Source organism: Sturnira hondurensis, unplaced genomic scaffold, assembly GCF_014824575.4.
Source record: "Sturnira hondurensis isolate 20B ecotype Veracruz unplaced genomic scaffold, ASM1482457v3 Scaffold0019835, whole genome shotgun sequence".
Taxonomy (NCBI): Eukaryota; Metazoa; Chordata; class Mammalia; order Chiroptera; family Phyllostomidae; genus Sturnira; species Sturnira hondurensis.
The window spans coordinates 49,037-315,098 of NW_028092466.1; the positions used below are offsets into that span (position 1 = coordinate 49,037).

Consider the following 266,062-nt stretch of genomic DNA (forward strand, 5'->3'; position numbering starts at 1 on the left):
AAATCTCCGTGTGAATTCTCCAATTCCAAACCTTTCTGATCATCACTATTTTGACCTATAATCACCCATTAGTTTTCTCTGTTTTTTGAAGTTTAGGTAAATAACAACGTGGTTGACCCTCACATATACAACGGCAAGTCAGGGAAGAGCTGGAGGGGAAGAGCACGTCCTTAGAGCCCACAGCTGTAAGGTTCAGAGCGATGGTGCTCACCAGCACCTGGGATGCTAGGCTGTCCTTCCTGAAGACTTCCTGGTGTTTCTCTCCTGAGATTCCCTCCTTGCTTTTCCCACCTAAGGATTTAAATTATGCTTGAAATTCATGAAAAAAATTCCGTCTTTTACTTGACATCCTCTAAGGTCTCTCCAGTTCCGCAGTAATGCTACAGCCCTCAATTAGTGCAGCTGCTCTCTATATTGCTTATTTACTAATTAATGATCCTCAGCACCTTGGTCTCCCTTGGGACTAAATCAACGCACAACTTTTTTAAAAATATTTAATTTATTTATTTTTAGAGAGAGGGGAAGGGAAGGAGAAAGAGTCGGAGAGAAACATCAATATGTGGTTGCCTCTCATGTATCCCCTAACTGGCGACCCAGCCTGCAACCCAGACATGTGCCCTGACTGGGAATCGAACTGGTGACCCTGTGCTTCAGAGGCCCGTGCTCAATCCATTGAGCTACACCAGCGAGGGCTCAACACATGACTTTTGATGTCTTGTCTCCCCAGATGAAATGTCATTCACTGAAGATAACACACACATTCTCTTTCACTTAGCATTCCTCAGATACGCTTGCAGAGTGCTGTGTTCAGAAGTGCTGTGTTTCAGAGTGCTGTGTTCTGGGACGCCAGCTCCCTGTTTGATCCGATCCTAAATGCATCTCTCTGAACATGCTGTAGCTGGAGACTGATGTGAGTTGGTCAGCCATTGCTTATTTTTTTCTGTAGTTGACTCATACATCATACACATAGTAATTTACATGTTTAAAATCTTCTAATGCTTTAAAGCTAAACTTTTCAGTGAATTAAGAGAAAAGTATTTTTATTTTCTTCTTTTTGTTTCTTCCTTTTTGATGAAAGAGGTAAATAGCTAGTTTAAAAATTGATTGAGAAGAACACTACCATGTGGGGGGGGGGTGTTGTTTGTTTGATTTTAGCTTACAAAGTACTACTACTGAATGAGGCTGTGAAATGATAGAAGATGAAAATCTGTTATCCATAATTTGCAGTTGTTGACATGCAAGACCCCCTGTGTGTATTAATAAATCAATTTTCAAAATGCCAAGAAGCATTTTTGGCTCATAAATAGTGATGGCGGCCTGTCTGATCCAAATAATTTGTTTCCTCAATTGGGAAATCCTTAGATGTAGCCAAGCAAGTTTAAAAAAGAAGAAAGCAGAAATAGAAGGAGAAGTCAGAGGAAAATGGCCAGAGTGTGGTGGGAACCTGTTGGACCCCCACACAGGCAGGCACGCATTGGGATCGCCCCAAATAATGAGGGGATGAAAGTCAGAAAGAATGAGAGCGTTCTTTTGACAGAGGGAATTTTGAGGAAAGTCTCTTCACAGATCATCTGGGGCCTGTGCTTTGTTTTTTAAGAAAAATCACACCAACCCAAGCCCTCCAAGCGCTCGCAGCAGCTGTCTCCTGGAGATAAGGCTGAGGTATTTCACAGTCAAAAACTAATCATATCGCAGCATTCCCAACAACACTGGACTATACTTTTTAAAAAACATAATGTTCATATTTAAGTTCAAAGCAAGAGCTTATTATACATGTAAAAATCCTCTTGAGTCTAAAATACAAAACAGAGGGAGAAAGAGCGAAGACCCCAAATGAGGCGGGAGGAAAAGTTAGCAGGGGGACTCATGTCCCCTTCCCACAGAACCTGGTCATTAACATCGGGGAAACCCCAGGCCACTCCTGCTGACGCCCGCAGAAGGCCACAGCCCCGTGGAGGTTGCCGTCAGGCCGCCAGGCCACCAGGTCCTGCGGTAGGGAAGTGGAATTCAGAGATCAACAACACCCCAGGATGTTCTAGACTCTCCCAAAGAGGAGGACCCAGGGGGGAGGAAACAGATACTGATCCCTAGGAGCAGCTTTGCCCTTTGCCAGCCTTCCAGGCCACACCCCGCCCCTTCAGTGAGCAGTCCCACAAGGCCACTCTGTGCATGCATTGTTTGCTTAGACCTCCTTTGGAAAAGAAGCTGTAGTTTATGACAGATGGCTCATTACTGATTAATTTCCTTTACTTGAAACTTCTTCCCTGTCTTCTTCATGCTAGAGGTCTCACATGTTTTTCTTCATATATGTTAAATTGGGTATAAGTCAGTGCCTTCAGGCTGAAAACGAACATCCTTAAATTAGGTCAGCCTGCAAGTAATCAGAGGTTGGTCGTCTTTAACTCTACTCTCTCACACTATTCCAGCTTTTTCTCCTAAACTATTTCATGAAACCCCATTCCCCAATCCCAAATCCACCTGGGATCAGAGGATGGGAAAAAACCTTATCTGCTAATCCACTTTCTTGCCACACAGACAATACTTAATGCCTTTCTACCTTTCTCCATTGTGTTCCTTCAGAGGTCTGAAGTGCCCTCATTTCTGTCTGCTTTTTGAATTTCTGGTTGTTTTATTCAGAGCTTTGCAAACTATTATCTTGCCAGTGAAAATGTCCCTAATTCCTAGGAAGAAAAATCTCTTTCAGCCCTCACCATACACAACAATTGGGGCACTTGGCAAATAATCAAATAATTATGAAGCCATTCAATGTCCATTCCTGCTAGATGGTGAGCAAAACAGGAGGAAGACTTATTTCAGGGATAACACTGCACTCATAGCATCTACCTGTGGTTAGCACAGAATGCACACCCCTTAAAACACTGAATGGATGGGTAGATGGATGGATTGTTGCATATGTGGAAGTAGAGGAAGATTGCTATATTGATTTTCTACTTTGGAGAAATAGGATGTGATGCCATTTCTTGACATGTGACTGATGACAGTATTTGAGCATCAGCCATCCATTCCTTGTCTGCCCCACACCTGGGCAAGCTGATAACAGTGTCTGGGTGCCCTCTCCATGGGCATTAATGGTAAGATCAAACCATGCACATGAACTTTCACCCAGTTCCCACCTCCTAACCACCACAAATCCTCCAAGGCAGTTTCCTTCCCTGATCTCTCAAGCCATTTTTGGACAGCTTGGGAGCCACCCTGAAAGTCTCATTATGTGGGTAACAAACTTTTTCATACCCTTTTCGTGTGTGTGTGACAATACCAGTTTCAAATTGGGAGTGGGGGAGAGCTACCCTATCTCTGAAGGGTACCTATAATATGCTATAATAAATTACCCCAAACTTAGTGATTCAGCACACAAATTTATTATCATATAGTTCCATAGGTCAGAAGTCCAGCACAGGACATCACTGGGCTAACATTAAGGCATCTGCTTGCTGGTCTGCCTCCCTTTCTGGAGACTGTATGAGAGAATTCATTTCCTTGCCTTCCCCGGTTTCTACAGGCTGCCTGAATTCCTGGGTTCTCAGCTTCATCTCCCATCTTCAAAGTCACCAGCGTAGCATTTCTCCAGCAATGCTTCCATCTTCCACTTTATTCTACCTACCACACTAAGATATATATATGTACTTGTTAGTCATGTGTTCTGCCTATTAGGTTAATCTCTACAAAAATAAAGCAAAATTGGGATTGGGAGAATGCAGGTCAACAATAACAAAAAGTCCAAGAAACAGAATCAATAGGTTAGATATATAGAAATCTGCTGCAAGGAATTGGCTCATGTAATCATGGAGGTTGAGAAGTCCCAGGATCTGCCACCTGCAAACTAGAGATCCGGGAGAGTGGGTGGCAGGACTCAGTCAGAGCCTGAAGTCCTAAGAACCAGGGGAACTGATGGTGTAAATTCCAGTCTGAGGACAAGACGACTTCTGTTCCAGCTGCAACAGTCAAGCAGAGAGAGAGAATTCACACTTGCTCCCCTTCCTGTTGTGTTCTGGCCCTCGGTGGATGGGATGATGCCCACCAACAGTGGGAGAGCAGTCTCCTTCACTCAGTCTACCAACTCAAATGCTAACCTCTTCCAGAAACACTCACAGACACACCCAGAAATAATGTTTAGCCAAATATCTGGGCACTCTGATATTTGTTCTCCAGTCAAGTTGTCAATGAAGGTAACCATCATAGGCAGCATGATGGACTTGCGTTTTCATGTTGGGTTACATTCCCTTAAGGATGTAACACTGCCCTGGCCAGTGTGGCTCAGTTGGCTGGAGGGTCATGAACTAAAAGGTCACAGTTCAATTCCTGGTCAGGGCACATGCAGCAGGTAACTGATCAATGTTTCTCTCTCACATTGGTGTTTTTCTCTTTCTCTCTCTCCCCCTTTCTTTCCCACTCTCTAAGATCAATAGGCATATCCTCGGGTGAGGATAAAAAAAATAGGTTACTTCTCAGCCTCTGCTTCCTGGGATCAACATATAGGGTCTGTCTGAAAAAAAAATAGCCATCGTTAATATAATGAGAATGATTTGCACAACACTGATGTAAACTGGCAGCCACGGAGAGTGGACTGGAATGCATATGCATGGAAAATGATAGCCTCACTGTATTAGTCTGTGGGGGCAGTAGATACCATTGAGTTAGCATGTGTACTGTGTGGCCATCAAATTCAAAATGACTGAGCAAGTAGAGCAACGAATCTGTTTCAATTTTGGCATTAAGCTTGAATGTCCTTCTGTGGAAACTATTTGGATGATTCAGAAGGCCACAGCTGTGGGCAACTGGTGGTTGGCAAATTCATCAGACAATGTGCACTCTCATGCATCATGTCTCATGCAGAATTTTCTGGCAAAATGTCAAATCACCCAGTGACTCAGTGCCCCCTACAGCCCAGATTTGGCATCCTGTGACTTCTGACTTTTCCCAAAACTAAAATCACCTCTGAAAGGGAAGAGATTTCAGACCATCAGGGAGATTCAGGAAAATATGACAGGGCAGCTGAGCAGTTGGGAGAACTGTGTGAGGTCCCAAGCTGCCTACTTTAAAGGGGACTGAGGCATCATTGTCCTATGTACAATGTTTCTTGTATGTTGTATCTGCTTCAAGAAATGCCTCTATTTTTCATAATACATGGCTGGATACCTTCTGGACAGACCTTGTAAAATGTGAGAAAGATGAAGTGGTGAAGGCAACATCTTTTTTTAAGACGTTATTCATTTATTTTTAGAAAGATTGGAAGCAAGGGAGAAAGTCGATGTGTGAGAGATACATCAATCAGTTGCCTCTCACATGCCCGCAACTGAGAACCTGGCCCACAACCCAGGCATGTGCCCAGACTGAGAATACAACCAGCGACCTTTTAGTTCATAAGCCAGCACTCAATCAACTGAGCCACACCAGCCAGGGTGAGGGAGTCTTGTTTAGAAAACTACTGTGTAGTGCTTGCATCGAAGTAGTGCTCCTGGCTTGAGAGGCACCATGGTCAGTCAAGCCAAAGGCTCTGCACACCTGCTTCATGGAATGCCTACTTGCTGACAAACACTGTGTTGCCAGGCAAATATGCGTGGCCTCTCTTCACCTCAGCAGCCCCATGAGCCAGATAGTCTAACATGCCAATTTTACAGATGAAGGCACAGATTAGAGAGGTTAAGTAAACTGCCTAAGCTTACTCGGTTACTAAGTGATAGTTCTGGGGTTCAGTAAGCCCTCTGACTGCAAAAATGAATGCTTTTCCCTGCCCAGCCATGATTTTGGAAGACACTTTGAGCACTCCATAGAACTGGAGAGTGATGGATGCTTTTCATGCCAGAGCTCTGAGACTCAGATGTGGTGTGGAGAAAGTAGACTTCACAAGGAGACAGGAAATCAAGGTTCTCCTTCTTGCTCTGTCCCTTTTATTTATAAGACCTGGGGTTGCTTTTTTTTTTTCTGAAGGTGAGGCCCTAAGACACAGATACATCTCATATTTCAAATGAGAAGGCTGTGTTAAATAGGATAGTTCAATTCCTTATAGCTCCAGGCTTTGCTTCCCAGAATAAGATATTTGTTGCATACTGAAGGCCTTAAATTGTGTTCTTTTAATAGTACAATCTCCATCTGTAGAACTTAAAAAAAATGATTAGAACAAACCCTCACAGAGACTCACCCAGTATGTTTCAGTAACAGGAAGGTCAGTGTGCCAAGTGAGAAAGGGCACTGGCCGAAAGCCAGGAAGCCTTGGTTTCAGTCTATCATTCCTGCACTATGTGCCTTTGGCAAATCTCGTAGACTCTCTGTGCCTCAGCTGCCTCATCTATAATGTGGGGATACTGTCGGCCTTATCTCCTCTTAAAGTAAAATACAAGATCCTCATCAGTGTTGTAAGATTTCCACACAGGCAAGAAATCTGCTCCTGGAGGGGGTCTAGCAGGAGAGGACAAGGATGCAAGGAGAAGTGAAGAGACCGAGCGAACATGGAGAGAATCAGTCTCACTGTGGTTTTTTACCCAAAGGTAGTAGAATCTTTCAGTTCCTATTTTGTTCCCAATCTTTTCCCAGTGAAATCTACATTTATTTTGGCTTTTGTTTCTCCCCAGTAAATATCATGACTACGAACACTAACAAGGCACAGTTGTTTTCCTTCTTTACTCTGTTAGCCTCGTTAAACCATTCAAGGTTTTTCAACTTAAAGAACCATACAAATGTAGCCCACTGGTATTGTTGTTGTTATTATTATTAGAATCAGAACAATGAGATGGAGTAGAATGAACTCTGGACCAGGCATCAGAAAGCCAACCCTGTCAATAACTAACTGGGCGATCTTGGGCAAATCAACTAATTTCTCTCTGTATCACATCTTCTGTATCCAAGAGGGAAGCTAGACCACATGACTTCTTGTACTCTCTGTTAGTCTTCAGCATTGAGTAATTTTCAGCATGTGTGGTCACCCACCTAAAGTGCTGGTTCTCTGTCTTGTGGTCTGAATACACTTGGTGCTCCACCTATTTTTAGTTCTGATGGTCGTTCTGATGTGTGTGCTCAGCAGAAGCACAGGACAGCAGTAGCTGCTTTATCCCCAGGCCTGGTTACCAGATCAGAAGACTTCATCTAGCATGTACAGATCTCCGTAACCACTGTTCCATCGCACTGAATGCTTGTGTTCAGAAAGGCAGACATGGCCACTCCCAAAGACTATTTCTAGAGAATGTCAGCAAAGAAGGGACTAGGGGCTGAGCTCCATCCCCACTAGGACTCCTTAGGACATCTGGGATCTGGGACCTCCCTCAACTCTGGACCCACTTCCCTTCATCTAATTCAATCTCTCAAGCCCTATATGGGATTTATAAATTTTTACCATAAAGATGAAAGAGACAGAGGAGGAAGTGGGGGGAGAAGAGAAAGAAAAAATGGAAAGCCAGCTTCCACTGTTCTTAGCCACAAACACCTGACCCACCATCTGATGGGCTCAGTCCCATTATTTAGTGTGCCCACTGTGTTATCTACAAGGTAAAGAACCTAACACCTTCCCTCAAACTGGGCATAAGTGTAAACACCCTAGAGACCAGAGCCCTGTGGTTCACCACTGCAGACAATCTCCCAAATTGAAGATAATCTTTGTTCTCCATCTTTGGACCCAGGTACTCAAGAAGGTATAATTCTTCCTAGTTGTAATGTCATTCAATCTATAATTTTTTACCAAACTAGATAGAGAAACAGGATACATGGCTCAAATACTTTACTCAAATTCAATGAATTAGTGAACCAAGAAGCCAGTTAAGATACACTAGAAATTGTGAGAGGTGGGAGGTGGGATTGGTTGAAGGTGGTCAAAGATGTACAAACTTCCAGTTACAATGTAAGTTCTGGGAATGTAATAGATAACAATAATGACTATAGTTAACAAAATTCTATCCTATATTTCTATCCTAAGAAAGTAAATTTTAAAAGTTCTCATTGTAAGAAAAAATTTGGTGACTATGTGTGGTGATACATGTCAACAAAAGTTATTGTGGTGATCATATTGCAATATATTCATATATCAAATGATTATGTTATTTACCTTAAATTTACATAATGTTATGTGTCAATTCTATCTCAAAAAACTGGCGGGAGTCAAACAATGTTAACTGAACATACATTTGAGTTGCAGTACGTCATTCATAAAAGTAGCCTAGTAGCCCCACCACAAGCAAAGAGAAGGTCCAGTCTGGAGTCACAGTCTTAATAGTACTTTATTGGTATGTATGTCATGTGCAGTCCAGGCTCACACTGATGATACATATTTTACCTGTATGCATGTCGTCTGTGCCTGTAAGTGTTCTCAATACCGCCCAGCAGACTAGCGGGCCTGATCCAAAGCCAGACTGGGTCTGAATTGGCAGCCCGGCCAGATGCATTTGAGGTCACAGGGCTAGAAACTGTTTGAAGCAAGCCCTCTTGAAAATCAGGCACTTGTCTCTCTCCCATTTTCTCCTTTCCACCCATTTTCCACAATCCATCAATGTGCACTGGGAGTAGCTTTGTTCCACACACCTCTGTGAAGTTCAGGAGAATAGGCTGAAGTTTCAGAACAGGATTATTCTTAAATGCTTACTAGGCCTTGAGTCAGGAATTTGGTGTATAAGGACTGAGGATTAAGCTATTCAATGTAGAGGTGGAGAGATGGCAATGAAATTTCTAAGAGATTTATTTGGTACCAAATGCTTTTCACAGATGTAAATATTGATCAAATTCACATGTGAAGGATTTGACTTGCCATTTCTGTTTGCTTGAATCTTCTCGAGGTGCTGCCAGCCCCTGGAAGGAGACAGAATTGCCTGCAGCTTGGCACACATGGAGCTGGCTCCCAGGACAGCTCTGGGTGCAGCTGGCTTCTGGGTGATGTTAACCAGAGTTGGCTGCTGGGATCTTAGAGGATCAAAAGGAATTTTTAAAAATTGTACATGAGCCCAGAAGAAAGCCCATAAAATCATTTCCTTGTGTCTGTGGGTTCCACCCATTAATAACCTGCCAAGCCCAAATACCTGAAGAGGAAGCAGGCTGGAGAGAGAAAGAAGGAAAAACTCACCCTGGAGGACAAATGAATCCATCTCCAAATTCTGGATTCTTCAGCAGATAAAGGAAGCCAAGGCAATACATCCTTCCAATGTATACCATTTGGGTATGATTCTAGGGGGAATGTTAAATGATCTTCTGTGACCCCAAGCTAATATTCCTCATCAGTATTATAAGAAACTCACCCAGCCTATCCCTGACCCATGTGGCTCAGTTTGTTGGGTGTTATTCCCCCACAAAGTGAAAGTTTGCAGGTTTGATTCCCAATTAGAGAGCACATGCCTGGGTTGCAGGTTCAGTCCTTGGTTGGGTGCATGTGAGAGGCAACTGATTGATGTTTCTCTCTCACATCGATGTTTCTCTCCTTCCCTTTCTCCCTCCTTTCCCTTTTCTCTATGAAATAAATAAATAGAAATTAAAAAAGAAAAGAAAGAGAGGGAGAAAGAAAAAGAAAGAGAGAGAGAGAGAAAGAAAAAAGAAGGAAGGAAGGAAGGGAGGAGGAAGGAAGGAAGGAAGGAAGGAAGGAAGGAAGGAAGGAAGGAAGAAAAGAAAGAAAGAAAGAAAGAAAGAAAGAAAGAAAGAAAGAAAGAAAGAAAGAAAGAAAGAAAATCTACCCAGCCTAGAAGCCTGCTGTTCAGTGAGGGTTTAGGAGAGGAAGACAAAGATGGAAGGAGAAAAATAGAGACCAAGCTAATCCAAGAAAATTAATATCACCATTGTTTTCACCAAAAAGTGATAGATTCTTTCAGGCCCACATTTTGTCCCCAGTTTTTTCCCAGTGAAAGCTATATTTACTTTCTTTATGTTTGTTTAGCCCCAGTAAATATGATGACTATGAACATTAACAAGACAAGATTATTTTCCTTCTTTACTCTGCTGGCCTCATTCAACTACCAAAGATAAGCTCCAACTTATAGACAGACTACTTCAAATTGACTTTAATTACAAAGTCCACCTACTTTCAGTTAAATGTCAGCATAGAAGAACAGGTTATTTGGCAAGTTAGGTCTGGGCCTCTGGTGTGTGCCCCTGTGTGAGTGTCCCCTGGACTGGCATGCCTTTTCTTTTCTACCCACCTCATGCCTCGACTCAGCCAGTCCTAATTCCAACCAGCTCTGTGGGCCTGTCTCCTTCTCACCCCATAACAGCCCAGGACAGCAAGCACCCTGCCTCCCTGCACAAGTACTCCCCTCACCATGGTCTCATGACCTTCATATGTTCTTCTGGGGTAATGCTCCTTATGCTTCTGGTTTTCTCAACTATAACTGACTCAAGGGTAGGTTCCTCATCTTACTCATCTCTTCAGTACTAGCATCAGTAAGTGATGGCTGAAGGAATGATCTTTCATCAAAAGGCCAGCTCCATCCTTTACCCATTACAAATGCTGGCAGAGTAAGAATTGAGGCATATTAAGTGAGAGATTCAATTCATTCTCAAGAAATGATTTTGAGTGAATTAATTGAATGATGGCATGAATGAATAAAATTAATATGATTAGGAGCAAGTTTGCAAGATGTTGGAGAAATTTTCTGCAATTGTTGGGATGATAAATGTGTTTCGAGGGGCACAAATGCTTAATAAATGTTAGTCATGGTCATCATCACCACCATCAACATTGTCATCAACAGTCTAGTATTTCTGTTTAGCAATGACTCTGTTTGTTACCATCAGAGTCTGGTGTCCATGTAACAGTTCATGTTTCAGGTGCTGGGAGTTTCAGCAAACACAGCCACACAGCAATGACAGCAGCTGTCCGTGCCCCACAGGATGCATTTCACTTAATCCGCAGAGGATCCCTCTAAAGTACAGATCCTTACCCCTTTTTCCAACTAAGGACACTGGGCCGCGAAAACTGGGTGAATCACAGGAAAGTTTGAGTTAATACACAGTACAGTTGGACTTTACTCCAAGTCTGTCTGTCTGAAACAGTTACGCTTCTCTAGTATTGTACTATATAATATTGATCTATAATAAGAAAAAAGATAAAAATTCTACATATTGACAAACATTTCTTGAGAATAATATGAGTATTTCTTGGCAAAGCCTAAGATATCCAACCTAAAAACTATTATAGCAAATGAAAAACATAAAAACTATTAATGCTATTTACAAAATAAGTATTTAAAATTTATACTATATGTATCCCCACTAGTATGTTCAAAGTATTATGGTATTTGAGGAACTCATTCACAACAATTTTTAATTAAAGTATTTCATCACACATTTCAGTCCAGGGGATCTGGTTTCTAGTGTGGCTCCCAGTAAGTTCACCCCTCCACCCCGCCCCAGAAGCCAAGGCCTGGTTCACCTTCCTGATGAAAACTCAGCCAAGTTCTTGGCAAAGTCAGCTGAAATTCATATGTGATATTCAAGGCCTCTATGAAGAAAACAACTAAAAAACTTGACTGTGGCACACACGACAATGAGAATAAATTAAAAATATAGTCAATATTTCTGGATAAGATTTAATACTGATACAGTATTTTTTCACAAATTTAGTTTTACATTAAGAGTGCCAATAAAAACTCTGCCAGAATTATTTCTGAAGTTCCATAAAGTGGTTTTAACATTCATATGGAAGAAATAGGCACACTAGAAAAGTCAAAAATATTTTAGAAAGGAAAAAGTTACACAAAAGACTCACCACACAAATATTAACATGTGATATATACTACAATAATTAAAGCAATATGTTTTTGTACCAAATTGTAAAGACAGAGTAGTAAAAGAGAATATGAAGTGTAATAAGAAGCCCAAATATATATGTGTATGCATATTACATTAATATGTATATTAATGTAATTTTGATAAGGGTGAAACTTAAAGTTAGTAGAAAAAGAATAAATAATACACCAAATAGTTTGGGGGGATATGGTTAACCATTTAGAAAGCACACATAAGCCCTGGCTGGTGTGGCTCAGTGGACTGAGCACCAGCCTGCGAACCAAAGGGTCATTGGTTCGATTCCCAGTCAGGGCACATTCCTGGGTTGTGACCCAAGTTGTGCCCCCAGTAGGAGGTGCATAAGAAGCAACCACACATTAATGTTTCTCTCCTTTTTCTCCTTCCCATCCCATCTCTCTAAAAATAAATAAATAATTTTTTAAAAAGGTATGTGTAAATATTAAGCTCATACAACACCCTAAATAAACTCCAGGTATACTAAAGGTTTGTGTTTTTAAAAAGTAAAATATAAACACTTATATATAATTTTTAGCAGGGTAAAGATAGCCTGTCTTAGGAAAGGCAGAAATCTGAAAGAAAAACACTGAGAGAATTGACTAAATATAATAATTCATTTGTAAATTTTAAAAATTTAAAGCAAATGACAAATTTAAAAAAAAAACAGCTTTTGTAAGTTATGAGGTAAAAGCCTGATCCTCCACATATAAAGATCTTCTATGAATCAATTTAAAATAAACATTTCCTTTAAAATCTCAGTCAAAGCAAGTTCCAAAAGAAATACAAGTGGGTATAAACCCTACTAAAAATTCAAGAATAGCAAAGCAAAACATCTTTGGGGAAATACTGCTTTGATTATCAATCAAAGTGACAATAATTTTCTAAATTGTTGCTTAGAGTAAGAGGCCCTTTCATGCCTTACTTGTGAGAAGTATAAATTTATGCCCTCTTTCTGGAAGATAATTTAGCAAGTATGAAAAAAGCCTAAAAGACTGCTCTAGAAATCATAGTAAAAAAGTACCTGTACTTTCAGATAAACGTTCAGCTTTTAGACAGTTTACTGAGTCATTGTTACCATCGAGAGCCCCTGGAAGGAGTGGGAATTTTGAGCTTTAGAGGAATGGTTGTAGAAAGCGACTGTGCCTGGCATGATGGAACACCATGCTGTCGTTAGAAGGGAGACAATGCAGACAGAGTGTGTCACAGGAAAGACGCTCACAACCGGCAAGAAGAGATTGCAGGCTGTAGCTACCAGCGGGGCTGTCCACAGAGCTTCCTGTGTTGATGGAAGTGTTGCACATCTGCACTGACCAGTACAGCATGTGATATTTCAAATGTGACTCATGCAACTGAGAAACTGCTTTTTCCTCTTATTTCAGTTAATTCTAATTTTAACAGCCACATGTGGCTGGGGGCAGTCACAGTGAACAGATGTATGGTTTGACCCTGTGCTTGTCCACGAGGCAGTAACGCACACCACAGCATTGGGCAGTGGCTGTCGTTGAGGAGTGGGCGCGTGGGTGTTTTGTTCAGGAGGGTTGAAATTCATCTGATAATGGGCGGGGGGTGCTGTTTTACAAATAGGAGTATAACATGCCATGAACTGTTCTGAAAACACTTTTGTGTGGGCGGAGTGGTGGAACTCTGGGCTTCTTCCATGGGTCCCTGGTGCATGTGCACATCCCCATTTCATGGGAGTCATATTTCATGAGAGCCCCCATTATATTTCCCAGGACCATTTCAGATATCACTGCTCCATACCCCAGCACACCAAGGGTCACTTCCCCTGAGTCACAGCCCTGGATTTGGTCACTGTTACTTTCCTAACTGTTCCCTTAACTGATGGGCAGAGATGAAGAAAACCTCATGTGAGGACTGGGGCGGGAGGCCTGGTTTTAATTGAAGCCACGCCGTGCCGCCAGTGTGTGGACCAGCCCTGCTCACTCCCACTCAGCACTCCTTATCTCATCCTCTGTCAGGGCCTTTCAGCACTTCCTGCACCCCAGTCGGGCAGCTTGGCTTCTATTATGGCTCCAGCCCAGCTCCCTGTCCCAGGGGCCAGGCCTAGGCACGCCTCCAGGATGGCAAGTCTCCTAAGCTGCTGGGACAGCCAAGAGCTAATGCCCTCCCTGTGGGTAGTCAATGCACTTAAGATGAGCACTGACCCTGAAGGGACTACCACAAGAGGGGTTCTGCTCGATGCTCCTACCTTGAGCTCCTCCAGAACCCTTGCAGGGGGGATGGGGGGGATGGCTCATATAATACTCCTTTGGTCTTTGTTTGTCTCTGCTTCACCCCGAGACCAGCACAGAATTATTAGGCATGACATAATCCCTCTCTTCCCCCTTAACTGTCACACCAATCAGTCCAACAGGTCCAGGGAGCCCTCAGCATCCTTCTCGACACAGGACAGCCAACAGCCATCAGTCTGAACTGATGCACCGAGAGGAAGCCATGGGGCTCCCAGAAATTAAAGTTGTCTCGTCTCACAGCAGAGCCCCTGCTGAAGAGAGTCTGTACTTTTGGATTTGAGACCAAATAGCAGTTTGCTGATAAAGTCTTATATCTGTGAACTGCTCCATAGTGGGTGACGTACTCTAGGTGACATCTGAGTATCTCAGTCACCCTGTGAAGTAGGAAGGGCCAATCTCAGTTTCCTGACAAGGGGCAGGCTCTTGTTCACTGGCTAATACAGAAATGTAGGTTGGCATACTCTAATTAGGGCCCTTCATCTTAGGTTACCTGACTGAAAACTGTTCTCAGCCACTGTGGAAAGAAGTGTGGAATTTCCTCAAAAATTACAACTGGATCTGCCTTTTGACCTAGCAATCCCTCCACTGGGAATGTATTCGAAGGAACCCAAAACACTAAATGAAAGAACAAATGCACCCCTGTGTTCATTGCAGTGTTATTTACAATCACCCAGATATGGAAGCAGCCCAACTGTCCATCAGAAGATGAGTGGATAAAACAACTCTGGGACATTTATACAATGGAATACTACTAGGCTACAAAAAGGAAAAAAAATTTACCCTTTCCAACAGTTTGGATGGACCTGGAGAACATTATGCTAAGTGAAATAGGCCAGTCAGAGAAATACAAATACCATAGATTTCACTCATATGTGGAATCTAATGAACAAACTGAACAAGCGAAACAGAGACAGACTCATAGATGAAGAGCAGGCTGACAGCTAAGGGGGAAGGGCAGGAGGTCAAGGGATTGAGCAAAATGGAAAGAGGACTGTCTCATGAACATGGACAACAGTGTGGTAATTGTGGTGGGGGTGGACAGAAGAAGACTAAATAGTAATGGAAAAAATACAATAAAAATAATATTATATCAGAAAAAAATGAAAAAATAAAAATAAAAATAAAAACACTGCTCTTTTCCCACAAAGGCACTGGCCCCATCTCACAGCCAACAGCCGCACAGTACCTCAGGCTGCCGTGTCCAGGAACACAGTAAGGGAATGGTGGTTAGCTGGTCGCTTTCTAGCCCTGGGCTCGAATTTTGGCTTTACCACTTATTAGTTGTGTGACCTTAGAAATTGCTCAGACTTTATAAGTACCAGCTGCCCCAGCTATAACATATGGATAAAAAAATTATTTCCCTCCCAGAGTTGTTGTGAAAGTAAAATAACATTGAGCACATGGCCGGTGCATGATAAGCACGTGGTGAAGGGAAGCTCCTACCATCAGCCCAGTTACTGTGAGAAGAGCCCCTGGAAAGAGACCTGTCTTATGGAAAAGGAAGAGGATCTTTGCTCCGTGACTCCCCAGGTGGATTCCAGAAGAGGCTGATAACCACCTACAGGAGGAGGACTGGGCATTTGATCACAGACAAAGAAGGACGCAGCTTCCTAAACTGAAGTCTAGGTTCCTGCTGAGGGGGATTGGACGTACCTGTTACCTTTAGATCAGGGCTCAGACCCTAGCATGCTCTGAGGTGTGTGTGATGCACAATGGCTGAGTCAGGAAAGCTACTCTGGACTCACCTTCCCTCTCACTGGATTACTGCCGGGAGCCCTTGCCTGCTGCATAGGTCTCTGCATTGCATCAGGAAGCTGCAGCTTTCTCCCAGGAAACTGGGATTTTTGACAGTGTGCCACCCCATGGTCACCACTGGTAATTGCAGTCTCACAGTTAGCCAAAGCATTTCCATTCCAGAAGGAGGCAGGCAGGCAGGAAAGCAAGACAAAATGGGCCCTCTTTAACTTTTTAATCTTGTAATGATGACATTTCCAGGAAAACTTTGTGGTAGCAAGTAGAGGTTATTTATACCCTAGTTATTGTCTCATTGTATTCTCTTATGTTTACATCAACTGAGAAATGTATTCCTGTGAGAGGCAATGCACCCCCCCCAGGGGCCCCAGGTGTCCCTGCACATTCTCACTGGGGATGCCAACAGTGTGGGGGCCTGAGCACTCTGTGCCTGGTCCACATGTCAGAAAGCAGCCTTGAGAGAGGAAGGATGTGCTGCATCCTCCTGCCCAGAGAGCTGGTGTGCTTACCACTCACAAGGGAAACAGTGACTCCCCCAAGCTCTGTGTTCCTCCCCTTTAATTCGTCCCACTGCATGTGAAGTCCCCTGCATCAGGCCCAGGGTACTTGAGGGGTCATTGGGAACTGACATAACACGAGGCCTTTGTCTCTGACCCAGGAGGCTTCTGCCAATACCCATGAACTACTAACAGGTTAGCTTACTAGCCTACAAAGAGAATAAACTTGCAGGCACTCTATAGTTCTCAGTACATATATACTGTCTCAAACAAAATGGCTTTCTCTTTGTGGAATACTGTCCTGGACAGGATTACCATGGTGCCTCTAACCCACAGCCTCTCCTAAATCAGATTGTCCAGTGAACATGCACCATGATACAGGCCAGGTGGCTGTGCCCCCCAGTGGTGACAGCTAACTGGACCTGAAGTGGACGCTGGCACAAAGGACCATCCCATTCCTGAGCTGTCAGCACTGTGTGCTGCAGACAGGCACAAAAGCATGGGCTGGGCACGTCCAGGGCTTCCAGAAACATGCAGTCAGTGGTGGCAGCTGAGCTGAGGTAGAATTGTAGCCACCAGCTGAAGCTATAAGGAAGCAGACACTACGAGTGAACAGAAGCCACAAGATAGTGGAAAGATATGAAGAATTGAGGGTTAAAGTTAAACAGAAGATACCAGATATGAGAAAATTAGCTTTTTTAGGATTAGTGGTGGGAAACCAAGCAAAGTTTCACCAGTTCCAGCCATGGAGTCCACTGAGCCATGTTGGGGTCAGAACTACCCACAGCTTCCTGTTCTTGGGGACATTTTGTTTGGCTTTTGCTGGAGTTCTATGCTTGGGTACACTTTTTTTTTTTAATCCTCACATTGTTTTTCATTGCTTTTAGGGAGAGGGGAAGGGAGAGAGAAAGGGAGAATGAGAAACATCAATGTGAGAGAGCAGCACTAATTGGTTTCCTTCTGTATGCACTTGGACTGGGGATTGCACACGCCTGGACCAGGGACTGAGCCTGCAACCTAGGCTTGTGCCCTGACTGGAAGTCGAACCTGCAACCTTTTGGTTACAGGATGATGCTCCAACCAACTGAGCCACACCACAGGGCCTTATGTACCTTTTAATAAACTGCCATTACTTGATGTAACTGAAGCCCCCAGTGAAACAAACACACATCCATCCCCTTACCATTCCTTTGCATGGTTTTTCCTAGAATGGAGGCATGGTTTGAGGAGAGCTGGGCTGAGCTAACAAAATGCCTTGGTTGCTGAGAGTGCTGTCCCAGAGCCGGGTCCCACCTCCCAGCTGAAACTTACTTATGTGCCTGTTTCAGGGATCCATCAACATGGTCCCCAAAGGAACCAACAAACCCTGAGACCTTCTAAACGCCTTTATTATTTCATGGTGAACCCTGGACACCAAACCTCAGACACAAAACAATATGGCACAAATTTAACAGCATATTTTTGTGGGATTGTTTTATCCACGTTTTAGAATAGAAAGATGAAAATTATTTAAAGTTATAATGCTATCTCTCAATACATGTTTTTCAAAGAATATGTAGTTTTTGTGTACATGTGTATGATTATGAATTTATGTAAAAATTTATATAAACAACTCTACAATAATGATACAAAATGATTATATCCTCTCAAAAACCCCCTCGGGCTGCTGCTCAGTCAGTCACATCTGTACCTCATCTGTTGGTGACCACTCATCTATTGTCCTGCAGTTTTGTCTCTTCAGAATGTCATGGAAGTGGAATTACATAACATGCGCATCACTGTGTGTGACAGGCTTCCTTCACTCAGCATAAGGCCTTCTAAGTCTGCCCATGCCGTTGCATGTGTTGTCCACTCATTCCCTTCCATCGATAAGCAGTGTTCCATTGTGAGGCTGTACCAGTGGTTGTCAACCCAATTGCCTTCAAGGGCTTCCTTCCAGCTGCCCTCTGACATGGTGGTGATGTTTTCTGCCATCTTCCCCCTCCTATCCACTCAAGCAAAGGGAGAACTAAAGCAGGAAGCCTCAGGGTGTCTGAGTCTCTGAGAGGCGCTGCCCGGGCCCCTGGAGCTTGCTTCTCCTTGGACAGCACTCTACCCACAGAGAGGGCAGTAGGCTGCACATGCCGCTGAGCTGAGCTCTTTGTCTGCTGGATTCTGTTTGTTCCTGTAAATGTGAACCCTGTAGTGGCTCCTCTTGTTTCTGTATTACTTCCCACCTTTTGGATCATGCAATTTAAAACAAAAGAACAACAGCCCTGGCTACGTGGCCCAGGTTGTTGTAATGTAGTCCCACACACCAAAGGTTGCAGGTTCAATCCCAGCTTGGGGTGCATATGGGAGGCAAGCAATTGAGGTTTCCCTCCTCTCATCAGTGTTTCTCTTTCTCTCTCTCTCTCTGCCCCTCCTTCTTGCTCTAAAATCAATAAACATATCCTTGGATGAGGATTTTTTTAAAAAAGGACAATATTGATTCAAAGAGTAGCAGCATGTGGCACATTATTCATGGCTGCAATAGAAGTGACCCACATTCTTTTTCACTGTCTCATTTTCGTCCCTTGTAAACTTCTGTCCTACATGCAGTGTCAGGTATGACAAACCACATCAGCACAGTTTGGTCCAAGCCACACATCCCTTGAGGGCAAATTAAGAACAGACTAAAGTAAAATAATAGCAGTGTTGAGCACATAGTTAAGTTTAAAATAATGTTAAATCATCCAATCGAGAAGTCAGCAAACCATCATGTGAAATCAAGCCCAGAAGGCTGTGAGAAATCAATCAGAGTGAAGGGTTTTGCGACCACTTTCTCAGAAATGTGGACAAAACTTCCAGGTCGATCATAGTTCTTCCTGGTTCATGGTGCAGGCCACACCTGGTGGACATGAAGTTCCCTGCCAGCCACCACAGAGCACCATTCGCATAACATTTCTGGGCTGGTGCCAGCATCTCCCATTATGCTGTAACCACCTCAGCTTGAGATTGCCATCATTCTCCAGATGCCCTGGCCCCCTTTGATGAGCCACTGTCAAGGGATGCCATGTGCTTTTCTGTGTTACCGTGTCTCCAAGTCTGTCAATGTGTCTGTGAAGCACACTTCCTCCTCCAAAGGAGTGGCCAGTGGGCTTGACTGATTGTGGAACCAAGCCGACATTTGATGGACTGCTGCAGCATCACAAAACAGAACGCAAACTGCTGTACCCTTTATACACACTCACAGATCAACAAGGGAGAGGCGAAATCATTCTTCCAAACCCATGCCAGCTCCTCAGCATTTTAATTAGGATTAAACACTCTGGTTTAGCATCACTTTTCTCATTGCAAGGGATCCCTCTTCTGGAGGAGGGAGTCTGTGTTTTATAAAGTCTCCTCTCCTCACGAAGCACTGCTTATTCTCACCGATATTAAGACCAGGCAGCAGAGTGGAAGAGCGTTCTACTCAAAAGCAATCGTTGAGGATTAGCGATTGAGAATTAGCCTCTGGAGCAAAATGATCTGGGTTCGAACTAGCTGTGTGACCTTGGACAAACCATTGAACCCCCCTGAAACCCACTTCCCTCAACTCTAAGGTAGGGGTAACACTCATAGGACTGGGCTGAGGATGAAGTAAGCTATTGACCTAAATCACTTAGCTAAGCACGTGCAACACCGGAAGCACGTTGGAAAGGTGTTGGTTACACAGCACACAGAACACCCTCTCCTGGTTTCACCACCTGCACTTAGACATGTCCAGGTCTCAAGAGGCCACAAAGAAGCATCTGCCACTTAAAGAACCTGTCTCAGTGGCTTTTCCCTCTAGCCTGTGCAGGCCTCTGGAGCCCAGAGTAAGAACCGCTGATGCAGACAGAGGAGAGAACCCCCCAGAAGGGCAGAAGCCCACTGTGTCTAGATCTGATGATGCTGATGCCCTGGGGGTGGCGCCAGAGCTCGGCCTTGCCTGGTTTCCGGTCACAGCCACCCCAGAAACGTGCTCTGTAACACAGGCCAGACATCGGGATGCCGCCAACTTTACTTAACCTGACCTCTTGCACATTCTATTTCTTAATTAACCTTGGACTGGGAAAGTAATATCTGTTCCCCAAATACAGTCATATTTTATGCAAGCACTGACAAGCTAATTAAGTTAATTATTATAACACCTATCTGTATAATGAAACTAAGGTTGGATGGTTCCAGCTGCTTCTCCTTAAAGTGCATCGCAGTGATGATTAAAAAATAATTAATATTTCACCAAAGACAGGAACAAGAAGTTAATTAAAAGACGGAGCTGCAGCCTTAATGAAACATGTCCAATTGTGCTCTCCACAAAGCTCTACAGCCAAACCCCTCAGAATGTAGATGAGTGTCCTGAGCACCAGGGCTTTCCAGAGAGCATTTAGAAAACACTAACATCCCCATCTGCACCATCCAGCAAACATTCTGGAAATTTCCCTTTGCCTTTTAATGAGATAAAAGAAACTTTTTTTTTTTTTTTGGCAAAGTCGATTGGCTACAACAAATCCAAATGTGGACAAGGAATGTGCCCTTTTGGGAGGCTACACCACCTAGACCACCCCCTCTGCTGGTACCAAAGACACCCCAGCTGGTCTCGACTGGGCAGGAAAGCTCTTCCTATTCCCCTCTGCATCCAACTAATCGCCCTGTCTTCATAAAGGAAAGATTACACTAACTGTCCTGGTTGAGAAAATTCAGAACTGTACTTTGATTCAGCTAGTTCAACTTACGAATCCTGCATTCCAGACTCTGTCCCTCGTACAGATGCCTCCCCTCCCTGACTGGCCGCGATGTCCGAGGCCACGTTTCCAGCCCGAAGAGTGGCCTGTTTGCTGGGCACATGGGACAGGCACACAGAGGCGCGGCCAGCGTCTGAGAGGAGAATTCCAGGGCCCCAGCCACACTCTCACACCAGTCAAGTCACGTGCTCCTTGGGGAGGTGAGCCTGGGGTCGTTGGCCAAGGGATGGGTCGGGGATTAGTAAAGGTCTATTTCAGCAAAAATGATAACCAGCAGCCAGTGTCTCTCACAGTGGAAGAGCAGCGTTCTCATCCTCATTCAAGTTTCTGTCCTCAGGACACAGCATCTTTGAGCTGCCGCGTTCTAGTCGGTAACATAAGGTGGTAGGACCTAAACTCTAACTACAGTTTCTTTTAATGCTCTTATTCTTTGTTTGGGTTTTTTTGTGTGTGTCTTTTAATTTAATTTATTTAATTATTTTTAAGTACCGTTTTCTATTACTCCCATCCCATCCCACCCCTCCCTGCTTCTCCCCTCCCTCCCATTTCCACCCTTCTTAGATGTTGTCCATGTATCCTAATGCTCTTATTCTTTGGATCTAAGATATCACCTTAGAGAGCTTTTTAAGGTTGAAATGAGAGAGGCTGGTATTATTAAACCTAATTTACAGATGAAAAACCTACTACTTAACTTTGTTCAAGATTCCTAGTCTCCTCTAAACCTCAGAATCAGACTAAGCCCCCGATATTCCAGTTCCTCACCAAGGGCCCATTGTTGGTGCTTAAAGAGTGCATCCACTCACAAAGTTTCCAAGTTCTTTCTGTCCGCAGAGCCCCACCCTAGACACTGTCACCAAGATGCCCTGGTAACCCAGGCAGCTGACTGCACTCCTGCAGCAGAGCAAAGGGTGGAGTTTGCTTCCTTTGGTTTGCTTTGTTTCCTTTCCTAGGGTGGGATGCTCCCCCACAAAGCGGGAAGGGACTCCACTAAGGGCCACATCCCCATAAAAAGCCACTTAATGTAGTCAATCCAGATGGGACTCTGCTGTAGTAACAAATCCTGGGGCGCTCATCATTAACACCTCATTTGCAACAGGCTCTCTGGATCTTCCTCTCAGGAAGCAATTACACACACATGGGCTGCCTGGAAATTTTATCCTGGCTTCAGTGGCCAGGGCACAAGCAAAACCTGGAGGGAAGGGGTTTCTTTCTCATTTGTTTGGAATGGGGGGTTTGAGTGCTGGTGTTCTGTGAAAGGCGAAGACATCCTAGAAAGGGCTCTGGGGCCTGAAGAGGGATGGCTAAGGCTAAGGAGGTCAGGGAAGGCTCAGCAGCAGGGCCACCCAGCTGTATGAAGGGGATTCTATTTAAACCCAGGCTGAGAAATGCCATCGTTTTGAGGGCTGGAATGCGGAGCAGCCTGGCAACCTTCAGGAGCTCTCTGCTCCTAATCTCCCAGGGCCTCCCGGCCCTTGTTCTTTAGAAAGTCCTATTACATGAGGACAGTGAACTTTCATCCTGTGGTCTATGTGAGATGTCTGCCTGCACATGCGTCCTGAGGAAGGAAGCGCAGTGAAAACAAATCCACGCTGGGACTCAGGAAGGGTAGGCATCTTCTCATGGCCTCCCACTCTCACAGCTCACAGTAGTCACAGCCAAGAACACTGGACTTTTCAGACATCACGTTTTGTGTGTGAGGCACTCATAGCTGCCAGCTCACCTGGGCGGCACACAACTACAGCAGCTAGCATCATTATCCCCATGTTACAGATGAAGAAACTGAGGCCTAGAAAGGGTAAGTGGCATACGGCCAATGTTACACAGGTTCTAGGTGCACAGTCCTGACCTGGACTAATGGCTCGAATTCGAGCACCTCGCCAGGAGCCCCAGCCTGTGGATGCTCCTCTACCCTCAGTGCCCAGAAGTCTGCTCCATCCAATGCAGGGACTCGAGACCCTCAGAGGCCTTAGGAACCAGCAGAGAGGAGTAGATTTGGTACGGTCCCTGTATCAGAGGTCAAGATACCTAGATCTATTAGGGTGCTGGAAAATCCATTTTTTGCTTCCCTAAGAAAATTACGTTTTCCTTTCTGCAGGAAATCCAAGCCCTCCCTACTCCTCTAAGCAGCTCTCTAGGCAGATGTTTCCCCTCCTTCACATTTTATACCTGTCCTCACATGGTGCACGGAAGGGTCCAGATCGGCAGTCAATGCGGTCAGCGCGTGCCCAGCAGCAGTCCCGCTAAGGAAGAGCCTGGGCTCTGGGTCAGGCCCCCAGGTTCACAGCCGGCCTCCCCAGGCAGTACATTGGCTCCTCTCTCTGTTCCTCAGTGTCCTCATCTGTGAGAGGCAGGGAATATTGGTCCCTGTCCCTGAGGGTTATTCTGAGAATAAAGGCGATGAATCCCAGGGCACCGTCTAGCTGCAGTAGGAGAGCCATCATGTTAGCTTTTGCTGTCAGATTCCCACAGCAGCACTTCGTGCAGTGTGCCACTCACATGGATGGACAAGCCAGAAGTCCTGCCTGCAGGGAGCTCACAGTCCGGGCTGAAACAGCACAAAGCGGGGCACTAGGCTGGTCAGGAAGACCACACCAGAAGGCCCTGGGCGGGGTGGGGGGCAGGGGTGTGGTGTTAAAACACAGGCCCTCCTGCATTTTGGTTTTGATGTGTATGTTGGGCCCAACCCCAGCATTTCTGACTCAATAAGTCTGGGGTGAGGTCTAAGAACTTCTATTTCCAGAAAATTCCCAGGTGATGATGCTGCTGGGGCTCCAGGGACCGCAATTTGGGAACCATTGGTGTCGAGAAAAGAACAGGCTCTGGGAGCCCCAAATCCTGGTCTGCCCTTCGCAGCTCCATGACCTTGGGCATGTCCCCATGAGATGCAGCTTAGCGTTCATTTTTTCTTTTGTAAACACGCCCGAAGGATTAATGGGGAGAATGTATGGGACTGAGTAGTCAGCCTACAGGAAAGAGGGACCTCGCTGTTGGCCCACACTTGTGTCCCATCAGCCTGCAAGACACACAGGAGGCAGGAGACATTAACCCCTGCTAGGAGGGGGCCTGGGGAGGAAGTTAAATTTGAGTAGGATCCTAAGCAGCTGGGAGTCACAGTGAAGTAATGTGAACATTTTGAATCCTTGAGCAACAAACCCTGGGCTATTGAGTAGGACAGCAATTAGAGGCATATTTAACTGTATTTTGATTGACTTCAGCCCTTCTGAACCTTGAAATATGAATGATGGCAGATAGCCAAGAGGCACCCAATTTTTTCCACCCATGATCCACATGTAAAGTCTTCCATATACTGTGACTTCATGTGACATTAGACGGGATTTATACTGCATGCGGAAAAGCACAAGGAATAGTTGTACCACACCAAGTAACTTTTTTAAATTAAAAAAACTTACTTCTCTTACCTAAGCTAGCTCAGCATTGGCACTGCAGTCCGTTTCACTCACTCATTGTTATAATTCAACACTTCACTCACTGGCAGTTTGAAAATGTTGATGTAAAATGTGGCAGACATTTCCTGAACACACCAAAAATTTGACAACCGCCTCCCAGGAGAGTCATTTCAAATCGCTCAATGTCCCTGCCCACCACAGAATCCAGGGCCCCAGGTTCATACTGCATTTCAGTGGCTGCAACCCTCTCCTTCGTGGACATTTGCCTGGATCCTGAAGCCACAGAATAAGAAGCAATTTGACATCTGGCAGCTCCTGCGGAAAGCAAAGATTCGGGAGGAAAGAGCAGGATGGAGGAGGAGCAGGCTTTCAGACCCAAAGACAAGGAACGGGGGCGGGGGTTGGGGGGCAGTCTCTAGCTGCATACATTGTGAGCTTCCAGACAGCCCAGAGAGCACAGCCCAGAGGGAGGTCCTGACCCTGGACAGGAGCCAGGGTCTCACACCTGGGACTGGGTGGCAGACGCAGAGAGGGAAGGAGCCCAGACAGGAGTGGAAAAGATAAGGTTGTCTGTCTCCAGCCCACATCCCCTTTGGCAAGTCACTGCCTGTAGGAACGGTCAGCCTGTGTCCCCCTCCAGGAGCAAACCAGGCTTTCTGAAATGGAATTTCCCAAAGTGCTCATGTGCAAGAAGTACTTGGAGTGCCTGTCATTTTAAGAAATCAATATCAATATCCATTTTCCTGAGACCGCAAACCAGATGTCTACAGGCTTTACGAGCAAGTTCCTTTACGTTTGCAAAACTCTTCCCTCTGCAGTTGTTACCTGTTTTCAGTCTTCCTTCTTCAGTCTGGAAGAGAAGTGAGCATGTGAGTAGGTGTGGTCTGCTTGGTTTCCTCTTCTCCTCTCCTCACTCATGAACCACACAGCTCTCTACATGTAACAGGCAGGGCTGAGCACAAGCAGGGGTTAGAGACGCAGCCCTCCCAGCTCCTGGCATGCATGTGAATCACACGGGGCTCCCGCTATAGCCCAGACTCTGGTTCTGTGCTCTGGCACGGGCCTGAGCCTCTGCTGCTTGGACACGCTCTCTCTCAGGAGATGCTCTGCGGGCATGCTTGAGTTGCAGCACGTGATAGAGGACCCCAGGACCTGCACTGACACCACATCGGGAGTGTGCTGTTGTTCATCCACGAGGACACAGCGTGTGGGCTGGGCTGGGAAGAGGCAAGTGTGTGAATCTCATCTTAGCAATGAGTGAATCTCACTTGTGCAGTAGCTGCCAGTTATCATGTTAAATTTAGGGTGTATGGACTAGACTCTCAATTATACTGACAACTGTTGTAGACCACTCTGCCTGGTTCTAGGAATTATAACTCTACCCCTTGTGGCTAAGGGCAAGGGACGACCTCTGGAATTCGAGCCGCAGGAGACAAAGCTTGTCTCTGGTAGCAAATGCTGACTCAGTTTCCTCTCCCTGCCACCAAAGCTTGGTCGGAACTCAATGACAGGTAAGACCCCTCACAACAGAGGTGGGGGGGGCAACCTAAGCCAGACTCCATCACTTGGGAGGCCTTCATGGAAGGACTTGGGGGTCTGCAACAAAGAGGGAGCAATGGACTCTTGCCACCCGACTTTGACATAGCCCGAGTCCCCATGTCCTCTGGGAGAAGCACTTCCTGGCTCTAATCCCTTTAAGCCTGAATAGCTGTCGGGGAGAGGTGCAGCTCCTTGCCTTGCTAGAGCGTGTCCTGGGGAAAAATATGGCATCACAAAGACTTCCTGAAAAGCCTGTGAAATCTGCTCTTCTAAGAGTGCTTTCATTCATATCTTAAGGATTCAAGCAGGAAACCCTAAAACTCTGTTCCTGACAGACTCTGACTCATACCAAACCCTCAGATTTCTTTGAATTGTTATCTACTGTTTGATACTTGCCACCTGTATTCCTGTGTATTAGAACCCAATAAAAGGCCCTCGAGGAGGGGGCTCGAGGCCTTTTTCTCCTCGGAGAAGCTGGCCACTGCTGGCCTTTTCCCCCTGAGAAACTGGCCACTGCTCACGGCCCTTTTTTCTCTGTAAAAATGGCCACTTCGCCCTATGCAGATCACATCATGTCTCAGTCATATTTACTCTCATCTGTGGCGGCCAGGTGGACTTTTGAGGAAAGTCACCCCTACAGACAACAAAAGGAAATTATGCAAAATGACACGGGTGTGGCAGGGCAGGGACCTGCGCTGGCCTTGGATATAGAAGACATGGTGTGAATATCAGAATATCAACCTTTTGCCATCACTAGTGGGCGCTGAGCATGCTGCTTAATCATTTGAAAAATGGGAAGAACTAGAAACTGCCCTACTTCACCTCACTGGGCTGCTTTGAAGATCAAACTAGATAAAATATGGGACATTTCAATGCAATCTCAAATGATAAAGTCTTGACAACTGGGCTCAGTGCAGATTTAGCAAATATGGGAGTCACACTGACCCTTCATAAAGAAGGCCACACATGTCTCCACTATTGCACATAGTGCTACTCAGCCTTAAATTGTATTTTAATACACTACCCCCATTTTATTACCCTTCTTACAGGATAATAGTGGCTCTTACAGCTAAAAAGGACTTTGTATTATCATAACAACATTCACGTAAAACATAAAGTGATCAAAGAATTGGGATCATTTTCTTAATACCTTAACAGTGAAATCACTAGAAGTCTGCTTAATTCAAGCTTGGCTGTGTTTCCAGCAGAAACACCTCTGGAAAAAGGCCCTTTTGGGAAATGGCTCACTTTCACCTCATGTGACTTCCTTTCTAACGTCAGCCCTTAAGGGAATAGTTACGGAGATAACACCAGCCAGCATGTCCCAGTGTCCATCTCCGCTTGTGGAAGGATGTCACATTCCTGGAAACCTTTGAGAGGACCTTTGAGAGAATGTGAGGGGATTCATTTTTGGAACTGGCCAGCTTAAAAAGAAGCCTGGCTCCATGACATTGAATTAGGCCTCCTGCCCTGGCTGGTGTGGCTCAGTGGATTGGGTGCTGGCCTGCAAACCAAAGGGTCGCTGGTTCAATTCCCAGTCAGGCCACATGCCTGGGTTGCAGGCCGGGTCCCCACTTGGGGGCATGCGAGAGGCAACTGTTTCTCTCTCGCAGAATGATATTTCTCTCCATCTCTGTCTCCTTCCCTTCTCCTCTCTCTAACAATTAATTAAATAAAGTCTTTAAAAAAAGAAAAATTAGTTCTCTATGACAATAAAATAATAATACTCCCTGAATGAGCATTTGCCAAAGGGCCCAAGATCCTGCATCCAATTTGTATCACATTTGGACAAGTGATGTTACAGTCCCGGGCCTGTATATTATACAATCACAGAAATGTGATTTTCATTATGTTATTAAAGTGCTAGTTGTTTGCCGGCCGTATTCTCTGCAGATGTTCGCAGATGGCTGTTGCTGCCGCCGCCGCTGCACCAATCAAAATCTCCCGGTCTCAGTGCCACACATGTCCTGCTAACAGGGAGTTCTGTCGGGGTTAACAGGAAGCCCTCCTTGGCCCCCTGGATTGTTTTTGATTGGGCTCAACCTCTGGGAGAAACTGGACTCCTGCAAAGCCCAACCAAGTAAACAGAGCTCTCCCTCCCTCTTTGTCATTAACCCTTTTCTCGGCAGGCAGCAATCCCCACAAATGTAAACCAGATGGGTGAGAGTCTTTGCGAGGGAGGGGAATGTGTGTTTTTATAGGCTCCACATGGAAAACGAGTAGGGTGCGTTTCATGCACTAGTCGTGTGTTTCAGGAAGTCTGCACTGAGTATTATGAGAAGTTGGAACTGGCTGAAGGTTCAGACTTGGTGCGAGAGGGCACATGTCTACCAGCCTGGGCTAATGCTGACCCCCTCGACCATCCTAACAGCCTTGGAGGCCAGGATGTTGCAGGTCAGACTGGGTCGGCTACAAATCAAAACTTTGGTTGATGATATCAGTTTAATCACTCAGCAACTATTTATTGTGTGTATTCAGTGCGGAAGGGTCAACTGGCTTCAGACAGGGTTCAGCCCCAGAATTTGAGGACAGGGTCAGGAAATGCCACCCTCTCAGACTGAAGCTAATAAGAAGTAACATGCAATTGAAACAATTAGCCATCTGCAGGGTAAACGCCTTTTGGCCGTGTACTGCAGATGAGACTGGGGTGTACCCTAAATCTCCAGAGAGGATAGAGACCCATAGGCCTTTGTAGCCGGGCAAGAAGAGTGGACTAAAGGAATCTAAGGCAGCTGTTACTGTGAGCCTCTCAGAACAGAGGGGAGGTGTTGCCCCAGCTAGGGCAAATGGTGTCCCCAGAGAAATATCACAAATTAGAGGGGCAATTTATTTAGTTACCCCACCTTAAGGGGAATAGCACCAAAGAACAACCGATGCCATTTGATTAATTCTATACTCAGCAAGCAAACTACCCCCACTGACTGATACCCCGCAAACAGTCCCGTGACGAACTCATACATTACCGTTCCAGTAGATGTGACTTGCCTGCCTGTAAGGAACACATTTACACTAATTAAGTCTGACTGTCCCTGGATAGAATCATGAAACTGAAACCTGAGTCAGGGAGGACCATACCCCAAATCAGACGACTTCATTCATTCACTCACAAATTCCACGGCATCTCATAGTGCCATCCCTGTGGTGGATATTGTATTAGACACAAGGAATGCCAAAGTAAATGTCAATGGTCCTGCTTTCAAGAAGTTTCCAGTATATTGAAGAGTGTATTTAAAACTATGAGTTCTGATCAAGTAGAGTGTTATGGAATCAGTTTAGTTGGTTACAAATAGCACTTTAAAAAATTGAATATAATACAAAAAAGAATGGAACAAAAATTTAGAAAAGAATATAATAATATAAAAACTGTTAGTGTTTGTTGCTGTTTTCAATTTTACACCAGCAACAATACTCAATTCTCCTCTCTCTGACCATCAACTGGTGTCCAATGATTCTGCTCAATTCTCACACTAAATACCTGGAGTTACACAGATTCCACAGGCGAAGGGCTCAGGTCCACAAAGCTGCCCCCCGCTGCAGATGCCTGCACTTCAAATAGCCAACCACAAATTTGGGCTTTCCCATGATGTCCTTCAAGTTCGATCATTTGCCAGAATGACTCACAGAACTGATTTAAAAAAAAAAAAAACCTTATGTGGACGAAAAAGGGGTCCTGTGGAAAGTAACTTCACAGGGTGATACGATCGATCATAAGTTCCTAACTGGGAAGATCTGGTGGGGGGCAGGGGCAGTTACACCCAGGCATTTACTTCTTGAAAGGCTTATATTTCCCTTGTTTTTGTGCATCTATGTTAATATACCTTAGAAACGAGATTTTTTTGGTTTCTTTTTTAAAAAAAGGCAGACTGCCATGTGCAGCACCTCTTTTGGCTGTGTCTGGACTACTTGACTACTCTATGTTCTCCTACAGACGGACCCGGAGAGCTTGTTTGGAGGTTCTAGCAGGTATACCCTTGACTAAAGACCAGTCCTCTCCTCTAGCTGGGAAGGTCATTCTCTTCAACTGAGCACACAGCTTCGGGGTGGACACACATGGATGGGTGCCGGAAGAAGGGGACACCCAACTAGCCAGCCAGACCAGCCAAGTCAACACTGGCAATCAAGGGGGTAACAGGTGCTGCAGCCAGATTGCCCTCACATCCAGAAATTCATCTTCTCAGACCTTTGTTCTAAAGTGTGACCACCCTCAGGGGACCACATAATCTTATTAACAATCCTGTAATCCAGGGGTCCCCAACCTCCGGGCCACAGAGCAGGAGTGACACATGGCCTGTTAGGAGCTGGGCCACCCAGCAGGAGGTGAGCAGTGAGCAAGTGAAGCTTCGCCTGTGTTTATAGCCACTCGCATTACCACCTGAGCTCCACCAGTCCCTCCTGCCAAAAACGTTGGGGACCACTGCTGTAATCCTATCCCCACCTTGCTTTCTACCACCTCCATGTAATCTTCCTTATGCTCCCTCCTTAATTCCAAATGCATTAAAAAAACTGTAAAACTGTTATTCCCCAGAGCATTTAAGATCTTGTTTCCTAGTAATTGTCTTTGGTTTGGCTCAAATAAACTTTTATAAAAATCCTTTACAGGTTTCAGTGCTTCTTCTATCAACACACACTATTACAGTGAATTATGAAGGCTATAAATAAATAGCCAGATAAAGAAGTTCATAGGCTGAGGTCTGGGGGTACTCCAAGTACAGGAGCCTCCATCCTTATGGAGCTGGTACGCACCTTGCTCCTGATCCATGGATGTGATCACCAAACCAGAAGCTCCTCCAAACGGTCATTCTGAATTTTGTATCAAGGTTCCATTAGGTAGGCATGTTTGATTAAGTCATGGGCTATTGGTGATTGATTTCATTTCTAGCCTCTTTGCTTTCCCAGATCCCTGGAGGTCAGAGGTTGGAAGTGAAAGTTCTAACTTTCATTTGGTTCCTATGGTAACAAATCCCCATCCTGAAGCTGTGTAGAGGTGCCAAGTTCATGGTATCAGCATAAACTTAGGTGTGATTGGAAGGGGTTCATGAGGAATAATAAAAGCTACTCCTGCCATAGTTGGTGTGGCTCAACAGTTTAAGCACTAGGTTAACTGAAAGGCTGCCAGTTCGACTCCCAGCCAGGGCTCATGCCTCAATTTCGGGTCAGATCCCCAGTTGGGGTGTGTGAGAGGCAACCAATTGATGTATTCTCGTATATTGATGTATTCTTGCACATTGATGTTTCTCTCCCTCTCTTTCTCCTTCCTTTCCCCTATCTCTAAAAATAAATAAATAAATAAAATCTTTAAAAAATTATTGAAAGATTCTAGCATTCAGACATGGCTGCCTCCCAGATTGCCCTGTAAATTCTGTGTCATGGGCTGTGCCAGGGCTTCAGGAAGGTTGATGGTTCTCTGACCCTTCAACGTCCCTCTGCAGACCTTCACTCCTCTGGTTCCCCCTACAATATGCAGGGTCTGAGTCCTATAATGAATTCTGTATTTCATTTATAATGATTTGTGTCCAGGACTAGGGGTTTTACTAAAACATGTAAAACATATGAAGAAAGCCCAGTCAAGAAGTAGCCTTAAAAGACAGGAAAAGCTTCTAAGAAATAACACTGAGCTAGATCTTAAATGATGAGCAGCCCCCTGCCATGTTAAGGAAAAAACTACGACCCTTATTAGATGTATGAGGATGACTTTATCGAAGGGACCATCGTGTTAGGCATGGGCACTACTGCAAGGGGGTTCTGCTGTGGGGAAAGACATGGGACTCAACTCCAAATATGTCAGTGTAAGAAACATTCAGACCTCCTGAGGATTTTTGTGAGTTTATTTGGGCCGGACTGACAACAACTGCCAGGAAGCAAAACATCAACAGATTAAGGAAATGATAGGGAAACTCAAGAGTTAAAGGTTTTATCTGTAGTTACAGTTGATAAGCTTAAGTGATTAATGCACGGGGAAAGCAGTTATTGGAAAGCAGGACCTACAGGACTCCAGGAGGTCAACAAGCAATTTAACCTTGTGCCCCAGGGCGTCTGCAAGCCATCGACTGAGATGGTGTCTGAGCCATCGTGTTCTAGGGAGGGATTCAGATAAAGAACTCTTGATCAACAGATAAAGAAGTACTAGGAAAATCCTTGCTGGGGCTGCAACTCTTATTTAATTAACCTTTTTTCCCCCAAACCTCTTACCTACCCTTTCTTCTCCTTATAGAAATGGCAGCTTGCCGTGGCTGGTGTGTCTCAGTGGATTGAGCCACACCTTTTAGTTCTGTGAACTAAAGGTCACTGGTTCAACTCCCAGTCAGGGCACATGCCTGGGTTGTGGGCCAGATCCCAGTGGGGGGCATGCAAGAGGCAACCTATCGCTGTTTCTCTCACGCATGTATGTTTCTCTCTCTCCATTCCCCTCTCTCCAAAAGTAAATAAATCCACTAACCCCAACCCTAGCTCAAGATTTCTTACCAGATCTAACACAGGACTTTGCTGATGATTGAACTAGTAACTGTGATTTATAAACTAATCCCTGAAAGAGAGCTGGTGCTCTTGCCAACTCCCCCATTAACCTCTCCTGCCTCACCCATCCTAGCTTTCCACCCTTTGTTTGAATCATCCTCCTACCCGTCAGAGCAAGTGCAGATGGGAGCGGAGCCTACAGCGTGCTCAAGAATTGTTAAGGAGGAGTGTAGATCTGAATGTGGTCTTTAAAATAGCCTGGGTAAACAGGGAGGTGGTGAGGAACAGAACGTGTGAAAACTGTGGAGAAGGACTTTTCCTCTAGTCTCTCAGATTCTGTGTCCAGGCCTGATAATTAAATTGACAAATGACAGATTAACAGGAGGAAAGCATAAACATTTTATTTGATGTTAATATTTTTACTTGTACACAAAGGCCTTCATATTCTATGAGAAATGAGAACTCCAAGAAGCAGGCAGGCTTGAGAGCTCATATACCATTTCAACCATTTGATTACAGTATAAATGGTATACCACAATAATATGGTGAAATGATATAAAATATACCATTTTATTCAGAGTGATAGATTGTGGAGACACGCATGAACATTTGGCTGTACATTTATAGGTTCACAGGCTGATGAAGATACAAGATACAAGAAACATTGTACACAGGACAACGACGCCTCAGTTCCCTTCAAAGTAGGCACCTTGGGACCTCACATAATTCTCTCAACTGCAGCACATGGAATGAATTCTGCCACATCATGTTTCATGCCAAGATCCTGTGTCAAAATCGTAGACATAGTAGTTTTGGGAAGCCCCAGATGAGTTTCCAGTTCTCACAGTGTCAGTCCCCGATCTTTGTTGCTTGCAGCTGGTACACGTTCAGCATTCTCTGTTTGTTGCAGGCCTGCCAGTACATGGATCACTATCCGCAGATTCTCAACCATCATTGAAATGTTTGTGCCACACTTTCACTTGCAGTGCATTCATTGCATCATCCCCAAAAGCCTTCTAAATGATCTGAATAGTTTCCGTGGAGGAATGTTCAAGCTTAACGCAAAATTTGATGCAGACTCAATTGCTCTATTCACTCAGTCATTTTGAATGCTACCGCCAGATAGCACACATGGTCACTCAATGTTGTCTACCACCCCCACTGACTAGTACAGTGAAGCCGTCATTGTTCACACATGCGCATTCCAGTCCGCTCTCCTTGGCTGCCAGGTTGCATCAACACCGTGCAAACCATTCTCATTATATTAACAATGGCTGGACTTTTCCCAGACAGACCTCATAGTTTGGCCTTTATACTAGGCTCACGGCTCCCAAAGCTTGATGAATTTTCTAAGCAATAAGAGCAATGGGAGCATCTTTTGTCATATTTGGTCTCTTGTACTGAAATCACTTCAGAGCCATAAAGGTCAAATTATTTCGTAAAAAGCCCCTTTCACCTACAACTAAGTCTATGTTAATGAGGCGACTTTTGGGAGTTTCCTAAAGTTCAGAGCCTGTTTCCCTGAGGAACCAATCATTATTCAAGAGGATAGTATTCAATCCCAATCCCTGTCTTCTTGAGAGCCAATCACCAGCGGCCAATAGTTGAGTCAGTCGTGCCTGTGTAACGAAGTCTCCCTAAAAGCCCCAAAGGGAGAGTTCAGGGGAGCCTCCAGGTTTGTGGGCCGGAATACAACCATGTGCTGGGCCTCCGACTCCATAGGGACAGAAGCTCCTTAGTTCCATGTTAGACCGCCCCACTGTATCTCTTCATCCAGCTCTTCATTTACACTTTTAAACATCTTTTGTAATAAACCAGTACTCTATTTAAACTGGTTTTCTGAGTTCTGTGAGCTGCTCTAGCAAATTAATAGAAGCCAAGAAGGAGGTTGTTGGAACCTGTGACTACAACCTGTTGGTCAGAAACACTGGTGACAACCTGAACTTCTGATTGGCCTCTGATATGGTGGGGGAAGAGGGGGCAGTCCTTTAAAATTAGGCTATCTTCGGGTACATAATGTCAGAATTGAGTTTAATTGTAGGATACCCAGCTGGTGTCAAAGAATTGCTTGGTGGTGTGGAAAAATGAAACATATCAGAATTGGTGTCAAAATCATACTTTCCCATGGGAAATGTATGGTCTGCCTTCAGGTAGAAAGGGGGAGGTCAGCAAGCCCTTCCTGCACCTACTGATTCTCAGTCGCCTTCAGGTCAAAGTGCTCTATGTGCCAGCACAGCACATCTTTGTGGTGCATGGTCTGAGCCCCTCCAGGAGCAGTGGGGAAACGTGCCCAGGGCAGTGCTAAGTGAACCCCAAGGAGTGTTCTGGAGAGGCCATGTGGCCAGGGGCGCCCCAGTGTCTACTTCCCTGAGGTAATCCCTGCACCGCCTTAGCTGTGTGACCTGGGACACTTCCTCACACATTTTGTGTGTCCATTTTCTCAACTGTAAGAGCAGAAAATAAATGACACTCACCTCATACAACTGTTATGAGGGTTAAGGGAGGTAAGGGTGTATAAAGTGCTTAGAACATGCCTGGCACGTAACAAATGCAAAATTCATATTAGCTGGTGTAATTTTTCTTTGAACAGTGAGAAAACCTCTTTGGCTTGTGTAGGAGGAGTGGAAAGGCACACGTGTCTGAGCAGGGGGTCATGGGCCTAGTGATGAAGGGCCCAGCCTGGAAAGCTGGGCTTGGGGCTTGGAAGTTCCTTCCATGCTGTGTGAGGATGGTGGGCTGGAGAGCAGCCCCCAAAGATGTCCATGTCCTACTGCTCCGAACCTGTGAATGTGTTGCCTTGTGTGGCAAAAGGAACTTTGCAGAAGCTATTATATTAAAGACCAAAGAGATAAGATTAGCCTGCATTATCGGGGTGGTCCTGTGGAATCCCCAGGTCCTAACAAGAGGGAGGCAGGAGAGAGCAAGTTATGAGAGTCAGAGCCACAGATCTGAGGGCTGAAGCAGAGGTGAAGGGTGATGCCAGCAGATTAGCTTAGGCCAGCGGGCAGCACTTGGAGGCTGGCAGAGGCCAGGGAGGGGATGCCCCCGGAGCCTTCACAGAGCACAGCTCTGCCAACCCATTTTAGACACTGACCTCTGGAACGGTAAGAGAGTAGACGTGTTATTTTAAGCCAATAAGTATGGGGCAGTTTGTCACAACAGCAACAGGAACTGATATGGTCAGCAAACTGAGAACTGAGATTTGGGGCACCAGCACCAAGGATCACCAGGGACCAAGGGCATGTGTCCCGTGAACAGGCACAGACACCCACTTAGATGAGGTGAGCATGCTCCACGTTCTGACTGCAGTGCGTACTCAGGGGTGTACCCGTGCAAAACCTCACTAACCTGCATATAAAGGGGTTAAAATGGGTGACTTTCTGTATGAAAACAATACCTCAATGAACTTGAAAGCGAGTGTTTTCAAAAAGAAAAGTCCCTTCAGCTTCTCAAAGTCTCTAATTCTCCTGAGGACAAGGCAAGAGCACTGGCTTCTGATTTTTCATGAGGACTGAGTCCAAGGACCTCAATTCACAGGTGCGGCAATGAAGCTGAGAGGTGAGGAGGCTACCCAAGTCACACCTTGGCTCTGCCTGAGTAGGGACAAAAGTTAAGTATTTTATTTCCTGCCCAGGGTTCCTCCTGTTCTCAAACAACCTGTGTGGTCCCAGACCAGCATCTTCAGCATCACCTGAAACTTGATAGAGAGTTTCTCTGGAATCAGAAACTCTGGCAGAAGGGTTGGCTGTCTGCATTCTAGCAATTGCTCCAGAGCAATCCTAGCAACCCAGGCTTGAGAGATTGTGGGACAGGTTTATCTTATCCCTTTCTGGGTTACAGATCCCTTCCAGAATCAGACTCAGGCCAGCAGCTCTCCCCAAGAAGAATACATAAGCAAAGACTTTTGCATACAATTGAGGGGGAAGATGTTCAAAGGCCTCCATGAAGTTCACTTAAGAAAAATCTTGCCCTGACTGGTGTGGCTCAGTAGATTGAGTGACAGCCTGTGAATGGAGAGGTTGCCAGTTGGATTCCCAGTCAGGGCACGTGCCTGGATTGCGGGCCAGGTCCCCAGTTGGGCGTGTGTTGAATCTCATGTACATCAAGGTTTCTCTCCCTCTCTTTCTCCCTTCCTTCCATTCTTTCTAAAGTAAATAAATAAAATCTTTAAAAAAAAAAGAAGAGTTGGGGGTCATCTCAATAAATAAGTGGTTTTAAAAAAAGAAAAGTCTTAAGTCTTAACATTGCAGTAAAGGCGGCGGAGAATGACTGCTCTGCCTATGGAACTCTACGCTCATTCAAGGCCTTTGGATTCAGACTCCAGAGAAGTCAATGTGTTCCTCATCTGTGTCATTCCGGGGCCTGGAATCACCCTGCCAAGTTCCCAGCTGCAAAACAGGCCCTCAAGCCTACCTGTTTGCATGAATTCGGCCCCACCCCCAACCCAGGACTTCCACAACATTGTCTTAGCACTGTGCTGCCCTCAGTTTAACTGATTTCCAGAAGAAGTAGGAGGAGAATAGCCATTATGTGGCGCTTCAACCCTCTAGGTAACAATATGTTTTTGAAAATCAAAACCCCAATTTAAGAAGGGAGAAGAAAGAGGGAAGGGCGCAGCAACCGTTTTCACCGCTAGATGGCGGTCATGGAGACAAATGCTCAAACAGCCCAATGTTCTAGGGGCCCCAAATTGGCTTCCAGGCATCTTCTTCTTGGTCCATAAAGTGTTTTTAAGTATTTCCAGAAAATTTCACATAAAAATCTAGATTCCAAGACTCATTCATAAAACAACCTCAAGATCCGGCACTGTGTGGGCCTGCATCTCTGAGCAGAACTGCCCCTTTGACTGGGGCACTGGGACCCTGACCGTCCCCACCCCTTCTGGTCACTCACCGGGTTTCCCAGCCTGGCCTCTGCACACTGCCCCGTCCCAAGAGCCCAAAACCACTGCAGAGGGTGTTGGGTAAGGCCTACAGGTGGTTTCAGGCAGTTACTGATTCAGAGCAGCAAAATGAAAGTTGAGAAAGGCCTGCATATGTTTTTCTGTTCTAACATTTTACTCCTCACTTTGGTTTTTCCTGTCTACAACCCCATTTTGCTTCTCATACCCAAAGCTGGGCAAGGCGCCTCTAACATGTGCCTGTTATATGCAAATTGCGAGTGAAAGGAGTCCACAGAAACTGAGAGCAACTTGATGGTATATTTATTGGCCAAGTTTTAACCTGCGCAGGGGCGAACTTCCCAACTGAGACCGCAGTCCCGCGGCTACGCAGAGCCGCCAAAATGGAAGTCGCGCCTGGCTTACAGACTGTTGGGTTTTTATAAGAGCAGGCAAGCAAGCTGGGGATACAGAAGCAGATGTAGCGGTTAGCTATTGGCTCGATTGAACAAAGGCAGAGGTTTTGATTGGTGGGGGCTCTTGTTGGCGGGCAAACCTGAGTGGTGAGCAACTGTCATTAACGCCTTAAGATTAAGCAGGCTCTTTATCTCCATTCCCCAGTTCCTCTAACCTTCCTTGGCGCCTTAGGTTATTAGGGCAGTCTGGCACCTCTAACCTTCCTTGGCGCCTTAGGTTATTAGGGCAGTCTGGCAGCTCTTACAGTGCCCACACAGCACGCTACAGGTTTCCCCCCCAGAGCATCTCCAACTTCCCCGGGGCCCAGGTTTACACTCTGCCTCCCGTTAGTTTGTAAATACTGTGCTGGCAGGAACAAAGATGACCACCCCCCCACCCCTGCGCAGATCTTCAAAGGAATTCATTAATTGAGGAAGGGAGAGAGGGAGGGGAGAGGGGAAGGTGGCATCTGAACATCCCGGAGGCCTAGTCAGAGCAGCGCAGCCAGGGTGCCCCTCCCAGGGTTCCTGACTCAGGCCTATGGTGTGGCCTGGGAGGGAGCCCAGGAACAAGTTCTTGGCTGATGCTGGTGGGCCTGGACTCTCATTTTGAAAACCTCTGCTCTTGATGAATATTTTTCAAAATACTAAGCTTCTATAAATAGTTTACAGACTTTTAATAATTCTATCACCTCTGTCTTTTTATTTTAGAATTTATTGGGTGCTCAATACATAGTGGTAAAGCGACAGAGCAACAGCTTCTGGGATCCAGCCTGCTGCTCTCTGGAGGAAGAGGGCGGCTGCGGAGGCCTGCGCCTGCGCCTGTGGCTGCGGCCCAGCTGCAGACAAGTGTACCTGTGCATGGGAAGGAAGGTTCCCTGCCCTTCCTCCCCACGCAAGAACTTGCTGGACACAGAGCGTTTGAGAAACGAGGGAGGGAAGGAATATAAAATGTTCTTCAACGGTGCAGATCACTTCGGGGTGATGCCACGTACCAAGCACCCCTTGCTGCTCTCCCCAAATCAGGTGGTGAAGGACAAGGTGGCAGACGTGGAGCAGCAGGCATGCCAGTCACCCACTGTGACGCCCTTGTCCTAGGGCCTGGACCTCGGGCCAGTCACCACAGCACCATGAGGGGCCACTCTCACCCGTCTGAGCTGGCACACAGATGGGATTGTGCTCTCTCTGCCTGGTATCCTGCAAAGAAGCTGTTGGGGAAGAGATTCCAGAAAGGAAACCCCCATGCTTCTCAAGTCCTGGACCCCAGTGTTTGAGGGACAAGGAGAAATCTGCAGTGTCAGGGGACAGAGCATAGTGTCACCAAAAAGGCTGGGTGAACTCCAGGTTATCAGTCACAGGGAAGCAGTTGGCAAAGGAATTTTGTGGACAACTAGGTCATGTATGTCAAGTGAAGCCCCCCTCTTCCCCAGAGAACAAAGCCCCGTCTGGGTAGGAACTCTTCCTTGCTCAGCTGCTCAGCTGCAAAACAGATGCAGAAACGGAGCCACTTTCTTCTACCCAAACCTCAGCCCCCTGGAAAAGTGGGCGCACAGTGCCACCACGTGGTCATGGCTGGCAACACCCAGTGGCTAGGGAAAGGACCGGAAAAGGTCTACAGAATGGATGGCTGAGAGGATAAAAACTATACTTATTTTATTTTAGTCTTTTACAGGGAACTGAAACACACATTCCCATTTTTTGTATGTAAAACACTGGGGAAAATAGCATCGAAAGAGAGTCAAAATCTTTAAAGATCCCAGACCAAGACAAAAATAGATGAACTGGGAATTCAAGTCAGGTCCCTTGGATCCTATCCAGATGTTCAACCAGCTGGTCACACAGGTCCCCTCCAGTCAGTTACTTTTCTTGATGTTTCTAATCAACAGTATTATATATGTGATGCCATAAACTTTTATATTTAATACTAGCTCATAACTCAGGATCCTAAACCAGATGTTTTGGGTGAGAAAGAAATTGATGATTCATCAGTAGATGGAGCCCAGGCCACTGGCTGCTGTCCAGGCACTTTACCAGATGAGCTGTGGAGCAGGGTGGTTGTCACCAGCTGTCCTTTAGGCAAAGAGAGAAGGACCCGGGAGAGAGCGGGAGAGGGAGAAATGAAAATAAATATGCACATAAAGCAGCATGCAAGATCTTCTATGAGTTTTTTTTTTCTCTTATAAAACAGGAGCTTGTACTGTTGACTTAAGTCAATGATAGGTATTTGCAGTCCTCTGGATACACCCCCCCCCCCCCCCCCGCCATATGAAGGGGGAGGGTGGGGGAGGGGAGGAGAAAGTAGAGTATATAACCAAGACATGTGACATCTGGGATAACGTCTTTAAACTCCTAACTGACTTTTCCTCCCAGGGATTACCACCTTTGCACACCCCCATCCATAAGCTAGGCCCGCTTATGGGAGGAATCAGGCAGACTAGAGAGCAGAGAACAGGGAAGCCTCCGGGCTGTGGTTTCAGCTCCTGAAGCAGAGGGACTCCTGCCCCACCAACCCCCTTGAGAATATCCCCCAATCTGCAGACCAGAGGGCAGAATTACTTGGGGATCTCAAGAAAGAGGTTCTGTAGCTGACTTTCTGGGTCAGAGCCCTGAGGAGGCACAGACCCCAGACAGGGCTGGCTGCTTGTAGGCCATGGCCAGATGGGGCCACAGTCATCCCAAATGAGATGCTCCTGGAAAAGCACTTAGCAGGGTGCCCGGTACATAGCAAGTGCTCAATAAATTGCAGCTGTTACTGCTTTCATTAGGGTTTCAGATGCCTTTGGAATCACCAAAGCCAAGTTCCCTGTGGATGCTTCCTCAGCAAGGGACAGCCAGCACAGGTCTCCTACCTCCTTGCTACCTTCCCTCCTAATATCAGACAAGACTGTTTTGAACAGTGTTGCCTAAAATGAGCCCATTTAAACCAATGGGTGATGGTTCATTTTCTGTGAAAACTTACCTAGCCCAGGGAGCCCAGATATTTAGTCAAACACTATTCTAGATGTTTCTGTGAAGACATAATTTAGATAAAATGAACATTTCAATCAGTAGACTTTGAGCAAAGCAGATGGCACTCAATAACGTGGCTGGGCCTGCCCCAAGCAGTGAAGGCCTGCAGGGATGAAAGACTGGTGTCCCAGAGAAAGGGGGCATTTGGCCGGCACGTGGTCATCGGGACTCAGACACACACAGCCATGGCTCTGTGTGTCTCCAGCCTGCTGGCTTACCCTGCAGCCTTGAACTCGCCAGCTTCCACATCCCACAAGCCAATTCCTTAAATAAATCCTTTTCTCAAAACACTCCCACAGACACACCACACACATACACACATACCCAGCTGGCTCTCTAGAGAACTCTGACTAATACACATGACCCACAACAGTCTAGAGCCCACATAATATGCTTCCCTCCCACCCTGGGGTGCCCTGCAGGACTGGAAGGTGGAATACTGGATGGCTGCTGGTGAAAGGTTGTGACCGTGCCTCTCTGGGACTCAGTTTCGTCATCCACACAATGAAGAGACAGGTGATAACAGGAAAGGCAAACGGATTTTGTTTACACGTCATCTTCAATCGGTGAGTGGTGGCATCGGGTTCAGGGTTAGAGAGCAATTCTGTGGCAGCATCTGTGGCAAGGTGTGCTTAGCCTGCTTAGCCTGCTCCCATCAGCCTGCTTAGCCTAGTCAACACCTGAAGTAACCCTTGCCTCTGAATCTCCTCTGTGGGGGTGCCATGACCTGCCTGGGGAGCTTACAGAGCAAGGACTGGGCGACCACTGGTGGCCTCGCTGGTGTGCTCGTCATCCTGGCAACTCAGCACTGTTTGCTGGACTGAGTTTGCCTCTTCACTGAAGGCCTTTTTTGCCTGTGTTTTGAGGCTCCACGTTCTAGNGCCTGCTTAGCCTAGTCAACACCTGAAGTAACCCTTGCCTCTGAATCTCCTCTGTGGGGGTGCCATGACCTGCCTGGGGAGCTTACAGAGCAAGGACTGGGCGACCACTGGTGGCCTCGCTGGTGTGCTCGTCATCCTGGCGACTCAGCGCTGTTTGCTGGACTGAGTTTGCCTCTTCACTGAAGGCCTTTTTTGCCTGTGTTTTGAGGCTCCACGTTCTAGGGTTTTGCTCTGACTCATCAGAGGCTCCTTCTCTGGCTCTAGTTCCCCTTCTCAGGTTTTCATATTGGGCCCTTTGCTGTGCCTCAGGGCTGGGCCAGGGCCACGTTTTCTTTATTGTGTGACATCCTCTCCCCATGGGATCACAACTAGTGCCAGTGCTTTAAATGATTTTTGAGCAGTAAGGGATCCCGATTTCATGTCACTGCTCCTAAATTCTCCCAGACTCCAGAGCCAAGTATGCAACTGACTACTTACACCCTCTACTGGCAACCCTGTGTAAAATGAGGAAAAGAGAACTCTGCTTTCACCCTCCTGCCTCTCTCCTCTGGCTTTTAGTATCCCCACTAACAGCACTCCCATCAGCCTGCTTCGCCTAGTCAAAACCTGAAGTTACCCTTGACTCTGAATTTCCTCTGTCCTCCACTTCACCTTCACTTATCAGCAGACTCTGGAAATGCCACCTCAAACCATGTCCTGATCTGTTCACTTCCCTGGGTCTGCGCCATCCCCACCCTTATCCGGGCAGCAACCTGTCTTCTAGAAGCCTCCCCATAGTCCTCTCGCTCCCCACCCAGCCCTCTCCGCACAGCAGCCAGCAGCAGCCAGACTTGCTCCACCACTGTGTCCCTCTGTTGGCTTCCCATGCTCTTTAGAATGAGGTGCCAACCCCTCTCCCTTCGCGTCTAAGGAAGGCACAGTCTAGAGGGAAATACCACCAGTGAAGGACGATGGTCAGTGTGCCAACTGCTCTAAGGGGGGGCTGCAGGGCCCCTACCTGTGGGGAGTGAGGGAGATGGAGAGAAGTATCAAGGGTGAGGTGGGGTGGGGGATCGGGAAAGGAGATCAAGGTCCAGGGGGTAACGGAAAGAGAGGGAGTGAGAGGAGAGACCATCATGGACCGGGGCTTGCTTCTTGCTTGTTTCAGGGCTTCATCTCTGCTACATCCTTTAATCCTTCTACTTCCTGGGGAACTGTGTTCAGAGCAGCTAAGAAACTGGTCAAGCTTAACTGGATGGTCCAGGCCAGGCCCAAGACCCTGAAGTCCACGGACTCCTGACTGCACCTTGCTGCTTCCAGAGATGCCTGCGGCACTGCCGGTATCCCTCCTTCCTGGGCACCTCCTCACACCCTGGGCCATTACTGGCCCCCACACAGGACACAGCAAAATCTAGCCCCCTTTGAGCTACCCCCACTCTCAAACCCACCCCAGCATAAGATCCTACAGTGGTATTTCTCAAATTCAAGTAACATGACAAACTCCATTAAATGAAAAAATACATACGTTCAAGTCCCTGAGAATATACCCACGAACTCCATCTAGTCGGACTCAAAAATTAAATATTGGTAGCAAACCCAGGTCCCTTGGAAGACCATGACTAGGAATACAGCTGAAGTGGGTGGCCGTTCCTGAAGCCTGGGTTGATGGTGCTGATTGCATTAGAGTACCTTCAAAGAAAGCGCCAAGCTGGAGAATTCTTCGGGAATTCTCAGGTGCCCAAGAGTAAATCAACAAACTCAGGAATCTGAGATTTCAGGCTGAATCCTCCTGGGCTGCCCACTAAAATTAAAACAGCAGGCCCTGCTCATGGGACACGGGTTGACTCACAGCCGCACCCCCAGAGGGGTCCTAGCTCACCCTGAGTCCGTCCTCCAGGAATAGCTGCTGCTCCAGGAGTGAAGTTGTGAAGTGGGAGTGAATGGAAACTGGGGAACCGGGTGGCCTGGGCTTGCATTCTGACTCCATTACTTGCCACTTTTGTAACCTCAAGCAAGTTCATTTCTTTCTGCCTCCATTTTCTCACCTGAAAAATGGGGTTGTAAAGGGATATACCCTGCAGGGTCACTGTGAGGATCAAAGATTTAGATTTATTTTTTAAATATTGTATTATTTTTTAAATAAATAAATATTTATTTATTTTTAGAGAGGGGAGGGAGAAAGGGAGAGAAACACTAATATACCTTGTGTGCCCCCTACTGGGGACCTGGCTAGCCACCCAGGCAGGCATGTGCCCTGACTGGGAATGGAACTAGCTACTCTTTGGTTGGCAGGCTGGCACTCAATCCACTGAGCCACACCAGCCAGGGCTGATTCATACATTTAAATTCATGGACATGTGCCTGTCATGGAGTCAGCACTCCATGAGCCATTCTGTGTAGCTCTCTGTGTACACACCTGTCTTTCACAGCTCCGTCCTGCTCCCTGCGGCTGGGATGCCTTTCCTCACCTTGCCATTCCAGAAATCAAGAATTTTTCCACAGTTCTGAGAGAAGCCTTCCCTGACACTGTTCTGTACCCAGAGTATACCTCTATTAACATATACCCTCAAATCAGTTGCTTAACTGTGTATTGGATATGGCTCCCAATGAAAACATTGGCTGTAAAAAAACCCCACATAACTATGTTTCTCATACCTTTGTTTGAGTCATTAAAAATCCAGACTCTATTTCATGGTCTCTGGGACCCCAGGGGCCACATCAGGTGCCTGGGGATGGGCTGAATTAGCTTACTCCTGCTGCCAAAACAAAATACCATAGGCAGGGGGCTTATACAACAGAAATCTATTTTCTTGGAGCTCTGGAGACTGGGGGGCCAAGATCAAAGTTTGGTTTCTTCCAAGGCTGCTCTCATGGGCTTGCAGGTAGTTGCCGGGCTGCTATGTGCCCCCTCAGTCTTTCCTCGTACGGGAGAATCTCTGGTGTCTCTCCTGTGTCCTGTTCTCCTCTTCTTATAAGGAATCCCCACACTACAGCCTCATTTTAATTACCCGAATTACCTTAATAAAAGCCCTATCTCCAAATACAGGTACATTCTGTTATTACCAGGGGGTTAGGGCTTCAACATAGGAACTCTGGAAGAACACAATTTGATCCACAAACATGGGGTACAGAGGAAGCCCACAGAGTGCCCAAGCAAATGGGCAACCCATCTGGTCACTGGACCTGGGATACTCATCACCTTGCCGGAAACACCCAGGTGCCCAGGCAGCCCTTGCCTGCTGTAGTCCCACAGCCTTCAGGGTCTCTGCCCAGGGGACAGGGCACAGGTCCCCCTGCCCTTCAGCCCTCTTGGCCTTTGCTCACTCCTGCCCCTCTGCCCCAGACCATCTGTCCCTGCTGCACAGGGTGTCCTCTCTCCCTTTACAGTTAGCCACAGACACTGTATGTCCAGCCTGTCTTCTCTCCCCAGGGGCTGACACTTTTGAGACGAAAGCAAGGAGGACCCCAGGGCTACTCCTACTCTCTTCACCGCCTCTCCCCTCCCCTGAGACACTGCAGGTAGCTCACTGGCTGCTGGAAGTGGGGGAGGGGAACCCCAAAGAAGAAGAAAATCTCTCAAAATGATATGCCTGGCTTGGAAATACATAAAAAATGGCACAGATGGATGGATGGACAGAGGGAGAGATGGATGATGACACAGGATAAAGTGAATACATATAGTGAATGTTAACAGTGGGATCTAAGTAGTGGGTGATTAGTGTTCAACGGATGTTTGAAAAATTTCATTATAAATTGGTAGTGCGGGGGCAATACTAAGGTTCACATTTGCCAGCCTCCTGCCAGTCCATTAGTTCCCTCAGTTAAACCACACTGGCTTTTTCTTACTGACAACTCAGCACTTAGCACTTGGTATCCTTAAAAGTAAGCTCTGAAGATAGCTGGACACTGAAGGAACTGCAGCCTCAGAAGCCCAGCATTCTCCAAGCTGGGGCACCACGGAACCCTCTAGTGGTGAGGGTGCACACTGCATTCCTTGGGGACCAGTTTCGCAGCGACCAGAGACCTGGAGCCACCCAGACAATGATCAAGGATGTGAGAAGAATCTAGAATGAGCCCTGAGAATCGAGAAGAATTAACTGCTCCAGCCTATTGCCAGTTGAGCGCACCTACTAAATGAGTGCCTAGCACCCCTTCAACTGAGAATAATATTCCCATCAGGTCAAATCAGGTTAAGAGGGAGTGCGTTGCCTTTACCAACCCCCCACCCCCCCGCAAGAGTCTGAGGGACCAAGACCCCTCATTTCAGGCTCCAGTTCAATTGCCAGCTGGAATCATAACAGAGAGCCCTTGCAGTTAGTTCTGCACTCTGAGGTCTGGGACAGCAGATACCAGGAAACTGGGGGTGTGTTGGCTCTTGGGCGGGAAGAGGAAAGGATGGAGCGAGCTGATTTGAACTGAATTATGTCCCCTCAAAATTCATATGATGAAGCCTTAACACCCAGAAACTCAGAATATGACTATTTGGAGGGAGTGTCTTTAAAGATGTGAATAAGTTAAAATTCAAACTGGAAAAGCCGGAGTTCATGCTGCCTGTCACTACCAGAACCAATAAGCCAAGGGTGTTTGACCCACACGCAGCCTGCCGTCCACATGTGACCCCCAGTGGCTACGAATTTGGTCCAACACAAAACTGTAAATTTACTTAACAGATTGAGATTTTTTTATTACGTGTCACAATGTATTTAATGTGTGGCCCACAACAACTCTTCTTCTTCTAGTGTGGCCCAAAGACACCAAGATGTTGGATACCCCTGCAATAAGCAGAGACAGGGATTGAATCTTTATGGGCACTTTATTCATATGGCCTGTGATCTGAGAAACTAGCAGGTTACGTGCTCTAACATACCGTCTTAAACCCCATTTCAAACTGACTCTTTTTATAAGAAGAAAAGTGTAGGTAAAGGGGTTAGGATTCAGGGAAAAAGTTAATCAGATAAAAGCTGCAGCATTATCTGTGTCCTAGGTGGTGGGCATCTCCCCCTGGAGCACAATGGCTCAGATACCATCATGATTGCTCGCAGTCCTCCTGGAGCACAAAGGTGGAACTGTCTACGGTCTCCTGGAGTCAGGGTGGGTCATATCTTCAGTTCCTGGAATAATTTTTAAATGCATTGATTACTAAGCTTATTAGCTATTACCTCAAACTAAAATTGTCCAGCATTTGAGTCTCCCATCATGGGGACAATTCTGTCTCTGTGCCTGTGACCTACCTATTCTTTGGGAGGTACCAGTCAGCCCATCACCTCTTCTGACAACATCCCTTCCTGACTTCATGGAATTTGGGGCCCTGCCAACTGCAAGGACACAACCTCAGTTGAGCTACTGGGTTCTTCCTAATTCCCTAACATTAACTGCCTGCCACCAGCCCCAAAACTAAGGCTTACAGCAGAGATCCAGACCGACAAATCCTGTCCTTATGGAATTTACATTCCAGTGTAACCTCACTTTGGGGAAGCCTTAGCATTTGTCTTTACCATACACTACGCATAAAAACATGATGTAGAACATCAGTGCAGAAGCGCATTCTGTGCCCTGGAAACTATAGCCACTAACTGTCCTGAACTTCACATAAGTACATGAACAAAAGCAGTTCTTCCTATATTTTTAAGGTATAAATGGTCTGGGACTACCTGACAGAAACGAGCCTGGGAACCACTAAGACAGAAGAACCAAATTTTATTTTTTGCATGGAATTTAATATTTCTTTTAAAAGGATCAAAGTAGTCATTAAGAAATGAAAAAAATCATTATTGTATTGTACTTTCTAATATCTTTTTACAAGTTTTATAGTGTTATTATTTTCCTAAGTTTTATTGAGATATAACTGACATATAACATGGTATAACTCTAAGGTGCTACAATTTATGTAAGTTTATATAGTAAAATGACTACTACAATAAGGTTTTTAATAAATCCATCACCTCAGTATCTTTTGTGATCAGAATTTTAGGAACTACTCTCTCAGTAACTTTCCAGCGTGCAATACAGTATTATTCACTATAATCACTATGCTGCACATTAGACCCCCCAGAATGTATTCATCTTATAACTAAATGTTTAGACCTTTGATCACCTTCACCAATTTCCCATAGCCCTGAGCCCCTGCTAACCACCAATCTACTTTGCTTCTGTGAGGGTTTTTTTTTATTCAATATAAAAGTGAAAGCAAATTGTATTTGTCTTTCTCTGGCTTATTGCACTTAGCATTGCTAACCTTAAAGTAAAAGGCCAAACTGAGAGGCAGCATGCATTTATTTGTGAGTAAAGTTCTGATTAGGAGACAAGGCAAACGATACTTATGATATTACATCAATAGAAGGAAGGTGTTTCTATAGATGCACATAACAAAATGATGTTAATTTCAGAGAATGTTTTTCAATTTTCCTTTCAGTAGTCATCAGTCAGGTGATAATATGTGCTTTCTCGTTTGGGGCTGCAATGTTGCCCTAGTCCAGTACAAAAATTATTTTGCCCTTTTAACATTCCAAAGGTTTTAGCAGGAAGACCTGAAAACGAGTTCGTCTGGGACGGCAGCTCCTACTCCAAAATGAAAGTGGGTCTGTCTGTATTATTTTGCAGCGTAATTCCTAAGGTTCATCCATGATGTTGCAACTCCTTATTTATTATGACTTAATAATAGACCCAAGACTCCAGCTCCAGAGCTGGTTGTGTAACCCCTAACTGCTATTCTTGCTTTTCTTCCCAAAAGCCAGTAAAAGCAGTCATTTGAAACATGTACTCGTTCGAATTACACTAACATTCTCTATAATTTACTTCCTCACAAGTAAATCTAACACAACCACAAGCAAGACTAAACCAAAGGACCAGGGGACTGACTTGCTTAAGGGGACAGCTCACAACAGGCGGCGTCGGGGCACGAACCCCTGGTGGGAACAGGAAACTCCGAACACTAGTTCCTGGGCTGATAGTGCCTTTTCCGTCCACGCGCCCCAGGAAGCCCCGCCCCGGGGCGAAGGATGGTTTCCGTGAAACAAGGACTTGGGGAAAGCCGGAAAAAGACAAGGGGCGGGGTGAATCAGGACGCTCTAGCATTCCCCGACTCTGTGGCTGCCGCCAATTGACAAGTCCTTGAGGCAAGGCTCCTCACTATTGGACGCGCAGCCTCGTGTAGGCGGGCAACTTGGTTTTCGGCACGCTGATTGGCTGTATCTGCTGAGGTCGGAGGGGCGGGGCGTAAGGCGTGCAGACCTGGGTGACCGGTTGCATTTTTCAGCTTGGGTGAGAACTGGCGCATGTGGGCTCTCCGCTTGCTGCTGTTGCGGTCCGCGGCCGGGCGCACCATGTCTCAGGGGCCCGCCCGCCGCCAGCGTCCGCCTAAGGACCCGCTGAGGCACCTGCGCACGCGGGAGAAGCGCGGCCCGTCCTGGGAGCCCGGGGGCCCGAACACTGTGTACCTGCAGGTTGTGGCGGCTGGCGGCCGGGACGTGGGCGCGGCGCTCTACGTCTTCTCCGAGTACAACCGGTCAGTGAGTCGCGCCTGGAGTCAGTCCGCTTACCGAGCTCCGCCCAGGCCTCCGTGTGCGCGCTAGTGACACGTGGGATTTCACTGTTGCCTTCGAACTTTGTCTTTGGGTGGGTGGGGGATCCTAGATCCCTTACACATCCCTCTCGTTTCCCGGAGTCCCTGAAGAACTTCAGACTTGTGTGTAAGCGTCCTCTTTCCTACGCGTGGGCCCCGAGTTCCCCCTTGGCACTGACTGTACTGCAACCCGGTCCCGTGCACACCAAGACCGGACCTCAGAATTGATGTGTGAGGTCGACAGGCTTGGTTATGGGGAAAAGACCTGTCTGGACCCCATTCCCAGCCTGCACAGCTCCCAAGCCCCACCTTGTCTCTGCTGAAACCTCTCAAAACCCAATATCCTAACAGCAGAAATGCGGCCAGGTAGCACAACATGGATTTTTAGTTTAGTTCCCCACCCCCCCCCCCGGAGTGTACAATAAAGCATCTGAACAGTGGCGGAGATTTTCTATTTTCTACAAAATAGTCTCTTCTAAGTAACTTCCATGTTTGTCCTGTAGGTATCTCTTCAACTGTGGTGAAGGTGTCCAGCGACTCATGCAAGAGCACAAGTGAGTCAACTGCTTTCTTTTGGGGCGAGATAATTATGGGTTTTGAAAGCTGAGGTGAGAAGCAGGAGTGTTTTTATAGCAGAAGAAAGGGTCCCTGGTCAATCCACTTTGTTGTGCTCAAATGTTTTCTCTTTCTCAGACTGAAGGTGTCTCGTTTGGACAACATATTCCTGACCCGAATGCACTGGAGTAATGTTGGGGGATTGTGTGGTGAGTATACTCTTTCCAGGGTCAAAGACAGACAAGATGTCTGTGGGATTTTAACCTGCCTGACCCTTTTTGTTTGTTTGTTTATCTTCTGAGACCAGGGCTGATGGAATTCTCTTTATGCTATGCCAGTTCGCTACAGCATAGAGATCATCAAAAGCAGTGACTCAGAATACAAGAGTTTAATGTGGATACTGCCCTCAAATGGTCCCATCCACTCATTTATTGAGTTGCTGGACTGGAGATGTGTGACAATAAACTGGAACGAATCGGGATGGTGATTACAGGAACTGTACTTACCATCAAGAATGTCAACAGCTCCACCCATTCATTATAATCCCATTATTAATGCCCGCCTGCTGTGAAGGTCAAGATTGTGCTGTCTCCAAATTCTGTAAGCTTTGTAATGTGGATAGGAAGGAGTGGAGTGTTGTACTAGTTGCGTTCTCAGAGCTGAGAGACTAGAGTGAGGCAAGAAGATGGCTAGGGTGCAAAAATGTAAAACCATTCTTCATCCGAATAGCTTCGTACCTGAGGTGACTGACTGCCTCACCCTACTATCAGCCCTGCTTGTTTTAAAGGCATCTGAGGGATATCTGGTGTCCCTCATACCTCTGACTAGTGTCACTTCTGCTGTACACATGTTCCTGATCATTCGAAGCTGGAATGAGCAGAAAAATAGCTAGTTTACAAGGAGTTCTCCTGGCAGTGGCTATGGTGAGAGATTTGATTTGTCTTTTTTAGGAATGATTCTTACATTAAAGGAAACCGGGCTTCCCAAGTGTGTACTTTCTGGACCTCCACAACTGGTGAGTGTCTCCTGACTCACCTTTCAAAACTAACCACTCATTTTAAAAGTTAGGATAAGAATTTTCGTGTTTCCATCAGTCTTCTGCTCTCCAAAGATAACGGATAGTGAAGTAAACCCTTTACCTTTCAAGATAAAGAGGCCTGAGTCTAAAACGTACTAAATGTATGACCTTGAACAAGTTACCTCTTGGAGCCTCAGTTTCTTCCTCCGTAAAATGGCTGTCAAGTTTCATAGAGTTGTTAAAGATTAAATGAGATAGCACAGATAGAGCACTAAATCTCTTAGATGTTTGGCACCAAGTAGGCACACAGTAAATGTTAGCTTTTATTCTTAGCTACTTATTAAATTTCAGACATTTCATACCTTAAAACTGTTGAGAAGTGTGCATGTGGTTGCAACTGTTGAATAAACAGTTCATTTCCCAGTTCTTTTTTTTTTTTTTTTTTTTTTTAGATTTTATTTATTTATCTTTGGAGGGGAAGGAGAGGGAGAGAAACATCAATGCATGGTTGCCTTTCATGCATCCCCTGCTGGGAGTTGGCCTGCAGGGAACCAGCCTGCAACCCAGGCACGTGCCCTGACTGGGAATCGAACCTCGACCCCTCTGGTTCGCAGGCTTGCGCTCAGTCCACTGAGCTACACCAGCCAGGGCTCATTTCCCAGTTCTTAAGATAAAGGCAGCCAATCACCAAGTACCATTAATTGTCTCCAAAGTCATGTCTCAAATCCATCCATTTGTCTCCATCTCATTTGTCTTCATTATCTCTGTGAACTGCCCCTGTCTATTGGGAGAGCTTCCTATATCTAGTCTTGCCTCTCTAATCCACCCACCACATGGTAGCCAGAGAGACTCCTTTCAGGCTTAACAGCTTAACAGTTACTTCCATCCTAAAAGCCTCCATCGGTTCCCCATTCACTACATTGCAAATCCCTTGTCTGGCCCCCGAGTCCTGCAAGCCTTGGCCCTTGCCCACACTTGCATCCATATCCCAGGCACCAAGCTGGAGTGGCACAGGCCAAATCATAGCTGCACTGCACCCCACTGAAGCTCCTTCCCATCTCAGGGTTTTCATCCATAATCAAGTTCCTTCGGCCTCCTTTCATCTCTGCCTCAGTCTTTCCAAACTTTCAGGGCTCAGCTGAAGGTCATTGGCTCAGGAGCTCTCCTGGACTCTCCAGACAAGATATATCCCAGCCCTCAGCGTTTTTCCTGTCTCTTAAAGAGCACTTAGCACAGCTGCCAGTACGTTTTGTGTTGTCATTTGTTTCATTTTTGTCTCCTCTGAATCGAAGTTTCCTGAGGGCAAGGGCCCCATCTCCTCACTGCTAACTCTTTGGCATCTAACATGGAGTGAAGAGGAAGTTCAAAATAGTTATTGAAAGTCATGTTGATACCTCTATGTTCTTGAATACATTGTTGCCTTCTGCATTTATGCAGCCATAACGCTTCACTTCTTTCTCTTCTTTCTTTTTTGTAGGAAAAATTCCTAGAAGCGATCAAAATATTTTCTGGTCCATTGAAAGGAATAGAGCTGGGTATGTCCCCGACTCTGCCTCATTGTCTCTCATTTCTTTCTCATATGTGCCCCGGTCTGTCAAATTAGAATCCATAAAGATTGATCTAAATTAAAGCTTAAAACCAATCCTTCAGCAACATAGATGCATTTTAAAAACATAGCCTATTACATTTTCTAGGCCCCCACCTTGTACCTGCTACATAGAGGCTGGAGATGGTTCTCAGAGTCCAATTACCTTGGATTCCTAGCTGTAGGGAGGAAGGGTGTGAGCAGAGGGACCTACAGGTTTTGTCTCCATCCTTTTACACTGACCCTCGGCTTAGGCTCTACTGCATGTGGCCTTGTCACAGGAAAAGGCTGACCCAAGATGAGGCAGGCCCTGTCCTGGAGGCTGTGTGCCCTTCCAGCTTGTCCATGCCCTGCTTCTGCAGAAATACCAATGTCTTGTTTCAGAAGTCATACTGGCCCTTACAGTTGAGATGATAGATTCTCTGGCTTCATGATGTTTATGTGTTAACATGTGTCTCTTAAATTCAAGTATTGCTTTCTTTCCTTTTGTTAATGCATAGTCACCAGTGATCATAATATGTCTTTTCATTTGGCCATAGTAAATATATTTTTTATCTTTTTATTTAATCTTTACTGTATGTTTTCCATTACTATTTAGACCCCTTATACTCTCCTCCCCCAGGTAAATATTATAGCTGAATAAATATATATGTTGCTTCTTTCCTCCAAGTGTTAATTACTCAAACATTCTGCTTTTAGTGCAGATTCTCACAAAAACTCCAAGGCAATTCAGTTGCTTGTGGTTGCTGATCTATAAAGCTCACCTTCATGCATGTCTGTACTAATGCCATTGCTTTCCTGTTACCTCTTTCATGTAGCGGTGCGGCCCCACTCTGCCCCAGAATACAAGGATGAGACCATGACAGTTCTCCAGATCCCCATATACAGTGAGTGCAAGAGTGGTGTGTCCCAGGAGGGGCGGGGCTTGGAGGCCCTGGGTACAGGGAATGTGGCTGAAAAGAGAAACTACCTGAATGCTGACTTGGCATGTACCCAGTTTTATTTTCCGAGCATCATTAGGAAATTGAACCAAGCTATGGTTCCTGCCCTTAAGGAGCTGATGATCTTAATGACAGACATATTTAACTCACATATAATGACAGTGCATAATACTTTGAGATATTATGTACTCAGGCACTGGCAGAAAATAATCAGTACATTGCTCGTAGATTTGCATATTAATTGCTTGGGGTTTATTTGCCACACATGTGAATACCTCCTTTGAGGATTCTGGAGAGGTATATATCATAAATGTTTTTAAATACATAGCAACCTCATAGAATGTTGTCAGAAGATCAGAAGGTTACAGGAGCCATTTCAGGCCCCAGGGCCAGATGATGTGGCTGAGAGAGAGAGAGGCTGAGAGACTGTTTGCACGTCAAGCCCTGCCGTGTTGGCATTGTCCTTGTGTCAGCCTTTCTGGACTGCAGGAAAATTCGGAGTCATTTCCCTGACACTGCTAACTAGTGTGATGCTTGCCAAGCACTGAAGGCATACAAGTCCAGCAAAGGCCTGAGTGCCCTGGGACCTGACCCTGGCTCACTCCTGCTCAGATGTCTTGCCTTTTCTGACCTCCCTCCCCACCCACTCTCCGCTCTTCCCATGTTTCTCCCTCCCCAGCACAGAGCAGTTCACTTTCACATGTATTTGTGTGACCAGCATGAACTTACTCCGCCGGCCGGCATGGCGGTCCTGGTGCACAGTCGGCACTGAGGGACTGAGCGTGCCAAAGGCGCTGTGCACGGCTTCCTTGAGCTGCTTTTTTTTTTCTTGACCTTGAGATTTAACTGACTGCAAAATTATGCCCCTTCTCAGGTAGATGGGTAACTTTTGGGTCTAGGTCTGTTTATTGAGAATGATGATAATGAATAAACTAGCTTACTACTTGCATGCTTTTTAGTTAACAAACCGTGTTGAGTTCCTAGTATAGCCAAGGCTCTGAGCTGAGCAGAAACAAAGACGAGTATGCTGTACCCGTGAGCCAGAGACCAGGTAGGGGGGTGGCTAGTCCCTGCTGTAAGAGTAGGCATGCTGTTCCCACATGTGAACATCTAGGCCCTGCCTGGGAGCTCACCTGGCATGGTGAGTAATTTGATTGTTTCCCAATCTCACCAGGTGAGCAGAAGTGTGGAAATCACCAGCCGTCACAGAGTTCAGAAAGGCTCAGTCCAGTGCAATCTGCAGACTCTGCATCACCTGAGAATGAGCAGCGCTTTCCGGATGGTAATGCTAATTGGACCAAACAGTACACTGTCCAGAGAATTCTGTTTTCTTAGTCCATTATCAGTTCATGCTCTAAATGAGAACCCACATCATCAAGACAGATTTGTTACTTTTTCTTTAGGACTTGGCCTGTGGCAGGCTGACAAGGGCTATAAACATGGCAGTGCGGGGCTTTAAGGCCCATCAGCAGCCCCCGGTGTGCCCCAAACTTTGTATTCAATTTACCTAGAGGCAAATTGATTCATACAGAGGCTTTGTGTTTTTTATTAATTGGACATTGATGCAAATTAACTTTTCATGACTGCAGAAGCCATAACTAATAACTACTCAGCTATGAAACACTCAGATCAATGGGTGGATCTGCACCTCTTGTGTCAGAGAGGCAACCTACTGGGAAACTGAGTTAAAATGCCAGGAGGAGACGTATCAGCGGAATTGGACTGCCTAAGGATTCTCTTGTCCAGTGCTGGGCGAGGCTTGATGAGTTCCCTGTGCGCCCTGAGGTTGTGGCTGCCAGGTGGCCGGGACGAGGCTGACCCTATTGGCACCCTTTTCACAGATGGCTAGGGTGGAGACTGACACCCAGGCTCTGTGGGCCTTTTAGGTTTTGTTATTTCACATATGCTTATTGACACTTGTTTATAAAGTACCTTGCAATTTGTTTTTGCTCACTTCTCCTAGGTAAAATGTGTCATTTTTATACCTTTCCATTCTAAGTTTTTCTGGTCATAGTTTTGCATTTTTCCCTTGCTCAAATTTTAACATGAGTAGGAAAACCAGAAGATCTGATTAAAAAAGAATATCATTGCTTCCTTCAACCTTTGTATAAGAAGGATTACATGTTCTATTTTGTAGAGAGTCAGATTAGCTATCAGCTGATCATCAATCTCTGAAGCCTGTAAACCTTCACATGTGTTATAATCAGATTGGTTTTCTTCTCAGATGTGAGCCAGAGAAGGGGTGGCAGGGATCCTTCCTTGGTCGTGGCTTTTGTCTGCAAGGTAAGCATCTTTCCCGTGGGCTTTGCGTGTGTGTGGTGAGCTAGTGCTTGCTTCCTGTAATTCCCAGGTGGCACCTCCTTAGCCACCTGGGCCAAGAGAAAACACAGATGCCCCTGTATTTCCCAACATGCCACCCATGCCATTATATTCTTTCAAATTCTCTTCCATTGTTTTGTTGGTCTAGCTAGATGTTCTTTTAGATTTGGCTGTTTCTGAAGTTCAAGACCATTTTTTTAGAGTAAGTTTTATTTTTTTTTCAAATGAATCAGGCCTTTATTCCCCTCTCTTTTAGTTTGTATTATTTAACTGCTGACATGGGGACTGATTTAATATTGGCTAGTGTCCCCAAAGGCCTTGATCTGCAAATCCTAAGGTGGTCAGAGTCTGTCAGAATGTTATTATAAAAAGGTGTTTTTCAGGTCTGACTAATGGCCTGTTTTTAATATGACTTTGCATTAAAATTTCACTATCTTCTGCAACAGACAGTGTTGTCTAATCTGTGGTAAGACATTGTTTTGTGTGTGTGTGTTGGGGGGGCTTTGATTTATTTTTTAAAACAAGCAACATTCATTTTAAAATATTTGTAATTTTCATTTGAATTCTAACAACAAGTGGAAACAATTATGAAAGGTCATTAGTGATATTACTTATTAGTTGAAAGATCATTGTCAGTATCACCTATCAATTTATTTGAATAATAACTATAATTTTTATAAAAGTTAAATATTGCTGATAGGCTTAGTTGTATATTTTTTAGTTTTTAGGAAGCAGAATAATGTTTTTGAAAGTAGTTTACATGGTGAACTGCCTTGTGGAGTGGATTGCGTAGAGCAGGATGGGGTGTGTTCTGATGATAGGCTGCGCCTGGGCAGCTGCAGGCCCGGAGAGCCACAGGCTGCTGCTTGGGCCCTTCTCCAGCCTGACTGTTCATGGCTGCTTCCAGGAGCCCCTCTCACTGGCTCAGCGTCTGGCCCTCTTTCCCTCTTCTAATCATTTGCTGTTTCTCTGCTAAGGGTTTGGAAGGCAGGAAAGCTGAGCTCAAGTGATGGGAGGTTGGCAAGAACAGGGCCTGTATGGAGAGGGCCTGACCCGCACCGGTGTGCTGCTCGGGCTTTGTGGGCCTGCGTTCTGGCTCTCCTCTGTCTTCCACATGCTCTGCTCTCCTTGGGTGGGATCAGCTTTCTTTGTGGGCTGAACTCTGCTTATAGTAAGGGCATGGGTTTTGCCTGCCTAAGGTCTGCAAGTTCCTGTTAAAATTAGAAGCACTCAGTTTCCATCTTCGGATGTATTGGGAGCTGGGTGGAGAGTAGTCAGAGCAGTGCTCGTTACTGTCACTGTCTAAAGGCATCATCTCAGCTCTGTCATTTTTTTGTTACATGCACACACTGAAAGCTGTGATCCCTCCCCTAGAGTTAATGTTTTTAAAGACAAAATATTCTAGAATCCTAATAAGGCTTTATGGTCCAAATTGGAGACTTTGCCCTATAAGTAATTTCTTAACTTCAGGAAGTTAAAAGAAAATTCAAATAGTTTATATAATGATTTAAAGAGGAAAATGAAAATCAAATATAATTGAACATCCAAAGACTTACTAACACTTTATGCCATTTCTGTCTTTTTTTTTCCCCTCTTACTATGTTGGAAATGTAGATCACAAAAATACCTGGACAAATTTTTCTTTTCTTTTTTTTTTTCTTTTTAGAGAGACGAAGGGAGGGAGAAAGAGAGGGAGAAAAACATTAATGCGTGGTTGCCTCTCACATGGCCCTCTCTAGGGACTTGGCCTGCAACCCAGGCATGTGCCCTGACTGGGAATCGAACCTGTGACCCTGTGGTTCACAGCCCGTGCTCAATCCACCGATCTACAAATTTTTAAGTATAGAGTGATGATGAGGTATTGTGATAGGGTTATTGTTTTCTAATATGATAACAGTATATTAGAAATATAACGGTGTTTCTCCAGTATTAAAAAAACAGCATTATATTGCCAAATATGTGAAAAACATAGGAGAGAACTTCCCACACTGTGCCCTCTCACCCCCGGGTGGACTGCCGTGCTGCACAGTGGCTACACAGTGCCGTGCTGCCGTGCTGCACGGGCCCCCGCTTGCCCATGCCCTCAAGATACCCCTGCAGCTCTTTACAGATGCAGGCAGGATGGCAACATGGGACAAGGACACTTGAAGGATCCTCTTTATTTGCTATGGAAATAGCAAATGGGTTACATTTTATTAAATTTATAAGGAGTTAATATTGGGAAATAAAGCACTGTGTTTTTAAATCATTCCGCTTTTATCACTAAAGCATTTCAAAATAAATAACTTCTTCAGAATAGAATATACTTTATCAAAAAGCAATAACCTAACCTGCAGTCTAATAAAGTATTAGAAAATAACAATGATTAAAAAGTAAAACCAGAAAGATGCACTTATAAGAAAATTGATTAAAACCAAGCTTCTTCATTAGTCACTGAAATTACATTAGGGTCCTTTTCATTCCAGCTTCACATGAAGAAAGGAAACTTCTTGGTGCTCAAAGCCAAGGATCTGGGCCTCCCCGTGTGAGTGGTGGGGACTGTGGCTGCCGGCGGGGGACAGGCCCCCTCTTGCTCGTAAAGCAAATCTCACAGAGTGCTCGCCTCTTCTTTTTAGGGGGACAGCTGCTATCGCTCCCATCATTGCTGCGGTCAAGGACGGGAAAAGCGTCACTTTTGAGGGAAGGGAGGTGAGGTGCCCTGTTCATTGGCTTGATGTTTTTTTGCAGCATCTACAGGGAACATTGCACAGAGCTGCTGTCTGGCTCAGGCCCTGCAGAGATGACTTTTGAGGGAAGTGGAACAGCTTGGATAGATTGTATCAGCTGGCTAAGCAATAAAATGAGGTCTGTTATCTAGACTTGTGCATATCAGCGCTGGCTGTGTGGGGTGTTACTGTCGTCTGTTTAGGATCTGGGGGGTCCTCCTCCTAGTAGGATGGACACTTTCCCTTGTCCTTGAGCTCAGGGAAGACCCCCATGAAGATGGACTTTGGGTGCACGGCCCAGAAGATTGCCACCATATTCTCAACCAGGATGTTTTCTCTAGCATGTAGGAATTTTAGGAGCAGTGGCCATGGACCTGAGAGAACCATGTATGCCATGCCTGGCTTTCTAGTCACCGGCAGTTCAAAATGCCTGCTGCTAGTCAGGTGCCTGCCTGAGCAGGAGCAGAGGGAGCAGGAAGGGTATAACAGGTAGTCCTTACAGGGACTCTGTCCTGCTCAGTGGGGCTTATGCAGCATCACAGAGGATTGGAACGCCTCTGGGCTTGTCTGCTGGGCTTGACTGCTCTGGGAGAGCCTCATGGCCCCAATGATTTTGCAGATTTTGCCTGAAGAGATCTGTACTCCTCCGGATCCCAGCCTTGCTTTTGTTGTGGTTGAGTGTCCAGACAAGGGATTCATTCAACCCATCTATGAGAATGCTGCTTTCCAGAGGTAATATGACAGGTCCTGGGGGGACAAGTATGAGCCAGCCACTGCTCACAGAGCCCAGCAGCATCAACAGGGTGTTCTCTGACCTGTGGTTGCTCCTGGCATGGAGCTGGTTGTCTGGGAAAACTCACTGTCTGCCTTTCAAGGGTTGGTCCCATGGCAGGATTTGTGCAATGATTGGCAGTGGCGGGCTTTGTGGGTTACCTAGCCTTGACATGAAGTTAGAAAAGGTGGAAAAGCAGAGACTTCTGAGGACTAGGAAATTATGGGCCAGTTACAGTTCTGAGTCTAGGGCAGGCCCCAAGCTTGCTGCACAGAGGAACCCTGGGTCAGTGCTGGGGCTTCAGAGTGCTCAGGCACCTCTGGGGGCAGCTGGGACCAGCCTGGCCGGGGTGCGCCGAGGGGTGCCCCTCCCTGGCTGCCCAGTCTCATTTGTGCACATTTTGAGTTTGTATCATTTCATAAAGCAAAGCCCCATCCTTCCTCCCACCTAGGTTCCAAGGAAAGGCCGATGCCCCTGTGGCCCTGGTAGTTCACATGGCCCCGGAGTGTGTGCTTGCGGACAGCAGGTATCAGCAGTGGATGCAGAGGTAGGAGCCACATTTCCACCCCTCACTCTTTGAAGTGCCTCCTGCCCTTACTTCTGCCCCCACCTAAGCTCCTGCTATTCCAGAATCCTGAGAGCAGCTGTTAGTATCCCTCATGTGAAGAAGTGTCACCACTAGGGGGCACAATGTGTACACTTGTCCCTCCTGCGCGGGGGCTCAGGTTAGCATCAGCTTCCACCATCTACACTCAGCATCTGAACTTGGTGCTGCCTTTTTGTTGACAGTTCCATGCACAGAGCCTAAAGAAGAGACTAGCGAGTTTAAAATAATGACTCCAGTTTATTAAACACCCATGTCCCCCAGTGTGTTAAATATTTTATATTTTGTTTTCTTTAATCTTCTCAACAACCCTGTGAGTCAGATGGTCTAGCCAAATTTATTCCCTAGAAGGAGAGGCCACATTTTCCTGTTGGCTTCATTGGCTGGCCAGCACCACCTGGAAGGAATTATTTGCATTGAACTCATAGCACATGGAGACGTTGGGTGCCCTTCCGGCCTACCTGTCCTGTATCTTCCCAGCATCTTCCCTCATCTCTTCCCTCATGAGCCCAGCTGTCTGTCACTGCCCAGCTCTCTTCATCCTCTGCTCCTTCAGGGTTGAGTCTTAACATGCATTGTCTCTTTTCCTCTTATTAGGCTTTTTATTCCATCCTGAACTCCACTTTGTTTCCGGTCTCTAGTGGTAGGCTCCAAACATTATAACTTTTATTATTTTTTTCTGGTATTTTATTTTTTCTGGTTTAAATTTGGGGAGAAACTAGACTTTGAGACGAGAGAAGTAGGGTTAGGTGTGGCCACTTAGGAGCAGTCTTTCTGGCCAAGCCACTCATTCCTTTTGCACACTTCCACTTGCACCACCCACCCTGGTCTCCAGTGCCACCCCTGCAGTGGGAACGCCCCCTTAAGGATGCCATGAGTACACAGTCTGTTTCTTTGTAGGTTTGGGCCTGACACCCAGCACCTGATCCTGAATGAGAATTGCATGTCTGTTCACAACCTGCGTAGCCACAAGATTCAGACACAGCTCAACCTCATCCACCCCGACATCTTCCCCCCACTCGCCGGTCTCCACTGTAAGGTAGTGTCACAGCATAGTCCCTGTCTGCCTGGTCTCTACCCTTTTCTGTCTCTCCAGGGAGCATCTTTTTCTCTCCTGCAGGAAGAGGGCGCCACCGTCACTGTGCCCACAGTCCGCGGGGAATGCCTCCTCAAGTACCAGCTGCGTCCCCGGAGAGAGTGGCAGAGGTCTGTGCAGTGTGGGGCTTGCGGCGTGATCTAGGTCAGAGGTTGGCAAGCCTTTCTTGTGAAGGGCCAGGTTGTAAATATGGCTTTAGGCTTTGCAAATGATGTGGTGTCTGTCAGAACTAGTCAACTGCCACTGTCCCATGAGAGACAGCAAGAGACACATGTAAATAAATACATGTGTGTGGTTGTGTGCCAACACAGACTCGTTTGCTGAGACAAGGTGGCTCTGATTAGGTTGACGTAGAAGGTGGGGTCCAAAATGACCCTTTTGTACACTTGTTTCCTCTGAGAGTAACAGGGTTACCTGCTCATTGTTTTACAATGTGAAAATCAGAAGTGTCTGGTGAAGGAAATCAATCCTCCCTAACCCCTTCTTCTGTACAGGAGAGAGAGAGTGATTGTTAAATCGTTTTTTTGAACTTTGAGTAAACGGGGTATATTTTAAAACGTGCATGTGGGTGTGCTACATATACATGTATGTCGCTGTATTGGTGTGTAGTCTTCCCTGCATCGTTGTGTGGTCTCCAACATGAGGTTTCATTGGCAGTCCTGATAGGGACGTTGATTAAGGTGAGGCATTTCCAAGTTTTTGCTGTTTTAATGAAACATGAAATGTTTTATGTAGAAATCTTTGCTAGAACTCAGTTCCCTTAGGGCGCCTCTTAGACACGAAGTTACTGAGTCAGTGCGACCCTTTGGAGGGTGGTGGGTAAATGTAACAAGCCATCCAGAGAGGCTCTGCTGGGCTGCTTTCCACCCAATGACCTTAGAGGAGCTCACTGCCATGCATCATCACTTGTTAAGATCTGAGTCTTGCGTAGCTTGAAGTTTCCAGCTGCCTCTGCAGGGTCTGCTTTAGAACAGACCAGGCTCCTCCAGGTCATGGTCCCTTTGTCAGCATCTGCAGACAGTTCATAAAGCCATGATTAACAAATGTAGCCACTCCCCCAGCTCACCTTGTGCCTATGAAAAATAGAATTCCCAAACCTGCTGACTTAGAATCTTGAGAGCTAGGCTGGGGACTCCCTTCATAAGTTTCCAGGTGATTTTAGTGCTCAGTCAGGCTGAAAGGCCACTGGTCCAAGCCTTGCTGCATAGTGTGTCCAGGACCAGCAACATAGCATTATCTGGAGGCTTGCTAGAAATACAGAGTCTCAGCCTGCACCCCAGAGCCACTGAGTCAGGCCCTGCAGCTGGATGACATCCCCGGGAGGTAAGTTGTGTGCGCCTCAGCTCGAGAGGCCCTGCTTTCAGGCTGTGCTCTTCAGAGAGGTGGTTTTCCTCTCTCCTCCTCCCTTCTTCCAGCCCCCTGGGGAATGCCAGAAGCCAGGGACATCTAGAGGCCAAGGATGCTGTACGGGATCCCACCCTGTGCCAGATGCCAGTAGTGCCAAGGTTGTCAGGCTCTGAGCCTGGAGATGTTCTGAGGAGCTAGAGCTGGGCAGAGCTCACTCGGATGCCCCACAGCCGACAGAGGTGCCACAGGGCAGAAGAAAACTGCCCAAACTCTCAGTCGCTTAGTCTTGAATCCTGATATGAAACAACTTTCTGCAGATTTTCTCCACACACGGATTCTGGATCTCCAAACTGGTGTCTGTGGCCACACATCCCTTTTGGTCATCTGAAATATGTTTCTCTTTGTAGGGATGCCCTTATTACTTGCAATTCTGATGAATTCATAGCTGAGGCCATGGAGCTCCCCAATTTCCAAGAGAGCGTGCAGGAATATAGGAAGACGGCTCAAGATGGCCTGGTCCCAGCAGGTGAGGAAAGGACCACAGGCCTCTGTGCTCCTGCAGGTGTCTTCGCAGCACCGAGTAGTGTCAGCGTGGCTCACTCGGACAGGCTGTGTTCATTCATGCAGCCCACTGCTCCCCTGCTTTCTCTTCAGTGCCCACCCCCTCCCAGACCAGTGACATTGGAATGCTTGGTGATGACACACAGGCATTCTCGACAAGGCACCTGCTGAGGGCAGCAGTTCTGGAAACTCTAGTGAGATGCTAGAAAAAACTTTGAACTGGGACTTGGCCAGATCGAGATCTAGTCCTGGCTTGGCCATAAGGACCTACAGAAGGTTCCGGCCACGTCCCCCGTCTTGTTGGACTTTCACTACCCCATGAGGAAAAGTAGATAGGGGCACTACATGACCCCTGCTCCAGTGGTTGTCCAGTGCCATCTTCAAGAGGTGACAGAGATAGAGAAGGCTGGAATGGAAGGCAGGTTTGGGGTGCTCATCAGGTCCGCCCCAGGCAAGTGGAAACCTCACTTCCTCTAGTCACAGCCACCCAGGGCTTGGGGAATACTGCCCCCCTCCCCCTGGCCTCACTGGCCTGGGGGTTTGTGACTGGATTTCTGGTTCCTGTGTTCAAGACTCCCTGAGATAGTGTTTGCCAATGCGCGCACGGTGCTGGTCTGTGGGAGGGGCTGTGGAAGGGGCACGGGGCAGAACTGGCTCCCAGGGTTTCCACCCTGGCTCTGCCTTCCTCTCTGGAGAGTTGACCCGTTAGCCCGTCTAGTGCCCCGCCCCACCACAAGCAGGGTGCTGCAGGGCTGCGGGAGCACATGCAGGAGGCGCAAGTGGTGCTGAGAGCTGCTGTGAGAGCACCAGCCCCCTGAGGTAAATGCTGATTCTAAGCACAGAGAAGTCCCCTTTGTAATTTAAAAACCTAGAGCAGTTCTTTTGAATTCATTTGCTGCACCTCCCAGACAGATAGCCCTTTTCCCACAAGCAGCCTGTGGCCCCTCTCGCAGTGGCCCTTACACACAGGTGTCCTCCTGAGTCTCTGGACTTACTCATGTCCGGGCTGGCTGCTGGCTCACACTCGACCCAGAGGAATGAACTCTTTGTGTGTATTTTTCCATAGAGGAAAAAAGCCAGTATCCAGAGATCATCTTCCTGGGAACAGGGTCTGCCATCCCGATGAAGATTCGAAATGTCAGCTCTACACTTGTGAAGATAAGGTACTACTGCTTTCCTGGGAGGTGTCTGTCCATTGAGGAGTGCTCTGGTTTTCTAAACAAAAGCCCCTCTGCATGCATCAGGTGATTTTGAAAATGTAACACTGCAACACCCTGTAAGGTTGTCGTCTTGGCTGGAATGTTCCCAAAGAAGCGTAACAGGCCTTCATGCATTTTGTAGCCTCAATGCCTGACTTAGACTTCTGGAAATCACTGACATTTGTCACCCATATACTTTTTGATAAAAATATCCCATTCTACCATATACCATGCACCTTGCTAAGAAATTACCTCACTTAATTTTCACATTAATCCTATGAAGTAGTGACTACCCATTTTATTGGTGACTAAACTGAAACTCACAGAGGTTACTTGTACGTGACAGATGCAAATGTGAATTGGTGTCTTAATCCCTGCATTGCACTGTCCCCTAGCTCCATGCCGCTCAAGTGTGAAACGGCCTCTGGGCTGCACAAGGGTTTGTATTCAGCCCTTTGGTTGGATGGCTTTTAGTTAGTTGATTCTGTTGGGTTTGCCCCATGTCGGTTCTCTGCAGAGAGATTAATTGAGGGCATTCTGAAATGTTCATGGTGTACCTATGAAAAAGTGAGACTCAAGGACCAGGTTTTAAAATTTTGCTTTCACATCCTAGGTGTCAGTGGTGGATAATACAGAGCAAGTAGAAGATGCACCCTGGTATCAGATATACATAGATCGGGGATTATTTGTCATATAAGCCAAGGCAGTGCAGTAAAGCTGCTGGGTGTGGCCAGCCTTTTGGGGGCTGAGAGTGGCTTCTGGAGCCCGAGTTGGTTCACCATAAAGGTGCTGTCATTGGCTTGCATTCCCCACTGCACTTTATTCCACAAAGGGGTGCGAGGCTTCTCTCTGAGCATGGGCACAGCCATCCCAGTCTCCTGGCTCTCCCCAGGAAGGAGGAACGCTTGCAGGAGGCCTGGCCCTCCTACCCAGGTCACAGTTCCTAAGACTGTTCCTCCAAGTAGCCAGCAGAGCTTGTGGAATGAAGTTCCCTGCGTCCTGCCTGAGGCCAGGTAGAGCAAAGCTCCAGCAGGTGGCTGGGAGTGACATGACTTACCCCCAGGGGAACATCTGTGGCCTATCCTCCACCAGCCACCTTTGAGGACATGGGCTAAGAAAACCAGAACTGCTTAGAAAGGGGTGAAGCAGCCCAGGGAAGCCAGATTTCATACGTGCCCAGTGCCCGCCCATGGTGTTATCCACAGTGGGTGCCATCACGTCTGATCTGAATCTTCAGGGATTCATTGTTAGGATCAGTAAATGTCTTACCCTCTCATTCCACATAAGCATCTTCTTGAGGCCTAGCGTTTGTGTAGCTCTGTATATTTTCCGTGTCCTTTAAAGGGTCCCGTGGGTAGTTTTCCTCTCTGAGAATGGATGTTACAGCGGCCTTCATGTTGGAGAAAGTGCTCAGGAAGCAGCATGCGAGGCTTGGGGAGCAGGCGTCCCACAGCCGGTCTTCTCGAAATCAGCCCCCTGAGCTGTCAGAGGCCCTTCGTCTCAGCGCCACACATCTCACTTCTCTCCATAGTTCCGACAGGTCCCTGCTGCTGGACTGTGGTGAAGGCACATTTGGGCAGCTGTGTCGTCACTACGGAGATGACGTGGACAGGGTCCTGGGCAGCCTTGCTGCCGTGTTCGTGTCCCACCTGCATGCGGATCACCACACGGTGAGTGTGAGGCAGGGCCGCCCCTGAGGGTGGCTGCTGTTTGCCTTCACCCAAATTGTCTTCAGCCTTCTCACACAGCCTGCTCAGAGGAAATGCAGCCTGAGGTGAGAGGCTTGTCTCCTCAGGGCAGCTGGGCCCCCAGCAACTGCCCTCTTTTTTCTGACCATGTCGCGGTGAGATTTCAGGTCATGGGTCAGCGTGTACCAGTTCCGGCTCCAGCGGTGTTTGAGGATGGTGGCCAATGGAGAGCTGGGAACCGGCTGCAACGTGACCCGATGACCCCAGTACAGGGCTGGGTTTGGAAATGTCTAACCTGGGTCTCCCTTTTCCTTCCCAGGGCTTGTTAAATGTCCTGCTGCAGAGAGAACGAGCTTTGGTGAGTGTGGCACTTGATTTTATTGCCGTTTGAGTTTGCTTGGATCATATTGGAGCCATAAATAGCTGGACTTCCTGCCACTCCACAGTGGTTTGATTGAAAAGTGTCTGCCATTGATTCAATACTTGTTTCATTGTTGCAGGTGTCATTGGGCAAACCCTTTCACCCTTTGCTGGTGGTCGCCCCAACCCAGCTCAGGCCCTGGCTCCAGCAGTACCACAACCAGTGCCAGCAGGTTCTGCATCACGTCAGGTGAACTGCCAGGCAGCCTGCACCCCCAGGCTGTCGTCTTCTTCCTCCTCCAGATGGTGGGGGCAAGTTCCAGGTTCCAAGTTCCAGGGGCAGTCATGGTATGCCCAGCACCTTCCCTTGACCTGGCCGCAGACGGCAGAAGCAGGGGACAAATGTGTTGACTCAAGTGTAAAAACTGTTAAGATGATTCCCACTTAAGTGTCTGTTTTCTTGGCTGCATTTCCTTGCAGCTCTCATTTCAGGTTATGATCTAGGCTTTAGACTTTTGCCAACACTACTTCATAAAACAGTTTCAGAGCCAAGCGCCTGCGTGGTGATGAGCACAAAGATTGTCCACGCCAGGTGGATGAGTGGCAAGAGCCAGCCCTGTCCTCACCTCAGGGGGAAGGAGCCCATCTGCCTGGAGGCCAGCCAGCCTGCCTGGGAATGGCCTGCAATGGCCTTTACTGGGGACAGCTCACCCATTAAGTTTTTTCAGTGGCTGGTGGTTTGGTTTGGTTCTTTTTCATGGATGACATTTCCCATCTTAGTGACTGTCATTTAAATTGTTTTTTTTTACAATGACTTTGGGCCTTTCCAGCCAGAAACTTAAACTTTGACTAAGTTAAAATTTTAAAAATATTTGTTTAAATGTTTTATTTCTCACAGTATGATTCCTGCCAAATGCCTTCAGAAAGGAGCTGAGGTCTCCAACTCCACAGTTGAAAGGTTGATTAGTTCACTGCTGAGCACCTGTGATTTGGAAAAGGTATGGGGCAGCTGCAGGTGGCAGGGAGGCAGGGAGGCGGGGAGCGCAGCTGCAATTGCTCCCCTGCTCCCCCAGTTTCAGACCTGCCTGGTCCGACACTGCAAGCATGCTTTTGGTTGTGCGCTGGTCCACACGTCTGGCTGGAAACTGGTCTATTCAGGGGACACCATGCCCTGTGAGGCTCTGGTCCAGATGGGTGAGTAGAGGCAGCCGACTCTGATCCTGCCTGGCAGCCTCTGGTTGTCATTCCTAACATGCAGACATAGCATAGGGTGGGGAGCAAGTGCTGGCTGGGAGCCAGCTGAGTGGACCAGGGCCAAGTGCTTTGGCAGCAGATGATACTGTTTGACACCTGTGCTTACTCCCTAGGAAAAGACGCCACCCTCCTGATACACGAGGCCACGCTGGAAGATGGTCTGGAACAGGAAGCCGTGGAAAAGACACATAGGTAGGAGAGATTGCTGAGCCCTCATCACCCACTCCCTATCCCTCCCCCATGGCAATGAGCACCCCATGTCAGTGCTGCTGAGAACGGCTGTCTTCCAGTGACTCAAGGCAGGCCTGCTTCCCACCAGAGGGCTGTGTGGGCTTCTCACCAGGGCAGCAGCTTGTTGCTGGGCCATTCTGCCTTTTTTTCTGCAGAGTTCTCTAGGCATGGTTCTCAGAGCAGCATAGCTTTAGAAAGAATTAGAAACACACTGGAATCAACTGGGGCCACTGAGGGAATTAGCAGGGGAAGGTGGGGCTGGGGACAAGGCCTTTCAGCAGCACTTCGGCCTGACTGCTTTCCTCGCCTGGCAGCACTACCTCCCAGGCAATCGGCGTGGGGATGCAGATGAATGCGGAGTTCATCATGCTGAACCACTTCAGCCAGCGCTATGCCAAGATCCCCCTCTTCAGCCCTGACTTCAACGAGAAAGTTGGAATTGCCTTTGACCACATGAAGGTGTGTATAGGGTGGGCTGCATGGGGTGGGGCCAAGGCAGAGGGACAGCGCTGCACCCGTACAGGAGGGATGGTTGGGCTCAGGGCCAGCCCAGTGGGAGGATGCCTGTCACCCTGCTGCGACCAGCCCCGGGTTTGCAGGCCAGCCCGACCTTCCTCAGGCCCTTCTGGACAGACATCAGCGTTGACCACTGGAAATTACCGAGAGCCTCTTGGAAGCTGTGTTCCCACCATCCCATTAGATGAGCCTGACCACAGTCTGGACATGGGATGTCCTCCCCTCTCCTCTCACGAGTGGGAAAGCCAGGCCTGGCACCAGCTGGGCCTCTTTATGAAGAGCTTGATGCTCAGAGTGGGGAAGCCTTGTTTCTGAGGCCTCTTCAGCTTTGCTGCCCTGGCCTGGCAATGGGGAACTCTGCCTTCTGTAGTTCCCTTCCTCTCTCTGTGGTTTCCTTTTCTTTCCCAGTTGAGGTCTGGACTCCAGGGTTGGTGGGAAAGAGATCTGGTGCCTACGGTATGAGCACATGTTTCCCCACTCCCAATCCTGCCCCCCCGCCCAGCCCCTCTGAGCTGTCCTCTGCCTCCATCTTGCCTTCTAGGTTTGCTTTGGAGACTTCCCCACGGTGCCCAAGTTGATTGCCCCACTGAAAGCTCTGTTTGCCGGTGACATTGAGGAGATGGAGGAGCGCAGGGAGAAGAGGGAGCTGCGGCTCGTGAGGGCGGCCCTCCTGTCCAGCGAGCAGGTGGACAGCGAGCCCCAGCAGAAACCGGCACATGCAGAGGAGCCTCAGAGCCCACAGCGCAAGAAGGTCAGGGCAAAGTGAAGGCGAGGAGTGACCCTGTACTCGGAAGGCTCACATCCTCCACCTCATGCATGGGTACTGTGTGTGCGTCCTTTGCCTGGTGGAAGCCAGAGGGTGCCGTTCCACGGGGCGCACAAGGGAGTAGGCAGTGTGAAGCTGGGCAGGGACTGGTGGACTGGAATGCTGGACACCTCTCAGTAATGGGGCTTGGCAGAGCCATGGACAGGAGGCTGCCAAAGGGAGGAAAGCAAGGGTGACTGGAATCCAGTGCCGTTGACGGTCAGGTCACATGGAAAAATGGCACATGCAGGCCTGTTCTGGCCATATTATGCCCTCTGCACACCAGAGACAAGCCATTTCCCAGGGAACATCGGGTTATGGCTATGAAGTCCAAGTATCCAAGACTTGAGGAGACACATTTCCAAAGACAGGGAATGCAATAAAGACTCTGAAACTCGAGTGCTTTGTTTCACCCTGGTGCCACCTCTGAACTAGAGGCTCCCTCTGCAGCATGCCCCTGCTGTCGGTCCCCGGTATGTTCTGGAGGCCAGCTCCCGTGGCATGCCCCCCGGGAGTGGCTCTCAGCCTGGTGTTCTGATGAGTCAGGCTGTGTTGGCTGACAGCAGACTGGTTCCCACACCTGCCCCCGTTGGGACACGCAGCCAACCGGTGGGCTGTTCTGTGGCCAGGCGAGAACGGGACTTGCTCACTGCCCTTCTGACTATGAAGAGGTAGCGTGATGGCGGGCTGCCTTGCCCTCCTTAGGAGATTTAACAACGTGAGGTTAGTGCCTGAGAATTAAAAGAAATGTTAAGGGTGAACCCAGTATTTACTTATATATTCTCCCTACAAAGGAAAACAGAGACGCGGTAGCGACCTGGGTGATGAGAGCTGCAGAGAGAGGGCCCGGCCTGCCCCTCGGGCTCCTCCTGATGTAGCAGCTGGTGCGGCGGCCCAGTCCCCACGTGTCTCTTAAACAACCACAGCCATGCTTGGGGAGAGTAAGTCTATTTTAATAAGATGACTTTTGACAACTATTTGTACATGTTTTTAAAGATACTTTCAACCCCTGGGCTTCATTACAAACTGGATGTTGAGCTGCCCTTGCCAGGAAGTGCGTGAAGCTGCTAGCGTCCAAGTTGGCCAGTCCCACAGTCAGAGAAAAGCGGTTTTACACAGTTGGGAAAAATAACTAAGCGTGTAAATTTCTCATTTTACACCTGTACATTGGTTTAGATTGAATGGCTCAAATTAAACAAATATAGAGAAATTTCATATATACAAATATATCGTTATGGGTATTTCATATCTATGTTAAAAGGATAAAATTGTAAAGTTGGACTTGGCATGCATGGCCCACATGTTTCTCACTGCCTCCATCCCCAAGTGTGACAGGCTCCCCAGCGCTGTCCTGCCCCCCTCCAGGAGCAGGGGTGCAGGTGTGGCTTCACAAGGAGGGAGGAGAGCCTGGCACTGGGGTGAAGCTCGGGCACCGCAGCGCTGTGGGCTGAGCCGGTGTCTCCAAGGGCTGGCGCCGCCCCCTGCCGCCGGTTTTAGGTAACAGTTATTGCTGTTCACCTGTGACCTCCAGAGAAGTGGCAGCTCCTGGACCCCACACACCTTGTGGGGCTGTTACATTATCTGATGTTTGAGGCAGGGTGTGGGGAGCTACATTTAGGCCCTCTAGACATCCTTAAAATCACTTTTTAAATTCAAAAGTGTAAAACGATAAGGTAAAAACAGGAGCTTTCAGTCACAGGGTGTGGAAAATGAAACTTAGGAATTGAAACATTTTGTTTTAAGCCGTTTACTTCAGACCCCACGGTGAAGGGCAGCCCCCACCCTGGGCAGCAGGCAGGGCAGGACCCCAGGACTCCGAGGGTCCTGGGTGTAGTGTCCCCGAGCAAAGAGCCCCTGCCAACCCATCTCCCTGCTGCAGCCACAAAGCCATTTGCCATTAGAGCCAGCCGTGGCCCCAGGCCTAACCTGGGGACAGCTCCACCCCCCTCACAGCCCCACCCTGCAAAGACAATTCTCACCGGCAGGCCCTTGGGTTGGGAGGGCTGTTGCTGGGCACAGAGGCCGAAAATGGATCAAATAGGCACAAAGTCAAAAGGCAAAGATCAAACAAAAGGCTAAAGTCACCATCCGAAGGGAACAAACAAAATTGGCACCACCAACATTTGCCACACAGGCTGGAGATGGCAGTTTTCTGCAAAACTCCAGCCTTGTGTTGGCAGTGACAGCAAAGAGCCAATGGAGAACCCTTGGCAGGCCCAGGGGTGCTCTGGCTGTGTGCTGGTCTGGGCCCAGGTGTGTACACGTGTGTCAAAGGGCGGTGCTCTCAGACTCCTCCTCTGAGTCCCTCTTCTCAGTCACCGAGGATCGCCGTGCGTGCTCCAGGGGACTCAGGCGGAGCGTCGACCCAAGCTCGACGTGGATGGAGGGGACATCAAAGTGAACAAGATCTGGAAGTCAGCAGAGAGAGAGGTTGAAAAGGGGCTTTTGGCTAAGAATAGGGCAGCTGGCTACAAGTTGTGAGTTGCGTGAGGAAGCGGATTGGCTAGTGCAAGGCCAGCTTACTTGGGGGCTGGCTGAAGCATTTGACTGGGAGGTCAGGGCACGGTTGGGCCACTCTGCTCCTATGGACAAGCAAGCCTGTAGGACCAGCATCCAGATTCCTCTAGGGCGGCTCACAGAGGACTGTCAGGACAGCTCCCTGCTGGCCACCGTACACTCCCTGCCTCTGGGCCCGGTCCCAATGACAGCTTTCTGGGGATTTCAGGGCTGCAGTTAGTTTCCTGAGGCCTGCAGTGGCAGTGGAAAAACACCCCGTTTTTCCAATAAATGAGAGTCCTCGCTCTGAGGCCATGAACAGTATACTTCGGATGCTGATGGGGCCAGGCGGAGGGGTGCCCTCAGAAGCCTGGCAGTTGTTGCAGCAACCTCCTCCCCAAATGTAGGAAACCTCCCCTCAGCCCTCAGGAAGTGGCTCACTTCCAATACAGCCTTGTTTGGGCATTACTGGTCATTCTTCCTTGGAGGTGATCAGGAAGAATGTACCTGTGGTAATAGGGCTCAGTGTCTGTGGGGTCAGAGGCACCTGTGAGGTTGAAGGTGGCAAAGCTGACCTGGAGATCAGGAAGCTTGGCCCAGGTAAGGCCATGTGCTAGGCCCTGGAGTTGCTCTGTATCCTCTTCACAGGTGCCCCTGGCCTTGGGACTGCGCTGCACGGGGCGGGATGCAGTAGGAGGCTCCCTGGAAGGTTATGGAAGCTGGAGCTGTGGACCCTGGGCCCTTTTTCCTGTCATGTCACCCCCTTCCTTGGCTCAATGTGTGCCTCCACTTGGCCTGGCTGTGCCCTGGGCCCAGGGGAGCACACGGGTTGTGGGAGGAGCACACCCAGGAGGGAGAGGGCACTGGGCCAGAACCAAGAGGTGGGCATCTTGTTGCCTTTTTATTGGCTTTTTTAAGTAAAACATTTAGCCCAAAGAATGTCATACCAAGTAGACAGACAGACATCTGGACACAGTCCTAAAAGACATTATACAGACATGGAAGCTTTAGAACAAAAGTCCTTCTCTTCCACCCCACACCCAACAGTCATTAGAACATCATCCCTGCCTGTGTTCATCCTGCCACCAGAGGGAGCAGAGACGGGCGGGGGGGGGGGAGGGTCTCAGCTCCGCTAGTGAGGGCCACTTGCTCCTCCTCCCACTCCAGAGGGTACCTGTGTCCTGCCCTCACTGCTGGGGCCCAAGCAGCCTGGTCCAGGGCGCACCCTGCTTTCCATGCCTTCTTTCTCTGTTGGGGAAGGCACAGGCCCTGAGGCTTGGAGTCCAAGTCCCACCTGTCGCCAGGGAGAGTATAGCCTTGGACAGGTGTCTTCTTTCCCTGTGCCCCACAGCCAGGCGGGGACAACAAAGGGTGGTGACAGGTCTGTGTAACAGAAACAGAGCAGGCAAAGCATACCCAGCCCAGAACAGGCACTGGAAATGAGCGGTTCAGCTATTCTCCTGGCTGTTCCCTCAGAGACCCCTAGGATGAGGGTGGGGAGGGCACAGGGAGAGGCCCTGATGACAATGCTGGGGGTGTGGAGGGCAGGGTAACTTGTTTCTTGTTTCTGAGGAAGCGTCAGAAGTCAGGAGACCCATCTGTGGGTGCTGGGTGCCCTCCTGCCGTGCCTGTCACTGGTCTCCGCAGCTCTCATGGGGGCACCCACCCAAGGGCCCTCCTCTGGCTCACCCTGGTCACCCCTTTTTTTAAGCATCTGCTCTTTATAGGAGGAGACCAGGCAGAAACTGGTATAAATGTTCCAAAATATTGTACTGAGGTAGAAAAAATGAGCTCAGAGTACACTGTGATACTATGGAGTCTTCAGGAGGTGCCAGCTGTCTCAGCCTCGGGGACAGCGAGCGGGGCTGTGGGTATGACAGTGGAGACCACTAGTGTGCACTCCCATGAGACAGGCTGCACTTGCGTGGGGGGGCTGGCAGTGGGTAGGGCTTTCCTCAGACATGTCCTACACTAAGGTGCACATGAGGCATTGTCCCTGGACAAGGGACACAGAAGTCTTTGGCAGGCATGCCAATGATAACAAAAGTTCATCATGTGATAAACAGGCCTGTGACCCTTCAATTTCCAACCATGAGGAGAGGAAGGAATGGTGGACTAGGTGACTGGCTTTCTCCCCCGTCTCCAACGGCCAAGAAAGTATGACCAAAGACATGGCCAGAGATCCCAGAAAGCCCAGTGAGCTTGCAGACTGGCAGCTCCTGCTGAGGCTGGGGAAGCGACAGGGGCGGAGCCACTGTGCGGGTCTGAGCCACATGCAGGAGGCGGGGCAGAGAGTGGTGGCCACTGGCTCCGGTGGGAGCACGGGGCAGGTTGGGGCCGCTTACCCTGAACATCCCCTCACACGTATCCAACACTGCGGCACACGTCACACAGCTGCAAGGACACAATGACAGGATTCGGAAAAAGCAATAAACATGACGAAACAAGAGCACAACAAAAACTATGTCAAGTTTCAGTCAGGGAACCACACCAAATCATTGCAGCTTTGGCTCTGGCCCCGAGACCCATGCACCCCAGGACAGAACCAGGTTCTGCTGCCACAGAACGTGCAAACAGAACAGGCATGTGGGGTGAGGGGTGTGATTCAGGCTATAGGTTAGCAGCTCAGATGTGGGGGCCACGGAAAGGGGTGGTTCTATCCCTCCCATGCTGGCGGACACACCACCTGTCCCTCAGTGCTTCCTCCTGACCACTCTTCGCCCCCAAGTTTCTCCTCACTCTATCTCACGGTTGCCTCAGAGTGATAGCTGTTGCTCCTTCTGTTGCTTCCAGCATCAGCAGTACTCTGTGTCCCTTCCTTGGGGTGGCTGCAGAGGTGGTCAGGCTAAGGTGTTGTGAGGAGTGCCCCCTCTAGACAACCTGGGGTGACCACGAACTGCCGGGGTGTGGCTGTGAGCCCCGAGGGCAGTGGGCCTGTGATCCCACCCAGCGGGGCTCACTGAGGACACACGTCATCACTGAGAACCACCAGGGGGAAGTGGTGCACGCTGTTGCTGTTCAAGCGAGAATTTCCTTAACTTCTTACAAGCTTTGGTAGATGACAGTGGCTGGACCTTCAACATTAATCACATCCAGAAACAAGCCAAATCACCAGATGGCTGCTCCTCACACTAAATCTTGCCCATCATAAACACTCACATTGGACTAGACTTTTCACAGGCAGCAAGGAGCCGAACCTCCCAGGCTAACCCAGCTGTCTACTCAGGAGTCAGCCCTGGAGATGGCCATGGGGGCTGAGGGGGCAGAAGCACAACCTCCAGAGCACCCAGTGCCCCCAGGGCATCGTTGCTCTCAGTGCATATCTGCAGTGTGTGCATCTGTGTGGTGTGGATGCACGGATGTGCGTTTGTGGCAAGTGTGGTGTGTGTGTCGGGGTGAGGAGTGCTCCGTCCCGTTGCCTCACCTTCTGCTAATGGGGATACGACCAGCAGATGTGCTCAGGCCTCGCTGCCTGGTGAACGGGGTGGGGGTGGAGGGTGGAAGCTGGCTCTATTCCAAGCCACTGCCCGACACCCGGCCTGCCTGCCTGCAAGAGGATAATGCTGTGCCGGCCCCAGCGGCCATGGCAAATGTGCTGAGTTTCTAACCTTCTGTGGTCTGTGTCTGGGGAGGTGTTCCAAAAGTGTCATCTTCTTCCCACCTACAATGGCTTATGCTACATGTATGCTATGGTTTCAGGCTTACACACTCCTGGGGGGAAATAGCTCCATTTTTCATTTAAATTCAAAGCAAAACTAAACTTCGCCATGTGGGCTTGTCCAATTAGCTCCTCCGAGAACCAGGAGGACACCCATCTTTTTTGAAACTGACCCCTGCCTAAATATGTATTACTAGAAAGACATTTTTCTAATTAGGCTTATTAATACCAAAAAAAATATCTTTGGTTCTAAGCATCTGTTCTCCAGCTGGGGGTGTGTGCCTGTCGAGAAGCTTGGGAAAGCCTCCAGGCCCTCTGTCCACAATCAGTACCCAGCCTCCAGCCTTCTCCAAAGGCCCCACCCCAAAGAAATCAGAGCACTCAACCCCCAGCTCAGAACAGAAGCAGAGCCCTGGGTCACCAGCATTCACTTGGAGAAATCCCCTAAGAAGCCCCTCTGCAGGATGCCTGGGGTCCACCTGGAAGGGCTGTCCACTGGCTGATGGGGTGTCTAAGGAGCCCTCTCAGAAGCTGCATGTGGCACCGGCCTGGCTACCCTACCACAGGCGGAGATCGGTTAGCCGGGGCTGGCACCAGTAGTCCGTACCCTTGGCCCATTTTGCTGAGTTTCACGGAGGCACCTGAGGAAGCTGAGGCTGGGTTACCTGTAGACATGCTTTCCCCGGGGGACATGCCGTCAAGCACTGGGTGCTCCGTGGACTGCGGACTAGAGGCGGAGAGGTTCACCGTGGGAGGCTGTGGAGGCGGCAGGGTGGGCCTCTGCCGGGGCTTAGGGGTGGGCCGTGATTTGGTTAAAGTGCTTGTGAAGCTGGAAGGGGAGGCCAGAGGGGGTGCTGCAGCAGCTGGGGAGAGCTGGCCTGAGGCCAAGGGGTACCCCTGGGGGTAGCTCAGTCCGTAGGGCGACGGGGTGCTCGGTGGCGTAGGAGACAGGCTGAGTGGGGAGGGCTGGCTGGGGGACTGCTCCGTCACAGCGCCCGGCTGGCCAAAGGGAACCTTGGGTGGAATCGGGGCCAGCTTCTTGGAAACTGGAAGGGAAAACAACACAACAGCAGCAACACACAATGTTAAGTGAAGCCTGTGGCCCACATGACTGTTAGCACACCCTTCACCAGCTTCTGCCCTTGGCCACCCCAGCTCTTGGTGCCCTGAGAGCAGGCCAGACAATTTTTTGAAATTCACCTAGAATTGCATGCTTTCGTTTCTTCCCATGTGCTCACTAATTTCTCCTCCTCATCTCTGGATGTCTGCCATGAGCTACACACACGCTTGCACACATGCTTGCACACACATGCAGTCGAATCACAGAACACACTCCCTTCCACGGCAGCAGCTGAGTGCCAGCATCCTGCTACCGCTCTCGAGCGGCTGTGGTGGCAAAAGTACACTGAGGAACACTGAGTCCATGGCCAGAGTCTGACACTGGACAGTGAGGGTTCAACTTGTGACAGTGGACCCTGGGAACGCTAACTTCTGGCTGAACCTGTCCAGGGGCCAATGCTGGGACCACAGAGGCCCGTTCCCTGGTCTGCCTTCCATCCCTTCCTCCTCCTGGCCCCAAATGTGCTTTTAAGAATCGCGCCCTCTGGGTGTAACTGGGTGCAGACACATCGATGCACTGTTCTAAGCACAGCACTGCCCCAGCCTCTGCCACATTGCCTTCATTTTCCTTTTTATTTGCTTAATCGTGCTACAGGATGACAAATGTATTAGACTTTTTATTGAAAATGAACTGGGAAAGATGAGAAATTAAAACATTCAGGGCAAACATCTTGCAAAAGTGATCACTCATCTGTCAGACTTAAGGGAGGGCTGGCGGTGGGTACCCCAAATTCTAGAAGAAATGGTCCTCTAAGCCTCAAGGAGGCATCAGAGACTGTTCTCTCCCCTCTCCATGGACCTAAACCTATCCCAGTCACGCCTCGCTTACTTCTCTGGCTCCTGCAGTGCAGACAAGAAGGGGATGAATTCTTCTCTAGGGTCCCACCTAACAGGCTCAGACCCCTCCCAGCTCACCTGCGGGGCGCCCTGAGGCACACTGAGTGGGACTGTGTGTGTACAGTACTATGTCGTTATGACTTAACTAAACCATGTGTCAGCTGAGCTGGCTGAAGCCAGTGACAGACACCCTGGGAATCATGCTTGAACACATCTTCTCCAACGTGATCGGAGAGGGAGGATGCAGTGACATCACCCACTGTCCAAATGAGTGAACCAGGGACCAATGATGAAATGACTCCTCTTAGGGTTGGCTAACTCCCCAAACCTCAAATGTCTGTGATGACGTTTACCACTTCTGGGTAGTTACAGGATGAGGGTGTGGGGTAAAACTTTGGGCACACTGTCCAAAGGTTGAGGGGTTAAAAAAAAAAAAAGCTAAGTATACCATGAGTGGGAAATGGTGGAGTGGGGAGAAGAAAGTTGGATCTTTCAAATGATGACTGGGCTACTGAATGTCACTGGGGAAAGGGACCTCCATCACTCTGGGCTGTTCTGCCCGCACAGGTCCAAGGTGCTGTGAGAACGAAGAACAAAAAGGGCCAAGCTGCCGCTGGCACTAGGAAGCTGCGGCCTTTGGACAGAACAAGGGCTTAGCCATGATCCTGCATGGTTGGGCTGGGAGGAGGGTTAAAGGCCTCACACACAAACACGGCCAAGGACCTCTACCCAGACTGAGAGGAAAACTTAGTGGTCTGGCGGAAAACCCTGGAGCGCCCCACATAACCTGCAGTGCTCAGAACAGTGGCCCTCAGAGCTCTGCCCGCAGTGGGGGCGAGTGAACACAGAAGGCAGGAGCAGGAAAGGGACCCGAGGGGGCTGGGGAGAGCAGACTCAGGTAATGGGATCACACAGTAGCCTGGAGCCAGGCAGGCTGGAAAGGCCCCATCACGAAGGCATGAGTGCCCAGGGCAAACCAGCCCTGTCCCGCACATCCTGGAGCTAAAGCCACATGTAGAAGCTGGAAAGGCCTGAATCGAGAGCAAACTAAACAACATGTATGCTATTTTAAACAATTTAAAATCTTTGTAAAGCAATGGCATAGGTAAAAACAAACAAAAAAAGGCTTGAATAAGCACACATGCCCTGCAGCTATGAAATGTCACCATGGAGCATGTCTTCAGCTTTTGGGAGTCATTTCAGAGAGGATAACTGGGCCTTTTACAGTGGGTTCCAGTGGCAGATTCTGGCTGGGTGGCTCAGAGGTCAGGGTAGAAATTCTCAGACTTCTAAAGCAGAAATGTCAAAGGGTGGGACTCCTGTAGAAACAATGATTCCTTCCTCTCTGTCCCATTCTTCAAACAATCCCAGGGGCAGGTGGCTGTGTGAGGTGATGGCTGACGGGCAGGGGTCTCCTGCAGGACTCCATACACATCTTAAACCATGTCATGGGGCCTGCTAGGGACCTCGGAAGACATGTGTCCTCCTGCGCAGCCACTCGGCACAGAGGTCTCGGTGTGCGGGAAGCCATACCCTGTACACCCCCCTAATGAGCCCACTGTACAAAGGAGCAAACTGGGAATTAGCCCCAATGAGATGACCACCCCCTTGGGGTGGGTTATCTCCCACACCTCTAAGTGTGGAATGTCTCACTAAGCACACGGTTTCTAAGTATCCACGTTAAGCAAGGGAAATGAGTTCAGGACAGCATGCAGCTATCCCGGCCAGAGATGGTTGTGGGGGGAGGGTGGTAGGGACATACCTTTCCGGAGAGTGTGAGGGCTCTGGTCTGCAGGCGGCTGGCTGGGGCTGGTGCCTGGTTGCGTCCCTGGTTGCGTCCCCGTGCAGGGTACCCCTTGGCTGGAGCCTGGAGTTCCCTTCTGCCCAGACCCTGGAGAAAGTTCCTTGCCTTTGGAAGTGCTGAAACACAAGCACACAGGACAAAACAGAAACCCTGAACTTGGGCAACTTCAGCACTAGCACGTGGATGGTAATGAATGTCCTTCCAAGCCACCTCTGGCCTGTCTCAGGCCCTTCCTAACATTTTCAAGTTGCCCCCAGTGGTGACTGTCCCTTTTTGGGGCTCTGATAGCCTCCTCTGTAGCCCTCACCTTTGGCTTCCTTTCCACGCCTATATCCTCTCTCCACTAGGAGACCCAGGCAATGGGTGGCAGGGCTCCTGAGCCCCCTCTGAACCTTGTGATCAACCCCGGGACTCTTATAGACATCCTGAAACTGGAACATGTAATGTGCTCATCTCTTCTGTAGCCCCAGCACAGCAGAGCAGGAGGACTCGCTGGTGTCCGTACACCAATGAGGGCTGCAGGCCTGGGCTCCCACTGTGAAACTGCATGGCCACGGCTCTCTCTGAACGTCCATAACACCTCAGAGCAGGGACAAACTGGGGGCTCCTCTTCAAACTCAGGAGGTCCCAGCAAACCACAGGGTTAGAACAGACCCCGACTATACTCCCAAATGTGGGCCAGTTCAAGTCCCAGCCCTTCAGCCTTGAAAGGGGGATCAAGGTTGATGACACTGAGGGTTTCTGGAGGCTCTCCAGCTGATAAAAGGACACCCTGAGCTACCAGGTCCCCAAGAGGGCTCAACCCTCAGTGCTGGCTCTTTCTCAGGCATTCTCCTAAGGATCGAGTACATGTTAAGAGACACCCTGTTCAACTCCACTCCACAGACCAGGGACAGCAAATATGGGGCTGACTCCTCACCCCCTACCATCCCCTGTCATGCCTCCCATGACAGACATTACCAAGCGACCTCCATGTTTCCCCACAGGGTCCTCACCTGTGTTCAACACAGTGCTGCAGGAGCCCCTGGGAAATCAGGGCAGTGACCTATGGGTTGGGAGCTATCTGCCATCTTTGCTGGAACCTACGTGGACTGTGGTGCCCTCAGGTAGAAAACGGAAGCATGGAAACCTAAACCCTTCACGCTGGTTATTTCTTCCCTGCAAAAGCAGTGAGAGCCCATTTCTTCCCTGGGTAAGTCTGGAAACTCCAAATATGAAAGAGCAAAGAATATGCTACTTACCCCCCTGGGGCATGGCGAGAATGGCGGGAGGGACCTGGGCTGGGGCAGCAAACCACCCATGCTCAGCTAGTTCTCCCCACTCGGGGAAGGAAGGGAGGCCTTGCTTGCTGGAGGCAGCAGCACACTCTCCCCTCTCAGGGTAAGTGTCATGCCACTCAAGGGAAAGGGCCGTTTCCTCAGAGGGCCAGGGGAGCATTAATTCCTTTCTCTGTCTTGCAAATAAATGTCAACAGCCCTGGCTGGCGTGGCTCAGTGGATTGAGCACTGGCCTGCGAACCAAAGGGTCACCAGTTCGATTCCCAGTCAGGGCACATGCCTGAGTTGCAGGCCCAGAACCCAGTGGGGGGCACATGAGAGGCAACCACACATTGATGTTTTTCTTCCTCTCTTTCTTCCTCCCTTCCCCCCTCTAAAAATAAATAAATATTTAAAAAAATAAACAGCAAGAATGACATCCCCTTGCCTCACTGCCCCTTGCCTTGCTCTGGCTGGGCAAGAACTTGTCTTTCACTCCTTTTCAGGCCCAAGTTGGCCAGGCATTCAGGCACTAATGCCTAACATCCCTCCACTCTTCCATCCATCTCTGCCTCCCGCAAGAGAAAGGTAAAATAAAACAATAAAGCAACAACAACAACAAAAAAAAACACAAGACAAGTGAACAAAGTAACTGCTTCTTGAGGCATAACAGACTCTTCTTCTTTCCCCTAGATGGATAAGAATCTAGGAACCGCCCTGGCTGGTGTAGCTCAATGGATTGAGCGCAGGCCTATGAACCAGGCGATCATGGTTCGATTCCCAGTCAGGGCACATGCCTGGGTTGCAGGCCAATTCCCAGCAGGGGCCAGTTCCCAGCAGGGGATGCACGAGAAGCAACCATACATTGATGTTTCTCTTCCTCCCTCCTTCCCTTCCCTTCTAAAGACAAATAAATAAAATATTTAAAAAAAAAAAGAATCTAGGAACCAAGGAGTTCACCCTTCTCTTCTCTTCTGCCTAGACATACCCCCCACAGCAGAAACAAGAATTTACCTACATGACATGGCCTGGATCCTGTCCCCAGCCCAGGTGCAGCTTACCCAGGGAGAGAGGTGGGGTGGAAGCTGGTCCTTAGGGGCGCCATGTGGTTGAGGCACAGTTTACATGTTTGAGGACAGGTTAATTTTGGAACACAAAACTCAGGGAGCTGGAGTGCAAAGGGGCAGGAAGCAGAGTTAGGGGTTAGAGCTAATGGCAAGCAGATGAGCAGGCTGAGGCTGAGGCTGAGGCTGAGGCTGAGGCTGAGGCTGAGGCTGAGGCTGGCTAGAGAAAGCCACCAGCCTGGAAGGAGAGGGGATGAGGGGCCGGAGCTGGCAGGGAGTGGGAGATGGGAGCAAGTCACAGCGAGGGAAGGGAGGGCTGTAACAGGGATCCAGCAACTGGAAGAAATGCCATCGGGCTGCAACTGTCCAGAAAACCGAAAAACGGAGAAACGGAAAATCAGTGGAACACTGGTTTGCACTAGGAGGAATCCTGTGGGGAGAGCAGGAGAGTGGGACAAGGCACACAGGGACAGAACACCCAAAGGAAAGCTACAGGACTGGCTACTCCAGGAAAGGGGACTGCGGGACTACAGAGCAATGGGATTGACCTTTTAAACAGCCTGAACCAATGGGCCACATTCCCCACCTATGAGTAACTCTGCAAAGCCACCCGTCCATGACATCTGAGAACATCTCAGGGCCAAGGGAAATCCACCCTTGAGGGGCATTTTCTAGAATTATCATTTATATGTCAAATGTTCTTTGGCAGCAAGTCTTCGTTATAAGACAGGAAATCAGGATGAAGCCAGTGAGTGCCTGTAAAGGGAATCTTTCCAGCAAGTCTCCCGTTGGTCCACTTCCTTCCTGTTTGCCTCGCCAGCCCGCAGCCATCAGCCTCTGCTTCTCCGCTGAGCTCGCTCTCCGGTCCGCGTCCCTCTCTGGGCCTGCGGCCTGGCGAGCACCCCACCGGGGCCAGCCCTACTCGTCCCCTGAGTTGGAGCCATCAGCAACAACCCCAGCACATCCAGTATCAGTTCCCTCTCCCAAACTCTGTCACTACCCCCTTTCCCTTCCTCATTTCCCCATTACAGAGAAAGTACCCACAATACCTTCATTTGGCGGGGGGTGTGTGCGTGTGAGTGGGCATGCAAGCAAAGATCAGGTTAAAAAGGTTCGGCTTCTCATGGTCCCCGATTTTTCACCTCACTGGCCATGGAGGGATGCTATGTCCTCCAGTGACAATGCACTGTGACATCTGATCTGACGTAGCCTTTCTAGTTCTCTGAATTGCTATTTGAGAACAGACAGACCGGCAGGAACAGAACGGCAAAGTAGCTTGCTGTGCACATCCCACTTTTGGAAGCCACCCCTTTAAGGAAGGGCAGGCCCAGCCGCAGAGACCCTGGGTGTGACCACGGGCCTTAATCATCCTGAGCATCTGCTCCCTGGAATGTGCACACCTTAAAAGCACAGATTACATGTGTCAGCTTTGGATGGACACGGTTCTCTGCAAGAGTTCACTGAACTAGTGATGAAATGAGCTTGTTCTCCATCTTTTTTCTCCCTCTAGGAGAATAGAAATACAACCATGCGGCTGGCTGCCCTTGTTAGCAGTAAAAATGGCCCCATAAATCTAAATGCAGAGGAGAGAAAAGGAGAAGTACTGAAATTCTAAACTGCAAAATAGGAAAGTTGTAATGGCAGAGGGAGGGGAAATGGAGAGCCAGGAACTGAGGTTCCTCACACCTCTGTACAAGCTGCCACTGCCGGGTGAATTTTCTGTCTGCTAGGGATATTCTCCTCGGACAGCCTGGCCTGTACCTGCTAGTTCAGGAAGCTGTGGTGACTTCCTGGGCACCAGTATGATGTGGAAGGCCAACGAGAATGTGTAGAAAAGGGGGGAAGATGAAATCCAAGAGGCTGGAAGCAGGTGCAGGGAGCCCTGTCACCCCCCAATGTGAAAGGCAGCCTGCCTGGGCTTACCTGGTCCGTTCAGCTCCAGGCTGGAGGCCCAGGCTGGATGGAGAAAGTGAGGGCACTGCGGGGTCCTCTGGAGGCTGCTCCGGAAGGGGTGAGGGCAGAGGTGTGGCCAGCTCTGCAGGCGGGGCGGGGGGCTGCGTGGAGGGCGGGGCACACGACCCTTTCCGGCCTGCTGAGGAGCCTCTTCGAGCCACCCAGGATGTGTCCATCACCCTCACGCCCATGCTGGTGAGGGACACAAAGACACGTGCTTATCCACACATGGCAGGTGACAGGCTCCCTCCCCCATGAAGCGGGCACATTCAAGCAGGTCAGTGGTAGAACAGCAGTGCAGCCGTAGCACCCTCCTGGGCCCAGGGAAGCGAGGAGGTGTGGGCAGGGCTCCGTGGAGTGACGGGCCACTGTGGGAGCCTCCAGCTGCCCCACCAGCCGCACCCGAGGGCAGCTGAGCTTCCACCCGCTGCCAAAGCCAGCTGATCTTTCAGGGCAGAATGCAGCCTGTCTGGCGGGCACTCACTCCTCCCAAGTGGGACAGGTGGGTGAGCAGGACAGGGACAAGGATAGCATGAGACTGGAACAAGGCAGCAACCAGCAGGAGACATCTAAATACCTGTGCTAGCCCCAGGACCTGGCCAAGCCTCAACCTCCGCAGGCCATACCCGCTTCTCTACAGGTGGGAAGGGGCCGCTCATGCCTACAGTCACTCTGCTCTGGTTCCATGTCAATGATGGGAACACAGTCAGCCTCAAGTCAGTCGGCCAAGCAACCAGACACGGCACATTCACCCTCTGGCAGAGCTCACTAAGGCATGGCTCACTTAGTTCCCAGAGACTGAACATGGCCTGTAGCTACTGGAGGATACTGTACCTTTGGATTTTCCTAAGGCTGCAGAGACAGAAACATACAGGTATTAGTGTCAAAAAGACTATGCCTCCCTTGGGACATACAGGTTGTCTCCTGTCAAGGTCAGGGTCTCAGCGTGGGGCTCTCACTGTGCCAAGAACTCAGTTCCATTTTGTTGGGCTCCTAAAGTGGCTCTTCTATTTGTGTGAGTAAAAAATCTTATCCTACTAAGCTCACAGGTGAACAGAGAGGCCGAATAGTTGATACTGAGGTGTGTAGGGGTGGGGGTGGGCAGGAAAGGGCATCAAATGTGAGGGAAAAGACGATGGAAGGATAGTAGTCGTCTGCCTGGCTTATGAGGCAGTTAAAGCCCTCTCCTCTGGTCTATGAGGTACACAGGCAAGGCCTTCAGTGACTAAGGCACGAGCTAATGTTTCCAGTATTAAGGGCAGATGCAGACACTCACTTGGGTAGAAAACACGTGTTCCCAGCCAGCATCTGCCCCTACCAGGCGTATGTGCCGCGGGGTGTGGGCACGAGTGCTCCCTTGTGCTCACTCTCACCTCTTCACCCACACGAGTCAGAGGCACAGAGCTCTCACGCCAGGAAATCCTGCCTTCCAACAAGGTCAAAGGGACCATGTAGAAGTGCACTGAATTTTTTTTAAAGGGGTCAAGTTTGGAGATTGTAGCGGCCTTTGGGTCCGTTGAGGAAACACGCCTTAAGGGATGCAGCCTACAGCGAAGCACACAGGGGAGGGCTGGGGCTGTAGGCCAAGTGCACCACTCAGGGGCAGGGACAGCCTCCTGACACGCACTCCTCTGCAGGTTCACTAGACCTCTCCTCGACTTGTGTCAGTGCTAGTGTTCCAACCTCCCCTATGGCTCTGAGGAGGCACCTTCGCGGGGGGAGGGAGCAGGGGCAAGTGGGGTCAGTCTCTTTCCAGGACCCACTTGCTTTCAATGTCATCTTGGGTCTAAGGACCCTCCACCAAGAAATAAGCGCCTTCCCTGTAGGGGATTCGGAATCACTCTCAGAGGCCTCCCAGAAGTCTGGGACAGGGTCCAGGCACATCCTGGAGGTTTAAAGAGAGCTGCAAGGGAGTATCCATCCAACTTTGCTCTTGGTCTTCAGAATGTATTAGGATGCAGAGAGAAAGAAGCTTAATACTCATTCCACTGAGCAATGGGAAACACAGGCTGTGCCCGTAAGCAGTCTATCTAGCTACACAAACAGAACTTTATGGGGTTGACCAGCTGGAGGTACAGAGAATCATATATTTTTATGGAGGGGAGAAAAGGGCTTGGTGGCTAGATAGCGTGGAACTGGAGTAGCAACTCTATGATGGGGTGACCCCACTCCCTGCCCTGCTCACCACGAATCTTCTAGGGAGCAGCACAGTCCTGTGGCCAAGAGCAGGGCTTTGAAAGGAGGGCTCTGGTGTCTGAATGATAGTTTCGCATTACTGTGTGATATGGATGAGCTATTGACCATCTACTATCCTCTGAGCAACACCATCTCCCTTTCCTTAGGTTTGTTGTAAAGAACAACTAGAACAGGGTGTACAAATTACTAGCATCTACTAAGAGATCAGGAAGTGGTAGCCTTGACTAAGATGAAGCTCTGTCCTGGTAGGTGTCAAGTACAGATGATTTTAAACAATCTCTGTGGATAAATACATAGAGTGAACCCCAGTCTAAAATGGGCCGATCAAACAGGGAATAAGGATATTGTGTCAGTGAATCAGGCACAGTATGTGGTAGAAATATTATTGGAAAGACCCCACGTGGGTCACGTCAGCTGGGTTTAAGGTCTGCCATCAGATTTCTTCCCTTCCTAACAATGGCCCTAAATGTGAAAAGATTTCGGGGTGGTTTCTTTGCTGGAAGTAAGGGAAACAAAACTACGGAGAGAGGTAAGAGTCTCCTTTCCCTATGCTCCCTAGGCTTCTGGAGTTAGTTGGGCCACAGCAGGTTTCAGAGGATGGGATTGCTGGAAGCCCACTTGGATGACTCTGTGCTTAAGAAACAGAAAAACAAAGGGGATCCTCACAAAATCCCCAAGTCTCACTGCCCAGCCCAGGCCATCAGGATAGGAAGAAAAAAAGCACCAGGCTCATCTTGGCTGACGGCTTCTTTCGGGAACAAACTGTGACAGGGGACTGGAGACTCAGCCAGGAATGGCCACAACCCTCCCCACCTGCAGAAAGTCTCCCATGCCCCAGGGCACCTGCAACCTTCCCCTGTCTTCAGCCAGTCCACTGGGCTCTAGTATATCTTGTGCTTGCAGAAGTAGCCCAGTCACTCCTGGGGAGGTGGAGACGGGTAAGAACACTCGGGGTGTTTTTAGTGAGATGTTTTAAACACTTCATAAGTAAAATTTTATTTAACGCTTAAAACAATTCTATGGTTGTTGCTTACTATTATTTCCCCACTTTGCATATGAAGTAACTGGAGCAGAGGTTAAGTAACTTCCTCAGGTCATGTGGCCAAAATGTGAACTCAGAGAGCCCCATGCCAAACTTCACACTCTGCATTTTCAAAGGGCTGTTTCCCAGTGGGTTATTCTTCTTGCAGCGGTGGGTAAGGAAAGGATGTAGAAGGTTAGATCTACAAATGTTTCCTGATGAAGGAAAGAAAGTGGCCTTCTTGCTTTAAAGTCTGTAATCCAGCAGGCCACACAAGAAAACCATGAGACCCAGAACCTTAAACATTGAAAGAGACAAAGGCCTGCCCCAACAAACAATAGACATAAAAAACCAAAATCTGAAAGTTGGAACATCCAGGTCCAAGAAGAATAGGTATCTACCAAAACAACACATTCATCACTGAACAGAGTTTGCTGTGGACCATGCTAGGAAATAAGTTGCCAAGGGTTAGTGGGATTTTTTCCCCCTCTGTAGGATAGATATCCACAATACTATTTCCGAGGCCTGGTTAGGTACATTGTTAGCTAGAGGTGTCAGCCAATGTTTGGCTTTGAAATATTTAAGTCTACAGAGATCTAGAAGTTTTTAATTTTTGTTCTAGAGATCAGTTACCTTTGGCGAAGGCCAGGAGAAGGGAGAGAAGAAATGGGTTAGCCACCAGATGCAGACCCCCCAAATTTGGGTAGCTCCCCAAATGTCCACCAAAGACTTAGAAGTTCAGAGAATGTTTAAGATGTACTTGGAGTATGTGTAGCAGTGACAGGGACCCGTGGAGTCACCATATGGTATCCTGGGTAGCCAAGACGGGTGACAAGGGACCTAAACATCTGAAGACTTTGTCTACCCCATTCTCACGCAGAGAGGCCAGCATCAGGTCATTTCTAGCTCCTTCAGGGATAATGCCTCTCCCAAATATATAACGGCAATGTGTCTTTGCCTCCCCAGTGCAAGTAAAGGCTGGGGTCAGTCTGGCCACACCTCACAGACCTGGTTGCAGTGTCCGTGATGGGTGAACCTGGACATTTGGAAGCTGAGGTGGGGCCTGGGCTAAGAACACACTTCTCAAGGGTGCATTTGACTGATCCGAACCCAGAACAAGAGTCAAATCCTCCACTGGCATGTGGGATGACTTTCTAGGTCAGCATAGATTCAGGCCCTACCTGAAATAAGGTGATGGCACCATCTATCCATGACATGTGGTCCCTCCTCCCACTTATAAAAGTGAGTCCCTTGGATCACTAGTTCTGATTGGTTTGTGACAAAAGGCTCTATATAATCAATAAGTCTGGAAAAGGATACATGCCACAGCCACCTTATGAAGACTTGTGGCATGTAACCAAGAGGTTCTTTGCAAACCGCCAAGTCTTACTGCCCCAGCCACATCATCACAGCAGGAGAAAAGGAAAGAGTAGAGGTGTCTTTGGGAAAGGAACTGTGACAGGGTGCAAAGGACTCATCCTGAGTGGCAACAACTCCGCCCACCTACAGAAGGTCTCCCATGCCCCGGGCGGCCTCCTGCAACCTTCCACTGTCCCCAGCCAGCCCACTGGACTTTAGTACATTCTGTGGTTGCAGAATTAACCGGATTGTTCATGGAAAATGGAGGTGCATAAAAACTCTAAGAAGTCATATAAATACATTACAGAAAATAGTCTCAATGTGTTGAGCCATGTATTTCAGGAACTCATTAGACTCCAGATTTCCATCTTCCTCGCTGATCCCATATAACCAACAGAATTAGAATGCCAAATTAGAATTCCAAACAGCGCCATTCAGATTACCCTCGGACCTTCCCAATTAAACATGCCTCTTCCAGGTCACCCAAGTTAAGGTCTAAATGGTGGGGCCGGACCTGTCCCAGAGCAGCATAGGCTGAGGAGGGGTCACATGCCCAGTTGAGCTCTTGGGCCAATGGCTGGCTCTGCTCTACTGTCCTCATAGCTTTCCTGGGCTGCTGCCAACGGGCCCAGGGGGAGAGCCTCTGAGGAACAGCCCGCCTTGGAGCCAGGGAAGGGGCGCAGGCACACAGGTTCTGAGACTGGAAAGAGGAGCTGCATGCTGGTCTTCTGCACAGAAAAAGCCAGGCTCATCAGATTTCTGCGAATAGACTGCTGTCCCATGGGGATCCGAGGGTCTGTGGGCAGCTTTACAGATGCTACTAGGACTTGTCACCAGTGGGTTTAGGGGGACAAGAGACTAGAAATGAGCATGGGCAGGGGGACGGGTGTGTAGCCAGCAGGGCAGGTATAGAGAACGTAGGCCAGAGCCAGGAAGTGACAACAGCAAAAAACACAGGCAGGTCGTGAGGTGGGGAGAGGGCAGTGGCGGTACTGGTGAGGTCTGCCTGACGTCTGAGGCTGGCCTCAGGCAGAGAGAAGGGGCAAGAGGAGTAGGAAGCGGGGACGATAGCCATCGGGAGGGTAGAGAGGTGACGTTAGGAAGGACACTTTATCACTGATGTCTTTCCTATTATTGCCTTTGGGCTTCTCCACAGGTCCTTCAAGAATCCCTGTCGAGTTTGTTCAGATGTTGCTAGGGGCACAGCCCATGAATGCACCTGACAAACACTGAGGGCCCACAAGTCCATCCTGAGCCATGGGCAAGAGCGGACATCCTGGGTAACTCACTTGATGTAACCACGGACAACACTTCAGCCATTGTCAGAAAAGTAGAAGGGATTTGCAAGTTTACTTTCGTTTATTATTTGGGACAAATGATCCAAGAAACAAATATCACTATTCTATAAAACAAAGCAAAAAGATAATACAAACAAGGCATTAAAAATACATGACAAACTGCACCCTACAATTTAAGTGGGAGCTGAGGAAAGTGCAGAGAACACTGGTGTGACCTGTTGATACTGCGTCACTCAATGGCTAAAGTAGGAAAGCTTGGAAATGTTTCTAAAAATGGTATCACTGCCAAGTTCCTTATCCAGAATGGCAACATTTTTCTCTGATTCAGTGGTCTGCACCCCTGGATGTGCATTAGCATTATCTGGGGTGATTAGCAGATATCTGGGACACTTTAACAAATACCACTGCCTGAATCCTAGCCCAGGCCAATAAGTCAGATTGTAGGAATGGGGGATGGGGGGAGCAGGACATCTGTATTCCTTTTAAAAGCTTGTTCTGGCTACATTTTGCTGCCTAACAAACTGACTCTCAAAACCTGGTAGCTTACTTATCTAGGTCACAACTCCACAGTTTTGGCAGAGTCAGACAGGGACAGCTTGTCTACGATACACAGGACTAGCTGAGGTTGCCTGAGCTGGCCTAGAAGACTAAGATGACTCACTCTGAAAGCCAGTAGGTTGGTGCTGTCTGTCACCTCAGTGCTTGGCTGGGGATGAAGGCCAGGGGCTTCAGTTCCTCTCCAAGGGGCTGCTTGGACTCCCGCACAGCAACATAGCTGGGTTCCAAGAGTGAGTGTTCCAAGAGACCTGGCATAAACTATAAGGTTCGTTCTGACCTGGCTTCAGAAGGCCCAGAACATCACTTCTGTTAGTTAAGTGAGTTGCAGAGGCCAACTCAGAGTAAGAGGGAGTATAATAAGATGTCAACTCAATAGGAGAAGAATTAAATCCCTGCTGCCATCTTTACCATGGAGCTGTCTGTTGGCATGCAGCTGTGGAGACACGTGGACTGGTTTCTTGTGGCTGCTGTCACAAGTACCACAAAGTTGGTAAACAACAGAAATATATTCTCCCCCAGTTCTGGAGGCCAAAGTCCAAAATCAGTACACAGGGCCAAAGTCAAGGTGTTAGCAGGGCTGTGCTCCCTCCAGAGGCTCCAGAGGAGAGAATCCTTTCATGCCCCTTCCAGCTTTGGTGGCTGTCACCATTGTTTAGCTTGCGGCCACACCATCAAATCTCTGTTCCATCTGCACACCTCCTTCTCTGTGTGTGTGTGCACACATGCACACGAGTGTGAGAGATCTCTGCTGCTCTCTTATGATTGGTGTGATTGCATTCAGGGCCCTTCCTAACAATCCCACATTATCTCTGTATTTCAAGATCCTTATTTTAATCACATCTGCAAAGACCGTTTTCCCAAATCAGGCAATATTTACGGGTTCCAAGGTTCAAGACCTGATATCTTTGGAGGGGCATTATTCTGCCACCTGCAATCATGAAAAATGTATAAGTGAGCAAATAAACATGATATCAGGACTTGCTACAGAAATTCAGTTTCTTGTCTCATTAAGAATCAGAAAGCCCCAGGAGCTGGGACTGGGGCGGAACTACTTTTAGTGATGTTGTGGACATAATAGCTATCCATCTCGGAAAATGTTATCCATATTTCTTCCCCAAATTGTCTTTTTTTCCCCTTAGGATTTTATTTACCTACTTTTAGAGAAAGGGGATGGGAAGGAGAAAGGGAAAGAAATATCGATGAGAGATACAATGATCTGGCCCACAACCCAGGCATATACCCTGACTGGGAATTGAACCAGTGACCTTTGGGTTCGCAGGCCCGCATTCAATCCACTGAGCCACACCAGCCAGGGCAAAATTTTTTTTTTAAAGTAACAGCTTTAATGAAATACATTCTTTTTTTAAAACCTTAAGAAAGCTAACTTTGTCAAGTGTTTCAAGGGGTTAGAGGTAGTTGGAAGACTTTGAAATGTGTCTCCAAGATTTTAAAAGCTCAGAAATGGGGACTAATATGGAGAATTCCCCTAATATTGCTAAAATAACACAGGGACTTAACTGATACAAATTCCTTTTCTCTTGCCCAAAACACTTACCCAAAACTTTAGGTTTGTATTTCCCTTAAAACTAGTTAGGAACTGATCGTCTGCAAGCTGACTGTACCCTAGAACATATGTACTGGTACCCCAGACAACTCAGTGAGGCTTACCCTAAGCTGCCAGTATACTCTCCAAGTAATTGAGAGTTTAAGACAAGTTTTAAAATAAGTATATTTTGTGTACAACAGTAATTTATGTAGTTGTCCTCATTTTCTACACCCTTAAAGTAGAGGCACCTTGGTGCCACCTATGTTGGCACCTTTAGTTTTCAACCAGAACATCGTGCAGAACGGCATATCATTTACATAGTCCTTGAGCTACAGACCTTTCTCAGAGATGAGGCACCCGCCTAAAATACCACCATTCGAGCTTCTCCAGCTGCCTGCGCGCTCTGGGCCCAGCAGACACCAAATGACCTGTGAGTCCGCAGTGCAGGTCTCTCGGGGGTCATCTGAATTGCTTTTGGAGGGTGCTGGGGTCAGATGAAGTCTGGGGAGGACACATGAGCACATCTCCAATGCAGAAACAATGGGCCCCGCCGAGTGCTCTGTTACCCAGCCAGGACCGAAGCTGACTCCCAGGATGTCCCTCTGCTAGAGACAGCTCACAGAACAGAGTCGCTTTAACTGAGTTTTATAAACAATTCCAAAGGACTCGCTAGCACTTGCTGTCTCTCTGTCTCTCTCTCACTCTGTTTCCATCTGTGTCTCTGACTTGCTCCTCATGGTGCAAAGATCAGACCCTAAGTGTACTCTTCTTTTTATAAATTTAAGAAATTTTCCCTCTGCTCCCTTCAGTTTCAAAGAATTTCCAGGCTTTCTTTCCCCACTAGCTATAAGAACAACAAACAACAGCATGGAGCAGATAAACAACTCTCACCGGCCTCACAGGTCAAGTATCTGGTGGTCCAGTAACAAGCAGGGACACTGCCCTTGCTGAACCTCCCGCCATCATCACAGAACACAGTGTAGATCCCGAGTGCCAACTCGCATTGAGAAAAGGAAGAGTCCTGGGTTTTTGACCTTCCCTCTGAATCCTGTAGGCCATATGCATGTCAAACAAACAGAGCTTTCTGGTTACCTAGCTGTATGAATGGGAAGCTGAAGGTTACCGCTGCTACACTTTCTGCTGAAGGAATTTCTGATATTCCCATTAGGTGCCTTATGCTCCTGTCTATTTTAAAGCAGCAGTTGCTAAATTTTATTTCACAGTGATCACTTTTAATTCCTAACCAAAATTTACTCAACCGACTTGCCTGACCAAGCGATGCATGCATTTCTTCTGGAAGACACACTGGCTGACACACCTCCAGCTTGCTGCCCAGCAAAAGTCCACTCAGTTCAGTTGCCATAGCTGATGTTTACCGTGAATCGGCTGTACTTGTTATAAAACCTGTTTACAATCATTTGACTTACTATGGGGTCATAGTATGCAATTACAAAATCTGTAAATTGATTTAACAGGAGTGGGTGAGAGTCATTCCCCTGTGAGTTTCAGTTGAGTGCTTTCAGGGGTCTTGTGACGGCTGCATCAGAGCCGGAGCAGGTGTCAATCCCAAAAGACGAGGAAACAAAATCTTACGAATTATAAGGAGTTTACGCTCAGGTGGCTTTAACCTTTAGGTTTTCTCTTTGTTTTAAAGAGAATGAAACGGAATCTGTTAATCTACACATGACAGGTGCTGTTTAATGTTGCCAAAAAACGCAAATGAGCAGACCTATCACAAAAATAAAACTGTTAAAGATTTGGCATTTATAAATTTTGAGTCAAAATAAAGTGCTTATATATTTTATACATATAATATATATATATATATATATATATAATATTTATATATATTAATCCCCCTGTGGACCAACTTTTCTTTCTTGTCAGGAGAACTAATCAATTTCTGATGACAGTGGTCAGCTCAAAAGGCTACATGTCCCTCTGGCCCACCTCCAGGGACGCAGGCCGAGAGACTGCCCCCAGGAGCACAGACAAGAGCAAAGGACTAAGGAACAGATTAACTGCTGCAAGTCCCCTAACTGCTGCTGCTCGGGGCAGCCTTCCTGCCCATCTGGTGATTTGTTACACCTCAGTCCCTCCTTTCTCCAATCCCCAATGCTGAGAAAGGGACGCCAGCTCATACCCATCCTTCTTGTAAAACTCCAGCATCATGTTATCTGTGGCAACGCTGAGGGGCCGGCGGGCCTGCTCGGGCTGGCGCCGGTCGGCGGGGTCCATGTCCGGGGAGGGCATTGAGCTGTAGTTTGCGTTGTGGTTCACGTGCACCGGACTCCCGTAGTTCCCTGTGATGTTGAACTCTATTTCTGTTGGGAAGAAATAACAGGTGTACATGCTCTGTTGGGCTGTCACGCCCTTCCTGGGCAGAACAGAGATGAGCAGAGCTGGCCTATCCTTTGTACTCCACACCCATTAAATTGTGTTCCCTGGTTCAATGTTTGGTCATCTGCTGATAATAATTCATCTTAATATAACTTATCACGACAGTAATGTGATTAATATGATGGGCATAATAAAGCAATTTCCATTTGTGATTAAAAAACAAACTTAATTAAATGGATACAGGGGGTATTTCCTGAAAAAAGACAAAATCAGCTATCTCCAACCTCATGGTTAAGAGGGAAACACCAGAGCATCTTAATCAGATTAGGTGAAAGCGCCACTGCTAATGCTGTTGGAGAGGGGCTGGCCAATGGGATCGGTCAAGATGAGAAAACAAGACGCAGTGTTATTAATTGTAGATAATGTCTTCTTGGACAACTGAAAAGGGTTAGACCTGGAGACTTCACTCAGGCCACAAAGGCTACTGGCTATTGGATGGATCTGTGGAAATACTCATCCCTTCCTTTCCTACTAATAATCTGTTCATCTGCAATGGCAATGAACTAGTTCATCCACAGAACATGCAGAATTAATTGTGCCTTCAACACCTTTCTTCTCAATTTCTTTATCCTGATTTCTTAGGTTTGCCTGACCTTATGTCTTTTATTAGAACTCTCATGAGATCAGAAGTTAGGAGCTTTCATAGTCAAAACACATGACATGAAATAAAGGCAATCAACTCCTAATGTATTAGAGCAACATTATTGATTACCTCTGATAGCCAGAGCACAGAAACATTAACAGTAAATGCCCTTAACGTTTACTAAACATAAAGTAGGATACCCTTTTTTTAGAAAGGAACACAGAATTTGGTTGTAACAACTGCTGTTTCTTCAAAACCGGCACCATTGAGCTTGTGCAAGGGTGTTCCCATGGCTAAGAGAACATCTGTGAATATCTATCTGAGGTAGCTGTCTCTAAAGTCTAATTTCAAACCAAGTACAAAAAAAGTTCTCATCACCTGTGAGCTCCACCTTTACACAATGAGAAGCTCAGAGGACACAGGTGAGAATGACAAAGGACAGTGCCCAGGTGATCCACAGCCCTGGACAGAAGCCGCCTTCATGGCTGATCTAGCCTCCCTTTGCAGCTAGGAAGCAGAGGATGTTTCTTTCCTTTCTGTACCAGCATTTCAAGGCACACAGATTTAAAGAAACTATGGTGTGGCTGTTATACCCATCAAATCCATGGATGTGGCTAGCTAGTGTAGGCTGTGGATGTCCTCAGGCCAGAGAGAAGGAAACTGCCATGACCCTGCTCATACCTGAGTACGTGTGTGTGTGTGTGTAGGGGGATTACAAACAAACAGGGTGCCCTGACTGGTGTTGCTCAATTGGTTGGGTGTTGTCCTGCAAACCAAAAAGGTTGCCAGTTTAATTCCCAGTCAGGGAACAAGCTTGGGTTGCGGGTTTGGTCCCCAGCCAGGGCATGTTAGGAAGGCAGCCAACTGATGTTTCTCTCTTACATCCATGTTTCTCTCACTCTCTTTCCCTCTCTCTAAAATAAAAAAATAAGTGTTTTTAAAAATAAAATGTTAATTCTAAAAAAACAAGACAAACATCTTTTGGCAATGGGACTAGGTTTCAGAGGTGCAGAACTCACAATGATACTCCCAGCCACCCTCCCCAGCCACCCTCGCTCCCACAACAGATGCCACCATGTACCCCCGGGGAAGAACCAGTCTGCGTGCTGGATGATGGGCTCGATGATCCCAACAATCTGCAGGGAAACGGTGGTCATCATCTCTGTGATGTTCCTGTAGGTCCAGAGCAGAGGAGTGCAGCATTGAGTCAAGGCCAAGGCACCAGCACCACAGCTCGGGAAGGGGCCCTGGCCTGGAAGCCTGCAGACCTAGTTCTGAGAGCAGGCTTTCTCTTGTACCTTTCTGAACCCCTTGTCCTCATCTACAGAAAGAAGGCAACCACAAAAGTCCTCCTTACAGGAGATGTGCAAGGATATGAGTCAGGAAATGAGGAAGTTCCACAAATCGGCAGGTACAAGGCACGTTTCTACAGGAGGCATGATTCTCCACGTGGCCAATCTCATCCTCTTTCTGACTGTTCTCTCTTTCGAAACAGCCCTCTGTCCCTCTGGATCCTGACACTGGAATATGTGCTCTTCATAGTGTGTGAGGGCAGCATGACAGGGCTCGCCCTGCCTGGTCCACCATGCCCCCGCCCTCCCATCCTGACACTGCCTTCGATTAGCTCAGAGAAGACCCTCCCAGCAGACCTAAAGCTCTGAGATCATCAGAGGAAAGATCTGCAGAATTCTGGGCCTCCTCCTGAGCCTAAGAAGGAAGCAGGTCGCAAAATAAATAAGACTTGAGAAAGAAATGAGTCTGGTGACTCTCTGGGCTTTGGCCATCCCTTCCCTGCCCTGTAGTTCCACGGTACCCATGTGTCTGTGCCTCCCTGTACTCACCCCTCCGCCTGTGGCCATAGGAGATTGGGTCCTAACACAATTGCCATGTTACTGGGAGTCATCTTGTTTACATCTTGATATTCTGACAACTTGGATAAAAATTTGATCAAGTATCTGAAAGGAAGTTAGAAGGGCTGATTTTAACTGACAGTTCAACAGCAGCCACACTTCCCCAGCCTGGGTAGAAACTTCTCTCATGTAGCATATCTTACTGACAATGAGACTCGCACATTCTGCAATGTGATGAAAACCTATCATGTGTCAGGACACAAAAATGCTCCAAAAACAGACAAACCCAGCTCCCACCCTGTTTAATGTCAACATCTGGCCAGAAAATTCTCCATTCTTCTTTTGGACTTAGTACAAAATGACCTAAAGTTCCTTCTTTATTTCAAACCTCTGTCACCTGCCATCTTCCCTGTGTGCAGAAATGAGAAGCACAGCACCTAGGTGTCATTGGCCAGGAGGTTTACCTGCTAGGAGGGGTATCCCCTGGTCCCTGTGGAGCCCCCCTCAGTGGGGCTTTCTGGAGAGATACAAGGAAGGAAAAACTAAGGACTTAGCATATGACGCAGCAATTCTACTTCTAGGGATACACCCAAGAGAACTAGGTCCCCGCAAACTTGCAGCATTACTCATGACAGTCAAAAAGTGAAGAGCACTCAGATGTCCACTGGGGATGGATGCATAAATAAAATGTGGCCCATCCACACGATGGAATGTTACTCACACATAGGGGGAATGAAGCTCTGACACATGCTACCACATGGGTAAACCTTGAAAAATCATGCTGAGAAGCAGAAGACCATGTGTTGCATGACTGCATTCCCATGAAATATCCAGCACAGGGAAATCTACGGCGACAGAGGCAGGATGTGCCCGAGTGGCTGCCCGGGGCCGGGCTGGTGGAATGAGGACTAACTGCACATGGGGAAAGGGCTTCTTTTTGGGCAATGAAAATGTTTTAAAATTAGTGCTGATAGTCTTATAACTCTATAATTATACAAAACCCCCACCCAAAATCATACACTTAAAAAAGGCACCATAGTATGTGTCTTATATTTCAATAAAGCTATTATTAAAACAAAGTAAAGAGAACCAATGCAGAAGCTATTCACAAAATGAGCACAAAAATAGCTCTGGCAAATCACACCAAAAACCTGCCAGGCTCTGACAAGCACCCTCGGAGCACACACTTCCTCCTGGACTCTCAGTTGCACAGGGCAGCAATCGCCTTCTGCCAGCCAGCAGGAAGTCCACAGGCTTCGGGTCCGACCATGGAGCCCCCAACCTGGGTCTGTGCTAAGTCCACCCACAGCCTCTCCTGACCACGTCTCCCTCTTCAAGAGGCCACATGCACCTGGGCCAGAATGTGGGCCCTCGACTGAGAACAACTGAGCTGCAGCTGCCCAGTGTCCTGGGCTATGGTCAGCAATACTAGATGTGTGTTATATTCATCTTATTCTTGTTCTTAGGTGTTTTAAAAGATTGTGGTAAATATGTCTGCATCACCATTTTAACCATTTTTAAGTATACAGTTCAGTATCATTAAATACTTTCACACTTTCAAGCAACTATCACTGCTATCCATCTCCAGAACTTTTCAACACCTCAAACTAAAATTCTACCCATTCAATGATACCCTCCTACCTCTAACCCCACCCCAACAGCGCCCCCTCCCCCAACCAGCCCCTGGAAACCACCGTTCTACTTTCTGTCTCTATGCAAAGGACTATTCTAGGTGCCTCATGGGACTGACTGGCTTTTTTCACTCAGCATAATGTCCTAAGGTACATCCACATTGTAGCATGTGTCATTATTTCCTTCCCTTTTCAGGCTGAATATTGCACTGCATGTGCATTTTGTTGATCCACTTATGCACTGAGGGACACTTGGGTTGTTTGCTCCTCTTGGCTACTGTGATTAATGTTGCTACAAACGTGGGTGTACAAATATCAAGCCTTGGCTTTCTAATCTTGTGGCTACAAAGCCAGATGTGGAATTGCTGGGTCAAGTGGTAATTCTATGTTTAATTTTTGGAGGATCTGCCTTACCACCCCTCTTGGGATTCTTTACAGGAAAACAGAAAGAATCAGGCAGATGGTGGCAGCAGCTGAAGCTGAAAATCTAGATCTAAAGAAACAGTGAGATGAGGTGTGGGGCCAGGAGCAGTGCCGGCGAGGCACGGTGGTGAGGAAGCAGAGGGTGTGAAGGGGCAGATGCCAGGGAGAGGAGAGATCTGCACAGGAGCAGGCAGGAAAATCTCGTGGGGTGGCAAGACAAGTGAGAGACAGACGTGTTTAAAATAGCTGGTGGATGGTGGAGCACCAGAGAGTATTCTCCCAGCAGACCAGCTCAAGGACAAACCCACCAACCCTGGCTTCAGGTTTTGTCCATGGGTGTCCACTGCAATAAATCCCTAATGTCTTGAAATAACTTGCACTAAACCTTGCTTTTTGCAAATCAAATACCTTAACTGAATTACCCAATGTCTAGTTAGGTAAACTCCAACATCATCTACTATACTTGCTTATCTGCAAAATGGTAATTAACAATGTCACAGGGTTTGGGGTTGCAAAGAGACCATGCATGTTAATAATGCTTTGGATACCATAAACTCAGTGAATGCTATTGACCATGACCTTTAGCCAGGAAAATGTGTGTTTGGGGCTTGAAGAACAGACCCCTGTGCATCCAGTGTCCACTTACCGGATGTTGTTGTGATTGGCCTTGGGCAATTTTTCACAAGCATTCCACAGAGCCTGAAGTCTCTTGTCTTGCTCCTGGATACTGGGAAATGAACAGGAAAAGCCACCGGTTAAGGATGACTCAATGAAGCCTCACCAGCAATCATGTTTACCATCATTGTAATGTTTGAGAATAAGGAGCCAACCATGTGACTGACCATACCAGCAAGCTATTATTATTCAAATGCCTCTATGTTCTCCTTGTGTCTTATCCTCTGCTATTTTAACAAAACTTCCCCTGCCCATGTCACGCATCCCAGGGTAGTAGTTGGGGGCCGGTGAACAGACCTGTGCTCTGGAGTGAGCAAGGCCATGGTGTTGTCAGGAGGGTGATTCTGGCACAGAAACCAGAATACATGGCACCATGTAGGGTACACATACGCTCCAGGGGCCGAAAGAAGCCTTGTGTTTCCTTGGTTCCAGGACACTGAGCTCTGAGGCTTCAGGACCATTATTTCCTATCTCCTGTTGGAGACCCACGTTTACCACGGAGGGGGAGGGTGTCCCTCAGAGAGATCCTGAAGCAGCGGCACAGCCTCCCCGCGCCTAGCTTCGTATCACCAAGGTCACTGAGACACTCAGTAACTAAAAGGGACAGTTCCCATCAGAGGACGCGTTCTCACTTATCTTCATCCCCAGGAGCACAGTGGTAATTCACCCACCCTCACACCACGGTGGCAGCTTTCTGTCCAGTTCAACAACCGTTGTTTAATGGCCATTCAGTCAATCCCTCTGAGTTAGTAAATTTCATAGACAGAAATCTGAGCTTTCAAGACATGACTCAGAGATGGATAATTCCCATTAACAAAGGATTCTCCACTCCACAAAAAGATTTGTTTTAAAGATTTCTTTATTGATAAGCCCTCTGAGAATAAAAAAAAATTACTCATAGGATTACATTTTTAAATAATTTTTCATGAAAATCTACATCAAAGCTGACATGATGAGGAAGACCAAAGCCCCAGAAAACCAGAAAGGAAAGCCCCAGCTGAGGTAGGTGCCAACTTTGACCTCAACCCAGGGGCCCTGGGTGGGTAGTAGCCACCACCCACATGCCGGCTCCAGAGGTCCCCCTGCAGATCTCCATCACCTCAGAAAAATCTCTTCCCTCACTTCAGCCTGAGGGAGTGGGAAGCATTTGCCAGGCAAACTTCTGCTAGGAAATGGATGGGAAAACCAAACCTCCCACTAGAAACGGAAAGGTCACAGCTCATACTTGTCACGCAGTCAAATTTGACCCAAGTCTGGCCAAGGAGGCCAAGGAGACTCAGCTCTACCCTGGCTGTGAACCTGGGCCAATGATTTCATCTCTGTGAACCTCACTGCCCTCATTATAAAGGAGGTTAATAAGAGAACTTGCCCTGTAGCATCCATGTGAGTGACTTAAAGGAGAATTGTATAAAGCACTTGCTCGTGATCAATGTCCGCCTTTGCAGCCCCCACAGTTGTCTCCACTCCCATGTCTGCCAGTAGCTGGGGTGTCCCTGGTGGCACAGAGCCCCATCCGAGGTCCTGCTCCTCAATCCTTTCTAAGGTGGAGGGGCAAGATGCTGTAAAGACCTTGCATCCAGTACAACCCAGCAAACACACACTGAGCACTTCCCGTGTATCAGCACTGTCCTGAGGGTTGGGAAGCCATGGTCAACCAGGAGGGCACTCTCAAAGCTCCAGTGTGATTGGCCTCCCGGACACAGCTGTGAGCCAGGCAGTCAGAATGAACAGTGGGGGTGGGACCCACCATGACTGCTGGCTGTTTTACCTCAGTAAAACAGCTTGTCAGGGAGGTCTCTCTGAGGTTTGGCCCCTCCCATTTAAGGTGGGGCCAAAATTTCCAGAAGCAGACCTGGGGCAAACATTCAGGCGCCACAGCAAAGGTGAAGGCTTGTCCACCCTGTCCTGTGACTGACTGGTGCTTCAGTCCTTCCCGTACCCTCTGCCAGGCGTCCCTGGTCTAGCTTGAGTCTCTGCTCTCCGACTCCTACATGGAAGCACTAATTGATGTGGCTCACCTACTCATTCCCTTTTCGTTACAGGCCACCTCTCACTGTCCTGGTGATCCCTAGCTGTTGTTCTGCTGCTTCCCTGGCTACCCCTACAGCTCCTGGACGACCCTTCCATTCAGAGCCAGCTAGCAACTTCAGTGAGATTCAGCTTCCTTGAGTTCAATGGTTATCAACCTAACAGCCTTGAGAGTTTTGAAACAAGGAGTCCAGGCCGATTAAATAAGAATCTCTGGGAAAAAAGGTCCATGCATTGTTATCTTTTAAAAACTTCCCAGGAGACTGATGTACAGAGGGCTAGAGTGTGCCACAGTGTAGAGATATCATAGCTTATTTAGCCACTCCCACATTCCCATTTGCTTTTGCCTGGAATAGCAAAGAGCTTCTGCTATTCCAGATAAAGTTGCAGTCTACATTTTTGTATATGCTTCTTTGGGCATATGTACAGGCACGACACATATTTCTGCCTGCTTAGATACGGAAACGGAGCTGCCATATCACAGGTTATACGCTTTCATGATTTTAATACATACTTCCAAATACACTCCAACCCACAAGACACTCCAAAATGTGACATACTCACTTAGAAGCTTGAATCCACTCGTCATAGAGTTCAAAGGTCATAAGAGGTTCTGGCAACTCTCGGAGGTAAGATTTCAAAGCTCCTGGGCATGAATACAATATCAGCCATGAGCCACTTTGACACGGCAAAGACAGGTTTCCCAAGCCAGCATCACCCTGTGGGCCACGTCTAGGATGGGCTCCCTGACCCAGGGAGCGGCTGGGGCGGCTCCCATGTGAATGGATCTGAGGCTCTGGCATGGCAATAGGACCTGGGCAGACAACCACACTGGCCTCTAGCCTTATTTCCCACCTTTACCTCATCTTCCATTGGCACACTGGGGAGACCTTCCCCTAAGGGGTCATAGCAACCAGGCCCAACACTGGGCCCTGAGTGGACACATCTAAAGCCTGTCAGGAAGCCACAGGCTCAAGTGTCTGACATGTGGCCACACATCTTCCATGCTCACCCCTTCCCTGGGAGCCTCTACGGTACAAGGGATACTGTGCTAAGGGGTTGGGGGCACCCACCTGCAATTGCATGGGGGTCTGCAGAGTACTCTTGCACATCCACCACACAGCAGTCCAGGGCAGCTTTCAGCTTCTTCAGCTTGGAGGCGGATGGGGCTACTCGGAAGAGTCCCTACCAAAAGGACAGAGGGTCAATGGACAGCCCTATAACTCAAAGGCACAAAAGCAAATCCAACAAAGTCAGGAAATCTGTCCATTCCATTCTTCCAAATTCTCCCAGATATGCCTTCCCACCCCTACTTTTCAACAGTATAGCTGCTTATCTGCCAAATGCTCTGGTAGAGCAGGGACTGGGCCTCACCCACTGTTGTGTTGTGGGGGTGACTCACTGTTCTGTTGTCTCAGTAGGAGTAAAAAAAGTGAAACCTGGACACTCAGGTTTCTTGTTCTTATATATTTAAAATGCATTTTCAGATTTTATTTATGTATCTTTAGAGGGGAAGGGAAGGAGAGAGGAAGAGAAATATCAATGTGGTTGCCTCTCGGGACTGGCCTGCAACCCAGGCATGTGCTCTGACTGGGAATTGAACTGCGATCCTTTGGTTCGCAGGCCCACACTCAATCCACTGAGCTATACCAGCCAGGTATTTAAAATACATTTTAGAGGAGAATTTGACTGAGACCTGGTTAAATTTGGGAGGTGGGATCTAGGAACTTGGATGTGAAAAGATTTCCAGGGTGTGTGTTTGTGTGTTGGGAGGGACAGGGTCATGCACCTCCCATGAGCCTCAGGGAAGGGCAGACAGGTGCCTGTGAGGGAGTGATGCCTCCTTCAGACCATCCCTGTTCTGTTCTTAGAGACCCTCTTGAGACCCTGTCATCTTTTCCAAGCCAACTGCTCCACCTTGTAGAATGATAGTGAACTGTGAAGAGACAGAAAAGCAGCAGCGAGGGGTGTGTGCAGAGGTGTCAGATGCAGGTCAGAGCTGGAGAGGAACCCCCACCTCAGACAGGGAAGTTATACGTGGGAGGAAGACTTACTGGTTTCTGTTTCACCTCCTTGGCTCCTCGCATTCAGTGATGGGACCCAGAGGCTGAGAAACAGGCTGGCAGAATACCCCTTGTTCCTTTAACCACTGATGGCCATTCAGCTTCCCAAGTTCCTCTAGAAGATATTCCTGGTCTGAGTTCTGGGCCTGCTAAGATTGGAACTCCCTTCTCGGGAGGGGTGTGCACGGGGTGTCTCAGACAAAGAGATGTCCAAAGCTCTCTAGCATATGTATGAGGAAGCTCCCAAAACATGTTTGGATTAGTGTGTAAGCACAGTTGCTAAACAAAGAGAGCAAGTGACGGTGCACATGAAGGAGAGGGCTGGATCCTCATGAACACATGTCATAGCCGTGAAGGAGGGGCAATGGTGTTTGATGACAAACACCACCAAGGATAAGGGAGCGAAGTTGTCACACAAGAGCTTCAGAGTTCTGACTGTGTAGCTGAGAAGAGTGTTCCAGTGAGAGACATAGAAAAACCGGAAGGAGATTGGGACTGTTCACATGGCCAATGAGTCCAGGTTTGGGGGCAGTAGAGAGAAACCCCATGGAAATGCTGAAGAAATGGTAGCGAACATGGGAGTGGGGCCCAGGGGAGGGGTGAGGACCCAGGATGCTCACTGAGGTTGAGGCGAAGGTCCAGAAGAGGATGGTGACACCCAGGAAAGATTAGAGATAGTAGAGGGCAGGGCTGGGCAGTGCTGAACGGGTCACTGCGATGTCACCAATAGGGGCAAGGGGCATGAGGGAGCACAGTGGGTGCGAGTTTCAAGGGTGGCGCCAGCAGTACTGTTGCAGGTGGCTAAGTGGTGAAGGTGGCCAGGCTGAGGCCTGGGCCTGGGCAACCTGGGGGGAGCCCAGGGTCAAGGGGGCAGGTTTAGCCCAGCGGTGGGAGCAGAAGTGGCTGTGCCAGAGACAGAGGAGTGAGCTGCGCTAAGGGTGCACAACCAGAAACGCTGCGAGTTACCTGAAGATGTCAAGCACAAAAAACAAAACCCAACTGGTCGGGAAAGGAGTATGAGGCTGTGGTTGGGCTGAAAGAAGACCTCTTTGTAGGTTAGGGAAAACCTGAGCATATTTGTTATTAAAGGAAAAGAGCAGATGCAAAGTAGGGAAAAGTGCAAGGGGGAGCGCGAAGGTCTGGAGGGTGGTGGAAGGGTGGGAAGAATCAAGAGACAAGATGGGAGATGCCACACCACCCGATGCCTGTTCTTCAAACACTAGTTCACACTGACTAGAAATTCTAAGATACCGATCAATTCATTTTACTCGTATGTGATAATGTTCTAGTTCTATTTAAAAACATTCCTTATTTTCTAGAGAAAGCTGCTGAAGTATTATAGATGCAATGATATAATGTCTAGGATTGGCTTAAAAATCTCCAAAGCAGGGGTGGGGCAGGAAATGGAGGTGCAGATGAAACAGGACCGACCATATGCTGGGTGATGAGGCTGATTATCTTAAGTGTCTTAGTTTTCCCATAATTCAGAGAAAATGATGGGGAAAGAAAAGGCCCAGTTTACCTTCCTCTATGAAAGCATCCTTCAGGCACTGTAAACTTCTTTCCCTCTTGTGATTGACAGCACGTGTGAAAATGCCCGGCAGCAAAATGTGGTAGAAAAGACCTACTGCCATCCCTCTGGAAGAGCCCTCTCCAGAGCAGGCCTGACACAGGGCATGCGGCCAACACGCCCGCCCGAGAACCTGAGCTGGCTTCCTTCTCCTCTGAAGTCCTCCCCGTCTGCCCCAGGGGACCAGGTGCTGACTTAGAGACTACTTTGGATTAATCAGATTTATTAATTAATTCAAATTAATAAATGGGATGCTTATCTTCTCCAACAAGCTCATAAGCCCCCATTCAACATTTTTATACTCTGCTCAGTAATAAATGCATAGCAGGCCCCAAGTAAGTATTGATCTGCTCATCAGACCAAAAAAAGATCTAGTAAAGATTTTAAAACAGCCAATAAAAGCAACCAAAGAAAGTTCTAGCTCTTAGGAAAGATTTACACAGTAATAAAAACAACAGCCACTGATTTCTCATAGACCTTTTATACATATGGCTCTTAAGAACTATTTTCTAATGTCACTATCAATCTGTTTTCAGGATCTCTATAAAAGAGTTATGATCAACAAGGTTAAAAGGTCTATTTTTTATTTTTGTGAATTTATTGAAGTGACATTGCTGAGTAAATTATATATGTTTCAGGGGTACAATTCTATTAAGACACCATCTGTATATTGTATTGTGTTTACCACCCCAAGTCAAGTCTCTCCTTCCATTACCTTTTATTACTCTTTACCTCGTTCCACCTCCACAAACCCCCTTCCCTCTGATAATCACCATGCTGTTATCTGAGTTTTGCTTTGTTTTTTTTTTCTTAATCCTCTCACCTTTTCCACCCAGCTCCTCCCCACCCCCATTCCCTCTGAGAGCTCTCAGTCTGTTCTCTGTATCTATGAATCTATTTCTGTTTTGTTCGTGTGGTTCCACATGAGTGCAACCACATGGTACTTTCTTTTCCCTGATTGGCTTATTTCACTTAGCATAATGTCCCCCACGTCCATTCATACTGTTGCAAAGGGCAAGATTTCCTCCTTTTTTATGACTGAGTAGTACTCCATTGTGCAAATGTACCACAGCTGTTTGATCCACTCATCTACAGATGGACACATGGGCTGCTTCCAAATCTCGGCTATTGTAAATAATGCTGCAATGAACAAAGCAGTGCGTGTATTCTAAAAGTTCTAATTTTAAAATCAGAGAACCTTTGAGAAGGAGGAGGAGGAATAGGAAGAGGAAGCAGCAGTTGATTGCCAAAATAATTCTAAACATGAAGAAAGAATGGCCAGAGTGTGGCTCTAAGTTTGTCATGGCCAGCAGTACCAGTCTCCCCATAAAGTGAAGGTTCACAGGAGAGAGCAGAACCCATTTGTGTCCTGCAGGAGAAGGGGCTATACCCCATCTTACCAGTTTGAATTTGTAGGGGCCACAGTGGGGATGGTAACAGGGGTGAAGATCTTGTGGTCTGTGCCTCATGGAAGAGGGCACACACTCAGGGCCCAGCTTGAGGCGGGGCCTGGCTGTGCCCAGACCTACCTCCTCCTGCATCCCTCACTCCAGCAGCATCGTCACACATGCCTCAGACCCACTTCCCCTGACATCCCTCACTCCAGCAGCATCATGACATACACACCAAACTCACCTCCTCCTGCATCCCGCACTCCAGCAGCATGGTCACACACGCCTCGATGGGAAAGGCGATCTCCCGGCCGCTGATAGTGAGGTGTTCCTCCAGGGGCTTCCCAAAGGAAGGCTTCTCCACCCAGGCCTCTGATCAGGAGAGGCAAGAAGGGAGTCAATGAAAAGGTTATGAAGGTCACTCATGCTGGAGTATGTCATGTCATACAGATTATCCTAAGACTATGAAAAACAGAGAGGCCCAGTAGAGTCCCTACTCCATGATTTTGGGAGGACTAAGAGGTGTGCGTAGGGCAAAGGCTAACTGGCTATGTCCAGAGCTGCTGGGCTTCATGTAACACACACTTGCACACACACCTCCCCCGACTGGTCCCCTTAGGGGATGGTGTGTTTGAGTGGGCTCTGCTTCACTGCAGCTACATCAAAGCACCAGCTGGTGAAGTCCAAGCTGCTCATCCAAATGTGACCCCTGGGGACACATAAGGGTGGGTGAAAATGCGGGGCATCGGTGGCATCTGGGAGACAGGCAGGCTGTCTCCAACCTTCCCCAACCAAGGATGGTCTCCCCTTACCTTGTTGTGCTTTTATCTGAGGCAGCACCGCCTGCAAGAGTGTCAGTGACTTCCTGTGGTATTCAGCTTGCACTTCTATTAGCTGACAAAACACAAGAGCAAACATTAGCCTTTGCCAAGGGTTGGGGGCACAGGCTGCTGTGCCACGTGGGGTGCTCTGCACAGAGCAGATGCCCTGCTTCCTCTGCAGTCTCTGTAGCAACAGAGTCACAGATTGGGGTTTGGGAGGCAGGAGAGTCGTGAGGGGTTATGGGGGCTGGCCCGCAGCTGGGGCCTGACTTAGAGAGCTTGCCGTCCTACCTTACTAAGCACCCCTCAAAGCAAAAGGCAGCAAAGAGAAGTGAATCAATAGGAAAGGATACATGAAAAACACATTTATAAATCTGTATGCCTACAAGGGCCGAATGCTATTAGTCTGTGTGTACACACACACACGCGCGCGCGCACACACACACAACACATCTTGTTTTCTGCAAAGTGGGTTTAAGATACAACCAGTCAGAAAACTTGTGGCTTGATCTATAATTCTCTTCAAGTATTTCAAGTACCTTGGGAGGTAAAATTGTTTGGTTAAAATAATACAGCTCAAAGCACAAATTCCTTCAAGATGTTCTATTTTGCCCATCCCACTACTAAAAAATCTGCTGAAATGCTGACAAGAGCAGGTGAAATCCTGAGAACAATGGTTACTTCATTCATTTTCTGAACCCCTCCTCCACCCTCAAAAATTGGCCATGGAGGAGGAAAGAGGGATGGATCACTGTTCCAATGCTTGGCATAGAGGGTAGATACTGTCATCTCCAAGTAAAACAAAAATAATTTAAAAAATTAGAAATAAATGACAATTAGGCAGCCTAAAAATGTTTGGAATGCCAACAATTTCATTAGTTTTAACAACTCTAAAACTGAACATTACCTTCACAAATAAAGCCAATGAAATATACTTAGAGATATACCACTAGTTTAAAATAAAGTTTCTGAGTTGGAAGGAATGCACATCAGTCCTTTTTTAGGGTAGAAGAAATCCCCCCAAATTTCTGGTCCCCTGATGAAAGTGCTGGAAGATTGCTAATACTGGACAGGTTTTCTACTTTTTATCAAAGCACTCTAAACATTTCAGGATTTCTCCTCCTTTTCTTCTGTCTTCTTTTTTCCTTATCCTTCCACCTCATCCCTATTTTAATTTGTATTTTTCTCAACTCACATCCTGTTTCTCTACCCCTGACCTCTACCCACTACATGCAAATAACACGTGCCCAAAGATGGCAACCAAACAATGTCTCCAGACATTGCCAAGTGTCTGGTGGAAGAGGGAGCAAAATCACCCCTGACTGAGCACCACTGCCACACCTCACATGTTGCAATAACCTTCATAGGTTAAGTTTTTCCTTAAGGTTTTTTCTTCATTTTCTCTTGGGGCGGGGAAAGGGAAGCCATACAAAGAGAAACATAAGGTGGGACTCATTCACAGGCAGGACAGTCAAACTCCCAGGCTTCCCTGTGACATGCTCAAGTCTGTGCCCATACTCCTTTCCCGCCTGCCCCGTGACTCTAGAAAACAGGCTTTAAGTTGTTTCATCTTCGTGGATACTTACCGTTTGAAAGTAGTTTGCATAGTCAATTTCTTTGGCCACAAAACTGTACATGTCTGCTGAGAGCTGGTCCTGTGGAAGGTAAAAGACAACTTCACAAAATACACTGTAAAAACAGCAGAGATGGCTAATGCATGGGCCTCAACATCAGAGAAGAAAGACCCTTAACCAGTTTCAATCTCTTTCTAAGTAAAACCTGCAATGTTACACACTCTGCCATGGACATTTCTGTTTCCTGGCCATGGCTCTAGAGATCCAGTGGGCATGAAAAGAACACTGGTGCCAGCAGTTCCCCAGGGATTCCAACACATGGGCCAGGTCTACAGTTAGGAAAGCTGGTGTGGGAGACTGATGTGCAGATTGCTGCCACACACCTCCACAGCCTATTCGCCTCTGTGCAGCGCCCTCCAAGTACAAACTGTGCTTGCGCTCTGTTCATGCTCTCGTTCCCTCTCTTTGATCATTCTACTGCTTTGTTGCCTTTCATTGTCAATACTGATGGATTGATAACAAGCCTATGCAGAAAAGACAGCAACACACCAATTTGGAAAAGGTTGGATACAACAGGTAGGCAAGAAAAGGGCTACTGATTCAGAACACATCAAAACCTGGGCACACCCAACTTCACACACAAACCTCATACTGTTAAGAGTCCTGTGCTTTCCAGTTCTCCATGTGATGGGGACAATGGCCCACTGCTGGGTCCGAATCCAGGATGTGTTTGCCTCAGTGAACAATTTTCAGTTCCACAGAAACATCCATAGCAAGGTGCAATAAAAGTGCATTCTGAGCAGGATGCTGACTCTGTCACTAACCATATCTCTGAGTACATCACACGTCTGGACTTGTTTGCACAAGTCCTCTGATTTCTCCAGTTTCTCCCTGTTGGGTTGCTTCAGATAGGAGATGTTTAGAAGAAATGCTAAGCTGAGAAGAGTGTATACTGTTCTGTTTGAGGTAAATGAGAGACCAGCACAAGAAAGATGATCCAGATACCAAATGAATTAAAGCAGGCAACTACACGCTTCAGAAAGAGCCTGTTTCATGGACCCTCAGCCCCTCAGCTGCCAGTGCAGCCATTCTCAGTGAGAGCACTAAGGTGTAAGGGGGGATCTGTTTTCTTCATGTCTCCTGGCAGGCCAGCCTTCACGGAGAACATCTTTCAAGGGCTCTCATACATGAGGCCACGGAGGCAAGGCACAGAGCTGAAGGGGAAGGCTGCTCTCTGGTGAGCTTTAAAGACAGATTAGTTAGTGCTAGCCTTGGTCCAGTGTCAGGGAATGAAGAAAGGGGAACAATGAATTAACACACACAGAGAACAGTCTAGGTGCCAGGCACAATGTCATGTGAAATTCCCATCTCTCTTAGGTGTGGAATTTCCAGTTTCAGAGGAGTAGCTACCAAGAGTTCAAGGATCTTATCTGTCTGTCCTCCACAGTCTCAAAAGTGCTTCTGATAGCAGCGGCTTAGTAACTACTTGCTGTAAGAACAAGGGAAGAAATGGAGGCTCAGTAGAGGTAATGGTTCCAGAGAAAAGAATGGGCTCTAAACCCGCCCACCTCAGCTCCCTTTCAGCAGAGCATCTCTACATATTGCTGTTGTAGGCTGCCCAGTCTGTCAAAGGCTCACCAGAACATGTTCGGGGGGACTGACATGTCTGCCATCCCCGCATCAGCATTGCTCAGGCCACTAGCCGGGCAGTCACAAGAGACATACTTGAAGTCAGGGAAAATCAAAGAGCCAAAGCACAAAAACGGCTCTGCAGACAGAGGAGAGGAAGAGACCCCACAAAGGACTAAGTCCCACATCAGATACGTCTCCAGTAGCTCAGCACCAAACTTCACCAACGGATGATTCTGGAGAAGTCAGGTCACCTGTGTGAGCTCTCAGAAACATAAACAGACTTTTAAAGGTACAGTTAGATTATCGCCTTACTAAGCAAGCAGTATGGACTCTGAATACACCACACTGCGAGGAAAGGGTGAAAATTACAAATAAAATTTACATTTACCTAATCATCAGTGAATTTTCTTTATAAAGGAAAACAAAGACTTTCATCAATAATCACCAGAGTTAAATGTGTATAAAAAGTCATTTGTGTTCTAATTTTGCAACAAATCCACACTTGGAAAAATGTAAAGTAAAAAATCCTATTCTCCTGTAACCCCAACAGCAGAGGTAATGGCTATAAACTGTGATGTCCACTAAGTGGGTAGGTTTTACATGATTACCAGGCTTACAAAGTACAGGACAGAATGCTTTGTAGCTCATTTTTCCCCTAGATAAACATGTTTTATAATGGACATGATATTTAATAAATGGATGGACTGTGTTTCTATTGTTGGATATTGTGTTTTTAATTTTTTATATTATAATGACATTTGAATAAGCATCTGTTCATACTGATTTGCACCCATCTCTTGATTATTTCCTTAGAATAAATTCTGCGATTAAAATTAATTCTGATTATGTAATTACAGTTAAAGTTAGAAATATTAGAAACATAGTAAGTTGGGACCTGAGAAAAAAAACATTTATATTATGAGCACTAATCCACAAATATTTGGTTTGTTTTCTATAGTAACCTTTTAATTCTGATTAATCACAATCAAATTTAAAGAAAAAATTTAAATAGTATGTTATTTTGTATTTTGTTTTATCAAGGGGTTAACTTTCCTCTAAATGTATTGCCTATTTGTGTCACCCACTGTCAGTTCCTTGCGGACATTAGGCACTCATGCAGGAGTCTTCACGTAGTTCTTATTTACAAGATTTGTAAGAATTCTTCGGATTGATGAGAGCAATGGCTTTATCAATTAGTAATATTTCCCCCAATTTTCCATTTTTCTATTCATATTACTTACAATATATTTTGGTCCTGCCCTTTTTTTAATGGCTTTTCCATGGAGTAGTATCTATTGCATTTTTCTCTTTATGATATCCTCCTTTGCTAATCTGCTTAGGACGTATCAACCAACAGTATAAATATCCATATATTTGTGCAGTAGAGAATATGACATTTAAATCTTTAATTCATTTGGAACTTATTTTGGTACTTGTACCAGATACAGAATTTTTTTTTTAAAGAGCTAACCAAATGTCTCAAAACCGTTAATGAATAAAATAGATTGTTCCTATAGATTGGAAATGTCACAGATATAAAACTTCTCATATACTTGGATTTTGAATTTTCTACTGATTGGGATATCTTTTTTCCCACTGTTCTATTTATTTTTTACAATAGTACCTAAATTTTAATTATGTAACTTCATAATATATCATAAAAGATAGCAGTTCAAAGCTCCAATAATTCTCACATTAACTTTAGAAACCTTTAGCATTTTTTAAACCTTCAGAAAATTTTTAAAATTTCATTTATTTATAATTTATCTTTAGATAGAGGGGAAGGGAAGGAGAATGAGAAAGAAAGAAACATCAATGTGTGGTTGCCTTTTACATGGCTCCCACTGGGGATGTGGCCCACAACCCAGGCAGGTGCCCTGACTGGGAATCGAACCGGTGACTCTTTGTTTCACAGCCCAAGCTACATCCACTGAGCTGATTCAGGCTGGAATCAGCCTAGAATTCTACACCTTGAAAAATCATCTTCAAAAGTAAAGAACTAGCCCTGGCTGGTGTAGCTCAGTGGATTGAGTGCGGGCTGTGAAACAGAGGATCGTGGTTCGATTCCCAGTCAGGGCACATGCTTAGGTTGCAGGCCAGTTCCCAGTGGGGGACACATGAGAGGCAACCACACATTGATATTTCTCTCCCTCTCTCTTTCCCTTCCCCTCTCTCTGAAAATAAATAAATAAAATGTTTTAAAAAAGTAAAGAACTAAAGACTTTCTCCGACAAAAATATTGATGGAATTTGTTGCCAGTAGACCTGCCTTGCAAGAAATGTTAAAAGTTCTTCAGAGATAAGGAATATAACATAGGTCAGAACCACAGATCTACATAAAGAAAGGAATCCGAGGAGGAACAAGCAAAGATAAACTTTTATTTTTCTCACTCTTAATTGATCTAACAGGTAAATTTGTTCAAAATAATAGCAACAATGTATGTATATATGTATGTATGTATACACATATATACATCTATGCTATGCATGCTTATGCATGTGTGAAATTGATAGAATTAGATATTATTTTGTTACTAAAAGGTACCTGCAGTATATGAAGCAGAACAGTGTTACTGAAAAGTAGAACTGTATTAATTGTAAATGTATATTGCAAACTCTAGGGCAACCACTAAAAAAGTAAAAAAAAAAAAAAAATGTAACTGACATGCTAAGAAAGGAGAAAAAACCACAAATCACACAAAATGCTCAATTAACAACCCCAAAAGGCAGAAACTGTGTACAAGACAAAAGTTGTAACAAAGAACAAAGTCAACAAGTAGAAAACTAACAAACATGACAGATATTAAACCAACTATATCAATGTCTCTTAAATATCAATGGTCTAAATGCACCAGTGAAAAGGCAAAAATTGTCAAAATAGATTAAAAAACACTTCCGCCCTAGATGAAGGCATAGGTAGATACACTTTGCATCCATACATAACAAAAAGAAGGAAACAAATTTAAAAACAAAAAACAAGCAGAACTGCCAGAAAATCGAACTGTATGGAAGTCTGACAAATAAGGAGTTAAAGAAAAAATATTCATCCAGACTAGTAGCAGGGGCGGAAACTCAAAGTTGGGGTGGAGAGGATGAGCTGCAAGTCGGCAGCCAGAAGACTGGTGAGGGCAAGGTGGTACCTGGTGGACTGGGTGGTCCCATGTTTGTGAGTAGATAAACCAGGAGGAACAACTGTGCAGCGAGACAGACCGCACAATCCAGGGTTCCAGTGTAGGGAAATAAAGCCTCAAAACCTCTGACTGAAAAAAACCTGTGGGGTTTGCAGTGGCAGGAGAAACTCCCATACTCACAGGAGAGTTCATTGGAGAGATACACAGGGTCCTAGAACATACACAAACCCACCCACGTGGGAATCAGCACCAAAAGGGCCCAATTTGCTTGTGAGTAGCAGGGGAAGTGACTGAGAGCCAGCAGAAAGCTGAGCAAGTGGCATTATTCCCTCTTGGATTCCTCTCCCACATGCACCACCAGAACACAGAGAAGTAGGTACACCGTCCTAGTGAATACCTAGGGCTCCACCCCTTATTATGAAACAGGCATGCCAAGACAAAAAAATATGGCCCAAATGAAAGAACAGATCAAAGCTCCAGAAAAAAATAGAACTGAACGATGAAGAGATAGCCAACCTATCAGATGCAGAGTTCAAAACACTGGTGATCAGGATGCTCACAGAAATGACTGAGTATGGTCACAAAATAGAGACAAGAAGTGAAGGCTATGCAAAGTGAAGTAAAAGAAAATGTACAGGAAACCAACAGTGGCAGGAAGGAAACCAGGTCTCAAATCAACAATTTGGACCAGAAGGAAGAAAGTACTTTTCAACCAGGACAGAATGAAGAAACAAGAATTCAGAAATAAGGAGAGGTTTAGGAACCTCTGGGACAACCTTAAACATTCTAACATCTGAATCATAGGGGTGCCAGAAGGAGAAGAGGAAGAGCAAGAGATGGAAAACTTATTTGAAAACATAATGAAGGAGAATTTCCCCAATCTGGCAAAGGAAAGAGAATTCCAGGAAGTCTAGGAAGCTCAGAGAGTCCCAAAGAAGCTGGACCCAAGGAAACACATACCAAGGCACATCATAATTACATTACCCAAGATTAAAGCTAAGGAGAGAATCTTAAAAGCAGCAAGACAAAAGGAGACAGTTACCTACAAAGAAGTTCCCAGAAGACTATCAACTGATTTCTTCAAAGAAACCTTACAGGCCAGAAGGGGCTGGAAAGAAGTATTCCAAGTCATGAAAGACAAGGACCTACATCCAAGACTGCTCTATCCAGCAAAGCTTTCATTTAGAATGGAAGGGCAGATAAAGTGCTTCCCAGATAAGGTCAAGTTAAAGGACTTCATCATCACCAAGCCATTATTATGTGTAATGTTAAAGGGACTTACTTATCTAAGAAAAAGAAGATAAAAAATACGAATAATAAAATGACAACAAACACAACTATCAACAACTCAACCTAAAAAAAATACAAAAGCAAAAAGAAACTAAGCAAACAACTAGAACGCGAACAGATTCTCAGAAATGGAGATCACGTGGTGGTTTATCAGCAGGGAGTGGGAGGAGGGCAAATGGGGGGAAAGGTACAGGGAATAAGCAACATAAATGGTAAGTACAAAATAGAGAGGGTTAGGTTATGAATAATATGGGAAAAGCCAAAGAACTCATATACATGACCTATGGACATGCACCAAGGTGGGGGGAGATGCTGGGTGTGGTGGGGGGGTGGGGTGCAGGGCAGAGGGGAATAAAGGGAAGAAAAAAATGGGACAACCATAATAGTATAATCAACAAATTATTTAAAAAACAGATTTAAAAAAACCCTGTGGCTCAGGGGATTGAGTGCTGGCCTGTGAACCGAAAGGTTGCTGGTTTGATTCCCTCTCAGGGAACAAGCTTGGGTTGTGGGTAGGTCCCTAGTTGGGGGTGTGCAAGAAGCAACTGAATGGTGTTTCTCTGACACATTGATGTTTCTCTCCCTCTTTCTCCCTCAATTCCTATCTCTCTTTCTAAAAATAAATAAATAAAACTTAAAAAGGCCCAAGTCTATGTTGTATATATAAATATAAAGATAATAATGTAATCTATATACTAAGTATCAATATATAGATTAAAAGTAAAGGGATAAAATATACTGTGCTAAAGCTAATCAAAAGAAGCAAGATTAGCTATGTTAATTTCCCCCAGAGCAGAATTCAGTGCAAGGAAAGTTATCAGGGATAAAGAGGAATGACACTAAATGGTAAAGGGGTCATTCCATAAGAAGATACTTGTAAAGTGTGGAGCTTCTCTTTCTGAAATATGGAAGCAAGGCTGAGATTGAAGGGACTCCTGAATCAATGCAGTCAAAGAATGTTGCACCTGCCCATCGGCTGGAGGTCTCAGCATCTTCTGTCTTATGGAACCCACCTGGACGTGGTTTTCCTGAAAGACTAAAGCTCTCTGGGTCCCAAACAAAGAGGAATCAGACTGCCACTCTGCTCACCTAAGGCCCACAAGCTTTCATTTTGCTAGATTACCACAATGTAAGAAACCCTAAAGATCTGTCTTGCCCACTGAGGAAATACAAAACCATGGAGATGTAAGGTGAGATGACCCACTAGGGAAACCCAGAGATAAGAGGCAGGAGGACCACAGAGGATATTTGGAGCAGCCAGCAACCAGTGAAGTAGAAATAGGAGTCAGAAGAGAAATTTTATAACATCAGTGCACACACTCAAGAGGATCAGTTACGAATACAAACAAAAGGGCCCATAGCCTGCTACCGCAACCACCAGGATGGAACAAAGGTCATGGACCAGGCAAAAACAATGATGAGGGCCAGTGGAGTTATAGTGTTACAGTTGCTCCAAAGTGATCAGATAGAAACAGTATAGAATTACCCCAGGAACAGACAGATGGATAGAATGCAGAGCCCAGAAATGCATGTGAAGACTCAGATGACAGGATTTCGCTTCAGGGGGAGCTGGCTTGTTTAATAGATGGTGCTGGCATAATTGGCTACTCATCTGAAAATAGACCAGCACAACTCCACTCATACCATGTATAAAAGTAGGGTCCAGTGTACTGAAATGCACAAAATAAGTATAAAAGTATCTTAAGAATGTTAAAAGACAATGAAAGAACAAGTTAGATGAACACGGTAGGAGATGCCCAGTGGGCCAGCCAGGATCTCTTCCCACGCAGAGGAAGTGCATGCACGAGATTCTCATGGCAGATACCAGCGCCAGCAAGGTGAATACACAAATAGAAGACTGGAAAAAGTATCTGTTGCACAGTAGATAGAAGACAGTTTAACATCTCTAACACACAGAGAACTTAGATAAATTGATAGTAAAAAAAAAAAAATGGAAATACTGGTCCAATTGCCAATAGGCAACTTCCCAAACTGGAAATGCCTATAAATCTATGAAGGATGTTCAATAAATATGTGAAGATATACTCACCACTACTAACATTCAGAGAAATTAAAATTATAATAACAGAGAGATAGCTTTTGTCCCCTCACCAGGCTGACAAAAACTGAAAAGGGGAACAACTCGCATTCCAGGGAGAAAGGAGGGGGACCAGGCAGTTCTGCCTATGGCCAGTAGGAATGTGGATGACAACGTCCTTTTCAGGGAAGGAAACTATCAATACCTGTTAAAACATACCTGTAATCTCTGATCAAAAAATATCACTTTAGGGAATCTTGCCTAACAGGAAAAAATTACCAAGGTATGAAAATATATATAAAAGAATGTTGACTGCATCATTTTTTATGTTAAAACACAAAACAAAACAACTAAAACACACTGATTTGAATGTCTACTACCAAGAAAATAGCTAAATAAATCATGGTGTATATATATCCCTGTCATGGAATATTATGCACCTTATTAAAATGACTAGGTTAGGTCTATAGCATCCAATATGGAGAGATGTCTAGGATGTACTATTGAGAAAAGCAAGTGGTAGATTAATATAAACAATATTACTATGTATAAACACACACACGTATATAAAACAAGTAACAGAAAGTGCCATATATGAGTGTATTGTTTGAAAGAGATGGAATGTTATATGGTTCTCACACAGGGTTCCTTATCCTTATAACTTTTGTGGCCATTTGGCATGTGACAAAGTACACTGCCCACAACAAATCTCTTATTTATTTATTTATTTATTTATTTATAGACAGAGGTAAAGGGAGGGAGAAAAAGAGAGAGAAATATCCATGTGTAGTTGTCTATTGCATTCCCCTACTGGGGTCCTGGCAAGCAGCGTAGGCATGTGCCCTGACCAGGAATCGAACCAGTGACCCTTTGGTTCTCAGGCCAGCACTCAATCCACTGAGCCACACCAGCCAGAGCTGTTCACAACAAATCTAAATAAATACTGGTGGGGAAGAAAAACTGGGCACCCTTCTTTACAAACAGAGGGTTGGTTGTTGGGCAGGAAGTGGGAAAATTATTGGTGTTTTCTGGATATGTTTTCATATTTTTTCACTGAATATGGTGAACATTTATTACTTTTATAATATTTGAAGGGGAATTTAATATAGTTTTTGGTAAAAAGAGCATATGTAAGAAGCTACACAAGATCAAATGAAGCTGTTAAACTTTTATTCTGATGTATTTGGATACGCACATTAACATCCCCTATTAACACCACCCTCCTATGTCTGCTGAAGAAGTGATTCTGTAAGAAACAAGATTCTTAACTGAAGAAGGTGGCTCTATGGCAAATGGGTAGACAGCACAGAGGCAAAGTGGAAGCACAAGAGAAGGGCCGTATGCATTCACAGCACCAGCTCACTAGCTGCATTCGCGCAGGCATTCAAATGACAAGTCAGCTTGACTCTCAATGGGTCTTGGATCTGAAGTACTGATCTCACTTTAGTAAGTTGCACAGTACTGCAGGTTGAGGTAAGAAATTCTTTAAATATTTTTCAAAATTTCTAATTCCAGAGAAAAATTCCACCTGAGTCTGAATGTCACCTGAATGCAGGGTCAAAGTCACCTGCATGGGTGATCATAAGGGATAAGCTGATAGACAAGCTAATAAGGCCAGATGGGGCCACACAGACCAGAGATATCTGCATGCAAAGTGGCCACACTCCTTTACAACTCTGATGAAGACAACAGGAACCCAGTGTAATTTCAGAAGCATGAGACTGCTGTTGCAGGGACTTAAACCCACACTGAAGGTCGGTAATATGTGCAGGTGTGCATGTACACAGAAAGGTGTTGCTAATGGTATTGATGAATGGCACTGCTGACTCAGCCTGATAAATGTTTTTGGGGCAAGTGGATGGGACACCCTGGGTCGCATGTAATGAGGGGGCTCTGTCAGCCCTGCATGCGGAGGCATGTTTGTTAGGTGGAGGTGCTCCGCTCAGCTGGTAGGAGGTTTCTCCTCTGTAACTGTTTCCTTGGCGAGCATGTCAGCTTCGTAGGTAAGGGTCTCTTCCAGCAGGCAAAAGATTAATATAAAGTGGCTTGGAAATATTAAAAGGCACACAAGAAAGCTTAGTATCACCACTGAGTTAAGACTTATTTATTGTCTAAACTGTTTTCAACTGTTCTGTGTGGCCTAGAAACTATTAGCTGCGGCTCACAACTTACAAAACCTTCAAGCAGACCACAAGGTCATTTCCTCTTTGCCTACAACCAGGAATACTGTGATCACCCGCCACTGCCCCGTCAAAGCCCCAACGTTCTGCATTTGTCCCTGGCTCTTAGGGGACACCAGCAAGCAAGCTTGGGGTCCATTAGTCAAGCAGAGGCTCACTCTTAGGATTTCAACAGAACTCCAGTGAAGAAAAAGAACTCCCTTAGGGCACCCTGTCTGTCTCAGGAGAGAGGAGCAAAGAGGGGTACCCTGCAAATCTCCACTCTGTTGGCAGCCTCCTCCATTTCTTCCCTGAGGGCGTCGGCTTTGGCACCGGCAGGCTGTAAACTGCTGGACAAACCTGAAGACTTGGAAGTCTGCTGCCACCTGATGGAAAACAGGAGAAAAATAGGAGAGGTGTGAGACAGGTAGAACCTTGGGCATACTGTGGGAAGGCTGAGAAACAGCTGGTTACAAAAACTACCCAGGGGACACCACACTGACCATCAGCTGCTGCTTCAGGCAGGGCACAAGCCCCAGTTTGCCACCATGTTCCCTCCTGTCTTCAGACCACAAAGGCCAAATGACATCGCCACTGTGTTCTTTGAAGCTTGGTCTGTGTCATTCCCTTAAACTCCCTGCTTGTGCTGTGGGCACTTGAGTCTGGAAACATTCACCTACTTCGCTAAAGCCAGTAACATATGCTAGGTGACAGGATATGTCGGTAAGGAATAAAACAAGTCTGAAGGCAAAACTCTCTACAGATAAAACCAAGGGTCCTTATGACTTTGATTAAATTTAGTTTTAAATCCTAGCTCTAGAAATCACCTCCCTCAGATCCAACCAGCATGGGGTTGGTCAGGTGCCAGCATGACCCCTCACCCCTCATCCAGGGTGTCTGTAATTTTTCCTTGTATAATCTGTAACCTGCACACTATTGAGGAATTCCTGCTTTGAGGCATTAGCTCCCCGTTCTTCTGGGTGGTGCCCTTCATAATAAAACCACCATCTTTCTCCACTGCAATTCTTAGTGTTTCATGTTTGGCTTTGCTTGCGCTGGGTGGACAAACTCTCTCTGTTCTGTAATTCTGGTAAGCAGACACACACACAAATTCCTAGCAACATTTAGATACCTTATTTATATTTTCTTAAGAATTTACCTTTGTGCAGGCCTTCTGAGGAAGCTACTCCAGAAACTTTTACAGAAAGCACAAGTATTTCTTGTCACTGTGCCATCGTCAGGGATGCACCAGAAGCATGCCCTGGAGGAAGGCTGCAAATGTGCCAACAGGAGCAGCCACAGTGGGGAAGGGCAGTGGGTTCTCTTCCATTGAGCCTATAAACTCAATGGCATATAGAGGTAGGTCAGCAAGCAAGAACAATAAGCCAAATGGATCACTGTCTCAAAAACCAGTCCATTTGATCCTTTATTTTCTACTTGTAATAGGGACATGAGTTATGTAACTATGTCTAAATTTGATAAAAATGCTAGTGTAATGAGGATGACAAGAGCAGCTGACACCTGGCTGCAGTCTCAGGAGGGACACCTGGGACGGGGACCCAGGTAAGTCTGCTGTGTGGTCTAGAAGGCAGCTGCTCCTCAAAGGGCTGATGAGGCTCAGGCAGAGACTGGGTTGTGGGTTTCCACATGTTTCATTAACAAGAGAAGCTGTAAACTGTCATGTAAACTCTTCAGATGAAAGGCAGCAACAGATTAAATAATTTCCTTTAAACCCTCTGCTGTTCAACAGCATACAGAGTGAACCACACAGCTCCTCAGGCTCCATCCAAAGACGACGAAAGAAGTGCAGCGTTACCCTGACTTTGAGAGTCAAGAATCTGATCACTCAGTATTTTCTCTACATATTTTTTTTCCTTTTTGATTATAAGCAGGACAAAAAGTGCAAGACTCTATGATATAAAAAGGGGAAACTAAGGTTATCTTTCCTATTAGCAAACAGTAGCAAAATTAAGTGTTACTTAAAAAATGTACTCATGTGAAAATTACGTACGAAAAGCATTGAGACATTAAAGCTGTGTTGAAACCCTAAAGACAGACACCACACATCCTGAGAAAGCAGCCCTGGCCAGGTAGCTCAGGGGTTAGAGCACTGTCCTGACACACCAAGATTGCAGGTGTGATCCCTGGTCAGGGAACACACAAGAGAAAACCAATGAATGCACAGATAAATGGAACAACAAATCAATGTTTCTCTTTTTCTCTCTAAATAAACTAAAAATGTTTCAAAAAAGAATCCAAGGACAATTAGAAAAGAAATATTTTCCTCAAAGATATTTAAAAGTAAAAGCTAACAGAGAAAGATTAATAAAAAGTCCTGGGCAATTCCTTCTTATAATGATTTGCCTTACAAAAATGTTATATTTCTCTAATATCTCCCACATTTAACCATTTAAAATAAAGTATTAAAGTGTTTTGGCATATTTTATTTTATTTTTTTACTTATAAAATTATATTTTGATTATGCTATTACAGTTGTCTCATTTTTCTCTCCCCTTTATTCCCCTCCACCCTGCACCCCCACCAACATTCCCCCACCTTAGTTTGTGTCCGTGGGTCATGTATATAAGTTCTTTGGCTTCCCCATTTCCAATACTACCTTAACCTAACTCTATTTTGCACCTACCATTCATGCTTCTTATTCCCTGTACTTTTTCCCCTACTCTCCCCCTACCCTTTCCCCACTGATCTCCATTTCTGAGAATCTTTTCGCGTTCTAGTTGTTTGCTTAGTTTCTTTTTGCTTTTGTATTTTTTTTAGGTTGAGTTGTTGATAGTTGTGTTTGTTGTCATTTTATTATTCGTATTTTTTATCTTCTTTTTCTTAGATAAGTAAGTCCCTTTAACATTACACATAATAATGGCTTGGTGATGATGAAGTCCTTTAACTTGACCTTATCTGGGAAGCACTTTATCTGCCCTTCCATTCTAAATGAAAGCTTTGCTGGATAGAGCAGTCTTGGATGTAGGTCCTTGTCTTTCATGACTTGGAATACTTCTTTCCAGCCCCTTCTGGCCTGTAAGGTTTCTTTGAAGAAATCAGTTGATAGTCTTCTGGGAACTTCTTTGTAGGTAACTGTCTCCTTTTGTCTTGCTGCTTTTAAGATTCTCTCCTTAGCTTTAATCTTGGGTAATGTAATTATGATGTGCCTTGGTATGTGTTTCCTTGGGTCCAGCTTCTTTGGGACTCTCTGAGCTTCCTAGACTTCCTGGAATTCTCTTTCCTTTGCCAGATTGGGGAAATTCTCCTTCATTATGTTTTCAAATAAGTTTTCCATCTCTTGCTCTTCCTCTTCTCCTTCTGGCACCCCTATGATTCAGATGTTAGAATGTTTAAGGTTGTCCCAGAGGTTCCTAAACCTCTCCTTATTTCTGAATTCTTGTTTCTTCATTCTGTCCTGGTTGAAAAGTACTTTCTTCCTTCTGGTCCAAATTGTTGATTTGAGACCTGGTTTCCTTCCTGCCACTGTTGGTTTCCTGTACATTTTCTTTTACTTCACTTTGCATAGCCTTCACTTCTTGTCTCTATTTTGTGACCATACTCAGTCATTTCTGTGAGCATCCTGATCACCAGTGTTTTGAACTCTGCATCTGATAGGTTGGCTATCTCTTCATCGTTCAGTTCTATTTTTTTCTGGAGCTTTGATCTGTTCTTTCATTTGGGCCGTATTTTTTTGTCTCACTGTGCCTATCAGGTAGTAAGGGGCAGAGCCTTAGGTATTCTTCAGGAGAGGGCAAACACCTCTGTCACTGTGTTATGGCACTGTATGTGGAGGAAGGGTCCAGGGGAACAATGCCACTTGCTCAGCTTTCTGCTGGCTCTCAGTCAGTTCCCCTGCTACGCACAAGCAAATTGGGCCTTTCTGGTGCTAATCCCAGGTGGGTGGGTTTGTGCAAGTTCTAGGACTCTGCGTATCTCTCCAACAAACTTTCCTATGAGGCTGGGAGTTTCTCCTGCTGCCACAACCCCCACAGGTTTTTACAGCCAGAGGTTTTTGAGGCTTTATTTTCCCATGCTGGAACCCTGGGTTGTATAGTCTGTCTCACTCCCCACTTGTTCCTCACAGTTTATCTGCACATAAAATGTGGGACCACCAGGTCCTCCAGCCACCAACTTGCTGTGAGTTCTCTCTGCCCTAGCTGCCTGTCTCCGCCCCTCCCACCAGTCAGGGTAAATGTTTCTTCTTTAACTCCTTGGTGGTTGGACTTCCATACAGTTCAATTTTCTGGCAGTTCTGGTTATTTTTTGTTTTTAAATTTGTTGTTTTCATTCTTTTTGTTGTGGGAGGAGGCAGAATGTATCTACCTACACCTCCATCTTGGACAGTAGACTTTTCTTGTCTAATAAACTATGAGATGGCGTGGCTATAATTTAAATTTCAGATAATAAATATACCTCCATGACAGATTGTGTGATCAGGCTACAGTGCCATCTGACTCATGCAACCTGAAGTAAAAAAACAACTCATCTATATATGAGTGTAAAAAAATAAGTCAAGTGAGTGTAAACACTAATTTTTGTGGTTTTATAGATTTGGATTGAATTTTTTTAAATTAAATTATATTTAATACATGTACATAAAGTAAAGACATTTTCCAAAGTTATCTTTCTTTTTTTGTTTATCCTCTCCCAGCCAATTCTGTCCTTTACTGGATAACATGGTAGTTAAAAATTATATGACTTTCCCCTTCCTTCATAGGGAATTTTATTTGTAATATATAAGTAATCTATTTTGATATTATAAAATTATAAGACATTGTAAGATGCCCTAAAATGGTCTCTTTGTGGACATAGCATAATAAAATATCAGAGGAAGCTCGGAAAAAATTGGTCTAGGCAGTATCTGCTAGGAAAATGACGTTAATCATGAACTTCAAGGTCTGGTGGCCTTTTCAGTCAGCTGTTCTACAAATAAACTCAAAAACTGTCCTGCTCTGTTCAGAGAAGAAACAGGGATTCTGGAGCAAGAGAAGAAACAAGGATTCTTATCCAAGAAGAGTGTGAGCTTTAACATTTGAAGAGTAGAAAGGTCACTTGTTCCCACTTAAGTAGCTGCTGTGATAGCATCATTCTCTGGGAGGGATGCTGTCACTACAGGAGCTGGGGGAGAGGAAGGCAGAACACAAGCTTTGACGAAGTCTGAGGAAAGAACACAGTCAGAAATAAGGGGAAGACATGTCAAGGACAAGGAGAAGAGGAAAAAAGGTAGATGCAAGATAAGTTCAGGGTAACAAGAAGTCCAGAAGAATTTTTGGAAGGCAAACAGGAATATTTCTTTTGTGGGACATTCACTGTCCCATCTGTCCAGACTGCTTCCCCCTGTCACAGCATCCCCTGACTTTTGAGACCCTGTCCCTCTACTGCTCTCAGGGACCAGCCAAAGGCTCTACAGTCTGCAAAGCTCCAGCCTGTGGTCTGGGGGCCAGCCAGGCCCGTGCCCGTTTTTCATCTCCTTGGCCAATTGTCAGGCTGAGGAACTGGCTCATCACCATCAACCAGGCAAGTGAAGCCCCTCCTCTGCACATTTCCAATTAAAGCAAAGGGGAAAGGGCTCTCGCTGCGGAGACCTGAGCACAGGGGTCATCCAGTGAGCATGCAGACAATGGGCCTAAGGAAAGGCTGCCTGTGTGCAGAGAGAAGCAGGGGTGGGGGATCTTCCTGATGGCAAAGAGGACCTGCCACCAGGCCCAGGGTACTTAGAATGGCCCCATCCCTGGAATTAACTTCAGGAGCTGCCCACCATGCTCCCCCAAGCTCTCCATTTACTTGTGTTAGTTCACTTACCTCCAAAGAAGGTAGGTGGCTTAATCTGCTGGGACTGCCATAACAAAACGCCACAGGCTGGGGGCATAAACAACTCATGGTTCTGGAGGCTACAAGTCCAAGATCAAGATCGCAGCAGGGTTTGGATTCTGTTGAAGGCTCTCTGCCTAGCCCACAGCGGTCTTCCCTGTGACCCTGTCTTCACAGGGCTTTGCTCTGAATGCGCACAGAGAGAAGCAGAGGGCACTGTCTCTTCCCTCTCTCTTCCTTTTCTTCTAAGGCCACCTTTTCCTATAGGACCTCATTTAACCTTAATGACTGCTTAAAGGCCCTATCTCCAAATATAGTCATGTTGGCAGTTAGGGTTCAACATAGGAATTTTGGGTGGGGAAGAAACACAATTCAGTCCCCAGTAGTCCAACTAGAGGCAGCTGTGCAGCAGAAACATAAAATGTCCTAGATCCAGAGGGTTCACCTTGAGATATATCTCCCTGAAAAAGTGAGGCCCACTTTGGGAGGAACTGGGGCGCCTTCCTTAACCACCGTCATACCAAACCAACAGCAGAAAAGATGTTTGTGTATCATTCACATTCATTTCATTTCAATGCAACTGACTATTTTTGACTCTGCATAAAGCTTCCTTGAGTTTACCTCCACTCTTCTCATCTATACTCTTTAATTCATCTTCTAAGCTTCAGTATTATCTGAGGATATTAAGGTTTATGTAATTGGCTTTTGAAGCAGAGAAGCCAGGTTTACTTGAATAGTGAGAAATGTACACACTGGATTTTGCCCTAAATAAAATATTGGATAAATTTGTTGGATTTGGCAATATCCCCAGAGCTGTGCTAGATTTCAAAGACCCAGTCACAGGACTACTGGTCAAGATGTATGCACAATATACAAAAAGATCCTGCCTTTCTTCAAAGGCAGAGTATGTCTCTCCCTGGAATACACTGTTTAGTGTGGATAGTGTAGTTCATGAAAGACAGAACAGAGCTAAAGAAAGCTTTTGTAACCAGAAGGAGGATGTCACAGGAATAGAATCTACCACGTGCAAAATTGCTAAGTGGGGACGTTGTGTGGGGTGGAGGTGGGGGCAGTGAGAACCCAGCCTTTCCAGAAGAGTGGCTGGTGATCCCTGCTACTCAAGAGCACTGCACTGGCCTCACTCTCACCGCTGTATGTCAGGATACAGGCCCCATGCTGCCTACAACTGGGGGGCTGGGCAAAAGGGCAGAAAGCTGGGTGAGCTGGCTGCTGCTTGTGGCTTTTAGTGAGGTTCTACAAGATGCATTAACTCAGGCTAGCAATGGCTATTCTGGGACTTAAGTGGGAAGAAAGAGGACCCCTCGTTAAGAGCGCCCTCTCATTCTGAAGCCTACAACCTGAACTGATGGAAAAATCCATAACTGAGGCCTAGGGTTGGATCCCCACCACAGTTACTAAAGCAGAGACCCAAAGGGATGGTAACTAAGTTTTCAAGGGGCTGAACTGCCAGTCATCTCCCTCCAAAACAATCCTCCACTCCCAAACTCACAACTGCACAAGTGGGCTGTAAATAACCACCAATATGATAAAGGAGACAAATGAGGTTTACATGAGAATCATCTAGGATGTGGGTTTTGGGGGGGTTGTTTTTGGTGGGAAACAAAAAAGAATTATAACTCCAAATTGAAATTTGGAGAGGGGAAGAAGAGATTCTTTTACCATACTTTAATATATAAGAGAGGATGAACTAAAAACACGTAAAAGTTGTTCAATCATGGATTAGAGTCCCTAAGAACACTTCTCTGAGGTTCCACAATGCACTTGCTGTCACCATGGGCAACACAGCACAAGCCTGGACCGCCTGTGGCTGTCACCAGGAGAAACTCTCTTTTTCACCAGAAGACCAAATGGCGATGGTGATGATGAACTCTGAAGCCAGAAGCCAGCCTTCTGACCTGAAGCTCTGTGCTAGGTATTGGGGTCTTCTTCATCAAAGCAAAGATGAGACCCCAGGGCTAAAACCCAGGTCCCCACAGAAGGAAATCACTCAGCTAACCCAGGAGCATGGTGTCCACCACCCTCCGAATACCGGGACAGCTAGCACTTCTTCAGTCATCTTACATGCCTCCCAATATGGGACTTAAACCCTGTCCCATATTAGGCCACAGGACAGGTATTATAGTAGGCAATTTTATGTGGCACAAGAAAACAGCAGTAAGTAACACCAAGACAATACTGCCATGCAATCTGCTCTCCATTGTCCTAAGTCCACTGAAGAGAGACCCTCCGATCTGGATCAGAGCCACTATAGCAACTTTCCAACCCCTCCTCTTCCTTTGTAACAAAAGGGACAAGCTTCTGGAACACAGCCTTCCATAGGCAACAGGTTCTACTGTCTAGTAGCACTGGTTTTGCTTTTATCCCGTTCACTTCCTGGTTATCTGGTACTTCTGGCAACAGACACTGCTGCTCCATTTATGATGGTGCTGCAATATGTCTTTGTTTGATTCATTTTGAAAAAGGAAATCAATTTTTCAAAGACATGTAAGCACAAGTGGCAAAAGCCATTCAGGTGGACTGATGTTTGGGAAACACCAAGTTAACTAAAGAAACCTTTGTTTTTCTGCAGATCAAACTTATGTTACTTCTGGTTTGGAGGGACTGCCTAATACTTATTGGTCCAGAGGCAGAATTCCAGTTACACAGCAGTTACATAGTTACATAGCAGCTTCCTTTTACAATGCACTTGGGAAGTGCTGTGATAAACATGATCTCATCTGACACGCAAGACAACTTCTCAGGGAAACCACAACTGATGTTACTACCTGTCTACAGGTGTGCAAGCTAGTCTGGGAGGTTAGGTGACATGGTCAATGTCACAGGTCTAGAAAACAAGTGACCTTGATATTGGTACTTCACTTTTGACTCCTAGTTCTCGACTCTGTCCTACATCTCTGAACCAAAATACATTGTTTTTGTTTCTTTTTCTCAAGAAAATTAAAACAAGATGCAGAGATTATTAAAATTGATGCACAACAGGCCTAAAGTAAAGCCCAATGGTTAATTTCATGTTAATATTCATGACCATGCATTCTTTCCATTGTGGACTAGGCAAACACACACACACCATTATAAAAAGTGAAGAGGCACATATGCGCAGCCCTGGCTCACACCGGCCACAGTAAAAGCCATCTCAAAGCCTCTGGCGCTCCCTGACTGTGACAGGAGTTTCCTGGCAGACTCTAGGAGACAGGTGCTGAGAGTCACCCCAGAGGAACTTCACTTTTTTCATAGTGGTCTCAGGTGTTCAGAGAATGGCTACAGAATCAACATATCTGCACTGCCAGCTTCAGGAAAAGGCAGACCGGTCCCCAGAATCTGAAACTCTCCCCTCACTACAGACAGAACACAGCATCCATCCTACTACTGTGGTCTCTGGCCCCACTACCCTCCCCTTTCCTTCTACCCCCAGCCACGCTGACCCTTATTCAGTGCCCTGAATGCATCGCTCTAGTCATACCTGAGGGCCTGTGCCTTTGCTGTTCCCAGTGAGTCATTTCATCCCCACCTTATGCTGTTGCCCCTTCCCCAACATCCCCTCCCAGTATTACCCTGTGCCGTGTTTACATGGCTCATGGCTGCCTGAAACCGGCTGGTGTGCATGTTCACTTGTCTAGTGTTCACTTGTGAACCAGACCAGAGGCTCCATGAGAGTGGGGCACCCATATCTCTGCCCCCGGCCCTGACTTCCAGTGCCTGACACGCAGGGGTGTTAAGAAAAACTTGGTGAATAAAAACATACACACAGCCACAAACAAGCTCCTACCCTCATCCCAATCAGGACCACTGATCCTTAGAAGCAGAAATGAAAGTGAACATGCCCTATGCTACCTTGTTCGTGAAGAATCCATGTCCAGCACCAACTTTGCTAAATGTTTCCTCTGTTTTTGAATATTTGGGATTTCCACCTGTAGTGACAGACGAAAGACACAGTCAAATTGAAGCTCAAGATAAATTCTTCAAGAACTACTGACAGTCACACAACAATCTTTATTTGAATTCTTAATTCAAATTCTTGAAATCTTTTCCTGACCTAAACTGCACTTTCTTCGCTGGACATCACCAGGAACCATCTGGGAGGTTTGTACCCCCAGCTCGTGAGGCTTAGTCTCACTCCTGCTGCCGCCTTGGCTGCCAAAGCCAGGGCGTCAGTCCTACTCCTCTCTACTGGGGCGAGGGCCCACGTGGGGGAGAAAGCTGATCCGACACACACACTTAATTCAAAACAGACCGCAGAAGAATGACAAGAACAGGTCTCTGGAGACCTGAGATGCTGTGGGCAATGCGATTAGGATATGTTTTTATAGAAATAAGATTTTTTCCAAAGTAAATAATAAATACACATTACCATGGCTTTTCTCAGCTCTGAGAAGTTCTTCCATAGGGGTTGAATGTGGATGCTCTTTTTATCTTTTTATTTCTAAAAATGGCTTAACTGAACATTCCAAGGGAGGGTTTTTGGTTCCAGGCCCAGCAAAACTGGGGCAGGATGTGAGAATTGAAAAAGGAAAATTGACCATAATTAAACCAGTCATCTCAGGCTGCGGCTTTTATAGAAGGAAAAATGTGAGGAAGATCCAGTGTGCTTTGAGTGCTTTCTATTCACTCCTCCAGGCAGGGGTGAGTAATGGTGAGTGCAGGGACTTCCAATGGGGAGGAGAAGGGTAAGTGTCTGGGGTAGCCCCACATCATCACAGAGCCCAGAGGCAAAGCTGGGGAGTCACAGTGGCATCTTGGTCATACACGCAACCTCGGCACCCAGGTCACAACTGTCTGTGGGACCTACTTCAGGCTGGCTGGCATGCCAGACCACCTTTATGAGGAACACAGGGTATCTCCCGAATGTTCTAGGCTGGGCATGACCATAACAGGATGCCATCTGGGACTCTAGAGCTGGTCCATATCAAAAGCCTCATATCTAGGGTTTTCTCCTTGAGTACGTGTAGGCACTAAGGCGGTTATTCACCCATGCATTCTGCCCCAGAAACAGCAGCAGGGTAGGGAGAGTTGCTGGGGGTGGTCCAGAAAGGAAACCAGACACGGTCCAGGCTACGCTGTCCAACATGGTAGCCTCAAGCTGTGGTGGCTATGCCACTTAAATTCAAATGAACAAAAATCACATAAAATTGGGTTCTTCAGTCACATTACACATATTCCAAGAGCTCAGAAGCCATAGGAGGCTGGTGGCTACCACACTGTGCAGCTGTGGAACTATGTTGAAGGGGAACTGTGCAGATGTGGAGCTGTGGAACTATGAAGATGTGAAGCTGTGTAAATGTAGAGCTGTGCAGATGTGAAGCTATGTAGCTGTGGAACAGTGCAGCTGTGGAACTGTGCAGATATAGAACTGTGTAGATGAGAAACAGTACAGCTGTGGAACAGTGCAGCTATGGAACTGTGCAGCTGTGGAACTATGCAGCTGTGTAACTGTGCAGATATAGAATTGTATAGATGTGGAACAGAGCAGCTGTGGAACTGTGCAGATGTGGAACTGTACAGGTATAGAATTGTATAGATGTGGAACAGTGCAGCTGTGGAACTGTGCAGATGTGAAACCTTTCCATTGTTACAAGTTCTGTGGGACAGCACCAGCTAGGTTTTCTATGACCAATTAAAGACAACTGGGAGGAGTTCCTGGGTTCAGGACAAATAAAATCCCTCCACTATTTCCTTTCTTACTTGTTTGGAGCTAGCAAAGTTGACACATAAACATTAAGTTAGTATTCTTTAGAGTCCAAGAGAAGGGACCTATATAAACCAATGGCAAGAGGCCTTTCAGAGTCTCTTGGATACAGGTCCCAGTCCCCTGGGAGGACGGGTTGCTGTTTGTTTCACTGCAGACTTGAGATGGGTGGCAGGCAGGGGTGGTGGCAGTGGTGACCCTGGTGGAGAGGGAGGAAATGCTGCCAGCTGTGCCCCTCCCCCCTGTAATGCCAACAGAGAGGAAAGTGGGTGGGAGGGGGACAGCAAGCACTGAAAGGGCTGCCCTGTTGGGCAATCCTGACCGTGCATAACCCGATGAGAAGCAGTGTCACAGAGCAGAAGGAGGGAGAGCCATAGTGACCAGAGTGGAGCGGAGTGACTGCAGGGCCCACTGCTCGGCCCTTCCCTGCCCACTCAGGCCTGGTTTCATCCACTGCTTACCTCAGCCAGCAAAAACAGAGGCTCAATCACATCTCTCTCCACTTGCAGTTCAAAGTGGATCAGCTCCTGTGCCAGCTTGTCCTCTGCCTCTCCACAGAGTTTCAGCATCTTCCTGCAACAGAGGGGAAAAATCCACACTGAATACCCTGGAGGGCAAGGTGCCCCTGCGTTCTACTGCCTCACCTCCCGGCCAGGTACACTGTTACGAGATGGTGCTAATAAACTGCTTGAGTGCCATGGTGCCCCACAGACCAACTCGCTCCATCCATTTTCATTTATGAAGTTATCAGTTTTTTAAATGATGCTGAGTACCCACAGTGTGCCTGGAGTAAAGGGGACATGGAGGGAAACCTAGCAGCAATGTCGGGAGAACAGACTCACACACGCGGAATCCCCAGACGCTTCTGTTTCCCGAGGGCCCTGGAGAAATTGGCTAAATTCGGTGCTCGGACAAACCAACACCTTCAAACACATACCAAAAACTTGATTTTTTTTCCAATAGGCTCAAATAGAAAGAAAAAAACCCCCCAAACCTCTCCTAAGCCATAAAAACAGGATGAACAGACAATTATCCAATATCCAATGTAAAGTTGGAATGGAAAACCATTCCAAAGTGTATTCATAAGGATCAAATAAAAAAAGAGCTGCGTGAATAGAAAGTGATACCATATTCCTAGGTGACAGAATATATTTCAAAGGGGTTACTTCCCCCGAACAGCATATGGGCAGTCCTCCCTTTTTATGGTGCCACATTAACTGAAACTCACATAAAAAGTTTTTATAAATCAATAAAAGGGTGAGAAGAGGTTGTTGTTATTCTGAAGTCAGTATGTACTTCTCCTGGCCACACTGTCCATTTCTTACTAAATGTGTGTGTTCACATACAATACATAATGTTGCATCACTTAGTTTAAAAAGTCTACATAATTGTATCACACCGAATCTGTCCTTCTATACTTGCTTTTTGAGTTCATCATTATCTTTGGGGCATACCCATCATGACACACACAGACTTAGATGGTTTTGCTGTCTAGAACTCCATGAGTACATCACCGTTTACAAGCCTTCCCCAGGTCGTGACAGCAACGGTCTGGGGCTGGCATGTGCGGGGCTGCAGCACATGCGCTTGTGCAGTCTCCTGTCACATGTGTGAGTTTTTTCAGTGCAAAGCAGAGAAGACGTGCATGCCCATAACCTTACTGGAGACTGCCAAGTTGCACTCGAAACTGGTAACACAGACTTCACCCTCACTGGTGCAAACGGGAGTTCCCACTGCGGCTCTGCCCTCCTGCCTACCCCGGGTACTGGTGGAAATGTTCATTTCTGCCAAACTGGAGGAACAAAATATGATTTCATCTGGGCTTTGATTTGCATTCCTTGACTCCTGGTGAGACTGAGTATCTTTTTATATTTTGGGCCACTCAGGATCCCTCTTCCATGAAGTGACTATTCATATTCTTTGGCTATTTTTGTATTGGGATTAGTTATTTGAATTTATTTGTAGGAGTTCTTCACATACTTATATACGTATGTGGATGCAGAGGGGATTCAAATTCTTTTTCATAGCTGCTATAAATGTCAACTACCAGGCTTCAAATTTATCTTTGTAGTTTTTAATGGTGTTTTAAATCTGATTTTTCTGTACTTGCCTCCATATTTCTAATGTTACTTCTTACATTTTTTCCTAATTTTAAGTATTAATTATTAACTGTCAACCATGGAAAATGAGGATTTAGCTATCTTTACATTTCCCCTCCCTCCTTTAATTCCTATCAGCAGATGTTTAGAATTTATACATTTTGATAAGATATGCTATTGAGAGTAAGGCTGGGTAGTGTACTATGGTTAGTGGTCTTTCCTACACATTTATTTGTTCTCTCTGGAGTTAATGATTGGCTTGTTTTGATTTGTTTGTTCAATCTTTTATGGGCCCAACTATGGAACCCCAAATCCTCTGCCACTTTCTAACTTGTCTTAGGACCCTGAACTACATTGATGTGAATGAATTTCACCTTCTGGAATTACTCTCTCCCACACCTGTGTTGTCAATCTAGATTTGGGTCTGCCTTCTACCACTGGGCACAGCTGTCTTCCTGCAGTCTTCCCTCACCATTCCCTGGCATGTTCTCTCTGCTCTGTGCTGAATGTCTTCTTTCCTATGTCTCTGTCTCCCTTTCCTGGTTACTCCCTCATCACAGAGCACATCTGGCTTCGGCTGGCTTCGGAGAAACCAGGTGGGGTGTCAGTTTCTGAAAACATGCATGTCACAATGTTGCCTTGTCCCCCCACAATGCTCAGGGTAGCGAGTTCTGTGCAGATCACCTATCTGCAGAAGGTTGACGGCATTGCACAGTAATCATCTAGCCTCCAATGCTGCTTTTGGCAAGTCTGGAAGCATTTGGATTTTTAATCCTCTTATGTGACAATTTTTTTCTCGAGAAGATTGTAGAATCTTTGATTTGTCACTAGTATACACTACTGGCAAGCCCTAGCATGGTTTAATTTTTTTCTACTGTATTAGCTCAGTGGGCCCTTACATATAGAAATACATGTCCTTCAAGCCTGGAACACTTTCAGATATTATTATTATTATTATTACAATCGCTACTACTATTATTTCTCTGCTTCCCTCAGAGGCCCTGTGGTCATCTTCTTGCTCTCTTTTCCAGAATCCTCCACTTTACTTTCCAAATCTACTGAGAATGTCATATTTTTTTCATTTCTATCAGCTTACTTTTGATCTCTCATTATAGGAATGTTTTTTTCTATAAATATTTTTATTAACATCCTATTTTAATTTAGTAAGTGCATTATTTTTTCTTCTTACTTGAAAACATAAGTGATAGTTTTCCTGAAATCTTCTCCTTTGCCATGTAGTATCTATTTCTTCCTGATTTTACTTTTGTATTATTTTCGCAGTTGTCTTGGTATCTAGGTTTCAGACGTCTGGTGATCTCCGGTGCCTGTCTATATTTAAGGGTGGAGCCTAAGCAGCTTGGAAAATGTGAGTGAAGCTCATCAGCTGTGAGTTCATCTGCAGATGATCTAGCTGGGCCATTCACTGGAGCACCACCTCCTTCAATGTCTTTGGGTCTTTAGCTCATTCATGTTAGGCTGGGGGCTGCTGCATGGGTTGAGCAGACAGCTGAAGAGTCTGAGCACCCAGCTGTATTAGCTCACTTAAGTCTCTTCTCTAACAACTGGTCCCCTTACCTGGTGTCCCCAGAATAGAGAAGCTATTTCACTCCCCACCCACTAGAGAATAAAGCTCCAGAGTTCAGCTGGAATTGAGGATACGGGGATGAGTCTCCCAGGGGTGAGGCAGGTGCTGGGTTTGAGCAATCCAAGTGGTAACTGACAAGCTTTCCTCCCAACTTCAATCCTGCCCCCAAAGACCCACTATTGCAGAGATGCCTGGTGCTACTAATCCTGAGCCCTGTAAGCATTTCAAGGAGTAAATGATGTTGGCTTTTGGGATTCAGGTTTGGGAACTTGCTAAGGCAGTTCCCAATCAATCATATGTTTAACCGCTCACAAAATTTTCTTGCTGTTGTCTTTTCTTTTGTTTCCCCTTCATTTTGGGGTTTATTTCTTTTAAGAAAAGAATCTCTGTTGTAGTGGATTTGGAAGGGGACAAACTTGGATGTGTGTGTTCAGCCTGTCATCTTTACCTGGGTATTCTCCATTCCTTTACTCTCCATTCTGTGTCACAATTTAGGTGTGACTCTCAGAAACAGCATAGAATGATTACATGTTTATCCACCTGAGATTCTCTATATTATAAACAACTGAGTTCATTCCATTTACATGTCTAATGATTATAAATACATGCAATAATTACTATTACCTTCATTTTGTTTTCCATTTATTATGCTTTTTTTTGCTTACTTTCTCTCTTTTAACCCCTTCTAGGTTTTTTTCTATTTTATTTCCCTTTTTATCCTTTTACTAGTTTTGAAGTTTTACATTCCATATCTATTCTTTTTGAGGTTACTTTTACTTTTCTCACATGTATATTTACTTTAAATGTAATCTTTATCTACTTTTCAAACAATATAGAACATGAAACACTAATTCCCTTTCCAATGTTTCATGCTTTTATTTTCTAGTATTTTAGTATCACTTTGCTTTAAACTCCCACCAAATTTATCATTATATTGCTATTGTGAATCTAATGCTTATTTATATTTATTTACATTGATGGGTAGAATAATATGCCACCCCAGAACATGCCACAATGGCATAAGGATTATTTTGAGCTGAAAGCAACTGAGAAGCAGATATAATATAAGCTCTCTGTGCTGTCTCTTCTCCACTTGCCTAAAACCAGAACATAAATTTGTAAAACTGTGCTTCTTCCCCTTTCTACCAGGAAGGACAAAATTAATCTAGAGATAACTCTAGACTCTTATCAGCCTAGAGAAGGCACCAAATAAACCAACAGACTTTATTCATGATTTTTCATTTTCTATTAGTTTCCCTGTGTTTGCCTTCCCATAGTTCGTTGCACTAGAAACCCAGATGTCTCTTCCTGTGTCTTGCCACTTCTCTAAAAATTACTGCTTTTTATTAATAAGCTATATAAGTCAAAGTTCTAGCCACCCCTCTGAGTTACTAATGACTGAGTTCTCCTATGCACACATACTGCACATGGAAATAATTTGCATGCTTTTCTTCTGTTAACTTTTCCTTTGCCAATTTGATTTGCAGAGCCACAAAAAGGAACCTAAAATGAGTAGTGAGAAAAAAAGAATTTTTTTCATTTCCACACCACACTATTTTTTAAAAATGCTACCTTGTTATTTGCATTTCATTCTTCTAGACATAATCTATTTCACATAAACCTAAATAGTTTTTTCAGTGAGGCTATACAAGTAGTAAATTCTCTAAATTTTTGCCTGAAAATATCATTATTATCCCTTTACTCTTTAATAATAATTTAGTTTATCATAGAATCCTGTATTCTTATATTTTTGCTCAACACTTGAAGATTTTCCTCCATTATTTCCTGGCATTTATTTGGCTAATGAATAAATAGTATGTTATTGCTCTAGTGGCTCTTTTATACATAATTAGCTTTTTATCTGCTTACATTTTTTTCTTTTTGGTAAATAATTCCCAGTTTTACTACAGTGCATCCAAGAGTAGTAGATTTCCTTGTGTTGATCTTAATGAGGGCTTTTTGTGTTTCTTAAATTTAAAGACTATGTCTTTCTTCAAATCTAAAAGCTACAAAAGAAAAATTCAACCATAAACTTTCCTTCTCTGTATTATCTTCTTCAGGTACTACTAGACATAGTTTCGTAGTCTACCAACCATGCCTCTCCATTTGACAATGCATGCATCCTCATCTCTTGTACTTCATTCTGCTCTTTCAGATTTGTTTTAAAGTTCACCAATTCTCTATTTCAGTGCAATTTTCAGTTTATCTCAATTAAGCTTTTAAATTATAGTAAGCATAATTTGAATTTTAAGAATTTTTTTCTGTTTTTTTCCTTGATTCTGCCTAATCTTTCTTTTTTATATTGTTTTGTTCTTTTGTCAAGGATTATTTTGTCCTCACTTAAATTTTATATTGAGGCACAACTGACATACAGCATTGTATTACTTTCAGGTATACAGCACAATGATTCAGAGTTTGACATACTGCAAAGTGATCACCACAATAGACTAGTTAACATTTGTCACCATACATAGCTACAAATTTGTTTTTCTTAAAAATATGGAATGCTTTACAAATTCATCCTTGCACAGTGGCTGTGCCAATCTTCTCTATCATTCCAATGTTACACTATGTGCTGCCAAAGAAAACAACATCTCTAACTTTTAAATTTCATTTTAAACACAATTATTTTACATTTTCTTTCATACTGTTGTATTATTTTTAGTTCTCAGGATACTGATTCTCTTATTCATTATATGTGATGATTCTCTCTCATTTCAATTTTATTTTTAGTTTGTTTTTACTATTAGTTCAAAACCAACAAGGGTTGTTCTTCTGGGAATCCTGTAAGTTCTGACATCTGATATCAGAAAGATTCATATTTGCTTTTACTGGGGCCTGGGGATTTCAATTGTCTTTAAACAATTTTATGTTAATTTCTCCCCTTGGGAACTGCCTCACTACACAGACACCAAACATGACTTCAGGGCCTAGGGATTTGGGTTTCTCACTGGCAATCTTTCCTTCCCCCATAAAGTCATGGCCAGGCTAAAAGAGCCCACAGTGCTTCACCAAGCAGTTCTGGTTCCCTTTTTATGGGTGGGGACTTACCCAGATTTGCCAAACTCATACACGGTGTCACCTTACCCAAGAAGTGTGTCATCTCCCAGGATAGCTGACCCCTCCATCAAACACTGAGCCAGTGTTGTTAAAGGCAATTTTTTCTGAAAAGGAAAAAAAGGTTGTAACGAAAACTATTCTCAGTAGACACCTGCTTACTCTGAAACAGCAGAATGTCAATACTCTGCTAGATACTATGTCAGCTAATAAACAAAAGGACTTTAAAATATGTTTAAAACCTAAACATTTATAGGATTTAACAATGGGTTATATTCAAAGATGTTAAAGTTCAGAAAATTAGAACTGAATTAAATCACCAATTTAGAAAATAAGCCTAAAGTTTACATGCTGCATTTTAACATCAAGTGGGACAGGAGCAACAAAAGAAAATTCAAAATTATATTAACAAAGGTTTAAGCAATGATTTAATTTCCAAAAACCAATTTCTTACCGGAAAAGTATATTAGCCCCATTTCATAAACAAGGTGGATTATGGTCAAGACAGAGAGAAAAAAGTATCCCATTAAATTACAATACAAATAATGTAAGCTTCAAGATAAAGACATACTCCAAATAAGATACAGAATAGCCAATAAGCACATGAAAAGATTCTTTTTTATTTAATTCTTGTTCAAGTACAGTTTTCTGTCTTATATTCCCAGCCCTGCCCCACCCCAGTGCTCCCCACCTCCCTCCCATTTCCACCCCCAACCTTAGTTATTGTCCATGTATCCTTTATACTTATTCATGTGAATCCTTCCCCTTTTCCCCTGTGATTCTCTTCACTCTCCCCTCTGCTCCCTGTCAGCTCGTTCTGTATTTCAGTGTCTTTGGTCATATTTTGCTTGCTTGTTTGTTTTGTTGTTTAGATTCCTGTTAACCGTGATATCATATGGTATTTGTCTTTCACTGCCTGGCTTATTTCGCTCAGCATAATGCTTTCCAGTTCCATCCATGATGTTGCAAAGGGTAGGAGCTCCTTCTTCCTTTCTGCAGCATAGAATTCCATTGTGTAAATGTACCATCGTTTTTTGATCCAGTCATTTACCAATGGGCATCTAGGTTGCTTCCAACTCTTGGCTATCGTGAATTGTGCTGCTATGAACAGCGGGGTGCATAGGTTCTTTTGGTTTGGTGTTTCAGGGTTCTTAGGATATACTCCTAACAGTGGAATTGCTGGGCCAAAAGGCACGTTCATTTTTAGTTTCCTTAGAAAATTCCATACTGTTTTCCAAAGTAGTTGTACCAGTCTGCAATCCCACCAACAGTAAACTACGGTCCCCTTTTCTCCACAACTTCTCCAGCACTTGTTGTTTGTTGCTTTGTTTATGATGGCCATTCTGACTAGTGTGAAGTGGTACCTCATTGTGGTTTTAATTTGCATCTCTCTGATAGCTAGCGATATTGAGCATCTACATGAAAAGATTCTATAATTATTATTATAATTATATATATAATTCTTACTTGAGAACATGCTTATCGATTTTAGAAAGAGGGGATGACAGGGACACAGAGAGAGAAACATCAATGTGTGAGAAAAACACTGACTGGTCGTCCCTCATATGTGCCCTAATTGGGGACCAAACACACAAGCATGTGTCCTGATGGAGAATTAAACCTACGACCTTTCGGTTTATGAGACAATGCTCCAACCAAGCCACACTGGCCAGGGCAATAGTATACGCATTTAAAAATAAGGAAGTATTGGGAGGCATGCGGAGACACTGGAACCTTCACACATTGCTGGTGGAAATGCACAAACGTGCAGCATGGCGGGAAATGTGCAGTCTGGCAGTATTTCAATAAGGTAAACTGTTGTCATATGGCTCAGCAATTCCACCCTTGGATAGAGACTCAAAATAACTGAAAACAAATGATCAGACAAAAACACGTACATGAATGTGAATAGCAGCACTATTCACAAAATGAAAAGGTGGAAACATCTCGACTAACACAAGTGAATAGATAAAGAAATGTGGTCTATCCACATAATGGAATATTAGTCATCAAAAGGAATGGGGTCTCAACATATACTACATGGATGAACTTTGAAAACATCACACTAAGTGAAGTAAGCCAGACACAAATGGGCACATACTGTACGATTCAATTTATGTAAAATGTCCAGAATAAACAAAAGCATAGAGACAGAAAGTAGATTAGTGATTGCCAGGGGCTGGGGAAAGGGGACACAGGAAATGATTGCTTGGTGAGCATGGAGTCTCCTTCTGGGGTGATGAGAATGTACTGGAATTAGATGATGGTGGTAGTTGCACAAAATTGCGAATGTACTAAATGTCACTGAATTATACACTATAAAATAGATAAAGTGGTAACTATTACTTTCTGTGGGGAGAGAGGGAGGGCTGAAAGGAAGACGCATGTTGCTGCAGCAGCTGAGCATGGCCCACTCCCTGCCTCCTACCTATCAACAGGCCTGTCTCCTTACTGTGCCTTGCCGTCCGTACCTCCAGAAAGCAGGGTGAGGACCGCTGGCCCGTGCTCAGGCCCTCCAGCACGCACACTGCACAGACAGCCCCTCAGGTTGTGGAAAGTGAGGTGGAAAGTGAGGCAGCAATCCCCAGCCTGGGGCCCCCTACGCTGTTATACAGAGAGCTGAGGCTATAACTCATTTGCTAATCAGTATGTGCACAGTGCCCACCCAGGTGCTACGCCAGCAGTGAGTAAGCTTAGACAGCGAACTTATATTCCAGTGCAGGGAGATAAACAATAAATATGAAACTCGGAAGTAGATCATTTCAAGCAGCTAGAAGTGCTCTAGACAAGGCCGACCCAGAGAATAGGTGGGGTGGGCAGTTGTAGGCATGGAGCTGTGAGGAGGGAAGGCCTCTCAGAAGGGGGCGGCACTTAAGATGGTCTAATGTCAGAGCATGAGTTGGCCACACCTCAGGAATATTTTGAAAAGTTCATTCTGGGTAGAGGACATGGGAAGTGCCAAGGCCATGAGGAAGGAGAGGGCATGGCCAGCTCAGGGTCCCCAGGTAGGCCAGTGAGCTGGAGCACAGGGAGGGACAGGTGGGGTTTCAGGAGAACAGGGCAGTGGTGAGGGTGCGTGGGGCCTCATCAACTGGGGCAGGTGCTGGGGTTTCACTTGAAGGGCATCTGGGGACAACCTGAAGGCTTGTTTAAGAGTGCGATGGGAGGACTTCCGCCAAGATGGAGGCATAGGTGGAAACACTGTGCCTTCTCCCACAACCAAGTTTGAATACAACAAAGGTTTAGTAAACAAAGACACAGCCAAAGAACAGAAAACTGAACTATACGGAAGTCTGACAACGACGAACCATTCAACCAGGACCGGTAAGAGGGGCGGAGCCAGCGGCGGAGCCAGCGGCGGAGCAGGGTCGGGCAGGAAGGATCCCCCAACCCAGGTGACCCAGGTGACCCAGGTGACCCAGGCAACCCAGGCAACCCAGGCGTGCAGGCAGCCGGGGTAGCATTGAGGGTGAGGGTGAGGGTGATGAGGGTGATGAGGGTGACCCAGTGAGGGTGTGGGGCAGGCTGAGCGCAGCTGCACATTCGCGCGTGCGCGCAGATAAACCCAACAAAGGAGTGAGGAGTGAGACGGACCACCACGCAGCCCCGGAGGCAGCGGGAGGAGGTAGAGGGGACTGCCATTGATTTCCTTTGACCCTGCCCCCACATACAGTGTCACAACCCAGCCACTGAGTTGCCCCGCCCTGGTGAACACCTAGGGCTCCGCTCCTCATACGTAACAGGCACAAAACAGTCCAAAATATGGCTCAAGAAGAACTCAAAGCCCCAGAGCCGATAACTCTAAGTGACCAAAAAATAGTGAACCTCTCAGATGCATAGTTCAAAACACTGGTCATCAGGATGCTCACAGAACTGGTTGATTATAGTCACAAATTAGAGGAACATATGAAGGCTAAACTAATTGAAATGAAGGGAGATGCACAGGAAACCAATAGTGATGGAAAGGAAACTGGGACTCAAATCAATGGAATGGACCAGAAGGAAGAACAAAACATCCCACCAGAAAGGAATGAAGAAATGAGAATTCAAAAAAATGAGGAGAGGCTTAGGAACCTCCAGGACATCTTTAAACGTTCCAACATCCGGATTATAGGGGTACCAGAAGGGGGAAAGAAACAGCCACGAGTGGAAAACTTATTTGAACAAATAATAAAGGAGAACTTCCCCAGTCTGGCAAAGGAAATAGACTTCCAGGAAATCCAGGAAGCTCAGAGAGTCCCAAACAAGTTGGACCCAAGAAGGAACACACCAAGGCACATCATAATTACATTAGCCAAGATTAAAATGAAGAAGAGAATCCTAGAAGCAGCAAGAGATAAGGGGACAGTCACCTACAAAGGAGTTCCCATCAGACTGTCAGCTGATTTCTCAAAAGAGACCTTACAGGTAAGAAGGGGCTGAAAAGAAGTATTCCAAGTCATGAAATCCAAAGACCTACATCCAAACTTTATCCAGCAAAGTTTTCATTTAGAATGGAAGGACAGATAAAGTGCTTATCAGATTAGATCAAATTCAAGGAGTTCATCATCACCAAGCCCTTATTATACGAAATGTTAAAGGGACTTAAATAAGAAAAAGATGAAAAATATGAACAGTGAAAGGACAGCAAACACACAGTTATCAACAACCACACCTAAAACAAAAGCAAACCAAGAGGACAGCTAGATCAGGAGTGGAACCATATGAACAACACATGGAGGGTTAGCAATGGGAGTGGGAGGAGGAGAAGCGGGGAGAAAGTACAGAAAATAGCATAGACAGTAGGTAGAAAATAGATAGGGGAGAGGGCAAGAATAGTAAGGGAAATATAGAATCTAATGAACTTGAGACATGTGATCATTCCACATAAACCATGTGGAATGGTGGGGGAGGGGGTGTGCAGGGTGGAGGAGAATGAAGGGTGGGGAATAGAACAACAACTGTAATGGTATAATCAATAAAATATATTTTAAAAAAAGAGTGCGATGGGATTAAAGTAAATCCAATCCTGAGACAGATGAATGACCTAAGAGAAGAGTCAACTTGGAGCTAGATTTTTAAGGCTCTATCCACTAGAACTTAAGAATCTGGTTTTCACATCCCCAGGAGACCTGCACCCTCTACAGTATCTCCAGGGAAGAACTTGGGAGGTAAGTCAACCCCCAAGAGTGACATGAAAGTTCATGTGGTTCCTGAGGTAATTCCAGGTGGAGAGAGCCCAGGATACCTATGTGGATAAGGCCTTCGATGGGTCTAAAATAGACCCTCTCCCCTGCCCTTGGACAAGTCCATGCTACTGAAGGCAGATGCCTGTTATTCAAGGGACGAACTTACTACTCCATCATTTCAAATAAAATGGGACATTCGTCTTGATAAAAACTAGACCAGGCAACTCAGCATTAATACATCTGAATTCAAACACTACTTTCTGATTCTCCTACAAAGATATTAGGTACAAGTTTCCAAAGACTCGACTAAAGGCACATGACACAGTATCTTAGGAGAGCATCTATCCCTACTTTACCTATTAAAAAAGTTATTTCAGGGTGACTGTGTCCCCCCAGAGACATCTGGCAATGCCTGGAGGCATTTTTTGGTTGTTGCACTGTGGTGACCACTACTGGCATCTGGTACATAGAGGTCAGGGATGCTGCTAAACATCCCATGACACACAGACAGTCCCCCAGGATAATGAATTACCCAGCCTGACACTTAATGAGTGCGAAGGCTGAGAAACCTAGCAGAAGGAAAGGACTTCAACCTGCAAGTTCCAAAAATATCCTAATAACCAGCCAGTGAAAACACTCCTCTCCCAATGTCAGAAAGCAGAACCATAGGACTGCTTAGCTCACATAAAATGGCCATTCTGGTTTTCCCAAGCGTCCAGAGTCCTGTGGCCCAGCTTTAGGGCAGAACTGAAGCTTTCCTGAGTCCCTCAGAATTTGACAAGGAAGCCAGGTAAGAGAGGCTCTTGCCTGTAACAAACAAAAGGAAACTTCTAATAGCCTGGGAGCTGACAGCTTTTGGAGAAATATATCTACTAGTTGGTAAGTGCAATTTTTCCAAATATGGAAAAGGATGAATCTGATTATTCCTGTCAGCAAGTCAAGTGAAACTGTGCCCGCTGGTGCCTAAAGAGGTGAAGATCAAGACCAACAGAACAAGAACTGCCCTGGAGGACCATGGGGCTGGTCAGAGGCCTGGAGAGAGGATAAGGAGGGGACAACCAAGTGCCTGTCCTCCCAAATTAACACTGAGAAACTTGCTTGCAGGTGGATGGTCCTCTTCCTGAGCCGGGGAGACAAGATTCTTTTCTAGTCATTTCTAGTCACTTACCACCCTCACTAATGATTCTGAGATCCTCTCAGGTGACAAAGAGGTGGCAGTAAGTGACAAAGTACCTCAAAATGAGAAAATTACTTCTGCTTCAGTTCCCTTTTAATTTTTAACATTTGAACAAAGGGAATAAGTTTTTCTTGTTTGTTATCATATCTAGCCTATCAAATATCTATTTGCATCAAATGAATTAATTTTTCAACAGAAAATATATTCATATGGTACAAAACTCAAATGGTGCTAGCAGGCTGACAACAGAAAGCCACCGTCCTGTCCTTAATTCTTGGCCACCTAGTTCCCCCCACTGGAGAAGATGTGTGCGTGTCTGTTTCCAGTGGATACATTTTCCCCACAAACAACCCACAAGGTAAATCACTCTATGCCTTGCATTCCTTTTCACATAGAGATATCTTTGCAGGTTATTTCCTATCGTGACATACAGAGCTTCCTTGTTCTTTTTTGCTTAAATGACTTCATAGTTCCATTGAAGATGACAAAGTGTGTTGAAGTCCTCTACTGGCAGTGTGACTATCACAAACCAGGGCCTGTGCTTGTGACACGGTGACTCTCAGAAGGAAGAATTTACTCTGCGAGAGACATTACGAAGAGTGTGGGTGCTAAGAATTCAAGGACGGGGGCTGGGGGTTTGTTGGATAAAACCCCAGTGGAAATTACTTAAGAGTTTTTATTTGTATAGATGCTTTAAGAATAAAAAATTAGAAGAAATCCACCAAAAGAGGAAGGAAGAAATGGATAAATGAGGCAATCTGCAATCTGCAAAAGGCAATAGAACAATTTAAACTGTAACCCACACCACACTACAAATTATTTCTATTTCTAAAGAAATTAGCCCTGGCTGGTGTAGCTCAGTGGATTGAGTACAGGTCTGTGAACCATACGATCGTGGTTCAATTCCCAGTCAGGGCACATGCCTGGGTTGCAGGCCAGTTCCCAGCAGGGGACTCATGAGAGGCAACCATACATTGATGTTTCTCTCCTTCCCTTCCCCTCTAAAAATAAATAAAATCTTAAAAAAAAAAGAAATTAACCTGAGACAAAGAAAAACTGGAGGGCTCAGTAGGTGCAGGGCACTGTGCTGAACCTAATGACTGCCTACAGCCGAGGCATTATTCCCTCTCCCCACGCCCCTCTCCCCACGCTGGGCTCACCCCTGCGCACTGCACACAGGAGGACACCGGGTTGCACTCACAGACACAGAGAGCAAACTGATGGGTGCCAGCAGGGCAGTTAAGGGACTGGATAAAAAGGGAGAAGGGAGTGAGAAGTACAAATAGGTAGTTACAAAACAGTCACGGAGATGTAAGCACGAGGAATATAGTCAATAATACTATAATAACTACATACAATGCCAGGCGGGTACTAGAATCTTACTGGGGGGATCACTGAACTAATACAAAATATTGAATATCTACTATAATTGGAAAATAAATAAATAAAATATGAAAAAGTGGATATTACGTCTTAGAAGGATTACACTGCCCACAGATCTAGCAACGTTGCTGACGTCTGTTTCCTGCCACTGACAAGGGTCCAGGTTGAGGGTCACCAGATACACAGGTGACAATGGTGCCCAGGTGAAAAGGCCTCACATAGCAAACGTCATCCTGACTCCTGGCCAGTGATTTTTCAGGTCAAAGAGAGGCTATTAAAACAAAATTTTCCCTGATTCTAAGGGAAGTTCCCCATAAGAATGAGGGGAAGGAAAGAGAGACATTCTAGGGTTTGGAAATGGTCGGTCTGACACTTCCGAGACGACTGTCCCTCTGCAGACTTATCCCCAGTGTAAGCAACAGAGTTTACAGGACAACTCAGATAAAAAGCAAATTCTAACACCTGTTCTGTTCTCCAGATTCACACATGAAAACAAACCACTCCACACCCTGCATCTCTGAACACTGCTCTTCTCTAACTCCAAGCCCAACCAATTCTCCTGCGGTTCACACCTCAAGAGACACAGCCCAAACTTGCTGCTTGGTGCTCAGTAGTTCTCAGTGGTCGTTCTGGCCTAATAACAGTGAAGCCACAGCAACAGCAGCGGGTTATATTTCTTTAATACTTATTCACGTTATGCATTGTGCTAGGCATTTACGTGCATTACCTCACTGAACTCTCAAACAGCCTACTGGGTAGGAATTCATTACTGTTGTTACCATTTTCCAAATGAAGGAATCAAAGCATAAAGAGGTAACTGGCTCCTCTAAGGTTGGGTATAATTAGGAAACAGTAGAACTGAGTTTCAACCCAGGATAGTCAGGTCCTAGGACTTACATTCAGAACCATCATGCTAATTCTACAGAGAAGTATAGAACAGGAAGGATCCAAACGGCTTCCTGATGTGTTAGGCAGGTTTCATGCCTAAAATACTCATGGGCCATCTATTTGTGACACAATCTATTTTTAGCATTGCGTAACTTGTGGCAGGGTTTGTTCTAGGCATTCAGGACATGGTCATGATGGAGAGACAAGATCCCTGCTCCCCCAGAAGTCACGCATCGGTGCTGGGGAGCAGACACATAGGAGATGAATGCTCAGGGTGACTTCAGACACTGATACGTGCTATGAAGAAAATAAAGCAGGGTGCTCTGACTAGGGGAGGGAGGGAGCAAACACCTTGGATGGCAGGGCAAAGCCACATCAAGAACATGACCTCTGAGCTGAGACTCGAACAATGAGTTGCTGGCCTAAAAGGCTGGGCAGGAATATTCCATATGGAGGGTAGAACAAGTGCAAAGGTCCCAGGGACATGAACTAAGCATGTTCAGTGACAGTGCAGTGCAACTAAAGAATGATGACTGAGAGAGAGGGGAGCAAGGACTGAACCCCAAGATGCAGGTGAAGACATTTCATTAGGGTCCCAGGGCCAAGGTAATGAGTCTGGATTTGTTATACGAGGGGAATCCTTTGGTGGGGTTCAAGCAGGAGAGTGGCATTATCAGGTTCCCATCTTAAACACTCACTCAGGTTGTAGAGAATGGGTTCTGAGGGGGTGGGCTCGGGTGGGAAGCTAGTATCTGCTAGGAACTGTGTTCAGGCAGGTGATAGCTGCAAGGACTGGCGTGGTAAACGTTGGAGCACATGGACATGCTATGGAGAAGGAGCCAGCAGGACTTGGTGAAAGACTAGGGGCATGGAGAGGGAAGAAGGAATGAGGGACAACGATATCTGAGATTTAGATTTGAGCAGGCAGGTGGATTTCCAGTACCATTCTTGACTTCTGATTTTCTTGGCTGGATACTCCTTCTGTGACAGCTTAAAATGCTGCAGTTCCTAAGGTTCTTGATTTAAGGACCATTTGTCTTCTCACCCTGTATTTTCTCCCCAGGTGATCTCACCAACTCCCATGGACTCAGCAGTCACTCAAGCCACACCCTGAAATGGCTCTCCATTCCTCACACCACACGTCCATTCAGTTGCCAAGTCCTCCATACTCCGCATCCCATACCCACCGCAGGTGCTAATTCCCTCCCTCCTTGCTGTCCCACTGCCCCCACTGTGTCTCCCCTAACTACTCGCATATCTAACTGTCCTTACTTCCGCCACAGCCTTTGCCCCATTGATCCATTCTGCACACAATCACCAACACATCTGATCATGCTATTCCTCATTCAAACCCTGGCTTCTCCCTGCTCTGACGGATGAAGTCCAAATCCTCACCAGGGCCTGCACAGTGAGATTGGGTCCCTGCAGTCCCATCTCTGCCCCTTTCCTCATCCCTCTCTCTAGTCACTCTGGCCACCGTCCCATTTCTCAGAAATGCCAAGCTCCTTTGTGCCTGAGAAACCCCCACTTGTCATCCCCTGACCCAAGCATGTTTACGCCTTTGGTGCTGCTGTCTTTTGCTTGTCACTAAAGGCCACTTCCTCATGATTTGCATAACTAATAACCTCTCTGGTGTGTGATGCTGCTTCCTTCTAGACACTGAGGTTACAGAAGGCAGGGGTCCTGCCAAGTGTGCTCAGAACTTGGCATATGTTCTACCTTGCATGCCAGACTTGGTACTTGCTAAGTTATTTGTTGAGTAAGGTGGAGAAATACTTACTCATCTAATAGTGTATTTGTTGAATGTGACTTCCCTTTGAGATATGCAAGGATGGAGAACAATAAAAAAATGTATTACACCAAGTGTCTTTAAAAATCTATGAATCAACCAGCTATTAGCCTGGAAAAAGAAGGCAAGTTGCAGAGTTAATTCATATCCTTTCTATTCCCCACCCCACATAAGGAATCCGGTTTAACTCAGTACCCACCAGCTAATACTGCTCTGGTCACTAAGCTAGTGGCAACAAAACCCCACTTCTTCGCTCACCCCCATGTGGTAGCCAGCCCCGGCTTTCGACATTAAATTTGTAAAGGTGTATAATGAAAGTTTTAGTACTGGAAACTAACTAAACTGCTGGAGAGATAATGAGCTTGTTAAAACAGAAATGGTGAAAAGCAACAACTAACATGTGCTCAGATAAAATGCAGAATACTGCCTCCACCCCATTCGAGTTCCTTCCAGCCCAGGGAGTCTCTGACCCGCTCACTTCAGCCTCCCCGCATCCTCTGAGAATGGCCGCCTCCTGACCCTCTCCAACGCCCCACTGCCCTGGCCGGTGTTTGTTCACTTGTTCCACCACCGCCACCACTTTTCCTGTTCTCTCTCTCTGTTTTGTTCTTTTTTCACTTGAATTTTATTTATTTTTATTACATTTATTGGGGTGACACTGTTTAACATCATGCAGGTTTCAAGTGTACATTTCTAATACATGATCTGTATATTGCATTGTGTTTCCACCACCCGAAGTCCAATCGTCTTCCATCACCATAGACTTGGCCCACTTCAGCCTTTACTACCCAGGAACCCCTCACCTCTGGCAACCACGGTGCTGTTGTCTGTGTCTGTGAGTTAGTTTCCCCTTTTTATCCCTTTTCCTTTTCACCCATTCCTTAGATCTGGGCCCACCTCCTTACCAAATAGTCACAGACACTTAGGCATATATTCAGTATCTTAGGCAATTAATAACAGCCATGTTCTCATACATCTCTCAAAGTGTTAATGTAAAAAAACTGAAAAATTTAGCCTTGGAAATTTTTTCCTTGCTAATCTGTGATTGTTAAATATTTTAATTAGCTCTTTGATTTTCTTTTCAGCCAGATCATTTATTCAATCAGAGGTGGATAAAAAAAAGACTGACCTGCTCAAGAAATCACTGATAAAATGAAGCATTTGAAATCTGTGAGGTGAAACCACTGGTCTGTACGTGCCTGATGAGCACCTACTTCCACCACAGACTTCTTCCAGGTCAGCTAGATAGGTGCCTAGTTTCTGTGTTACTCTCTGTCCGAGGGTGTAGCCTTCAGGGCCTGGCCAGGCACAGGCCTGTCTTCCCTGCTCACAGAAGCCCACCTGTGTGTGTCCCAGTAGGTGAATCACGGACAGTCATTATAAACCCATTTCTCTCTGATGCATACTCACCTCTCGGCTTCCCTTGCAGCTGGGTAGGGAGACATAGAAGAAAATGTCCTGGGCAAGATTTTTTCTCCCTGATGAAGAATTCTCTAACCACCCTCACACTTCCTGCGTTTGATGTGGTTATGTGTGGACTCAATGCCTGGAGCTGTAGCAGCTACATTGTGACTGTAAGGGCAAGCCCAAGCATTGTAGGAATTCTGAGCCAAAGCTGACAGACAAACCTGGGACCGGCTACTTCAGAAACATAGGAAAGATGTTATGTGCCTTTCTGCTGAAATTACCATTAGTGTATTTAATTAACTATATTTTTTATTTTTTACATTCTGAGGTTTTGACATCAGGCCTTGCTAGCCTAGGAGGACTGCCCCTCCCAGGGTTAGCCATTCCTAGAGATAGTTACTGACTCTCCCTTGAATGTGCCTTTCAAATGCAAATCAACCAGTCCTTGGCCCACACCCCAACCACGTCCTTTAGGAGCTCTCACACTCCAAGCCACCCTCCACCTGTCCTATTTACCCCAGGTTCCCGACAACAAGGACACCCCTGTGTCCCACAGCCTGCTGAAGTTATTCAATCTAGCCCACCCTATGCCTGTTCACCCTACCTCACTGGTTTCTTCCTCTGGAAACTGCAATAAAGGCTATTGCCATGTTTCCCTCCCTCTGCCTCCTGACTGTCCGGGGTGCTTCTCTGGGTGGCCCTAAGTGGCATGGTGTGCCCCTCCTCTGGGGAAATGTAAGTAGCAAATCACCCTTTCAGAGCTGATCATCCCCTGACCTGCCGGCCTCCCCTCTCCCCTGTAGCTCAGGTAGCCAAATGCCTCCTGACTCAGGTAACTTGCAAGACCCTCACTCCAGTGAAGTCTCTGCAAATGTAGGCAACTGTACCTTATCCCAGAAATGTAACGCTAGTGGTCATCAACACCAAAGGCCAGCTTCAAGCCTCAGGAGGTAACATTCAGACACCACTCTTGGTACCAAGATGTACTGTACTGTGGACGGGTTACTTCAAACACAGTGCTTCATGGAACAAAAGAAAGGAGGTGGGTCACAGGCAGGCCTGGCTGCAGGCCGCCCCCCACAGGTGCCCCTGGAGTCTTACACCAGAGGGTTCTGTGACTGAAGGATTTCATGTCCAAGGCTATTTTGCAAACTCCCCCTTCAGACTGTCCAGGTTTCTTTACTGAAACTCCTGATAGATGCGAACTGTTCCCACAAACATCATTCAAAGCTGTGAACAGTTTATTTCTACCGCACATATGTGATTCTTGCTGGGAATGTTAGGAAAAATAAAAGCAGGCCGGGAAGAAAATGGAATGGCTGATAGGGCCTGTGGAGCAGGCCCTGGTACGGCAGCATGAGGCACAATGAAGTGTCAGGCAGGGCACCTTACATGACAGTCAACAGAAATGAGGCTACTAAAAGGTGTGTGTGCAGGGGGTGCCCTGGAGACCACCAGGAAACGAAAAGTCAACAGGAACTCTGGGTCAGAAAAAACTCGAACAGATACCAAACATACTGCTCATAAATGATTGCTTATGGGGAAGAAGAAAAAAAAACCCTAGATTGCATATTCCCTGTTGTAAAGCCAAGGGATAATCTAAGAATATCTGTTCATCTTTGGTGGGGGTTAGGGGGCTGAGGGACAAGAAGAAAATTGGCGACCACCAGTTTGTGCCAGGGACTACCCAATGGAATCACATTATGCAGCACCTGTTATTGCTAAAGTGGGCTAGATATACAAAGGCGTTAGTTAGAATACTTCCGTTTAGCAGACTTTCTTCATTGTTTCATTATAGCAAAAACAATTTTCAAGGGCCTTTATAGGCAACTTATAACCTCCAAAAATGCAGTATAATTTTTCCATGGATCCTAAGATGTTATTGATCTATATTGATCTATTAATGTTATTCCATCTGCACATGGAATCTGTGAATGAGCTGAAGCGGGGGCTGGAGCAAGGTTAAAGCCTCTCTAATGATGGGACCTTGAGCACACCTCTGCAAGCCTCCAGGTAGCCTCAGATGGGGGAGGGTGAAGGGAGAAACTGCACCTTGCTTGGTGAGGGCACAGGATGCTTCAGTCAGGGTTCAAGCTCAGGCAGGGGCTGTCACACTGCAGAACTATAGGATCACAGGTCGACTCTCAGACAGCCACACCAAAACAGCCACACCAAAACACGGCCCCAAACATGGGACCCCAGTCATCAGCAGGCAAATTTTCAACTGCCCAGGGCAAGGAGGGCACTTACAGAGCGCTTGTCGGCCTCTGCCCCTTGCTGGCCCTGCAGACAGGCGGTGAGCTTCTTGTGCGTGCTGTGGGACACCTGCTTCACCAGCTCCAGCCGCTTCTCCACCTGCAGACAGAGCAGTGGGTGACGTCACTGGGCAAGGGCAGGGTCAGGAGTGGGATCACAGGTCTGGACAACGTGGGAGAGCATCTGACTCAGGTTTCTGCAGAGGCGAGGACCACTGGGGAGACAATACCCAATTCTGGAGGGCAGGAAGGAGAGGGGACTCAGACTATGTATGGGACTTACTGCAATGAAATGACTTTAAATGTCTCCTAAAAAATCTTACCCAACCTGGTATTCAAGATGCAAGGCTCTGCTGTAAAGGATACAAAGTCGTGTCTCTAAATAGATTTGGATGAAGATAGCTGGGACAGTTGAAACAACATTGGGAATGGCTTGGTTTTAAAAGTGATGATATCTTGTCTATCAGCAAAGGGCCAGCACTACCCTTACCTGAAGAAGGTCTTCACTCAGAACTTCAGTCCTTTCTGCCCTAAAGAGAAAAATGAGAAACATATCAGTCAAAAACAAGACAAATCAAAACAAAACTAGGAACACAGTCTTATACTTATTCCCCACTGTCTCCACTGATGGAGAGATTAAAAAACAGAGATATTAGAAGTTAAAATTTCTAATAGAAAATCCTGAAATTTACCAAGGACCTTAAAATAACTGCAAACAAGAAACTCTGAAGAGTCTCCTGCCACAGACTGGATGAAGTCTTCCTTCCTGGATGAAGGAAAACAAACACAAAACACAAAAACCTGCAAACACAGAGGCAGCACTGAATCCTGGTGGCAAATGCAAATGTCAGTACCAATTCTGGCGATCAGTGTGAGGCCCACCAGCCAGCGATGAGCTTGACTTTGAGACGGACACATTCGGGGAAAGAACCTGGACGCTGGCTGAAGCAGTTCTGCTCTGTGAGCAACCCCAGCCCCATCAGAGGAAAATGCAAGTCTTCTCTGGAGAGAAGCATTCTCAACTTAATGCCTCAAGGTGCTCAGAAATAAGGTTCAGTCGTGATTTCTCTCACAGACATGTCCTCCTCCTCACACTCATGCTCCTTCTCACAAACACTCACACACCAACTGCCAATTCTCATGAAAACAAATCATCAAGACTAAGAGCGCAGAGAAAGATGTAACACATACATAGAGTCCAAATGACTGAAACTATCAAATATAGTAATGTATATAAAATACTGAAGAAAGAATGCTGTATTTACAAATCAGTGACAGGATTCCTGCTTCTGGGAATAGAGTAAACATTTTACCTATTCCTCTAAGTACAAACAAAACCTGAGACATTATAGATAAAACAAACATAAGGAAACTGCAAGGTGGAGTTAACGGGTGGACTGGCTAGGAACCTCCAGACTCAAGGAATGGATCTTTTGCTTCACATATTCCAAACTTGGAGCCAAAGAGGCTGTGACCTGAAGCAGACAAAACAACCCAACAAAAGCCTGGTCTCTGTAGTCAAAGGACCAGGAAAGTGAGTTATTTATAGACAATAACTGCTCACTCCAAACACTGCAGAAAAAAAAAATGTTTTCCCAGCCCACCCACACAAGCAAAGGCTGAGCAGGGAGCAGGCTGTAGCCACCCTCCCCGGACTATGACAGGGCATCCCACCTGCCCCCTGCCCCACAGACAGGGCACAAGTGCCAGAGAGATGAACATGGAGCTGGGACATTCATCACAGCTGGGCAGTGACAATGGAAACCACACTGGCAGTCTGGCCAACACCCTCATTCGGTGGTAACAAAGTGTCCGTCCCCTCCCCAGGGAGGTGGTGCCACCAGGAGCCCAGTGGGAAGTCAGGATTTCCACCATCAGCACCCTGTGGTCATGAGGCCACCCTCTCCCATGGTATTAATGAAAGCCAAGTGGGAAGCAATAATGAGACACTCCTACCCCTCCTAGCCAGGGAGGGATCAGTGATGGCCTACTGGGGAGCCAGAATTCCTAATCCCACCCAGCAGTAATGTGGAGCACCCCACTCTTGAGGGAGTGGGGACAAGGAAGGCTGAGCCTAGGTTTCTACTTCTACTTGGCAATTACAAAGCAAAATTCTACCTTACTGTCCGTGCTGGGTTTGGATAAAGCCAGCTAAAAGAGCGAGTTTAAATAATATCCGGAGTCTCATAATAAAATAGTCACAATATTCAGATTTTGATAAAAAATTACTCATTATACCAAGAGCCAGAAAAACCTCAAATTAAATGAAAAAAGACAATCAATATGTCAAAAGCAGGATGAGAGATGTTAGAATTATCTGACAAGGACTTTAAACATTCACTATACAAATGCTTCAATGAACAATTATGAACATACTTGAAACAAAAACAGGAAGTGTCAGAAAAGAAGGTATTAAAGAAGCATGAAATGAAAATTTTAGAGCTGAAAAATATGATAATCTAAATTAAAAAATCCCAGTGAATGAGTTTAACTGCAGAACAGAGGAGGCAACGGAAACAATCAATGAACTGAAAGGAAACAATAAAAAGTTTCTTGGTATGAATAACAGAAAAAACAGATCAATGAAATAGTCTCAGGGTCCTGTTAAGACTGTAACACACCATTAAATATTTATGTCATCAGAGTCCCAAAAAAGAGAATAAAGCAGGTAGGGCTGAAATAATACTCAAAGAAGTAATGGCTAAAAATTTTCCAAATTTAGCAAAACACATAAACCTACATACTGAACAAGCTGAGCAAACCTCAAACAGAATAAACACAAAGAAATCCTCACCAACACTCACAGTCCAACTTCTGTAAACCAAAGACAAAGATAATCTTGACAATAGTGAGAGGGGAATGATACCTTACTAATAGGGGGAACACTTGGAATTAGAGGTTTCTTGGAGAAACCATGTGAAAGAGAAGGAAAGGGAACACTGTTTTTCAAGTGCTGAAAGAAGATAACTGTCAATCTAAGGTTCCATACCCAGAGAAAATATACTTCAGGAATGAAGAACTCAAGGTATTCTCAGATAAAGAGAAACTAACCAAAAGTGTTAGTAGCTGTCTACCTGAAAGAATTGCTAAAGAAAGGTTTCTAAACTAAAAAAAAAAAAAAAAAAAAAGGTATAGAAAATTACCTCAATATATCAGAAAGGAAGAAAGAACATGGTGAGCAAAAATGGTAAATACAATAGTCTTTCTTTCTCCTCTGGAGCTTTCTAAATTATGTTCGATGGTCAAAGCAAAGCTTATACATTGTGTGATGTGTTTCTAATTGTATGTAGAGGAAACTTTAAATACAATTATACTATAATTGAGGGAGGATTTTGATAGATTTTACACAAATAGGTAAAATAATTATACCAACAGACTGTAATGAGTTATGTGTATGTAATGTAAATATCTACAACCACTACTAAAAAGGCCACACAGAGATACACTAAAAAACTATAGATAAATCAAAATGTAAACTAACCAAAGAAAATAAAAGAACACAAAGAAACAAACAAACATAAAACAAAAGATAAATGGCAGGCACAAGCCTTAATACATCCATAATTATTTAATATAAATGGTCTACATACGGCAATTAAAAACAGATTGGCAGAGTGGATTATAAATATGTTGTCCACAAGAATTTCAAATATAATGATATAGATAGGTAGAAAGTAAAAGAATAGAAAAAAGCCTCCTGCAATCCTTAATCAAAAGGAAAGAGAAGTGGCAGGAATAATATCGGATAAAGTACACATCAAAACAGCCCAGGTTGGCATAGCTCAGTGGATTGAGCACAGGCCTGCGAACCAGAGAATCGCGGTTCAATTCCTAGTCAGGGCACATGCCTGGGTTGCAGGCCAGTTCCCTGCAGGCCAAATCCTAGCAGGGGACGCACAAAAGGCAACCATACATTGATGTTTCTCTCCCTCTCTCCTTACCATCTAAAGATAAATAAATAAATAAAATCTTTAAAAAAAAAGAAAATTTTAAAAAAAAGTACACATCAAAACAAAGAAAGCAATACAATGATAAAAGGAACAATTCACCAAGAAGATATACCTTCAATGTATATGCCCTAAACAATAAAGCTACAAAACATGTGAAGCAAAAATTGATAGAACTGAAAGGAAAAACAGACAAATTCAAAATTATAGTTAGAGACTTCAGCATTCCTCTCTCAACAACTGATAGACCAGTAGTTATTTTTAAAAATCAGCAAGAAAATATAAAAACTCAACTATTCCATTAAACAACAGAATTTAATAGATATTTATAGAACACTGAAGGGTACATCTCAACTTGATAAATAACATCCACAAAAAAATAAAAATCCAACCCACAGTTTACATTATACTTAATGGTGAAAGCCTAGATACTTTTGCCAGTAAGACTGGGATCAAGGCAAGTACGTTTGCACTCAACACTCATTCAACATAGTGCTGTAGGTTTGATTCAGTGCAATAAGGCAAGAGACGAGAAAAAATACAGATCTGAAAGGAACGAATAAAAATGTGTCTATTGCCCTGGCTGATGTAGCTCAGTGGATTGAGCACAGGCCTGCGAACCAGAGGATCGCACTTCAATTCCCAGTCAGGGCACATGTCTGGGTTGCAGGCTGGTTCCCTGCAGGCCAACTCCCAGCAGGGGATGCACAAAAGGCAACCATACATTGATGTTTCTCTCTTTCTCCTTCCCCTCTAAAGATATATAAATAAATAAAATCTTTTTAAAAAAATAATTAATTAATTAATTTAATTAAAATTTTAAAAAAGCGTCTATCTGCACATGGCATGATTATCTATATAGAAAATGTCAAGAAATCTACAACAGAAATCGTAAAACTAATAAATGAGTTTAGCAAGGTTGTATGATACAACACAAACATGCAAAACTAAATTTTATTTCTATACAATATTAATAAGCATATGAATACTGAAATTATAAATAAAATACCATTGCAATTGCTTTTAGGTATGTCTATCATATATGCACAGAATGTGTATGCTGAAAACTGCAAAATGCTTACAAAATAATCAAAAGAGATCTAAAATGGACAGACATACTGTGTCACAGGACACAGGACTGCAGTCTGATTAATTGGCATAGATCTCCTTGTATGGTTCCATCCTTGGGGGACCAGAGTCCTGATATACCCTCTCTCTCTGAGGGGTAAGCATATCCAACATCCCTGGGTTGAGTTCCTAGAGACTTGGTAGACCAAGTAGATGTTTTCTACTAGATGCTCAACCTGTACTGCTGGGCTTATCTTCTGCAGTACCTCCTGGAATGCAGTGAGATTGGTGCCTCGGTACTCTACCTTTACTTGTTTGTCACGGTTTGCTACTTCCCTTACTGCCTCTTTCCTGACCGCTTCAAACTCTGCTTGGTTTAGCCTACTTGGCTGTGCACAGTAGTTCCAGCAGACCTGTCTGCCTGGGGGCCCATTAGATGCGCACCGTCGACTCTGATATCCTAAACTCCCGACCATAATACCTGTCCGATATAGCTCCCCTCCCCAGCTACAAAGCGTTGAGCCTCTAACACAGTCTGAGGACATGGAGGTGCTAGACATAAAGCTCGTTGGCAGTATGTGCCAGGATATCATGCCGCCTCCTATCCTCACCCTTTCTCCTGGTGTGCCGCATCTGCAAATGAGCTAAGACAGGGGCTAAGCAAGCTAGGCAAAACATATTAAGTATCCAAAAGTACAGACAATACAGAGATAGGCTGCCCCAAGAGCGGCCGTTCCCTGGGGCTTCATCCTGAGGGGGTTACAGTCACCAGTCCAGTTCCAAGGATCACCGCGATGATGCCAACAAGAGTCAGGTATTCCCAGGAACAACGATCCATGTGCTGAAGTCTGATGGTGGCTCTGGGTCTTCGTCAGCCCTCTGGGTCTTCGTCAGCCCTCCAGAGCTTCTCCTGGAACAGCGGCGGGTACGAGGGTCCAATCCTTCAATGTCTTGGTTCCTCCCCGCCCTCGCCGGATTCTCAGGGCTGGCACTCTCCGTTGCTCATCATGGGGCCCCGAGACCTGGACTGGCTCAGCTGCTTTCTTGGCTCAGCTGTAATGGATCCAAAGGGTGACACCTGCAACTCTGAGGGCAGTTGGGGTAGTTCGTAGTACTAGGTGGGGCCCAGTCCATACCAGCTGAAGTGATTCCTTTTTCTAGTCTTTTACCCATACATAATTCCATGGCTTAAGAGTGTGCTGCCCGCCACCCCTGAGTTGTGGCCCTTGGCCCAATCCGGCCTGGTTTATCTTTTCTAGGGTCTCTCCTAGCCTCTGGAGGTACTGAGTCTGCCCTAACTCTCCCTGCAATCTGCTCCCCTCTGTATCTATCCTGAGGATGGGAGGAGGCCTCCCAAAAACTAACTCATATGGGGTATAGCCTGAAGGGTTAGGACCATTCCTAACCCTGAGTAGCACCAATGGCAACAAATCAGTCCAAGGCAATCCAGTCTCCTGGTGAAACTTAGCTAGAGTTTGAGAGTCCAGTTTATGCGCTCTACTTTTCCCGAGCCCTGCGCTCGGTATGCAGTGTGTAGTTTCCAAGTGATGTGAAGGAGCCTTGCCACTTCCTGTACTATGTTAGGAACGAAAGCTGGACTGTTGTCACTCTGAATAGTCAGGGGCAAACTGTACCTCGGGATGATTTCTTTCATCAGAGCTCGGGTGACTTCTCAGCTTTTCTCTGTCCAGGTGGGGAAAGCCTCTACCCACTTGGAAAAGGTGCAGATGTAAACCAGGAGGTACTTACACCCTCGGCTGGGTCTGATTTCAGTAAAGTCCACCTGCAAATCCTCAAATGGCTGCCTCCCTGAGTGCTGTACTCCTGGGTTTATTCCTGGGTGCCCCGCTGCACTGTTCCTGGTGCAGGTAACATACTGCATTGGTGCTGAGGCGCAGAGCACAGCCAGATTAGGGAAGTAAAAGTACCTTTTTAACAAGTTTTCTAGGAATGTCTTGCCCATATGAGTGAGGCTGTGACACTGCCTCACTAGATTGCTTGCTTGTCCTTGGGGGGCACATATTTTCCTGTCAGGCAGCCTCAAATTCCCTTCAGTGGTTTCCTATTCCCCAGCCTGTCTTGTCCACTCTATTTCAGTTGGGGCATACTCCTGCGGGTTGATTTGTATGCCTAAGAGGGGGCCTATCAGCGGGGCAGTTATTTCAGCTTGTTCCAAGCCAATGGCTGCTGCCTTAGCGGCTTGGTCCACTCTCTGGTTTCCCTTTGCAACCTCAGTACCAGGCTCTGAATGTCCTCTGCAGAACATAACTGCCACCTCAGTAGGTGCCCACACTGCCTCTACTAGCCGAAGTATCTCGTTTGTTTTTTATTTCTCTCCCTTCTGCAGTCAACAGCCCTCTTTCCCAGTAGATAGCACCATGGATGTGAAGGGTAGCACAGGCATACTTGGAGTCTGTGTAAATATTGACCTTTTTCCCTTGACCAAGCTCCAGGGCTCGTATTAATCCCCATAGTTCAGCCCTTTGTGATCATCCTGCTGGCAGTGCCTTAGCTTCTACTACTCCCTGGGGACCTATGACAGCATATCCTGCTACTCGCTTCCCACTGGATATATAGCTACTGCTGTCCGTATAGTAGATAGCATAGGGAAGAGGCAGGTGCTGGTCCCGGAGATCCGGTTGGCTGGCATGGATTTCCTCAGTCACTTTGAGGCAATCATAGTCCGGTTCTCCAAGCTCTCCGGGCAAATAGGTGGCAGGATTGACTCGTCTAATAGTTTTGACCTGTATGCTCGGGTTCCCCTGCAGGATGCCTTGGTATTGTGTCAATCTGGGGTTTGAGAGCCATCTGTGCCCTTGACCTGCAAGGAGACTATTTACTGCATGGGGAACGTGGAGGCTGATCTCCTGCCCCAGTGTCACTTTATCTGCCTCCTGCAGGAGAGTTACGGCAGCGGCTACCACCCTAAGGCAAGGTGGCCACCCAGCCTCGACATTATCTAGCTGCTTAGACAAGTTAGCTACCGGGTGCTGCCACGGGCCCACGAGCTGGGTCAAAACTCCTAAGGCAATTTTGTCTTTTTCATGAATGTATAAGTCAAAAGACCTCCCAGGCTCTGGTAAGCCAAGGGCAGGGGCCTGACCGAGGTGCCTCTTAATTCTCTGGAAGGCCTCTTCTTGTTCTTGTCTCCAATCTAGAGGCTGGGCATCCAGTCTCTTTAAGGCTTGGTAGAGGGTCTTGGCCACAGAGGCAAAGCCGGATATCCATATTCCACAGAATCTAGCCGCCCCAAGGAACTCCCTAAATTCTCATCTGGTCCTTGGGGGAGGGAATTTGGCTATAACAGTCTTTCTTTCACTCCCTAGGGCTCTTTTTCCTTGTGAAGTAAGGAACCCTAAGTACTTTACTTGTTCTTGACAGATTTGTGCCTTTTTCCACGATACCCAGTACCCACAGTCAGCAAGCAGCCGCAGCAAATCTCGAGTCCCTCTCCAGCTTTGTTCTCTGGCTGGGACTGCACGTAGAAGCAGGTCATCTACGTGCTGTAGGACAATCAGGTTGGGCTCCTTCTCTGAGAATGGCTTCAGATCTCTGGCTAGTGCCTCCCCAAATAGGGTGGGTGAGTTCTTGAACCCCTGGGGAAGCCTGGTCCAGGTTAGCTGTGTCTTGACCCCAGTGTAGGGTCCTCTCACTCAAAGGCAAAAATAGGCTGGCTCGAAGGTGCCACTGGTATGCAAAAGAAGGCATCCTTCAAGTCGAGGCAGGTAAACCAAGCAGCAGATGGGGGAAGCTGACTTAACAGGGTATATGGGTTTGGGACTACCGGATGGAGTGTACTAACTGACTCATTTACTGCTCATAAATCCTGGACTGGTCGGTACTCACTGCCATCTGGCTTCCTGGCCGGCAGGAAAGGAGTATCCATGGTGACCGGCAGGGGACTAGTGTTCCCTCTTGTAAATGTCTTCGGATGACCCCCGAGATCCCCTGTCGGGATTCTCCAACAGGCCATACTGCCCTAGGTACAGAGATCTAGCCCCCAGTTTGAGTTCTATTATGATAGGAGTCTGACCCCTTGCCCCTCCTGGGGGGTTGCCTTCTGCCCAGACCTCAGAATCATCCCGCCCCAACAAGTCCTTTAGTCCTTGCCCTAACCTGTCTTGGCCTTCGTCCTCTGCGCCTGAGGGGTGTAATTGGCACTCTTCTTCCCTCGGGAGGATAATAGCAAGGAGGCTTGGGGCTTGGACCTGCATGTGGGCTTCACCTGAAGGCTGGAAGGTGACCCATGCCCCCAACTTTGTAAGTAAGTCCCGCCCCAGTACCGGGACAAGGCACTTGTGTACGTAGAGGAACTCGTGCCTGACCATGTGTCCTCCCACCTCTACAGTGCGGGCCTTGCAGAAACTTCTGGGGCTGCTGGGGCACCTGGGGCTCCAATAATAGAGATTTCTCGCCCCGAGGGAGGGGCTATTGGGGCTATTCAACAACTGAATATTCTGCTCCGGTACTCCCCATAAAGGGTAGGTTGTGGCCCCCCACTGTAACTTGGACCATGGGCTCATGGGGGCCTAAATTCAAAGAGCCTGGTCTGCCTCCGTCGGAATCCAGTACGACCAGGTTAAGGATGTTGGGCGCAGGTCCTGATCCCCCTGCCTTGGAGCTTTTCTTCTTGCGATTTGGGCACGCCCTCTTCCAGTGGCCCCTTTCCTTGCAGTAAGCACATTGGTCTTGCTCTACCCTTCAGCTCCCTTTCCCTCCCCTCTTTTCTCTCTCTCCTTGGTTCCGGGGAGGGTGCCCAAGTGTTGTGGCCAATAGGGCTGCCTTTTCTTCCCTCCTCTTCTGGGCTGCCTGTTCTGCTGCCTCTTCTCTATTGTTATAAACTTTATTGGCGATCTCAGTCAATTGGCTTATGTTCATTCCAGCAAACCCCTCGAGTTTCTGAAGCTTTTTACAAATGTCTAGGGCTGACTGTGACACAAATGCCGTATTAATCACTCGCTAGTTATCAGGACTCTCTGGATGAAAAGGGGCATAAATGCGGTATGCCTCACACAGGCGTTCGAGGAGGTCGCCTGGGCACTCTTCTGGCCTCTGGGTGACATTAGCCACCTTAGACATATTGGTGGGCTTCCTAGCCCCTGAGCAAATGCCCTGGAGCAGTGCCTCCCGGGAACGCACCAGGGCGGCACGCCCCTCCTCAGTGGTATGGTCCCAGTCATCTTGGGTTTCTGGGGTTGCTGCCCAGGCCCACTGGGCTGGGTCTAGAGTTCTGATAGGGGCTGTTGCCTCTAAGTGGTGATGAGCCTCCTGGATTATGTGCCTACGCTCTTCAGTATTCAACAATGTAAGGAGCAGCTCGCCTGCAGTCATACCAAGTCAGGCGATGGGTCTGCATGATGGACTCCATTAGGCCTATCAGGGCCTGGGGTTTCTCAGAATAGGAGGGAATATGGGGCTTCCAGTTGAGGAGGTCAACTGTAGTGAACGGCTGGTAGTATACTACAATCGGACTTGGCTGTGCCATGCCATCAGCGCCTCCCTGAGTGGCAGTTGAAGGCCTTTGCGTTCCCACAGCCGGGAGGCAATTGGAGAAGCTAGAGGGGCACTGGCTTCAGCTGGGGCTGGGGCAGGGGAGACTGACAGTGGTGGTGTATCTGGTGCCTGAGAGGGCCCTTGTGCCTCAGCCACATACAGGGGAGGAAAACATACTGGCGGTTCCTCCTCAGGATCACTCTGAAAAATTTTGGGTTGGCGGGCCTGTGTAGCAAAGACCCATGCCTGATTGCAACTCTGGCGGCTGGTCTTTCGTAGGCACCCTTTAGCTGCAGCCAACTTAGGTACCTGTTTCGAGCACTGTTGCAACCACTTCGGCATGTCCTGTGCCAGCTCCTGCCACCGGTCTATGTCAATATACTGATCAGGGTGCCCTGGCTTGCCTGTCACTATTAGGTGGACTGCCCTAATTATTCCTAAATTCAATGTCCCTTCAGGGGGCCAGCCTACTCCAAATGTCAGCCACTCAGAGGTGCAAAAGACCTCTAACTGACCGGCATCCATGCTCGGTTCCTGGCCCCGGAATTCGGTCAGTTCTGCAGCACGTAGTCTAACACAATGGAGGGTTCCCCGCCCATGGTGATCCTCCCAGAACGGCGCAGATAAACAAAGGCAAGGGGCTTTCATTTCACCCATCTGGCCTCCCCCGTCTCGGGGAGCTTGGGTCTGTCTTAGCTAAGGCTGCCCGCGTAGAATCCGGGTTAAACTCCCAGCCATTATACCATATGACAGACCGAGGAACCCCAAGTTGGGGCCCACTCTTGCTCCGTAGGTTTTTCACCCGTGGAGCCACAAACACAGTAACTCCCACAAACACACAGACAAACATCCAAGAGTTTATACAGTCCCACCGGAGTAGGGCTGCCCAGGTGGGGATACGTTTCCCCTTCCAGATGGCCAATTGGCCTCCAGAGGACTTACGGCTGATTGCCTGCCTGAGAGGTGATCAGTCTCTCCTTCCACCACGAGGGGTGGGCCGGGTCTTGGGCTCTGGCCCCCGGGGCACTTACCCATCGGCTCCTTCTCAGGTCCGGATAGTTCCAGTCCGCACCCCGCCTGCCGGGTCGAAGAGCGGTCTGGAGTATGACTTCCACGGAGCCCGGGGTGTCCGGGACCCGAAATCACCTGGGCGTGCGCTTCCCTTCAGCCGCCGGGCTCCTTCTCGGCCACTCCCCCGTCGCCTTCACCGGAGGCAAAGGCCTGCTCGCCTGAGTCGTTTCCGGGTCAGGGAACCAAAATGTTACAGAAAACAACTCAGCCGCTTTTGGGTATACGGAGTGGGACTTTATTTTGCGGACCCAGAGGAGTCAGTCTCCAAATTCTGGGCCCCGATCAGTGGGGGACACTTATTTATATAGGGTGAGGGGTGGTCTGCCACTCAGACCAACTTCTGGCCTGAAAGCAAGAAAACTGCTGATAGGAGTTAGTACGAATTTCTTTGTTCTTACTCCTCAGCTACTTAGTTACTTGCTCTCCCTAATCTTGTTGACTCAGCTGCAAGCTCCCCTTCTGAGGAGGCCATTAGCCATTACATTCATCTCATTAATTCACCCATTAGCTCCCTCCCTGGGCAGGCCACTACAATATGAAAAAATATGAATCTTGACCCATACTTTAAATAACTCATAATGGATCAGAGACTTAAATATAAAACAGGACAATAAAACTTTTGAAGAAACCATATGAGAAAACATCTTTGACCTTCAGCTAAGCAATGGGCTCTTAGATGTATCGAAAGCATTATCTATAAAAGAAAAAACCTTATATGTTAGATTTCAACAAAATTAAAAGTTTTTGCTTTGTGAAAGGCAGTATTAGAAGGTAAAAAGACAATCCACAGAAAGAGAAAATATTTGTAGATCACATGTATGATAATTATATATGGAATATGTAAAGAATTCTCAAATTCAACAATAAGAATTCTATTAAAAATGGGCAAAAAATCTAAACACAAACTTTATCAAGGAAGATACATAGATGGTAAATAAGCACAAGAAAAATTACTCAACATTATTACTTACTGAGAGACAAAATCAATACCCGAATAAATAAAACTATTATATGGAAAAATAAAAGCAAACCGCCCCTCAAACCTGACCATATCAAGTTCTGCAGAAGATACAGAGCAATGGGAACTCTCAGACATTGCTGGAGGTGACCGCACTGCCCAAAGGAAAAGAGTTTGGCAACTCCTCATAAACTTATACATACACTTGCCATGTGATTTAGCAATCCTGCTCCAGAGAATCAGAAATTTATGTCCACAAACACATAAAAAAAACTCATGAATGTTCACAGCAACTTTATTTGTATAACAAAAAGCTGGAAACAGTTCAAATGTCCTTTAACAGGTGAATGGATTAACAATAGAATACTACTCACAAAAAGGAGGAAGAGACTGCTGACACAGGCTACAACAAGGATAGTTGCCAAAAACACTACTATGCTTAGTAAGGAAATCCAACCTCAAAAGGTTACATAATTGCCAAATGGTTCCATTTATAGGAGATTCTGGAAAAGCCAACCTACAAGGGTGGGAAGCCTTAGTTAGGGAGGGACACAGACAGAAGTGGGGGAGGGGCTGACTCCAAAGGGAACTGTTCAAGGCAATGGATTGTTCTATCTACTGTGTGAGTTTGCGTGGTGATTACACAGATCGATGGGTGCGCTAAAACTCACAGAACTACACAGAAAAAAGTTACGTTCACTTCATGTAAATTTTAACAGTAAAATATTTCAAGATAGAGCCCTAGCTGGTGTACCCCAGTGGATTGAGCACGGGCCTGCAAACCACACGATTGCGGTTCAATTCCCAGTCAGGGCACATGCCTGGGTTGCAGGCCAGTCCCCAGCAGGGAATGCATGAGAGGCAACCATACACTGATATTTCTCTCCCTCTCTCCTTACCTTCCCCTCTGAAGATAAATAAATAAAATCTTAGAAAAAATAATTCAAGACAGAACTGATACTAGAACAATGCTATATAAGTCAAGAAGGCAGAATGATTGGAATGAGTTATTCTAAGCTCCTAGTATCATTTGTTAGAGGAGTTAAAACAAATTTTAGATTTTGTTAGGCTAAAATATGATAAGCATATCAAGAGTTACAATAGAGAGACTTCTGCCAAGATGGAGGCATAGGTGGAAACACTGTGCCTTCTCCCACAACCAAGCTTGAATACAACAAAAGTTTTGGAGAACTAAGACACGCCCAGAGACCAGAAAACAGAATTATACGGAGGTCCAACAGCTACGAACCGTTCAACGAGGACGGTAAGAGAGGCAGAGCCAGCAGCGGAGCTGGGTTGGGCAGGACAGACCTAGGAGCGCAGGCAGCCCGGAACTAGTTGGGGTGCGGGGCAGACTGACCAAGGCCGCACATTCATGCACAGTGAGACGGACCACGCAGGCCCCAAGGAGCGAACCCAGTGGTGGAGGTCTGACAGCAGTGGCACACTCGCGTGCAGTGGAACGAAACACGTGGGCCTGGTGACGGTGGTGGCTGCCGCGCCCGGGCCGAGGCGGCAGGCGGCAGAGGGAAGCCATTTTCTCTCTTTGACCCCGCCCCCACATACAACGTCACAACCCAGCCACTGAGTTGCCCTGCTCTGGTGAAAACCTAGGGCTCCGATCCTGCTACTTAACAGGCATGAATAGCCCAAAAGATGGTGCAAGAAGAATTCAAAGTCCCAGAGCCAATAACTCTAAGCGACCAACAGATTGCCAGCCTCTCAGAAGCCCAATTTAAGACACTATTTATCAGGATGCTCACAGAACTGGTAGATTATAGTCACAAATTAGAGGATTATAGTCACAAATTAGAGGAACATATGAAGGCTAAACTAATTGAAATGAAGGGAGATGCACAGGAAACCAATAGTGATGGAAAGGAAACTGGGACTCAAATCAATGGAATGGACCAGAAGGAAGAACAAAACATCCCACCAGAAAGGAATGAAGAAATGAGAATTCAAAAAAATGAGGAGAGGCTTAGGAACCTCCAGGACATCTTTAAACGTTCCAACATCCGGATTATAGGGGTACCAGAAGGGGGAAAGAAACAGCCACGAGTGGAAAACTTATTTGAACAAATAATAAAGGAGAACTTCCCCAGTCTGGCAAAGGAAATAGACTTCCAGGAAATCCAGGAAGCTCAGAGAGTGCCAAAGAAGTTGGACCCAAGAAGGAACACACCAAGGCACATCATAATTACATTAGCCAAGACTAAAATGAAGGAGAGAATCCTAGAAGCAGCAAGGGATAAGGGGACAGTCACCTACAAAGGAGTACCCATCAGACTGTCAGCGGATTTCTCAAAAGAGACCTTACAGGCAAGAAGGGGCTGGAAAGAAGTATTCCAAGTCATGAAATCCAAAGACCTACAGCCAAGATTGCTTTATCCAGCAAAACTTTCATTTAGAATGGAAGGACAGATAAAGTGCTTCTCAGATAAGGTCAAGTTCAAGGAGTTCATCATCACCAAGCCCTTATTATATGAAATGCTAAAGGGACTTATATAAGAAAGAGATGATGAAAAATATGAACAGTGAAAGGACAGCAAACACACAGTTATTAACAACCACACCTAAAACAAAAGCAAACCAAGAGGACAGCTAGATCAGGAGTGGAACCATAGAAATGAAGAACACATGGAGGGCTAGAAAAAGGGGAGTGGGAGGAGGAGAAGAGGGGAGAAGGCACAGAAAATAGCATAGATGGTAGGTAGAAAATAGATAGGGGGAGGGCGAGAATAGTGGGGGAAATATAGAATCTAAAGAAATTGAGACACGTGGTTATAAACTAAGGGCAGGGGAGAATAGTGGGGGAGGGAGTGTGCTGGTGGAGGGGAATGAAGGGGGGGAATAGAACAACAACTGTAATGGTATAATCAATAAAATATATTTAAAAAAAGAGTTACAATAAAAAGTAGTAACAGAGGCAAAGTAAAAAAAATAAGAAAAACACAAAAATCCACAATAAAAGCTCAGTGAATCACACCAAAAGGTAAATAAAGATAATAGTAGGTGAAGCAGTATAGAAGAAAAAATAGAAACTACAAAGTAAAATAGTGGATAAAATAAAATATATCATTAATAAAAATAGACCAAATGTACCAGTGAAAAGCTAAGGATATTCAATCAATTTAAAAATACAAAAAAATCTGGGTTTCTTCTAGTTATAAGCACTGTTATCTAAAACATCAAGAATTGGGAATATTGAAGTCCTGGCTGGTGTGGCTCAGTGGATTGAGCACAGGCCTGCGAACCACATGATCGCGGTTCGATTCTCAGTCAGGGCACATACCTGGGTTGCAGGCCAGTTCCCAGCAGAGGACTCACAAGAGACAACCATACATTGATATTTCTCTCCTTCTCTCCTTCCCTTCCCCTTCAAAGATAAATAAATAAAATTTTTTTAAAAACCCAGAATTGGGAATATTGAAGAGAAAAGAGAAAAAACACAAAGCAGGCTATTTCTAATTAATACTACATTAATATTGTCCAAAATAAATATTGAGGCAAATAAAAGAAAAAGACAAAAGAAGATATAATAAGAGAGAGGATCACAATATTATAATAGAAAAGTTTAACTCAAGAGACTTCTGGTCAAGAATGGAAGTGTATGTAAACACGGCTCACCTCTTTACACAACCACAGCAAAAATTACAACTAGACTACAAAGCAAACATCACCCATTGTCAGAAAATAGAGGTGTATGGAAGTCTGACAACCACAGATTTAAAGAAGTCACATTCATCCAGAGGGGAGGAGGGACGGAGACATGGAGATGCTCTGAGAAGCATGGTCACCCAAGTGTGGTGAATAAAAATCAGGAGGGATACCTCAGGAGTAAGGGTCCTAGCCCCACACCAGACCACCCAGCTCAGGGTTCCAGTGCCAGGAAGATAAGTTACCATAACACCTGGCTATAAAAATCAGTGGAGGGGTGGGCTGGCAGAAAAACTTGGGGATTCTCAGAAGTCTCCTCTTAAAGGGCCCACAACAGACTTAGGACTTATGTAGACCTACTTTCCAGAGCTCCAGCCTGGTGCAGCAGCGAGAAGGGCGCCAGTGGCATACAGGGAGAAACTGAAGTGTCTGGCATCAGTGAGAGTGCTGGGGACAGCTTCCTCCTGGGCAAAACTCCAGAGGACAGGCAGCAGCATTGTCCTATCTCTGAGCCCTCCTTCACACAGAGCCACAGAGTGCCGACACTATATTGAAGATTCCATCTACCTGGTTTACATGGGTTGCTCCTCCCTGTCAATGACCTAAGGCTCTGCCCCATACAACTTACAGGTGCGCTTTTCTACACTAGGCCATGCTGCAAAGCTGCTCTACCTAATACACAAGAAGAAACACAGGGAGGCTGCCAAAATGAGGAGACAAAGAAATATGGCCTAAATGAAAGGACAAAACAAAACTCCAGAAAAAGAACTATACAAAATGGAGATAAGCAATCTATCAGATGCAGGGTTCAAAACACTGGTTATCAGGATGCTCAAGGAACTCATTGGATACTCAACAGCATAAAAAAGACCCAGGCAGAAATGAAGGTTACATAAGTGAAATAAAGAAAAATTGACAGGGAAACAACAGTGGAGTGGATGGAGCCGAGAATCAAATCAATGACTTGGAACATAAGGAAGAAAAAACATATTCAAACAGAATAGCAAGAAGAACAAAGAATCTAAAAGAAGAAAGGGTAGGCTAAGGAACCTCTGAGACAACTTAATGTAGCAACATTTGAATCATAGGGATGTCAGAAGGAGAAGAGAAAGAGTAAGAAATTGAAAACATATTTGAAAAAATAATGAAAGAAAACCTCCCTAATTTGGTGAAGGAAATAGACATACAAGTCCAGGAAGCACAGAGAATCCCATACAAGATGGACCCAAAGTGACCATACCAAGACACATCATATTTAAAATGCCAAAGGTTAAATAAACATAAAGAGAGAATCTTAAAAGCAGCAAGAGAAAAGCAGATAGTTACCTACGAAGGAGTTTACATAAGACTGTCAGCTGATTTCTCAAAAGAAACTTTGCTTAGCTTATTGAGAAGCTATGAGAATTCCAAATTTGGGTATATGTGATAAGAATCACAAAATATGTAAATCAAAAGTGATAGACTCTCAGAGAAGCCCTGAAAATTTACCATAATAGATGTCACCATTTCTCTTTCAATTAAAGAGATATAAAGGAAAAAAAGTTAATGAAGATATACAGGATTTGAAAAAACAACTTAAAAGGATTTATTCGACAGACATACATCAGAACCTAATTTATACTGATAGAATATAAATTCTTTTCATGCATGCTATAATTCATTTACAAAAATTAACCACTTACTAGCCCATAAAGAACATTTTAAAGAACATCGAATGACAGAAGACACACAAATGATGTTCTCTAACTCCCATATAATTTGAATAAAATTTTAAAAAGTTAAAGTTGAAAAAAAGAACAAATTTGGAAACTTTTAAATAATTTTAAATTGCTCACAGTCAAAAATAACTGTTAGAAATTTAAAATATTTAGATTTAAGAAACATGAAAATACTGTGTATCAAACTTGTCAGACAGCAAAGTGATATTTAAAAAATACAGAAACTCAAAATGCTTATAGTGGAAAAAAGAGAGGCTGAAAATGCTTAGAATAAGTGGAAAGAGAAGAAACTTAAAGAAATGAGAACAAAATTGAAAAGGGAAGTTATCAGTATAATACAAAAAATATATAATTGAGCCAACAAAGTCAAAGTTAATTCTTTGAAACGTCTGACAAAAATGGCAAATCTCTATAAGATTTATCAAGGAAAAAATAGACAAATGATAGGAAACAAAAGTGGAATATAACCAATGATACTGCAGAGATTAAAAATATAAATAAAAGTTATGAACAACTTTATTTGAAAACTTAGACAAAATAGCCAAATAGCTAGAAAATTAAAGCAAGCCAAAAGTGACTCAAGAATAAATGGGAGGTCTGAATAGTCCTATAAACATTAAAGAAATTAAACTAGTAATTAAATATATTTTCACAAAGAAAACATAGGAGTGAGTTGTTTTACAGACACATTTCCAAGAAATGTTTCCTTGCAAAAATTATATAAACTCCTAAAGAACAGAAAAGGAAGTAACACAGTGCAACTCACTCTAAGGGACAAGAATAACTTGATTACAAAAGGAGACAAAGAGACATATAAATCAGTATAATGTGTTAACAATGATACAAATATCCTAAACAAAATAAATTAGCACTATGAACAACTTAGATTAACTGTTGGAATGCAAGAGTGATTTCACTTTAGAAATTTGCAAGTATAATTCATCACATTGACAGATTAAAGGATAATACATAACTACCTCAAAAAACATAACTGCTACAGTCACCATGTAGCTAATTATTAATAAAGGAATGAGAGCAAAGGGAATTAGAGACATTGAGATTAACAAACTGGGGAGCACAAGCCTGCTTGCTTCACCAGGAAGCACCAGCTTCACACTCCAAGGAGACCACAGCATTGTCATCTGCTGAGGGGATTACCACTCTTCCCTTCCCCACTCTGGTACCAGAGTGCTGAGGGGTGCTGGAGGGAGGTACTTGACCTTAGAGGCCTTTCATATTGTCAGGAGGGTGCAGGGAGAGGCAAGCACCAGCACAAGCACGAAGTCAAAATGGTACAGGGGGAGGTGCTTAATCAAAGACACCTGTCAGTCTAACTAGGGGGCGGGCCTATCAAAAGCCTGAGAAAATCTGGGAAATGGACTAGTTCTTTTGAAAATGTTTCCAGTCTTTTCCAAGCCTGAGATACATAATACTAGGGGAACTAAGAAGGCCTTTCTTTCTCACCTGATGACCCGCCCTCTCACAGTACACTCACCTGTGCTTTCCATGGCCAGATAGCAGCCCAGCAGCACACAATCCACTGCCATGCGACTCCACACTCAAGCTCCAGCAGGGAGCATGAGCACTGAGGCAAAGCAGTGGGCTGCAGCTGGAAACACATGCTTAGATGGCCAGATGCTGGGCTGGACTGTGCTTTAATATGGAGCAGAAACTGTTGGCAGTGACCTTCACCCTGGCCCTAGTGAAGACAAGGTTGGACCTTTTCCACAGCAAGACAGACAGAGATGGGACATTGCGAAGTCAGGAGGGGAACTCCTTTAATTTGTCATCATCAGTCAGGTTTACCACAGAGCCCCTTCCTCCTGTGCAGGTCTCAGGAAACTCTTTTCCTCATGACACCACAAGAACTCCATTTCTATTGATAACATAACTGTCTCAAAAAAAACTGCAGACAAAATATTTAGTAAAATTCAATCTGCTCCTGAAAAATAGAAAAAAATAAGTAAAATCCTTATATTGATTTTTAAAAAAACCTATAAAACATCATTCTTAACAGAAACATGTTAAAAATATTCCCTTTATAATCAAGATATTCCCTTTATAATCAAGAATAAGACAATGTTGCCTACTATCACTGTCTATTCAGCTCAGTAAGCAAGTGCAGTAAAAGATGTAAAAACCAGAAAGGAAAAAAATAAACTGACATAATCTATAAATTATTAAAAACAATGGAAGTTTAGAAAAGTAGCTGGAAATATGATCAATAAAACACAAACAATATAACCAGTAAATACTTAGAAAACCTAATTTTAAAAGGTCATCTAACATAGAAAAGAAACTTGGAATAAATTTACTTAAAAATAGGCAATATCTATGTCAAGAACAATTTCTTAAGTTAGTAAGAGACATTAACAATGTTCCCACGGAGCACTGGGGCAGAAAGAGCACAGAGAAACACACACACACACACACACACACACAGAGGGAAATAAATGATTGTGATACTCTGGTGCAGGGGTTCAAATCAGGCCTCCTCAAGGTGTGCTCCTTTGGCACATGAATAACTTTGAGCTGAAGGTAATTGAGACCCTGTGGGCTCCAAAGAAACTTTTACTTCTCCCTTAAAGAATTTACATTTGGGGCCTTGCCCATATTAAGAGTTATCAGCAGATAGAACTTTTTCTTACCTATGTATAAGGCAGGGCAAACACTAGTTGTTGAACATCTTCTCTTCCTGTTATCTGAGAATGGCCCTCCTTTGTGAACCCTCAGAGGCCCTACCTTACCCTTACTTAGCTCAGGAGGCTCCACATGCCTCATTTTGACTTCATGTCTCTGAGCCCCTCGTGTGCATGTGGTATCTGGCTCTCACGTATGTGGGGCTTTCTTACGTGAACATAAAATCAAATTTGGTTATTTTCTCTTGTTAATCGGCCTAGTGTTCATTTAATTATAAGACCAGCTGGAAGAACATAGGAAGGTAGAGAAAAATATTTTCTTCCCCCATAATGACTTATAAGAAATATATATTTGGTCATTCAGGTGACTAAAATAAATTTCTCATATATATGAGGTTCTCCTTCATAATTCCTGGCTCATAGCTACTAAAATCCTTGGAATTTTTTGCGGATGAAAGCCCCATAAAAGTGTCTTTTGTTGCCCTGGCCCATGTGGCTCAGTGGGTTGGAGCATCACCTGTGCCCTAGAAGGCTGTGGGTTCAGTTCCCAGATGGGGGTGGGGGGCCTTGGAGAGGCAAACAACTGATACTTCTCTCTCATATCAATGTTCCTTTTTCTCCAGCTTCCCCTGTGGATAAAAGCAATAGAAAAGTGTCCTCAGTGAGGATTTTTAAAAAGTGGTTTTTGTTATGTTAATGAGGTTACTAATGCAAATTACCTAAGGGTGGGGCTGGTTGCCACAAGAACCAACCTGGTGATTAGAGAGTTGGACCTTTCGGTCTTACCTCCCTGACCTCTAGGGAGGAGGGAGGGCTGGAGGTTGAATCTATAGTCAATGGCGAATGATTTAATCAATCGTGCCTACACAAAAACTCAAAAGGACTGCGTTCAGAGAACTTCGGGGTTGGGGAGCAGCACATGGAGGTGCTGCCGGGAGAGTGGGGCCTGCAGAGGACATGGGAGGCCTGGGTCCTTCCCCATAGCTCACCCTGCGTGTCTCTCCCACTCTGGCTATTCCTGAGTTAGATCCTTTGCAACAGGGCGTCAAACTCATTTTCACCGGGGACCACGCCAGCCTCGCAGCTGCCTTCAAAGGGCCGAATGCAATTTTAGGAGTGTATAAATGTAAGGACTCCTTACCAGTTAGGCAAGAGCTCGGCACTGCTGCCAGGTAGAAACAAAGTGCCGGGCTGGATAAAACAAGGTGGAGGGCCTGATTCAGACCTTGTGTTTGCTACCTGTGCTTTAACAATAAAACTGTGGTCTAGTAAGCAAAATATTTCTCTGAGTTCTGTGAGCTCTTCTAGCAAATTAATTGAGCTCAAGGAGGAAGTCATGAGAAACCTCTGATTTATAGCCAGTTTGTCAGAAGTGCAGGTGACAACTGGAGTTGTGATGAGTGTGTCTGAAGTCCACAGAGGAGGCTGTCGGAAGCTCCCATCTGTAGCAGGTTGGTCAGAAACACAGTAGAAGTCTGGGCAAACCCCTGGCTTGGAATGGGGCTGGGTATGGGGGGGTATGGGAAGTCTTGGAGGACCGAACCATTAACATACGGAATGTGATGCTCTCTCTAGGCAGATAGTGTCAGAATAAGTTAAGCTCTGAAAACCCTGCTGGTATCCAGGGACTATTCATTATTGTGTGAACTCCCCTTTCCCACACACTAGAGTTGGGCCCGGGAACAGCCATTTAATGATAGACAGTAGGGCATTATCCCAGATTGGGAAAGAGGAAGGAAGAGAAAATGAGTTATTCAACAGGTAATGCTGGGTCATTTTGTTTACCCACATGAGAAAAGAAAGAAAGAACTAGAGTTTCTACCCAACACTATGCATAAAATCCAAGACCCAATGAAGTAAACACTTAAAATGTATAAGGCGAGACATTAAAACTTACATTTCTGACCATGCAATGAGATTTTTGAAAATAAAGCACAAAGATTAACCAAAAAAGAAAAGAATAATAAATACATTTACATGAAAAGTAGCATATTCTCTTATGGTGGTCAAAAAAAAGTGACAAGAAAATCAGAAACTAAAAAAAAGACATACAACACTTTCGGCCAAGATGGAGGCATAGGTGGAAACACTGTGCCCCTTCCCACAACTAAATTTAAAGACAGCGAAGTTTTAGAAACAAAAAGGCAGCCAAAACAGTAAAAATTGAACTGTATGGAAGTCCAACAACAATGAACCACTCAGCCAGACGGGTAAGAGGGGCGGAGGCAGCAGCGGAGCGGGGTCAGGCTGGAAAGACAGTTCGGTCCTACCAACCCAGGAGTGGAGGCGGAGGTGGTTGGTGGATCCCAAGCGTGGGCTGGCAACGGGCAGACCCAGTGAGGGCGCAGGGTGGCTGGCTGACTGTGGTCACACATTCGTGCACAGATAAACCAAGCGAAGGAGCGAACAGTGAGACAGACCCTGCAGGCTAGGGCCCCAGCGACAGGAATAAGAGCTGGAAAGCAACAACTGGAAAGACTTTCTCAGGGTTGAGGGGCTGGAAGAGGCTCCCAGGCTCACAGAGAGTTCACTGGAGAGACCCACAGGGTCCTGGAGAATACACGGGCCCACACACCCAGGAACCAGCACCAGAGGGGCCCAATTTGCTTGGGGGAAGCCGCAGAGGGGACAGAAATCTGAGAGAGAGCGGAGTGGAGAAAAGCGCCATTTTTTTCCCTCTCTGACCCCGCCCCCAGGTACAGCGTCACAACCGAGTGACTGGGTGGCCCGGCCCTAACGAACATCTAAGGCTCCACCCCTCAAATATAACAGGTGTAAACAGACCAAGCATTGTGACTCAAGAACAGCTCAAAGCCCCAGAGCCTATAAGTCTAAGTGACCGAGAAATAGCCAGCCTCTCAGATGCACAGTTCAAAACACTGGTGATCAGAATGCTCACGGAATTGGTTGATTTTAGCCACAAATTAGAGGAACATATGGAGGCTAAACTGATTGAAATGAAATGAAATGCACAGGAAACCAATAGTGATGGAAAGGAAACTGGGACTCAAATCAAGGGAGTGGACCAGAAGGAAAAAAGAAACAACCAAACAGAAAAGAATAAAGAAATAAGAATTCAAAAAAATAAGGAGAGGCTTAGGAACCTTTAGGACATCTTTAAACGTTTCAACATCCGAATTATAGGGGTACCAGAAGGGGAAGAGGAACAGCAACAAGTGGAAAACTTATTTGAACAATTAATAAAGGAGAACTTCCCCAGTCTGGCAAAGGAAATAGACTTCCAGGAAGTCCAGGAAGCTCAGAGAGTCCCAAACAAGTTGGACCCAAGAAGGAGCACACCAAGGCACATCATCATTACATTAGCCAAGATTAAAATGAAGGAGAGAATTCTAGAAGCAGCAAGAGATAAGGGGACAGTCACCTACAAAGAAGTACCCATCAGACTGTCAGATGATTTCTCAAAAGAGACCTTACAGGCAAGAAGGGGCTGGAAAGAAGTATTCCAACTCATGAAATCCAGAGACCTAGAGCCAAGATTGCTCTATCCAGCAAAGCTTTCATTTAGAATGGAAGGGCAGATAAAGTGCTTCTCAGATAAGGTCAAATTCAAGGAGTTTATCATCACCAAGCCCTTATTACATGAAATGTTAAAGGGACTTATCTAAGAAAAAGAAGATGAAAAATATGAACAGTGAAAGGACAGCAAACTCACAGTTATTAACAACCACACCTAAAACAAAAGCAAACCAAGAGGACAGCTAGATCAGGAGTGGAACCATAGAAATGAAGAACACATGGAGGGTTAGTAACAGGGGAGTGGGAGGAGAAAAAGGGGGGAGAAGGTGCAGAGAATAAGTAGCATAGACGGTAGGTAGAAAATAGACAGGGGGGATGGCAGGAATACTATGGGAAATACAGAATCTAAAGAATTTGTGACACATGGACATGAATGGAAGAGGGAGAATGGTGGGGGAGGGGTGTGCAGGGTGGAGGGGAGTGAAGGGGGGAATGGGACAACTGTAATGGCATAATCAATAAAATATATTTAAAAATAAATGAATTAATTAAAAATTTTAAAAAAGACATACATAAGAAATATGTATGCCACGGAACTAACATTCAGACTGAATCAAGAATGCCCATAAGCCAACAACAACAAAACCCACCTGACAGAAAAATGGGCCAAAGACTTCTTAAAAAAGGAAATTCTAATGATTAACAAACATAAAAACTTGGTCAACCTCATTAGTAACCAGAAATACACAAATTAAAACCACAAAGACATGCCACTCTATACCTACCGGTTTAACAAAAAGGTGCCCCTGACTATTCCCAATGGTGACACTATGGAGTAGCAGGAACCACCCCAGACCACAGCTACAGGCGTGAGCTGTTACAAGCACTGCAAAAACAACATGTCATGATCTTTCTGGTACATTTGACATCAAAGCTCAGTATCAGAATAAAACATCTTCTAATGGAACAATACTTACAATGTTTGATGCTCACTAATATTTCCTACTACATTCACTAAATTGATGTCATCATCACTGATGGGTTGGGGCCTGTATTCAAAAAACACTGTCCTAGAGAAACCCCAGCACATTTATGAGAGACATTTACAAAACAGTCATGGCGGCTTTTTACTTTTTTTGTAAAGCAACTAAAGTAAAAAAGACCATTAAGCAGAGTACTAAAAAAAACTGGCCTATGTCACATAATGACATGTCATGCAGTAATAAAAAGTAATGACATAAAATTTACCCAAAACCACATGGGTAAATCTCAGAAGCATAATATTGAATGGGGGTAAAATTTTATAAGTCTGATTAAATTATATTGTTTTCATAAAGCTCAAAACCAAAGCTCACCACCACAGAACATACAGTTAAGGGGAAAATACACATGTATTTAAATAAAAAGCCTTATAAAGACAAACTTTCAAACAGTGAAGTTTCTGGGAAAGGAAAGGGGACTGGATTTCGGGAGGATATGCATGCAGCTTCAACAAAATTGGTCATGTTTTGGTTCTGCATTTGTGTTGCAGGTAGATGCCTCTGTTTACATGGATCAGAACATATACATAGGAATATATGTTCTGAACCATATACATATGTGAATATATATAGGAATATATATAGGAATATACATAGGAATATACAGGAATATACACATAGAACGTATAAATAAGTAATATATGTAACAAAAAATAGATAATATAAAAAATTAACAAAATAAGCACTAAGCATTAAGCATGAACTTACATAAATGATTCCAACACATCATACAATACATATATTTTTTCTTCCAGTTTTTTACTACTTTTTGCTTAAAAATAAGAGCTGAGTTTTAGGAGTATCCTGACAGCTAGCTAGAACAATTATTTATATACCAACTACAGGCAAATTTTTTTTAAAAAACACATGAAATTGTATCTACACAGCTGATAAAAAGGCAGCAAGCTCACACGTTGGAAAGAAAAGGATCTTGTGCTGGAGACAAATTCAGCTCTTCAAGTGTGTTCTTAAAAATCTGGGGTCATTGCCCTGGCTCGGTGTCTAGTTGGTTGGAGCATTGTCCCGTACACCAAAAGGTTGTGCATTGAATTCCTGGTCAGGGCACCTGTGGGAGGCAGCCAGTTGATATTTCCCTCTGACATCAGTGTTTCTCTCCCTCTCTTTCTTCCCCTTCCTCTCTCTCTAAAATCAATAAAAGTATGTCCTCAGGTGAGGCTTAAAAGCATAAGTTGGGTGGGGGTGGGTAAGTAAGTCACAAACTTACTTGAAAGTCAAAAGAATTTAAGAAAATTCTATCACATGTCTCACGGACTGGAGAAAAGACTCATCGGTATTGAATTAGAGCAATGGAGCACCCCTTCCCCAACTCCCCACTTCTGGGAAACCTCCCTCCGTCCCTCCAGAAGCACTTCAACAGGGCATTAAAGACTGACCCACAGACATCAGTCTTCAAGGAAGGGAGGCGGGCTAACAGGTAAAACCATTTTTAGGAAGGTTGGTATTTTTGAACCCATCTTTGTAAGTGAAATATAGAGCATCATTCACTATCAAGACAATGACCACTATCCACTATTTTCAGGGGGCGAGTCATTCCTCAGGATGACAGGCGCGGTGTAGGTAACATCAGGTTACAAGTCATGTCTTTTTTATCTTTTTACACCAACACACTAAAGCAAAACAGAGCCTTGGCAAATGAACCTAAAAACTGTGCATTGTTTTCCTTATGAGCACCAGGTGAACAATTAACACTCCCCAGAGAATCTCAGCTGTCACCAGGGTTTCACGTCAGTTAGAGCATAGCAACATGTCTCAAACTCTGCTCCATGAGAAACACAGACTCAGAAGGCACTTTGAATGTAAAAGTCCTGTGGAAAATAGGAAAACACTTTTCTGCATTAACAAATACTCATTAAAATGTTAAAGGGTCTGAGAAGCCCTGCAGTAAATAAAGTAGCTTAATTTTCACTAGCCCATCATTTCCCAAAGCCACCGGACTATGAAAGTATATTTCGCAAAACGGCAATCACCAGCTAGATCCTGGGCACTGAATCCACTGGAGGAAACATTCTCGACAGGACACCTTAGAAGTCTTCCCTGACCTGCTGCCTAGGAGTTTTGGACCAATCACGAAAGGACACTTAGTTGGACTGAGAGCTAAGCAATGAGGACTCTTCAGCTGCCATCTCAGAAGTCACTCAGGGAAGCAGGGAAGTTGCTTTTGAAGCAGAGATAGTTTCGTCACAAACCTTGTCAGATAATAAACAACTTGCAACACCCACGAAGTTGCCAACTCCTCTTAATTTTATACCACTAATCTGTTCAGCACCTGTTGCACCCTTTCTATTTGCACAGTGCCAGCCTGGGCCCTTAGAACAGCCCTGGACCACAAGACCCTTGGAATGCACTTCTCCATCTCCACCACTTTCCTCTTCCACTCTTCATTCCCACTGTCCTCTGCATTCTTCCCCAAATGCCTCCCTGATGTCCTTTTGCCCGAGGCCTAGGCGTTTGGCTAAGCACTTTACAAGCATTATATTACTGTTTACTAGATATGGTAGGGCATGAAGATGTGGCATTGCCTGTCATGAAGAAACGTGTACTCACAGATTCCCATCAGGGGGCACAACACACCCTGCAGGGCCACAGGGGGCAGCAGTAGGGCCCTTTGGGAGGCAGAGGGAGCAAAGGGCAAGTGGGCAACAGCTTTTGTCATGACTTTCATAGGAAGGAATGGGTGAAGCAAGGAAAGTAAACTGAGCAGGTTTGGGACTGGACAGTCTGAATAATTATGGTGTGCTCTGGACTACAGAGGTGGTCCCCAGGTGTCCAGTACATGGCCCTGGGGGAACTTAGGGCAGGAGGATAGTACCCAGACTGCAGGAGTCTGATAAGAGTGGGGTGGAGGTGCGGACTTGGGATTGGTTGGTCTGCACATCAGAGATGGGCTCCCAGACTAGTTGTCTGCTCTTCTAGGAATGAGTTGACCCTGGAAGGCAGTCTCTCCCTGGCCAATGAAGCTTCAGGTGCCGCAGCATCAAAAACACAGAAAATAAGAAAATATAGTTAAGTCAACCACTTATTCCTTAAAAAAATACCCTCATTTTGTTAAAGGAGAAAATAAGGTTACTATCAATTGTCATTGCTCTAGACCTACAGCATCAACATCACTTCAGAACTTATCTGAGCCAGAAATCCTGGGAGAGAAGTTCAGCAGTCTGCTTTATGCTGCCCTCCAGGTGATTCTGATGCATGCTAAGATACACCAGTGTGCAGAACAAAACCCAAATACCTGCTCTGGAAAACCCACTCTGAGTCAATAAACTTCTCTCTTCAAGATCCTCCAAACTGTCCCCATGCTTCTTGTACTCAAAGCCATCTAGACCATGAGACAAAAATGGAGTGTTCTACAGTGTCATCTGGGAAACCTTCATGATAAACTTTCATTTTACTTTCATGATAAAAATGAACAGGACACAGCTGTCAAGCTCTTTCTCTTTACCCTGTTTTGAATTGATACGATAGCAGGTGTGGCAGCAGCCATCTTGTGACCATGAAGGTTTGGTGACAAGAACTGTGGAGATGTCGGACCTGACAGCAGGGGGTCATTGATCCAACTCCAACAACAACATCTAACTAGACTTATTTTTGAGAGAAATAATTCTCTCCAAAGCCACTCTAAGTGGATTTTCTATTACTACAGCTCAATACAATCCTAGTATAGGGGAAACGGAGGCTCTCATCCCACAACTAATTGTATTCTGAGTAAAGGTACAGTTATTTGATTTTTTTGAAATTCCCCATTGTTCTTCAGTCTTAAAATCACTGGAGCAATTAATAACTTTCCCCTGGAGGTCTTCATAGAACACTAAGCTGTACAGGGATACACAACAGAGGGACATCTGCCAAGGCACTGAGAAAGGCTTCCTGAGGAGGTGGCTTTGGCAGGTACCAGGGGTGGGATAGGATTTGCCAAGTGGTACCTGAAAGAAAGTCCCAAATGGCAGAGCAACCACCAAAGACAACAAAAGGCTATTTAATAACAGAATTGGGTTAACAAAAGGAAAATTATCTATCAGTTGGGAACTAAGAAACAAGGGAGAAGTGAGGAGAAACAACTAGCAAAAACATTCTAATTTTGGACAAATCTGTACTTGCAAAATAACACTATAGCAGAACTGACTGCTTTAAGGTATAGACAACATTCAATTAAGAACCAAAATACATTATTAATTTCTAAATTTCTTCCGAAACCTCCAAGAAGAAAAGGATATCTATAAAACAAAAATGATATGAAAAAAGAACAATTAGAAGATAGGAAAGACTTCTGGAAGAAAATTCTAATAGAAGTGCCTGGGACGAAGCAGAATAAAGTATTAGAGAGGGAGGAGAGAGATTTTCCTAGAAATGAAGATATACACAGTCCTCAAACTGCAAGGGCATGAGTTGTGGAGAGGAGTGAAAATGAAGAAATCCTAAAAAGCTTTCACAGAGGAGCAAGATATCAAGTGACAACAATCAGACCAGCAGTAGAAATTCTCAGCAACTACTGATGCTGGAATGAAACAGAAACTCCAAAGTTCTGAGTGGAAAGTCATTTCTTTTATTTTTTTTTAAATATTGTATTGTTGTTCAATTACAGGTGTCTGTGTTTACCCACCACCACTCCCCTCCACCCCTGCCAAACCCGACCTCCCTCCTTTGCTTCCATTCCCTCTTGGTTTTGTCCGTGTGTCCTATATAGTTGTTCCTCTAAACCCTTCTCCCCTCCCCCCATTATCTCCTCCCACCTCCCCTCTGGTTACTGTTTGATTGTTCTTAATTTCAATGTCTCTGGTTATATTTTGCTTGCTTTTTTTTTGTTAGTTAAAGTCATTTCAATCTAAAAAATTTTGTTACGGTAAGTCGTCAAATATCATGGCAAAATAAAATCACTTTTATAAATAATAAAGATGGCCACCTCTCTTTGTGAGAAAATCCCTTGAGGATGCACTCCAGAAAAATGAGAACAAAACTCTGATCCAATATGAACTAATGGAATGAAACCTGAGACCAGCAAGATGAAATCCCAGATGTCAGATGTATAGGCTTGGAAAGCGGTAAATTCAAGTCAGAATTCAGTACCTTCTAAGATGAAGAGACCAATCTAAGTAATGGATGGGAAGAGTAAGGTAGAAAGTATGAAAGAATATGATTCTCCCAGCAGGAAAAACAATAATTCATAGCATATCAGGGAAAATATGCCCATCAAATAAGATTCAAATATGAATTAAAATAAAGTAGTGGTTCACTGAATAATTTTTAGAATGTTAAAAAGAAGAATCCATTTGGCCTTGGCACTAGGAACATTCTCCTCTACGTGAACAGCTCTTTATGGTGGAACTACAGAGAAGGAAATACAACTGACATATTACCTGGCTGATTTTTGAACTATTAGAATCAATCTAGGGACAAGGCATAGAAGACCTAGTTACCATGGTTACAGGAGAGAATAAATGTACATTTCATCAGTCTTCAAAATGCAAAAAGATTTCAAAAAAGATGTAAAAAGAAGAGTGGAAGGGAAGGGAATAAAAGAAAGAGGGAGAGAAAAAGAAAACAGCTGACAGAAAAAGGAATTGGGGAGGGAGCAATGCTCACCAAGAGCCGCCGAGAGAGCCTGGACCAACCATGACAACTGCAGAGATACTTAGATACAAAAAGTAAATCTTCAACAACTATTAAAATTAATTCAAAAACTGGGTATAAAAGGGGAATGTGGGTGGTGTAACAGAATTAAAACCTCATCTCACCAGCAGAAAGTATTGTGTGCATGCACGTGTCTGTGTGCATGTGAAAGAGAGAGAGAAGGAGAGAGAGCAGTATAAGCATATTATTTAGACCTGTGGAGACAAACCATCAGAGCAACTAAAACAGACTATCAGACTATCTCCAGAGAGCAGGCTAGGGAGTCGAGTCAGGGTAAAAGGCCTGACACCTTTGCATTATAAGTCCTTCCCTATAACTTAACTTTTAAAATAAAACCACACCTATCTATTATTTTGATTTTTTGAGGAACAATATCATAGGTTGCTGGAGATATGAAAAATAAGTGTGCTTATCCACAGCTGTTAGGAGCATTAAATGGTACCATTTTTCTTGAAAGCACTTTGGTAATGTTTTAAAAGCCTAAAAATATAGAATACCTTTCTCAAAGTAACTTAAATGGAGGAACTCATCCTGAAGAAATATTTGAGGATGTAGACAAAGACCTAACTGTAATAAAAGGTCCGTCAGAGCATTGCTTTGTGGAGGTCTACATTTGTACTTAATCTTTTGTGTCTGGCCCTTTACTGTATGAACATATCAGGAAAAACCAAAGATTTCCTTCAGAATTCAAAGGGGATTGCTTAAATGAGTGGAGTTTCATGTAAATATTAAAATGACATATGTTTCATATATAAAAGTACTGCAGCTATATGAAGGAAAAGAGGAAAAGCTACAAACCAGTGTGCACAGTAAAAAGTTAGATACATGAATGTACACAGAACAAAAATATGTTATGGTTCACATCAAAGTGGTACTAGCCAGTCCCCCGTTCTTCCCTTGCTGCATTAAACTTTCCAGTTCCTCTACAACAGACAGTATGTGTTTTGTAAAAGGCAGGCTATCGGGCATTGGGGGAAGGAGGCAGGAGCTACTGTTTCACAGGTGCAGAGTCTCAGCTGTGCAAAGTGAACGGATGGGTCTATGGACGGATGGTGGCAATGGTGGCACAAAAAGGTGACAGACAGCACTTAGTGCCACTGAATTGCATTATTAGAAGTGGTTATGATTGTAAATTTATATTTGTGTATTTTACCACATTTTAAAAATAAAAATAAAGACGAAGTTTAAGGCAGTGAAAATGTGCTGCACATTACACTGATGGATATGTATGTATATGTACATTTATCCAAACCCACAGAACGTAAGGGACCAGGAGCGAACACTAAGGTGAACGATGGACTCTGGGTGACCACCATGTGTTGATGGGGTTCACCTGTGGTGATGACATTCTGGTTAGTGGTGCTGCTAACAGGAGGGCTGGGCCTGTGTGGAGACAGGGTACATGCGGAACCTCCCTACCTTCCTCTCAATTTTGTTGTAAACCTGAAACTTCTCTAAAAAATAAAGCCTTTAAAAATAAGATTAAAATGTATTATAATATAATGTAAACAGAAATATTTTTATGTAACACATGATAAATTTATGGATACACCAGGTTATAAATAACATATCCTAATACCACTAAGGCTAACCAAATAAATACATTTATAAAGGAGTTTTTAAAATGTTGCCAATATTTTATAGTCTCTTCAGATGCTCCTAGTCCTTACATGGGAAATTGTCCTACTGGTTCCAAAATATCCAGGCATTATTTTAAAATCTTTACTATAAATCCTACCAATTCTTTACTGCAATAATACATATATATGCATAATAATAAACACATTATACATTAATAGTTTGATAAACCTACTAATAGAAATTATTACATAATATATTCTTAGGCATACGTATGCATTATTTCAAATGTCCTTTTTTGGTTTTTGTTTCTTCACTCTCTCATAATTTATGATACATGGACCAGGGCTGTGAAGAATGTGGATTTCCCTGCGATTTTGGAAGTGGTTTCGGGGTGCAGGTAACATGGTCTGGTGTTTATATGATCTCTGGTGCTATTATGATCTAAGTCGTGTCCCCCACAACGAAATTCATGTTAAAGTGCTAAGAGCTAGCACCTCAGGATGGGGCTAGTGCAGAGACAGGGCCTTTACAGGGGCAATGAAGTTAAAACAAGGCCATCGATTGCAGGCCCCGTCCAATGGAATTGGTGTCCTTACAAGGGATGAGGACACAGGCGCCCCCAGGGGAGTAACTATGTGGAAACACGGGGAGGAGACGGCCACCACAGGCCCAAGAAAGGAACTGACCTCAGCAGGAACTGACCTTGTGAACACCTTGAGCTCAGTAGCCTCTGAAATCCTGAGAAACAGTCTCTAGTGTTGCACTCCAGACTGTGGTACCAGCGTGTCAGGGCAGCCCCAGGGCAGTGGTGTCCTCTCCATCTTCCCTCCCAACGTCTTTTTCCCCACTATGGATTCTGAGGACTCTGGGAACCCTGTGACTTGAAGGGTGGAATACAACCATCTAGAAGCCATAGAACAGAGGCAGCAGGATGTTGTGTGCACTGTCCTATTATCCCTCTGCTCGAGGCTTTGGTTCTCGATGGTCAGGGACCTCGGTATAGCTCTACTGTGGGAGACAGAGCAGGCTAGATGCATAAGCACCAGAGAGACTTCCTGGAAATGGGGGTCTGACAGTCAGGAAGAACAAATCCCAGGCCCTCCTGCAAGGTATTTTTCCTGATCTTTGTCACCAAAGAAGGTCCTCTGGGGTGAAGTTGAAGAGTGATTCTCTCTGAACTGTAAGGATAAACTCAATGACTTGCCAAGGTCTTTTTTTGGTCTATAGTTCTGGGCACCGTTTTAAAAATAAACCTATGATCTTTTCCAGTGGAAAGTGGCTTGTTAAGTATATATCTCCAAGATACAACTCTGTGACAATGAAAATGACAAAGTGTCCTGGTGCAAAGCTCCTGTGCTACTTGCAGATTTTACCTTGGGAAGCCTGCCCCGGTTCCCATGAGCAGAACTTTGGAGACAATTCACCATGGTGAAAGGACTAGGACCACAGACTTGGACTTAATCTTCACTCACCTCCTGGCCTGGGCATGTCTGGCAGGGCAGGGCTCAGAGAGACCAGTAAGTATAATCTTGCTAAAAATACCCTGACTACCTCCCTGAGAAGGGAGAAAATTCCCCGGCTAGACAAGACCTTGAGGTCAGTGACAGACTTCTCTGGTGTCTTTCCCTACCCCCCAGGATGCCTCTGGGCAACTCAGTTGTTCATCAGTTCCTTCCTGTGACTGTTACCACCCATGCTTCCCAGTGGATGAAAAGTGCACATTCCAGATCACTCTCCCACTTCCTGTAACCCCACATGCTTTCTCAGGTGGGACTCAGTTGGTCTCCAGGTGAAGGCTCCCTGGTAGATAGGCAGCCTCCAAAGGAACTCGGCTGATGGCAGTCTAGGCTGGGGCTGTGGGATGGGGAAGTAAGGGTGCCAGTAATGCTCCTGAGGTTAGGGCTTACAGGGGAAAGCTTCACAAGTAAAATAACCCAAACCTCAGTTTGTCTCAGTTTGTCTTTGACCTAAAAGCATGAAGGTCAACAATGAGGTGCACACACAAAAGGTACATGCTAAAAACCAGCCTTGTCTCTATTGTAGGGCAATTACCCAGGAGAGGAGAGGACAACCCTAAATCATTCATAAAGAAATTTTATACCCCTAAAATCATAACTGAACCTATTCTTTTCTATTAATGTGTCAGGAGAGGATAATGATGGCCCCCTCATCACGTGTTTTACTTCCTCACTCTTCTCCCCGGATCTGTGAGAGGAAACATTTAGAACATGTGTATTTTCCAAGGACACTCTCCCATGCCTGCTCCCATCCTACTCCTGACTTTTATGGAGATCTGACTTCAGTCTACTATTTGTTTTTTTTCCCCTACAGTTCATCTATTTTGTTGCAATAATCATCACTTACTAATAACCGTTACTTAATTATACACCATGGATTCCTGGTTAAAAAAAAACATCCCACCTGTTTAGGCTAAACTACATATTCATCGTAAGAGTCACTGTTCACGACTGTTTTCTGTCCTCTTACCTCCTAGTTTGGGAGATCTCTGTCAAATTCGCCATCTTGCCAATTGTTTTCCCCAGCTAAATTACATAAATAATAAACCCTTCATAATTCATATGAGTAATAAACAGATAATTTTCATGAGTATAAACTCCAAGCCCTTTATGTGTTAACCTTGCAAATAAGCAGTAATTGGGTTTGATATAGGAGTTTTGATCATAATCTTTTTGTTCCAAGTATCTACAGATACTGCTCAAAGGTCTTCTTCTTCTTCTATCTTCTTCTTCTACTAGAAGTGCTGATAGGAAGTCTGATATTAGTCTAAGTCTTCTGGTTCTATCTGTCCAGGTGTACAACATTTTCCCTTTATCCATAAAATTCCAGAATTTCACCAGGAAATATTTATACATGTAGACTAAAATGGTCCTTAACCCTGCCTGACTTTCAACTAAGAGAAATTTCCTTCTACTTTTATTTAACTCTGACTCTTCAATCTGCTGCTTCTCCTCTGGATAGTCATATTAAGTCTTTTGAATCTGATCTCCAAATGTTTTAATGTGACCCTCATGTTGCTCACCTCTAAATGTCTTTGCTCTGTGACATGAGAAATTGGTTCCTCTTCATCTTCCAGTGTAGTAATTATGCTCTTAGCACTATTTTTAATAGTGCATCTGCAAAAAGCATTTATAACATGGACAGAATGCTTTTAGTTCCACCACATTGTTTTTTTGATTGTTAGCTTGTTTTTGTGCTGCACTCGTATTTCCCCGAGAGTCTGTTGCATTTCGTTAAAGTCCTCTTCCTTCTCTTCATCCTGTCCCACTTCTGCAGGAGCTACCTTCTCTAGTTTGGAGTTTGACATCTCGGCACCATGGCCTCTCGGGGGGGGGGGGGGGGGGGGGGGGGTNGCTCAGAACCACACAAGCCAGGCTGCTGGCACTGTGGCTGTGGGGCAAGAGATGATGGGGACAGCTTCTGGTAGGCTGGTGCAGCAGGTGGCAGGTGAGGCTCTGCAGGGCTCTGCATGCAAACAGTCGTCATGGCCTAGTCACAGGGGAGGGGCTCTGTGGCTTTCCAATTCCATCCTCAGTGAATCTCTTAGGGGCCAAAGTATCAGATGGGTCCTGAATGACACAGAGCGCTCACCCTACAGCTTGGGGAGGGATCAGCTATACCACTCTGGCCTCTCAGTCCTTACCAGTTGGCAACAAGCAAGCAAAAAACCCACTAAACACAAAAACAAAAACCTGAGCCCAGTACCACTTGCCGTCTCTGGCTATCTCAGGTAAATACTGGCTTCAGACACGACCTGCTTTGTCACTATGGCTAATGGCATTTTCCAAAGTGTCAGTATTTCCAGTCCCACGTACCCCGCAAGTGCCCCTCCACTGCTCCACCAGGAGGTGAAATTTATCTGCAGCCCCTTGAACCTTCGAGGGTGTCTGTGCTACCTCATCACATAATTTGTGACAGATATGAATGACATCTCAGGCTGGGTCACAGAGATGCTCAGTCTTGAAGCCCAGCCACCATGATGTGTGGAAGCCCAAGACCCCTGGGGTGGCCACTTGTGAGTATCTGGCCAACAGCTCTAGCTAAGGTCCCAGTGAATGGTCAGCACTGACCATAGGCAGAGGAGTGAGCAAGCCTTCGGAAGACAGCTTCCTCAGCACCAGAACCACCAAGGATGCTGCCGAGAGCAACAGAAAGGAGCCACCCCCCTGAGACCTGCCCAAAGAGCAGACTCGTAAGGGAAATAAATGTCACTGTTGTCAGAAACCAGTGGTTCGGGGGTGATTTGTCACACAACACTAGGTACCCAGAAGAGCCACCACTTTCTGTTCACCATGCTAATCCACGAAAGGAACCAGGGACATGAACTCAAATCAGCCTCTACCTACACACCTTCAGGATTTATGCTCTGATGCAGACTTTAGTGTTGTCTCCGCATCTCTCCTTGGTCTTTGGAATGGCTTCCAGACGATTCTAGAATCATTTAACTCATTCGTACTACAATGACTGTCAGTGAGAGGTAAAATGAAGGAAACTGGCATAATGTAATAATTCTCATAAAAATACACTTAGCAAAAGATGACATGCAAATATTATGTCAGTTCTCAGGTTGAGATTCAAATGTCTTAAGTTATTTCAGTGAATGACATTAGACTTTACACACTTATGGGGGAAATACCTGTAGGTAAATTTACTCTGAGGCTGGAGGAATTTTAGAACGCTGCTGTAATGGGATTATCTGTCACATCCTTGTTTCTCCCTGAACTATTTCCAGCCTTTCATACACAGTGAAGCTTCTTAGCTCCTGCAGGCCTCAGTCACCTCATCTGTTAAATGAGGAAATTGGGCTCAATGACCTTCAAAAGGATCCTGTCAGTTCAGCCAGTCTGTAGAAGTGTAATGAATATTAAATGTGTAGATACAAAGAACATACTGTCCACCCAAGTCCATCATTTCATGGATGTAAAAACTGATGCAAGCCCAAGAGGTTTGGAGGCGCTTAAGAGTAGGGCCCAAGGAAAGTCAAAACCGAAGCTTCCACCCCTGGAACCACATGCTACCCATGACACTCTGCTTGTGGTGTAGCCATTCAGATAGTCTCAACAGACAGCTGCACCCTGTGCCCTGTACACCAGGTCTGCATGGCAACACCTGGGAGGGCCAGACAAAACACCAAGGGTACCTCTAGAATGCTGGAAGTGCTGGGAAGAAAATTTAGGCTACAGGTGGCATTTCAACTTTGCTTTTTCCTGAAGGACACAGCTTTCAAAGAAGAAGAAATACAAATTAAACAGTAGGGCCCATGGATAGAAGGTGTTAAATAAAAATATTGGATGTTTTTGGATATTCTTTTGACTAGAAGATATCTTGCAAATGCTAAAGAGAATATATTTACCAGGGGCCTTGTTAATCTGATTAGGAATTCTTTAAAGTATAAATTGGGGGTAAGGGTGGGGAAAAGCCATATAAAAGTACACAACTGGATACTGTCAATGTATTAACTATCTTTGCTCATTTTCTGTATTCTAGATGGTCTGGCACCAGGGGCCTGTGAACCTGAACCACAACTCACCTTCATCATTCCTTTGATATGCAAACCAATGACCACACTCCCACCCTCCTCTACTTACCACATGGCTACATTCTGGGACACTGTTCCCCTGCACTAATTACCTAGGGCCAGGTATGGACAACAAGGGACAGAGCCCAGAGTCCAGAAATGTCACTCAAACTATCCATCGCGGGTCGGTCTTACTTCTGCCTTTGCCTCGCCCCTTTCTTCGCACCTCAAGTGAAATAAAAGCTCCTTCCCCAGGTGCCCCTAGCTCTACCTCCTGTCTCCCTTTGGTGTTTCCTCCCATGGGGCCCCACAGGGCTTGCTGTAACTCCCGTTTCTAGGACACTCTGAGCTTCACGAAACACTTCTTCCTCATGGCAATCATCCTTTGTGTCTCTGTGGGTCTTATTCTACTGCTCAGAACAAGTCCCCTGTCAAAATGTTTTCACAACAGAAGATGACAAATATGATTCAACACATACAACGGGATATCTCAGGAAGTATTTAAGAGAGAATAACAGAGCAGTTAAGGGGCCATGTTTAGGCCCTGGGTGTTAACCCAAAACATGGGAGAAAACAACCTGGCCATTTGAGTGTCGATGAGAAGAGTCCCCTGGGTTGGAGCAGACCATGTGGGGAGGTGGGCTCATACCAAGAAGAGAGTGAACCCTCTCTTCTAGGACTTCCGAAAAGCCCAGACTGTTTTCTGGGGCTGCTGAGACAAAGTACCACACACTGGGTGGCTCGAACAGCAGAAATGTGTGGCCCCCAGTTCTGGAGGCCAGAACCCCGAGACCAAGGTGTGGACAGGTTGGTTCCTCCTGAAGGCTTGAAGGAGACCCCCCAACTCCTGGTGGCCTCAGCTGTTCCCTGTGTCTTCCCATCTTCCCTCTATGCACCCATATCTGTCTGCGCATTCAAATTCCCCTATTTATAAGGACACACACAGGCACTGGATTAGGGCCCACTCTCATGCCTTGTTTTAACTTGATTATCTGCAAAGAGCCTATTTCAACAACATCTCATTCCCAGGTGCTGGGAACTTCAACATTTGGGGAGGAGGGGAGTTGAGGACATAATCCCACCCCTAAAAGCTCTCTATCCTTTGCTGTTCTTTTTCTTTAGTTCATCCCAATTTGCTCCTCTTTGCTACCTCCAAAGTGAAACCCGAAAGGCTAGGATCAGGCTGAGGGCTTACACATGGGAAAGAAGGCTGGAAGGCTGCTTTTGTCTGGCCTGGTGTTAGTGGTGTGAAGGGATTCCCTGCACTCTGCAGGGTCCCAGCTGACTCAGTCACTCCCTGATCAGCAACCCCCGGCCCTTCCTGTCTTCCCTCCTGGGCACCTGAAGTGACGGTGAGTGGGGGGCTCTACTTGGGGGATTGCAGGGTCCCATCTCAACTAACAGAGGGTGGCACAGGGAAAGGAGGGAAATGGCTGCCATGCTCAGTTCCTCCATTTGGCTGCCCCGGGTGTTTTAGAATAGCACACTTCACTGAAACTTTCCATTCATAAGGTTCCTGTGCCCGTACACTGGGGGATAACACACAGCCAAAGGTTCACTACAGACTTGGCATAAGTTTTCCCCTGCTCCTCTGCCCAAGTGTGAGTAAACACTGGCATCTCCAAATGTAGAGAAGTGGGAGCCCATGGGGTCTCCAGCACAAGTATTAGCAGTGGCATTAGCACAGACATGGTCAATGGCAGCAAGCATCTTGACTCTAGCCCCCAAAACAGATCTGCCCCAAATCCGACATAATTTTTAGTAACAACTGATGATATTTGCTGAATGAATTTACAAGACCCTCTTGACATGGGAGAGGGTATAAACAAATACACAACATGAAGAACTGATACGGGTAAACTTTGTTACCAAATAGGGTACCCCGGTATTTGTGGCAGAAAAAACTGCCACAAGTCATCACCCGGAAAAGCCAACTAGCTCCAAGCCCTTCCACTTTTCTGGAATGTCCTAACCAGGACAGCTGCCTGTCCCCATCTGTCACAGTCCATCCAGGTTACTAATATCAAGGTTCTAGAGGCTGGGAAGTCCAAGATCAAGGCGCCAGCCAAGGAGGTGCCTGGTGAGGACCTGTCCCTGGCTCACAGACCGCTGTGTTCTTTCTGTGTCCTCACATGAAGTAAGAGAGAAGGGAGCTCCACAGGGCCCCTCTCATGAGGGCACTGATCCCATCCACGAGGGCTTCACCCTCATGACTCCATCACCTTCTAAAGGCCCTACCTGCAAATACCAATACTTGGGGGTTAGGATTTAACATCTCAGTTTTGGGGGGACACCCACACTCAGCCTACAGCTCCCTCAGTGTAAAGAGGAGGGCCACAACCTATTGTACACTATTCTGGGCCTTGGCCAGATCCCCGCTGTCTGGTCCCCAGTGCTCACACAGGACCGTGGGTCAGGCACTGCCCAGATTTTGGCTGAATTACACAGACAGCCTGGAGCAGTGGTTAGAAGGAACCCAGTGAGCTAGGGCATTTTTGACAAAATACTACGTCCTAATCTGAATACTGGTGATGAAGATGTCATCCGCCCTGAACGGCAGGTTCTCTGAATCTCTCTGTCAGTAGTGTGTCCGAACAACGCGGAACTGAGTAAAGGATAAACTTCCCTTTCCAAGTGGAAGCTGGATTCACATTTCATTAAGCTCCTGAGTCCCATGTGAGGCAACTTTCGGTATTTCAAGGCAGTTTACTCTTTGCCTCTCCCAGATGCTAAGCAGCAATGTCTAAAATACCAGTAAAACATTCAGTCTTTCGGTGGTTGTACATTCCATCTGCTCTTAGACGTCACTGGCCACATGGGCCTGCACTGGGAGGATTTAACCAGGTCCTTGCCCGGGAAGAGGGACAGGAAGTAGATTACAAGGGACTTGGGAAAAGAGTCTGTTCAAGGATTCAAAATTGGCTTTGCTACCTAATTAGCAGCATGATTATCAAGGTTCAGAGAAGTGAGGCAACTTCTTTTTAATACAATCTGGAAAGAGGGGAAGCTTAAAATAAGTATGGTCATTATACTAATGATACATTATTTTCAGAATACATATTACTACAGAAAGTAAATTATTTTCAGAATACAAATTACTGCAGAAAGTAAATCTTAAAATCTGAGGAAAGCACAGGGACATGAAGAAAATGGACATACAACACACAATCAGGGGCAGCATTATCCATTAAAACCACCAAAACAGACGTTTATTAAGCCCGCACCGGTACCCTGTGATGTGTTAAAACTTGACAGCCATTTAACTTTCACAACAACCTCCAAGGTCAGGACTATTAATAACATCATTTTTAGATGGGAAATTGAGGTTTATCGGGTTTACATAAGTCATCCACGGTCATGAAACTCTGAGAGGCAGATTAAGAATCCAGTCGGAGCTGAGAGCCCACTTTCATAACCTCTACATTATCACAGCTTTTTAAAAGTTTAGAAATGCTGGCAATCCCCGAAGTGCCTCCCAAACAGAACTGCCTATTGTGGAAGGCTACAGTTGATATATTTCTATATATAGTTTTTGTGCATTTAAAAAATAACGGAGAATCATAGCTCTCAGGCTACCCATCGGGAAGCAGAGAGGAAGGAGATTTATCTTCATGCCCAACAAACTTTTGTTTGCATCCTTGTCTGCCCTAAAATCCCTGGAAGCAGCCACCCCCCAGACAATGTGACAACTCCCCTCCCCACAGCCAGAACTGATCAGGAGATATGACTGACTCATTAGATTCCCTCAGGGTTTTAAAAGAGGAGAGGACAGTCAGCTGGGACCACCTGTAGAGACTCCTGTAGAGACATCTGAAGGAGTGGAAGAGGGGTGGGCAGTGAATGACCGGGTCACGGGGGCTGTGGGCCCTCGCTCCCACTGTGGCTCATCTCTTGCTGCTGTGACACCTGGCCATCCCTAGGGCTCAGCATCACTGAGTGTGTGGCCCTCTTCTTAATGTAGCCAGTGAGTTTCGGTCTTGTTTTATTTTGCATTTTGTAGCCCAGGGCTTTGTCCAGAGCTCCAGAACAAGTAGGGCTTTTTTGTTCACATATCGAACCCCAGGCATTTCAAAACCTTACACTACATTCTTTCTGCTATTTACGTTTCTGTGTTGTAGTATTGTAACAGCCACTTTCATTAAGTGCCAGGGCTACGTTAGATACTTCATCACAGTGTTTCTCAAGTGTTCAACATCAACGGACCACTTCTCTGGGCATCTGCAGAAATAGAGACCCACCGACTATAAGCAAATTGTAATAAGCAGTCCAAGCGCAGATGGGGATTCGGAATGTATAAAATTGGACCCATCAGGTTTGATGAATGGTGTTGGAAGCATTCTGTCACTCAGACCACACACAAAAATAAATGTCAAATGGATTAAATAATCAGTTGTAACAAATAAAATGATGAAAACTAAGGGGGAAAAATGAAGGCAATGTATAATCTTAGAATGAGAAAGGACTTCCCAGGCAGGATCCCAAATTTGGAAATCATAATGTAAAAAGATTTTGTGACACAAATTTCTTAAACTGCTACAAAAAAGACATGATAATAAATGACAAATGACAGACTTGAAGAAAATATTTGCAATATATTATGTAACAAAGAACCAACTTCTCTTTGCAAAGCTTTCCACGGCACTTACACAGCACACAGTGAAACATACTGGATTGGCCAAAAAGTTTGTTACGATCTTTCTGTAAGATGGCTCTGGTAGCTCTTAGTTGTCTTTAACTTCATTCAAAACAATTTTGTTAGATTGTATTGTGGCAGCTGTTATATCAGCGTGCATTTAAAAAAACTTATCAAAATTGGTGAATTTTTGTGCAGCTATTTTAATATTGAAAATGGAAAATGAGCCCTGGCTGGTGTAGCTCAGTGGATTGAGTGTGGGCCTGGGAACCAGATGATCGTGGTTTGATTCCCAGTCAGGGCACATGCCTGGGTTGCAGGCCAATTTTCGGCAGGGGCCGGTTTCCAGAAGGGAATGCATGAGAAGCAACCATACATTGATGTTTCTCTTCCTCTCTTCTTCCCTTCCCCTCTAAAGATAAAGAAATAAAATATTTTTTAAAAAATCTTAAAAAAAAGAAAATGGAAAATGATATACAACATTTTCAGCCTATTATGCTTTTTTATTTCAAGAAAGGTAAAAACACAACTAAAGCACAAACAAAGATTTGTGCAGTGTATGGAGAAGGCGCTGAGACTGATGGAACATGTCAAAAGTGGTTTGTAAAGTTTCTTTGTACTGTTGACATTTTGGCCAAATAATCCTTTGCTGTGGGGCTGTCTTACACATTGGGAGATGTTTAGCAGCATCCCAACCTCTACTGCTAGAAGCCAAGAGTAAGAGATGGCCAACATACTCAAAACATCCAAATCAATAAAGTTATTGGTGAAAATGAAAAATATGTCTTTTATTTTATGGAAAAAATGTAACAGACTTTTTGGCCACCCCCCAAAAAGACCTTTCTCCCATCTGCCTAAACTCGAAGCTCTGCCCCAGAGAAAGCCCTGAAGTCCCCTTCCTGCCCTTTTTCTATACAGCTATACACACACACATATGTGTAAGTTCAGAGACACACTTTCTCCTTCTTACGTAGTTGGTTTGATAGAGTCTGCACCTTTGTGTGACTTGATATTTTTCAAATAACATGTCTTAGAGCTCTTTCTATGCATCTAAATCTAGGTCTACCTAACTTTCTTTACGGGCTGTGTTAGATACCACGAATTCTGTTATCATTTAATCAGCCCTATTTCAGTTGTGTCTAGTGTTTCACTATTATAAATATGTATCTACCAATATCACGTACATTTATTTATCTTTGTGCATACCTGTCACAACATTGGCAAATGGAAAAAAATTACAAATTTATGTATCATATTATCCTACCATAATTTTAAAAACAGCTACACACATATGTACAGAGAAAACAAATTAGAACAAACATGCCAAAATTATTACTAGTAGATATAATTTGAGCATTGGACTGAGTAGCCCATTTTCTTTAGACTTTTTGGGGGTTTATAGTTTTTCCACACGAACACTATACTTTATTCATGGAAGAAAGTTCTGATATGAGTGATAAAGTCTGAATGGCAGCATGAGGCATCACTCTAGTTTAAAACCACGACGCTCCTCGAAAAACAGTGTCTGGGTAAGAGCAGGATGCTTGTGCTCATGCGCACACCTCAAACGAGGTTAGAACTGAAAAGCCCTGATGAATCACCTGGTATCAGTGCACCTGTGAGCACAGGATGGCACAGAGGAAGCATGCCTGGCTGCCCTTACAAGAAAGATGAGGAGGAGGCATCTTTAAGCAAACTCAGTGTCAAAACTGTGGGTCCAGAAAGGACCAGAGCGAAGGTCAAGAGTTGGCTTGCAAGACCTGGAAAAAGCGCTGTAAGCCTTTGTGAAACTGGGTCTCCTAGGAACCTCTTATGCACCTCACCCCAAAGGAAAATGAGAAGGCAGGCACACCTCGCTGATGGTGCCAGGTTTGGTTCCAGTTCATCACAATAAAGTGTGGGTTGAAATAAAATGAGTCGTGATCTTTTTGCTAGAGGAGAGTCTTGCCTTCTGTTTATAAAAACTGCAATCTCTGTGAAGTGCAATAAAAAAAGGTACGCCTGTACCATGAAGCAGCCCTAGTGGGTAAGATTGCAGAGACCTTAAAAGCTATTATGTTAATCATGTGGACATAATTAAGTGGACGACTAACCCACCTCTCCATGTACTCACCAACCCAACAGCTCTCCAAACCCCGTCCTTCGGGTTTTCATAGAAGGCTTCCTTACACAGGCATAGCTGCTCAAATCATTGGCCACTGGTAACTGACTCAACTTCCAGCCCAGGGTGGCAAGGTCAGGGGGAGGTGGGACTGAAAGTTCCAACCCTCTAATCACATAGTTGGTTCCCCTGCCCCATCCGTAGATGTTTTCCAAAAGTCGTCTCATTGACATAAACTCAGGTGTGGTTGAAAGACTTTTTGTTATGAATATCAAGACACCTTTATACCTCTTATCACTTAGGAAATTGCATGGGTCTTATGAGGTCTGTGACAAACACTAGGATGAAAATCAAATATATGCATGTCTTATTATAATCACAATATCACAACCAACCAAAGACAAAGTGGAAAATAAAATCCAGTTATTCTAACTTTCACCTCAGTCTCACACAGTTATATGCAGGATTCTCAATGACTACAAGAAGCTTCTATCTTTAACTAGATTCTCATTCATTTGTTCATTCATTCATTCGCCAAATGCTTTTTGAGTACTTGCTATGCACCAGAAGCTGACCTACACCTTAGGGACACAACAGTGCTAGCTCTGGGAGTGGGGGAGGAGGACTTTGCAATGACCCAGGTAAAAAAGGATCAGCCTTGATGTCCTTAGGCAGACACAAGGTGGTGGTGATTCGGGTAGTGCTGGGGACAAGGGAAGGAGCCAGAATCTTTCTGGAGCCTCAGGGCACCCTCTCTCTCCACTTCTACCCAAGTGACCTGGGGGCTGGAGGAGAGGTGATTTTCTCCAGAGCACAAGACAGCCCCTCATGCTCTCCAGCCCCCTGCCCACAGCTGTGTGGGCTCAAAGAAAGATGCAGTCATCCCCCCTTCTCCACAAGAATACATTCCAGACCCCCAGTGGGTGAATGAAACCACAGATAGTACTGAGCCCTATAAATACGATGTTGCCTCCTACATATGCACACCTATGATAAAGTTTAATTTATAAATTAGGCACAGTGACAGATAAACAACAACAACAATAAAGGAACAATTATAACAATATACTATAATAAAAGTTATATGAATGTGGTCCTCTCCAAATATCTTGCTGTACTGTACTTACCCTTTGGACCTTTTGTGATAATGTAAGATGACAAAATACCTAATGAAGCTGAGAAAATTCACCTTTTCACTTAAAAGAAGCACTTCACAGCTTCTCTTTGGCACTCTTGCACTTTGGAGCCATCAAGTACAATAAGGGTGCCCTGAGCCCAAGCACTGTGATACCTCAACAGTTGATTTGATAAACTAGTGGACTACTGAGTGACTAATGGGCAGGGAGGGCCCACAGCCGGAGAAGCTGCACAAAGGGGCGATCCACATCCGGGGCAGGGTGCAGCAGGACTGTGAGATCTCACCACACCCCTTGGAAGTGCCAGCGCCCATAGGCAGCAGGAGCTGTGGAGCAGGGGAGATGACTGTGGTCTCAAGATGGTGGTGTTTGGCTTCTGCACACAAGAAGCCCAAGGATCCCTTACAGGTCAGTGCAGCTGATAAAGGCAACTGCAATTTCTAAAAACTTGCACCCTCTCCTTGGGTGCTCCTTCAAGTTAGATCCCAGCAGTATGTCACTCCTACAGTGAAGAGCAGTTCATTATGTAGTTTTTCACCCTGAAACCTGATTTGGTCCACGCTCCTTATCAACCAGCATTGGGCTGCGCCTTGGGCAAGTCACTTCACTCTCTATTCCTTCATGTCATCTGTAAATGGAGCTGGCTGGAACGTTCTCTCTTGAAGTTTTTTTTTTTACTCTAAAATTTGATCGTTTTATATTTATATTTGATTTATCCCTTGACAAGTCTTTAAATGCCAGTGACATTCAACTTTGGCAATCTTACCAACTTCCATCACAGCAGGCAAAAGCTGAACTGGGGCCTGGAACTGAAGCATAAGGAAAATCTGAATGCTTTTTATGGCCACTTTTTGGTCTGGGATAAAACAAATTTTTCAATGGCAGACAAACGGAATCATCACAGAGTCACTTTTCAACCTGAAACTTTCTGGACAAGCGTGTCATGTGGTCACGCAACATCAAGTGCTAAAAAGGAAGCACTGTCATCAATGAGAACACGCTGCATGTCTCCATCATAAGTATTACTGTATTTTTGGATGTGGCAGGAACTAATGTTTTGGAAAGCCAATAATTAAACTTTACCACCAGAACTTGTAAGGGCCTAGGTCCGGGCAACTCCTACTGATGAGCAAAAGCAGGATTACTTGGGGTCATACCCATCCAAGGTGAAAAGACTAGAGCCTAACAATAAAAAAGGACAAAGATCGGAAGAGAAGACTAGGTTACCTGACTAACATCAGAAACCAGAAAGATCAGGTTCCAGGTAGCAAGCACAACTCCAACGGCAGCAGAAAAGCAGGCTCAGGTTAACAAGCAGAGCCACAGTTACAAATGTGTGTGAAGAGTGTCCAGCAAGCACCAGCACAGACTCACAGACTGGTACTGCGCCAGGCTGGAAAGGCAGCTGACGAACAGGGAGAGAGAGAGGCACAGAGGCAGCTAATGTGCTGGTTACAGAGCTCTGCTGGCCCAAATGAAAAGATTTTGAAGTCTCTGAAAAGACTTTGAGAAGGGCACTACACAGGACATGAAAAGTCTACAAACACACAAGTCTCAGTAGAAGATCTCTGATGGGCAGACCCTAGAAAGGACTCATTCTCATCATAACATAAGAGATGCATTTTCATGCTCTCTGCACCTGGAATCTGGATGTTCTTTTATAAAGTAGAATCTGAATGCCAGAATCTAGTCAACATTTATTTTGATGAACAAAACATTTGTCCTGCATTCCTTCTAAGAACATATGATACTGCCCAATAATAAATGGTCTCTGCCCTTTAAGGGTCTTAGAAGTGAGTAGAGATGGTGAAGCAAATCTGGGATATCAGAGGCATGTAAGCGGCCTGGTGTAGGTTTAACAAACATTCACAGAGAACTTGGTAATCAATTCCTAGAAATATCCTCTAACTTATTTTAAAAATGCAAGCTTTGGCATGGATTATAAGGGAAAATGTCTTAGTGGAAAACTTGAAGGATCCTCTTGTTTTATACCCAATCAACAAATTAAATAAAAAGTGAGAAATGTGTGACCAGAGCAGTACACAGCGTCTCCAGGCAGAAATACCAGATAGCAAGGGCTGGAAATCCACAGCACACCAGGCAGGGAAGGGAGTCCCCAGAGAGACGGCCACTTGAAAAATGGCACTTTTGCTCCTAAATTAGAAGTTATTACAAACATTATGTTTAACAGAAAGACAGTGAGGCTACATGCTTCATCAAAATAAACATGGACATCAGTTTTCACATTTTTCATTCTGTTCTTATTAAAAAGTAGCAGCAAATGACAAGAAAGAAGCTGGTATCTGCCTTTATTCAAGATCACATTCTAAGTGACAGACGTTTGCTTGTTTGATCATATCAATGTTATTCATGGCTACATGATACAAACATTCCTGCTGCATGCTCTCCTGAAAGCTACTGCAGTATGCTACACAGCACCCTACAGGAGAAAGTAAATGCGTGGTTACAGGAAACGCAGGATCAGAAAAGACTACCCACTCTTGCGACCAGGGCATTGACACAGCAATAGCAAGTCTAATGAAGCATTCCCATTATTAACCCTAATAAATAAACAGTCCCTAGCAGAGTTGCAAAGCCATATGAAACCCAAAACGTTGTTTTGAAAAAGATAAATAGGTTGTTAGGTAGAAATTTTTATAAAAGGTCACACAGTTTGAAGGGGTGGGGAGGACTCAGCCATAAGTAGTGGAGATTAGAGCAAAATGCACAAAGATCACAGGGACATCTTCTTCCCTACTTTTCCCACTAAGCACTTCCGAGAAAAAGCACTTGGCCAAGACTGGCCAAAGGAAAGAACAGACATTGTGACTCCTTCCTCCACACCCAGGTATGTCCAATGTGTTAGGGTCTTTTGTGTCCAGCCCCAGTGACCTAGTATAAGAAACGTCAACATTCTGGGGAAACTGCAACTTCCCCTTCCTACTGACATCATTCCAACCTGTATCAATCACACATCAATCACTTATCAATCAGCATTTTCAGTATGTTCAAACATACTTTGTAGTGAAGCAGTCTGTATTATTAACCCTAATTATTATTTTAAAGAACTTGATGTATCAAGTCAGGTAAATACAATTGTGCTACACTGTGCAGAACTAAAGGCAGGGAAAACACGTCATTCAGAACAGGCTTAAGCACAGCAGATGGCCCACGCCACGTTGATGACTGGGTCAGCACTGTGTTCCTCAGTGGGTCAGCCTTTGGCCACCGAAAATGCCGCAATGGAGAATTCTCAGCTCCACTCTAAGCACCCTGAATGACAAGACCCTTAAAACTACTCAGTAGTCTTAGTCAACATTATGAGTGATGTGCAGTTAAAATAAATTTCAACTACCAAGTTAAAGGAATCAAGGAAACAAATAATAAAAGTGTTCTCCAGCTGAAATCATTTTAAGTAGCCATGATTTAGCCTTTTCACTAATTTTAAGTGTGTCTCTTTTACTCATATATTTGCCTCCAAAAACGGCAATCTGAAAGCTGTCATGGAATCTGATGCTATCTCAGGTTGTCAAGGTAAGCAAAAACACTGCAAAAATAATTTGAATTACTATTTCTTTGACAGATAATTTTTCAAGCCTCAAATGACTTTGTTTTCAGCATGAAATGTTCTGTAGGGACTGCCTGAAGGCACTGTAACACACCTGTGTAATGAAATACTTTGGTGAAAAAAGAGCACTGCACACCTGTGTGGGCTAATATACGTAAGCTGCACAGAGCACAGATGTGGACAGTATGTTCCCACAGGGTTGCCAGAAACGGGGAGGGTACACACATACAGCATACTGAGTGTCTTAAGTACTGTTAAGGGTGGCTGCCTCTGGAAAGCGGGGCCTGAGATGTAGAGCTCCTTGCCCCTAGTTAAGGAGTAGTTACATTTATACAGCCCTAAAATTACATTTGGCCCTTTGAAAGCAACCACGAGGCTGATGTGGCCCCTGGTGAAAACGAGTTGGACTCCCCTGGCTTAGAAGTACAGAGCATAAAATTATGAACAAGATAAACAATGCCTTTGTTCTCATAGGTTTATGTTCTAGCAAGGACAAGAGATGATAAAAAAGCAAACAAACACACAAGACATCAGAGGGTGACAAATGCTATGAAGAAGAGAATACTGGGCGATAGGATGAAACTCAGGGAAGGGGAAGGTGTAGGGAGGATGTTTTTTTATCACCCAATTTTCTGCAGACCCTACAAGATTCAAAACAACACAGAAGCTCTATTCTGAGACCAAAGTAAACTCAGACTGGAACGGAACTGAATGTGAGCCCAGATGTCCACAAGGGTGTCCCTCAACTTAATGTTTTCTGATTCTTGGAAAATCTCGTAAAATAGTACACATCAGTTCTACTTCTGGAAATGGTCTTGTGTCTAGACTCACCTTCCCACAGATAACTATAAGCTCTGGGCAAAGCAAATAAACAAAAGCTACCTGCAGTCACTAACGGAGGAGCAGAGAGGGCAGAAACTGGGAAGTTCAACACCTGAAAGAAGGAAACAGAACTAAGTTCTCACTTATAGGGTTTTGCCTAAGGGTATGCTGTAATCCATACCTTGAAGGGGTGAAGGGGCGAAGGCGCAGGTAACAACGGGTGACCGACCTGTCAGTGCTCCTGTCTTAAGGAACCAGAGAACAGAGATCAAGCCTGCCCCAGTAGCGGGAAGGTGAGGGAGAAATGAGGGATGGCCCCAAATCTGTACATCGACTCAAATTTCTGTCCAACTCCCAAATGATACATGCACACAGCAGACTCTAAAGAGCCCAGATAAGACAAAATAAATGCAGCAGAAATTTCAGCTAAAGTTTTAATCAACTGCCTATGACAAGGAGATCAGATGAATGGCATCGTGAGAGGTCCCCCTGGTCTCTCTCCTTGAAATTACAATTTGAACTGCTATAATTAACCTCCCCAAAATGAAAAGTCCAAGACAAAATGGCTTCACTAGTGAATTCCACCAAACACTCAAAGATGTAATAGTATCCTTCCCAAACTCTTCCAAAAAATTGAAGAAGAGGCAATACTTCTTAACACATTTTATCATGCCAACATTACCCTAACACCAAAACCTGGCCAAGATAACACAACAAAAGAAAACTACAGACCAACATCTCTGATAAATACAGGTACAAATATCCTTAAAAAATACTAGCAAATCAAATACATTATAAAGACAATATATCACAATCAAATGGGGTTCATTCCAGGGCACAAGATGGCTCAAAATATGAAAATTGATCAATGTAACACACCACATTAACACATAAAGGTCAAAATCCTATGATCATATTAATAGATGTTGAAAAAGCATTTCACAAGAAACAATATCCATTTATGATGAAAACACTCAATGAAACAGGTATAGAAAGAAAGTACCTCAGCACAGTAAAGGCCACACGTGACAAACCCTCATCTAGTACCATACTCAGTGGTGAAAAAGTAAAAGCTTTTTCTCTTAGGTCAGGAATAAGACAAGGATGCCTAGTCTCACCACTCTGATTCAATATATGACTGGAAGTCCTAGCCAGAGAAATTAGGCAAGAGAAAGAAATAAAAGACATTCACACAAGAGGTAAAAGTGGCACTTTTTGTGGACGATGTGATTCTTTATATAAAAAAACCTTAAATACTCCACCAAAAAGCCTACTAGAAACAATAAAGAGTAAAAAAATACAATAGATTTGCAAGATACAAAAATCAGTATTCAAAAATCCACTGCATTCCTATGTACTGACAAAAAATTTAAACAATTAATTTTGCATTTGCAACAGAAAAAATAAACTTAGCAAAGGATATGAATGCCCTATATACTGAAAACTATAAAATGTTATTAAAAGAAATTGAAGAAGATGGGGGGTGGGATGGGATGGGAGTAATAGACAGAAAACTGTACTTGAAAAATAATTAAATAAAAAAATTGGGGGGGGAATAAATAAATAAACTAAACTAAATAAAACAAAACAAAAAAGAAATTGAAGAAGACATAAAGAATTAAAAAGCTATTCTGTGTTCATGGATTAGAAGAATCAACATAGTTAAAGTGGCCATATTGCCCAAAGCAATACACAGATTTAACACAACCCGTATCAAAAAATTCCAATGGCATTTTTAAAAGAAACACAACAACAACAACAACAACAAGAAAAACCTTCAGATTTGTGTGGTACCACAAAATATCCTAAAATGCCAAAGCAATCCTGAGAAAAATGTACAAAGCCAGAGGTATTGGAAGACTCTGTGACTTCCAATTTTGCTACAAAGTGACAATAATCAAAATAGCATAGTATTGGTAGAAAAAATTATGCAAACACCAATGGAACAAATTGAGAGCCTAGAAACAAATCTACATGTATGTGGGCAAATAATTTTTGACAAAGGAGCCAAGAACATACAATGACAAAAAGAAAGTCTCTTTAATAAATGCTGCTGGGAAAACTGGGACGCCAAATGCAAAAGAATGAAACAAGGCTACTGTTTGTTCTCATAAACAAACAAAAAAAAAACAAACATTGAACTCAAAATGGATCAAATATCTAAATGTAAGACCTGAAACAATAAATTTCATAGAAGAAAACATAGGTACAAACTTATGGACCTTGGTCTTAGAGAGAATTTTATGAATGTGACCTCAAACACAAGGGAAGTAAAAGCAAAAATAGATGAATGGAACTATATTAAACTAAAAGCTTCTGAACAACAAGAGAAGCCATTAACAAAACAAAAAAGCAACCAACTGAATAGGAAAAGGTATTTGCAAACAACACCTTTGAAAAGGGGTTAATCCGAAATATATAAACAACTCATACAACTCAGTTACAAAAAACAAAAATTTCAATTGAAAAATGGGGAGAAGACCTGAACATACACTTCTCCCAAGAAGACATACAGATGGCCAACAAATATATGAAGAGATGTTCAGTTTCACCAGTTATTTGAAAAATGCAAATCAAAACTGCAATGAGACACCACCTGTTAGAGTGGCTACTATCAACAAGACAAGTGTTGGAGAAGTTGTGGAGAAAAAGGAACCCTCACTCATTGCTGGTGGGCATGGAAACTGGTACAGCCATTATGCAAAACAGTATGGAGGTTCCTAAAAAATTAAGATTAAAGTTAACCATATTACCCCAGCAACCCCTCTTCTGGATATCTACTGGAAAAATCTGAAAACATTTATTTATAAAGATATGTGTATCCCTATGATCACCGCAGCATTATTAGTTGATTTCACCTTGTTCTCCCACATCCAAACGTTATACTACTTCTGAGAGAGTCATCTTCCCTGGAAAACAAACTGCACAAGTAAAGGAACTAGGTTTTATCCACCCCGCCAACACAGGGCTGGAGACACAGTAGACATTTATTAGCTGAATGAATAAGTGAAACTTATAATGTAATATAGGACTTTAGCTTCATATGCCTGGCTTTGCAATGCTGTGTAAATTCACAACAGCTATATCCCCCCCCACAGGGAATGCAGACCTATTACATATGATTAGTAAGTAAGGTACATGTTATCTTTCGACATATGGAAGAGTGGGCAAGGTAGAAATCAACATGAGACAGCAATGGCTGAATGGCAGGAGCAAGAGGAGCAGGCTGGCGCAGGAATGAAAAACAGCCCAGGACATTTAGTAAGTGCTGTACATTCTAAAAAGGAGGTGGGGTGAATGGAATTCCAAGAGGAAGATGAACAGACCAGGTGGTGATCCAATGGACCAGTGGCAGGGACCATCACAAAAAGAATCCTACTCAAGGAAACTAGGTGTGCAACATCACCCTAAGCAAACAGTCTGTACGGTAAACAGGAAAACAAAACAAAACACAGAAAAGAGTTAAGAGAATCAAGGAGGATTTGAGTTTAAGTTGCAGGAGGGGAGGGCATCAGCTTCCCAACTATAAAATGTAGTAATTTTTTATAGCTCCACATCATCACCTCGCAGGGTCATGGTGAGCACGTGCAGACACACTTTGACGTAAGCCCACAGATACGAACTCCTTTGCAGAGCTAAAACTCTACACACATACAGAACACTACTCTAGACTGCGCAGCATCACCCTTGGTAATTCTGACTCCTTCCTCTTCCCTCCCCAATCTGTCCTCCCACCGAGCTGCACAGCCCTCTAGCAACAGAGACAAAGAGAACACTACCCTAAGCTCTTTGCAGAAAAGACACTGTTACCAGCTCTGCCACGGCCTGGGAACAGAGTGGAAAGCCCTCAAGTACTGGGCCCTAGACACAGAAGCCGTGAGTATAAACAAGAGTGAAATAGTACATTGTTATGGGTAGAGAGTGTGTCCAGAGTGCTGGGGGATCACTGCCCATCAGCCAAAATGGTGGCAGGGCGAGGTTCTTACATTGAGTGTGCTAATGTCTAGCAAGATAACTGGATAGAGGAAAAAGCCCCCACCTTCCAGTACTGGGTTGGGAGTGGGGCCAGAGGAAGGCAGGCACATGTGCCATAGAAGTCAAAGTGGTGCAGGGGGTAGGTGCTGGACCAAAGAGGCCTGTCAGCCTAACCTGGGGAAAGAAGGGACTGGTTGGAAGGTGGGCCCACCCAAAATGTGGAAAGTTTGGGAAATTGATTGGTCATTCTGAGAAAGCACCTGGTCTGTACTGAACCCAAGCCAATATAATTCCAGAGAAACAAAAATGTTGCTGGCTGTGACTGACTGGCTAGGGACCTGAACTCACACGGTGTGCTCACTTGCTTGTGACCTCCATAGGCCACATGGGAGATCTCTCTCTCTCTCTTGCCCACCTGGTGACACACTGGCTGGTATGTTTGTGTGCTCTTGTGGATGTAGCAGCTGCATGGCCTGCAGCCATGTGGACTCTACATGCAGGCTCCAGGAGGGAGCTTGAAATGGACAGCAGCCAGGAACAAGCTAAGCTACCAGAATGGGGACTATGACTGCTTGGCAGCTGCCTGCAGGCTCCAAAGGACTGTACTTCAAATTGGAGCGGGAACTCTAGACACCGGCTTTTGTGTTGGTCTTGCTGGAGATGGGCTTTGAGGAAGGAGTCTGCCATTCTCCCAGACTGCGCAGCACCTGAATAAATCCTCTTTCCTTTATGCACCAGCATCTGCCCCACAAGTTTGGCTTTTGTGCTGACAGAGAGCCAAACCTCCTTTTTTTGTTGTTCAGCTACATCTTGAGGGAAGGAAAAGGTCAGCCATTGGAGACCGGATTTCCATCAGAACAAGGAAGACCTGTGATTTTTATGACTTGGCATCAAATTCATTCAAGAACTAACTATGGGCAATCAGAAATGATCTTCACACCCTTCCAGTGCTTCAACTTAAAAAAGAAAATAGAGTGACAAAGATCCTCAACTTGACCAAACTTTAGCCAGGCTCCTCTTAAGTATTCTTCTCAACCAGACCTCTGCCTTAGACAACAAAAAATTCACTCTGAACACAAATGATTTTGTCCACATACCCTGGCCCCACATTAAAAGACTTAAACAAACACTAACATAGTTTCTAACAGCTCAAGGCCTCTTTCCTGGAATGACCACAGCCCCCCTTACAGTGCCTGCCGGAGAAAGCTTAAGGCTGCAGGAAGAATTTACTATTTGTTCTAGCCAACACCTGACCAGAGGCCCTTGACTACCTTATCTTAGAGGATTTGCTAGAATGGGCCTAGCACTGTGAATCTTTTCTATGACCCTTTAAGATGCATATGTATCTCCTGTAACTAGCAGTATCTTCCTGAAGGAACTGAAAGCCACTTCTTAAAATGTAATCAGCAGGAAGGATAAGTAGGGCCTCTGTCTTCCAGTCCCTGAAGGGGACAGAATCCTAATTTCTACCACTGCCAGCTAACAGCTACAGTTGGCCCAATCTACACTGACCAACCTTTGCTAATCTTTCTCTTCCTGAGTCCACTGAGGCCCTGCTCATCCCCTCCCTACTCCCCAGTCATCCCTTGAAAATGCACAGTCACCTCAGCACAAACCAAAGTTCAAGTCGGTTCATGCTGGACCCTCTTCTCTATCACAACAGTTTATAATTAATTAAAACCTGTCCTTATCAGTTTACTTTGAAGAAATAAAGGAAGAAAAATGCTAGGAAATGACTGGGCAGCCGAGACTGACTGCTGGTCACTGACTAGCTGTGACCTCAAGATGTTTTCCTAAAGGCTGCAGAGGGAGACTCCATCCCCCAGCTCATGAGAACTGCTGAAGAACAAGATGCGATATGGCATGGATTTAGGATCATGTCTGGAATACATATAGTAGGCACTCAATAAGCAATTCCTAAAAGAGCTAACAGGAAAAAACTTCTGAAAGAGTTCATGACAACCATGAAAGTGGGCAAAGCCTAAGGCAGGTGAATGTAATAATACATTTAAAGAAAAATAACTGCCAAGTCAGGAGCTATGTCTCCAAAGGAAAGCAACTTTATCCTCATTTCTCTGTTCTGATACATGGGAAAATGTCCCTTTAAATAACCTAATGAAACCACTTTTTGAAAGCAGGCAGTTGCTAACTGAGTGTTGCCAAGGGATACAGGCTAAGCTTGTGGGTAAATTAATCATTGTGTGCAAATTAAGCAAAACACCAGATGAGTGCTGTCTGGAATAGCTCCCTATCAAAAGAAAAAAAAGTAGTAACATATTTCATAAATTTTCTTTATTTAGCTGCTGAAAAAAGAATTTGCAGGGCATCTAATCTGATTTCTGCATTTTGTAGGAGGGAACTGTTAAGCCCCAAGAGGTTAAATGACTTGCCCAGGTTCCCAAGGCAATTAGTAAGCAGACATAAAAGCTAGTATCACCACACCTTGCAGATCCCTCATAGTAACAGCATGAAGGAAAACATAACGTTGAAGTGGAAAATATCCCTGACAAAGACAAGAAACATGACTTACAATATATTAAATTTAAAACAATCTGAAAAGTGAATTTAAAAATCTGAGAAACTAATCCTCACTCATCCCCAACTTAATCTCACATGGACAGAGCTGAGAGGCTGATCCCAGAGCAGAGAGCCAGGGACAAAAATTGAAGCACCGTTCTTGTAACTAGCACCAGAGGGCATATAAAATGTTCTCAGCAGAACACCTAAAGACAAAGGAAATTCCTTGGCCTAAGAGAAATTAACAATCAGAGCAAAAAGACTCATAGATGTTTTAGGCAAAGAAAGCATTTGGTAAATGTATCTGAAAAGACCAATCCTCCTGCAACCCCAACCCTCCAGGGACTATACTAGCAGTACTTCTTTGCTGCCACATAGTGGTAGCAAGCCTAAATTGCAGGGAAAATTCTCTCTTTAAAAATTTTATTTATATATATATATTTTGCCCATGGCCACAGACAACAATGTGGTGAAGGGTGACAACAAAAGAAGGGAAATGAAGGATATCTGTAATAGTGTCAACAATAAAAAAGAAAAACAATTTTACTTTTCCATTTCCTCGACCTCAGATTGAACCCACAACCATTTTGGTACATGGGACAATGCTCCAACCAAACCAACTGAGCCACCTGGTCAGGGCATGATCATTATTTTTTATCCTTCAGTTTGTTTATGTGGTGTATCACATCAGTTAATTTGTAGATATTGAACCAACCTTGCATACCAGGAATAAATTTTACTTCATCATGGTGTATGATGTTTTTAATGTATGGAATTCTGTTTGCTAATATTTTGTTGAAGATTTTTGCATTTATGTTCATCAGGTATACCGGCCTGTAATTTTGTTTATTTTTGTAATGTCTTTACCTGATTTTGGAATTAGAATTATGCTAACCTTGTAAAATGATTGGGAGTCTTCCCTCCTCTTGAATTTTCAGAAATAGTTTGAGGAGAATAGGTGTTTATTCTTCTTTGAATATTTTGGTAAATTCACTTGTCCAGTCCAGAACTTTTATATGTTGGGAGTTATTTTATTTTTTTAATTACCACTTCAGTTTCATTGGTTGAATTCAGTCTGTTCAGATTTTCTGTTTCTTTTTGATTCAGTCTTGGAAGATTATATATTTCCAAGAACTTTTTTTTTGGAGGTAGGCTTCTATTGCTATGAATTTCCCTCTTAGGGTTGCTCTGTCCCATTGATTTGGAGTTGTTGTGCTTTGGTTTTCATTTTTTTCAAGGTATCTTTGGATTTCTTCCTTGATCTTATTGTTAACCCATTTGTTGCTTAGTAACATTATTTAGCTTCAATGTGCTCATAGGTTTTTCAGGTTTTTTTCTTTTGATTGATTTCTAGTTTCATATCATTGCAGTTGGGGAAGATGCTTGATATATTAATCTTTTGCAATTTATTAAGATTTGTTTGGTGGCCTAATATGTGGTCTACCATGGAAAATGTTCTAAGTGCACTTAAAAAGAATGAACACTCTGGTGCTTTGGAGTGAAATGCTCTAAAATTATCAATTAAATCCACATGGCTCAATGTGTCATTTAAGCTGGCTGTTGACTGTCTCTCTGGATGATCTACCCATTGATGTTAGTGGGGTGTTAAAGTTCCCTAATATGACTTTTTTATGGTCAATCTCTCACTTTATGTTCATCAATATATGCTTTATATATTTAAGTGCTCCTATCTTGGGAGTGTAAATACAGGGGATGTATCCTCTTGTAGGACTGCTCCCTTTACCATTATGTAATGTCCTTTTTTTGTCTCTTATAGCCTATTATGAAAGTCTATATAAGTATTTTTTCCATTTCCATTTGCATGAAATATCTTTTTCCATCCCCTCTACTTTCAGTCTGTGTCTTTTGATTTGAAATGTGTCTTGTAGAAAACACATATATGGATCTTGTTTTCTTATCCATTCAGCTACCCTGTCTTCTGATTGGAGCATTTAAACCATTTAAATTTAAAGTGATTATGAATAGATACATGTTTATTGCCATTTTATTATATATATTTATGTTTCTCTTTTTTCTTCTTAAAGAAGTCCCTTTAACATTTCTTATAATACTGGATTGGTGGCAATGAACTCCTTTAGCCTTTTCTTGTCTGAGAAACCCTTTTTTCACCTTCAGTTTTAAACGACAGCCTTGTTGGCAAAAGTAGTCTTGGTTGTAGGTTCTTGCTTTTCATAGCCAATCCCTTCATGTCAATGAAGCCAATACTTTATGCCAATCCTTTCTGGCCTGAAATGTTTCTGTTAAGAAATCAGCCGACAGATGTATGGGAGCTCCCTTGCACGTAACTGTCTTTCTCTTGATGTTTTTAAAATTCTTCTTCTTCAACATCTACCATTTTAATTACGATGTGTCTCTGTGTGAACCTCTTTAGGTTCATCCTGTTTGGGATGCTCTACGCCTCCTGAACTTGTGTTTTTCCTTTGCCAGGTTAGAAAAGATTTTAGTCATTATTTCTTCAAGTAGGTTCTCAATCTCTTGCTTTCTCTCTTCTCCTTCTGGTACCCTATGATGCAGATCTTGTTATGCTTGATGTCACAGATGGCCCTTACACTATTCTCATTTTTTTTCTTTTTGTTGCTCTAATTGGGTGTTTTCTGCTACTTCGTCTTTCAGATTGCTGATTCAATTCCCTGCTTCATCTAATTGTATTGAATTCTTTGCTTCAGCTAACTAGCTAGTGATTCATGCTAGTGTATTCTTCACTTCTGTCAGTGTATTCATTTCTGTTTTTTATAGATTTTTTGTCTCTTTTTTATGCTTACTATTTCTTTGTTGAAGTTCTCATTGAATTCATCTATTCTTTCTCTAAGTTCCTTGAGCACTCTTGTAGCCATTGTTTTATACTCTGTATCTGCTAGATTGCTTGGTTCCATTTCACTTAGTTCCTCCTGTCTTTCATTTGGGGAATGTTTCTTTGTCTCCCTATTTTGTTTCCGTGTATTAGGTAGCTCTGTCATGTCTTCCATCCTACGTCTTGGCAGGGTGGCCTTACATAAAAGCTGTCATATGGGGTTCAGTGGTGCATTCTCTTTGATCATCCAAGCTGGGTACTCCAGGTGTGTCCCTTATGTGGGTTACCCGAGCCCTCTTATTGTAGTTGAGTCTTGACCACTGTTGGCACATCCCTGGGTGGGGCTGAACCTCAGCATGGCTGACAGTGAAGATTGATCCCAACCAGTGCAGGGGCTGCTGCACAGGAACAGACTCCATGAAGCAGCAGGATCTAGTGCCTGCCAAGACCCTCCTTTGGTTTTGCCACTTAGGGAGCTAATCAGGTCATGTTCTGATGAGGTCTGAAGCTGGCCATTGGGTGTCCATTCTGGGGCCTCTTGGGTGGGACTCTGGTGCATATCAATGCCAGGCACTGCCTGTGACTGTAACAGGGTGCAGCCAGGGGGCCCCCTAAAAAGGGATTTGTAATGGGGTCCAGAATGCAGGGTATCCAGAAAATGTTAAAAATATAGGATGTCCTCACCCCACAAGTCTGAACTGGGGGATGGGACACATGGAGCAGGGATGTGAGAGTTGTTTTGCATAGCAACAGTTTTGCAAATAACCTCAGGCATGGTCATTAACCTTTAACCTTTAACTGGTTTCATAGATATGTTAAATAGCTGGGGCCATGCTTTGAGTCAGGGAGATGGGAGTGATTTCGACTCATGATGTAACTAGGAGGTAATTGCCCCTGGTTGCAGTACCTGTGTTAAGAGTTTGGAGATGAATGGCCATGATCTGAGAAGTAGATTAACTTAACCTTCCACACTAAAGGTCCAATAAAGACAGGAAAAACAGTTTCGATTGCCTGGTATGCAAGGAGGACCACCAGAGAAGTTTCAAAGTGGTGAGTGTGTGTTGGGAATTAGGAAGAAGAAAGTATACACAAGCTGATACTGAGATTCATCTGACATTGCTTGCTATAGTTGGTTGAAGTTGGAAGAATTTAGTGGTATAAATTACCAACAATAAATCTATGATCATGTATGAACCCATGAAGGCTTGTTGGAAGAAATGGTAGAAGAAAAGGATCAATTTTGAGGAACCATATCAAGAAAGAATCAAGAGACTCTTGTAACTGAATGGGAATGGTGGGGGTGAAAAAGTCAAGGATGACTCCAGGCAGTCTTGTTTTAGTGTCTGGCACCAATGACAGAAATAGAAAACCCTGGAGACAGGGCCAGGTTGAAAAGTTTGGTTTTAGAAATAGAAAATTCAGCACCATGTGTTGCTGTAGCCAAAATGCCCAATAAAATTTAAAAGCATTGGGAAATAAAAATGCAATTATCTCCTCAAATAAAGCCACAGTCCAATTACACTGGGAACAAAGTTGGCTCTGGTTACTCTACTCAAGAAAACAGGAAAAAGACACAGAGAAGGAGACAAGAGAAGAGCAAATCAAATGATTAAGTCAATGGCTTATAGGCTTCCTTTTGAAACTCCTTAAGATACTTTGTAAAAAATTTTAAAAAGCTAAGAGGGACTAAATGAAGTATAAAGAAGCAAATTTGTCAAAAATTAGAGATATCTCTTGAATCAAAAAATGGATTTATCAACAAAATATTTTAGAATGAACACAAAGAATGACACTAAAGAACAGTACGTGCAGCCATCAAAGACATTATCCTTATTAACATTGGATGCAGATAGAAAATTAGAAATCTAATGGTCCCAAATCCATACAATCAACATTTCTGAATGCCTTCTCCATGCCATGTACTGTGGTAGGCAATGAGGATACATCAGTGGGCTAAAACAGACGTGGTCCCTCTGAGGGTTAGTTTTATGTGTCAACTTGGCTCAGCTATGGAACCTAGTTGGGAGTCAAATGTCAGTCCAGAGGTTACTATAAAGGTATTTTTTAGGTGTGAATAGCGTTTAAACAGACGCTAAGTAAAGACAAGACTTTACTTAGCAGACTTTAAGTAAAGCAGATTACCTTCTGCCTTAGTCCACTTGGCCTGCTCTAAGAGAATACCACTGACTGAATGGCTTGTAACAGAATGTATTATTTCTCACAGTTCTGGAAGCTGGAAGTCCATGATCAAGGTGGCAGGTGAGGCCCACTATCTGGCTTATACACAGCTGTCTTTCCCTGTACCCTTGGGTGGTAGAAGGGGACAGTGATCTCTTTTGTAAAGCCACTAACCCCAGATTAATGGCTTTGCCTTTATGATCCAATCACCTCCCAAAGGTTCCACCTCCAAATACCATCACATTGGAGATTAGGTTTCAAGCATGAATTTGGGGAGAACACAAACATGCAGCCTATGGCAGTCTCCAAAAGGGGAGCGGGCCTGTTCCCATCAGCGGAAGACTTTCGCAGATAAGACTGAGGTCCCCTAAGAATGAATTCTGCCTCCACACTGTCCTCAGACTCAAGATGGCAACATCAGCCCTTTCCTGGGTCTCCAGCCTCGCAGTCTGCCCTACGGATTTCAGACCTGCCAGATGCCACAATTGCATGAGTCACTTCCTTAAAAAGAAATCTTGCTCTTGTATACATATACACATCCTTATTGGCTCTGTTTCTCTAGGGAACTCTGACAAAGCGATCCTTTGTGTCATAAAACACAGTAGTCAAATTAATCTTTGGTAAGTATATATTTGGAAACTAAGATAAACCTATGAAAAGGAAAAAAATCTGATTCTACAAGAACATAAAATAAGAGAATCTGACCTTAACTGGGATTAAGTGCCATGGGAAGTCTTCACCAAAAATGATACTTCAGCAGAGATTCTGAAAGAATAGGAGACAGGGAGGCAACACTGTTCAGGTAGCAGAGAGCAACACCAACCAAAGGCAAAGCAGTGCAGAAGCCAAATGAGGGAGGCAGGAAAGGAGCTGCAAACATACATGAAGAACCTCGTATGTACATACTAAGTTTTCAGTCACCACCCTCACAGTGATGTGAAAGCACTGAAAGCACTTAGCCAGGGCTGACATCAGATTTGCATTTTGAACACTACTCAAGCTACTGTGTAAGAACTAGAATAGAAGAGGACCAGCGTGCAGAATGGTGAATTGGAAAGAAAGGATGGTGCTATGGGCTGAATGTCTGTGCTTCCCACATTCACAAAGATGATGGTATTAGGTGGGAAGGGCTTTGGTCAAGAGGGTGAACCTTCATGACAGAGATTAACGTTCTTATTAAAAAGACTCCAAAGAGATACCTAGCGCTTTCCACCATGTGAGGACACAGCAAGAAGGTCCCTGGCTATGAACCAGGAAGAGGGCCCTCACCAGAACCCAACCACACTGGTACCTTGATTGGACTTCCAGCCTCCAGAACTCTAACAAATAAATTTGTCTTGTTTATGAGCTACCCAGTCTGTGAAATTTTACTACAGTAGCCTGAGTGAACTGAGACAGGTGGGGGTCAAAGTTTCTGACTTGTCAAATGGATGGCAGACACTTTTGTCCAGGAAGCCTGGACAAAACATCATGAATTTAGGTCTTGAAAATGTTGAGTCTGAGGTCCCTTTAAACACCTACCTGGAGACTCCTCTCTAGACCTGGTCCCCATGATTTCATTTCTAGATACTAGCTTCCTGAGGGGTTTCCCTGCTTCCACTCCTGCTCCTCTGGTGTTCACCCAGCACACAGCAGAAGTGACCTTTTAAAAATGTCAGCCAAGTCAAATCTCTCCTTTCTTCAAAACTCACACTCTTTTCCATGGTGTATAAGGTCCTGTGGCTCTACTGTCTGCATCTCAAAGAGGGCTCATGAGAAGCATGTTTTGGACTATAAGATGCACTTTTCCCCCAAAATTTGGAAATGGGGTAAGTCTTATAGTCCAAATGTAGCTTACCTGGTTAGTAAATGTAGTTTATATTTACACTGGTGAAATATTATGTTATTTATTTTATTAAATATTTTACCACCATTTTTTGCTTCAAATTTTTTTTTCTATTTTCCTCCTCTAAAACCTAGGTGCATCTTATGGCCCGAAAATATGGTAAGTGTGAGTCATCTGCTCAGAATGGTCACTGATTTGAAGGGCATGAAGGAGATTATATGGGGAAAGAAGAAAACAATCCATGAGGAAATCTATTACTTCCTCTTTCCATGAAGATAGATAAGAAATCGCCAGAAAACCAGGAAGAACACTACCAGCACACTGAATCATTGAAGCCAAGGGGGGGGAAAAAAGCCTTTCCATAAAGTGATTAATGATACCAAATGCCCAGAGATGTTCAATGGATTGAGAATATACAAGTCCATGCCTTTTTGGTGTCTTACTGAGTTCAGGCAGAGTGGTTCCGGGAATAAGGCCAGAAAGTGAGATATAAAGTGAATGTGAGACAAAGAAATGAAGACCATATACAAACAAGTCTCTCAAAAATAGTCTGAAGAGAATTAAGTGGGGGTTGGAAGTGTTAAGGGAGGTTTTGTTATTGAAATGGAAGGGATCAAACATGTTCAAATATAGATGGAACCAACTATTCAAAAGAATAGTTGAATATACCAGAGAGAGGATGGATACATGGCAGCATAAAAAGGTTCAGGAGGAGGTAAGACAGATGGAAGAATAGCAAGAAGAGAAAGAAGAATACCTCCATCAGAACACCTTCCTTCCCATGTAGGAAGACAGGAGTGCTTACTGATATAGGTGGCCTTTTTGACTTCATATGGAAAGGTAAACTCATCCCATCCAACTGACAGAGCTTCAATTTTCTCTAGGAAACAGAGGTGAAGTTGGCAGTGAAAGAGAGGGCTGGGGAGGTGGGAGTTTGAGTAAAGTAGAAAAGGGAAGAAGTACTACTGTCCTGGAAAGTGAAAGAACAAGCTGATCTGACAAACAGTAGGATTCACAGGCAGCCATAGGGGCCTATTCGAGTTGGATGGTAAAGAAGTCTTGGTGGTAAGAACCTGCCTTGTAGAGTCACTTCCTCCAGCAAGGTTTATCTCCTCCAGTACAGACACAAGGAAGACAGAAAATATCACAAGACAGTTTGATGGTCAGCAAGTTGATTAAAAGTAGTAAGAGAACATGGGAGTCTGAAGATTCATTTTATTACAAAGATTATCATGCCCTCCCAAGACACATGATGATATCCACTGTCAAGACATACTGCCAGATAAAACATTGCATACTGAATCTACACTAAGGCAGTTTCTGAGTTATGACACCGCAATAAAAGAAGACAGAAAAGTGCTCTGGCCAGGTGGTTCATGTGGTTGGTGTCATCCTGATGACAAGCCCAGGTTTTGAGTTCAATGCTGGTCAGGGCACATAGAAAAAAATCAACAAATGAATGCATGAATAAGTGGAAGAACAAACCAATCTCTCCTCCACCTTCCTCTCTCTCTCTTTAAAAACAAAAAAAATAAAAAATAAAGAAGATAGAAAGCAAAGTCTATTTGTGCACACAGAAGATAAGGAGAAAGGTCTCCCACTACCACCACTATCTCTATACTTGAACAAAAGCCAATGTGTCCAACACTAGGTGTTGGCTTTCACATCAACTTGTGTAGCAGGGGAACTGCCCTTTTACAGACTTCACGTTCAACTCTAGCCACAGAGTCAGATAGGTGCCTTGGGAAAAAGAGGATGGTACAGTCGCCAGACAAGCAGGACAGCCAGGAAAACCAACACTGCATTACTCAGTGCACCTTCTATATGGCTCTGTTGCTGTGCACAGCATCTTTGTTCAGCTCTCATCACTTCCATTCAAGGCCTAAGGTGATGAGACTATTCTGGTTTATGAACAGCTTGCATTCTCGACTTCGGTTTCTCTCCATGAATAATTAACAGCAATGGTGTATTAAGTACAGCTGGCGTTACTTGTGCCCTATGAACCACTTGGCACTGAGCTTCCTAAGGCACAGAGGGTTTAACCCAGGTGTCTGAAGGAATGCTACCACTTTCCCTCTCGAGCCACAGGATGCCAATGGCAACCTATTGCAGGGTCAGCAAACTACAGCCCTAGAGCCCCAGCCATCCAGCAATCACCGGGAACTGACACCTAGAGCTGATGAAATCCCAGAGTCACTGGAGCACCAAGACCTTGGGTCCTTATGTAATTTATAAATCTTCTACTCATACTATTAGAGTGATCCTGGAAGCTGATATGCAAAAACCAGGACACCTTTACCTTTAACTGTAGCAAGTCAGTTGATCTATGATACAAAGTTGAGTGGGTTTGTTTTTGCTGTTGTTTTTTAATAAGCAACACTGAAAGTGAACTAAAACAGATTGTGATTCATACTGCTCAGAAAACATCCTATGAGAAGGAAGGTTAATGCTTTGTTTCCTATCTTCTTTTCTTGCTTTCCCTAGTTGGTATTTTTGGATCAGAGTTTGAGATCAACTGTCAGATACCTACTGCAATGGGTCTCTAGTTCATGGTAGACCGGAGAAGGCTATTTTCCTCTTCAGAGTTGCCCATCCAACCGGTTTTCTAACACTGAATAATATACAATGAAACAATTTTTTTGGTCAAAGATATTAAGGCTGATATGGCTACATATACATAGCCATAAAAATTACCAGGCTCAAAGTAGGTTTGGAGCTCTTTGTGAACAACCTTGTGACCTGATTGTGAACAAAAACCAACCAAACGAGAGTTCAGTCTCAGAACCTCAGGTGCATTATGAATGCTGTCCTCTATCATTAATATCCAGGTAAATGTAAACACCTGAAGGCACCACATCCTACTCATCATTATGCACACATTTTTGCTTTTTGCTTTCAATCCTTGTTGAGTTGCACAACTTAGCTGTTTTGATTTGGGTCAGATATGACTAGCGCCTCTGTTAGCCCACAATGTCACTTTCTAACTTGGCTGTCTATTCAAATAATTCCTAAATCCTCCAGATCAATACCAGTTTTTTAACATCCAAACTAAAATCCAATGGAAAGGGCATAAAGATTAGGGCACTTAACCTATATTAAAACTTGTATGACTCCTCCCTCGTCCTCACAGCCAAGAGACATGCATCCCTCTCAAGAGCTTTAGATCTGACCTTCAGAGTCTCCAATTGTCACAGTGAAGAAAACAAAGACCCCTCTCCCCAAACTGATACATCCTCCTATCTTCCTAAGTACTGCACTGGTATAAAATAACATCTTTCTCATTCAACCCCCATTTACCACACTATACAGCACCTTTTTTTTTTTTTAAAGAATATGTGCATGGTGGGGCAAAAGTAGGTTTACAATTGTGAGTACATAAATATAAATACACATTATATAATTACATAAATACACATTATATAATTACATAAATATATAAATATAAATACACATTATATAATTACATAAATATAAATATAACAAAATATAACTATATATGAGCCGTTTTAAGTTCACAGCAAAATTAAGGGGAAGGTACAGAGATTTCTCACGTGGCCCCACTCCCACAGAGGCACAGCCTCCCCCAGTGTAACTATCCCCAGTTAGAGGGGTACATTTGTTAAAACTGATGAACCTGCATTGACATCATTATTATCCAAAGTCTACATCTTANCCTTTTTTTTTTTTTTAAAGAATATGTGCATGGTGGGGCAAAAGTAGGTTTACAATTGTGAGTACACAAAGCAGAATTTATTCTTGTATTATTTATTAATTAAAGTACTATTTACCATATGAACAATATAAATACACATTATATAATTACATAAATATAAATATAACGAAATATAACTATATATGAGCCGTTTTAAGTTCACAGCAAAATTAAGGGGAAGGTACAGAGATTTCTCACGTGGCCCCACTCCCACAGAGGCACAGCCTCCCCCAGTGTAACTATCCCCAGTTAGAGGGGTACATTTGTTAAAACTGATGAACCTGCATTGACATCATTATTATCCAAAGTCTACAGCTTACCTTAGGGTTCTTTCTTGGTATTGTATGTTCTATGAGTTTGGACAAACATATTGACATGTATGTATTATGGTAACATAGAGTACAGTTACACCTCGCTCCTCATCAGCTTCAGACCTTGTTAAACCCTGTACTCATAGCATTTTGATGAGAAAAAAATGTTTCAGCACTTGGCACTTGCTCAGAACTCATTGTACTTGCTAGAACTTGTATGAGTCATGACACTGCCCCACAAAAGAAAATGCTTCATTTCTCCTTACTTGCCCAGTACTCCTTGGTTTCGGCAAGCATAGTGAGTTCTAGACAAATTAATGATGAGTACTAAGGTACCACTGTACTTTCACTGCCCTCTATGCTCTGCCTATCCATCCCTTCTTCCCCTGGCAAATCCCCAGTAACCACTGACTTTTTTTTACTGTCTCCACAGTTTTGCCTTTTCCAGAACATCATATAGTTGGATTCATACAGTATGTAGCCTTTGCAGATTGGCTTCTTTGCCTTAGTAATATACACTCAAGATTCCTCCATGTCTTCTCATGACAGGCTAGCTCATTTTTTTTTAGTGTTGAATAATATTCCATCATCTGGAGGTACCACAGTTCATTTGCTCACCTACTGAGGGACATCTTGGTTGCTTCCATATTTTGGCAATATGAATAAGGCTGTATCAACATCTGTGTGCAGGATTTTGTGTGGATGTAAGTTTTCAGTTCCTTTGGAAGAATACCAAGGAGCCCAATTTCTGTATCAGAAGATAAGAATATTTTTGTCTTTAGGTTTATTTCTAAGTTTTTCTCCTTTCACTTCTGACTGTTCACTGCAAATGTATAAAAATACAACTGACTTTTATATACTCACTTTGCATCTTGAGATTCTAGTAAGTTTATTTATGAATTCAAGGAGCTTTCTTAGAGATTTCTTAGTATTTTATCCACAGGTAGTCATGTCTTCTATAAATAAGGAAGCTTTATTTCCTCTCTAATCTGTATATCTCTCTTTTTTCTTGCCTTATTGCACTAACTACGCTCTCTAGTGCCAGACTAAATACCAGTGAAAGAGAGTATCCTGGCTTTGGTTCCAATCTTAAGGGAAAAGCAGTCAGTCTTTCACTACTATATATGATGTTAGCTGTAAAGTTTTCCTAGACACGCTTTAGCAGACTTAAGTTCCTACTATTTCTAGTTTGATATTTCAATATAAACAAATTTTAAATTTTGTTATATGCTTTTGCTATGCCAGTTGATACAAGCAATTGTTTTCTCTTCATCAGTCATTTAATGTGGGAGGTTGCATTGACTGATCTGTAAATTTTGACCAACCATACATTCCTGGAATAAACCCCACTTGGTCACAGTGTCTTATTCTTTTTATATAGAGCTGTATTTGATTTGCTGATATTTCAAGGATTTCTGCATCTACACTTATGAAGGCTGCTGGTCTATAGTTTTCTTGTAGTGTCCATGTCTAGTTTTGTTATCAGGGTAATGCTGGCCTCATGCATTAGGTGCAAAGCTTTTCTTCTATTTTCTGAAAGAATTATGTAGGAGTCACGTTATTTCTTTAAATGTTTGGTAGAATTTGCCAGTGAAACTACCTGAACCTGGGCTTTTGTTTGAGGAAAGTATTTAATTACTTTATGAATATAAGACTATTCCAGATATCTCTCTCTTCTTTGGTAAGTTTTGGTAATTTGTGACTTTTAAGGAATTTGTACATTTTATCTAAGTTTTCCAATGCATTTGCAGAGTTGTTTTAGTGTTTTTTAAATCCTTTTGATGACTTGTCAGGTCTGTAGTGACATCTTCTTTACTCCTTATGTTAGTCATATGTGTATTCTCTTATTTGTTTACTTAGTTTGGCTACATCAATTTCATTGATCTTTTCAAAACATCAGCTTTTAATTTCATTCTCTCAACTGTTGTGCAATTTTCTATATTATTAATTACCATTCATCTCTTTTTTACTTCTTTCTTTCTGGTTGATTTGCTTTTATTTGATTCTTTTTCTATTTTCCTAAGGTGAAAGACTAATTTATTTACTAGAAACTGCTATTCTTTTCCAATGTAAGCATTTGATGCTATTCGTGTTCCTCTAAGCTTTAGCTGCATCCCACAAGTTTTGATATATTGTATTTTCATTTCCATTCAAAATATGTTTAAATTTGCTAAGAAATTTTCTCTTTGGACCATGAATTATTTATAAGTATATTGTTCAACATTGGAATTTTCTAGTCATCTTTATATTCATTTCTAGTTGAATTTCATTATGCTGAGAGAATATACTTTGAGTGATTTCATTTTTTTTAAATTTAAGATTTACTTTATCACCCAAATTTAAGATTTACTTTATGGTCAACCTTGGTGAATGTTTCAGGATCATGTGAAAAGAATATGCATTCTTTTGTTGCATGAAGTGTTCCATAAATGTCACCCAGATTCAATTAGTGCACAATGTTATTCAGCTCTCCTCTATCCTGTTATCTGCTGGCTACAGATTCTGCCAATAACTGAGAAAGGAGTACTGATTGCCTTTGCAGTACTGAAGTCCCCATCTATAACTGTGGATTTGTCTGCTTCTCTTCTCAGTGTTTGTCACTTTTTGTTTGTATTGTATTTTCAACCTGTTTTCAGGTACATACTCATTTAGGTTCATTATGTCTTTTTGGCAAATTGAACCTTTTGTCATTATGTCATGTCTTTTAATTCCTGTAATTTTTCTTGATCTAAAGCCTCCTGTATCTGATATTATATATTTATTCCTCCTTTTTTTCTGAATGTAGCAACCTTGATAAACTCTTAATAATTTTAATTATTATTTGCAAGGTTTGGGGTTTTTCTGTATAATTATATCTGAAAATAATGGTAGTTTAAAGCTTTTTTCCACTTTTCATGCTTTTAAACCATATTTGGGAACTTTTTATGACTAATTCTCCTTAGAATAGCAGGGATGGACCTAGGCCATTGCTACCCTTGTATGATCCCACATCACATTCTGCTGCTAATTTAAAACTTCCTTCTCTGTGAGCCCACAAGCTTATGCAGCAGTTTTAGCAAAGAGGCACATGGTTACTTTTATACCTTCTTAATTGGTAAGTATTGTGCTCCTTTCTCAACTCACAGCTAAATAAATAAAAGAGATACAGTTAGGAAAAGAGAAAACCATTATTGAGTCACCAAAATATACCTAACAATCCAGACGTTTGGTCTGATCTGCCCTCTATTGGAAGTTCTCTTTGTTAACCTCCTTCCTTTATTGTAGCCTGTCCTTTTCAATGTACCCCATACACGTAGCCAAAGTACTGGTTCAAAACACCCGCACCTACAACCTTGCTCCCCATCTGCAACTGCCTTCAGGAACTCTCCATTGCCTAACAGACCACATCTCAATCCTTGTGTTTGGTTCCACAGCCCTACAAAGTCCAGGCTCCCCCAACACCTGGCCTTCCATTGGCCTCCACAATGCCCACTTCCTTTGTAGCAGTTCCACGATCCAGTGGACTCTGAAGCGCAATGTCCATTCCCACCTTTCCGTACCTGGTTCCCTTCCTTCAAGCTGCCTGCACTTCTTTATCTGTCTCTGAAATATTCTTAAAGGCTCCCTTTCAAGTTCTACCTCCTCCAGGAAGCCTCTCAAGCACCAAAAGAAAAGAGGTTTTCAGTATGTGGTGTAATTTGTATCTGGCCCATGTACATATCACCCAATGGCAAGTTTGGAACTTGGGCAGCACCTGGATTCACTGGGGCTCTAGTCTGTCAAATCTGGGCAAATCTCACTTCCCTTCTCTGGTTCCCTCTCCTATAAAATGGAGTAATGGGGACTCAGACTGCACTATGATGTATCATGGTCCTCAGTGATCACTCCACTCTCCTGCCCAACGTCCTTCTGATCTGCAACTCAACTGCTTGTTACAGGCTATGCTTTCTTGTTCACTATTGCAGCCTTTCCTACCCCACCAGGACTACTTCTGTACTCTCCATTGATGAACACAATAAACATTTACCTAATAGGAGGGGAAACTGCTTACTTCTCTCGGAGTACTACTGGGTATGTTTGCAAGGAATATAGCAGGCACCTGTGGGTAAGCATTTACATTTAAAGGCCTAAGGCTAATAATCAGGAAGGAAACTGGCTTCTCCTCCCTCCTCTGGTATATCCACGGAAGCCTAAAGACTAGGGAGAACCAAGAAAGATAGATGAGGATCTATTGCAAAATCAAGGACCGCTGTGGCAGAGTCCTTTTCTCCTCCCTTCTCCGTAAAACTGGGAGACATGAAATAAGGGCAGGAGGGGGTTTCACTGGAAACCGAACCAGGGTTTCCAATGCAGTGTGATGGGTGGAGTGGGGAGGGCAGCTGAGTGGTTTCCTCATAACAATCTGACGCTAGCAGTTAACCATGGTTTAGAATATCTGCCACTTAAGATCTGTGAGAAAAAAAGGTTTGTTTTTAAAATTTTGTTTTGTTTTTTGTTGAAGGGCAACAGAAAGACCAAATAAATATTAAAATAAGAGCAGGAGATAAAAGTAATAAAGAAAACAAGAAAGGTATCTAAGCAAAACAGTATATCAGGTGAATGAAGAATGAAATAGTGTGCACATATATGCACACACATGCATGTGTGTGTGTGTGCATGAGCTTCCTTGTCTTGCACTCTAGCCTCACCTCAAGTAAGGACTCAGTCTGTATCTGCTCAAGGTATAGAAAAATTATAAAACCAGTTTGGCAGGTTTATGCACAGTGAGGGCACTGGGTGTGTGAATGCCCCCTTCCCACCACCCATGGAAGGAGGCTTCAGAACCTGAAAGGCCCCAATGAGACAATATGCAAATACCAGGCTTATCACAAAAGGGTGTAAAAACCCTGCGGAACACTGCTGTGGATAATAACCACTCTCAGCCAGCAATGAAAGACCAAACTTGAATCGATAACCCTGATGGAGGAGGCAACTGCTCTTTGGAATATCAAAAAGAAATCCCAGAATCTACACCACAGATCAAAAAGAGGTATTAAGGAAGCCTAACAAACGTGGCTGTAGATAATTAAACTTTTAGCCAACGATAAAAAAGACAAAGTGTACTCAATGACTCTGATGGAGAATGAAGCAACTGTTCCTCTGAATATTGAGAGAAACCCCCCCCCAAATCTGATGCCAGAGAGCTGAGGTCCATGATGCCAGTGAGCCTCAGCGGGGAGTGAGTTTGTGGGAGTCCCATTTCCACACTGATGCTGGCACTTGCCGTAGCCAGGAGAAGCCTCAGGCTTCTGCGGCATCCTGGGACCAAATGGCCTGGGGACGGGGGCTGTGGTGGAGGGTGACCCGCCTTCCTGTGACTGTGCATTTGTGCATGTTGGATTGTGAGAGATCATTTCTGTAGGTTCTTAAAGCATGCAATGCAAATTCATACTGTAAGACAAAGAGAAGACCAGCACTAAGGAATCTGGCCTGATAGTGGCCCTGGCAGAGAGTGAGAAATAAGGAAGCCTACTGCCCAACTAAGCAAAGGCCCCAGTATGCCCACGTGGAACCTACCATTGTGTAATGAGTGGGTAGAGAAAAGCAATACTCTTCATAAATGGGAACTGTTACAGAACATAGTGTGGCTGCTACATCTCCAAGTCCACAGCTTTTGTTTAGAGAAATAAGGTATTTCAAAACTCAAAAGTAACAGAACACAGTCATGTGCCATTTAATGTTGGGGATATATTCTGAGAAATGCGTCATTAGGCGATTTCATCTTTGGGAGAACATCAGAGTTTTTTTCTTTTTCAATCTTCACCCATGAATATGTTTACTGAGTTTATATAGAGACAGGAAGGGAGAAAGCAAAACATCTGTGTGTTTGTGTGTGAGAGAGAGACAGAACCAGTGATGCGAGAGAGAAACATCAACCAGATGCTCCTGTATATACTCAGGTCCAAGCAGGGATGGAACCCACAACCTAAGTATGTGCCCCAACCAGGAATCAAACCACGATGTTTTGGTGCAAGAGATGATGCCCCAACCATTGAGCCACCCAGCCAGGGCTGTGCTACACTTTTATACAACTGGCAGCACAAATTTCTTTATATTACCATCACCTCAAACATGTGAATAATGCATTGCACCACAATGTTATGATGGCTACAAAGTCACTAGGTGATACAGAGTTTTCAGCCCAAGCATAATCTCATAGGACCACCATCGTATATGTATTCCATCACTGACCAAAACATTATGTAGCACATGACTATAGTAACTTGTTTAAAATAATTGAGACTACCTTACACATATAATGAGAAAAGCAGTCTCCCTCCCTCTCCTATTTCCAAGCCACAGAGAGGCACTGTTGGCAATTTTGTGTATTCTTCCAGAGATGCACCATGCATTCATACGCATGTTGACTATAGGTGTTTGGGAGCCTATTCACCTCTCATACCCTCTTCACAGAAATTAGGTTGAATACGATACTCAAGGTTCTGCATCTTACTCTTTTCACTGCTCAGTGCATCTTGGAGATGGCTACATGTTGGCACGTTCAGATTTGATTCAGACAGTGCTCCATCTAGATGTCCCATAATTTGAGTTAATAATTTTTGAAGAATAAATTCTATACACACCCAGATTAATGTCTTAGATTGGCATGGCCCCTTTGCTATAGTGCACTTTGCTACATTAAATCTTCACTTCTATTTTCCCCTCATCTCCATCTGTCAGAATCTTCATTCTTCCTTCTAAGGTCCAGCTTAAATCACCTTTGTTCCTTGAATCCTGATTGACTACTAAAGCCGTAAGTGATTGTTCTCTCCTCCCAATCAATTCTAACATTTCAGACTGTTAGGACATCAGTGAAAACCAGCCTCAAGTAGCGGCAGTGTGTTCATGTCTCGTTCTCACTGCTGGAGTACAAGCCCCTTGAGGGCAACATCATCTCACTCAACTTTGTGTGCTTCATGATCCCCAGCACAGAGCCTGGCACAAAGCAGGCAGAACAAATGTTGTCTGTGGAGTGGGAAACATGTGCTCCATGGGAGTTGCAGGTTGAGTTTAGTTGAGTGTGCAGAATATCTGACAAAGTAATACCTACAGGACCTCAGAATGTGACCTTTGTTGGAAATAGGGTTGTTGTAGATGTGATTAGTTGTGATGAGGTTGTATGTTAGAGTAGATAGAGGTCCTTAATCCAATATCACTGCTATCAAAATAAGAAGAGACATGAAGACAGGGACATACAGGGAGAATGACATGTGATGACAGAGGCAGAGACTAAAAGGATGTATCCCTAAGCTAAGAACCTCCATTAATTGCTGGCAGCACCAGAAGCTAAGAGAAAGTTCTGACACTATTCTCTGATACCAAGTAGATGTCACACAATTTGATTCTGTTCTGACACTAACTACCCAAAATTAGGGCAGATGCCGCAAGTTAAAAACAAAGTACTTCACAAGACTACCCTTCATTCAGATGCCAGCCACAAGTTTTGGGTGTTCCCAAACCACTCATAATTATGCCCAGCTGACTGCAAATTCAGAGCTTCCCATAACTCCCTGGGGTTCAGTAATCCATTAGGACAACTGGCAGAACTCAATGAAAGCATTACACTTACGACTATAGTTTTATGTGTGTGGATAAAGGTTTTAACTTAGGAACAACCAAATGAGAGATGCCCAGGTCGAGATTTGGGGTGGGGAGGGGAGAGGTGCCAAGCTCCTATAAGTTCTCTTCATGAAATCCAGGTGCCTTCCCAAACAAAGGAACACTGCTGAGCTTTGGTGTCTGGAGTTCTCACACGGGGTTTCATTATGCAAACATGACAGATTAAGTCACTGGCCATCACTGGACTCTACCTCCATCTCCCCTGCCCCCTGTGGATTTTAGGCTGAGCCAAAGTTCTAACTCTTTAATCATGTGATTGGTCTTTCTGGTGACCAGCTCCCATCGTAACGGTATTTAGGAGCTCTCCATTAGTCACCTCATTAGCACAAGATAATATGACTATTGCCCAAGAATTTCAAAAATTTTGAAGCTTTGCGCCAGACACTTAGGACAAGGGGGGAATGTTCTTTATTATACCACAGGAAGAAACAGATTCTTCCCTGGAGCCTTCAGAGAGAGCATGGCCCTGCCCATACCTTGATTTTGAACTTCTAGTTTCTAGAACTGTGAGAAAATAGTTTCATGTGGTTTCAAGCCCCCCAGTTTGTGATAATTGTTAGAGACTTGGTAGGAAACTGAGTGGATGGAGCAAGATCTCCCCCTCTGGGTAACACTATGGTTAAATGGAAGTTTCAGTGTATTCCCTTTGTTTCTACATCATCCAGTATTTCCTAACACCCTCTCTGGCCATCTTCGACCCTCCTCACTTCTCAGCACACTCCAGTGCTTCACCCATGACCTCCTAGGCTACTCCCTCAGCTCTAGAACCTGACCCCAGGTGCCTGCTCGACTCCCACTCCCCATCCCCTGGCACTTCTCACAGGCCCTTTCTTGGCCAAGAGAAGTCCATTCAGGTGTGACTATCCAGCCATGGTGCAAACCCAAACCTCAACAGTAGCTTTACCTGTGACTGCTCCCTCAAGTTTCATCAAGGTCCCCTGATTCAACATCTGAAATATCTCTGGGACCTCTCCATGTCTCACCTCCTCAGCTACAGATCTGATCTGGATACCCATAATCTCCCTTGGAATACCTACCTGGTCTCCTAGTCAACAGCATCATCTCCTAAGTAGTCTCTCTGCACCAGGCTTGCTCCCTGCCATTGTTTCGTCAATATGCATCCAAAGTTACAAATCTAAAACCCCAATCTGATCTTGCTAACTCCCATTTAAAATAGTAACAGCAGCATATTACACTTACTGAGGGTTTGTTCTGTCCCAGAAACATTTTAAGTACTTTATGTGTATGAATTTATTTAAAAAAATCATAGGATGGAAAAATATCTCCACTTTGCAAATAAGACAATGGAAGCTTACAAAATCTAAGTGATTTTGCAATTCACAAGTGATAAAAGCAAAACAATGAACCTATGGGAATCTGACATTAGAACCCGTGCTCATAACCCCAAACTATGGGGAGAGGTCAATAACTTGTCATTGGTCCTTGGATAAAATCCAAATCTGCTGAATCATGTCTTATAAACAAGTTGAGAACACAACAGGCCCAGGTTTCCACCTGCTGTCCCTAGCACTATTAATTATGTGATCATTCTCTGAAGTATTCTATTTGCACAATAAATTAGATGGTCATCCTATTTATAATATTTATAATATTTAGCATTTTTGTCAACTTAGTGACAAAAAATCCATTCTGATCCCTGTTGCAGTAGCACATACAGCCTCAGCTCCTCACCCACACTAGGTTCCTCCTGCCATCTTGAAAAGCACCATGGACAATGCAGACGGGAGGCAGAGGGGTCAGCCTGGCCCCTGCAAACAGACAGACCCCAGACTAGTGAGAAAACAGAAACAACAGCCATAAGAAATCAAAGCAGGATGAAATAAGTGACAAAGAGAACAGCAGTTCTGAAAATGCACAAGGGAGCAATAAAGGGACAGACAGAAAGCGGTGGCATCTGACTCTGACAATGAATTTGACAAAAAGTTCTTGAGTCCCTATTCTATTTTTTTAAAGATTTTATTTATTTATCTTTAGAGGGGAAGGGAAGGAGAGAGGGAGAGAAATATCAGTGTATGGCTGCCTCTCGTTCGTCCCCTGCTGGGAATCGGGAACTGGCCTGCAACCCAGGCATGTGCCCTGACTGGGAATCGAACCGCGATTGTGTAGTTCACAGGCCCCCGCTCAATCCACGGAACTATACCAGCCAGGGCGAGTCCCTATTCTTGAGTCTCTATTCCAGACACTGTGATGAGATCTATAGGCTACAAGATGACAAGACTAGGAGAGACAGAGGTGCACAGAACTAGAATGCAATTCACTGAGGATTTTTTAATACTTTATTTATTTATTTTTAAACAGGGAAGGGAGGGAAAAAGAGGAGAGAAACATTAATGTGTGGTTGCCTCTCACACCCCCCCAACCCGGGACCTGGCCCACAACCCAGGCATGTACCCTGACTGGGAATCGAACTGGAGACCCTTTGGTTCACAGGCCAGCACTCAATCCACTGAGCCACACCAGCCAGGGCCAACTCACTGAGTTTTATACATCAATATGAACCAGTGCCGCCCTGGCTGGTGTAGCTCAGTGGGTTGAGCACGGGCCTGCGAACCGCACGATTGCAGTTCGATTCCCAGTCAGGGCACATGCCTGGGTTGCAGGCCAGTTCCCTGCAGGCCAGTTCCCAGCAGGGGACTCATGAGAGGCAACCATACATTGATATTTCTCTCCTTCTCTCCTTCCCTTCCCCTCTAGAAATAAATAAATAAATAAAATATTTAAAAAAAAATATGAACCAGTGCTCTAGAATACAGAAGACTTATTCTGATAAATAAATAGAAAGGAGAGGCAGCAGTTTGATCAAAGGAGAAAACTTTGCCCAAGTAATATTTGAACTTCATTGATTAACATTTCTGATGACACATTCTACAAACTCTAGTTTGAGGATTAGGTAACCCATGAAAAGTGGTCTTCACACTCAAATCACTGGGTTCAGCCAAGTTACAGTGGACACTTGAATGTCCAGACAGAATGCTTTCCTCCTTCCTCCTTCTGACCAGAACTTGGATTTTGTCCAGGTATCCATCACTCCTCCACAAACATCTCCTGATGCAGAGGGCATTCCCCACCCACCCTCCTGAGGGGTCTGGATGGCTCTGAGCTGGTCATCATGACCCTACCTCCTCTGCCAGTGACTGGGTCAAAGGCACAGGCGTAGCTCACTCACCCGGCCGGCCACACCCCTTCCTTCCAACTCACATTGATGGTCAATGGTAAACACATGAAATAAATTGGCTTAAACTAGAGGAAAGGATTCTGATCTTATGATTGGGACCACTTGAGCTGCCGCATACCCAATATGTATGAGGGTGGCTTATACAAAACAGAAATCTGTTTCTCACAGTCCCAGAGCCTGGGGAGTCCAAGATCAAGGCACTGGCCATTCTGGCAAGGGCCCACTTTCTGGTTCATGCTGGCACCTTTTTGCTATGTCCTCACATGGCAGAGAGGACCAGGGAGATATCTAGGGCCACTTTTATCAGGCTCTAATCCCATACATGAGGTCCCTGCCCTCACAACCTGATGGCCTCCCAAAGGCCCCACCTCCTAGTCCCATCCCCTTGGGGATTAGAGTTTCAACATGGGAATTTTCAAGGGACACAAACATTCAGACCACAACGCCTTCTTTGGGTTCAAAACATGGATGCAAATTACCTCAGCTGTCTCTGGCAGCTGTATTTTGACCACGAAAAAAGCCCGTCTGAGGAAAAAGCCAACACAGATGAAGGCAAAGCAAACTGGAAAGATCACAAGGCACCTGGACTCACCCTGCCTTCAGATGACCTGTTGTCTGAAACAGTTTCTTTGTTGTTTAAACCACTCTGAATTGATATCACTTACAATAATTAAGAGCATTCTCAGTGATATAAACAATCAACAGCTTTCTTTCCTGCAGAATCTCTTAGAGCTTTAACTACAGGTTGTAAATTTCTAAGAAGAATCTACAGTGTGCTGCATTTCCAAGTCCAAGGATATTTTTCCCACAGAACAAAACTTGATAAAGAAAATGACATTCTTCTTTCCACAGATTCAAAAATATAGTCTAGCCTGGGTTGTAGGAAGTCAGAGAAGAGATTCAAGGTAATTAACAGGCAAGAGTAGAGAAAGACTATAAGTAAAAGTCAGAAGTGAAAAAGACACAGATCAAACACAATTCAGAGACATCCTTGTAGTAACTGGCTGGACATGGAGGATTGAGAAATGACTTCTCTGAATACCAGGAAATGTTCCATCACTGCTAAGTTCAAAGATCCCTGGCAAACTGATCAACACAGGGTCTTTGATGCTATTGGTTGGAGTCTGGTCAGCACCTGGGAATGCTGACCAGTCACCATCCCTTCCCCATCCTTTGGGCAAAAAGCCCCTGACTTTCCTGTTGGGAACTGCTTCTCCCCATTGCAGTCTCTGTGGCCTGGCAATTCAGAGAGCCTCCTGCTCTCCCACTGTCCCAAAGGCACAGTTGGGTCACATGAGCCAAACCAAACCAATCAGACTCTCTTCAGTGGCAGAATCCCCAAAGCAAGCCAGTGACAGAAAACAATTGGGAAGCAAGCCCCCTTGAAGAGGTTGCCCTGTAGCCCTGCGGTAGGGGCACTGCCCAGTCACCTGGCTGACTTTGTGAGCCACCCCCACCCCCAAATCTCTGTTTCCCCTCTGATTAGCCAGAGTCTAGGACAGCTGCTGCCCCAGAGAACCCTGTTTGGTTGCAAGAACCCCTAGTCTCACTCCCAACCCATGCAGACCAAGTTTCAAAGTGTTATGACTTTAAAATTAGCAACCCTACAAGGTTATTAGCATGTCATTTCCTAACAGCAGACTATTTATTGTATAAGATCTGACATCTCCTGGCTGGTGTAGCTCAGTGGATTGAGCGCGGGCCTGCGAACCACACGATCGCGGTTCGATTCCCAGTCAGGGCACATGCCTGGGTTGCAGGCCAGGTCCCCAGCAGTGGACGCATGGGAGGCAACCATACATTGATATTTCTCTCCCTCTCTCCTTCCCTTCCCCTCTAAAGATAAATAAATAAAATCTTTAAAAAAAAAGATCTGACATCATATCCTTCCCAGAGTGTGAAGATGTCTCCCATGTTTGAAATTGAGAATTTCAAACTCATTTTTATTTAGACATTTCAGGGCCCCAAACTTAAAACACCATTATATGAAATTCCAGCTAGATTTTATAGTCTATATAAAATTTCATATAGCACCTTTGGTTTGAGTCCTGGGACGGTTTCTTGTCTGTTTGTTTTTTTAATATAATACATTTTTATTTTAAATAATTTGAAAGTGGTTAAAAAGTAGAAGCAGCAAGAATTCATATTACTCATAGTCCTATCCAGAGATAAACACCACATGCTAAACCTTCCAGTCTTTCCTGATTTCCTTCCAGAGTCTTTTCTGTGCATTTTTAAAAAATATTGCACAATCTCAGCTCTGTGTGCACTTCTGTATCCTGTTTCCTTATCTTAAACATTTCTCACAAGCTCTTAAATTTTTTGAATATTATGAAACACTGAAATCATTACCACTGTGTAGATGTGCTGGAACATACTTAATCATTCCACTAATGTTAGACACAGTTCTCCACCTTTCCCCTACTGTGGGCTCATTAAAGAGTACCAATGCAGAGCACCAGTATCAGAGCCAGCAGATCTGGTAGCCTATCTCAATCGCCTCCCTCACCAACCAGCCCTGCCACCAGCAGCAACTACACTCTCACCTGCTCTGAGACTCGTGCAGAAAATGGGGGATGGATCAGGACCACTTCCTAGATTTGATGTGAGGAGTGTAGGATTTACAGGAATGACTGTAAACTGCTGCACAAGTGTCTGTCAACGGACACACTTAACAATGAGCAGCACTGAAACCAAGGGGAGTGTACACACAGGTCTGCAATCACAGAGGTGCACTAAGGAGACAGAGCTCAGAGCTCTGCCCTTTTCATATTCTGTATTTTTTAAGGTCTCTGTTTGATTAATGTGTTATGTAGGAGTCTGTAGGGGCTTTTGCAGATTTAGAAACTGCTATCTTTGCACACACAGCGTGGAGCTATAAAACACCATCAGAGGATATTCTTACCCTTTCTGAAGAAACTGCAATGAGGAAACAAAGTGGAGAACTTTCCATTGGCAGAAATTTCATTGAATGCTCTTTTCAGTCAAGGCTACATACAAGATACTTGATTAACTTCAATAAATGTGATATCTGCATTTTTATGCAAGTCAAGAGCAGTTAATTAGCATGTTAAAACTGGCTAAACCAAAGTAACTTAAGGGATCCCCCCAGAGAGCATCTGCCTGGGCTTGACCTTAACCTGCACAGGCCCAGCTCCCATCTGACTCTGCCTATCTTGGTCTGCTACTTCTACAGCCTCCATTGCTCATCTGTAAAATGTGCCCATAAGTAGCATCCAATTCAGTCCAATGTTGCAATGAGTCAATAAAAATAATGCCCATAAGTACACAACACAGTGCTTGAGTACAGGTGACACAGCTGTGGCTTTTGTGGCTGTCCTCTCTCTGGGTTCAGGAAGGGACCGCCTTTCCCAGCCCCACCTGCCCCACAGGTGATTTGCTTCAGCCAATGAAATGTGACTAGAAGTGCAGGTGTTGCTTGGAGGAAACCTTAGGAGCCAGTGTCTGGTTCACTACATCCTTACCTACTACGTGTGAAACACGTACATGTGGGCCTTTGAAGGGCTGCTACCAGCCTCCTCGGCCAGCACTGTAAGCCATGGGGATGTTAAGGGTTTTGTAACTGCAGAACAACCTAGACCCTTCTAAGTAATGTAATAACTATTCATCACAATGGATTTTAAATGAGCGGGGCCATTAGTACTACTGATATCTCTAGATGTTTCATATTTGTGACTAAACATAGAAAAACTGGGTTTGATCTACGAAAAGATAAATAGGTATCAATTTCAAGTTATAAGTATTAGGAACTTAACAATATAAATAAGGTTGAAACAAATGCCTCATGTCAAAGATACTTTGACAGTATCTTTGAGAGTGATAATAACCATAATTTATTGAGTTATTATTTCCCAGGGGTTATGCTAAAGATATTTTACTGTCTTATTTAACCCTGGCAACAATCCCATCGAGTAGGTGTCATTCCAGTGTAGTAGGATGAGAACTCTTCTCCTCATTACTCCTCTCCCCACTGTGGGAAGGGTTTATTTAAAAATGCATATATATATATATGTGTGTGTGTGTATTTATATACACACAAAGCACTAATTACTATGTAGATACATACTAATTAGTATGTATGTGTGTATCTCTCTCTCTACACACACACACACTAATTTTGAAGTGGATATAAGCAAGAGAAAAGTGTTATCCTAAAGATGCCCCCCTCTGAGGAATCTCTGAGAACCTACAGCCACCCTCCCACGGAGACAAAGAATGACCTTCTCACAGCTGCACAGCGAAGGATAGGGCAGAGCAGAGGAGACTGCGGTGAGCAGAAGCTCAGGGAGGATTTCCAAGATAGGCAGTGGGGCATGAGAGACATAGCATTCCTGGGTAGGTAATCAACTGTGGTGCAGGCTCCCCATCTCCATCTTTAGCCATATCCAGGGGAGCCTTGTGACCAGTTCTAGCCAATGGAATATGAACAGAGGTGACATTTGTAAATTCCAGCCCCAGGCATTTAAGAGCTAATATGCCATCTCTACATTCTCTCTTCACCTTTCACAGTGACTGAAGCCACATACTGAGACTGGGCAAGGGGGTGGAGGGTGGATGCTGACTGAATCCCTGAATCACACATGAACTAGAGCTGTCTTTGGGAGACGCCCAACTCACATCACACTCCACACAAGCTTAAAATGAACTTCTGTGTTAAACCACCAAGGTTCTGGAGCTCGTGTGTTACCATAGCAGAGACTAACCTGTCCTGACTAATAAAACATAGAAGAATAAAGACTAGAAAAAGAATAAAACGAACCCAAAGAAATGAGGAGGAGTCAATTTTTAATTAAAAATTTAAGAGGGAATATTATTTTGCCTTAGTTGAATATTAAATTAATAAAGAGACAGATAATCCCAACAGCCATTAAAAGTTTTTAAAGCAAAATTTACTACCAGTAGAATTGATTAGAAAGAACTTTAAAAAAATAGATTAAACCTAAACCTAAGAGCTGATTCCACAGAATGTGGTGAAGAAGACAGTCTGGCCAAGCTAGTCATGGTGGAAAAGAAAGAGATGAAAATTAAAATGGAACAGGAGCTACAACTACACACTCAAATAGATTCTATTAAACTTTAACATCATAATAAAATAAATAGTTTTCTATATAACATGTTACTTAAATGACTCTGGAAAAGACAGAAAGCATAAATAATGTAGTAACCATTAAGAAATTGGGAAAAAAATCAAAACCACCTCCAAAAAAAGTCCCGGAAAAGTTGTTTCCAACCTTCAAAGAACTATTAATTTTTTACCTCATCATTATATAGAAAAAGTAAGAAGTGGACAATTCATTTTACACTGTTGTCAAAACTTGACAAGTATAGCAAAAGAAAAATATTTTTATGAATACTAAATGATGCTCTCATTTATGAATACTAAATAAAAATCTTAAATAAAACACCAATAAATTAAATCTAACAGAATATTTAAAAAATTAACAAACCATGTTCAAGCAAGATTGACCCCATGAAAACAAGGAGAGCTCGATATTAGCAAATCATTAAAGTTCAAGGATCTAGCACCCCAGCTCCTCGTGGGTAGGAACTCCGTTGCTGATGTAGCCTCAGCATTCAAAACACTGCCTAGAAAACAGTAAATGCTCGATATATACTTATAAAATAATTACTGAGTGAATGTATTGATAAATAAAGGAGGAAATACATATGGTTATCTTTAAAGATCATGATAATATAATCAAGTTTTATTTGGCATCAAAGAAAAACTTAAAGTAAAATAACAAAATTATGCAATACATAACATGATTAAAAAGCAAAATCTCTCACCCTGGCTAGGTGCTCACTTGGTTGGAGCATTGTCCCATAAACTGAAAGGTCATAGGTTCAATTCCCAGTCACAGCACATGCCTAGGTTGCCAGTTTGGTCCCAGTCAGGGGCACAAATGAAAGGCAAACAGCTGATGTTTCTCCCCTACATCAATGTTTCTCTTTTCTCTCCCTCCCTCTCTCCTGCCCATCCCCTCTGTCTTAAAAAAAAATCAACAAACATGTCCTTGGTTGAGGATAAAAACAAAAAAATCTCTCAAATAAATTATCATGCATTTCCATGGAGGATAATAAGAAGACATGGATGCCCACATATTGTCACATATTTTAACATTGTCCTACAAGTCCTAGACAATGCAATTAGGGAAGAAAATAAAATAAATACAAAATACTGGAGAAGCAAAATTATTGTTTGCAGAAAATGTGATTATCTACCTAAAAAACCCAAAACACTCAACTTTTTTAAAAGTACTTAAACATGATTGGTGTGGCACAGTTGGCTGGAGCATCGTTTATAAACTGAAAGGTTGAGGGTCTGGTCCCCAGTCAGGGTATGTATGAGAGGCAACTAATCAATGTTTCTCATATGGGTGTTTCTCTCTCCATCTTTCTCCCTTTCTTCCTCAGTCTCTAAAAAATCAAAAATCATGTCCTCGGATGAGGATAAAAAAATTGCTAAGAACAAAAACAAAATTACACAGGACCTAAAAGGACACAAACTATTTCATAGGATAATAAACAGACTTGAGTCAACATACCCTATTGCTAGAGAGAAAGAATTCTCTTTATACTCAATGTTGTAAAAGTGTCAATTTTTCCATCTTAATATATATACATTTTTTAAATACTGAACAAGAATAAACAAATGAAAATAAGCAAGAGAATACATTGATAAGGGAACAATTTATAGATTAGCTATGGGTCAGATACGGCAGGATCCTTAGGCAAATTTGGTGAGTTCTAACCACCACATGAAGGAGCTGTCCTGGGTGAAACGGGGATGAGGGGCCCTGACTGACTCCCACCCCAACAAAGCAATCCACCACAGCTCACCTGGGCAGCTGAGCCCACCACAACTGACCGATGTGTCAAGAGAACAAACCAGAAACCCAGCAATAGACACAAACAGGTGAAACTGTTTAGTACATGATAATGGTGGGTATGAATTGCATTATTCAATTTGATAGGAGGGTGTTTAATTTTTTAAAAAACCATAAATGTGACATACATCTAAGTCATATGGTACACCAAAATTAATAACTGATGCATTAAATATCTAATGGTAAAATGAAATGATTTAAATGGTAATGAAACTATATAAATATTTATGTAATCTCAGGCTGAGAACAGTGTTCCCAAGTATAACATTTAAGCACAAACCATAAAGTGATAGACTAGAGCTCACAAAATATTATAAAATTTTAAAACAAAATACAAAAAAACTGCAGGGAACTGTATGTGGCACATGACAAAGCACATCCATATATGCTTATTAAAAATTACCTAAAACTCAATAAGAAAATAGAAACATGACTTTAAGAAAAGTGAGGCAAAGACATGAGGGCAATTCAGAAAAGGAAACAAGTGTCCAGTAAACATTAAAAATGCTCAACTACACTAGAAATTAAAAGAGGGGAAAGGAGAGATTTTTGTTTTTATTCATGAAACTAACAAAGTTGTAATATTAGTTGCTGTCAGGGTTGGGAGAAAAACTGACAATTCTACTGAGAATGGAAATATGTGTGTGTTCATATATACAAAATATACACTCACATGGCTGTAAAACTCACATACTCTTTGACTCAGCAATTTTACTTCTAAAGGTTCAAGACAGCAAATCAGTGATAAATATTTGCTATGTGATTAGCCAGAGCAAAGCCATTGGCTATAATGGAATATTACATGGCCTGAAAATGATACTATAGAGGTATAGTTATTGACAGGGAATAATAGTTAAGATATTATTAAAGGAAAAAAGCAGATTGAAAAATAGAATACACAGTAAGGTCTCTATCTCTTTAAAAATATATAGATGCCTAGTAAAAACTTAGAAGACTATATCCAAAATATAAACTGTCATCTCTACATAATGAGATTATTGGTTATCTTTTTTCTTTTGTCCACCCATAAGTTTATCACTTTTCTACAATAAACAAATATCACTTATGTAATGAAAAAGAAAATTAAAAAAGTAAATTGAATTCTGTAGGAAAATAAACATTTATCCTAAAAATAAACTTTAAAGTTGGAAAACGAAAGCAAAAACATCTGCTTCCTGGGCAAAAAGGATGGTTTTAAACTGCTAGAGAGGGACGTGCTTCTTGAAGGCAGTGGGGTTCCAGGTGCCAGCTTACTCGGGCGCCCTGCACTCAGCAGGGCGGCCCCACCACCCTGCTCTCTCCCCACCTTCTGTCTGACTTACAACTGACTCAGCGCATTGCTGAAGCATAATTGTATTATTTGCTCTCATTATCAAAACAGCATTAGTAATAGCCTTTTTGGATTATTAGTAAAAGGGGTATTTACTACTCTTCTCTAAAAGGTACAACCATACATTAAATTATTGTTTTACTCAATGGCTACTGATTTACTTTTTCTAGAAGAAAAAATGGCTTTTATTACCCATCATGAAAAAACATGAATGGATACCAATACATTTCCTTGGCGGGGGCCAAGTGGGAGGGAAGTCAGTAACTGCCATGGAAGAGAATGGCTCCCTCGCAATGACTTGCAGGTCTAGGGCACCAGAATTCTGTAGAAAATCCAGGCAGCCTCAGGCTGACGGCCGTGTGCAGCCCAGCAGAGGCTGACAGCAGGCAGCTCTGCATAGTGAGGGGCTTAGAAAACCAGCAAAGAATATTCTCTCCAGATTTGCTAGCCCGTTCATCACTCAGTGAGTACAGTCTGTTACCTCTCACATACACACACCATAGCAGGTGGCAGGATGCAGCTTCCATAAAACTCTAATGAAAACCTTCACTCTGAGCCCTAATAAACAGCCCCAGTGGTCCTCCAGGGACAGGTTTGGGCCCGCCCAGCCCTGCCAGGCTAATAGGAAGACATGGCAGGGCCTGTGTTGGTCTGACAGGGTCAGTGCACTGTCAGGAACATGGCAGGGGGAAAGGAAGCAGTCCAATGAATAATGTGGAATTGGTTCTGCCTTTTCCCTGATGTCCTGTACACCGGGTCATGGCTTTAGGAGGCCTCCTGATGGGGAGGGCAGTGTCTCAGGAAGAAAACCTTCAAGGAAAAGATCCTCACTGGCTGCTGTCAGCTGCTTTGGCCTGAGCAAAAACGCCTGCAGCACCGGCACTCCTAGAGGCTGCTGCATCCTCAGCAGCCCACTGGCCAATGCTTGGACCCTGTAGCTGCATCCTGTGAGCTGCAGAGCAGCAGTGATGCTCAGCCAACTTGTGTATAGGAAACCAAGCCCACTTGGTGTTGCCTGCTGTTGAGCAGTCTAGGAATGGAAAACAGGCTCTGCAGACAATACTTTGTCTTCCACTCCCCAACTCATAACCTCTAAAACCAAAGAATGCAACCCAACCAGCCCTGCTCCCCCTCCCACACTTCCATAGCTCCTGGCCTACTGTCAGACACATGGAATATCACCAGTTTTTGCACAAGAGCATAGAACCCATTTACAGCCATCACTGGGCAATGGCTGTTGGAATCAGTGTCTACAAAACCCTTGAAATTTAGGCCAACATTTTTGGAGGACTGAATGGGCAAGCAGAAGAGGAAAATGACAATGAACTTCACCAACCATTGGTTGAGTACTAGGTATACACCAGCTGCCCTTTAACCTCATATGTGCCCTCTGGTGTGGGAGCTTATGTGACCCCCTGCTATGCAGGCTGAAAACAATATTATCCTCACCAGATCAAAGTGACTATTTTACTTCTCTTTTCTCTTCATTTAGCAGGTCTTGAAATTCCAGCTCAGAGCTTTAGTCTATTCAACCCAAACCAAATGCCACTTCCAAGTAAAATACTATACACCTTTCAGGGTTCTTCTCACTCCAGCAACTAATGAACTCTGGAAGATAACAAAAAAATGTGTGATAAATCAGGCATGAACTAGTTCTTCCCTTAAGTTTTGCTCTATCCTTCCAAAGTGCAGCTGTGCCTCCCTTCTCTGAAACCCCATTCCCACTACCGAATGAAACAGGCACAGTGTCAGGAGCGTCTCCCACTTCTGAACTGCTTTGCACCACTTCCCCATCTACACGTGGATCTTTTGCCCACTCATTCATTCAGTTGCCCATGAATTCCAGAGAACCTGAATTTCAGGCATTAGGGCAGTTGCCCCTGCCTGCAAGATGATTAAAGTCTAGTGAGAAAGATAAATAATAAAAATTACAATATGATATAACAATATCATGCCTTTATAATACAGATTCCAATAGTTCTCTATTGCAATATTCTGCACTGCAATATTCTCAAAACCAGAGAAGCACCTGGCCCACTACAAGCACCCAAAAAATATTCATCGAATGAATGAATGAACAGTCCATGCCATAGAGCATATAACCCGATAATAGCTATGACATTTACCCAAAGATACTTGAAGCTACTATGTATTAAGCATTTCCCAGTGCTGAGCACTGTTAGGCACTTTGCAGGAGTAACCTCACATCATCATTGCCACAGTTACCACACCACCACAGTGAATCTCTTACTCCTCCCATTCTGCAGATCAGGGAAGAGATGTGCATAGAGTTAAGCTCAAGGACCTATACTCAGTAAGCAACAAACCAGATCTGTCCCACCCAAAGCCTGTGCCACCCTGAACCATTAGGTACACAGCGGCCCAGTCTTGAAGGGCCAGGGAGGGCATGCCTCCCAAAGGATGGAATAATGTGAAGGTCCAGAAAGAGAAAAGTTCAAAGGAACACCATGAGCAAAGGCTGGAGAAGCAGACCAAAGAGGAGATAAAACTTTTTCCAGTTAAATGCAATAGATCTTATAAACTCTTTTCACAATTGCTAATACCCTCTCTACTCAGATGTGAGCACTTCAAGGGAACACTCTGAACTCCACAGAGTGCATTCAAACTCAGCAATTACATTGTGAAAGTGACTGGAGATCCCAACTCCAGCAGTTTTATATTCAAGAGTCAAAACCTATAACTTGTAGATGCAGGGCCAGGGGAGGAACTGTGGGCAGGAGCAGCCTTCAAGCCCACCTGTCTTCTCTAAAGAGAGAAAAAGTCCTTACTTCAAAGACACAAAGGACCAGAGTCCAGTGGCTTGCTAAAGCAACTTCATAAAATGACCTACCAATTCCACACTTAATCCCCAAACTTCCAATGCTGTTGCTTCTACTGATTCAAGAAATTAAGAAGCAATATTAGAATCATGCCTCACTACGTCCTCAATAAGATATAGTAAATGCTGCCCCTTTTATTTACCCACATGGATCCTACCAGTAAACTGTTTGAATCTTGTTGATAAACACAAATTGAGCACCAACTATCTATAAGGCATTGTGCTATATACACTGAGCATACAATGGTGATCAGTGCATTCTAGTGGGGACAAACAGACAAGAAAATAAACAAATGAACAATAAGAATATTTCTTTTTTTAAAGATTTTATTTATTTATCTTTAGAGGGGAAGGGAAGGAAAGAGGGAGAGAAATATCAATGCACGGTTGCCTCTGGTGAGTCCCCTGCTGGGAACTGGCCTGCAACCCAGGCACGTGCCCTGACTGGGAATCGAACCGCGATCATGTGGGTCACAGGCCTGCGCTCAATCCACTGAGCTACACCACCCAGGGCAAAATAAGAATATTTCAAAGAGGAATGAGTCCTGGAACAAAAATGAGCAGGAGGATGGCCTAGAGAGAAAATGGGGAAGGACAGCCTTTTGAAGGCCTTTGAGCTAAGACTGGGTGATGGGGAAGAGGCATATGGGAAGAACACATCCTCAGCCAGACAGAGAAGTGGGGAGACAGCAAGAGTAAAGCCCCCAGATGGAAATGAGCCTGGTGTGTTTGGGGCAGGGCAGGTCATTGGGGCTCAGCACAGTGCAGGAGGAGCAGGTAGAACAGAACAAATGTGAAAAGACATAGAGGGGTCAAGTCAAATAGGCCACTGGAAATATTTGGGACAACAAGATGCCACGGAGGTTTTTAACCAGCAAAGTAACATGAACTGATTTTTGCTTTAAAAGGTCCCTCTAAATGGCATTGAAATGGACACACAGTAGTAATACACAATAGTGAACGGGCCCTCACTTGACCTGGCACATGACACAACAGATGCCAACCAGTAAAGATAATTTATACACATGCCAGAACCCACCAGAGTCCCAATAAACAAGTGGAAGACCAGTGACCAGCTACTTGGTGACCAGCTCTTAGTGACCAGCTACTTGGACTTCCCAGAACATGCTTTCAAATGAATAAGACTACTTATTCTAAAACTCAACTTCCCTTCTCCCTCTGTCATTCCCTCTACAGATAAGGGTGAAAATAAAGGTTTTATGCCCAAGGCTTGCACATCTTATCACTTCTAAACACGCCCTGAAAAGAGACAGAAGAGTTGGGTTCCAGGGCCAAGGAGGAAGCACAAACATATTTCAATTCCAGCACTGAACTAAAACCCCAAGACCCAGAGAGACCAGCAATCCCAAGTCTATAGTCAAAAACCTACTGATCCCTTGGCTGGTCTGATATGATGACTGATGCCAGCCTGCAGGGGGACATAGAAGTCAAGACCATAATAAAGACCAGCTCAGCTGTATCTGCTAAACCACCTATACAGCAAAACATTATTTCAGCATCCAACACATCAAAAGACAACCCACATGAGGCTATATTTATAGCAAGACCATGCCAGAAACCTGGGCTAATCTGACTCTGCTATTCACAAATTCTCCCTCATGTTAGAGCACATGTGTTTGGGAAAGGAAAATGCATTCAAGTAATTTTAGACATGGTAACTTGGAAGCCATCTGGAGTCCCTGGAAGCATAAGAAGTCACCACATACCCTGCTCTCAAATGCCCACTGTAATTAGGGCAGTATGCTTACATAGGAATTCAGCATCCCTTATTCCCCAAGGATGTCCCCACCCTCACCCTACCAGACACTAGCTCAGGCTCCACTTCCCACCCAAGAAAGGTATTTGGTTTCTTAGCAAACCTAGTGGAGAGCCCTTGAGGTGTTGAGCTTGCACTTTAATTGCACCCAAGGCTGGGTTCTCTGCTTTCCACTGGCTTTAGAACTGTACACCTGAATTCCTTTGCCACGGCAGCTACAGAAACCCCTCTCCAGGGGCAGAAGATGGATGAAAAATCCCTTCAACCCAACAATCCTGTGTTCAGAGCATGTCTAGTTCTGGAAGAGACCCACCAGAATCCTTATGTAACATTCATGTATGTTGGCACCCCGCAGAGCTGCTCCTGGAGACACTGGCCCAGATGCAGCCCATTTCCACTGTGGTGACAGTATGCTGGGTCTTGCAGCTTCCTAGGGCCTGGCTCTTTCCGACTGTAGGGACTGTCCTCCTCCCTTACCTGGCTGTGATTCTCTGCTTATCTCATCTTCCTGAGGAGTTGGGCCTCCCATTCTGCAGCCTCTCTCCCTCCGCTGAAAACAGTCTTAGGACCAGCTGACAGCAGCGCCATTCCACCAGCACCAGCACCAGCACCAGCACCAGCACGAGCACCTGCCCTGCCCCCATTTCCCCCACCTCTTCGGATCCTCTCTCCACCTAAATGCTTTAACAAACCTAGCCAGGAGAGAGATCCCGAATCTTGTACAGTCATAGTCCCTGAAAACAAACAGGGCAGGAGGGAGGCTCAGCTCTGCCAAGCTGACCAGGCCCAACACTTGCCCTGGACCCCTGAGAAGCCCTGAATTCGGCGCAGGGGAGAAATACTTGGGGTGCGATTGCTGCTCGGTTGCCTCCAGCACAATCAGAGCAAACACCTGTTTCCAGGAAGCTTTACGAGAAAAGGGAGCAGGGAGTCCCGGGAAAAGGCACGGAGGACGAGGTGAAGGGGCAGCTGGGGACGCAGGTAAAGGATGCGTCACACTTTGCGCTTGGCAGCAGGAGCCCTAGAGCAGCAGGCAGAGCGTGAGAAAGACTCCGGGGTCTGGGAAGTTCAGAGAGGAGGGGTCGCGCCCACGAGCGGCACTTCGACGGCTCCCGCCAGCAGAGAAAAAGGACAGGAGGCCCGACAGGCTCCACCACCTGCGCGTCCCGGCGAATGCAGCCTCACAGGCGCGCACCAGCCCGCGGTTATCAGCGGGTGACTTACCTGCCCACCGTCTGGTTGGCCAGCTGGCGCATTCGATTGAACTGCTTCTTCATCGTGGCCCCACTGCCGCGCTATCCCGCGAGCAGACGAAGAACGGAGCAGCCCGGAGCCCACTGCAGGGTTACATGGCTCCCGCGCGGAGCCTCCAGGGGGACGGCGGTGGCACAGCGGAGCCTCCGGGAGCCTCTGGCCCGTGAGCGGCTCCCTCCCGAGGGCACCACCGCCTACTCCTCGTCCCGCCGCGGAGCCTGCTTCTGCATCCTCTTCACGCACTCCCCGGCGCCTTCATAGCGAAACCCGAGGTCCGCTTGAGAGCCGTCCAGGTCTGCTGGGCTGTGCACCCCCAGCCCCAGTCCCGCGCTGGGACCCGGGAGTCTCCAGCAGGCTGGCAGGTCCTCTGGCCGGGTGGTCCCGGCTGCGCCTGTGCAGGCGACGCCGTGCAGTCTGGGACTTGTAGTTTCACGTCTCCGTGGAGGTGGGAGAAGGCTGTGTCCCCAAGAGCTTTGCACTTTAAGAAAGAAACATTTTCCTGCATTAAAGAACTATGACTACAAGAGCAAAAAGGTGAGCATTTGCTTTTCGCTGTATTTTAAGTGAATGTGAGGCATTGTTGTTTTGGATTCACAGGAAGATTTATGCTAGAACGTACATAGCTCATGAAATTGCATAAGGCCACCCGATTAATGTTAAGGCGTGGGGTTAAGTTTGGGGCACAGGGGTTGACGGGCAGATTTTGAATCAGGCTTGGTATGCACCCCAGAAGTATGAGTCTAAATTTTCAACAAACTCAATAGGTAACCAGAAGTCAATATAGAAAGATATAAGTGAGAGTGGCATTGCACCTGTGGGCCAGTTTGACTGTGACAAACTCCTTGAATGGCTTATTCCAGTCTCAGGGCTAATGATATCTCCTGTCCACCTCAGGAGACCAGGAGCATCACCTGTGGCAGGTCTGGAGTGTTCTACACAGCAGCATCCTATTGATATCCGTTGGCTCTTTGAAAATGGGTTGTAACTTTCTGCAGGCTCTGTCCATAGGAAAATACAGGTAACCACAACTAGGTTTTACCATTATCAAGTAAGAGCAGTATTGTTGGGTGATAGGGGCTTTGGATAAAACAGACAGGAGTTCACATATTAAAATTCCAAATACCAATTGTATAACCTTAGGAAAAAATTGCATAACCTCTCTATGCCTCAGGTTTCTCACCTCTAATAGAGAAATAATACTGCTCAATAGATGGAACAGATAGAGAACTTTAAAAAAATTATCAATAATCTACTAACATAAATTTCTATGTAGTATGTTATGTCATATTCATGTACTACAAATGTGATTATAGTTAGCATGATAGAAAAATCCTATACCTACAACAGAATTGCTAATTGGGAAATTTAAGGACTTTTTTTGAAATGGGATATTTTGCATGTGTTGATTATAGTTGCAAGATGTCCTAAATATGGCTGTAAGTCTCCTGCTGGCCAGCTGAACAAAAGATGGTTTGAGGCATGTCTTGGATGAATGAACATGAAATCTTTAATTAATCGTGAATTTAGCCTCGGCTTATTAGGTCAGGCAGTTCTAGCCAATTAATAAGTGAAGGCATTTTTTTGCTCTTAACCAAAGATAACATCAATTTCATTTTTATAGAAACTGAAATTATTTCCATTTGACTTTAAAAAAAAACCAAGGCATAGTAGGAAGGGCACTGTGTGACTTCTAGAATTGCAGTGTCTAAAATAGTAGCCACCAACTACATGTGGCTATTGCAAATTAAATTAATTAAAGTTAAACAAAATGTAAAACTTGGTTCCTTAGTCATTGTAGTCACATTTTAAGTTCTCAGTAGTCATGTGTAGTTAGAGGCTGCTGTGTTGGATGACACTAGCCCTCCAGAACTCTGGCAGAAAACTCCAGTGTCATGCCAGTCTCTGCCTTTACCCCCCAAATAGTTCAGTTCTCAAAGGAAAATCTCTGCCCCTCCACAAAAGATAGCCCTCTCTGCTAGAGTGTGGTCCAATGATATTTTATGAACCAATGGCTTATTCATGTAGTTACTGTTCTCCAATAAGCTCTTCCTTTATTCAGGAAGCAGCCAGCTTTCCACCACAGGGAAGGGATGACAGTGCAGAAAAAAGAGAGAGGTGTCAAGCCTTCTCTTCATCTTTCAGAGCAGGCTTCAGAAATGCATGTAAAAGAGAAGGGTTTTGAGTTTCAAGAACATGGGCTTTAAAATTTTAATAACCTATACTATAAATAAAGTTTGAAGAATATACTATGCTCCCTATTCCAGATGAAGAACCCATGGGCTGTGGGGTGTTGAAGATGAAAAGAGGCAAGTGGGGTAGGAGAGAGAGAGGAAAAGTAAAGGATAAATGTGCCAATTTCATTACTGTTCATAAATCTCATGGCCTTTCCCTATAGGAAGAAATTATACTTCATCTTTCCATTGAGGTCAAGATCAATCCTATGATTTTCTTTGGACATGAGAATATGCACAGAAGTGCCTATGTCACTTCCGAACGGAAGTCTTAGGAATCATTCTGTGGTCCTGCCCCCTTTCTTGCTCTATTATGATGAGCCAGCTAGGAGACTGCTGTAGAGCAAAGGTGTAGCCATCCAGCTGCAGTGAGAAATATACCTTTGTTGTTGTACTCATAAGTCAGAGATTTGGGGCTTCTTGTTACTGCAGCGTAATTGAGTCTAAGCTGACTACTACAGTGGGTATCTCTTAGAAACTGGCCTGTACCTTGCACTTGCCCATGGTCAGAACTTGCATTAGGGGTGGGCAGGTTAGAGGAAAATATATATTTGCAGGGGGCAGGGGGCAGATCTGAACACAATGGAGGGTCTTTGCATCACTTCTTCAGTGAAGGCTAGGAGCGGCAAAGCTTTCCCAAACATCCTCTGCCTCCTAAGACCTAGGAGCATTAAGATGTCCATGTGGAGTGCCTGAAGTGCCTAAAGCACAGTCCTGTGGTGACCCCAGACCTTCCTGCACTGAGCCCTGTGCACTGATTGGTATGACTATATGCCGTGAGGGTACACAAAAGTGCCTGGAAGAGCTGAATGGGAAAGCTGTTGGGATCACAGAGGATGAGAATACAGCCATGGCCAAGAAGTAGAATAAAAAGCCCTGAATTACCTGAAATTTAGTTTCTTTCATCAGAATAATAGCCTAAAATTAAAATTAAGTGCACTTGAGGGAGGAGGAGGAAAATAATGATGAATAAAACTCTACTTCTTATATACCTGATTTTGACATAAAAGTGGATTACACTTTGTACTTAAATGTTGACCTATTGACCTTAAGTTTAATCACATGACTTGTTTTCTTTTTTGTTTTTTTAAAATTTTAAATATATTTTATTGATTATGCCATTACAATTGTCCCATTTCTCCCCCCTTCATTCCCCTCCACCCTGCAAACCTCCTCCCCATTATTTTCCCCCTCCTTTAGTTTATGTCCATGTGTCACAAGTTCTTTAGATTCTATATTTCCCATACTATTCTTGCCCTCCCCCCTGTCTATTTTCTACCTACCAACTATACTACTTATTCTCTGTACCTTCTCCCACCTTCTCCTCCTCCCACTCTCCTGTTGCCAACCCTCCTTGTGATCTTCATTTCTATGGTTCCACTCCTGATCTAGCTGTCCTTTTAGTTTGCTTTTGTTTTAGGCATGGTTGTTAATAACTGTGAGTTTGCTGTCCTTTCACTGTTCATATTTTTTATCTTCTTTTTCTTAGCTAAGTCCCTTTAACATTTCATATAATAAGGGCTTGGTGATGATGAACTCCTTGAATTTGACCTTATCTGAGAAGCACTTTATCTGCCTTTCCATTCTAAATGAAAGCTTTGCTGGATAGAGCAGTCTTGGCCATAGGTCTTTGGATTTCATGACTTGGAATACTTCTTTCCAGCCCCTTCTTCCCTATAAGGTCTCTTTTGAGAAATAAGCTGACAGTCTGATGGGAACTCCTTTGTAGGTGACTCTTTTGTCCCCTTATTTCTTGCTGCTTCTGGGATTCTTTCCTTCATTTTAATCTTGGCTAATGTAATTATGATGTGCCTTGGTGTGTTCCTTCTTGGGTCCAACTTCTTTGGGACTCTCTGAGCTTCCTGGACTTCCTGGAAGTCTATTTCCTTTGCCAGATTGGGGAAGTTCTTTATTATTTGTGCAAATAAGTTTTCCACTTGTTGCTCTTCTTCTTCCCCTTCTGGTACCCCTATAATTCGGACGTTGGAATGTTTATAGATGTCCTGGAGGTTCCTAAGCCTCTCCTCATTTTTTTTGAATTCTGGTTTCTTCATTCTTTTCTGGTTGGATGTTTCATTCTTCCTTCTGGTCCACTCCATTAATCTGAGTCCCAGTTTCCTTCCCATCACTATTGGTTTCCTGTGCATTTCCCTTCATTTCAATTAGTTTAGCTTTCATTTGTTCCTCTAATTTGCAACTAAAATCAACAAGTTCTGTGAGCATCCTGATCACCAATATTTTGAACTGTGCATCTGATAGGTTGGCTATCTCTTTGTCACTTAGAAGTATTGGCTCTGGGGCTTTGAGCTGTTCTTCTTGAGCCATAATATTTTGGTCTGGTTGTGTTTGTTACATAGTGAGGGGTGGAGCCTTAGGTGTTCACCAGGGCTGGGTAACACTGCTGCTGGGTTGCGATGCTGTATGTGGGGGCAAGGTCAGAGAGGGGCAATGGCATTTTTTCTGCTCTCTCTTGGATTTCAGTCCCGTCTGCTGCTTTCCACAAGCAAATCAGGTCCTTCTGGTGCTGGTTCCTGGGTGTGTGGGCTTGTGTACCCTCCAGGACCCTGAGGGTCTCTCCAACAAACTCTCTGTGATCCTGGGAGCTTCTCCCGGCACCTTGACCTCGAAAGTTTTTCCAATTGGTGCTTTTAGGCTTTAATTCCTGTCACTGGGGCCCTGGGTTACGCGGTCTGTCTCACTGCTCTGTCTCACTGGTCGCTCCTCTTCCTGGTTTATATGCGCGTGAGAATGTGTGGCCATGGTCAGCCAGCCACCTTGCGCCCTCACTGGGTCTGCCCATTGCCACCCCACACCTGGGATCCGCCAACCACCACCTGTGCACCTGGGTCAGCCAGCCACCTTTTCCTGCACAACCCTGCTCCACCAGCCGCTAGCTCCACCCCTCTTACCTATCTGGCTGAATGGTTCGTTGTTATCGGACTTCCGTACAGTTCAATTTTCTGTGTTTTGGTTGCATCGTTGTTCCTAAAACTTTGTTGTCTTTAAACTTGGTTGTGTGGGGAGGCACAGTGTTTCCACCTACGCCTCCATCTTGGCTGGAAGTCTATGCCTAATTTCACATGACTTGTTTTCACAAACAAAATATACTTGATTCAACAATGTCATACTATTTATTTGAGACAAGTTTCTGTTGAAATCTGCTAGCCCATTCAGAAGCCCCTCAGTTAGAAAGGTTTTAGCATCTTCACTCCGAGTCCAAAAATTCACTAGTGCTGCTCTGTCCAACTTGAAAGTCACTAGAGACATTTGGTTATTTAATTTTAAATTAATTAAAATTAGAAATTTATTTTTCTCAGCTACACTAGCCACATTTCAAGTACCCAATAACCATATGTGGCTCATGGCTACCATGTTAGATGGTGTGAGATAAAACTTCTCTGTCACATTAGAAAGTTCTGTTGAACAGTGCTGGTCCATAGAACAGAATTCAGAATACAGGTTCAGCACAAGAAAAAACTGAACAGAAGGTGACAAGCTCAGCATAACGATAGTCAGTCATTTTACTTGACTTGTCCAGGCTACTTTTTCCTCACCTACCACAAGAAGGGTTATAGTATAAAATCACTAAGTCATAAGTTTTGAGGAATCAACAAATCAACCAGTCTATTTTCTCAATAAATTGCTGTTGGCCTAGATATCCTTAAGCCTTCCAGTATTTAATATGTCTAATATAACATTCAGTGCTACAATGTAACTGAAGAATATTACTTACCCTTTTCAGATCCCAATTGCCTTATATCTGCAGGTATCAAACTTACACCATTAAAGCATATCTTTAGTCTGAGGTGTGTGTGTGTTGCAGGGGGAAGAGCTCTGACCACAGAGCTTCCCCTGGCTGAGGTGGATGAGAATAATTCTACCAAGACATGATCTGATTGGGGAGGAAAGGCTAACAAGTCTCTCAGTGGAGAAAGGCATTTAGCCTCTCTCTCAATGGGCTTTTATTGAGTTTAGCTTGCATAGGAATGCATATCAAAGAAAGGAGGTATGGTTTACAGACAACATTTCTGGGATCATGGGGGTCTTTTTGAGTCAGGGTATGGTAAACAGGGTCATACAAATCAGCTGTAAAACCATGGGAAACAAACTTATTTTGTGCTTGGACCCTTAACATTTAAATTGAGGTCATTCTTAGCAAAGCAGATTTCACAGGACTTTATGCATTCTTTCTTAGGCCTGATTGCTCCCACCAGGAACTGCCAGCTTGGCACCCTTGCTTTGACATTGTTTCAGGCCTGAATCAGGCAGGGGGAGCAAGGCAGCCAAAAGATTAGGAGACTTTTTATAGATAGAATGAGGACTCAGGCTATGATAAAGCTGAGGGGTGAGGATTTTTTGTCCCTTCTCCACAATTCCCTAAATCCTTCCCTGATGGCCCCATTCATGACCATTCCTGTCTTAGGTTGTTCCTTTCTTGGGGAATCTTAACCATCATTGACTATCCAGCCATCCTCCAGGGGCCAAGCAGGATGAAGTAAAGGGGGCAGAGGCTGTGCCCCTATGGGGAGGGTAAGTTTTGTCTCCTTAGTGGCTTATGGTCCCAAGGTCCCCTAGCCAAGGGGTCTTTTCACCTGTCTGGAGGGGGGGGGCAGTGGTTACAGCTCCTGAAACCAGGCAGGATGGTTCCCAACACTGAGGTATCTTTTTAATAAGGATGATACATGTTCCCATCTTTGGGCATTATTAACTCCAATTTTTCAGCCTCATCTTGGGAGGAATGTACTTCCCTACCTAGGAACTTTGGACTTGACCATGTGACTGCCTTAGCCAATGCCATACAGGTAGACATGACATGTGCCCCCTTCACATTTTGCACTGAGAGGCTTTGTGCATCTTTCTTTTTTCCCCTTGGATCTCTGTCACCGCTGCGAGAAGAGCTTCCTCCAGGGGGCTCCTTGTCTTTCACCTTGGGCTCTAGGACAAACCCTTGTGCAGTAGGACCAGTACTGACCACAGCTGAAATTAAAGGAGTAATTATTGATAATTCATTTTAGCACTAGTTATTTTAAAGGCTAGCTTAAATGCATAGATTTAAAGATAGGGAAAAAGGAAAAATAAACACAATTTTAGAAAGGATGAGAAGAGAGGATTTAATCACTGATGAAAAAAATTATGAAAGAATACCTTTACAATTTTATGTTTACTTTTTAAAATTAACCCTTTTACACCAGGCAAAATGTAAATTGCTGTAGGTGTTTCAAAAATAGGTAGCAAGCATGAGTAGACCAAAAATGCTGAAGAAGCTGGAAAACTTGTCACAGAACAACACTCCTCAAAGCAGTCTGACCCAGATGGTTTTATGGGCAGCTCTTTCAGAGCCTCTAGGAACAGGTAATTCCTCTGCTATTTAAAGTGTTCCAGAGCACAGAAACGAAATGAAAGCAACCCTGTTCATCTCATAAAATTGGCTAAATACTATTACCAGACCTGATGAAGATAGCACAGACCCAAAACCAGTAAACTGATACCACTTTTAACAATAAATGTTAAATTATTAATAATAAAACTAATTTACTAGTAAAATATTATTGAACAAAATCTAACAATGTATGTGTTTATACATAAATGTACATATATTATAATGGTATTTACTAAAGAATAAATAACCCACATTAACTGAAAAACAGAACCACATATATTTTTAGTAACCAATATAACATTATGAATTTACAGATATATTTTTAAAATGCAATCACACTGTTGTTAGGTCAATATTCTTTCCTATCTTCTATTATCCTAAATATCTCTGTGATTAACATGTTGGTGGCTAAAACTTTGCACATAAACTTATTTCCTTAAGACCCAACATTAAAGAATTAGAATTTCTGCATCAAAGTGTGTTATGTTTTCAAGCTTTTTGTTGTGTTGCCAAATTATCTCCTAAATTAAATGGAAATATTTTGCAGGCCCACCTACTGTGCATAAATATTCTGTTTCCTCACATTCTGACCTACACTGGGTATTACCACTTTTAATGATCTTTCTAGATGAGTGGATGAGAATTGCATTATAGTGCTATTTTAATTCATACTTGTAAAATCACAGTAAATATTTCCCCACATGTTTCATGGCTATTTGTATGGCTTCTTTGGTTAATTAATTACTTGTTCATGTCTTCAGCCCATTTTTTTCTTACAGAGTTTCATATTTTCTTCTTGATTTTTAAAATTTCTTTTAGTTATATTGATTTTACTAATGCCATGTGCCTTATCAAAAATGTTTTTTGTAGGCCTTTTGCTTGGCCTTTCCCTTTTAAATATCTAATGTTGATTTTTGTCTTCTAGGAATTTTACATCCTTAATATGGTCAAATCCATCAATTTCTTTTTCATATGCCTTTGGTGTAATGTTTAGAAAACCTACACTATCCTCAAAGGATAGAAATAGTCAACTATATTTTTACCTAAACCTTTTCCGTGTTAATTCTCTTTACTTATGATAAAATTTAAATTCAACTTTTGGAAACATAATGTTAACTAAAGTTAGTAGCTTTGACTCATTTCTCCCTCAAATATCATTTTGAAGTGACTCATCAAATGTAATAGAGAAATTCTATGTCACTCATGGAAATTAGAGGAAGGTCTCATAATCCTGGCAGAAAATGGCACGGATGATTTCTGACTGAAGGGAGCACTGGTCAGGCAAAGTATGTCTGGTAATGTTCTGGGGAAAATTAAATGGGAACCTGTACCACCTCTGATGAACTACCTTCCCCACCCTCTCAGCCACCAAATCTGGACTGACCAGGTGTCGCTCTGTGAGAATGAAGAAACAGTAGTCTACTAGGCTAGTAAAGATCATGAGGATGAGGATGAACATGAAGATGATGATAAACTGTATAGCTAAGTACTACCACAAGTACTTCAACATACATTCTTATTGAATCCTTAAAAAAACTCTGGAATGGGGATTTTATGATTCCTATCTAATAAACCACAGCTCAGAGGGTTTAGGTGGCTGGCCCTTCAAGTGTCACCACTGGGATGCAAACCCAGGTTTTCCTAGTTCAAGTGCCTGTGCTATTTTTACAGGCTGTTGCTCCATGAAAAAGGAGATGAATCTGAGCATTCATAGAAATAGCTTTCAGTGAAAATCCTAAATGAAAATAAAGAAAATGTATTTTTAAAGTCTAATTTGTATTCTTGGTAAGAACTGAGAGTAGTACATTGCCTGAATATGACAGGAGCTGATTGCCATGAAAAAGAGCCATATTAAACAAGAAAGAGTTCTTGGATAACAAACACATGACTCCTAAACTAATGAAACTCGATCAAGGCAGGAAGTGTCAGATTTGGCATAATCCAAATGGAATTGGTGCATTAGGAGATGAGCTGGACAAATGCTCTCAACATTCAGAGACAACATATAGGTATTTCCATGAAATGAAGAGAAGAAGAAAAGAGACATGGAATCTTTTTCAGATCACTCAAAAATATGTAATAGAATTTTTAGAGCAGGCGGCGAAGAAGAAATAAGTATAAACATTTTGGGAAAACATTTTGCAGAGCTGAAGAAAGGTCCAAATCAAAATTAAAATAATTCACCAAGTGTCGGAAAATATAACTTCATAGTGTATTGTGAGGGACTAGACATATCTTGGTAAAACTTTTTTTTTCATTTATTTTATTTTATTGTTGTTCAAGTACAGTTGTCTGCCTTCTCCCCTCCCCTTTCCCCTCATCCCAGCCATTCCCACCTCCCCACCTTGGTTTTGTCCATGTGTCCTTTATAGTTGTTCCTGAAAAGGCTTTACCCTTTTCCTCCCATTATCCTCTCCCACCTCCCCTCTGGTTACTGTCTGTTTGTTCTTAATTTCAATGTCTCTGGTTATATTTTCCTTGCTCGTTTGTTTTGTTGATTAGGTTCCAGTTAAAGGTGAGGTCATATGGTATTTGTCTTTCACTGCCTGGCTTATTTTACGTAGCATAATGCTCTCCAGTTCTATCCATTCTGTTGCTAAGGGTAGGAGCTCCTTCCTTCTTTCTACTGCATAGTATTCCATCATGTAAATGTACCATAGTTTTTTGATCCGTTCATTTACTGATGGGTGCTTAGGTTGCTTCTATCACTTGGCTACTGTAAATTGTGTTGCTATGAACATTGGGGTGCAAAAATTCTTTTGGATTGGTATTTCAGCATTCTTAGGTGTTTCAGCATAATACTAGCAGTGGAATTGCCAGGTCAAAAGGCAGTTCCACTTTTAATTTTCTGAGGAAATTCCATACTGTTTTCCACAGTGGCTGTACCAGTCTGCAATCCAACCAACAGAGCACTACAGTTCCCTTTTCTCCACAGCTTCTCCAACACTTGTTTGTTTATTTGTTTATGATGCCCATTGTAAACAGTGTGAAGTAGTATCTCATTGTGGTATTAATTTGCATCTCTCTGGAGGCTAGTGATACTGAGCATCTTTTCATATGTCTCTGGACCCTCTGTATGTCCTCCTTGGAGAAATGTCTGTTCAAGTCCATTGCCCATTTTTTATATATTTTTTTGTTTTCCCAGAGTGGAGTCATGTGAGTTCTTTATATATTTTGGAGTTCAAACTCTTGTCTGAGGTATCACGGGCAAATATGTTTTCCCATAAAATGGGTTCTCTTTTCATTTTAATGCATTTTCTTTAGCTATGTAGAAGCTTTTTATTTTGATGAGATACCATTTGTTTATTCTTTCTTTTGTGTCCCTTGCTCTAGGGGACATATTAGTAAAAATATTGCTGCATGGAATGTCTGAGATTTTCCCACCTATGTTCCCCTATAGGACTTTTATGGTGTCACAACTTATATTTAAGTCTTTATCCACCTTGAATGTATTTTTGTATATTGTGTAAGTTGGTGATTAAGTAATACACAAGCAGATGGCAGCATATACCATGTGCATGGTTTGGAAGAATTAACATCATTAAAATGTCCATACTACCCAAAGCAATTTATAGATTCAATGCAATACCTATTGAAGTACTAATGGTATATTTCACAAATACAGAACAAATACTTCAAAAACTTATATGGAACCATAAATGACCCTGATGGCTGCAGCAATTTTGAGAAAGAAGAACAAATTTTGAGAAAGAAGAACAAGAACACAATACCTGATACCAAACTATATTACAAGGCCACTGTAATCAAAACAGCCTGGTACTGACATAAAAACGGACACATGGAACAATGGAACAGAACAGAAAGCCCAGAAATAAACCAAAGTCTCTACGGTCAATCAATATTAACAAAGGGGGCAGAAGCATAAAATGGAGTAAAAATAGCCTCTTCAATAAATGGCGTTGGGAGAGTTGGACAGGTACATGCAAAAAAATGAATCTTGGTAAAACTTTTGAATTTCAAGATACATACATACTGTATTGTTTGTTTGAAAGTTGCTAAGAGAGTAGATCTTACAAGTTCCCATCACAAGAAAAAAAATTGTAACTATATGATGATAGATGTTAACTAGTCTTATTGTAGTAATCATTTTGCAATATATACAAATACTTAACCATTATAGTAGTACACCTGAAACTAATGTAATGTTATATATATGAATTATATCTCATTTAAAAAATAACTATAAAAAAGCAAAGATATATATGTTCATCTCATATTTCATAGTCAATGACAATGAAATTTAGAGTCACAATTACAGAGCTCCAATGGAAACAGATTATCACTCAAGTGCAATGCAAAAAGTCTACATCTGCTCTAACAATCACAAACAAAGGCAAAAAAAGTCATTTTTACACATATGACTGAAAAATTTTATCAGCTTCCCATTCTCTAAAAATTATTACTAGAAAATATTTTTTCCAAAACAAGGAAGACAAACAACAGAGGGAAATATTTCTGCATGAACTTGGAGTAGACAATGATTTCTTAAAGTTGACACCAAGAATTCTAACCTTAAAAGAAATATTGATCAATTGGACTGCATAACATTTAAGAACTTTCATTTATTAGATGACACCTTCTCATTTTAGAGAATGAGGAAGCAATTCTCATAGTGAAAGAAGTTATTTGCAATGCATATAACTGTCCCAGACCTCAGTTACAGAATATATAAAGAATCTGACATCTCAGGGGGAAGACTGATTTTTGCATTATCAGGTAAGGCTTAGCAGTATGCATGCCCCGTGACAGACAATTTTACAAGTTCAACAAAAACGTGTACATATTTGCAACAAAGGGCATGTGCTACAATATTTGTGTCAATAATAATTTTAATAGTTAAAAATCAGAAACAGTGTAAATATTCATCAATAGTAGCATGGATAAATAAAAGGTGATATAGTCATATAACAGAATACTATATGGCAAGAAAGATGGATGCATTACTTTTGCACTGAACGATTGGTTAAAACGTGGATGAATCTCACAAACAAGGCTGAGCAGAAAAAGCCAGACTCAGAAGAGTACATACTATGTGATTCATTTACATATGACAAATCAGTGGTAAAAGAAATCAGAAGAGTGGGTACCAGTGTGGGGGAAGAAAGGATACTAGAAAATGATTTTTTAAAAAAACAGTGTCCTGGCCCCTGACCTATGTCACTTAAACAATAGGACAAAAATAAAAGTGAATAGGTGTTCTAGGTCCTTCAAGTGGCTTTTATTTAGGGTGGCCATTGTCCTGCTTTGCCTAGGACAGTCTTGGATATGCCTGTTGTCTTGGCTTGCTACTGAATTTCGTATTTGTCCGGAGCAAAAATGTTCTAATCTAGATGGTAAGTATATGGCCGACCCCTACTGGTCCCTGCCTTTGCCAGACCTGTTCTCCTGTGGAAGTGGCAGTGTTAACCAGTTTGATGTGCAGCAGAAGCACAGAGGGCTCCAATCATGCCCTGGGGTTGGGAGAGTAGCAAGAGGACATTCAGCATGCCCATCTACAGGGCCAGGTTACTCAAAAAACAGTTCTCCCCACAGAAGAGTCCCAGTTGACTTTGGCCTGGAGGTCCTTTGCCTGATCATGATAACAAGGGAGTGAGATCCCACCTTATAAGGAATCCCTAGTGGAAAGTCTCTGGACTTCCCTCTCAACAGCTGTGGCACCAGTTTCTGGCCTGCAGATGAGGAGGCAACTTGGCCCATCTCAAAACAGCCCATCTTAGTTGGCATAGAATTCTCTGTTCTCAGAGAAAGAGCATTTTGTGTTCCTGCTTCACAACAAAAGTCAGAAACAGTGGGCCCTCCTTTCTATAGCTAGACACAGGGTCATTCCTTGACATTGGGAGGTGAGGTGGACTTTGGAATGATAAAGTGGACTTCCTGTTAATCTAGGCATGTGGGGAATCAAGGTTTTCACTTTGAGCCATTCCTGGGGGGACCATTATTCATCTCCATTAAACCATGATATGGATAATGGATACTCATTTATATTATTATTATAATATAATTAGTATTTGTAATACTTAATTTTTTTTAAGATTTTATTTTTATTTAATTTTATAGAGAGGGGAAGGAAGAAAGAAAGCAAGGGAAAGAAAGACTAAGTGTGAGAGAAACATAGATTAATTGCCTCTTGAATGCCCCTGTCCAGGGATCTGGACCTCAACCCAGGCACATACCCTAACTGGAAATCAAACCAGTGACACTTCGGTTTGCAGGACAATGCCCAATCCACTGAGCCGCACCAGTCAGGGCTAATGCCCATGTAGCTGGTAAAATATTATTTCTAGATGTGTCTGTGAGGGTGTTTCCAGAAGAGATTACATTCGAATCAGTAGATTCAATGAAGAGGACCTTCTCTCACCAATGTGGGTGGGCAACATGCAATCTGTTGAAGGCTTAAATATGACAAAAAGGTGGAGGAAGGATGAATTCTCTCCTTGAGCTGGGGCAGACATCAGAGCTCTTGATTCTCCACCCTTCAGACTTTGGGATTTACACCAATGGACCCCTTGGTTCTCAGGCCTTCAGACATGGACTGAATTGCCACTGGCTTTCCTGGTTCCCAGCTTTCGAGCATCATATTGTGGCGTATCTCAGCCTCTATAATCACATGAGTCAATCCCCATAATAAATCCCTGTGTCTCAGTGAAGACAGATTGACAGGGTGGGCCAAAGGTGGGTTTACGGTTGCTTATATCAAAAATAATATAATAATTCATAAATTATAATATAAGAATAAACTTTGGTATACTCAGAACTGTAAACCTACTTTTACCTCACCTTCTATATCCACAGAGATATCTCTCTACATAGAGAAAAATGTAAATATAGAGACCTCTTATCTATCTATCTATCTATCTATCTACATAGATATATATACACTTCTATCTCTACTCTATATGTATATATACATGTATCTTATTGGTTCTCTTGAGAATCCTGACTTATTAGGGTTTGCATTAATACTCAGCCTTCTTTCTTTTTTTAAAGTAGATTTTATTGATTATGCTATTACAGTTGTCCCATTTTTTTCTCCCCTTTATTCCCCTTCACCCTGCATCCTCCCTCCCTACCACCTTAGTTCATGTCTATGGGTGGTACATATAAGTTCTTTGGCTTTTTTATTTCCTATACCATTCTTAACCTCCCCCTGTCTATTTGTACCTACCATTTATGCTACTTATTTTCTGTACCTTTTCCCCCATCCATTGATAACCCTTCATGTGATACCCATTTCTGTGAATTTGTTTTTGTTCTACTTGTTTGCTTAGTTTTTTTCTTTTTGTTTTCTTAGATTCAGTTGTTGATAGTTGTGAGTTTGTTGTCACTTTACTGTTCATATTTTTGATCTTCTTCTTTTTCTTATTTAGTTCCCTTTAACATTTCATATATTAAAGGTGTGGTGATAATGACCTCCTTCAAGTTGACCTTATCTGAGAAGCACTTTATCTGCCCTTCCATTCTAAATGAAAGCTTTGCTGGATGAAGTAATCTTGGATGTAGGTCCTTGCCTTTCATGACTTTGAATATGTCTTTTCATCCCCTTCTTGCCAGCAAGGATTGTTTGAAAAATCAGCTGACAGTCTTATGGGAATTCATTCATACATACCTGTTTTCTTTTCTCTGTTTTTAAGATTCTCTCCTTATCTTTTTTTAAAATATTTTATTTCTTTATCTTTAGAGGGGAAGGGAAAGAGAGAGGAAGAGAAATATCAAAGTATGGTTGCCTCTCATGAGTCCCCTGCTGGGTACTGGCCTGCAACCCAGGCATGTGCCCTGACTGGGAATCAAACCTCGATCTTCTAATTCACAGGCCCATGCTCAATCCACTGAGCTATGCCAGCCAGGGCTCTCTCCTTATCTTTAATGTTGGGTAATGTAATTGTGATGTGCCTTGGTGTACACTTCCTTGGGTCCAACTTCTTTGGGACTCTCTGAGCTTCCTGGACTTCCTGGAAGTCTATTTCCTTTGCCAGACTGGGGAAGTTCTCCTTCATTATTTTTTCAAGTAAGTTTTCAATTTCTTGTTCATTCTCTTCTCCTTTGGCACCCCTATGATTTGGATGTTGGAATGTTTAAAGTTGTCCTGGAGGTTCCTAAGCTGTTTCAGAGTTCCTAAACTCTGCCTGGTTTCAGGAACTGTAACTGCCTCCCATGACTAAGACTGAGTGAACAACCTCTGGAATGCGAGCCATAAGAGACAAAGCTTGTCTCTGGTAGCAAACACTGCCCAGCTTCCTCCCCCTGCCCCCAGAGTGTTGTCAGCTAGTCAGAGATAAGTAAGAGTCCTCACAGAGAGGGGCAACCTAAGCCAGACATGACCACCTGGGAGGCCATCATGGAAGAACTCAGAGGGGCTGCGACAAAGAAGGAGCAATGGACCCTCACTGCCCCCCCCCACCCCGGGCTATTCTGACATAGCCCAAGTCCCCACATCCTCTGGGAGAAGTGTTTCCTGGCTCTAATCCACTTAACCCTGAAAACCTGTGATGGGGAGGTGGTATAGCTCCTTGCTTTGCAAGAGCGGTATCCAGGGTGAATCTGGCATAAGGAAGAATTCCTAAAAATCTTGTCAAACCTGCTTTGCTAAGAGTGCTTTCATTCATATGTTAAGGGTCCAAGCAGGAAATGAGTATGTCTCCCAAAGTTTCTGCAACCTCCTTTCCTGACAAACACTGACTCAGACTAAGCCCTCAGATTTCTTTGAAATGTTATCTGCTGTCTGATCCTTGTTGCCCTGTATTCCTGTGTATTATAATCCAATAAAAGCCATTGAGGAAAGGGCTTCTGGCCTTTTTTCTCTGAGAAACTGGCCACCTCTCCTCCCCAAGCAGATCATGTCTTGGTAGTGTTTACTTTCATCCATGGCAGACGGGGGCACTTGAGGGCCAAGTCACCCCCACACTAAGCCTCTTCTCATTTTTTTGAACTCTTATTTCTTCCTTCTGCTCCAAAGTGTTGATTCGAGTCCCAGTTTCCTTCCCTTTGCTGTTGGTTTCGTGTACATTTTCTTTTATTTCATTTTTCATAGCCTTCAATTTTTCCTCTGTTTTTCAACCATACTCAGCCATTTCTGTGAGCATCCCGATTACCTGTGTTTTGAACTCTGCAGCTGATAGGTTGGCTTAGTTCCTTCCTTCAGTTTTGGAGTTTTGATCTGGTCTTTCATTTGGGCCATATGTCTGTCTCTGCACAGCTGTCAGTTGTAAGGTGCATAGCCTTAGTTACTTGCCAGGGCAAGGCAACCCACATCACTGCATTGTGGTGCTGTATGTGGGGGAGGGGTCAAAGAGGCAACAATGCCACTTGCTCAGCTCTTGGCCGGTTTTCAAAGTCACTTCCTCTGCTTCCCACATGCAAATTGGGCCTGTCTGGTGCTGATTCCCAGATGGGTGGGTTCGTGTATGTTCTAAGACCCTGTGGGTCTCTCCAACAAACTCTCCTGTGAGGCTGTGAGTTTCTCCTGCCACCAAACCTCCCTCAAGTTTTTACAGCCAGAGTTTTTGAGGCTTTCTTTTCCTGTGCTGGAGTCCTGGGTTGCGAAGTCTATCTCACTCCCCAGTTGTTTCTTCCAGTTTATCCTCACACAAATGTGGGGCCACCTGCTCCACCAGCCACCACCTTGCCTGGTCTTCCAGCTGCTGCCTTGTCGCTTGTCCTCTCCATCCAGATGCCCCCCTCCATCCCTCCTACCAGTCTGGATGAAAGTTTCTTCTTCAACTCCTTGGTTGTTGGTCTTCCATACAGTTCAATTTTCTGGCAGTTCTTGTTTTTTTTGTTTTTAATTTGTTGTCCTTCTTCTGGTTGTGCAACAAGGCAAAGTGTGTCTACCTTTGCCTCCATCTTGGCCAGAAGTGCTTCTACTTTCTTGATTCAACTACTTTCTGTCTCCAATTTTCACTTATTTCCCTAGAACAATGCATTGCACACCACAGAGTTCACCATTTTACCTCCTTTTCAGTTATATCCTCAATGACCCAATTCTGTGTTCTTACTTGTATACTTACTCCCACAGCATCCCAAATTTGGCCCCGCCCACCTCTTTTTTTTCTTTCTGCTGCCAATTGCCTGGCTGTGGATTTTGCTCATGGTAAGTCCCACCATTGTGCAGAGGGGATGATCTCCAGCCAAGTTTTCCAGCTCTGCCTCAGCCTCTTTCTGTATTTTCTAAGAAGTTCTCTCTTCTGTTTTCTTCTTAATTCTACCTCTCTGCATTTTTATTCACACCTCTGCCCCACCCTTTTCTTCCCATAGATGAACATCATCTTTCCCTCTTGTTTCAAGTACAAATTGTAAGCCACCAAATGAGTACTCCCTCCATGTCTTAGTACCACCCTGTCAATGTACCCACATCTTCACCCACTTTTCTCTTTCTCTCTTGTCACAGTGCATAGTTCTTTCTACTTCCCAAAGGCAAATCAACCTAAATACCATTCTTTACCACTTTTTCTTGTGTAAACTACCTAATTCTCATTAGCTTTAATATTCAGTCACATATCTTTCCTCTTGAAAATCAGCCCTGTAAGATTTTGACTCTTTGCTATGGCCTTGTGTGCTTCTTTCCCACATTGCTATGCTTCTTGAAGGTATGCCAGCATTCACTGTCTCCTCTTCCTCATTTCCTTTTAATTCCTCACTCTGCACCTGGTCTGCAGCACTGCACCCAAGATGTTCTCACCTTGGTTACTAACCAATTCCTTATTAGTAAATCAAACAGCACTCTTTAGTCCTCATTCTAATGGAACCAGTGATATTAGACATGACTAAAGCCTCCCTTTTCCTTGAAATTTCTGCTTCAGTGTCTGGGACACCACCTTCTCCTGGTTTTCCTCCTGGTTTTCTAGCCACTCTCTCTCTTTCTCCTTTGCTAATATTAATTAATTAATTATTAATTTATATAGGAATTAATTAGATATCTTTATATATTATTTTTACTCAATCATGTATTTATATATTAAAATATATATTGTTAAAATATATAAATATATAAAATATATTTTAATGTTTTTATTGATTTGAGAGAGAGAGAGAGAAACATCGATGTGAGAGAGAAAACATCAATTGGATGCCTCTCATACATGCCCCAATCAGGGACTGAACCTGCAACCTACGTATGTGCCCTGACTGGCTATTGATCCATCAGCCTTGTGGTCTAACAAATTGAGCCACACCAGCCAGGGCTCCTTCACTAATATCTTAAATGTTGATCCCCCTCAGGATCCTCTTTTCTTGTCATCCACCCATTGCCACAGCCATTCCTACAATTTCAGTTATCTTCTGTATGCTGAGCACTCTGGTATTTAAATTGCTTTGCAAAGGCAATCTGTGTTCCAGACTTCTCTACAGATTCTTTTTACTTGAGTCCCCATAGGTACTAAGCCCTTAAAAATCAAATCTGTAATTTTTCCTATCCAGTAACTATTCCTCATTCTGGCCTTTTGCCTCTTTGAATGAAATTAACATATACCTAACACCCAACTATCCCTCCTCCAAATCCAAATTCTTTTTCTCCTTCACTATCCACATCCAATAATCAAGTTTATACTTTCCCTTCCATTAACTTGTTTCAAATCTACCTTCATCTTGCTGTTCCTACTACCACTTTCTTAGTAGAACTGTAATTTGCCTCTTGGCTGGTGTATTTCAACAGGTTCTTAAGTCACTACCTTCACTCTTACCCTCAACCCCATCCTATCATTCTTGATATGTCAAATCTTATATGTTGGGTTACTCATCATTTTTCTTTGTTTTTATGTCTTTGGAATAAAGAGGACATCAGCAACTTATCAAACTAACTCAAAGATTTATCGGGTTTCCCTTTCATTGTTTTTGTCACTCCAATTCATTTCCACAGTGTAACCAGTTATCTTTCTGACACATAAAGATTATTACAGTGTTTCCTTGCTTAAAACTCTTCATGATACCCCATTGCTTTAAAGTTAAGATCATCCTTAACATGTCCTAGGAGGCCCTCCATGATCTGATCTGGCCCCTATTTGTTTCCTGTTATGGGTTGAACTGTGACAGCCAGCTCCAAATTCATATGTTAAAGTGTTTATTCCTGGGGAATGTCACCTTGGAAATAGGGTCTTTGCAGAAGTGATTAAGTTAAAATGAAGTCTTTAGGGTGGGTCTTAATCCAATACGACTGATGTCCTTATAAAAGAAGAAATTTGGACAGGGACACATGTAAGAAGATATAGGGAGAATGCCATGTGAACATGAAGATGGCCAACTACAAGCCAAGGAGAGTTAGGGAACAGATTCTTCCCTCAGCTCTCAGAAGGAACCAGTCCTGCCAACACCTTGACTTGAGCCCTCTGACCTGAGACAATTAATTTCCACCGTTTAGGATGTCTGGTTTGTGATAATTTGTTACAGCAGTCCTAGCAAACTAATACAGCTCCTGACTTCTTCTACACTTCCCACATCTCCACCATCAATTCCCTCTGACTCCTTGCTTTAATCTCTGGCCATCCTGAACTCCTTATACCCCCTTCAACATGGTAAATTCTCATCTTCAGGCCTTTGCACAGGCTACCCTCTGCTTGAAATGCTCTTTTCCTCAGCCTTTGCTTGGCTAACTCCTATGTTTTTAGTGTCTTGACTTAATGGTCTACTTTGGAAAGCCCTTCTGGACTATGCTCCTGCCCATGGCTTTATGAAAGGCCCTTCCTACATAACATAGTATGCACTTACTCCCACAATTAGAGTAAGTATCATTCCTTAAGTACTTGTTTGATTCCTTCACTAGATGACCAGCTTGAAATCAGGGTCTGTGTAGTAGAAATCTGTAGCTTGTATCTTTTTGGCATCATGCCTCTTTTTGATAATAGCACCATGATTTGTCCTCAGAAAATCTCACCTTCTCTACAGGCAGTCCATGAGATTCAAACACTCCCCCTCCTCAGCTCAGGGCCGGGTGAGGGAACCCAGGCTGTGTGAGTGAATTGAATGAATCTATGCCTCATTCTCAAGGTGAGAGGGATGGTTATGACTGTCCCCTCTCTGGACCACCAAGAGATTCCTGCTGGGACTCACAAATAAGATGATCTCATTTGCTGGAAATGCTAATCCAGCCAGATGCACATTTGCAGCTGCTGGCAACCTGCGAACTTCTTTCCTATACATGGGGAGAGCTCACCAAAAATAAAGCCATAGTGGGAAGGCAGAGCCATGACGTGGGACAAAGTCAATCCTAAGAGAGACTCCCATTCCAGAGCTCTCTCCACAACATCTCAGTTTGTCCATGTATTTTATGTAATCGTGGATGTGAATATCACAGTCAGGAATATAGTTAGAAGAGAAAAGCAGGTAAATCCTGGTCCTACTTAGGTAGTCTATATATATCTTATAGGTCATCCTGAAGCCTAACTTTTTTATTCAGTTTGCTTAGTTGCTAAACCAATGGAAACATTGGGTTCACTAAGCTGTGTGTGAATGTATTTTAATAGGCACATATGTACCTTGAAAGTCAGGACTTTTCATGAAAGTCCTCATGTTACTAGTATGGCCATCAGTAAATGAAGGTGACATCTGCAGTTGTGAAGATCAGGGTGTTTATCATCAGCTTTGATGACAAACAAAGCTTGCCTACTGGCTCCACCATTTTTTAGGTGTGTAACCTTAATCAACTTAAATTCTTTGAAACTTGGTGTCTTCATGTATAAAATAGGGATAATAAAATAGGATTAATAATAGTGCCACTTCATGGCACCACCGTGAGGGTAAAAGGAAATGACAGACTTAATGTGCATAGTACAGTACCTCATACATCATATAGTCAAGGAAGAAGTTCACATCTTTTTTTAAATAAACATTTTATTTAAAAATATATGTATATAAAAAGAACACATGCCAACTTTGGTATTTTAGCCATTGCTTCTTTTCTCTTCCTGGTAACCCACACTTCTTTCTCGTTTAGGCATAGTTGAGCAAAGGAGACCAACAAGAAAACAATGCCACACAGAGGCCCCATAGAGAATGTATGCTTGGTCTTTTGATTCCTTTACAAAGCACCTCGATGTGTTGCAGCAAGAGAAGGTTTCAAGCACCCAGCACGGCATCACCCTCTTTCCTCATTGCAGGTGGGCACACTGGGCAGGGGCACTGGGAGCAGTGTGGGTTCCCTTCCTTTGGAAAACATTAGAATGGCATCCGGGATCCCCATTGTTCTAGCCCCTTTCCATAAACACTCAGGAGCTGTTAAAACATTCAAAGAAAACTTAGGTACCAGCAGGTGGTTAAAATAAGCACAAGAGATGTTTAGGAGTTTATCTAAATTCACAGGGAAAATGGCCAAATCCTAGAACCAGAAAGGAAACTTACTGGTATGTTATTGAACCCAGTGAATCCTACAGTTTTTCCTGGCAGATGATAGCAAAATTCTTCCAAAATCTTTTTTTGTCTTAAAATCACTGTTTCGTGTAACCCCAACCTAGCCTGGGGTTCCCCCAAAATGTGGATTCTTGAATAGAACCCAGCTCCTTCAGACAACCTGAGCAGCTCTCTCAGCCTTATAAGGCCACCTTTTTTTTCTTTTCAGGATCCAGACTCTGCATGTCTATTAATATCATTTTTCTAATAAAGCATTAGCAATTTCAGCATCTGAACCACCTTGCAGGTTTATATTGGATTTATAGAAAAACAAAGACCCCAGACTCTTTTCACTCCAAGTTCTCTCATATCTGAAGCATACAGTATTCCCACAGTTGGGGGTTTCCCACCTTGAAAATGCAGCCAAACCTCAGAGGGGAGGCCCACAAGGCTTCTCACTCTGCATCTTTTCTGCTAAGGAGTGGAGGCTCACCTTGGACAATTCCTCCCCTCTGGCAAGTGTCCTTGTTGTAGAGAGAGCTTGATATGGAGACTGGGCATAAGCAGTAGGACAAAAAAAAGTTTTCTCCTCCCATCTTGGATTTTCAAGGGGCCTTGTATCTAGAGATAAAAATGAACACTAAAACTCTCACAAATGTTTAAAGTGGTGGGAGATAATGAAGTGATGTACTGCTGCTTGTGATCATTGAGAAAAAGACAAGAACAGAATGTTTGTGTGGGTGACAGCTCATAGCTAAAAAGGAGCCCTCTGCTCTCCCTTTTGGAAAAATGAAGACCTCCCCCTTTTTGCCATAGTTAAAAGGGTTTCTGGGTTGAGGACTGTGTCCATTCTCATAGCAACTGCAAACCCCCAGCCACCCAAAATCTAAACCACCTATGCTGAGTCAGTGTGGTGTTGTAAATCTGAGGATTTTTGTGATCTGCACAGGTTAATCATCAAGTAATTATCCATTGGATGAGTGAATTTGATGTAGGGATTTTCAGCCAGACCATGATCTGTTTCTAGGAGAGTTGGTAGAATTTAAATAATTTTTGAAAAGGACTGTCTCAAGTGTGTGGAATAGTTTCTCTTCATTCTCTCTGTCTCTCTGTCTCTCTGTCTCTCTCTCGCTCTCTTCAAATTAGTAATAAATGTTTGAATGGGGAAGGTCTCCAGTCCCCAGACTTTAGACTATTCAGGTGGAGACTCTCTTGGTTTCCTCATTTATGGTGCAATCATTGCATTTTTAAAGAATGACTTTTCATCATACAATGTCTCAGTTGAACTTAGAGTTCATAGATCAGGAAATTTGGACCTTTTTCCCTTC

At 44.5% G+C, this 266,062-nt stretch overlaps 2 protein-coding genes, 2 long non-coding RNA genes and 1 pseudogene across 6 annotated transcripts; 2 read left to right on the top strand and 3 right to left on the bottom strand.

Annotated features, from left to right (window-relative positions):
- Nucleotides 1–46,249: 46,249 nt before the first annotated feature.
- Nucleotides 46,250–48,515, bottom strand: LOC118974711 (uncharacterized). The gene is made up of 3 exons (XR_005063947.1): nucleotides 48,419–48,515; nucleotides 46,585–46,671; nucleotides 46,250–46,332 (listed from the first exon to the last, which is right to left on the bottom strand). It is a non-coding gene; the product is annotated as an uncharacterized LOC118974711 (long non-coding RNA).
- Nucleotides 48,516–48,773: 258 nt separating this feature from the next.
- On the top strand, nucleotides 48,774–68,915 carry ELAC2 (elaC ribonuclease Z 2). The gene is made up of 24 exons (XM_037028335.1): nucleotides 48,774–49,064; nucleotides 49,625–49,675; nucleotides 49,815–49,885; nucleotides 50,627–50,691; nucleotides 52,172–52,229; nucleotides 53,098–53,166; nucleotides 54,395–54,502; nucleotides 55,445–55,503; nucleotides 58,005–58,063; nucleotides 58,155–58,227; nucleotides 58,864–58,976; nucleotides 59,468–59,563; nucleotides 60,521–60,659; nucleotides 60,741–60,826; nucleotides 62,471–62,589; nucleotides 63,691–63,787; nucleotides 65,355–65,493; nucleotides 65,831–65,869; nucleotides 66,012–66,121; nucleotides 66,770–66,869; nucleotides 66,945–67,065; nucleotides 67,239–67,317; nucleotides 67,671–67,815; nucleotides 68,414–68,915. Exons 1-24 carry the CDS (start codon nucleotides 48,835–48,837, stop codon nucleotides 68,636–68,638), a joined length of 2,451 nt encoding a protein of 816 aa, XP_036884230.1. The 5' UTR covers nucleotides 48,774–48,834; the 3' UTR covers nucleotides 68,639–68,915.
- Nucleotides 68,916–69,612: 697 nt separating this feature from the next.
- Nucleotides 69,613–243,164, bottom strand: ARHGAP44 (Rho GTPase activating protein 44). Of its 3 annotated transcripts, XM_037028339.1 has the most exons (22): nucleotides 242,760–243,164; nucleotides 150,914–150,953; nucleotides 150,419–150,523; nucleotides 136,387–136,463; nucleotides 130,077–130,188; nucleotides 127,764–127,840; nucleotides 118,369–118,486; nucleotides 107,864–107,932; nucleotides 106,269–106,350; nucleotides 105,701–105,828; nucleotides 101,506–101,617; nucleotides 100,997–101,078; nucleotides 98,376–98,456; nucleotides 95,667–95,780; nucleotides 94,907–94,998; nucleotides 92,986–93,166; nucleotides 83,699–83,716; nucleotides 82,835–83,056; nucleotides 78,550–78,707; nucleotides 75,497–75,877; nucleotides 73,519–73,567; nucleotides 70,997–71,085 (listed from the first exon to the last, which is right to left on the bottom strand). In XM_037028339.1, exons 1-21 carry the CDS (start codon nucleotides 242,810–242,812, stop codon nucleotides 73,560–73,562), a joined length of 2,310 nt encoding a protein of 769 aa, XP_036884234.1. In that variant the 5' UTR covers nucleotides 242,813–243,164; the 3' UTR covers nucleotides 70,997–71,085; nucleotides 73,519–73,559. The 3 variants fall into 3 exon arrangements, with proteins under 3 accessions (XP_036884231.1, XP_036884232.1, XP_036884234.1); XM_037028336.1 differs by lacking the exon at nucleotides 73,519–73,567 and having other exon boundaries at nucleotides 69,613–71,085; XM_037028337.1 differs by lacking the exons at nucleotides 73,519–73,567; nucleotides 83,699–83,716 and having other exon boundaries at nucleotides 69,613–71,085.
- LOC118974760 (uncharacterized) lies at nucleotides 135,793–135,888 on the bottom strand (annotated as a pseudogene).
- Nucleotides 142,189–147,931, top strand: LOC118974731 (uncharacterized). Its single transcript, XR_005063950.1, has 5 exons — nucleotides 142,189–142,314; nucleotides 143,172–143,302; nucleotides 146,036–146,164; nucleotides 146,256–146,380; nucleotides 147,847–147,931. It is a non-coding gene; the product is annotated as an uncharacterized LOC118974731 (long non-coding RNA).
- Nucleotides 243,165–266,062: the final 22,898 nt, after the last annotated feature.

Coding starts and splice junctions, on each gene's coding strand:
- ELAC2 (XM_037028335.1), top strand. CDS start 48,835: ATGTGGGCTCTCCGCTTGCTGCTGTTGCGGTCCGCGGCCGGGCGCACC. Junction 49,886..50,626: donor TAATGTTGGGGGATTGTGTG/GTGAGTATACTC, acceptor TGTCTTTTTTAG/GAATGATTCTTACATTAAAG. Junction 65,870..66,011: donor TGCAGAGAGAACGAGCTTTG/GTGAGTGTGGCA, acceptor TCATTGTTGCAG/GTGTCATTGGGCAAACCCTT.
- ARHGAP44 (XM_037028336.1), bottom strand. CDS start 242,812: ATGAAGAAGCAGTTCAATCGAATGCGCCAGCTGGCCAACCAGACGGTG. Junction 127,841..130,076: donor CTCTGTTTTTGCTGGCTGAG/GTAAGCAGTGGA, acceptor CTGTCACTACAG/GTGGAAATCCCAAATATTCA. Junction 101,079..101,505: donor AGACCCCCATGCAATTGCAG/GTGGGTGCCCCC, acceptor ATTCATGCCCAG/GAGCTTTGAAATCTTACCTC.